We start from the raw sequence: 288,358 nt of genomic DNA, 5'->3' as shown, positions 1-288,358 counted from the left end.
GTCCCCATTTTTGTACTTTTGCTCTTTGGCTGTTTGGGGGTCTTCTACTCGTTTTCTCCTGGGTTGACGGCTCTGGGGCCATTGCTGGGAAGCTCTAATACCGGATAAAAGTGGTTTGGACAAAATCCACGCCGATTTTTATTTTGCTATTTCTGACATTTTGCTCAATGTACCATTTTCGGGGGCCTGTTTGGGGGGCTTCCTGGTGTTTGTGGGTGGGTTTCGGGGTCTGGGCGCACTGCTGGCTATATATACTTTACTTTGCAAGAGGTTTGAAGCAAATCCATGGTGGCAGAGGGGAGTTAGGGCCTAGCTGCAGAGCGCGCGCGGAGTGATTTGGGAAATTTGGAAATAAATGACAAAGTCCCCATTTTTGTACTTTTGCTCTTTGGCTGTTTGAGGGTCTTCTACTCGTTTTCTCCTGGGTTGACGGCTCTGGGGCCATTGCTGGGAAGCTCTAATACCGGATAAAAGTGGTTTGGACAAAATCCACGCCGATTTTTTTTGTTGCTATTTCTGACATTTTGCTCAATGTAGCGTTTTCGGGGGCCTGTTTGGGGGGCTTCCTGGTGTTTGTGGGTGAGTTTCGGGGTCTGGGAGCACTGCTGGGACACTCTAATCTTGATTGCATTTGCTTTTCAGGAAATCCGTGGTGGCAAACCAAACCTATGGCCTAGCTACGCAGCGCGTTTGGACCGAAGGCTGAGAAATATTGTAAGTAGGAGATGTTGCTTTTGGCCTGTTTGGGGGTGTTATGCTTTTTGGCGGGTGGGTTGGCGGGTCTTGGGGCATTCCTGGGAAGGTCTAATACCGGGTAGAAGTGGTTGGGACAAAATCCACGCCGATTTTTTTGTTGCTATTTCTGACATTTTGCTCAATGTAGCGTTTTCGGGGGCCTGTTTGGGGGGCTTCCTGGTGTTTGTGGGTGAGTTTCGGGGTCTAGGAGCACTGCTGGGACACTCTAATCTTGATTGCATTTGCTTTTCAGGAAATCCGTGGTGGCAAACCGAACCTATGGCCTAGCTACGCAGCGCGTTTGGACCGAAGGCCGAGAAATATTGCAAGTATGAGATTTTGCTTTTGGCCTGTTTGGGGGTGTTATGCTTTTTGGCGGGTGGGTTGGTGGGTCTTGGGGCATTCCTGGGAAGGTCTAATACCGGGTAGAAGTGGTTGGGACAAAATCCAGGCCGATTGTTTTTGTTGCTATTTCTGACATTTTGCTTAATGTAGCTTTTTCGGGGGCCTGTTTGGGGGGCTTCCTTGTGTTTGTGGGTGGGTTTCGGGGTCTGGGCGCACTGCTGGCTATATATACTTTACTTTGCAAGAGGTTTGAAGCAAATCCATGGTGGCAGAGGGGAGTTAGGGCCTAGCTGCAGAGCGCGCGCGGAGTGATTTGGGAAATTTGGAAAAAAATGACCAAGTCCCCATTTTTGTACTTTTGCTCTTTGGCTGTTTGGGGGTCTTCTACTCGTTTTCTCCTGGGTTGAAGGCTCTGGGGCCATTGCTGGGAAGCTCTAATACCGGATAAAAGTGGTTTGGACAAAATTCACGCAGTTTTTTGTTGTTGCTATTTCTGACATTTTGCTCAATGTAGCGTTTTCGGGGGCCTGTTTGGGGGGCTTCCTGGTGTTTGTGGGTGAGTTTCGGGGTCTGGGAGCACTGCTGGGACACTCTAATCTTGATTGCATTTGCTTTTCAGGAAATCCGTGGTGGCAAACCGGACCTATGGCCTAGCTACGCAGCGCGTTTGGACCGAAGGCCGAGAAATATTGCAAGTATGAGATTTTGCTTTTGGCCTGTTTGGGGGTGTTATGCTTCTTGGCGGGTGGGTTGGTGGGTCTTGGGGCATTCCTGGGAAGGTCTAATACCGGGTAGAAGTGGTTGGGACAAAATCCTCGTGGAAAAGCCTTTTGGCACTTTTTGTAACTTAGGGTTCTTTAGGGTTAGCCCTAGCAGCAGGATTGCATGTGTTTCGGGGTGTTCTAGATTTTTGCAACTGAGTTCTGGGGTCTTAGAGCACTCGTGAGAATGTGTAATTTTGGTTGCAAGTCATTTGAAGAAAATCCATGGTGGGAAAGGGGGGATTTGGCATAGTTAAAGAAAGCCTTTGCCTCTATTCTTAACTTAGGGTTCGTTAGGGTTAGCAGTATTTCTATTGCATGTGTTTGGGTGGGGGGTTTTCGAGTCTTGGAGCGATGCTGGCTATGGATACTTTTGCTTGGTTGCTTGCAAGTGGTTTGAATGCAATCCAGGGTGGGTAAGGGGGTACTTGGGCCTACTTTTACTTTCAAAGTACGTTTTGTCACCAGTTTTCTGCTAGGCCTCGTTTTTTGAGATTTGATTGGGGGTCTTCTACATTTTTGCTACTGGCTTTAGTAAGGGTCTGGGTGGGAGCACAGTTTACAGGACACCTAGCTTGAGGGGAAAGATCCGCTACATTATTTTGCCCATACTTATTTATCCTTGAAAAGGTGACTCAGACAGAGTACGCACTTTCAAAAATATTGTACTGTCTACTAGGAAAATCAAAGTGTGACTTTTTGCACTCCACAGCCTACATACCTTATATTTATTTATCAGTGGTGTTGTAATATTATATCACTTCCTGTTTTTCGTTGAATAATTACAGGCCGGGTTTCAGTCTGTGCAATGGGGAAAAAAGGATGGAGTCAGGCTTCACATTAGCGAGCCACAATTCAGCATCAGGCAGGCAGTGGACAGGGTGTCTTCTGGTCACCAACATTGATGGACGAAGCGTCAGCTGCAATGGAGGAGTGCCGCTAATGAGAGGAGTTTTTTTCTGCATGCAACTTACTTACCAAATTCAACAGGACAACTACAACAACATACAGATACAGTATCCTTTGTCTTTTTCTCTGACTATGACTGCATTTCGTGGATCTCTCTCTGCTTCTAAATTGATCCCTTAACACATCACTTAGTCCACTCCACTATCACATCTGCACCACACATAGTCATTTCTAAGTGCTCCTACGTAATTCGCAAGTCGCAGCACGCCCCAGCCCATAGAGGACTGGGATGGCCCCAATGATGAAGCATGTCACCAAGGGGCAACCCTGGTGAGTGAGGGGACACCTAGAAAAAGAGCAATTTCTCCTTTTCTATCTACTATACCTTCCAGACCAACCCCATTGAGTGTTGTGAATGGATTTATAGTGACCAGCAAGGCTCTCAGGTATCTGGCAACAGAGACCTTATGTTGAATATAGTTATCAATAATTCCACACACGCCCTGTACTGTCGCATTCTTTCTTCCACAGTTGTCGAAAGTACTACTTACTTTTCACTGACATGCAGGCAGTAGTGCATGCACTTTCAAAGATTGATGGATAGGTTTGTACCCAAAGATTTGTTTATGTTCAATTGTTTGTCCATGCTGTGCTTTTTTTACAGGGTGTCTTCTGGTGACCAACATCGATGGACGAAGCGTCAGCTGCAATGGAGGAGTGCCGCTAATGAGAGGATTTTTTTTTCTGCAGGCAACTTACTTACCAAATTCAACAGGACAACTACAACAACATACAGATACAGTATCCTTTGTCTTTTTCTCTGACTGTGACTGCATTTCTTGGATCTCTCTCTGCTTCTAAATTGATCCCTTAACACATCACTTAGTCCACTCCACTATCACATCTGCACCACACATAGTCATTTGTAAGTGCTCCTACGTAATTCGCAAGTCGCAGCACGCCCCAGCCCGTAGAGGACTGGGATGGCCCCAATGATGAAGCATGTCACCAAGGGGCAACCCTGGTGAGTGAGGGGACACCTAGAAAAAGAGCAATTTCTCCTTTTCTATCTACTATACCTTCCAGACCAACCCCATTGAGTGTTGTGAATGGATTTATAGTGACCAGCAAGGCTCTCAGGTATCTGGCAACAGAGACCTTGTGTTGAATATAGTTATCAATAATTCCACACACGCCCTGTACTGTCACATTCTTTCTTCCACAGTTGTCGAAAGTACTACTTACTTTTCACTGACATGCATGCAGTAGTGCATGCACTTTCAAAGATTGATGGATAGGTTTGTACCCAAAGATTTGTTTATGTTCACAATTGTTTGTCCATGCTGTGCTATTTTTTCTTGTCTCCCAAAACCTTTCCCAAAAACCCCCGTACCCATCCATTTTTCAAACCCTAACCCTCTTCCCCCTGGCTGTGTGGTTTTGATTGATGTGTGACTAAATTACAGCAATAAATCCACACACTTGCTGGGGAGGATAAGGTGATAGCAACAGGCTGGTGAAGAAATCCGAGGATATATTCTTACTCTGCTTGACAAAGACCCATGGCTAATGTCAAAGAACTTCAACCAAATTAGTTATACTTTACCATTTGTTAGGCTACAATGTGGCACTGTTCTAGTGTACTTCTGTCACCTGCTATATTCTCTATTGTACCGTTGTATTGCTCAGGAGGACAAACCAGATTTCATTTTCTTTTTTTTCATAGGCATGCAACTGCCACTGTGTCACACCACTAGTACCACCGCTATGAGGAAATTTTATCCGCCCAGGATTGCCAACCTTATTCGCTGTTTCCCGTGGAGCCAGCCCTGGGCCTAGCCCTACTTGCAAACAGAAATTACAGGTAAGATAGGCGTTTGGTTGGAGGTAGTATAATGGAGTATTAGGAGAGACGAGAGATTGGATTGACGGTAGTACTACTAAAGTCCTAGGACTATTCAGGAAAACAAACTTACTGTTAAACCCCCACCCACCAGACTCAAAAGCAGTAAAAAACAGGTATGGTCAGATAAAGTTTAAAAAAGTATATTTTTATAGCCCTAACAAAATAATCTCCCGCAAGACCCTCCCTAACCCCAACGATTGTCCTTCAAAAGTCCCCAAAAAACCCAACTCCCAATTCCCACCCCCCAAAAGTCTCTAAAAAAGGGGCAAGGGACACTATGGCAGGGTGCTGTTGGATTTAGCAGCCAGGGCATCATGCTCCTTGCGGAGGGTGGCAAGTTCGAAGCGGAGGCCCTCCACCAAGTTCTTATAGTTATGGACCTCCTGCTCCAGGTAGGACAGTCTGAGGGATAAGCGGCGCCGGTGTGCCTTGCAAATCCTGTGAGGGGCAGCTGCTTTCTTTGCTGCTCGGCGGTGGCGTTTGGCTTTGGTAGCCCGGCTCCGTACCGCTGGAGCACTGCGCTGGCTGGCAGCCCGCACGGAGGAGGATGCAGCTGTCCCAGTGGACGTTGTTGTTGTACCAGACTGCGTCTCCTCCTCCTCCAGGGCCACCAGCCACCGATATTCAGCTACAGTGGCATCCAGCCTCCGTTGCCGGGCCATTCGAGCCAGCTCCTTCCTCCTTGATGGTGTCTTGGATTTGGAAGGAGCAACTACATGAAAAAAGAAAGACATAGTCTGTAACCAATGCTCCTTAAGATTAACACAAAATGATTGAGCAGAAAGTTGTCACAGTACCAGTAGCAAATTGAAAGCACAGTACATAACTATTGAGGACAGTATCTATGTAACCTCCGACTTCTTCATCCTTGCTCTAACATTAGTGGGAGTTTAAGGAACAAATTCTACGAGCAGTATGGACTTCCATTACAGTCGACTATGACAGTACACCACTCTTATTCTTCTTCTTCTCTCTTGTTTAGGAAAATTGGTACGTTATCTTATGCAAGCCGGCATAATGCCAGCGCAGTGAACTTGCACCCGAGAAAAACAGACGCACACCATGGTGAGTGAGACAGACTTGCGTTACTGTACCGGTCCAGTACATGCAGGTGGTGAAGCTCTTACTTTTCTATTACGGGTGGCACTGAGAATACTCTGTTAAAAGGGCTACTGCTTAATTAATTTAGCTTTCACCCTACAGTGCAAATGAGTATTAGAAAAGGAAAATGAAGAAGCTAAATTATTTGATTATCTATCACTTCACATGGGATGTATTTGATGACATATGGGATGACTTTAGGTGCTTTGCTTATTATTGAATGAACAGTGATACCCCCACACATGAATGACGTACTACTACTAAACTAAAGTTATTAAGAGAGGTATGGAGTGTCCACCGTAATAACCGGATATATGCTGTGCTTGCAGTTGCAATACAAACTACTGCTACTATTCATGGTAGTATTTGGACAACGTTACAACTTCTTTTCCTTGCCTTTCCTACACTGGAACGGACGTGCGGGTGCGGTATTACATGCTCTTCAAAGTAACACTTAGTTCATCCAGTGACCGTCTACTCTCTCTAGATACACATATGCTATCTAAGAGTCAGATAGTACCATGAATGATCCAGGCATCCATCCATTCAAAGTATATGCACACATACAGTTTCTGTCTCACCCACCCAGGCTGTTCTCCTTCCACCCATCCTTGCTTCATCATTCACCCAGCCATGCACCATACCATATTCTTTCCTTCCCAGCCACCTCGGGGACCAAGCAAACACATATCATTCTTCTTTGCCAGTCATCATTACATTTCTCGTCCTTCCACACTTACTTACACCCTTCTTTCGCTTTTCGTTCATCCCATCCATCAAGTTCACCTCAGATCTGATTGGGATTCTTCTCGCCAAAAACTTCACAGCTAAGTCGAAGTACATTTAGAGGAGGCAACTACCTGGTTTATTTATAATACACCCGTGCAGAAAGCACACTCTGCAGTCTTCAATCTCAATGACTAAGGAATGTATAGCTTACCTCTGCCCGCCACCACCGTGTGAACCCTCACAGGCATGTCCTTGTCCGGCACTTGCACCGCCTCCTCCCCAGAGTTGTCCTCCTCGTCCAATGCCACCACCACCTCCGCGCTGGCCCGTCTCCAGATGTTCCACCTACAAAGTACATTTAATAATGTTAGAATACACCACTCACTACTATATAATATTTGGTCTAGGAGGAAGAAAGAAATGTGAAAAAAACAGTATACAATTTAATAATTTATGACTGTGTACTCTAAAGTAAAAATGTCCCTTTTTCCAGGGAAGACTGTTGTCTTGCTGCACTTTTTGGCACAACTGATGAATGTTTGCTTTTTACTTTTTAACACGCAACACTTTTTCTCCTAACAGACAGAAGCTTGACTTCTAAGAACACGAGCAGGATCAAGTTCAAACCAGGTGAGAGCTTGGCTCGACCACAAGAAATGTGTCCAATTAATCGTCAGCACTAAGCACTTTTCCATTTTCAGTTACACGTTCACTTTTATGACAAACTTGATTTTAATAAATGTGTTTACTTTTAATAAAGCTTTTAAACTTAAATGGACTCTGTGGTTTTTGGTCCTCCAGACTAGAGTGGATGAGCTAAAGGTTTTGGAATTTTTGCAAGCATGAGTCGGTGCCTCTGCCATCGGTGACTTTGGGAGCTAAATGACTCTGCCACACTATCTAGTCAGTAAGGAGATTGGGGGTTCAACTACAAAGTCTGTTATCACTGAGGTATGTGGAAAGTCTAACAGCACCTATTATAATTGATAAGCTAAGCAATGCATTATTTAGTGTCCATAGTTCTGTTTGTGCAGATTTGTCCCTGCAACAGTAGTAGAATGGATTGTCCTCCTATCCAAACCAAAAGTAAAGTAGTATCTTATTCTTTCTTGGTGGTCATTCACCTTTTTATTGTTGGCAATGGTCAAAGCATAAATATTTAGAATACTTGAAAAGACATTATGGACAATCCCAGAGGACTGCACTCAGTGCATAGAGCTATTGCTGACTAGAATGGGAGTCCAATGGAAATGCCAAATGTGCAATCTTAGTTAGCTACACAGACAGACTAATAAGAATAATCTAGTAATACCACACGGAGTCATAGTCGAGGCAGGATAAGAATTTAGATCCTGTCTACAATGAGATCAAAGACGATTTAGAAAAAATCGAATGAGGAACGCTAGGAAAAAATAAGTACTCTATATTAAAATTAAAACTTACTGGGGCCAGCAAAGGAGCCCTCGCCTGCCCGGTCCTGGCCTGCATCGTCAACAGCACCCTCCTCCTCCTCCTCCTGTGTCCTCCTCTTGCCCCTGGGGGAAGCTGATGTACAACATGAAAGAAAGAAAAACAGAAAACATGGATGATATTTCTCAACCAAATCAAACATTTCAAAAGAACTAACAAAATATTTTTGCGAAATAGCAAATAGGGAACGACTCCACGGGATAAATTATTGACCAATCTCATGTGGTCGACTACGTTATTACTTTAGTATTGCTTGATTTGCGGACCGTCGAATTGGAAACTACCCTATGTAACTCACTAAACAAAGTACTAAAAAGGTTTGCCTAGGATTGGCAGGCAGCAGTCCGCAGCACGCAAAGTGACAGCCAAAGTCCATCGTGATTGAAGATCAGCGACAACACTAAAGTTTCCTACTACATTAACCAGTCATTAAAATACTCAAACTATTAATCCACCACCACTATTTCTTCTTATCGCCATGTGTACAAAGGAAGGACTGGACTTGAGTCTGTAGGGGCTGCTCCATTGTTGCGTGACTTTTGTGACGCAGCGACAGCACAAAAGAGGCGCAATGGTGCGGCGTATATTAACAACGTGACGCATATGGGAGATGCATCACGTTGTAAAGCCCTGCGCCAATAGGGGGCGTTCCGGCGCAAAGGAGGGCGTTCCTGTGCAGGAACGCATCCTAAAAGTGGCTGAGGGAAATCTACAAGATTTCAATCAGTCACTTTGAGGACAATGATGCGTGACTCAAACCCTGTGCCTGCTTGAAGCAGACGTACGGCTTGACGCAGCATTGGGGAGATAGGGCACCCCAGAGCATTGATGGAGCTGCACCATCGTTGCGACGCAACTCCAGCAATGCGCCGCCTTTACGGCACAGATGCGTAACGCTTTGGTGACGTTTTGGGCCCATGGTGCGCCGCATTGTAAATACGGCGCACCATGGGTTATGGTGGCGTGACGCACAATTACTGGCGCATCCCTGCTACTTTGCAGGGATGCGCCGGTAATTAAAAATCAGAACCTTAGTGTGTAGCATTACGCAGTTCTTTAAACTACACTCATACATAATTTCACAGGCCAATGAAATGAACACAAAATCTAAAACAAATAAGCATAGTAGCAACATTACTGAGAAGAAGGAGAGCAGTGTACCTGAAATGCACAGAAGATTTTGAAATATAATTTACCTACAATGTAATGAGCAGCATTATTGCTCTTGGTAAAAAACAAAAATTTGCAATATAATAACACAGCAGGAGAAAACATAGTAGTAAAGAAATAGCTACTACTACTCACCAAGCCCGGGGATCTCAAGGCCAAGGAGGTCGAGCAGATCTCGCTCACGGGTCAGGACATCCGTCCAGCGGTGGGTGGCCTGGTTGTAGGTGCGCCAGACCCGAGAGTGGTGGTAAATGGCCTGGCACACCTTCTCCCACCGCTTCCGGAGCTCCCGGACCCCGTACCCGGCACTGATCTTGCCGCCTCCCATGATGGTCCTGGGGAGGGCGGCGATGAACATAAAAAATGAGTTGGCCCACCTCCTCCGGGGTAAAGATCTCCCTGGGTACGACCTCCTCCCTCCTCAAACGCCCGCACGGGAGCCGGACACGGGGTGCGGGACCCTTCCCCTTCTCGGGATGCTTCCCGGCTCCCTTCACCATGGTCTGGGCGGAAAGGAATAAAGAAAATAGAATAGGGAAGAGAAGAAAAGAAAAGAGTTTAAAAAAGTAGTTTAAAATTAACCAAAAGTAGCAGTAAACACAAAAATATAGGGCTAAAAAAATAGAGGGATAGATAATAAGTAAAATAGATCAAAAAAAACTTCAAACAAGCAAAGGATGGCAGAGATTGACAGAGGATACAAAGACCATGCCCAGAACCATAGCAATGAATGAGAAACAAGATGGCCGCGCCCGTTCACGACCGCGCGGGTAAGTTCGCGCGAGATTTTCCTTGCGAACACGCGCGAAACTGTACTGGCAAGCCGCAGACTTTTCAAAATTACACTTCGCGCCCGGAAACGGAAATACGCCAGGCAAACAAGATGGCCGCGCCCTTGAACGACCACGAGGGTAACTTCGCGCCTTGCGCTACGAGCGGCTCGCAAAAATGCACAAAACCTTGCCAACTAACACGCCGCAAAAAAAACAAATTGCATATTCGCACGAATTTGCGGCTTCCGAATCCGATCTCGCGCGTGTTCGCGCCCCGCGAATCCCGCGAAATTGCAGAAAAATGAGTTTTTCAAAACTGAAAGCACTCGGCAGGGGCAAGAGTTCAAACTCATCATTAGTAACAATTCCCTGTAGTGCTTCCTGACTGGGGCCCCTCCAGAATTCAGTTGCTAGTTGCAACAATTGTATGACCCTGCTCTGACCCTCACAGCAGGCTCATAGAATAGCTACAAGTAGGCCACAAAGGTCCTGGGGAAAAAAAATGCACTGCAACAGAAAGCAAAATTACAGATAAGGAAGCAGGTGCCAGACTGGAATTTTAAAACAGTGACACATTAATAAACTAACCCCAAATTAATTAATGTCAGTTGAAGCAGGGCTGGTGTGCTTGCTTTTCCCCCCCATAATCTACAGTAATGATGAACCAGAGGGTGGCATTGATGTAACAGAGGGTTGCAGTGGTGAAACAGAGGGTGCTGGGAACCTGTGATGATGAACCAGACGTAGAAACAACATAATCGTGACCGTTGCGTGCCGAAATGTAAGTTCGCAATTGCGAACTGGTACGAAACCCTCGCGAACTGGCAGAAATCCTTGTGAACATACAAAAAAAAAATCCGCAAATTCGCAAGAATTCGCGGATTTTGCGGATTGCGAGTTCGCAAATCCGCAAAATTCGCGAACGCGAGATTCGCAAAATTCGCCCATGCTTATTGGGGAGTAGGGGTCTTTGGGTTTACAGAGAAAACTACTCAGGCGATCCATTATATAAGAAATCAAGCTAGAATGTTGGTGGTGCCCCGTCGTACAGCTTAAACTTTACCAGTAAAACTGTGCGTTAGTTGGACAACATAAACTTCAAAACTGTGCAACACTAATTCTGAGCACTCCATCAGGATATGTTGGCTTTAGTCTTGCCAACTCAGAGTGCACCATCTGTACTCCAAACCTGACCAGGTAACAAATGAATTGTGCAACCTCAGAACATGACAATCCTGACTCCCCAAGGAAATTGATGTAACAGATCTAGAAACTTTTTCGTTGGGTTACTCTAAGAGCAACACAAGAAATACACAGCATGCAGTTTCAATACTTATTGAAGCATTGTGATTCTTAAGAAAAAAAATCAAAAAATAATGAAAAGAAGGAAACAAAATAGCATGATTAGCATAATGAGAATGGCGAGAAAGATAAACAGTTCAACCATTTTTCTATAACAGAGAATATATGCTTGAAGTAAGTACTGTAATATATTGTACTCCTACCTAGCGCTACCTGACCTAATGTGTCTAGGTTGAGTGAATCTGCCAAGTCCCTGTAGGGTGATCTAAATTCCTCTTACCTATGGGTAAGTGTTGTCAGGCTGTCCATCTTCGTAGAGAGCTAGGCAGAATCCCTCATTTGAGGAACAGGAATCAGATGGGCTGGAATTACGGCATGGGTCGATCTCTCAGTGTTAGCTAAATGCTCCTCTAACTAAACAAGGAAGTGAACCTGTTTATATAATAAACATCACTCATGTTACCATGCCGAAGTCCCAGGCAGGCCGCTATTGTTTTTGCTATTGTGGTAGCTCTGTCGCTGAACGGGCAAAATAAATTTTGTGTAGTGATCTCAGCCCTTGTACAGAATGTTCAAGATATTTGATAATATGCCAATGAAGTGGAAATGTAAGCAAAGTTTAGTTCCGGGAATATTATCCTGCACAGGCACGCCTACGAATGTGTCACATTTCACTGTGTCAAAGACAGAAGGCAAAGTAACACTGTGAGCTTGTAAAATGGTGATGTTTCTACCTAGGCCCATAATGTGACCATGTAACAGTTTGAGTGTGGTGTGGAATAAAAGTTGGAGCTAGTGACAGTTGGAGGGAGGTTGGAGCCCTGACAGAACCTACCTGCTGTTGCTGTAGCTTAACATGAAATAAAGAACTTGGTTCCTCAGTGGTTCCAGACTCATGTATTAAGTCTCTACCCTCCAGCTACAACACCCCTCCTCATACAGTGATTTTTTTTACATTGGCAGGTCTGTAGCCACACAATCGCTGGACTACCAATGAAGAGTTACTGTGTGTGCCCTATTCCCACCTCCCACCTCCCAGCTCCCGTCTCCTGTAGCCCCCTTGTTGTTCCCATACCAACCGCCCACCCCTACTTACTATTGTAAAAGCACCATTATTTTAAGCATGTTGAAACCTACTATTGTTCTGGCAGAATACTCTTCACTCCAAAGTTTTCAATTTTATACAGCACTGTTGCTTTGCAACTTGCTCGTCCATTAAAGAGCATCATGCAATTAGTTGGATGTTGGACATGGCCCTTCTTAGGGGATTTCCCTAAACCCTTTTGCATTTTTCCTCTGTGTGTTCCCTGCCCAGGTAGTGAATAATCCCCATGTGGGTTTTCCCTACTTAGGAGGTCTACTCTTCCCACAGGTCAACACAGGGAAATTGTTGAATGACTTTTAAACAACAATTTTAGCTTACAGCGGGGAGTAGCCTCATGATATTTTTAAACATGTCTCAAGCCTTGCAGGCATGTGTATGTGCATGTGCACTTTTGCTTAGGTTGGCCTTTCTAATCATTGGCCAATGCTGAGGGTGCCTTTCACAGACACTAGACTACCCTGGGGGTGAGCCCTGTGGGGGTAGAGCTAGTGATAGGTATGAACCCTGCCTAGTGAAGAACACCCATGTGTGTTTTCACTAACTATGAGGTTTGCTCTCCCCATAGGTTAACATTGGGGAATGGCTGTGACTATGATAAGTTGCAGTGGTAGCTTACAGTGGAGCAGCCTCTTGTTGTTTACTATCATTGGATTCACAATGACAAATCACCCCTTATGGTAAGGGTGGATTTTTCATTAGTAGCTTAGAAATGACACTTCTAGAAAGTTAGCATTTCTTTGCGCTAAACTCTTTTGCTTGCCTTTTAGTTTGACTCCGGCCCACAGTGGAAGACGGCTGAGCATATGTGTGCATTCCCCAGAGACAGTCATAAACATTGAGCATGAAACTGGAATGGCAGACCTCTGCCATTTGAGGACCTGGCTGGATAGATTGGGGGGAGAGGTTTTGACACTTGGTCTCTGGGAATCCAAATCATGACCCACTAAAGATTAAGATATGCATTCCAAGTCCTCATGGCAGACAGGACTGAAATTTAGAGGAGACATCTGTGGTTCAAAGGGGACCCCTCTGTACCACCCTCAACTTCAAACGTACACTACAGTATAACTACTGGTGCCATACTTCAGCAGGGCAGAGATACACTTGTGGGGATGTGAGACCAGACATTCTGGAATTTGTGGTGCACACTGTCAGAGGAATCTGTTGCGCACAAGAGGGAGACTGCCATGGGAAGGGACAATGCATTGTGCCTAAATATTGACTGGCCTGGGCTGACTACCTGCTGCTGTGTGGTGCCCTGAAGTGTGCTCGCCAAGGGCTTCTTGGATTGCTCCCTGTTCTTTGTGGAGGTCTCAGGGACATAAAAAACCTCCCGTAAGGGAACTACACCCTCTACATGTTTCACCTGGAGAGTAGTGCCCTCTCAAGTACCTACTTTGTCTGATGGATTCTGACTGCAGTGCATACGATGTGAGCATGGTACTAAGTATTGTGCCAGGAGACCAGATTACCTTGTGCGGAGCTCCAAAACCGTGCCCACATTTAAGAAGTGTGGCCCTGCATCATTGGACCTCAGCATGCACAATGGTCTTGTTGGCGGTGAGCAGATTCACGGTTGCGGGACTCAGTTTGGCATACTTCGTCATGAATGCTGCATCTCTCTCATGCGACTCGACGACTGCATGTTCATTTTGTGTTGTCTGATTTACGGTTTGTGACCCTCAGAGGGAGTGTGCATCCATAGTAACGACTCATTCAGCCAGATGCGGTACTACTGAACTTGCGACTGTGTGTATGGAACTGAATTGTCTGGTGCGACTCGTATCATAGAACACCAGACGCTGTGCCTCATTCCTGGGAGGTTCAGTAAACCTGACTGTGGATTGATTGTAAACGGATTGTCTGGTGCGACTCATAGCGTCATGCACCAGACGTTGTTCCTCATTCCAGGTAGGTACGGCAAACCCCACCGTGGGTTGATTGTGACGGAATGCTTGGGGTGACTCATATAATCGCGCACCAGACATTGTGCCTCATTCCAAGGAGCTAAGGTGAACCCGACTTTGGGTTGATTGTAATAAGATTGTCTGGTGCCACTAGTGTCATTCCGCCCCAGACATTGTGTCTCATTCCAGGGAGGTACGGTGAACCTGAACATGGGCTGATTGGGACTGGATTGTCTGGTGCGACTTGGCTCACTGTGCACTAGACATTGTTTCTCATTTCCAGGAAGGAACAGTGAACCCAACTTTTGGATCATTGTGACCGGATTGTCTGGTGCAACTCATATCATTGTGCACCAGATGTATCTCATTTCCAGAGAGGTACAGAGAACCCAACTTGTGGTTCATTGTGTCCAGAATGTCTGGTGCTACTCGGATCAACATGCACCAGAAGTTGTGTATCACTTCTCGTGGGGTGTGGGGACAGCTACAGCCCCCATTCACCAAATGTTTCATCCCGCCCTCAGTACGACAAATCAACTGCCCTCTCCTCGCCTGGCCGAATGCGTGTGTGTGAGTGTGCTTCATACGGGCTTGCCGATATCCTTTGCATTGCATTGTGGTGCTGTGTGAGTGTGTTCCATGACATCAACCTGCTAATCTTTGTACCGTGCAACTGTGTTTTACTTGTTTGTTTTACTATCTATCGAATTCTCAATTTTGATATTGGTTTTACCCATGCCGACTTGGCCCACGGGGCTGCTCAAAATCGTTATAAATGTATTTGTGTACACATTCCTGATATTGTTGTGACCTGGGGAGCACCCTAGAATAGTATGGATTTGAATTGTGTTATTTGTCAGGATGGGCCCAGTTCTGACAATGTATAACACTGCATAAGGGTTCTGGGGTAAAGTAGGATTTTTCCGAAGTGGGAATATTACTTACTTTAACACTGTTGATCCTAGTGCTGCTAGTAATATAGTATAGTGTGATTTATGCTCAGAAATACATGATGGTCATATTGTGTTATTTAATGTGTGTGTTGATTACGATCTTTATTTACATATTTACATACACCATGTGTGAAGTCTATTTTGTGACAACTCAGTCAATTTATTGTGTGAGAGTGCTGTGCCAATGCTTTACATATTGCCTCTGTGATAAGCCTAACTGCTCAGTGCCAAGCTACCCAAGATTGAGCACAAGTTATACAGTGAGTGTAATCACCTATCCCTGACATGAGTGGTAGGTTCTGCCTGGCTTGGGCACCACTTCAACCAACCAGAAATTCTAGCTCCAGCATTTGTTGGTCAGCAGTGTGGATAGGGCTTGTATTTGCATGGCATCGCACAGTAAGTAGTTGTGCGCCACGACTTCACGTAGGTATTGGTTCCTAAGGTATCCCTAAAAGGGACAGAGGAATAGCTGGGGAGTGGTGATTTATTTGTTTGTTCCTCATAGATATCTATTTCTACTTCCACTAAGTTGCTCACATGTCTTTGGGTCTACCTGATGTAGAGTATGAGCTGGCTGATCTAGAAACCTACACGGTGGCACAGTTCAAGGAAGTCTGCTGGGCAAAGGGGGAGGGGGTTTCCAAGGGAAAAGCCAAAAAAGGCAGAGCTACAGGGGCGGGGGAATGAATAGGGGGAAGATCCTGAGTGGGGGGAGGAGTCAGAGCAGGACCAGAGTGGTCCTGACAGACAGCATGTAGAGGGGGAGAACCCTCTTTTCTTAGACCTAGAAGGGTCACTGTAGAACCGGCAGCAGTATATCCTCATGGAACCTGTCCTCCGAAGAGCAGGAGGACAGGAGAGAAGAAAGGAAGTTAAAGTTAAAGCTTGCCAGGACTGCCAAGGAGCAGACCCTACCTCGCCCTTGCCAAATGTGAAAACAAGCAGGCCCTTGCCAGATTGGAAAAAGAGCAAGCCCTGGCTGAAATGAGACTAATTATGGAAGAGAAAAAGATGGCCCATGAGCTTAGCTTCAGAGATTTAGATATCAGAGACCTACAAATAGAGTCCAACAACAGTGATGCTGGCAGAGCACCTGCTGCGTCTCACAGTGTGAATAGAGGTCGCATCCCAAAGAAGAGGGTACCAAAGTTCCTGATGGAGAGAGACATTAAGAAATGGCCGGCAGCCTATGAGGCTACTCTAACAGTGCACAGGATCACAGAGGAAATCTGGGGAGGTAGCTAATGCTGGTTCTTTCCTAAGGTGGGGAGAGATGCCCTCCCTAGGAGGGGTAGGACAAGGTAAGCCAGCCGGTCAGGAAAGCCATTATTCTCAATACGTTAGAGGGAGGTTCCAAACTCCCCGTTCCAGAGGGGATGGATTTTTCACTGTACGATGGGAAGACATTGGGGTAGGGCACTCAGTTGTATGGGCTGACTGTCTCCCCACAATGGTGGAGGAGATTCCGGTTAGTGTAGGCAGTTCCCAGTGGATCTAGGTGAGGAATGGGTCCCTTATCCCTTCTCAAAGTGAGGTGCAGGCAAAAGCCCAGGATGCCCTATATCCAGCCCCTGGGCCTGGTGTACTCCCACAGGAAGTACCAGGTGGGGAAACTGTCTTGTGCCAGGAGACCATCCACTAAGAGGAGGCCCATAGTCGCAGGGGACTGCGGGGCGACTGGAACCGGCGTTCCACCAGTTTAGGATTAAGTGTGTACCCCTCTGATAAGGGGACGCATGGGCCCCCACAAATGAAGGGCAAAAAATAACTCACCCCTGGCCCTTGTCCTGTGCAAGGGTTCAGATTCTCGACTGTAGGACCCGGACAGGATGCCATCCCTGACCTGGTCAGAAGTGAAAGTTGCAGAAAGGTGCAAGACATCTGGGGCCACTGGCACACACTTTCTGGAGCCACCAAGGTCTGAGGTCCTTGGGTCACTGGGTGCTTGGTTATGGACGCTGATGGCTGTCGGTGCCTTTTGCATGTTCCAGTGAACTAAGGTGGCCCTGGGGAAAAAACAAAAGTCAAGCCCCTGAAACGGAAGGGGCCACCTATTAGGGTAGGCCCCAAGAATGGCAATGGAATCCTACTGGGATATTGGGGCCTAGAGCTGGTTGGTACCACCGCAATAGTGGGCCATCGTCCAGGCTCTATTGCCCTGAGCAGGGAAGTTTATCTAGGGCACATGTCTTCAAACTGTGGGGCGCGCCCCCCTGGGGGGCGTGGATGGGTTCCCAGGGGGGGGGCGCAAAGGCCTCTGTAAGCACATGTAAATAAAGATGCCTGGAAGGCAGCAATGTTTATTTGCTGCATTTCCAGGCTGTCTTCATTTACTCCGTAGCCCTCAGAGGGCCGTGGGGCCAGAGGTCAGTGGGTGTGCCTCTGGGGGCTTGGCTGCGCAGTGTCTGGAGTCTTATTAAGGCCTTTTAGAGAGTTTCTTGGCAGATTATTAAGACTACGATGGACACTTGTTAAATGTTTGACCCACCCATCACCCGAACCTAATACCCTCGCCGTTATAGATTGCTTTATATCCCGTTTTTTTCTTTCCACAACCGCATTTCCCTCAGGATGGAAGGGAGAAGAATACCGCAGTGCGATGCCCATACTGTTCATGGCCTCTTTGTAAGCTCGAGAGCTAAACGCAGGACCCTGATCAGAATGTAGCATGCCAATTGAGTATGTGCCGATAAAGACTCGCAAATCTTTTATAACAGTTCTGGGGTCAGCCGAGTGCTGGGGTCTATAGTTTAAGTGAATTCAGTCTAAATTATTATGGGGACGCATTTCTCCGACTGGATTTCTGCGATATAGATAGCCTGATGCTCTCTAATAGTGGTATCTGGGCTACAGGCTGGACCGGTTCAAAACTGCGATTTCGGTTGCAGTCCTTGCAATTCTTTGCAAAACAGTAGATATCTACGCTCATTCCCGGCCACCAGTACTCCGATTGTAGTTCCATCAGAGATTTCAGGATCTCTTGGTGCCTCAGACCCAACCCCATATGTGCTTCTTGTAGTAAGAAGATTCTCCGGTTCGTGTTTGGAATTACCCTATCCCCCACTCCAGGGATTAGAGCAAACGGAACGGAGTTTGCATCAATTATGTATGTATTACTGAGTGGATAGTAGAGAGGAAGTGCTGAATAATCGCCTTTTAATGAGGCTTTTACCGCTAGCATGGTTTCCCCATCTATGTGTTTTTCTGAACGCTTTTCAGTGGCTACGGAAGCGGGTGAACTGCTTCCACTGTGGCTGTGTTAGCCAATGAATTCCCTGCAACGTGAACGCCATCACGTTGATGACTCAATGCGTGTATCACGTGAGTCTTTTGTAGTTCTTTCTGCAAAAGAACTACTTGTTCCCAAAGCCTTTTATGCTTTATTGTAGCACCTGTGTCATCTTTGTAACCGTTTTTGATCCATGTCTGCATGTCACTGTTATAGGATTTGACGCAGAAATACGAATCGCACACTATTAGTGTGAGGAATTCGCGATCGGCATTTTCAAGCGCCATCTTTAAGGTTCTTATTTCAGCTCGCTGAGCTGAACATTTCCTGAGTGATTCTGTTTTGGTAATCATTGGTTTGAATTTACCAGAGCGCCAGCGACCTTTAACAATCGCGCACGCTGCATCATAGGATTTATTTTCTACATCATAGTGTTGTGCGAATCTGTCCATATAGATTACGCAGGTATATTTTTCTAGAGGCAGAATTTCAGCTGGCAGAGGATATTCGCTTTCATATACTGGATCTGCTAGTTTTTTCATTTTTGGGTCAAAGTAGTATTTCACGTCTTCTGTAGCAAAAGAAGTTTCCCATTCTATCCATTTTGGATCTAATACCCCTTTAACCAGGTTCCAAGGACTTGTTAACGCCTCAAGGGCTGATTCTGCTGAAAAAACAGCTATTCTTCTGCCTTGGGCTAGGGCTCTTTCTTTTGCTACAGCAGTTTGAACCGCAGTTAGAATTTTCTCTGTGGAGCTGAATTTTATTTCAGCTTCAGTGTACAAATGTGATTTGTAAGCTATAGGTACCGTTTCTCCCTCATTAGAGATCAGGTATGTGAATCCGCATCTTCCTGGGATGACTCAGATTACAAGATTGCGTGTGTTCTCATGTGTTTGCAATTTTGTTTTAGTTAACATGTCTGTTTGTAGTGATCTCAAAATTTCTGAGTGTTTCTGAGTCCAATTAGTTTGTTTGAAATCTGGTTTTATTAATTCATAGAGAGGTTTAACCCTCTCCGCATAATTTAGAATGTATGTTCTTCCGAAATTCAAGAAACCTAGTAGTGATTGTAAATTCTTCAGTGTTTTTGGTGCTTGGAGTACAGCACATTTCTCTAAGAAATTGTCTGCCAGGCTTTTGCCTTCACTTGATCATTCTTAACCTAAAAATAGGACAGTTAGATGGGCAATTCATGACTTTTTAAAGTTGAATTTGTAACCCTCTGAGGCAAGTCCAAGTATTATGGTGTTCACCCTTTTTAAGTGAGTCTCCAAGTCATCGTCTGTGAGATAGATGTCATCGACATATTATAATGCTTCATCATCATATATTTGTAGTAACTCTGTTACCCTTGCTGAGAAAAATCCTGGGCTATTCTTGAATTCCTGTGGGAGTCGACAAAATTGTTTTTGCGATCCAAATATTCAGAAAGCGGTCAAATACCTGCTTTCTGGTGCAATGTTTTGACAGAAGAATCCATTAGAGATGTCTAATGTTGTTTTATATTTTTTGCGCACAATGTTATTCATTAGTGCTGCACTATGTGAGTTTTGTACTGCAAATGTTTTACAACTGGAGTTTAGGTGTCTGTAGTCCAAAACTAAACAATATGAGTCGTCTGGTTTGGAGACAGGAAACAAAGGATTGTTCATTTGAGAGGTGCATGTTTCGATCACCCCTTGGTACTCAAGTTGATCTAAGATTTCCCTGACTTGTTTTTTAGCTTCTTGTTTAACTGGGTACTGCCTTTGTGCAGTGGGCTGATTTTTTTAACTGGATTTTGTGGTGAGGTGAGTCCTCATCCCATCCTACATGATTTTTGTATAAAGCAGGAGCTTGGGCTACTGCCCATTTTCTTGCATAAGTACATTTTTTATGAATCGGGATATGATTTGAGAATCATTTGTTCGCCATGAGGGCACTCCCTGACAAACTCTGGTGGCCAGTCTTTCTCAGCTAACAGAATGTCATAGCCTTTTGAAAGTTTTTCCCAAAAAAGACTTTTTATTTTCCTGGTTTTATCTCCCTCTATACGTAATGGTATTTCATATAGCTTATGGGGCACACTAACTCGTGAGTCTGCAGTTTCCACTTGAATGTATTCATTCGTGTCCGCTGTCTCCAGAAGATTCATCAGGGTCTTGTGAGCTATGGTCACTTCTGCTCCGCTGTCTAGCATTGCCTGTGCCCACTCTCTGTTTTTCAGCTGTGTCCTCAGAATTCTTGGCATGTTTAATCTTAATACTTGCTACCTTCTTTCTGGGAAATTGTAATTTTTTACTTTGATGAGCAGGATCCTTGTCTTTGGACTTGGCGTGCTCTTCTCTGTGTTCTGACCGTCCTCTTCTTTCTGATTTCTGTGAGGAAGATCGAGAAGGATTCAGTGAGAATGATTTAGAGGGACGTGTATCAACATCTTGATATCTGTCTGGTTTTCTTATTTTATCCCTATTTCTAAGGTTGTATCTTTTTTCAGAGGGTTCCCTTTGGGGACACTTGTCTTCTCGGCCTGGAGATCTCTCTCTACGCTGAAGAGACCTTCCTCTGGACTGGAAACGTTTTTCCCTGGGAGTGGATTGTTTATTACCATCCCAGCTCTTTTTTGGAGTCTTTAAATTATTTTTAATAAATGTTTTTTCAGGATTTTCAGTTAGTTGGGGTTTTACCGGTTTCCCACCCAAACTATCTCTTCCTAGCTCTTCATAGGATTTTTCTATGATTCTGGCAAGTTCCAATGGTTGGGCTGCTATATCTGTTTCCTTCAGTTTCTGGCGGATCGCCACAGATGCTGCTTCACCTTTTATGTTGGCTAGTAATATAGCCGAGACCAGCTTGAAGTCTTTTAGTAATTTCATACCCAGAGTTAAAGCTGGTTCTGGACCGTATTTGTTTTGAATCTGTCTTAATACATCTGGTATGACCGCCTTAGACGGGACACCGTGTGTTTTTGTGTAGATGGAAGCAAAGACTGTGCCCAAGTGTCACAGTCCTCCACATGTGGTGCGATCCCGATTGTGAGACAGATAGTCAGAATTCTGTGTTTATCAGTAGGCGTAGTATCAGGAAATACTGCCTCTATTTGAGTAATTTTCTGTGCTAACCAGAATGGAATTTGTTCCCGTTTTATGGGTACTTTACCAAGACATGATTGTATGTTCTGTGGTGTGATTTTGTTTATGGTCCCCTGGTGAGGGGTCTGCTGTGGAATGTTAAATGTTGGTTGGACTATTGAGGTCCGGATGACATATTGGACTAATTGTCTATGTATTTTAATTAAGAGTTTTAGCTGAGCTAAAAGTTCAGGAACTGACATTTTATCAATGTCTGGATGTGGTGTGTAGCTGGCTAGAACCGGCCACGTTGCTCCTGGTCTACCTAGTGGACCGAGCCTGGTGATGTGATCATTATGTTTTAGGGCGCCTTTAAACCAGAGCAGGTGCTCTTGGTATTTTAATGGGATTTCAATCTCCTCGAAAGGAGTGTATTCATCCGGAGGTTCCTCTATTTTGTAATAGTGGAAGTCTTTTGTCGTAGCGTGTGCTGCTGGAAAGTGTATCCATGAATAGAATACCTCTGTCTGCCGATACTCGTGTGCCTCTATCACGAATATGACTGTACCACCTCGCGGTGTCAGGCCATTTTCTATACGTTTTAGAGTTATAGTTCTTCTTAGATTGACCGGAATGAGTATTGCATTCGGTTCGGTTTCATGAAGACTTGTGTCTTCCTCTAAGAGTCGAGCTGCTAGTCTTGCTCGGTCCCTTTCTTCGTCACTTTCTGACATTTTACTGACTGAAAGTTCTCTGTTGCCGATCGAGTTTCAAGGAAACAAAGATTAGGTGCACAATATTTTGGAACACTGTATCCTTCAACGTTGATCAAAACCAGAAACTAATACATAGGATTCTCATCCCACTAAATTCCGGCGGATATTAACCTTTCACCCACTCTAGACGTCTATTGGAGTTTTTACGGGGAAAGGGTTCTGTGTGAAAAAGCACGACTGAGTTACTCTATTGTCTTGCGTTAGATTATCGCCTTACCAAACGTTGGGCGCCATGTAGTGTAGTTCCTATTTTCCCAATAGGCTCTGCGCGTTGGAATAACATAAACAGCAGTGTAGACGTAGGACTGAGGTCATCTAGGTCTCTACTGTCTATGCTTAACTTAATTTAGGTTTGTGCCAGCTAGCTCAGAGATCACTGGAAACTTTCTTGAATGAAGAGGGATGGATAACCTTCCCTGGCTCAGACAAGAAGGGATTCAGTTTCCGACAACCGCATAAACATGACAACTTTGCTCCCTCAGAATAAGAGTATATCTCTAGAGTCGTGTGAAAACAATAGACAGACATTTCACTCAGTCAGCAGTGCATACTTAGTTTCACCAGAATGTAGAGAAATAGAGAGACGGGCGTTTTCAATAAAAAGGTGTTATTTATTGAGCCGTCTTCTTGCTCATACAAGAGAAGTGAATTGCCACAATTACAATACTTAAAGTAAAGTAAAGTGAGTACAGTAAAAGTAGTATTATGAAATAATACTGTAAAAGCATTGATATGGTTTCTTAGCCATATGATACTTTAAAATGGATAAAATATATACATACACAAATACATTGACTAAAATACTCAACTGGTGCTTCTAACTAAGCCTACCCCGGTGTACCTGATCTAAGCCTAATACTCGGGAAGGGACAAGTAAATAGCGATGTTAAGTTAAGTTGGTTAAGATAATTTTGCCAAGAATATGCATCAAGAATTCTCTTAAGGGTTTAGTCAGCTCCGTACCTTGGTAATAGAATGTGGGAGGTCTGGTATCTCTTTCCTCAGGACTCGATATTCCAGCAACCCGAAAGGGTAGGCTGGAAACACCGGAGCTGGATTTTCTCGGCTGGAGAAAAAGACAGCGTCTCTCTCAGTGCGTCAAACAGGAGGGGCGGCTTCCGCGGGCACTCGCACCAGCTGGGCTCTCGGGCAAGTAGATGGCCGCTCTGCTCCAAACCACCGTGTGTTTGCTTAAGGCAACTGTTGGTATTTTATACCTGAAAGGTGCCGGGTTTGACGTAAGGTTGGACATAAGACGTCATCAAGAACTAACAGTTCTTGCAGTTCTTGCAGGACTTCAGGAGTTCTTGTTCAAATCAAAACAAAAGCAGGTGGGGTTTCTGGGTTGCTGGAGGCTTGGTTTGTTTAAAGAACGCGTTGTGCTTTCTAGGAGTCGATGGGAGTAGCCGTGCTGTGCTTTGGATTGCATGGGCTATTACTGAATATGAATCTGATTCTTATGCCGTTGTCAGGACATTATTGATTATAACCTCACAAGGGCATAAATCGGGATTATCGAATTAGGGTCCTAGATAAGAACACGACAACTTTTTAGTAATAAGTAATCAAACTGTATCTAATGCAGACATTTTTGTAAGTGTCTCCACTATTTCAGATCCCAGCTGATAACTCCTTTACATTACATCTTAAAAAGAATAGATCTTTGCCACCATAAAGCTTTAAGCAGATCCACTAGAAATTATTTAGCAGAAGAGGACAACATTATGTGGCAGGTTTGACCAAATTATGCAGCAACAAAAGGTAAATTATGCGGCACAATGCGCCACTTTTTGTGGTTATCATTACTTCATTATTTTGTCATTTTAACTCATAGTAACGCTGTCAGGGGAAATATTTCACCTCATTAGTACCAGTGTAGCACCAAAATAGAGCAGTAAGCAACTACAAGATTACCATTCAATCTTTGCAAAGGGCCTTCCATTGCTCTAGAACACTTTGTCACGCTTTAAGTAACTTTTGTTCCATTTGAGCTAGAATCAAGTTTTTTTTTGTTGAAATCTGCAGATTATGTAGCAAATGCAGTAAACTGATAATTATTTGGAAAACGCTGCTGCTGCAGAAACTCATAATTCCATGGTTTCTTTTTTAACTTTCTGCACTACCACCACACACTTCGATTTCAGGCAGAGGCATCTCAAAGTCAGTATTAACCATTCAAGGGCAGTTCTTTTTTGTGAAAGCTGAGTCCATGGGGTGGCAGGTAGAAGGCCAGCAGGGTTGCATTCAGATGCAGATCCCTAATCCTCTCGATCCCTGGGGCCTCACAGTAACGGTCTTCCGAGACAGGGGAAAGGAGCAAGCTTCATAGATACTGTCAAAGAGAAGGCCCAGAATAGGGAGCACTGTATGCAGACTCATTTTTATGTTTACAAATGGCCAGAGACCGCTTCTTCAGAGAGATACCCCAAAGAAGGGGACAATATAAGTGTTTTTGGTTTTTTTTAAAGAACATTTATTAGTGAAGCTGGTACTGCTGCCAAGTGTTACCAATACAATTCGGGGCCCCCTGGAGTGGATGGAGGGCAGACTAGCAGGGGAGAAATAGATCCAAAACAGAAAAGGTATGTCTGCCCTATATGTTTCAATTTAGAGGCTCAAAAAGAGTCCTACAATAATAACATGCACAGCTTTGAGCTCACTAATCACGGCCTGCACATTCAATTTATCCACACAGTTTTAGAATAGATATATTTTATTTTCATTTTTCAGGATAAACATGTGATGAAAAAGGGGTGTGCAAAAACCTCATCATTTAAAAATATATATATGATACAGTAACATAATCACAATCAGAAAAAATATATACAGCCCCTAGGCACCCTCTCTTCATTCATTCAAATAAACAGACTCATTCCATTGCACAAAAAACCTCACATTCAGTCCATTCATTAACATTTATACAATCCAAACAACCTTGAAACCTATGAAATACAAATACACTGATGTAGTTCTGCGATATCCTCCCAGCAAATTGCTGGGGAGAAATATGGTGTTGTTCGCAGAACAGATGTTCACCACGCCAAAGCGCGTTTCGGTGCAACGCCTGATTTACGGCGGCACCTTCATCAGGGCATGTACACGAGGGGGGGCACAACGGGGGCAACACAATTTTGCAGCCGTGATAACTATTCAAACGCCGCAGGCTGAAAACCCTTCACGCTTCTTTGAAAACCTTCGTATATTCCACCAAATGATAAGGTTGGCTCAGGGGAGACTCTAAGGGTCCTTAGGGCATACCGACTGCCTTCCTGTAGTACCTTCCAAGTGTATATATATATATTTTTTAATTATATATAGCCGGTGACTGGTAACACAAAAAGATAAATACTGTTTGGGTTTATTTCGGTCTTCAATGTTATTGCTTCCCCGCACTTATCGTCGCACAAACAGTCGGGTTGGAAGACCGACCAGAAATGGCCTCCTCATTCAGTCCCGAGGCTCTTTAAACAGCGCTCTTCGCATCCGACACTCCGCAGGCAGCCGCTGCGATCCCCTCGTGTACATGCCCTGATGAAGGTGCCGCCGTAAATCAGGCGTTGCACCGAAACGCGCGTTGGCGTGGTGAACATCTGTTCTGCGAACAACACCATATTTCTCCCCAGCAATTTGCTGAGAGGATATCGCAGAACTACATCAGTGTATTTGTATTTGATAGGTTTCAAGGTTGTTTGGATTGTATAAATGTTAATGAATGGACTGAATGTGAGGTTTTTTGTGCAATGGAATGAGTCTGTTTATTTGAATGAATGAAGAGAGGGTGCCGAGGGGCTGTATATATTTTTTCTGATTGTGATTATGTTACTGTATCATATATATATTTTTAAATGATGAGGTTTTTGCACACCCCTTTTTCATCACATGTATATCCTGAAAAATGAAAATAAAATATATCTATTCTAAAACTGTGTGGATAAATTAAATGTGCAGGCCGTGATTAGTGAGCTCAAAGCTGTGCATATTATTATTGTAGGACTCTTTTTGAGCCTCTAAATTGAAACATATAGGGCAGACATACCTTTTCTGTTTTGGAACTGCTGCCAAGTGTGTAAGTGGCCCCTGCTGGTTATCATAAAGGAGCAGATGCAGCAGGACTGGGGTCCAGGGATTCGGGGGGCCCACTGCATCACAATTATGACTGTCAACCTTTACAAAAGGGGCCTCAGAGCCTATTTTCCTTTCAAGCATTAGGACTGAGGTGATGATCCATCATGGTGGGAAGAAGTAAAAGAAGCAGTGGAGATAGCTTGCTACTCAGGATTGCAGTTATCATTAGTGCAGCATGTATAGTTGCATTGGGGTCAAAGAGTGTGAAGGGCTCACAATACCCCAATTATGGGGAGCAGTTTGTTTGGGATATCTGTTTTTGTTTAATGCATTTGCTGTTTTATAAGTCTCATATTTGGTGCAGTTCATAAGCTATAGAAAAAGTATTCCTGAAATCATCTCATAAGCCCCGCTCCCCAATCCAAACGCAGCCATGTCCCTCCCGCTCCCCAATCCTTGCCATAAAGTTTTGGAGGGGGGCCCGACCTCAAAAGATTTTGCTTAGGGGGGCTCAGATTAAAAAAGTTTGAAGACTTCTGATCTAGGGAATGATTAAACTACCCTGGCTTTAGTCTGGAAGGGGGTCATGTAGGACTGGTCCCTTCTTAGGGGATTTCCCTAAAACATTTTTTTTCCACCTGGTTTTTACAGATTCACTTTTCATAGGCTTAGGACTCTGGGCACTTTCCCACTGTATTGCAGTGGGAAAGCACATGCACCTTTTCTACACATGCTAGGAAGATGTGCTTACCTGATTGGTTTAGGTGTGAGTACCCTGTACAGAGGTATACCACATACCCAGAGCATGTCCTGCACTGGCTACTAGTGGCCCACAGCACTGATTATGTGTAACGACCGGATTTTCGGACAAGATGGAATCAGCTCCTAGGAGCCCCTCTAACCCAGTCGGAACGTAATCACCTCCCTCCTTAGAACATATTTACAATGGGTATAGATATATGTATGTACATCTCGTACCTAAGGATGGGGGAAAATAGCAATAAACATGCATAAGTTTTCTACAATATCCTATTCATACCAGCTAGTCTCGCGGCCACTTAGGCCCAGACTAATCTACCCTGGGGCAGGTCTGATTATGTACCCTTACACACTGATCTCTCTCAGTGCTCACTCGACACGCAATCCGGCGTGCCTACACACGGGCCTGCAGTCCCAGTGCTCTCTCTCTCATATCCGGTCCACAATCCGGCGGACCTACACACCGTGTCCCCCCGGTGCTCTCATTCACTTACAACACGATCCACAATCCGGCGGATCTACACACCGTGTCCCCCCGGTGCTCTCATTAACGCCGCATACCAACGACGATCACTTTCCTATGAACACCTGTGGAAGAAATCTCTCATTGTCTACTCGGGATGATACTACAATAATAGAAGTTAGTACGGCTTTCCAAATTGAAATATGTACCTTCTGCTCTTGGCATCAAATGTTCCCTCTCTCCCTCATTGCTCAATCACTTCTTACCTGATCGGGATTCGCATCCGTTCATGCAAACAATGTCTGACTAGAAGACCAGGTTACCCTGATTGAACAAGAATACAAGGCACATGTCGGTTCACTAAGAACTGGGGTATTTTATTACAATAATTATAAACACAATACTATACGATAGCATATATTCTGCAAAGAAAAGTGAAAGGTTAGAATGTGCACACTATAGGGGAAAGGGCAGCGGTCACCTTATTAACGTGAAGTCGGGGTTCGGCAGTCTTCTAGGTTCCCTTCTCGTCTGTGTCTTGGCTCGTCTCGGAATCACACCTTAGCAGTCACGGGTACACGTCTGCACCGCTATGCTTGATCTCCTCTGCTTCCCTTCAAGTCACTGGAACCTCTCTCGTTATTAGCTGCTGTCTCTCTCTGTCTCTGATCGCTCTGCGCTACTTCTCCTTCTCCTTCAGTCTTTCTCAGAGAGTCTCAGTTTCATGATCTTTCTCAGACTTCAAAATGGCGACTGTCTGCCTGGAAATAATTAATGGCATAGATGCTAACAACTAGCTGCCGCCTACGGACTGACTGACTCATTGCCTAACACTTTCGCTAATATGGAAGCCTGTCCCTTCATGGAAAGTTACGGCCAGTAACCTGCCGCCCTCCAAATTCTTGCACCTCCCCGTACCAAGTACACGTTCCCAGCCGGCCGGCCTGAAGTTGTGTCTTCGGAGTGGAGAAAAATACAGTCTTTCGATAAGGGCCAGCCTGAGCCGGTTCTCTCCAAGTGAACAACACTTCGAAACTAAAACATTACACTTGGCCTAGAAAGCCTCTCAAGCTGCCGGGCAGAAAGCAAGATGGAGTCTCTCCCGTTTGAGGCCTACAAGGCCCGAAATAAGCATAACTCCATAGAAGGTATACTAACACTCTTGCAAAAGGACGGATCATCACTAATACTAATGAATCTATCCCCTAACTTAAGTTTATAAGCCCTGATCTAAGGAAAAGGGTACGAAAATGCACTACTGTGCCTTATGGATAAGTCCTGTTTATAGTTCTAATCCCTGTACTAAAAGGGTAATAAGCTGGAGTCATCTTCCATCATTCTCCCTCCAAAGAGGGCCGAAAAAGTCAGTCAGAACATTATGCCACCCACAAGAATAGCCTTTCAAACATGAAATTGCAGGCCTGTGTGTGTGCAGTTTCACTTATACGCTGGATGGCATTTCAAACCATTAGCCAATACTGTGTGACCCGTTTACTAACACTAGATCACTATTGGGGCGAGCCATGAGGGGTGGAGCAAGGATAGATGAAAGGCAGGGAAGGTACACATGTGTGTCCCCTTCCCAGGTAGTGAAGAACCCCCACATATGTTTTCATTAACTATGAGGTTTGCTCTCCCTATGGGTTAACATAGTGGTTATGGCTGAGATTACTTCAAGCTGCCGTGGCGGCTTACAGTGGTGCAGCCTTGTGTTGTTTACTATCATTGGATTCACAATGACAAATTCTCCCTTGTGGTAAAGGTGGATTTTCATTAATAGCTTAGAAATGCCAATTCTAGAAAGTGGGCATTTCTCAGCGCTAAACTCTTTTGCATGCCTTTTAGTTTGACTCCAGCCTACACTGGAGACTGGGGGAGCACTTCTATGCATTCCCCAGAGCCAGCCATAAACAATCGGCAAAGAACTTGAACGACAGACCTCTGCCATTTGAGGACATGGCTGGATGGATTTGGAGGAGAGGTTTTGACACTTGGCCTCTGGGAAACCAGATCATGCCCCCACTAAAGATTAGGTTCTGCATTCTAAGGCCTCATGGCAGGCAGGCCTGAAATTTAGTGGAGACATCTGCGGTTCAAAAGGGACCACTCTGAACCATCCCAAAATTCAAAAGCAGACTACAGTATAATCAGTGGTTCCCAAACTTTTTCAACACATCGCTCCCTTAACTTATTGACCGTTGGCTGTAGCTCCCCGTTATGTTACTTTGTTTTGGCGGGTGGGTGAATGCAAGCCTGAACTCTGGAGTACTCACATTTTTCTCCCTGAAAATAATTGGGATGAAGTTTATTTTGTTTTTTTTTGTAAGACCTTTATTTCAATTTGTTAATCTTACACAGCCACGAGCCTACAACCCTGGGGCCGGCTGCAAATTAATAAACAGGACATAATGATGAACTATACATACATTTCTAAAGTCAAGAATGTCCACTCCGGCACTGTATTGCATATCTTGAGGTCTTGGAGTTTTAAAATTTTGTAGATGGTCAATAAGGAACATAAAATAAACAAAGTAGCAACATAAACATGAGACTCTTACAAGCTAACTGGCGCAGTAATAGAATGATAGTGAATCATGGTGTCTATAGGCATCTGGGACTGTACGATGCACAATTCCTATAGAGTAGTTTGTGCATTTGAGTCATTCCTCCTCATCTGCATTTAGTGTCAGCATATAGTCCGTGAGATAGCACCAGAAGTCCTTGGGCCTGGATTTTGCAGGTAGTCCTTCTTCGTAGGTCTGTAGCTTGTCTCTACAGCAGGCCATATCTTGCAACCATCTGGATGTTTTGGGCACCTTCCTGCTGTGCCAGCATTTTGCGATCTGTCTCTTGGCCAACAATAGTGCTATTACACAAAATTTACGTCGAGTAGTTTTAAGTTGTGGAACTATACCTAGTAGGCAAGTGCGAATTGTGCATTCCATCTCTGCCCCTGTCATAGCGGACAACGCAGCTACCATTGCCATCCAATAATCATGAACCGCAGGACAGAACCATGCCAGATGTGCAAACCCTGCGCCCTCTTCGCTACATCTTTTACACCTGTCATTATCCTGCAGCCCAAATTTGTACATACGTTCAGGTGTGTAATATGCATGGTGCACAAACTTATAATGGATAATTCTTAAATTACCGTTGGCAGTAAGAATTTGTGTTAATGCACAGGTTTGCTGCCATTCCTTTTCGGATAGAGGTTCTACCAGTACCTTGTCCCATCTTGCTTTTGCCTTGTCAGTGGTGTGTGGTATCTCAGCCTGTGCTGTGGTGTACAACCTAGTCACCAGGTGTGACAAATCTTGGGTTGTAATGATCAGTTGTAGCGTGTCTAGGCTGTTGGGTTCAGTAGGGAACGTTGGATAGTGTTCCTGCATAGCACGTTTCAGTCTGTAGTACGTGAATTGAAACATGGGTGTTTTATTTTGGATATATGTTAGGTCTTCTGTGTTTACAAATGAGCCCTCATGAAACAGGTCACCCATTTTTTCAATGCCCACTTGGTGTAACAGAGACATGCCCACCTTTTCCCCCGTGACCGACAGTGCTTGATGGTAATGTAGAGGCATTGCGGGTGCATACAATGGCGTCTTATGCGTTAATTGTCCCAATTTCCTCCAGGCCTTAATGGTGGTGTCAACTGTGTTGATGTCTTGAGCATGTAGGGGCTGTCGGACATGAGATAGGATCGCCGTCAATGGTATCGGCAACGCATCTCCCTCTTCAATAGCAGTGTGTGTGAGGTATGGTATTTTGTGGTACCAATATGCTGCGTATTGTGCCTGAGCGCATAAGTAATATAATAGGAAGTCTGGCATTCCGAAACCTCCCCGTATATATGGAAGTGTCAGTGTTTGGAGGTCCACACGTGCTTGCTTGCCAGCCCATATAAGTTTTAGTACAAGTGATTTTTTTTACGGCGGAACACCTCGCCCGGGGGTTCAATAGGGATGTTATTAAAGAGGTACAATAGTTTAGGTAGTATGTTCATCTTCACGATCGCTATAGGATCCGCTAAGGACAGGGGCAGTTGTATCCAGCGTGTTATCTTATCTTCCAATTTGGATATTGCTGATCCATAGTTTGACCTGATAACCACTTCGGGATCTCTATGGTACATCACGCCCAGATACCTTACAGGGTCCGATTGCCACTCTAAAGGATAGTCAGTGTCCTGGGGGATTGTCGTATCTGTCAGTGGGATAATGGAGGATTTGGACCAATTTATGGCCAGACCTGAGTGTCCACCAAATTTGATGTATTCGCGCAATATTGGATTTAAATGTGTGTTGGGGTCGCGGACATATAGTAGCATATCATCTGCGTACAGAGAGATATGTAATGGCCTGGATGGAAACTGTAGCGCCAATGATTTGTAGTTTTGTCGTATTATGCAGGCTAGGGGTTCGAGTGCTAAAGCGAATAATAGAGGTGAGAGTGGGCATCCCTGTCTGGTGCCACGCTGGATGTGAAATAAGTCTGATACATAACCGTTGATACGTACTCTGGCACACGGTTTGGTATATATTAGTGAGACCCACTGTACGAAGCGTTTTGGGAAACCCATTCTGTGTAAAATAGCAATCAAATATTTCCATTCAATAGAGTCAAAAGCCTTGGCGGCATCTAGCATTACCGCCACTGCCTTCGTGGATGGTTGAAGATAATGCAAAAGGGCAAACAATGATCTAGTATTATGCGAAGTGGAACGTGTAGGGATAAACCCTGCTTGATCCGGAAGGACCAAACTCGTCATCAGTGGTTTCAGTCGTACAGCCAGTAATTTCGCCAATATTTTAGAGTCTGCATTGATAAGCGAAAGCGGCCTATAAGATTTGCATACCTCTGGGTTTTTGGTAGGTTTGAGGAGCGCTATTATTGCCGCTTCCCGCAGTGTTGGGGGTAATTCCGACTGCTCAAATGCAGCACCATACATTTCTACCATGTGCGGGGCTAGGATATCCACATATCGTTTATAAAATTCATTGGTGTACCCGTCAGGGACTGGTGCTTTCCCATTAGGGAGGGATCCAATTACCTCAGTTACTTCCTCCACCGTGATGGGTGATGCTAATATTTCCCTTTGCCCATCCGATAGCCATCCTATTGCCACGTTTTCTAGATACTTAAAAATGTCGTCCGTCGATGTAGTCGGTCATGACCTGTATAGCTCCTCGTATTCGTCTGCAAAGCATGTTAGAATGTCTGTGGCTTGTGTGTGGATCGAGCCATCATCAGATTTAACGCGTAGTATAGTCGTGTGCCCTTTACCTTCACATATTTTGGCCGCCAGTATGCTGCCTGGTCTGCCACCTTCCCCTTATGACCTGGCTGTGTATTTTTTGTCTATGTATTTAATTTCGTCGTCGATGAATGTCTGGTGTTGAGTGTAGTTCTCTCAGTTCTCCCAAAAGGGTGATGTCTTGAGTGATCTCATAGACCACCTCAAGTTCCCTCATACATGTCTCACAACGTGTAATTTGCCTCCGTATGTCCTTTAGAATGCCTATTGTGGTGCTCATGCATACTCCCCGTATTGTGGCTTTGAATGCTTCCCACAGTAGCCCTGGATCTTCCACCACCGGTTCATTTAAAAGGAAGTACTCCTTAATCGCTTTGTGGATGGTATCTGCATAGACTGTGTCTGTGAGAGCGCGGTAGTTAAAACTCCAGTGAAAAGGGGGTGCAGTATAATTCGGAATCACTAGGGTTAACAACACAGGGTTGTGGTCCGAAAGTGTCCTGGGTAAAGTCTTTAGCTCTCGTGTCCATAATGCAATGTTATCTGTGCCTAGCCAGTAGTCCAGGCGTGACCAGCTATGGTGGACCGCTGAAATGTGTGTAGCTCCTGGTGTATCAGGGAATTTGTGCCTCCAGATGTCTGTCAATGATAGATCTGTGAGCATGTGAAGTAGTTTAGCCCTAGCCTGTTTATGTGGTTCTGATGAATGCAAGGAACGGTCCACTCCCTCTTCCATCGTCACATTCCAGTCCCCCCCACATATGATGTGTGTGTTTGCTAGCTTTTGGAGATGACCCCACAATTCCTGGAAGAATTCCGGGGCATCTATATTTGGACCATACACATTAAGAAGCGTTATCCGTTGTCCACGTAGTGTGCCTGACACAATAACATATCTTCCATGGGGATCGCTGACAACTTTGTGTACTGTGAAGTTCATGCCTTTACGTAATTAGTGTGAGCACTCCTCTGGAGTAAGAGGAATAAGTAGCCATGTACGAGGACTCCGACCAACGTCCTCCTATCTGTTTATGTGTGTTAGGTGCAATATGTGTCTCCTTTAGCATAGCAATATCCACTTCCCATCTATTTAAGTAGGCAAATACCTGTCTTATTTTTTTCGGCTGTGTGAAACCCCTTACATTCCACGTGAGGAAGTTGACATGATTCCTACCAGTACCCCTAACTACCTGAGCCATCTATAAAATTGAGGGATCCATCTAAGTAACAGATTATAAGCAGATGCAAAGTCCAACTTTTTTCCCCCAGTGGAGGACGAGTGCTCTTGATCAGTCCGTCGCCTCCTAACACCTCGTGAGTAAACATGCAGTAGTTGCTTTGGTCTCATAACATGAACAATTCCCCTAGCCCCCCCCTCCCACTCCAGCAACCCAAATCTGCCGAAGCCATTCTCCCTCTTGTAACATCCCCCTGAAAACAGCCGAATACAAACAACTTTTGTGGGGATTACCCTTTTGGAGGTCCGCCTAGGGCACAACTCTACACCCAAATAAGTGGGTGCGGACGACTCACATATTTTACGATTCATACATGCGTACTCCGTCCAACCACCCCGGTCCCGCCCACAGTTCACAAATGCCCTGATGCAACAGTGTAGACATCGGCATTAGGCGACACATCAGATAGATCCCAGCAGTGTGCCACCGCTATGTAAAGAGGGTGGGTCGTCATTATAAACAATAGTGTGCAACACATTGGCATGTATGGTCGTGGCCCACAATTTCCCATTCTCAGTACTCTATTTAGAAAAATAACGATACGTCGTTTAAGTGTTCCAGGCCACAAGTGTAAGTGTTCCTGCACATCAATACTCCAGAACAAGGATTGGTAATGGCCCATGTAATGCATTTGAATGTCAACCATTAGCACCGCAATATGAGACACCCATTGTCCAAAGATGTCAACCTCATGGGGGTGTGTGCGGTCCTATTGGCCAGTACAGCCCGTACTCTAGCAGTGTCCTTCCCCATGGGATCAGAAATACCTGAGGTTATCAAGACTGCGGTGCAATGCATCGTGCAATGTGTGACAACACTGGGCCCCCCCCCTATTTAAGAGTAAGGCACAGTGCCACCACAGACATGAGGGTGCGGGCACATTGATTTACCTGGCAATGTACTTGAACAGTTCCAAGTGTTGTCATTCTTAGCATTCCCACACGTTAGTAATCAAAAGTTTAAGATCAGAAACATAGCAAATTTCCCAAGCCTCCCTCATAATTGGGATGAAGTTAATATAAGTATTATAATTATAGATGTAATCCAATCCACTGCAGAGCCCCAAACAGTGTCAATGACTGATTGGAGGGACACAGGGTCCTCGGCGAAGTGAATTGTTACTCAAGTACATGCTGGAAAGCTTGGACACTGAGTAGATTTTTTCTAAATTGGTCAGTTATAAAAGCACCAAATTGTTCAGTTCTTGTTCTAAACGCCCTTGATTTGCCTTCCTTCAAATGTACTCGACTCAAAACGAGGAAGCGGAGACGCTTGTTGTAGAGTACGGAGTAGTGTACTAGGCATCATAAAGGGCTACATCACCTTGTAAGGCATTTGTTTGGTTCATTCTGGTGCCTGCTGTTTTGCTTTTCACTGTAAGTGTTAGACTTCAAGCAGCAGAATGCAGAGAGTACACAAAACAAAATTAACTACTACAACCTGAATGGGGCAACAAGATATCTTTATAGTGATTACTGAGGTGTCTCTTTCAAATGGAGATTTTGGTTGCCCTCTAAATTAGCTCAATGTTTACATTTTGAAAAAAGCTTGCTTCTGTTCCATTAAACACACCACAGGTGGAAGCCTGAGAAATAGCTGTTTGTAATTAGCTTCGTGTGTCGGGTTGTGCACCGCCTAAATGTTAACTCCAATTTCAACTGTGCACTTGGGTATCACTCCCCTCCTGGAGTGTATGTCAAATAACTTCTAGCTGCACACTTATTGCCTCATAAGTGTATCACCCTAGGCACCAGTATTTGTTTGCTGGAATCTCCAGCGTGGTTTTACTTCAACAGTTCAATCTATACGCTTTTTCCAAAAATATTACTCCATGTACTCCTTAAGTTTCAAAATCCAAAGGTTACTTTATTCACTTTTCATTCATTTCAAAATTCAAGACTATCCATGTTCCAATGCATTTCGGTGTTTGACCACACCTTCATCATGGTATAACGGTTAACTCTATGGAGATAATCCCCGCCAATTCTCACCTTGTTCGAAAAGTGAAATCAGCTCATTCTGCTCCCGCGGAGTCGTCCCACTCCGTTCGAAGTTCGAGTAATCTACTCTCACTACGCGCTGGTTCGCGCATGTGCTGTATGTAGATAAAACTTTTTTTCTAACTTTATTGTTCACTACGCGGTCACTACTGGGCTGTTGCTACTAGATCAATTACCGGCTCGTGCGGGCCCATCAATGTAACTTTATGCAAATGTAATAAGCCTCTAGGGCAACATGTTGGTGAGAATTGGCGGGGATTATCTCCATAGAGTTAACCGTTATACACGAACTTGTAGGGGTAGCGCCCACAGCAATATGCAACTAGCGCGTAACTTAGTAGCAAACCCCGAGTGTTAACAAACTTACAGAGTACTCAATACACTTACGGATAATGGTTAAATTTGACTTAAGGATGCCAACGTAATCTATAGGTAAAACTCGACTTTACAGCGCGTAGAAATGTTGTTTGTTTTGATATATGCACTGAGAAAATGTTTTGTTTGTTTAAATTGTAGACGTTCCCTGATGAAGGTGTGGTCAAACACCGAAATGCATTGGAACATGGATAGTCTTGAATTTTGAAATGAATGAAAAGTGAATAAAGTAACCTTTGGATTTTGAAACTTAAGGAGTACATGGAGTAATATTTTTGGAAAAAGCGTATAGATTGAACTGTTGAAGTAAAACCACGCTGGAGATTCCAGCAAACAAATACTGGTGCCTAGGGTGATACACTTATGAGGCAATAAGTGTGCAGCTAGAAATAGCTGTTTGTATCAGTCTTGTTCTTGGCATAGTTTCATGTAAGGTTAACAACAATAAAGGATGCATTTTTGCCATTGTCAACAGTGCTACGAAGTGGACCAGGGTACGATTGAACCGGCCTGTGATGAGAAAGGATCTGCTGGAGGGATGGAGCTACAGATCATTGTCAGTGGACCCTGCTCTGGTACAACAGAAATAACTGAGCCCCCTGAGCCTGCTTATGGAAGGCTGGAAGGGCTGGGGCTTGGTAAATCTTGTGTTGCTCAGATATTACGGTAAGACTCAAATCAGTCGTACATGGCATCATCACCGTGAATGTCCGGGAGCTGCTGCAAAGCCAAGCCTCTCAATGGCTGGTAGAATTAGGCAGGAGTCAATTACATATCAGTCTGGGAGGGCTGGTAAAAGTCAGTCTCTTGGCAGAACGCTAACATGACCCCGGTCATCTGCAGGTAGGCTGAGACCCTATACCCTGCCCGTGTCTCTAACCCGCTGGTGTGTCTGTGCTCATAGCTGCAAGATACTTCCGCCATTCTCACCTGCAACTGAACAACCTGTAAAAGTCATTTGTTGATGTTGACGTCAGTACCTCAGGCATCTTCACCACTGCCAACAATAATTAACCAGTAGCTCGCCCTGATCTTGTTTGCATGTACCCAGCTCTAGGTCATAACCCTCAGAAAGAATGCATGCTTATATTACTTATTGAAGTAGAAACAGACATTGCTGGGCCACCTAACTGCCAGGAATAGGATCAAGTCACCTATTTGATATAAATCATTGGTATTGCTTTGTCAAAGAGTTCTCTTTGAGCGCTTGGATTTCCACCCTTCTTAATTTTTCGAACACTAATCCCTTTATGCCTTCCTGGTTTTTGTACCACGAGTCATTAACTTAAGTAGGAGCTTTTGGAATGAAAGCTGTGCTTGCCTGCCATCTAGAGGACATATTGCGTTTTAGCCATCAACACCTTTAGCTTAATTTCTGCATTGTGGTGAAGCATTAGTGTAAGCGGCGTAGTGGTTTCCAAACTGTGTGCGCAGCGCCCCTGGCTAGTTTTGATGGCGCACCAGGATGCCACGGCGCACAGATTGGGAACCACTGATAACTCCTAGTGCCATATTTCACAAGGGTAGAGATGCACTTTTGGAGACGTGGGACCAGACATCCTGGACTGCGTGGTACACACTGTCATAGGAATCTGTTGTCCGCAAGGAAGAAACAGCCATTGGAAGGGACAGAGCAACCTGCCTGAATAGTGGCTGGCCTGGGCTGACTACCTGCTGCTGTGTGACGGCCTGAAGTGTGCTCTCCAAGGGTTTGTTGGCTTGCACCCTGTTTTTTTTAGGAGATCTCAGGGACATCAAAGACCCCTTGAAAGGGACTTACACCATCTACGAGTTTCACCTGGAGAGCGGTGCCCTCTGAAGCACCTAATTCGCCTGTTGGATCCTGACTGTAGCACTGTGTGAGCGTGGAACTAAGTTTTGTGCCTCGAGACCCGATTGCCTAGTGCAGAGCTCCCAAAACATGGCTGCATTTAAGGAGTGTGGCTCCTGCATTGTGTCGCTTCAGCACGAACAAGCGTCTCATTGGTGGTGAGCTGATTCACCCGTTATGGGACTCAGCGTAGTCTGCTATGTCATCCGTGCCTCATCTCTCGCGTGCAACACGCTGACTATATGCTCATTGAGATTCACAGGTAGCGACCCTCGGAAGGATGGTGCATCTGTAGTAGTGCCTCATTCCAACTCGTGTAGTACTACTGAACTTGCAACTCTGTGTGTGGATCCAGATTGTCTGGTGAGGCACATATCATCGTTCACCAGATGTTGTGCTTCATTCTAGGAAGGTCCGGCAAACCCGACCGTGGGTTGATTGTGACTGGATTGTTTAGTGCAACTCGTATCATAACATAACATGTGTATTTGAGAAGCACAGGGTTCACCCAAGGGTATCTTGGAGCTGAACAACAGATCGTTATTGTTTCCCAACTCAATGGTACTCCTTTATCAACCTCAGAAGGATGAAAAGCTCAGTGGACCTGCCAGGAGTTTCAACCTGTGACCATGCGGTCGAACTCTGGCCCCCTTTAATGGATGCATTATACACTAAGTGACCAGACCCGACTTTCATCACGCACATGATGTTGTGCCTTATTCCAGGGAGGTACGGCAAACCTGAATGTAGGTTGATTGTTACCGGATTGCCCAGTGCTACTCATATCATTGCGCACCAAACGTGGTGCCTCATTCGTGGGAAGTATGCCAAACCTGAACGTGGATTGATTGGGACTGGATTCTCTGGTGGAACTCGGATCAATGGTCACCAGACGTTGTACCTCATTTCCAGAGAGATACTGTGAACCCAACTTTTGGTTCATTGTGACAGGTTTCTCTGGTGTGACTCGTATCCTCGCGCACCAGAGGTTGTGCCTTATTTCCAGGGAAAACAAACAAAAGGAGATGATGGACGAAACACTGAAACTTTTCAGACACTCACCCCCAGTCAAAGATCTGGGTTGAATCCATTGTCGTTCTTTAGCTCACTTGGCCACCCCAGTTTAGACCCAGCCATATGCAAATCAGTCTTGACCCTGTTCCATGTGATAACAGTCCAGCCCAAACTGCCAAGCCAGGTCTTCCCTGGACCGGAATCAAGCAAACTGGGACCGGTTTTGGGGTAATGCCCCTCATCAGCAAGTCTAGCTTAAATCCAGTTGTAAAATGAGCAAAGGACCCACGTCTGGGCATACCCTGCCAACTTAGGGCAAGCAAAGCAAATACAAGGAGATGATGGTTTGAGCACTGAAACTTTTTAGACACTCACCCCCAGTCACAGATCTGGGTTGAATCCATCATTGTTTCTTTAGCTCACTTTGCCACCCCAGTTCAGACCCAGCCATAAGCAAATCAGTTGTGGCCCTGTACTTTTTGGGAGCAGTCCAGCCTGAACTGCCAAGCCAGGTCTTCCCTGGGCCGGAATCAAGCATCCAGGGACCGGTTTCAGGGTAACATCCCTCATCAGCTAGGCTAGCTTAAATCCAGTGGCAAAATGAGCAAGGGACCCATGTCTGGGCAATGGGCATACCCTGTCAATTTAGGGCAAACAAAGGAAACACAAGGAGATGATGGACGGAGCACTGAAACATTTCAAAAACTCACCCCCAGTCACAGATCTGGGGTGATGCCATAATCGATTTTTAGCTCACTATGCCATCCCAGTTCAGACCCTGCCACATACAAATCAATCTTGACCCTGTCCCTTGTGGGAACAGTCCAGCCCAAACTACCAAGCCAGGATCTTCCCTGGACCGGAATCAAGCATCCTGGGACCGGTTTTGGGGTAACACCCCTTATCAGCCAGACTAGCTTAAATCCAGTAGCAAAATGAGCAAGGGACCCGCGTTTAGGCATACCCTGCCCACTTAGGGTGAACAAAGCAAACACAAGGAGATGATGGACGGAGCAATAAAACTTTTCAGACAGTCACCCCCAGTCACAGATCTCGGTTGAATCCATCATCGTTCTTTGTCTCACTTTGGCCACCAAAGATCAGACCAAGACCCCTGGTCCTAGGATGCTTGTTTCCATCCACGGAGGACCTGGCCTGGCAGTTCGAGCTGGACTTATCCTATAGGGAGCAGGGTCAAGACTGATTTCCATATGGCTGGGTTCTAACTGGAATGCCATGGAGAACAAAAAAAGATGGATTTAGGCCCAGATCTATGTACTGGGGTGAATGTATGACATTGTCCATCAATTGTTTTTTGAGACTTTCACCCAGAGTGGGACGGGTATGCCCAGACGTTGGTCCCATGCTCTCCATGCCAGTAGAGTCAAGCTAGCCTGGCTGATGAGGGGTGAAACCCCGAAACTGGCCCTAGGATGCTTGTTTTCAGTCCAGGAAGGTCCTGGCCTGGCAGTATGGGCTGAAATGTTCCCATAGGGAGCAGGGTCAAAACTGATTAGCATATGGTTTGGTTCAAACTGGAATGGCATGAGGAGCAAAACAATCATGGATGTACACCCAGATCTCTGCACTTGGTTGAATAAATGAAATTTTTCTGCATTCTTTCCATCAATTTTTTTTGCGTTTGTCACCTGAGTGGGACAGGTATGCCCAGGCTTGGGTCCCGTACTCTCCATGCCAGTGGAGTCTAGCTAGCTTGGCTGATAAGGGGTGAAACCCCGAAACTGGTCCTAGGATGTTTGTTTCCAGTCCAGGGAGGACCTGGGCTGGCAGTTCGGGCTGGACTGTTCCCATAGGGAGCAGGGTCAGGAGTGATTTGCATTTGGCTGTGTTTAAACAGGAATGGCATGGGGAGCAGGAAAATATGGATTTGGGCCAAGATCTCTGTACTGGGTTGAATGAATGACATTGTTCTGCATTCTATCCAACAATTGTTTTTTTGCGTTTACCCCCCGAGTAGGAAAGGTATGCCGAGATGTGGATCCCGTGCTCTCCATGGCTCTGGAGTCAACCTAGCATGGCTGATGAGCAGAGAAACCGTTAAACCAGTCTTAGAATTCTTGTTTTCAGTCCATGGAGGACCTTGCCTGGCAGATCGGGCTGGACTGTTCCCATAGGGAGCAGGGTCAAGACTGATTTTTATATAGCTGGGTTTAAATTGGAAGGGCATTGGGAGCAAATAAATATGGATTTGGGCCCAGATCTCTGTATTAATGAATGACATTGTTCTGCATTCTGTCCATCAATTGTTTTTTTGCGTTTGTCATGCGAGTTGAACGGTTATGTCCAGGCTTGGGTCCTGTGCTCTCCATGCCATTGGAGTCAAGCTAGCCTGGATGATGAGGGATGAAATCCCGAAACCAGTCCTAGGATGCTTGTTTCCAGTCCAGGGAGGACCTGGCCTAGCTGTTCAGGCTAGACTGTTCCCATAGGGAGATTTGAATATGACTGGGTTCAAACTGGAATGGCATGAGGAGCAAAGGAATGATGGATTTATACCTAGATCTGTTTACTGGGGTGAATGTATGACATTCTTCTGCATTCTGTCCATCAACTTTTTTTTGCGTTTGTCACCCGAGTGGGACCGGTATGCCCAGGATAGGATCCTGTGCTCTCCATGCCAGTGGAGTCAAGCAAGCCTGGCTGATGAGGGGTGAAAGCCCGAAAATGGTCCTAGGATGCTTGTTTCCAGTCCAGGGAGGACCTGGCCTGGTAGATGGGGCTGGACAGTTTCCATAGGGAGCAGGGTCAAGACTGATTTGCATATGGCTGGGTTCAAACTGGAATGACATAGGGAGCAAATAAACAATGGATTTAGGCCTAGATCTCTGCACTGGGGTGAATCTATGACATTGTTCTGCATTCTGCCCATTAATTGTTTTTGCGTTTGTCACCCCAAGTGGGACGGGTATGCCCAGACGTGGGTACCATGCTCTCCATGCCATTAGGGTCAAGCTAGCCTGGCTGATGAGGGGTGAAAACCCAAAACCAGTCCTATGATGCTTGTTTCCAGTCCAGGGAGAACCTGGCCTGGCAGTTCGGTTGGACTGTTCCCAAAGGGAGCAGGGTCCAGACTGATTTGCACATGACTTGCTTCAAACGGGAAGGGCATGGGGAGCAAACAAATTATGGATTTACACCCAGATCTCGGTACTGGGTTGAATTAATGATATTGTTCTGCATTCTGTCCATCAATTGTTTTCTTTTTGTTGCGTTTGTCACCCAACTGGGACAGGTATGCCCAAGCTTGGGTCCTGTGCTCTCCATGCCAGTGGAGTCAAGCTAGCTTGGCTGATGAGGGGTGAAACCTCGAAACCGGTCCTAGGATTTTTGTTTCCAGTCCAGGGAGGACCTGGCCTGGCAGTTCGGGCTGGACTGTACCCATAGGGAGCACGGTCAAGAGTGATTTGATTTGCATATGGCTGTGTTCAAACTGGAATGGCATGGGGAGTAGAGAAAGATGTAATTAGGCCCATATCTCTATACTGGGGTGAATGTATGACATTGTTCTGCATTTTTTTGACGTTTGTCACCCCAAGTGGGAAAGGTATGCCCAGATGTCCCATGCTCGTTATGCCACTGGAGTCAAGCTAGCCTGGATGATGAGGGGTGAAACCCCGAAACTAATCTTAGAATTCTTGTTTCCAGTCCAGGGAGGGCCTGGCCTGGCAGTTTGGGCTTGACTGTTCCCATAGGGAGGAGGGTCAAGACTGATTTGCACATGGCTGGGTTCAAACTGGAATGGCATGGGGAGCAAATAAATGATGGATTTAGGCCCAGATCTCTGTACTGGGTTGAATGTATGGCATTGTTCTGCATTCTGTCCATTAATTTTATTTTTTGCGTTTGTCACCCGAGTGGGAGGGTATGCCGAGGGTTGGGTCCAGTGCTCTCCATGCCAGTGGAGTCAAGCTAGCCTGGCTGATGAGGGGTGAAACCCTGAAACTGGTCTTAGGATGCTTGTTTCCAGTCCAGGGAGGACCTGGCCTGGCAGTTCGGGCTTGACTGTTCCCATAGGGAGCAGGGTCAAGACTGATTTGCATGTAGCTGGTTCAAACTGGAATGGCATGGGGGGCAACAAAATGATGGATTTAGGCCCAGATCTCTGTACTGGGGTGAATGTATGACATTGTTCTGCATTCTGTCCATCAATTGCTTTTTTGCATCTGTCACCCCGAGTGGGATGGGTATTCACAGACGTGAGTCCTGTGCTCTCCATGACAGTGGAGTCAAGCTATCCTGGCTGATGAGGGGTCAAACCCCGAAACTGGTCCTAGGATGCTTGATTCCAGTCCAGGAAGGACCTGGCCCGGCAGGTCGGGCTGGACTGTACCCATATGGAGCAGGGTCGAGACTGATTTGCATATGGCTGGGTTCAAATTGGAATGGCAAGGGGAGCAAAAAAACTATGCGTTGAGGCCCAGATATCTGTACTGGGGTGAATGTATGGCATTATTCTACATTCTGTCCAACAATGTTTTATTTTTAGGTCTCGCCTCTCAATGCGCATGCACATTGAGCGTAGCGAGACTATAGGGGCTTAAACAGCGTTTAACCAAGCACACGATTCCACTGGCGATTCCTTGCAGTGCATGTGCTTTTTAGGTCATTGCGCAAGCGCAAGCCCTAAAAAGCGCATGCACATGCCACCAGCCGCCTGCCTGTCTGCCTCGCATTACCACATCAAAGGCAGCCCAGCCTCCCTCCCACAGCCCCTGCTACTTCACACCCTCATCGCCGCTCTCCCCGCTCCGCCCCCTGCTGCGGCCGTGCTGCATTTCTCCTCCCCCCTCCCCACAGCAATGCCCTCCGTCTTGTTTTTTTAACCTGCTGCAGGTGCTGTTATTAATATCTCATCAGCCTGCTTTCTTGCCCTCCCAACTCCCTCTCACCCCCTGCTGCCACACACTGTTGCCCACTCCCGCAAATAACTTGGCATCAGCGTGAGGCGCTAATCTGTGAGTGATTCAGGTGAGTTGGGAGAGGGGCAGATATGTATGTGTTCCACATCAAAGGCAGCCCAGCCTCCCTCCCGCAGCCCCTGCTGCTTCACACCCTCATCGCCGCTCTCCCCGCTCCGCCCCCTGCTGCGGCTGTGCCGCATTTCTCCTCCACCCTCCCCACAGCAATGCCCTCCGTCTTGTTTTTTTAACCTGCTGCAGGCGCTGTTATTAATATCTCATCAGCCTGCTTTCTTGCCCTCCCAACTCCCTCTCACCCCCTGCTGCCACACACTGTTGCCCACTCCCGCAAATAACTTGGCATCAGCGTGAGGCGCTAATCTGTGAGTGATTCAGGTGAGTTGGGAGAGGGGCAGAGATGTATGCGTTTAGGGGCAGTCATAACTCTGGCGTAATCGGCGAGGAACTGACCTCTAAACACAAAAGGGGCTCCCTGCTTCTTCATTTTATACACTGGAAACGGAGGTCCCATATTTCTTTCCACCTACAGTGCCATTCTGGCAAAGGCTGGCTGTTCGGTGCATCAGCCCTTTGTATGCATGAAATGGCCCTGTGCAGATCCTGTAGCTGGTAGAATGCAGCAAGCAGTGCAGGGCAAATCTGTGTGGGCTTTATTCCGAGCCAGGCTGCTTTTCACTCTTGTTACTCGAGCATTCAAGTTTGTCAATGAAATGTGATTATCTGTCAGCTGTTATGCTAAGGCGCTGCTCTCATTGATGCCAATAGCTTCAGGTTTCTGATCTGTCTGCAGATAAGCAGCTAAAACATCAAATGAAAGAATGTCCGGGCAGGTGTGGGGGGAGAAGATTTGTGTGGGCTAGCATGCTTCACGGCATTATCGTTCATGTGGGCCCATGGCGCTATGGCCAAACATACACACAGCACAGTCCCGCATCCACCTAAAAACATACACACACACCCATACCCCATCTCATGCACACACATAAGCACATAGGAATTTGCCTAACTCCCTATCAAATCGAGCCCCCAAATATAGGCTTGCACTCACAGTATGTCACACACTTGCACAATCACTCACACAAGTGTGTAATATAACTTACACAGTCATTGGCTAAAACACACCCAGTGACCCAGACACGCACCAATCGTACATAGAAATGGTTCCCTCACAGCTAGTAAGCTTGGTGTCCTTTTGAGAGTTTATCAGTGCCTCTTTCTGTCTAGAGGTTTCTTTCAAGTGTGCTTGTTGCATATTTCTCACTGTCCTTCAATTTTGCAATCACAAAACAGCTTAGCAGAAGCCCTTCCATCGATACAGTTTTTGTGAGATGTTCATGAATACACGCAGAGTCTTTTTTTCTTTTGGTTTGAATATCAACATCTGTGGAGATCTGAGAGGAAAAATAAGTTTTACGGGTATCCAGTGTGTCCTCCCAAAGCATATTTATCACTCTAATAATACTGGTAAACTTTTAAAATACAGAAGTAATCAACAACCACAACCATGTTTATTTTGAATGCATTACATTACACAGACTTCAGACTCACCTGCACTTGTGATGGCTTACTTCATCCCATAGTTGTAATGTGTGTGCTTGTTTTTTATTATGCATCAAGCTCCTAAACCAAACGTGCCTTCCTGGTATTTCATGGTGCTGGAGTCGATAACATGGTTCTCACTCTCTACTCCTCTATCCCTCGCCCTGCTCTCCTCTCTCTCTCTCCCTCTCTCTCTCCACTCCCTCTCCTCTACCTCCTTCCCTCTCGTGCTCCCTCTCTCTCCCCTCACTCTCTCACTCTCCCTCTCTCCGTTTACCTCTCTCCCTTTCCCTCACTTTCCTCTCTCCTCTCTCACCCTCTCCTTCTCTCTCTCCTCTCTCCCCCTCTCTCTCCTCTCTCCCTCTCTTTACCTTCCCCCTGCTCTCCTTTTTCTTCCCATCCCCATCTCCCACTCTGCTTGCTCTCCTCTCTCTCCCTCCCTCCCCTCTCTCTCCCCTCCGTCCTTCGCTCTCGTCCTCCCCCTCTCTTCTTACCCTCCCTCTCTCCCTCTACCCTCTCTCCCTTTCCCTCACTTCCCTCTCCCTCGCTCCCTTTCCCTCTCTTCCCTCTCCTCTCTCCCCGTCTCTGCCTCTCTCCCCGTCTCCGTCTCTCTCTCCTCTCTCCCCCTCTCTCTCTCCTCTCTCCCCCTCTCTCTCCTCTCTCTCTCCTCTCTCCCTCTCTTTACCCTCTCCCTCTCCCTGCTCTCCTTTTTCTCCCTCTCCCCATCTCCCACTCAGCACCACAACAGCATAACTCTGCACCGCCACAGCATCACTCAGCGCAACCACAGCATCACTCAGCACCACCACAGCATCACTGGTTCAAATATGTTCTTTCAATGTTTCAAGCTGTTTTCAAGCTTTCAAGCTTTATTACGATGTTAATATTTCACTTCTGTTCTTGGATTTTCGTCACAATAAAAAACACTGAACATAATCTTCACAAAAGTTATTTAGAAAAGTTTAAGCTATTGACATTACTAATTAAATAAATTATTTAAGTATTAATTATTTAAAAAAATTAAAAGCCATTGTTATTTGTAATATCAATACATCTAAGTCACGTAAATACAAAACATGTTGCATTACAAATGCTATAGGTGTCACATTTGCGAAAGTTATAACTATTGGCATTGTAAATGACAAAGCTATTAACTTAGCTATTTTAAAAAACAACACATAAATAAAAAAAATTGTCATTTATAAGACCAATAGCTCAAACTTTCCTAATGCGAGACCTTTTGCATTTCCAATGCCTGTTTGGTTTGCATTTATTTCCAGGGAGGTACAGAGAAGCCGACTTGTGGTTCATTGTGACTGAATTGTCTGGTGGGACTCGTATAAACGCATTCCAGATGCTGTGTATCACTTTCCCTGGGGGTCCGGGACCGCTTCACTCACAATTCACTGAGTGTTTCATCCTGCCCTGAGTGCAGTGAATCAACTTCCCTCTCTTCACCCGGCCCAACTACTTCATGTTGCCAGGTAGTATCACACGGATCAGGCCTTGGTGGTGAAAGTAAATAACTGGGCTTCGGAAAACTTCTAAGACTGACCAGAAGCGGGTTGAGAGACTGCGTGACCCCACTCCTGTGCTTTGCAGAACTAGGCTGGTGCCAGAAGGCAAATTGAGGGACCTCATGATCGAACTGGGACAGTCTCTGCCCGTTTCTGCTCTGCATAAAGAGGGTGAACTTCCGAAGTGGTGGCCAACCCCCATTTGTCAACTGCTTCCTGGTTACCCTGATAGTTATACGAGTGTCCTCCCCTGGGCCCCTCACTAAGTATGAGTCCAACCTTAACCCAGTATAGTAAAGGGTGGGGGTTTCTAGCTCTCACCTGTGGGCAGAGTAGACGGAGGTAACTGAGAGGTGGGAGAGGAATTGTTCCTGCTAGATATCATTTGAACCACGTTACAGTGCAGAGTACATATAACATTCAAGCTCCTCACCCACGCACACAAGGCACTCCACAACACCGGACCAACGTACCTCAACAGACGACTCAGCTTCTACACCCCCAACCGCCAGCTCCGCTCCGCCGACCTCGCCCTCGCTACAGTCCCCCGCTTCTGAAGAGCAACCTCAGGCGGCAGATCGATCTCCCACCTCGCCGCAAAGACCTGGAACACCCTCCCCATCCACCTACGGCAGACCCAAGACCTGCTGACCTTCAGAAAACTCCTCAAGACCTGGCTTTTCGAACAGTAGCAGCATTCCCCACCCCAGAACAGCCTGCTAAATTTTGCACCGTGCAGCGGTGCTGTTTTACTTGTTTGGTTCTTTGTCTAACGAATACACCGTTTTGACACTGGTTTTTCGCGTGCGGCCTTAGCCCACAGTGCCACTAGAAAGTTTTATAAATTCCTGTGTGTACACATTCCTGATTACGTTGTAACCTGGGGTGCAACATAGAAATGTGTGAATTTGAATTGATTTTTTTTCCAGGGTGGGCCCAGTTCTGACAGCTTATTGCACCCGCAAAAGGTTGCTGGGGTACAATAGGATTTGTCCCAAGTGTGCATATTACTGATGTCATTTTAACACTGTCGGGTCTAGTACTGCTAGTAATATTTCCAAGTGTGATTTATGCCCAGAAATACAGGATGTTCATGTTATGTTAATTAAGGCGCGTGTTGAATACAATCTTTATTTACATACACCACTGGTAAGTCCCTTTTGTAATGCTCAGTCTGTTTATTGTATGAGAGAGCTGTGCCAATGCTTTACACATTGCATTTGTGAGAAACCTGACTGCTCAGTGCCAAGCTACCCAATGAGGATGGCAGGTTATGCAATGAGCGTAGTCACCTAACTCTGACAGGAGTGGTAGGTTCTGCCTGACTTGGGCACCGTCTCACCCAATCAGAAAATCCAGTTCCAAAAGTGGAGAACAAAAACAGGCCGCAAAAAATTAGGATATTTATTAGTTTGCAAAACTACTGGTGCAGTCCTTAAAAATACATGTTAGCAAGCCATTGCAACGAGAAGCTCCTACCGAAATATCTAGTGACAGGTCATTCCCATACAGAGTCGGGACCAAAACATTCATTCATGCGCTTCACGGTATTTAAATTACAAGTCAGGTAGAGCAAGTGCCAGACAGGCTTCGACCTCGTTACAGTGTCTGACTCTGCCACGAACTTTATCCTCGAATGGCTTTTTGCGTGCGGTGTGTCTGGGCACGAGTCTGTGCAGTGACAGACAAGACAAGAGCCGGTCTTGATAGGCTGCGCTGTCCCCCTATCACGTACGAGCTTATTGAGACGGCCGCCAATGAATGCCAATCAGGGCGGGCTGGGCCCGCCTCACGTGCATGGTTAGTTCCTGTTATTGAATCTCCTCTGATGTTGTGATGCCAGGTTGCAGGCTCATCAGTTTCCCGGTGTGTGAAGACCCAGCTGTGCGCTTCTTTTCCTTGGGCGAGCCAGGTAAGCGGCTTATTTTTTAGACAAGTTTAATGTCTGTGTAGACGGTGAGAGCCTGCCTGGACCTCTGCAGACGGAGGCTCCTGCTAACACCCCTGTTAACTCCAGAGAGTTATGGCTCATTAATTAGGTCGTAGGGTGGGCTAGCGGCTAGGGGACACTTTATTCTTCATTGGAACTTCTAGCAGGACTTTAAGTGGGACGAAAAAACGTGGGGGTCTCTCAAAGGGGCGTGGCCAGTGTAATTAGGGGCGTGACTTTAACAAACTTGTGCTAAAAATCTGTGCCGCCAAACTTGTATTTTGCTGTTTCTGTCATTGCGTCCAGATATGTGAGACAACAAGTAACATCATACCTACAAGTCAGGACTATTGGCTTTGTCAATGGTTATTAGCTGCATAAGATAAATACGCTGCAGCTATAGCTTGTTACGTATAATATTGAAAAAGCTTCCACTTAAAGCCATGGTGACCCTACCACAATGGTGTTGCTCTTGCGTTTCAGAAAGAGAAGGGAAATTCATAAAGAAAATAACTCTCTAAAGGAGTTCCCTTACCTGGCATGGCGTCATATCGTAACTTCTCCACTAATGAGAAGTGAGCAGTGTGGACAGCCCACATCGATGTGCTTGCAGTCTCGAAACTTTTTTCCGGACTGCAGTGACCGCAAACTGCAGTCCTGTAAAAAACGGACTGCCTGTGTCAGGGCTCCAAACAGAGCCCGATAGAGACCCGTTTCGAGGCCGCCTTTAAAAAAACTGCCGGTGCTCAGACCCCATGAGACTCGGCCCACTTAAAGGCCGGACTTATAGTATCATAAGTATGTGCTCTGTACAGCGTGGGTGTTGTGCCATTATCCAGCGACACGATATCGACCTCTTGAGGATGGAGAGCTGGTGCAGCTCTGTCTGAATTCGAGCATGTACAGCGCAGGTTGCACGGAATGAGAACAGTTGGATTTCTTTCTCTCAATGCGGGTCACTGGCATTCGCATTTTACTTTCTTGACTTGAGGCGAAATGTGAATGTTCACTGTGCCTGTGTCCTAGGGTGACCACCAGACGTCCCGGATGTCTCCTGGCAGTCCCGTTGTCCCGACGCTTTCCTTCATTTTAAACACGCCTTGGCATTTTTTGGAACAAAGGTCAATTCATACTGAAAAGAGAATCGAAAGGTATGCTCTCCTTAAGCAAATTGTTTCTTTTTCCCAGGCAGCGCAGGAGGAGCTGGGCTGAATGGACGGGTCAGCAGATAGGGAGACAGAATGTTGACGCAGGGCAAGGGGGCTCAGGGTAGATAGAGGCTGTGCAGTGCTATAGCTAATGTTACTTTATGCATAGCGTGTAAATGTGTGGCATATATAGACACACACATTTACTATTTATCTGTGCGCGCGCACGTGTGTGTGTGTGTATATATATATATATATATATATATATTTTTTTTTTACAAGGCTACACAAAATCGGGACGGGACAGAAAAGTAAGGCTAAAGGCTTTAGTCCTACTTTTATGTCTGGCCTGTCCCGTTTTTTTTCTTCTCAAAATCTCCCCCCCCCCTTTGTGTGCTGCAGTTTCCTTTTACACCTGCTGCTACAGAGACATCTGTTACGTGTGCGTGAATGTACTAGAACAAACTCTTTAATGCACGCATACAGCAACTGCACCTCGAACTCGCAACAAATACAGTTAAATAACACACAGCGCCCCCTTCAACGACCCTGTGTATGTACAGCTTCAAAGTGGCCATTCAACAAGGCGAGGGTCGCTAACAATTAGTGGAAATCTCATCTGAGCACTGCATTTGAAGTGCAGAAAAAGAGGCATGCAGTATATGGGAATCAAAGATTTCTTACCTTATGAAAGCTCGATTGGTTAATCAATCACTGCAGCTGTTGCGTTTGTAAACAGACAGTGAGAGTACCGAGTCCTGTTTGGCGCAGTTTGAAATAGTCACATGCATCTTTAAAGTGCTACAGGGTCCCAGGATATTCAGCACAGAGGGGTGGACTTTGCTAAGGATTGCTAGTCAGGAGATCCATTACACAAAATACAGAGGAAGAGAGCATCACCAGCCATTATTTAGAAACCATCCATTTATTATCCAGCACAGCATGCAGCCTTTATTCAACCTGCTGCCACTCGTTATTTCAAAGAAAAGATTTCGTATTAATGTGCACCAATTTTCTTGTTTAGATAGTTGACAGACCGTGTATGAAATTAACTGCTGGAGACCTTATACATAAACAATTTTAGAGACAGACAACATATTTACATATCCAATACATACAGACAAAACTGTAGTTTCCTTCTGACATGGTCACATAAGTATAGATACAAGACAAATCTTGCATATGTATTGGGTATGTAAGTATTCTGTCTGTCTCTAAAAGTGTTTATGTATAAGGTATTCAGCAGTTAATTTCATGCGCTGGTTCCCAGGAAACCTTTGGATTTGATATTTAAACATTTGCACACATTTCCATTTTCTTTTGGTTAGCAGGCCAGGCACTATGACAAGAAGGCTTGTTTCTTCTCCCATTGTCTGTCTCTCCCTTGGCTTCACAATAAAGGCCCTTCCCTTTCAACGTGAGGGAAATCGGGGTTGGCATTAACTGTCCTGAAACTGTTGTTTTTCTTAACAAAAAGTTGGGGAACTGCTTTGGAAAAAGTAAAAAAAGATTGGGAATGTCGTTCCCAATAGATACTGTCCACTAAAGCCACTGCATAGCAACAAATACTTTCAAATTACAATAATGGATTCTCACGAAAAGTTGCGAGAGCTTCACGATGTACTAATAACCACCCTTACTGAAATTTTAAATCCCCTAGGTTCAAGTTCTGGTGGGGCTCTAAGGAAACCATCCTGGTATAATAAGGCTTGCAGACAGGCGAAAAGTGAGCTCCTAGTAGCACTTAAGCAGAATAATAGGGACCTTGTTAAAGCCAGGAGGCAAGTTTATCGGAACCTCATATCCCATGCTAAGATCGAATGGGAGAACGAGAGCTGGGCAAATCTAATGTCGGCACTTGCGGTCAAAGACGCACGCAAGTTCTGGCAAATTGTGAGCACTGGCTCACTTGAGCCAGAGCAGGCAGTAGCTCCTAATATTGCCACTGAGGTATGGGAAGAACACTTTGCTGGACTGTATAAGGAGGACTTGCCTAGTACCATTCTCTCCTTGCCAGATGTAGTAACAACTTCAGATTCTGATCCACCGGAGCTCAGGTTCACCTTACCTGAGGTCCGAGCGGCCATAGCTAAGCTCCCAGTGGGTAAAGCCCCAGGGCTGGATAAGGTCTCGGGGGACCTTTATAAACAGGAACCGGAGATCTGGGCCCCCGATCTCCTAATAATTTTCAATGCTGTTCTTGGGGGGGGGGGATGGCTCCTCCAAATACTTGGCTGGGAGCCGAGTTGGTCCCTATCTTCAAGAAGGGGTCACCTCTCCTCCCAGCCAACTATAGGCCAATCAGCTTGATAGACGTATCCCAGAAACTTTTTACTAGGCTGATTCTGGATCGTATTTTAGATTGGGCTGAAGACTCAGAAATTTTAAGTGACTATCAAGCAGGTTTTAGAAGGAATGTATCCACCACCGACCAGATTTTCAGGTTAAATATGCTTTTCTGGAAAACGGTCAAAGTCCAGGGCGGTTCGCTTTACACTGTTTTCGTTGACCTCCGTGCGGTCTTTGACTTGGTTCCACGGGGGAAACTTTGGAGTGTATTGAGGGATTTAGGTATTCCATCTCCCCTTTTAGATATTCTAATACGTCTCCATTCACAGAATTTCACAAGGGTCAGGTGTGGGAAACAAGGCAATTTGTCATCTAGCTTCTCCGTTGGCAGGGGGGTAAGGCAGGGTTGCGTTTTGGCACCAACCCTGTTTTGCCTCTATGTCAACGGAGTGATCACCCACCTGAATAAGGTCCTAAATAGAGACGCTCCAAGGCTCGCAGGCACAGGGATCTCTGCGATTATGTTCGCAGACGATACCCTGTTGTTGGCTATGACCCCAATGGCTATACAGCGAGTCTTGGATGCTTTTGTCTCATTTTGCTACGATCGGGGATTAGAAATAAACACTTCCAAAACGAAATTCATGATTTTTAATCAACCGAAAACATCCCGCCCTAATCCTGCTAAAGATGGTGTTCGTTTAGAGAGAGTGCAAACTTTCGAATATTTGGGACTAACTCTTAATGAGAATATGACTTGGGCACAACATCAGACCAAAACTCAATTAAAACTCTCTCAAAAAGCAGGGGGGATCCTTAAACTCCTAAAACAAACTATTTCAAAACCTATTTCGCCCCCACTCGAAATTTATAAAATGCAGGCACGGCGAGCAGAGATCTATGGGGGGAATTGTGGGGTCACAGTTGCCACCCAGCAATCACCACTGTGGAAAATACGTTTCTTAGGCAGTTGGTATCCCTGCCTCCCAGTACGCTCCTACTCCCCCTTAGGATGGACTTGGGACTTAGATCAATTAAGGAAGAACTAGGACTCAAGCCTCTTACTTTTTGGAGGCGTCTTTGGGTTACCCCTGAACTCGCCAGTTATAGGCGTGAGCTTGTAGAACTGTTGAAAGCCCCTAATGTCTGGAATCTTTCCTGGCTGAAATATATCAGGCAGGAATTTGACAGGCTAGGTTGTTCCCCATTATGGTCTAATCCTGAAGAAGCGTGTAGGGGCATATCTCGAAGGGAGTTAGTTACTCTGTATTATGATCAAAATTTGTTGGCCTGTCTATCAAATGTCCAAATTGGAACAATAACGAGATCATTCCTGGTTCTAAAAGATTATTATAAATTGGAGACTGCTTTTGATATCATCAGCCCTAATGGTCACAGGAAGCTATACCTCCAATGGAGATATGACTTTCTACCAATAAGAGCTCTGACCTCATGTTGGCACCCTAATGCCCCCAGAAATTGCCCTGCGTGGGGGGCTGAAATAGAGACAGAGTTACACACGATCTTTTTCTGTCCTTCCTATAAGGCTTCTAGGAAGAAGTGGATTATCCCCATCTGCAAAAACCTGGGCATTAGGCAGTGTTTTTACTCTTACCGAATATTAAAAACAGACTTATCGCCAATAATTGTTTTTGCGGTCACGAAATTCCTGGCCGCCATGTGGAATACTAGAAGAATATATTTGGTAATTTGAGATGAAATCTAATTATGTAACTGTTGAGGTGATACAGGGGGTGAGGTGGCCCGAGGTGACTTCGGCTGATTGGCCTTTGATTTTAGATAAATGGTTTTTATTGAAAATGAATTGTATGGTTCCTGTATTTTTGTACTTTTTAATCATTGTAATGTTTTATGATGAATTTTATTGTGTATACTTTTATGACATTTTTCTTGTCGAAATAAAGATGAAATGAAAATAATGGATAATATATGTTTTTTTGAACATTGTTTTGCAGCATCTATAGTGTGCTTACTACCCCTGTGTAAGGTGCTATAGCGCATCCCTATCAAGGCTGCAAGCTGCATCTTGTAGCATGCGTGTTTGGAAGGGTGTTGACTTTGTTTTGATCCTGTTGGAAAGTCATGTTAAGCAGTTTGTTATGGTACACAGTTTATAGACTGTGTCCGTTACCTCAAAGGGCGCCCTGTCACTGATCTCCAATTCTAAAGATCACCACGCGATGGTGTTACTCAAACTGTTTCTCTTTCAAGGCTTTTCTAAAGTAAAGATGATAAGAAGTTCCTTTCTGGGAGTGAGGCAAGGCATTCTAAAGTTTTGCAGTCAAATAAACAAAGGCTTGAACATGGCAGCAGGTAGGTTGGGAATAATTGAGTTTGGAGGCAGAGCGAGGGGACCGTGATGGGCAATGCACAAACATTTTAGCCTGTAACTCAGTCCCTGCAGGACATTTTTTTTCGTTGTATGTGAGGATGGAACACAGTGCTTAGCAGTATGGTGGATGAAGTATGTGAGTGTAGTCAGTCTATGATTTTAGTAAGTTGGCATCTATGAGCTGCTCTGTGGGACCCTTTATGGTATATCTTATCATCATAGTCCTCTTAGCTGGTTGTCCTTTCAGATATATTTTGTTAAGTTTATGATCCCCAACAGGCATAGGTTGCAGAGAGTAATGGTAGGATGTATTGGTTATTATAATCCCATATCTGTGTGTCATTGTGGGATATTAAGAAGCAGCCATAGTTTGTAGCTTGGTGGGACCTGCAGTGGTGGACTAAATTAAAGCCTTCTGTTGACCAACAGCATGTGGCAGACCTCCTCAGTTACTCCATGCTTGTTCAGTTGCTAATGGGTGGTTTATTGCTGTGGGCTGGTACAGCACTGGGTGACAGACATGACCCATAGCAGTTTTTGTCTTACATGAGTGTGAAAGTGTCAAGCAGCTGAAGGGAATTGTGCATCCTGTATGATCCAGAGTGGACTGCCCAACTGAGTGTTATGGTAGTAGTATTAGTGTGGACCAGAGGGTTATATATTGAATCTAATACTCTTTAATACCGATAATGAGGAATTGAAGCACTTTACACAAGGCAGCACACTGCTCTGGGGGGGGGGGAAGGGAGTCAATAATTGTAAGCTTTAAGACCAGGTCAATTTTGATGATAAAACAGGGGAAGCTCTTTTGTTAAGCACTAGAATCAGGTGATCAGTGTCTCCTGAAAGGCTACCACTAGGCCGCTGCTTTAGCAAGAGCAGCAGATTAGCTCAAGGGATGGACTCATAAAGTAATGGTGTGACGCATATACAGGACACCTCATGATCATAGATAGCATTGTGAGAGAGCCTATGGGATAAATAGCACAAACAACAAATGGAGATTTTGCAAATTCAGGCTTGAATATCTTCTGATGATCACCCATACAGTTCGGCTCACAGTATTAACACAAGCGAAGCAGGATCCATTTTCGATGCCCTTGCTTGTGGCACAACATAAAATGGGGGTCGAGGATAGCTTCCCCAGACAGTGGGATTGTATTTTCTATAGTGCTGTGGTTGGAAGGTGGAAACCCCAACAACAAAGTCAGGAGAATCTATACAAGGCTACGTTTAGCAATTCCAGGAACTCGGTTTGTCTGCTGATTAGTTCATCCTGAGCACTGGTAATAGGTATGCTTGAAGGGCGAGGCTTTAGTTTGTTGTACAAGGTGATGATGTTTCTAAGCCAGGCCTGCCTTTTGTTTGCTGCTTCAGAATGGTTAATAATAGTCAGGTGCAGAGATTTCACACTTCCTAATGCCTATATTGTGAGCACTGCTGTGGAGCAAGCCCCAGTGCTACTTGCCATGAAAAGCATCTCTCTACACAAGGCAGGGAGCCAGGGAAGAACAATCGAGAACCAACCCAAACCCGTTCTACAACAGGAGTCAGTGGTTGCACTTTCTTTAGTGCCATGTACTGTACTGTATGCAGGAAGCAGAGTCTCCAGTGCCGTGCCATACCTTGCCTGATCCTCTCCCTTGCAGGAAGAGTTCGCTACACTGGCCAGCGCCTGCAGACTTCCTGCCCTAGAGCTGAGTAAGGCGCTCCAAAGGACATGCAGAGCAAGCAAAATAAGAATTGTTGTAAGTGAAGCTGGAGTTTGTGCTCCTTGTGCACCAAGGTCATCTCACCAGCATTTGTCCTTGGACAAAAATCAAACTTTAAGGAAGATTAAAGCTATTTTTTGAGCAATTGTGAGGTACTTTGTGGCAGTCAATGAGCTCATCCCTTGAATTATGCATATATTGTGTGACATTCTGAAGGACTTGCCAACAGCTGCCCATTAATCTTCCATACAAAGGATGTCGCTAAATCCAAGTGCTCATGAAATGCATAATGCAGAAAGTGCAATTCTCCCTAACCCTCGCACAGCCCTTCTTGGCCATGTGCTTCAGGTGTAAGCCTGGGGCCTGCAGTAAGGCTGGTAGATCATAAATGGAGCCCAATAGCATGCAGGATTTCGGGGCACATTCCTCAAAGACTCATGCACCAAGAGCAGATTTTGCACAAGAAAGCTGTCACGTGAACATATCCGGTGAATCAGAAGTGAGGCGCTGCCAAGTTTCCACTTCCACCTCATCCAAATAACACAAGATTTGGGTGGGGAAGGGGCGAAAGGCCTTTCTTAACAAAAGGTTATTGCATAGATGAAAAGCCAAATTTCATACATAAGGTAAATTACACTTTTAACACCCGCTCCTTAATTGCATTTGGCCTACAAGGATCTAAATATGGAAAATAAACCTTGTGGAATGGGCAGTGGATGATTCAATATACAGAGTTAAACGCCATGCTGTGGAGGCTTGGAGAGGAGGGGGTTCAGCATCGTGGGAAAGGGAAGAGGATTCTACACACAGCTGTAAAATGGGGACAACGTTGTGATTGTTTAAAAAATTTTTTTTAATGAAAGCCTAAATTAGCAGCCGCGCATGGCCTCTCTTTGATGACCTGCCCCTTACCTCAGTGTGTTTTCACAAGAACAAGGGAACCCAAAAGGTATATCATAGGGACCTTGGGCAGTATCAATTTACAAAAGACAATGGTCCCTATATGTGGACAGGATAGCAAAAAATAATAATCATACACCTAATAAGTAGTATGTTTCTTTGTCTAGCCGGACAATAATTTTATTTTAAATGATCAAGTTCATAGAGAGAGTTTTAAGACCAAGATAACAAGTGGGCACAGCCGGGACCCACAACATTTAAGACAAAACAACAAAGAAATGGCCAAAAAGGCAAAGCGAAAATCTGTCTGTATTCTATTGTTCAGTGCTACAGACTCAATCTCTTAAACATAACCATACCATTGCATCAAACAATATAGCATTCATCATATTGCATATGGGGTTTTTTGTCGACGACGTTTCGATGCCTTTTTAAATTATGACATCATCAGGACAAGAATTATCAGCATTATTGTTTTGTTCAACAATTATTAACACAATGCCTATTATCGCATTACTTTACATGAAGGAAATGGGAGGCAAGGGGGAAGGAAAAACAGAAATTGTATATAAGTATCAGCATGTAAGGCTATTGGCATTCTGAGGAAAGAAAAAATGTGACGTTAACGGTACCGGTCTTTTAAAAAGGCGGGGTGCCGGATCAAGGGTGAAGGACACAGTTGCCTTTCAAAACAATTCCGAGGCTTCCATCAAGGTTGTATGGAAACGCCAGGAGTGGAACGCGATGGCTCAATCGGTTAGATACTTGCATGTAAAAGTATCAGGGTGCTCCAAACAGAGTTACCGGCTGGCGAGAGTCACTTACTTGTATTGGCAGGAGCACTGTGGCTAATACGGCAGTCCGATGGAAGTGAACTTCCGAGCAACCATGCGAGCTAGCTAATCAACCCTCATGGTCTCTAGAAATCGATGATGGACTTACTGTGACTAGGTAGAGCAGTGCGGCGGCCATATTGGAGTGGTGAAAGCCTCATGGTCTCTAAAAATCGATGATGGACTTACTGTGACTAGGTAGAGCAGTGCGGCGGCCATATTGGGAGTGGTGAAAGGGATCAGTGTGATTGTGTAAAACTAATAACCGCAATATGTGACTTCTTTAAAAAACAGTTTAAATGATAGAAATGACATATAACTGAGATTACAATAAGGAGGTCCAGTCCTCAAGACGATTAAGGCCTTTTCTGATACTGTCAGTTTTTAGAATCCAATGCAGTTCCTCTTTATTCAGCAATTGGGATAGATCCGCTCCTCTTGGAGGTGGTTTGATGATAGAAACAACTGTCCAAAGTAATTCATCTTGCGCTGTGGCCTTTTTCGTGGAAATGTTCAACTAGTGGTGCATTGGCCGTGTTACACTGGATCCTGATTCGGTGTTGGCCAATTCTTAGTTTGTACTTTCTGACTTGTCTGCCCTATATAAATAAGCATGCAGGGACAGAAAATTGCATATACCAAATTTACAGAGTTACAGTTGGAAAAGTATCTTCGGTCAAATTTGATAGTACCATATTCAAAATATTTTCCATCCATAGTAGAGTCACAATAAATGCAATTCCCACATTTAGAATGGCCAGTTAAAGGTGGGAGACCCCATGCATCATTTATAGTCGTTTTTAGGGGTTGTGTAGGCAGAGATGCTCTTACTAGGTGGTCTTTGATGTTTTTGGCCCGTTTGAAAGCGAACATTGGACGTTCTAGTGTCAGTTGGCCAGCATTGAGGACTGGCCAATGCTTGAGCACACTCTTTCTGATAGCATTGGAGGCTGGGGAAAATGTGGTGACACAAATGAGTCTATTCTGATCTTTTTTCTCCTTCGGTTCCAGGTGGGTTTCCCTTGGGCAATACCAGGCTCTTTTTAAAGAGCGGCGCACTAGCTTACGAGGGTAACCTCTGTTCCTAAGTTTGCGGCTGAGGGTTTTAGCTTCAGTAAAATAATCCTCCTTGAAATAGCAGTTGCGCCTAATGCGTAGGAACTGGGAGAAAGGCAGGGAATCACGCAAAGCTCTTGGGTGATGGCTACTGTACTCAAGAAGAGTGTTGCGTTCAGTAGGTTTTCGGTGTAGAGTGGTGGTGAGGCTACCTTCTGTGTTTTTTATTTCTAGATCTAAGAATGGGATGCTCTCTTTACTGGTGGATAAGGTATATTTGAGGCCTCCACTGTTGTTGTTGAGCCAGTGTTGAAAAAGTGTGAGGTTATCAAGTGATTCAGTCCAAAGTAGAAAAATGTTGTCAATGTAATGTTTCCACAATGTGATACCATTGTGGAAAGGATTGGACACATTCAAAATACTGTTGGTCTCTAAATGATCCATGTACAGAATGGCCAGGTTCGGGGCAAAAATTGCTCCCATGGAGGTACCCCTAATCTGGCCATAAAACTGTCCTTCAAAAAGGAAAAAGTTCTTAGTCAGGCAAATTTCCAGTAACTGGAGGATAAAGTTAGATGGGACACTGTGAGGACGTGTTCGTGTCTCTAACACCCCTTCAATCACACGAAGAGATTCGTATTGGGGGATGTTAGTATAAAGTGATTCCACATCCAGCGTGCACATGGTGCTGGACGTGGGATCAAATGGATAGTCTTCGATCATATTAATCATAGCCATACTGTCTTTGATATAGCATGTGGCATCTGGTACAAATGGCATGATAAAGAAGTCTATATAGTGGCCCAATGGTTCGAGGACTGAACCACACCCAGATACTATGGGGCGGCCTGGTGGAGATTGTGGGTTTTTATGCACTTTCGGGAGGCAGTAGATCACAGGGATGCGGGAAGATTTAGTATTAAGGAAATCAAATTCCTTTTTAGATAGGAAGCCTAGGTCAAGTGCCTCTGAAGTGACTTTAGCAATCATGTCCTGAATCTCTGCAGTGGGGTTCCGAGGAAGTTTACAATAGTGCTCATGGTTGCTCAGTTGACGCATTATTTCATCTTTATACAGGTTGATATCTTGGATCACGATGCCTCCGCCTTTGTCGGCAGGTTTTATTATTAATGACTGGTTTCAAGGAGGCAATGGCATTTTTCTCTTCTATCGTGATGTTATAAGGTATAAAGGACCTCTTGTGTGAATGCCAATAGCCCCGCGGTTTTTCCTCAATAACCCAGAACGAGAACCAGCGAGTAAACCGACATGTAGGTTTCTTCTCCTGCCACCGCCCGCGATTACTGCCACAGCAGTGACTTAGCCAATAACTGTTTCACGCCATTCACAACGTACCATCCATCGGCCGTGATTATTGACACTTCCATGAACTTAGCCACAGTAATATTTCACGACCTTCACGACTTAGCCTTTTCATCACCGGAACGATCGGCTAATCGTGACTAGTATTTTCCACCCTCACTTGCTATTGATCTTAATAGAGACCTGGAACTCACATATACCACCATCCCCTTCACTCGTCGATTATTGACTCCACTCAGCTATATGCATGGTTTTTCACTCGACGCAATTCTCAAGTCACTCATGTTTTTAAAATTGTTCCTTACATGCTGATACTTATATACAATTTCTGTTTTTCCTTCCCGCTTGCCTCCCATTTCCTTCATGTAAAGTAATGCGATAATAGGCATTGTGTTAATAATTGTTGAACAAAACAATAATGCTGATAATTCTTGTCCTGATGATGATGTCATAATTTAAAAAGGCCTCGAAACGTCGTTGACAAAAAACCCCATATGCAATATGATGAATGCTATATTGTTTGATGCAATGGTATGGTTATGTTTAAGAGATTGAGTCTGTAGCACTGAACAATAGTATACAGACAGATTTTCACTTTGCCTTTTTGGCCATTTCTTTGTTGTTTTGTCTTAAATGTTGTGGGCCACGGCTGTGCCCACTTGTTATCTTGGTCTTAAAACTCTCTCTATGAACTTGATCATTTAAAATAAAATTCTGGTCCGGCTGGACAAAGAAACATACTACTTATTAGGTGTATGATTATTATTTTTTGCTATCCTGTCCACATATAGGGACCATTGTCTTTTGTAAATCCTTACCTCAGTGTGGCTACTGCTGGGATTCCGGTGGGGCAGAAAGTCATCTGGAGTCCTCTCAAGAGTGGTGCGGGCCCCAAGCACCACTTAGCTGCAAGACAAGGGTAGCCAATGAGGCCCTGGGCTATCAACCTGCTGTGTGGAACAGCAGAGTGCAGGGCACCGATGTCCAGCTGTGTCCGGACAAACATCTGCCTGACTGTGATGTTGAAAAGTTCAGTGAAATCCAGTTGCGCTTTTGAACTGGTTGTTCGTGTCTATTATGCATGTTATATTTAGTAGGCCATTTTTTACCCCCTTAGCTGCTCAGGCTGTTAAACCCCCAGGGCTGAGCCATCCGTTTGAAGTTTGGGGCGCTTAGGTCTTCAAATGCGTATCCCCTTTCCCATATCTTGGAGTTCTAAAGGTGCCCAGGTTTGTGGATTTCCTGTGAGGCAACCAAGGAGATAACCAAAATATTGCAACATTTTGATTTTTGTTGGGAAAAAGTGCTTTGCAAGAAAGCGTATTTTTCTTTTTCTAAAAATGGCATTAACAAAAGGTTTGCTCTGCTATGATCATAATTGTCACAGCTGTCATGAATAGAGTTGTAAAAGAAAGTACATTTTTAGCAAAATTTTTAATCATTTTCTTTTTAACTGGTGGTCAATTTTTGTCTTTCTTTTATTGTTTAACATACTTGTGGTGGAAACAGGTGTGGAACTCTATGTATGAATCTGGAACACTATACATTTCTGGAAACTAGAAAAATGTTGGAACAGCTTAATCAGTAATTTGTTCTCCAAATGAATGATTTACAAAAGTAACATACTTCTACATCCACCAGATCACTGGTTGCAGAGATATTAAGTGTTTGTTGGTTATCCAAAAACATGAAACCATGCAGCAATTCATGTGGTAAAATCTTATAAATTAAAAATGGATATAAAGTTAATCTATATTTCCTAAATGTGCACAAGATCCCGAGTTTGAGAACAGTGGTTATTTGTAAACCTCTGAATACCATCATGTAATTCAGTGGGCAGTTTGCAAACTGTGTACTTTCCTGCACACTCGCTAACATCTAGAAGTAAAAAATGTAGAGCGATCTAACTGGTAATACATAATAAATGTTCTTCTACTCCATATTCCTTCACTTCCACTGATTAAAAACGGTATCCAGCTTGTGTGGGTGAGCCCATCAGCTGCAACAGGAAAGTCCCCAGCACACATGAAGGCATCAGATTTTCGGTGTGAAACTCTACCCTTTTTGCTGATGTGAGGAGCTGTGGAATTTGGGCTTGGGCTATGCCGCCACCTAGGGAAACTGACCTAACGCCAAACATTTCTGAAAACTAGATACTCATGTGAATCCAGAGTGACGTGTGGATTCTATAAAGTTGTTTTTACCGACAATGCCCTTCAAACATCAAAACTTTGGCTAAAATCACACATTTTCCTCATTTCTGTGAGGAAAAGTTCTGGAATCTGCAGGGTTCCAGAAATTCATACTACCTAGCATTCCCACATTTCTCTCGATTTTTTTTAAAAAAAAAAAAAAAAAAAAAAAAAAAAAAAAAAAAACAAAAAAACAGAACACATAAAAAACTGTACCCCCACTTGTGTGGCTGGGTCTAGTGCCTGCAACATGAATAGATCACACATGCAGAGTTTCCCATACATTTTAATATTTCCCGTCACAGAAATATGAGAAAATACATGATTTACACCTGCTGTACCAGCAATGTCTCAAAACTGAGCACAAACGAATTCAGTTTTTTCTAACTTGTCTTACGGATGAGGGCGCTCTAGGTCCACACACTAGAGTAAAAAAACTCAACCCTTACTGTACCGGTTAAAGGCTGGAATCCCACTGAGTTAGGGGCCCAGGGGAGAAGGCTGGAGTAACTATCAGGGTAAACTAGCAAAACTTAACGAAGGGGTGGTTGTTGGCCACCACTTGGAAAGTTCATCCACTTTATGCGGAGCAGAAATGGCTAGATACTGTCCCAGTTCAATCAAAAGGTTGCTCAATTTGCCTTCAGACACCAGCCTAGTTCTGTGAAGCACAGAGGGCGGGGGGTCATGCCGTTCTGATCGCACTCACTTCTGATCGCTTTCAAAAGTATCCCTCAGCCCAGTCAATTACTTTCATCCACAAGGCCCAATACTACCTGGCAACACAAAGTTGTCCGGCCGGGCGAGGAGAGATCAGTTGATTCGCTGCTTTGAGGGCATGATGATTCACTCAGTGAATTGGGGGTGAAGTTGTCCCAACAGGAAGTGATGCACCGCGCCTAGCGCACATTGATCCAAGTCGCATCAGACCATCCAGTCACAACGAATCACGAGTCTGTTTCTCTGTACCTCCCTGAAAATGAGACACAACATCTGTTGTGTGATGATACAAGTTGCACCAGATAATCCGGTCTCACAAACACACAGTGTCAAGTTGAGTAGTATTACACGAAGTAGAACAAGGAACTACTACAAATGCGGCTTTCCTTTGAGGGTCGCAACATGTGAATCAAACTCCCCACACAATGAGTCGGCCTGTCACATGTGAGAGATGCCGCATGAACCATGAAGCGGGTCCAGGTGGAGTCCCGCAACTGGTGAATGTATCCGCTCGCCACCACCAAGATGCTTGTGCATGCTGAGGCTCCACGATGCAGGGGCCACTCTCCTTAGATACGGACACAAGGCAATTCGGTCTCCAAGCACAGCACTGAGTTCCATGCTCCCACTGCGCTGCAGTCAGGATCCAGCAGACAAAGTAAGCGCTTTAGAGGGCACCCTTCCCCAGATGAAACACGTAAATATTGTAGGTCCCTCATGGGAGGTCCTTGATCTCCCCGAGACCGCCACAAAGAACAGGGGGCAAGCCAGCAAGCACTTGGAGAGCACACTTCATCCAGCCAAGTCTTCAAATGGCAGAGGTCTGTCATTCCAGTTGCATGCCCAATGTTTATGGCTGTCTCTGGGGAATGCAAAGATGTGCTCCCCCGGCCTCCAGTGTGGACTGGAGTCCCATTAAAGGGCACGCATAAGAGTTCAGCACAAAGAAATGCACACTTTCTAGAAGTAGTATTTCTAAGTTATAGATCACTACAGAGGATTTGTCATTGTGAATCTAATGATGGTAAACAATATGAGACTGCTCCACTGTAGCTTAAAGCAATCTCAGCCATCCCCCCATGTTAACCTATGGGGAGAGTAAACCTCGTAGGTAGTGAGAGTGCACATGAGGATCCTTCACTACCAGGGTAGGAAACACAAATGTGTACCTGCCACGCCTTTCCCCTGTCACTTGCTTCACCCCTCAGGGCTCACCCCAGGGGTGCTCTAGTGTTAGTGAAAAGAACCCTCTGCATTTGTCAGTGGATTAGAAAGGCCAACCTGTGCATAAGTGCAAATGCGCACAGACAGGACTGCAATGGCAGGCTTCAGACATGTTTGAAAGGCTCTTCTTTTTGTGTGTGGCACAATCAGTGTGACAGCCTATGAGCAGTACCTGCCCTGGGCATGTTGTATACCTCTTTGCAGGGTACTCCCAAGTACCGCACCTAAACCAATCGAGTAAGCACCACTTCTAGCATGTCCAGGAAGGGCATGTGTGCTTTCGCACTGCATTACAGTGGGAACACGCCCAGAGTCCTAAGGCCTTGAAAAGAGAATCAGCCAAAACCACCATGAGGCTACTCCCTGAAGGAAACTAAAACTGTAGTTTAAAATTAATTTAGCCACCCTCGTGTTGACCCATGGGAAGAGTAGACATCCTGGCAGGACAAGCTGGAAACAATTTTAATGATTATGAAATAAAAGATTTGAAGTCTAACGCTTGGCTCTGGATCCGTATTTTGGAAGTCCATTTCCTATCAATGAACTGTATTCTATAAACTTGTGACAATTATTTGGATCATTACATATCTTGTGAGAGTGCTTGATTAATGCCTGTTTTTTCTCTGGTACCCATGAATACCTGCCCTGCCTTTTCCCTACCACTTGCCTCACCTCTCTGGGCTCACCCTGGGGGTGTTCTAGTGGTAGTGAACGTCCCACTCAGCATTGGTTAATGATTTAGAAATGCCATCCTGAGAATAAGTGCAACTATGCACACAGAGGCCTGCAATGGCAGGCTAGATACATGTTTAAAGGCAATTCTGGTAGGCGACACAATAGGTGCTGCGTCCCACAAGTAGCCAGTACACTACCTGCCATGGGTATGTGGTCTACCTTTTTACAGGACACTCACAGGCAGCACACCTAAACCATTCAGATGAGTACCACTTCCTAGGATGTGTAGAAGGCCATGCGTGCTTTCACACTGCATTACAGTGGGAAAGTGTCCAGAGTCCTAAGGCCATGAAAACCTTTAGGGAAATCCGCTAACCAGGGCCATGTCCAATGGGAAGCGTTTCCCTTGCAATCCCTAGTTTGCTTTTGAAAAAGCAAATGTTAATTATATTTTCACCGGAAGCATTTTCCCCCCCAGTACAGTGGACAACCCAGTAGCATCCACCACACTGTGAATGTAGTGCAATGGACATCGGAGTCATCCAGTGCTCTAGAGCGGTAAGCCAGTTGAGCTTCCCTTTATTTTTTTTTCTGCTGAACGTTTACAGTCCAGGGCCTAAATGCACATATGCCTGTATTGAAGCTAGAAGAAACACACCTACAACGAGGCCGTAAACTGGCAGTTCAGTGTTGTATCTGACATCTTACAAAAACGTGGAAGAGGTGGCCCTAATGAGTCATTCACAAGATTGACAGCCATCTGTTGTACAGCAACCCCCCAATGGACCCCTCTCCTGGGTCTCTATGAACTTCTTGGGTCTTTTCTGTCTTCAGTACCGAGTTAGGTTGTAATGTAAGAACAAACACAAGGCCGAAGGCTTAAGTGGAACCTACGGTGATGCAGGAAACTCAGAGCTAGGTAGGTCTGAGTGAGTCTGTGGGTTCCTATCTCGTGATAGTCAGATGCAAATAAAATATACATTATTCAGCATATGCAAACAAAGGCATAGTCATGGAAAAATTATTGTATTTCTGATATCTAAACATTACTCAGCTTTTTTAATGTGGGATAACAAAATTCATTCTGCTCACCAGACCAGCTTTAGACGTGAACCTTCCATCTATCTGAGGGGACCTGCCACAAAGAACTTCTTTCCACAAGGTCATTAGTTTTAGACACTCACTTCTCACCTGATTCACCGACCTTGGGAGTGTTGTTGGCTGCAGTGCAGTTTCCAGTTTATTATATATCACTGTACTCATTGTAGACATCATGATGGTTTCTTATGTGGATTTGTAAAGCTCACTGTCACCGCGGGGTTATCCTGGTGCTGCCAGGCCCGTAAAACTCTAATGAAAATGGTTCAATAAACCACACTGCTAGCACTTCCTCTTTATTGTATTCGTATCCATTGTGGTCTCTGAAGTGTCTTCCTGGAAGTGCAGGCCATAAGCAATTTATGAAGTTGCTTCCTGATTGGTTGCTGAAAACACGTAACAACCTTTGCACCTCCATGGTAGGTGTACCATGCACCGGCAGGCCCTGGCAGCTACGCAAACAGAGGACCGGCTCAAAAAAGCAAACAGATCTCTCCTAGTAATGATGAGAGCAAAACATGTTTCCCATTGTGAAAAATGTGGAACTCAATCTTTATTGAAGGCAGGGCATAAGGTAGTGCTTGGGGCCGTTCTGTGGGAAAAGAGGCTGCATGGCGAGAAGTTCGGTTCATGCTCGAGCTGAAGGTCTGAACTAAGGAGAAGTAAATAAATAAAAAAATAAGTTCATAGGTGAAAATTTAGGGATGGTAGAGATCAAACAAACATCATATTTTAAGGATAACTTGAAGCGTCATCATGTAAGTGAAGTTTATGAAGAGTTTTTTGCAGAAGCAATACATAAGTGCACATCTATGTAATGTTTGATATGGAATTTCACTTCAAGCCGCAATACCACGGTTAGCTCCACTCTGAAGGTTGCTACAGAGCTTGCCTACCCTGCTCCTTCCATTTCTACCTTCCACTGTGGTGCAACGTAAATAAATGTATCTCACTTGGACAGCCTGAAAATGGGACATGACCTCGTCCCTTGGTGACCCATGTGGGACACCCCTGATGGAACCTCTTTTGACCCTTATGCCCATCTTTATTCTGAATGGCTGCCTCTGTTACCGGCTTGGAAGAACCCGTTTCAGTGGAGTGGCATCCGGGCACGCCACTCTGCAGGCCTCAAAATCTACTCACTCCTTATGGTGCATCAGATTCAGGTCGAGCTATGTTTAGGGTCTTCTTGCCCTTTGACAAGAACAGGTGGGCTGTCACATTTGCTCATTGGCAGAGACCAGAAGTCGGTTCACAAATTACTTTTCTTTCTCTGACTGCAGAGCTCCATGATTTTGTAAAGTGAACTGTCTGACCTGCTGTATGAAGTGTGAAATGAAAGGCTGTAGGGGTTTTCCTAACACACATCTAAATAGCCAATCAGTCAAATGTACAAACATTTCAAAATACATTTCAGTAGTGAAAGCCAATTTTTTGTAATTCTGTGTGATAAAAAATATTTTAATCGGATGAAAAACAAATCAGAACACTTAGTGATGTGGAAATGAAAAATATTTTATGAAACCGAATTTTCACAGATTACTGTTCATACACTATATCGTTTTATCATTAAGGCTGCAAGGTAGTCAGTGGGAAGATTTTTGTCCATTTCTTGGAAATTTACTGTCTGTAAATGACAGTACACTACCACATCAAGCTTTAGTAATATATTTTTTAAGTGAGTGTTTGAACATGAACTGAGAAATATTTCTACCCCCAGACCGGATGGCAATGCGATTAGTAAACTGAGAGGCAAGTCAAGGATCATTTGTACTCTATATGTGGGTTAGATTCCTCTTACACATAGAACAAACGTTTAGTTAATCAAACAAAATATTTTTGTTTTGTACAGCAGAAGTGCTGAACTCGCATATTTGAAGGTGCATTCATATGTGAGAATCCAAGGAAAAAGGCGACTCTGTTAAATACAATATTTGGCAATGATCACACAATTTGAGGCCAGTTACAGGCCAAGTGCATTATAGTTGGGTCGAGTAGATTATCCAAGTTACTGGACCTGCAGGTCTGGCAAAAATGTTATGATTTTTCGAGGCTTGCTCTGAAATGTTGAGTTCAGGAGACAGAGCTTCACTTCCTTTTACAGTAACGCACAACAAATAATCTGTATGCCTACATGAAATGAAAGTGGTACAGGGTATAATTGTGCTATCAGATGCATTGCATTTTGCACCTACATTCAAAGGGTGCTTTGCCTGTTGGTGAAAAGAGGGCACACTGACATTGTGGCATACAGAATGGTGCTGCTTTATTCTGATTGCCCAGTGCATTCATCTAAATGAAATAGTAATCTTGAAATGGTTCTTTCTTTGATGCTGCACTTTCTAGGAAAGTGAAACCCTCTTCGAAGCAGTCAGTGACCTATCAAGGGGGCAGTGGGTTGTAATGCTCGAACAAAAGTGGGTTCCTGCACTCCTAGCCAGTAATAATAGGTATCCATAGCCTGGGTGCATAAAACCCTTTACACCTGTGGACATCACTGCACCTGCAGCACGGATGGTAGCTACAGGCCTCCAGGATTTCCTCATTCTGCATGTCTTTGCCTCTCTCTTCTATATCCCCATCACCCCTCATCTGCATCCTCCTTTCGCACTTTTTCTTATCCTTCCACTGTCTCTATTTCCCTCTGTCCTTCACACTTCCTTATCTCCTTCATCGCTTTAACCTTTTCTCTCCTTGACTCTCTTAAAACGTCACCATTGCTTTTCTTCCCAATGGACCTGTGTCCTCTTTTGTGCTTCCTACCCCTCTCTCCTGCAATTCCCCATCATCAATCTGTCCTCTCTATCTCCTTTTTATCTCACTTCTCTTGTATTGTTTTCTCTCAGAAGCTCCTTTCTTCTGCGGTTTTACTGATAACTTGTTGCTGTTCCCTTTCTAGTCCTCTTTTCTAACCCTATTTGGCTCTCCTTATATTCATCCAGTTTTCAGACCCGTTTTCTTCACCTCCCTTTCCTCTTTTCTGTCACTATCCTTCGTTTCCTCTCTTCAATCCATTTCTAAATACTCCTCTATCATTTCCTCCCTAACCCTTCCACCCCGCACTCCCGCCGCCGCAGTAAACACATTAACAAACTTGTGAACTCTAGCTTGAGTAACATTCTGCCCCTGCCTCTCCTTGGTGTTGGGTCCCTCTCCTCCTCACCCTGCCTGTGTCTCGTCTGAGCTTGGCATGCAACGTTTTGTGTTCAGTCACCGTATTTATTTATTTATTTACTTGAGTTTTATGTAGCACTGGCTAGACCCGGAAGCATCAGAGCGCTTTACATGAGGAGAGTTGCGTTGCTTACAAATTCTACATTGTTACACCAGGTACAGCAGTTACACGTTACATTTTTAGAAAAATGGCATGTAGAGGGGTAAGGGGCAAAGTAAAATGGAGACGGGAGGGAGAATATAACAGAGCACAGGCAGAAGGATAGACAAAGCCAGCAGGTGGAGAGGAATTCAGGGGAGAGCCGAAGGGAAAGGGGTAGCCAAAGATGGAGGGGTAGGGGACACAGAGTGCGTGAAGAACAAGGAGAGTAACAGTGTCTGAACGTCCGGTTGGGTGGGGCAGGGATAATGTTTCAGCACTCATTTATGAGTGATTCCCAAAATTCATGGTGGACTCTCTCTCAGCGGGGTCGCTGAGACTCCATGGCATAAGATGCAGGATCCCTCCCAAACAACGAGAGAGGAGTGCTTTGGTCGCGGGCACACTCTGAGGTATGAAGGAGAGAAGAGGTGGGAAACCCAGCAGGGGTACAGTGCCCGATGTCCGGTAGGGTAGAAGACGGTTTCCAGTGGTAAGGAGACCATCCCAGTCCACCACTAAGTGTGTCACCCTTGTCACTGTGGACTCTCTCAGAGGGGTCTCTGAGACTCCAGGGCGAAGAAGCTGGATCTATCCCCAAGGGGAGTAGGAGTGCTTTGGACAAGGGCAAAGTTGTGGGTCGGTGGAGCAGAGAGTGGAAATCAGCAGCGCTACTGGCATGTCCCAATGGCGGATCTAGAGGACGTCACGGCATGATCCGGGAGGGGTCCGCAGTAGACGAAACTTGAAGGCTGGGTCCAGATGGTGGGTGTCAGGCTGCAAATCTGGAGTGCTTCACAGGTCATTCCGGGCAGTGTCCGCAAAGAGCAGAACGAGAGGTCGAGTCGGGAGGAGGGGGGGCAGGGGGGCGGAGGACCTTGAACTGGCCCCTTATAAGCTTGGTGTGAGGGCAAAAAAACGATGTAGAAGCCAAATCAGCTATGCAGTATACACAATGAGCGCACTTCAGGAAATACAGGCGTTGCTCCCCTCAATACTCGCGCTTCTACAAAGACGCTAAAGCAGATCAAGTAAATAAAGCTGATCGCTTTGTCTAAATTGGCCACCATTTTAGAGTCAGGCACAGCTCCATTGGGGGTCGTCACTGTAATGATGTGAATATCAATGAGGACGCTGCACAATTTCGTTGTATAAAGGCTTCTTTATTCACTTTTAGTTAAAGCCCTAAAGAGCGCCGAGCCGGCGCTGCTCCTAGTATGCGTTCGCGCCTCCTAATGAGTTGCGCGCGCATCCGTCCAAAATGGCCGCCGCACGTCACGTCATTACGTGACGTGCATAAGCTAGTGCGCGCCACTACATATCTCCCTTTTTTCCCAAACAAGGGTAAGTCACTTACAGTTCGCTGTCCATATCGTAGTCTCGAAACCTGGAGGGCCTCACCACAGTCCTTCCGCTCCGGGTTATCCTAGTAGGGGTCACCGGGGCCCCCCTACTCTGTATCTCTGTGCTTCTTCCCTCTCTCAGCGCAGCCGCGCTCTCATCATTGCTCCTCCTTGGCATGTCTATTCCGGTTCCATGGTCGCTGTCCGGGTTCCTCTCCTCCAGTCGTTCATCTCTCTCGCTTCTCCCTCCTTGGAGCTCTCCTGCCGGTTGTTCCAGTTCCACATTGGGTTCCTCCATGTCTTCCCATTCAGTTCCATCTTGTTGGCATCGCAAGACTTTGTTGCATCTGGCCATGCGATCCTGGGACCACACGTTCCCATCGCTCAGCAGAGCCGCTCGGTCGTACACTTCCTTAACTTGCATTGGATTGCTATATTTACTGTCTCCTTTCTTCTGTAGAGTTCCCAATTTTACTCGTACCCACTCGCCTTTTTCCAGTTCTGTCCCTTTCACATTCCTGCGTTTGTTGTAGTGGTTGGCATAGATGGACTGTGCCCTTTCCAGGTTGGCTTGTACCACTGCGGGTGACCACTCGCTAGTAATGATTTTCTCTTTCCAAACCCGGTTGTCATGCGTGAAATGTTCACGGCTTCTCAAAATCTGAAATGGACTATATCCGGTCCCAGTGGAGGTAATCCTGTACGCCCATACCATGTTCCATATTGCTCTTTCCCAGTCTTTGTTGCTGGAGATCGCTGCTTGTACAGCTCCCATCACGACTCTATTAAATCGCTCCACCAAGCCATTGCCGGCTGGATGGTAGATAGACGTATGTTTGATTGTGATACCATTTCTCTGCATGAATTTGTTCCATCTTTCAGACGTGAATTGGGGGTCATTATCACTCAGGATGGACTTGGGGATGCCCTCTCTCACAAATGTGTCCGACAGAAATTTCAATATGTTTTCGGCGTCCATAGCCTCGTCTATCTTTACCTCTGGCCATTTGGAGTATCTATCTATGAGGACACATACGTACTTCTGGATGCCTTGGCCATCAAGGATTGGCCCCAAAATGTCTATCAACACGGGTTCTGCGGGGGGGTCGAACTTTCCCAGAGCCGGGCGCAAGGGTTTGAGCGTCTTGTCGGCTCCTTGGCACTTCGGACAATCTCTGACATGTCTCTCTGCCCGTATATCCATACCTGGCCACCAGTAGTTTTGCTTTGTTCTTAGCTTCATTTTTCCTATACCCAGGTGGCCCTCATGTAGGATGTCTAGTAGCTTGGGGATGATGCTCCTTGGTGGGACCACTTTGTCTCCTCTGTACGTGAATATTCCCTTGTCACCTAATGACAATTCTTCCCTAACCTCATAGTAGGGCTTGAGGTTTTCACTCGTTTGTCTTTTGTCTGGCCAACCCTTGACAATGTGCATCTTCACTTCCTGCATGACGCTGTCCTCTTCATATGCCTCTGTCCACTCTTGGTAGCTGATGGCTCTCTCTTGGTCCTCCGTGAGAGCTACCATCTCCTCCTTACCAGTTGGGTCTTCTTCTCCTGGCTCCATGGCTGCTGCTCTGCTCAGGTAGTCTGCTACTCTGTTCCGATTTCCTGGAATGTACTCTACGTCGTACCTGAACTCGAGTAACTTCAGAGTCATTTTGGATATTCTGGGGGTGGCGTTGGCATGTCCACTGGACGTTAGCACCTTCACCAAGGGCTTGTGATCTGTCTTTAGTTGGAATCGGGTTCCCCACAGGAATTGTCGAAATCTGGTCATGGCCCACACTACAGCCAACATTTCCTTTTCGATTACGCTGTATTTTCTTTCGGTGTCGTTCAATGCACGGGAGGCAAAACTGATCGTCTCCATCTTCCCTTGCCCCCGATCTTGCATGAGCACCGCACCTAGCCCCTTATCGCTGGCGTCGGTTGTGAGCACCGTTGTGCCCTGTGGGTCATATCCTTGGAGCGGTACCGCTCCTGCGACATCTTTCTTGATTGTCTCGAATTCACTTTGAGTCTCTGGTGTCCACTGGAAGGTGGTGCTCTCCCTGGTCAGCATCCTCATATGGTGTGTTTTTGAGGCGAAGTGTACCACAAATTTGCTGTAGTACTCCGCCATACCCAAAAATGACCTGACCTCCTCCTTGTTGGTGGGGGGCGGAGCTTCGGATATTGCCTTCACATTTTCTGCCTTAGGTGTGATTCCTTGCACCCCTATCTCGTGGCCTAGGTAGGTCACCGGCTCCAGGCCCAGTCTGCACTTTGTCCATTCTGCCGTGAGGCCCTTAACCTCCAGGGTTTCCAGAACTTTGCCGAGCTTCAAGTCATGGTCCATTTTGTCACGCCCCATTACCAGGATGTCGTCCTGGAAGTATTGGACGCCTTCCATGTTCCTTAACAGCTGGTGCATTAGCTTCTGGAACACTGCGGCTGCCGAGGCCAGTCCAAACGGCATGCGGCAGAACTGATAGCATCCGAATGGGGTGATGAATGACGTGAGTTTTCTGCTGTCCGGGTGCAAGACTATTTGGTGGTAGGCGGAGGTTAAATCGATGGTGGAGTACCACTTGACTCCCCGGGTTTTCGCCAACATTTCATCAATCCTTGGGAGAGGGAATTTCTCCACCACTATGTTTTTATTTAGTTCTCTCAGGTCAACACAGAGCCTGACCTTCCCGTTTGGCTTCATAACTACCACCAATGGCGTGAGCCACTCTGCACACGTGATGGGTTCAATTATCCCCTTTTTCTCCAAGTCTTGTAGTTCCGTTTGAACCGCTTCTTTCACCGCTATGGGCACGTTTCTTACAGTTTCTCCAGTTTTCCCACTGTGCCTCCGAACACCTTCGGGTAGTCTTCTTTCCACTTGGCCAGATTTGGCCACTCTTCTGGTTCCGTGAGCAGTATCTGTTCCTTCCCTCCTGGATCCAATTTGATTCCCAGGTCGCCCTGGTCCAGCCATCCCAAAACTGACGATCCCTTCTCTGAGACATACAGCTTGCAGAAGGCTGACCGGCCTCTGAACTCTAACTTCAATGCTCGGAATCCCGCCATTGGTATGCGGTCGCCGTTATATGTGACTGGTCGGATGTCATGTTTCTCTAGTTCTGGCCCCAAGTGTGGTCTGAATGTTTCGTCCCACACCGCTCTCTGGACGATGGTGTAGGGAGAACCAGTATCCGCTACAACACTTATGGGTATTCCGCCGATCGTCATTTCCAGAACAGGTTTCGTTGTCCTTTTTCCGTCCACACATAGCACCTGGTCGTATATGCACAGAACTGTGACTACCTCTTCTTCTGCGTGTTCTTCCTGGTCTTCCTCGCCCTGGTCGATATATTTCACCACGCTCTTGGACAATTTCTTCCGGCACACTTTTCCAAAGTGGCCGATGATACCACAGTACATACATTTGGCCCGGAACGCTGGGCATTTCCTGTTGTGTGCCTCAAGGGACCAACTTCCACATCTGTAGCACGTTTTCTTATTGTCGTTGCTTACTTGTTTCCCTGGGGTCCGGTGTTTTCTTGCCATTTGTTGGGTCCTTTTGGGGTGGAGCCCTTGTACTTATGGTCTCTGCGTGGTTCCTCGTCGTATACCCTGTTTACCATGGTATTAGGCGTCGCTTCTTTCTTGGTTGCGTCTGCGCACCTGCGCGCCAGTTCTGCCCTTTTGACGATGACCATTACATCCTTGAGTGTGGTGTCCCCACTTGCCCACAGCTTGTCCTGAACGTTCGTGCTGGTAGTGTGCATCACTGTCTGGTCCTTGATGAACTCCTCCTCCCATGCTCCGTACCTGCACGTGGTCGCTAGCTTCTTCAGGGCTGCCACATACTCTTCTACCGACTCTCCCGGCCGTTGTCTCCTCTGCTGGAAGTTGAATCTGTCGACTGACACACATACCGTGGGCCGGTAGTGTTCGTTCAGGTCATCAATGGCATGGGCATATACATCATCGTCTGTGCTTACTCTTTGTTTGGGTACCAGGCTTTTGTATATTCTAAGTCCTTCTGGTCCCAGATTGAGTAGTAGAATGCGTTTTTTTCCTTTTGGGGTTCAATGTTTCCTCATTCTCTTCTTCCAGAACCCCTATGAAATTGTCTATATATTATCTCCAGTCTTCCCACTTCATTAGTGGTTCCCCTGGCTTGGGCTGGAATTGGACTGGTGCAATTGCGTATCCCGCTGGTGTGCTCATTTTCTCCTCCTTAACTGTGGGTGTTGTGTTCCCTTTGTTACTGGGGCTACCTGGGGTGCTGTCCGTTTCTTGTTTTCCTGGTTGCAGTTGGGGGGGACTCTGAGTCAGCCCCCTCCCCCTCCTTAATGGTAGCCAGCGCGGTTCCTCACGTTTGTGTGGTCGATTGCGTTTGGCGCGCTTTGTCCTGACTACTCTTGGGTCTTTGTGCCTCTTTGCCTGTTGCTTTCCCCTTCCCAGGGTGTCTATGGGCTCTGCATCGCTCTTTAGGGTCCTGTACCTTGTTTGGTGACTCCTGTGCAAGTTCTGTCCTCCTTGTGCTCTTGGCCGTGCTGGTCCGACCTCTGTGAGGGTCTGGGCTCATTGGTGTGTTTGCTGTCTCCCTCAGTGTGCCCTCGTGGTGGGTCCGTTTTATTTTTTTTTCTTTGGGTGCTTGCTGGCAGCTTCCCGACCTCGTCGCCACTGTAATGATGTGGTGAAACAATGAGGACGCTGCACAATTTCGTTGTATAAAGGCTTCTTTATTCACTTTTAGTTAAAGCCCTAAAGAACGCCGAGCCGGCGCTGCTCCTAGTATGCGTTCGCACCTCCTAATGAGTTGCACGCGCATCCATCCAAAATGGCCGCCGCACGTCACGTCATTACGTGACGTGCATAAGCTAGTGCGCTCCACTACAGTCACGAGTCCACAGCGAACCCCGTTGACATCATTCTTCCTCAACCGCAACCAACACTTTTTACGCTTGGTCACCACTTCGCTGGCATACCATTGAAGCGCGAAGCCGTTAAAGGAAGTTTCACGTTATACGTGTGGCTGCCATTTTACAGTCGGGCAGCACTCCCCAAAAATGCACCGCAAAAGCCACCCAAAAAGACGAGAAAAAGATGCAAGTAAATCGTCGCGTGTGTGACTGGCCATAAACTCGAAAATCCGATGCTCGGCGAAACAATCAGGGGCTCTGACAAGCCACTAGATCCCTCCGTTTTTAGAACGACTCACTCTGCCATATTAGGTCATCAGATCTCGGAACCAGGGAAGCCATTGGCGTCCTCATTTCTTCATTCCCCATCGGCCCGTCAAACTCGATGGCACCCAGAGTGAGCGGAATAGGAGGACAAATCCCGGAGGAGGGTGGTAATCAGAGGGGGGCGAGCCGCCCGCTCAAACTCCACAGCAGTGAGGCTTCACTGCCGAACCAGTGGCCATGATGGCAAAGGCTTCGTGGTCGCTCCCTCGGAACATTCGGAGGTTGTTGTAGAGAGCCACTCGGGCTCTCTCCTACAATGTATCCCTTTCACGCACGCACGCACGCTCACCCCGGGGCGGGCTCGCGCCGGGGTATAAAATAAACATGCGGAAGACCGCTCGAGGTCTTTCCGGCTAACCATCACGGTGTGTCCTTGCCAGTAATATAATTGTCCACGTGCTAGGCCTTACCGGAGTGCCACATTGGCGACGAGGCCGGTCTGTTGCCACGCGTGCTCCGGTGGCACCGCGTCGCCTGCATCCAGCTGCGGTGCCCACCCGCGTTGCTGTGCCGAGCCCCCCTTTCGGCCCGAGGCCCGCCCACGCGTCTCCCGTGAAGGAGCGCCTTCAGCTGGCGGGGCTCGAGGAGTCGGCGTGCTGCCAAGAGATCCTGCGGGTGAGTCATCCGTCTGCCCCGCTTGCGCGACACCTCCTTCCCCCGGCCTGCGCGGAGGGAGTGCGCCCCGCCCGCCGCGAGGGAAGATCTCGGCAGCCGCACCACGCGGCAGAAGCATACAGCGGACCCCGCCTCTCCTCAGCGGCAAGTGTGCGCCCTGCGCCCCAGACCACGTGCGCGCCCGAGGCGGCGTGAAGAGCTGCAGCGCCCGGCTCGGCGGAATAAAGCATTGGCCACTGCAAGTCTACACGGGCCATCACCAAGCCTCCCAGACACTCCTCCCACCGCGCTACTGGCTCGCTGACGTCAGGATATTGCACACGCTCAGCTGTCTGCACGTGCATGGTGTCTCCCTGCCATCAACCACTGGCAAAACCAAGTGAGTCTCCTGGAGCCACTGAGGGCACATTTCACGGCTGCATCCAGGCCCTGCCACCACACTGCACTGATTGACTTTAGGCTCGCCTTCCTGAAGCCACACCATGAATCCGGATGCGACAGGGGCAGCCAGTCCAGCCGCCACCAGTAGTGCCAGCGCCACTTCCGCAGGCCCAAGCCCAGGCGGGAGCCCTGTGCCAGCGGGGCCTGCCCATCTCCACTCCGGCGCAGCGCCCATCCCGCCCTTCAGCGAAACGGCGGATCCAGCGACAGCGGCGCTCCGGTGGAAGGCGTGGGTGGGGAGACTCAACCTCTACTTTAAGGGCACAAGAGAAACGGACGGTACAGTAAAGAGGTCGCTCCTCATTTTGTACGGAGGGCCTGAAATCTACGATCTCTTTGAATCGCTCCCCAACACAGGGCTTGAACACGACTACGATGCCGCCGTCGCGGCCTTGAATGCGCACTTTGATCCGCAGCTCAATAATGATTTTGAAAAGTTCAAGTTCAAACGCGCCTGGCAGACTGACTCCGAGTCTGTTGACATGTACTATGCCCGGCTCCGCCGGCTGGCGAGCACGTGCCCGTTCACCAACCCACTAGAGGAAATAAGGGACCAGATCATAGTGGGGTGCAGGTCCAAGTTGCTGCGGAAGCTTATCCTGAGACAACCGGGCATATCGCTCGATGAAATACTAATCCTAGCCAGGTCGCACGAACTGTCCGACGCCAGGGCAGAAGAAATGGAGGTAGCACTACGCACACCGGTGCAGCGAGGACAACGCCGATCAAGGAAGAAAGGGTAGATGCAATTCAGAGGAGGTTCCCGCCGGTGAGACAGCGAAACGCCCCGCCAAGAGGAAACCAGTGCGGCTACTGCGGGGAAGATCACTCTGCCACGGCCACCTGTGGCGCGAAAGGAAAGACTTGCCTCAAGTGCGGGCGCATGAATCACTTCGCCGCTGTCTGTCGGGGCGGGAAGTTCAGATCAGCAGGCCCGCGGGCCAGGGCAGTGACGCAGCGCATCAGTCAACTGTCCCTCGACCAAGACCCCCCTCCTCCGGACACTCAAGCCCAGGAAAGACGACCCAGGTACGAGGACGACGAGGACGACGAAGTGTACGTCGTCTCCTATGTAAGCAGGGCTTCCACGAAGAGGAGACCGCCGCCTATGTGTTCCATAGCTGTAGATGGCAACAAAATCAACGCCCTGATAGACACGGGAGCGTCCATGAATGTCATGGACTCGGACCAGTATGAGAAGATGTCCCCAAAGCCCACACTGGCACCCTCCGCAGCGAGAATCTACACCTATGGGGGAACAGAACCGCTACCCCTGCGAGGAGTAATCCAAGCAACCGTAGTCAACGGAGAGTATTCCACGGAAACCAAATTTCACATCACCGAGGGGAAGAAAGGCACTCTCCTGAGCTGCCACACGGCAGAAGACCTCGGCCTAGTCTTCTTCGCCAATCCAGTGCACCAAGCACACGCGGATTTCATGCTAAAAGACTTCCCGGAGCTGTTCAAGGGCCTAGGAAAACTAAAGGGGCGAAGATTCAAGCTGCACATAGACACGTCAGTCAGGCCTGTAGCACTCCGACACCGGCGGGTGCCTTTCAACCTCAGGCCACAGGTCGAAGAGGAGCTCCGGAAGCTTGAAGAACTAGGAGTAATCGAGAAAGTGTCGGGCCCGACACCCTGGGTGCCCCCCCTGGTTGTCGCTCCAAAGCCGAAGCAGCCAGGGGCTATCCGTCTATGCGTAGACATGAGGCTCCCCAACACAGCCGTCAAACGGGAAAGACATATCACTCCCACCATGGATGATATAGTAGCAGACCTCAACGGGGCGAAATGATTTTCAAAGCTAGACCTTAATTCGGGGTATCATCAGCTCGAGCTGGAACCAGCCAGCAGATACATCACCACCTTTTCGACCCATGTGGGGTTACGATGCTACACCCGGCTCAGTTTCGGTGTCTCTTCCGCGGCGGAGGTCTTCCAAAATGCCATTCGAGAGACATTGTCAGGACTACGGGGGGCGATCAACCTCAGCGATGATATCCTAGTGTACTCCACAACCCTGGAAGAGCATCACGTCAACTTGAGGGCAACCCTACAAAGGCTTGCAGACAGTGGGCTGACCCTACACAGAGCCAAATGCTCCTTCTACCAGGAATCGATAGACTTTTTCGGGTACATCTTCACGAGGGAGGGCCTGAAAGTAGACCCCAAGAAGGCGGAGGCGATCAAGACGGCCAGCACCCCCCGGAACCCAACTGAAGTACGCAGCTTCTTGGGCATGGCCACCTACTGCGGTCGGTTCATACCCAACTTAGCCGCCACCGCGGAACCTCTCAGAGCCCTCACCAGGGCCAACCAGAAGTAGGACTGGACGGGAGCTGCGCACAAAGCGTTCCAAACAATCAAGGCCAGCCTTCTGAAGGACACCACCATGGCCTACTTCCAGCCACAGCGTCGGACTGAGTTGATCGTGGACGCCAGTCCCGTAGGCCTGGGAGCAGTCCTCCTGCAAGAATACGGACCCGACGAGTGGAAACCGGTTGCCTACGCCAGCAAGGCACTGTCAGACACCGAGACCAGGTATGCCCAAATAGAAAGAGAAGCCCTGGCCATCAAGTGGGCATGCCAGCATTTTCACCTCTACCTCTGCGGGCAAGAGTTCACGGTAGTAACCGACCACAAGCCACTTCTACCCCTCTTTGCGGGGTCATCACGGCTAGCACCCCCGCGCATTGAGCGATGGGCAGTCCAGCTGCAGGGTTACCGCTTCAACATCGTGTTCCGCCCAGGGGCCCACAACCCGGCCGATTACCTATCCCGACACCCGGACGTCATCACCCAGTGTCCGCCCACTGAAGATGGAGAAGAGGTGGAGGAAATTGTCCACATGATCACACAGGCCGCGTGTCCGGAGAACATGTCGCTCCAAGAAATTGGGGAAGCCACCGCTGTGGACGAAACTCTGACGAAAGTTCGCCAAGCCCTGGAAGGAAATCGGTGGGCCCACTTCCTGGATGGTGTGTCAAGCCTCCGGCCGGAGGTGAGCCACGCAAGACAGCAACTGTGGCAGGTGCGCAGCGAATTAAGTGTGGGAGATGAAGGAGTCATCCTACGAGGACACCTAATCGTCATACCAGAAAGCCTCCAACAAAGAGCTCTGAGTCTAGCACACGTGGGGCACCAAGGCATGGCCAAAACAAAAGCACGACTACGGAGCAAAGTGTGGTTTCCTGCAATGGACAGTCAAGTGGACGCCATGATACGAGCCTGCAATGCCTGCACGATAACGGGCGGAGAACCCGCCCCGGCACCGATCATCACAGAGGACGCACCTCGAACACCCTGGACACACCTCAGCATAGACTTCGGCAGTTTTCCGGACGGAAGGCACATGCTGGTGCTAGTTGACTCCGTTTCCAAATTCCCAATAGTTGAAGTCATATCGTCAACTGCGTTCCCGCAAGTTAAAAGGGTGCTAAGCCGCGTCTTTGCTACGATGGGACTCCCCGAAGAAATCAAGTCCGACAACGGACCCTCTTTTCAAGGGAGAGAATTTCAGTCATACTTGGAGGCCCTCCGGATCAAGCATAGAAAAATCACCCCGCTGTGGCCCCAGGCAAATGGGGAGGTGGAGAGACTAATGCGGACACTAAACAGGGCCCTCCGGATTGCGGTGGACAATGGGGAAGACCCGGAGGCAGCCCTTGACCAGTTCCTAGGAGCGTACCGGCAAACGCCTCACTCAACTACCAAATGTGCTCCTGCCCACGTGCTGTTCAAGCGTGCACCACGGGGACAGCATCCCTACCGCCAGCACTTGGGTGCCAGAGGAGAGGAATGCTGAGGCCACTCAAGCGAGAAGACAGAACACTAACATCAAGGCGAGCGTGTATCGCCACGCCAGAGAACCGAACATTAAGGAAGGGGACGTGGTAGTCGTCAAGGACCGCCATCCAGGATGGAAATTCCGAACTCCCTTCGAGTCGGAAGTGTGGAGAGTAGTCAAGGTCCAAGGGACAATGGTCACCGCGCAGAGGAATGGTCAAGTCGTGACACGGAACGTGTCATGCTTCAAGAAAGCAATAGAGACCACTGGAGGACGACAAGTGGAAGAAGAAGTGGAAGCTGGAGAAAGTGAAGATCTGGACGTCAGCAGGAGCTCCCCGAGGTCAACCGTGGTACACCAACACGGCGAGAATCAGTTCAGGCCAACATCACAGGACCCGGGAACAGAGCACGGTCAACCAAAGGCGGCTGATGTGAGTGAAAGCATAGAGGCCACCCCGGCTGGGGTGGTCGAATCATCAGGGACCCGGAATCCCAGATACAGTCTGAGGCCTAACCCAAGGCCTAGTCAGCGGATGCGGGACTTTGCCTGGACCTCGCCATAAAAGTGAAGTCCGGGGCAGGCAGTATGGACAGAACTATATCAAGGGGGGGATGTAGAGAGCCACTCGGGCTCTCTCCTACAATGTATCCCTTTCACGCACGTACGCACGCTCACCCCGGGGCGGGCTCGCGCCGGGGTATGAAATAAACATGCGGAAGACCGCTCGAGGTCTTTCCGGCTAACCATCACGGCGTGTCCTTGTATCATTGCCAGTAATATAATTGTCCACGTGCTAGGCCTTACCGGAGTGCCACAGTTGTGTAGCAGGCCAGCCGGAGAACTCCAGGGGGAAAGGAAGACACCGGTGTGCAGGCACAAGATCCACCGTGGATTAGGAGGTAGGAGAGGGAGAGGGACCCGAGCAAGTGCCAGAGTCCGCTCCCAGTCGGAGGAACTCCCGGCCGGAGCTCCTCACCCAGCGGCCGTCTTCCTTGTAACATCAGCTTAGATTTTATTACATTAATAGTAAATAACTGCATATTATTCACTATTAGTGTAATAAAAAATGGAGTACAATTAGCTAGAATATGACCATCTCTGGTAGCTGAGGTAAGTAAAACAAGCTTTTAAACGTGTGTTGTGTGTATGCTTGGAAGTGAGTGTGAGTTTATGTGAAAGAGAATGTTTGGTTGTGTGTTACTGTGTAAGCATGCATGTGTGTGAGTGAATGTATAGTTCAAATGGGGTGTGATGTCACTTCCGCTACCCCTCGCCTTTTGCTGAATTGACTTTCATGCTGTGGAGTGCTGCTCTACCGCTCAGGAAGCACAGAAGGGTTGAGTGTCCTCGTGCTGTGAGCGGTCACCCAGTGGGGCACCGGTTGTGTCTGAATAGGGCTAGATCCATTTTAGGCCCCCTTTGTGTCGAGTGAGAATGATGGCCGAGTGACTGGCACAATCTTAGCTCCTTGTTTGTTTATTTACTTACTCAGTCTTCAGTCAATGATCTTTGATGACTGTTTGACTTAGGTTTATTGGTCTTTATTTTAAAAATGTGGTACTTATGCATCCAATGTCAAGTGCCCCTGTGCCGTTTTTAATACCATTAGCCTAATCAAGTTGCATTCTGGGACTTGTAGCTTCACTTTTAACATATAAGTGCAGGCTCAAAAATCCCGGTATGCAAAGTACTGCTGATGAAAACATCTGGGCCTTGACTAAAAATGTCACCCATGACTTGCTGCTGTCAAGTTACTGATGCATAATTTGAGGAGACCGCTAAACACATCTAGATAATGCAGTTAAAATGGTGCGGTGCACACAAGCACCCCCAACCAATCATGACCGAGCATAGACTGTCGAATTGACATCCTGGATAGAGCAGGAAAGCCAATGAGAGCGAAGGCACTGTGCCAAATAGCACAAGCCAGATAATGTACTGCGTGGACACAGTAGAAGAGCATGTTTAGAATCCTAGCTACGCCGGATTCATCAACCACCACACTTGACCAATACTTATAAGCGGGCCCAGTGGCCTCATGTGTCATCGCTGTTATCTGTGGGTAACATGAAAGTGACAATTCTGGAATCGTTGCCAGATATTTGTCCTCAATCTTCTGATGTTGCTAAATGGAATACCGCCGATCTTTTAAACAGTGCATTGGCTTAATTCAGTTTATAAAAGCGAATTACAAAAAATCACCATTCCTTTTTTTTTTTTAAACCGTGACAGAAAACTAGAACATTTAATTTTCCTCTTTAGTTGATGAGGGTTGTGATGTTGAAGTACCATAAATCAGTATTTAAAAAAAATGCTAAAAGTAGAATTTGTTGTTAGAGTTGGCCCACCCAGTAACAGAACACCATTTCTTAAGCTTGGTGCACTGATTGCGTGTGACTGGATTACCTTATGAAGTATTTCACTTTGTTATTCTATCACGAAGTTTCCAGGGTAGGCAGAAGGGCATTTTTTTAAGCTAGCAATGCAGTTCCACTAAATTGCAATTCGTTTTCTGTGTTTGGGACTGTTGCAGGGGCTTAGATATCAATAGTGAAACAAGTGCAGTGGCTCTAGGGCGTGACTGGCCCATTTCACCCCAGTTATGGCTGCTTTTTTTTAGTACCCGGCTGGGTATAAAAGGGGCATTTTCCTTTCTTGCAGTAGGGCCCATGATACACTTGCTACGTGGCTGATCTGTTGACTCCATGAGCATTTTGGAGCCAAATTATTTAGACCGTGGTTTCAAAATCTACAGGCCAGTGGGAAAGCTGAGGGGGTTAATGCAAGCCATGCAGAAAGCTGCTTGCAACCACCAGTTTGGAGGTTCCAAGTCCAGCTATTTATCATGACCACTGGTTTATGTGGCACTTTGGTCACCAGGCCTAGAAGAGCAAAAACATTGTATGTACCTTCTACTCTGTCCTAATTGTTTGACCTTTTGAGAGCCTGTAAAGATGTTCCTTACTAATACATAATACATGCCTTTTTTTGTCTGTCAGGAGTGCATGATTTATTTTTCACTACCTGCAATAATTTCTCTGGAGCAATTCAAATAAACGGTGTTGGAAAGCTACTTTAGTTGCTCAGCTAAAGTTGCACGGATTGGTGAATGATTAAAATAAGTTTTGCATAACTGGTATAATCAATGCCAGAAGTGAGCTGGGACAGCCCCTTTTGAGCGCATTTCAATTTTTAATGAAAGATTAATGTACTATTGGATCTGGCAAAACACAGGGAGTCACGCGGTCGCCTGGTGAAGAGCCGGCATCACACAGTGAGCACCAGGTGAGCTGGTAACCCTCTGTTCTTAATAGTGCTTAAAATTCTCCAGGGCAGGGGGTGCACCCTCAGAGGGGTTTGTGTTTTTTTCGGTTGGGGGAGGGTCTTTGTGCTTCTTAGACAGTGCTCTGCACAAAGCCTCACCCCTCCAAGCCCACGCAGCCACTAACAGTAAATAATTTTGCGAAATTGGCAGGTCTAGTACTCGCGAGCTCGCAGTAACTTGGGTAGATCAAATCACTTTGGTTGCAGTTTTCCGTGTGAGTTTTCTATTTACCCGTAGCAGTTTGGGGAGGGAGGGGCGCATGCATCGCTGCTCCTGTACTTTACATCTTCGAGGTAGGAAGGTTTGCACTGCTGCTGCCATGAAGGCGGGGAAAGCTTATCATGCTGCTGACATGCTGTATTTGTTCTCTGAGTGAGGGATCCTTGCGCTGCTGTTGCCGTCCAGGACATCTTTGTGAGGTAAGGGAGTTTGCACAGTTAGTGCACTACTAAGCCAGTTCTGTGAGTAGGAAAACTTGCACTTCTGTTGTTCTTCTTTACATGTTCTGGGTGGCCGAGGAGTTTGCCATGTTAGTATCTTGCTATGTCAGTTCTGTGAGGTAGGGGCGTGTGCACTGCCTCTGCTGTACTTCGCAAGTTCTGGTAGGTAGGGGTGTTTGCACGGCTTCTACTGTGCTTTACATGTTTTGTGAACTAGATGCGTTTGCACTGCTTCTGCTGTACGTTACATGTTCTGTGAGGTACAGGCGTTTGCCCTGCATCAGCTGTGCTTAACATGTTCTGTGAGGTCGGTGCATTTGCACTGCTTCTGCTGTACTTTACATGGTCTGTGAGGTCGGGGCATTTGCACTGCTTCTGCTGTACTTTACATGGTCTGTGATGTAGGGGCGTTTGCACGGCTTCTACTGTGCTTTACATGTTTTGTGAAATAGAGGTGTTTGCACTGCTTCTGCTGTACGTTACATGTTCTGCGAAGTAGGGGCACTTGCCCTGCTTCTGCTGTGCTTCACTCACGCTGTGAGGACGGACGCTGTCCCGGTGTCTGACTTGGTGTATCTCTTCTCTGAGGGAGGAAGCATCTTGTACTGTACATCTTCTGTGAGGGAGGGGATCTGTGTGGCTCCTATGGTACTGTGGGGCACGAAGCATGCATTTCTCTTAAAGCACTACATGTTCTGTCAGAGAGGGGGTTGTACTGTTCTTGCTGTGTTGCACATGCTATGTGAATAGGATAGTCTGCAATGCTCCTACCATGCTGTGCCTCTTATTTGAGTGAGGAAGTCTTTCTCTGCTGATGGCCACCCATAGGTGCTCCCCTTGTCTTACTGAAGCTCGAGAAAACAGCACTAAAGCCTAGTCTAAATAATTGTCATTTTCAATGCTTCTTCACCTTATAACTGCTCCAGATCATGCAAAAGTATAGAGCCTCCGACATGAGCCACATTAGTGCCGAAACTCTATTTTTAGGTCTTGCCCACCTTGTTAGGTCTCGCCTAGCAACTCGGAGCATGCGCTGCTCACCTTGTCGAGGCCTATTGTCGTCGGGTTATCTGCCGAAGGGGGACAGGAGACGTGCACGCGTACAGACGGGCGATGTGCACTCCATACGCATGCACATCTCCTGTCCTCGCGTAGGGCTAGCGTTTGAACACAGCGTGCGCAAGGCGCGTTCTCACTTTCCCTCCTTCCCTGCCCCGTCCTCCTAGTTAGTTTCACGTATTTACATGCCTGCCTCGGTGAATGTGCCACTGAATCAGTGAGCCCCTTTGTCGATGTGTGTGCGCCGGTCAGTGTGTGCGTGCTAGGTGAGCACTCACTCCTCCTCCATCCCCGCCTGCGCTGCTTTTGCTCCTTTTGGAGTCATGTGGCCTTGATACTGGCGTCCGTGGCGGGGGATCGAGCCCTGCCCGCTTTCTTTGGAAGGAGGGTTTTGATGATGGGCAGGCTCTGGGCCGAGCGCAGGGGAGAGGTAGGCAGGAGAGCTGTATGGTAGAACTTGCGAAGGGCTTGTTCCAACTGTAATGTGGAAGGAAGGAGGTTATCTCAGTCTGAGGGAGAGGGTTCCGCTTAGAGCTGTGCTTAGATCCTGGCACAACTGTCACCCGAGAGGACAGTCACGCGGCAAGCCTGTTGAGGTGTAGGGTACAGCGGGGAGAGAACGTCACACTCGTAGTCCGTGTGCATGCAGCTGTACAGTCACCTATGGATGTGCTGCACAGACCCCAAGAGTTCAGCAGGACCAGAGACCTCGGGCGAGCGGTTGGAGCACAGGGCGCTAATAGTGCAGTGCTGCCAGGGGCCTGCAGTGTGCAGCGCACCACCAACATGGAAACTATGCAGCATTGCCCAAGACTTGAGACTGCACTGTATCCATCGATCTGAGCATGTGCCCATGGGCGCTGGCTCTCCGAAATGCCAAGGGTAGCAGAAAGTGACATCATAAGACTTTTTAACCCCAATTTCAGGAAATGACGCCACATGCCCTTAACCCTGATAACATCACACTCTTTTTTATTTTATTTATTTATTTATTTATTTATTTATTTATTGTCACTGACGCCTAGTGTATGTATAATTCAAAGATAAAAATGTATTGATAAATCACTGAAATATTCCGAACAAGCATTTGCAATGCAATAGGACTTGCATTTACGCGAGTTTGAGCTATTGACATTGCAAATAACAATGTCTTTTATTTTTGTTTTTAAAACCTAAATAAAAGGCAGTGTCATTTAAAATGCCAATAGCTTAAACTTGTGTAAATGCAAGACCTATTGCATTGCAAATGCTTGTTTATTTGAGTGTGCAAGCCTGCTGTTGGTATATCGCCTTTATGTCTTTAGCACTGCCATCCACTAACTGAGGGAATGCTGTTTTATTTAATGGCCATAATATCACTTTTTTAACTTTATAAAATAAAGTAACTTTCCCCCTGTTGGTGGATGGCTGTGTACGCATGTTTGGTGTTTAGTTGGTACCAGCCTGTTTTTTTTTCACGCTCATACAGCCTAGGTTTCCTCAAAGAAGCAGCTTTGAAGTGCTGCACAAGAGTAACCCTGAAATGGACCCTGAGGGTGCTGGAAAAGGCGTACCTAGAAAATGGATAACTTCTAAAGGTTTGCTTGAAGAGTAGTGTTCTGTCCCACCCATTGGGGAAAGGAAGGAGAGGGGGGTTCTGTAGTTAAACTCCTGGATATCTAAGACTGACTGACTGACTGACTGACTTGTCAATTGAAAGAAACTGTAGCTGGTGGCTTGAGGTGCTCAATTGTCGGATTCGTATGCCTTGTTTTCGGTATTTTAGGCAGAGCACTTTATAAGCAGTTTTGTACTGCTCAGGTCATTCACACAGCTGTTAAAACAGAGGCAGTGTTGGATTTGTTGTTGGCCTTGAAGCCAACTTGTTCATATTGAATTTTTGAATTCTTTTTTGTGAGAATGACAACTGTCCAATCCCACCCTATATGGTCTGGCTCGACAGCGCAGCTGTCCCAAGACAATGTGAAAATCACCAGGAGAGGGGATTTGGCTCTGCCCAAATGTTGAGAACCAGGAGTACACATTTTTATTGGGCAGAAGCTGTGTACTTCCACAAAAAAGTGCTTTCCCTTCACACAGCCGTGATCATTTTGTTTATTTTTCCAGCTGCCTATGCTTGAACTTGAAGTGTAACACACATGGCACTGTAATGCAATTAAAGTGTCTCAGATAGCTAGATAATTTTCTCTGGCAATAGTGCAGATGGGAGAAAGCAGTCATTAACCTACATGTATTTTTAATTCTAGCTTGACACTGCAACGACCACATGACTTTTTAACATAAACCAATATTATTTTACAGTTCTTTGCTTCCACACAAATACATATTTATTTACTTGCAATGCTTTGCATTGCCATACAACATTCCTTTAAAGCCAGTTGCCAATGCTAGTTTTGTTTTTTTCACTGTAGCAGGTTTTTGTAAATGGTTTAGTTAAAAATTATGTATATACACACACACACATGCATACATGTTTATACATGCATGCATAACGACACACAATTCAGCCGATTAGACCAAAAAAAAAGCATTGGAAAAACAAAAGACCTGGCTTCAACAAGACAGAGTATGAAAAACAGACATGCACAAATGCAGTTTGGATGTACTAGCTCATTAAAGCAAGACCTATTTACTTTGGCAGTGCTACTTCATATTAATGAGAGAGATGTCTATGAGCCTTTTGGCTGCAGAACGTTTCTTAATCCAGGCACAGGTACGTGTTAAATGCCTGAATGTGTTCTATAGAGCACTCTGTGTTAATATTATACATTTAAATGATGCTTATTTTATCCATCTTTGTAGGAAGGAAAACATACCTATTGTACCCCGTTCACTGCAGCAAGCGCTCAACCCACTCTGCCAGTTTAGCCCTCATTGCATAGCAGCACGTCCTGCTCATTTTCACTCGAGCTTTCCCTTTAAATGTGCCTCATAGTTGTGCTGCTTTGTGTCCTCGGAGCGTTGTGCCTTTAACAATCATCTGTCTGCACAGTCTTGGGAGCCTGAAAAGCCTTGCTACCCCTTTAATCTGTGTTAATACATTGATTGATTGTGTGCTGCCACATTGGTTGTTCCTGGGAACAACAAGCATTAGCAGTAACAAAGCAAAGAGGAGAGACACTATTCTAAGGGCAAGAAAAGAGGCCAGTATCGAGTAGTGTCAAGATTTCTAGAGAACTATGACCAAGAGGTGTCGTTTGCATGAATATATTCTTTAAACAGCAGAACCCTGGTTCGCTGCACACCTCACCCCACCCACTTGTACTTGATGCTATAGGCACACATAAGTGAAAAGAGAATTTAATGCTTTGCATGTTCCTTCCTGGGTATCTCCAAGGTGAAACCAGGCATCCCCGGCGTTTGTGGGGGGCCGTTGTGGAGATGAGGCAAGCTATTGCCCAGAGTTGCCGAGTGTGATCCCTGGTTAGAGTAGGTACCGAGACGAGAATTATCGAGTCCGCTGACCCTGGTTCACGACCCTGCCGCGTTGGGAATTGAACCCTGGTCCCAGGCCGTCCTCTGCTTCTGGGTCTGCCGCCTCTAACCAGTGAGCCACATCACTCCTGTGGAACCACTTGTGGCCAAACTAAGACAACAATCAACCTCTGGTGGAAAATTCCACTAGTTTACCAAGCGCACTCCTATATGTTTAAAGTATAACCAATGTGAATAATTGATAACCTATAATATTTCAATGTTATCACTCGAAGAGAAAATTCAAAGAAAGAAATTCTTTTTCAAAACGTAGCTTTATATAATCTTTTGCTTGTAAGTCTTGTTCATTTCAACATATTCATTTTGAAATCAATACACAATCTGAAAATTAACAAGTAAATGTCATCACATTATAAATTTGTTGTAATAACTCTGATGTTGAAAAACTTTTTGATGAAGGTGAAGACATAGTTGAGAAATAAGCCCAATGCATTTCGGGGGGTTCCCTTCTTCAGGGGCACTGTAAGAATGAGACAACGTATCAATAATCCGTGTTAACATTTCATTTGTTTACAAAGAACTTCAACTAACATCTCATTAAATAATTTGCGAAGGCAGTTCATGAAAAACACTGAAGCTAGATATATGTGTTCTGGCATCTAATTTGAACAGTTGATTACATGAATGATATAAACATCGGACAATTGATCCAGGTCAAAAAATAGAAAGAGAAAAGAGGTAAAAACTAAACTGGAGAAAATTTCTCTACCGCTATCAATGTGTCTTGCGTTACAGTGTTAATTTACAAAATTCAGAGCGCAACAGGGGATAAACTCGATGTTAATGGTAAGTGTGCCACCATACTGCATATGTTGTAGGGGCAAAAATAGTAACAAAGGTACTCGCATCTCAACTCCTCAATGTCATTTATCAGAATTCAAGTGCTCCAACATGTAAAGTTGATAAATCTCAATCTCTCAGCTGAGAACGAAAACGACAAGATATATATGTATCACAATTATTATATGAACAGTATATTAGTATTACATTAGGGAGTGCGCAGATAAGAAAAACATTTATTCCAAACTAAGACAACACCATTGGGGTATGCTATCTGCTATCCGACCAGGCATCTGTTGTTGTTGTTATACCCTGACAACATCACGCTGTCGGGCTAACCTCAGTACCATTCTGCACAAATTCATCTGCATTGGAGGACAATTGGGCATTCACATTAATTGGGTAAAGTCTCTGATTTTTCCACTTACCCCTGCCACTCAGAGATACAGTCCAGAATACCCACTGACGTGGTGTAAATTGGAACTTAAATACTTAGGGGTGTCCATCGCCAGAGACTGGGATGAGCTACTGCGGACAAACTATGGTATGGCTCTGGACGTAGTGACAGACTCCATCACCCGCTGCTTCTCCCTGCCTCTGTTGTTGCATGCTGCATCTCTCAGATGAAAATGATAATCTTACCAAAGCTTCTCTGCTTATTTCTCCATATCTCCACTCACCAGGCCACCACTTCTTTAAAGCCTTAAAAACACAGCTCATCAGACTGGCATGGGGAGAGAAACAGCCCCAGCTAAAATTGGAGGTCCTTACACAGCCATTTGCGAGGGAAGGTTTTGGGGCACCAGACATGGAACTTTATTTCCCTTGCGCCCAGGCCCACTTCGCTGCATATAGGTTCCGACCGCCCCTCTTCATGCCACACTGGCCGTAGAGAAAGGCAACATGGCCTGAAACCAGTTGGCTACGTGACTAAATACGCCTATCCTCTATTCTCCACTCCTCCTGGTGCCTTATCACTTGCTCCCAGTGACATATGAGACGGCAGGCCGGAATATGCTTCAGAAGGTGGGAGTCACTACCTGGGGAGGCCTATATGCTTAGGGAGTGTTCGTTACCCGGGATTACCTCTTTTGCAGGTGAAGTGGCCACTCCCCTGGAGGTGTTCCTATATATCAGGTTCCACCATAATGTAAGGGCAGTCACTCCCGACTTCCCTCAGAATCCCCACCACACTCCATACTTTGCATGTTTTACTACAGTCTTTGACTCCTAAACTTAGTCTCCACACTATATCACAATGCACAGATGGAACACAGAAGTAAATGGGGGTTTAGGCTTCATGTGGGGCAATGAATTGGGGACCCCACTCACTGATAAATAATGGCTCTACTGCTGCCAACAGACCGGCCGCATAGTGGCTAGTGGCTGACTACACATTAAACACTTTACAGTTTTATACCGGCCTTATTACACCCCTCCCAGGATGCATACATATCACATGCGATCAGATGACAGGTGCACCAGTCGTGGGGCACCGAGAGCTGACTTTCTTCACCTGGCTTGGGAGTGTGGAGTAATTAGCGCGGCTACTGGAAGTAAGACCTTATTTACTGTAAAGACCAGCTGACCACCTATGCGAATTATTGCTCTCGACCATGGGACATATGGGACCCTCTATAGGCGTATCTGATGGGGAACTCCCTAACCCCTTTCCCTGCAATGATTCAGTCAAAGAGCTCTCTTCCCCCCCCCCCCTCTCCGCCCCCCCCCCTCTTCGCCCCCTCCCCCCCCATCCCTCCCTCTTCCCCTCCCCCCATCCCTCCCTCTCCCCCCATCCCTCCCTCTCCCCCCCATTCACCCTCGGCAGCTTCTCCTTGAGGGTGCTGCCTGTCGCCCACAGCACACATGGAACAGGGATACCTTGGAGGCGGAGGCCTGCTTGCATGGTAGACTACCCCTCCAGCCCATGGACAGGCAGTTTCTTTGCTCAAGATACTTGAAGTTACGGTTATGTACACCACTATGTCGAATCAGATGGGATTGGGTAAGGCTATTATGTCATGGCAACACCGGTCACCAGACATGTTAAAATGCATATTCCTTGTGAACAAGTGATAATGAACATGTTTATCTTGTTTAAACGTTAAACAATAGCAAGCATACCAATAAAGAAATAAAAAATACATATCTAATCTAGCCCATCACTGTAAGGCCTTGATTGCACAGCTTTAAGCAATCATTTGTAGAGCCTTACCATTTATTGTACTATTCCCAGGCTAGTCTTCACCCCGCAGGGTTAGTCAGGCTTGGTCTCTGGTTGCTGACATCCTCATCGCAATGAAGAAAAGCAGTGAGACCTGAAGTGGCAAGGCACAAGCTGCTGCATACCTCCCTTTAAATTTTCACCCCTGCAGTGGTAGTGTTGTTATGTTGTAATTTTAGTATAATAATTGAGCAGTTCTATTTCAGGAGTTTTCCTTTGTTGCTTTAGTTATAGTGTTTTGTCGTTGTTGAGTTGTGGTGATGCTTGCTGTACACCAAAGCAGAAAGTAGTGGCAACATAATCTAGTAGACCGCAACTTTATCCAATAGATTATTGCTCCCCAGTCTCTTTAATCCTGGATCCTAGTCTACCAAATGCATAGCAATGCTGTTTAGCTTTCTGTGCACAGACAACTGCAACCTCTGCCCCTAAATGTACAGCTCATTATTTTTGGCTTTTATGTTGCATGAAAGCTAAATATAAAAATTTAACCACACAAAGAAATATCAGTGTAAAGAAACCGAAAAAACGGAGCTGTAAGACGACAAAAAGAATATAGAAAATTCCTGAAAAAGAAAAATAACTAGTTTTGTGATATAGAGTATAGGGTTTACCCATATTAAAACAAAATACAATATTTCTAGCATTTGGTTGTTAAAGGGAACAAGATCGGCCCTTATAGATATGTTACCCTTGTAACAATTTCTAGATAACATGCATATCTGCACCTCCAGCGAGAAAGTCCTGCAAGCAGGCAATCATTTTAGAATGCCGCCACTACAAGTGAGTCTGCTCTCGGGGGCAGGAAATTACCATGGCCTATAAGGAATGCAGCGAGAGCGTTACTATTAAGTCAAAGCTAAGACTCCCCAATGACACACCAATGAAACCTATTATAAATGTTACACCATAGTGGAAGCCTTGATCATTCAAACATGGCTCTGACATACGACAAAGTAAGTAAACAAAAATGGAACAAGACATCAGCCTAACTACCCAGGTTCTAAATAGCTAGAGAAGAAAGAAAAGACAAGAATTGTTGTTTTGTACAGTTGTCTATAATGGTTTTTGTGTAACTTCAAGCATGTGCAGTCTTTGACCCTGGAAGTGTTTCCTTTTTTAGGTCTCGCCTGATCAAGCGCATGTGCTAGCCTGGCCTAGACATTTAGTGTATGGGTTTTCAAAGTGCTACCTGTGGCCTGAAGCTTGCGTGCTCGTGAGCGTGCACGCGAGTAACCACCATGTGACTTTCCTCCGCCACGCTTGATCACTGTCACTTTCATAGCCGCGCGGCCAATGCTTGTTTTATACTACTCCCTGACTTCAGGGGTAACCTTTATTAAAGTGACGTGTTGTGCTTGACGTTGACAGCAGAGTGAAGCAGCTGGCTGTGCAGTGTGCACGTCAGTGGGTGTGCAGGGTTCATGCGCTGAGAGGATTTTCAGTGTGCGGCGCGCACATTACAACTCCCCAAAGCATCCCCATTCAATTCAGAAATCCCTGATGCGGGATTAGGACAGATGCCTCGTACAGAAAAATGCAATTAGCCTTTAATGTTTGACAGCGGCAGGAAAGCACACCTTGTTTGCCATCAATGATTGTCTCTGAGAATTTTGCTTTTATTATTGTCTAAACATTGTCTAAACTCTTTACCTTCTTCTTTTGCACGGTGTGAATTTCTTTTTTTTTTTTTTCTCTGGCTGTGCACAGTGCCCACACAAACGTGTGAAGTGATCTGTTACTCATGTCACATCTTAGCTTGTTTATTTTCAGTCAGAATTTCTCCCTCCAGATTCACCCCTTCATTTGTTTGGAACGCGGGTTTTGATTAATCTGAAAGCAAAAACATATTGACGCGTGGCTTTTTAATGTATATTGCTTTCCTGTTGCGTTTGGGTTCTTGTTATTTTTAACCAATCTACGCCAAGCTTATCCAGGCCATGTTTGAACACATAACAATGTTCATTCTAAGTTTGGTAAAGGTCAGATAAAGGAAACAAAATCTTTTGCAGTGGGACATAAAATGTGCTTTTTTGTTACGAAATTATTATACACGTTATGTACTTCGACTTAGCACAAATCTTGCAGTATCTATGAGCCCTGATGCAAAGTTTGTGGGTTCTAGTTCTTTTTTGGCATCCCCATCCTCGTCTATGTTCTCTTCATCCCACTCACCCCACTTTATTTCATACACTCCTCGCTCCTGTTGCACGCACAGTTCTGTCATCTGACTTTATAATCTTTCTCCGACAGCAGTTTCCCTGTAGTGTTTCCTCCTCTGCTCTGTCTCCTTACGATCTCCTAGTCGGTGTTTTTTATTTATTTCCTTTGCTTCCCCTTCATTCTTTCCGTTTTTAAAAAAAATAAGCGCCATAATTAGGCATGAGTCTGGAGACAGATGAGGAAGGAGTCTTGCATTCACTGACACTCCGGGCTTCATTAGAGAGCTGTGAGGCGGATTACAGGACAGTGTAGCCATAACTGAACAAAACCAGCATTGGCATAGCCCATAGATCTTGCCTTTGGAACCTTATAAGTGTTTAGTTATCCAGCACTATATCCTTGGTGCAACAACATCAAGTGTTGCATGGCTAAACACTTATAATGTCCCAAAAGAGAGACCTATTGGCTATGCCAATGCTTGTTTAGGTCAGGCCTTTGAGACCGCTTTAACTGTCTCACCAGACAACACTTTTACCAAAATATTTCTACATACATAGAGGTGCTTTGGTTTACTCTCTTTTTCCATTGGTCTGTTCAGCTGTCAGTTACCTTTTTGCTTCCGCCCACCACAGCATATAGCATAGGACAGCGGGTCATCTCACTTCAGTCATTGTTGCTCCTCACTTTGAGTGACTGTATATGACATTTGCACAATGTGCCCATCCGCTTTAAAAGTAGTCATCTTTACTTAGGAAATTGGAGTCACTGAATATAAATGTTTCTCAATTGAGTTCGATGTGACATGCAAGATACTAGATTTTTGCTGTGAGCAGAGATTTTTGGAAGGCTTAATGTACGGCAAAATATCTCATTTTGCCTATTTCATTTTCACACCACATGCCCTGCTACTTTTCAGCCTGCCAGCCAGAGAAAGCTCATTGTTTTCATTAGTCATGGGTTTATTGCCTCTTGCTAAGCTGTTAAGTAAGTTGCTTTTCCAGTTTCTGCATTTTAGATCTATTGTCTCATGTTTTTTTTTACAGAGGCGATGCTAATAGTAGTGTCTGCACTTAATATAAATGGGATGTCAGTTGACTATAGCCCCAGTCAGACTCGCCGCTATAGAGCCTTTCCCGTACCTGGCTTTCACCCCTTTCTTTCCTGTCTCTTTCTTTCTATCACCCTATCCCTTCCTTTTTTTTCTTCTCTTTTCCTGCAAGCCACGAGGAGGGGTTTAGCTAGGCATATACCCATATACCTGTAATGACTGTAACACAGTCAAAGTTTGCCTATCCTTGGGACAGTAAGACTGATGTATCTGTTAATTAAAATCAATAAAATGATTTGAAATAAATATGCATTATTACATGATTTAGTGATACTTTGAAGTGCAAACACTACACTACCTTTTAGATAGTTTGTTTCCCTTCGCAGAAACATATGACACTGCTGTGGGCTGTAATCTGTTTGGTCACCAGATGAGAAAAATAAACACCCAATAGAAACATGGGTATTTGCCGCTTGTTGGTGATCCAGCGCGAGGTCAATACCTGATTAGGGATCAATACTCTATTTCCTACTATTACAATGGCCAATACACGTTCAACCTGAAAATCCCTGATGCACTGGGGTCAATTTCTTCATTTTCAATAATTTCCTTTCTGTAAATCGTGTATGACATCATTAGAACCTCTACTAAGTTAATTAATAAACTTTCCTTCTATTTGGTCGATGGACCAATTAGTTGAATAGTTGATGATAATGATTTTACCATCTAGCTTAACCCTTCAGTTAGCTAAATATTCACTAGACACTCAGTAAAGTTTATAAACCTTTATCTCAATTATTTACGAAATAAATACATGTTCATTGCTTACAGTCACAGATGCAAATAATGGAAACCCACAAAGAGAGAGAAAACATCAGCAAAAAATGTAATGAATACAAACTCATCTCTTAAACAATGACATTTTGCATGAAGGAGTGGATAGATTAAGAGCCAACATTTTCAGCAAAAATATATGCGAAACATTATATTCCTAACGGAAGGGATAGATGAAGAGACCGTTTCATCTAAATAATACTTTCAAATGTATCAATAACGGAGTGGATAGATGAAGAGACAAAAGCTTGTGGATCCTCCCTCTTCCTTCCCCCGTTTCCTCATCTATGGGGTGGTTAGGCTCTGCTATATCGAGCCAAGGGTTAATAGGGGGACGGCTGCGGGGGACGGGAGCTCTGCCTGCCGGGTAGCGATGCTTACGGGGTGTGGGGGTGGGGAGGGTTGGAGGCTTTCCGCATTTTGTGTCTGGCCTCCTGCAGGGAGGGTCCTGGCGTGTTTGGCCTTCCCGCACGGCCAGTTGCTTATCTACTTGGTGCCGTGGGGCGTCTGCAGTTCCCTGGGCATTTTCCTATGGCATTTTTTGCCTATTTGTTAAGTCACAGGCTTTGACTGGGACATTCTGTGGTTTGTCGCTGTCGCACTGAGGTTTTTCCTGTGGGTGGAGTTTCCTGCTGTCTTAGTCATGGAGCAGGGGGTGGATCCTCCAGTGATGGCGGGCACTAGCTCACAGGTCCCCACTGAGGCCCTATCTTGACAGTCCATCCAGGCTAAGATCCAGGCTGCGGTGTTGGTGGCCCTTGATAAGCGCGAAGGGGGGCAGGGTCCCTCTTCCCCCAAACATCCACGCATGGACTCCCCTCTCAGTCTCCGATGTCGATGGGGAGGATGAGGACCTCCGAGGTCGGTATGTCCAGGGGCAGAACAGTGTGATGTCCTACAACACATCAAGGATAACATGGCGTTTCCTTTCGGATGATTTCTTCTTGCAGTACCAGTGCAAGGAGCCTAAGTCCCTTCCTCTAAATTCTTCCATTAGGAAGGTTCTTGAGAATGAGTGGCAGGAAGTCGATAAACAGGCCTTTCCTCAGTATCTGGCGAAGTGCTACACCATCCACGACTTCGCTAAGGAGTTCCCTCCCTCCGTGAAAGTGGACTCTCTAATGGCTGGTCTGGCCACTCAGGGCTCCATCATCTCCGAGGATGCTTCTCCTTCGACCCGGTCGACAAACGAGTGGAGGCTGCGGCCAAATGGGACGGTGCGGCAGCTAACTTTTCCATCCGTGCTTCAACATACTTGTCATACACAGTCCAGTCTTTATTGAAGGACTCGCAATCTTTGGCGGAGCTGCTGGACCAAGGGGGCCGATGTGGTGCCTACCTTGGCGCTGATGGAGCAACAGACTTTGTCTTCTGTCGGACATCTCTTTTGATACCTTGGGGGCCATGGCTAGTGGTGCTGCTATTCAAACACCGCACCAGGTCTGGCTTCGCCACTGGAAGGCTGATGCTGCCCAGATGGATTTCCTAATGAAGATCCCTTTTTCGGGTTGAAACTGTTTGGCGCGTCCTTGGAGGACATGGTTAAGAAATCTGCGGAAGACAGTAAGCTGTTGGCATCCATCCGTTCACGCAGGGGGTGTTTTTGTGGTCCCCAGAGGGCATTCTCTTCCACGTCTGCTGCTAGGGGCGGTGTGCCCTTTCAAAGAAGGGGTCGCGGCCGGGCACCCCGTCCTTCAACAAATCTCGGTCTCTTCCTCTGCCCCTAAGTCCTGACTATCTTTTGGTCCCGCCAAAGCCTGCTCCTCTGGGTGGACGCCGGCGCCTTTTCATCTCTGCTTGGGAAAGATCCATCACGGATTTGTGAGCTCATCGAAATTGTCGGGATGGTTTTTCCATTGTGCTCAGATCCGCTCCTCCAGACGCTTTCCACTCCACTCCACTGCCTTCCTCTCCTGTGAAGTGGGTGGCCCTGATGGCCGGCATTCAGGATCTTCAAGGCAACGGGCTATTCGGCCTGGTCCTGTGCCTCCGAGGGGAAGAGACATCTATTCCATCCTGTTCTTGGTTAGGAAGGTGTCTGGGGACTTTCATCTTGTTCTGGACTTGAAGCAGGTTAATTCATTCATTCCCCATGTTAAATTCAAAATGCTATTTCTGCAGGAGATTCGACCACTGCTGTTTCAGGGAGAGGTGATTGCATCCCTGGATCTTCTGGACGCCTACCTCCATGTGCCTGTCCACCCATCCTCTCAGAGTTTCCTTTGGTTCTGCGTAGGGGGTCTCCATGCCAGTTCCAGGTACTTCCCTTTGGTTTGTCCTCTCCCGAGGGTTTTTACTAAGGTTTTGGCCCCTTTGGTGGGTGTCCTCCACAGGGAGGGGGGATCAGGGTTTTTCCTTATCTGGATGACTGGCTGATTTCTGCCTCTTCTTTTTCCAAGGGGACGCTTCACGTCAAGAGGGTCTGCGAGGTTTTATCATCCCATGGTTTCCTGGTCAACCTCGAGAAGTCTCACCTGTTGCCAACCCAGGTTCGCTCCCTTTGGCTGCTGGCCCAGGAGCTGATGTCCTGGTCGGAGTCTTCGGTCTTGTCCATCAGGGCGTTATATCTCCCAGGGATGGAGAATGTTATGGCGGATCACTTGAGCTGGGTGTTTCCTCCTCTGTCTGCCCTCTCCCTGTGGTTCCCGGTGTTCCCGCTTCTGGGGGCTAGGTTTTGCCGCCCACGGATCGACTTATTCGCAGACGAGTCAAATTATCTCCTGTCCTGTTTCTGCACTCTCCATCCGTATCCAGGAGCTGGGTGGGTGGATGCGATGTTGTTCCCTTGCCCTCCTGTATGCTTTTCCCTATTTTCTCTTGATCCCGCGAGTCCTGTGCAAGATCCGCCTGGAGAAGGCGTTTGTCCTGTTGGTGGTTCGCAGTTGGGTTCGCCGTCCTTGGATTCCTCTCCTGAGCGAGCTGGCTGTTCAGGAGTGCTGTCCTGTTCAGGATCTGCCTTACCCGTTGCGGGGCCACCCGCCCCCTCAGAGGATGTTGCGCTGGCTCCATCTGCAGACTTGGATCTTGAGAGGGTAACCTTGTTGGCTGATGGTTGTTCTGTGGGGGTGTTGGACTTGCTACAGGGTTCCCGCAGGTCTTCTACTCTGCTGTCTTATTCCCACCATTGGTCTTCCTTCTCTCGTTGGTGTGGGCTGAACAGGGTCGACCCAGTCTCAGTGGATCCCTTGCGGGTCCTTGATTTCCTCGCAGAGGGTTTTTCCCTGGGTCTGGCTCCTTCCACTTTGCAGGCTCAATGGGCTGCCTTGTGGGCTATCCGCAGTCCTGGGCTGGTCGGCCTCAATCTTCTAGTGGCTTGCTTGTTGCGGAGTTGTTTTTTTCAGCGGCCTCAAGCTATTTGCCTGTCTCCACCCTGGGATCTCCCCTTGGTGTTTCGGGCTGTCCAGGGGGCCCCCTTTGAGCCGCTAGGCTTGTGGATTTGAAATTTCTCACCTTCAAGGTGGTGGTCTTGGTGGCTATTGTTTTGGCTGGTAGGATGGGCGAACTGGGTTCCTTCCTTCGGTCTCCTCCTCTCTTGGTTCCTTTGTCGCTCCCTCGAGGTTGTCTTGCCCTCTTTTCCTCCGGGGGTCGACTCTTGTTCTGATGCCTCTCTGTCCCTGCTGGATGTTCGGCAGGCGGTCATGGTGTATCTGGACCGCACGGCCGCCTTCTGTTGTTGTGACAATTTGTTTGTGATGTTTGGCCCGGTCCAGTCACAACCCTTCCATCTCCACGTTGAATCGATGGATTAAGCAGGCTATCTTGCAGGCCCCCTGGTCCCAGTGGTCTGAGCTCCGGGCCGGGATTCAGGTTCTTTCACCCAGGGCCTCTCTGTTTCTTGGGCCTTGTTTAAGGGGGTTTCTATGGAAGATATTTGCAGGGCTGCAACCTGGGCTTGCCCGCACATGTTCATGGTGCACTACCAGGTGGTTTTGGGTGGTTATCCTACTGGGGATTTTATGGAGGTGGTTCTCGGGGCTGGGTCTTCCGTTCCCTAGATTATGGCCCTCTGTGTTGGGTCTGTGTGGTTTGTTCTGTGTATTTTTATACTCTAGATTAAATCTGTTTTGGTGTCATGTACTCCTTGTCGTTGGTTTCTTGTTCACTATGAAGCCTCTTGGCTTGGGTATGTCTCACTCCGCTTAGCATGTGGCGAGGAAGACTTACGGGGAGGTAATGCCCATATTACTTACTGGTAATCTTCTTCATTACTCCGAGTATTGTCTTCCTCGCCACATGAGTTCCAATCCCTCCCTCCCTGGGGTGCTATCAGCTTTATATTTGGGGCTTGGTAGTTCTTCAGGCTGAGGTTTGGGCAGACCCTCCTCCTTATAGAGGTAAGGGGTGATATGGGTCGGCCATGTTGGGAAGGGATGGGATGCATTGGAAGCTAACTTTTGCTTTGGAGGGTTCTGGTGTGGAGCACTTTGTTTAGCATGTGGCGAGGAAGAAAATACTCAGAGTAATGAAGATTACTGGTAAGTAACCGGGGCATTTCTTTCTTTACATCATTTCACTCATCTCTCGCTCGTCTCTCTCTCTCTTTCTCTCTATACTACAGCTCTCTCACCCCTCTTTCTTCTCTTTGTAACTTTTAGCTCTCAACTCTTAGCTTCGCCTTTCTCTCTAGCTCAGTTCTCTATTTCACCTCTCGCTCACTAGCTCATCTTTATCCAACCCGGTTCTCTCTCTTGCTACCACGCCTACAGGATTACTTTACCATTTATTCACATCTCTAAATGCCCATCTATTTACACCTCTTTTCTGCCTACCTTTCTCATCAGTCTGTCTTGCTGTACCGCCACTTCCTTTTTCTCTGTCTTTACCTTCCCTCTCTTTATATTTCTCTCATCACTCTGTTCCTTTCTCTATTTCAGTCCACCCTCTTTACCGCTCCTCTCACAAACTCCCTCCCTATGTACCTCTTCTACCTTATGTCTCTAACTCTACCTCCACTGTCTCTCTACTTTACTTTTCTTCTCCACCTTGCTTTTCTTTCTCTCTCACTATCACACCGGTCTACTTCTGACTCTCTCCTCCTCTATATCTAACTTGTCCCACTTTTATCTTCCCTCTGTATTACCTTCTTCTCCCTGTCTCTGGATCTTACTGTCTCTCTAATGCTTATCGAAGTAATTTTTAGGTCGAGCCTGGGCAGCGCATTCACTGCTCTACGAGGCATGCTGTATTAGAGTATACACATGAAGCTCCGCCCACTCTCCGCCCATATTTTTTATTGCTTTGTTCTTTGTCCTTCGTAATTTCTGACTTCTGATTTGGTAATCAGCTTCTCAGTCCCTCCTTAGTATCGCCCTGTCTTCATTTGTAACCTCCCATGAGGACTGGCCCTTTTACTTCTGTTACACTGTCTGTGTTATTTAGTCTGTAAGCACTATTTTTTTAGTGAATTTTGTCTTACTGCAGGCGTAACTTGCTTGGCAGCAACATTCAGCTCACCTTGCACGCTTTCACTTTACAAGCAGCCGGGACAATGGCAGCTGATTCTTTGTAATGCCTTAGGTCTTCCATTTAGGGGAGTCTGAGCTTTTGGTTTTATAAATTACAATAGCTTAAACTCTTGCAAATGCTACGCTTATTGCTTTACAAATATTTTTTGTGTTGGTTGTTTCCATGGGCTCCATGCTGTGCTTGCACTTAATAGAGGCCAACCCCTTTCTTTAGATGCGGCTCGTCTAAAGAAAGGGGCGTGGCCTCTATTAAGTGCAAGCGCGGCTTGGGGCGTTTGGAAACAAACAATATTTGCAATTCAATAGGTCTCGCATTTGCGAGAATTTAAACTATTAACATTTACAGTGCCAGTAGCTCAAAGTCTCTTCAATGCGAGACTTATTGCATTGCAAATGCTTTTTAGGTCTCGGCTGGCGATAGCAGCGCGCATGCACTGCTCTCGGCATTCGAGAGCTTCTTGAAATCAATATGGTTGAGGAAGGGGACTTGAAGCCCCGCCCCCTCTTCCCATTGGCTCGCGTTATAGCTTAGGCTAAACGCTGGCATTCTAGTGTTAAGGAGGCTTTTTAGTCCCTCGTTGCCGCCCTGTCCACTTTTGGCCCCGCCCACTGGGATTTGATCTTTTACTAGCGGCGTTAGCCTATGGCCTTTAATTACTGAAAAGCACTATTTGTTTTCCCTTCCGTCTGTCTCTCTCCCCGATCAGACCCTTCCCTCTGTCTCTCTCAGAGACACAGCTGCTTGTTCTCGCGTATCTTTACTTTGTGGGGTTTGTTTCCCCTTTCGCATGACCAGGACGTGCATCTGGTAGCAATGGGGACGCTGTTCTTTAATTTAAGTTAGGCATGTTTCCTGTGCCTGGTTTGCCCACCCCCACCAGCCCTCCGAGATTGCTATTTTTTTTTTCACCCTTACAATGTGCATCCACACCACTTACGGTACTCTGTACTTTAATTTAGATTAGGCATGTTAACTGGGTCAGGTTCTCCCTATTGCTCGTGCGCTTTTAAGTGTTTACTTACTCGTTAATCTTAAAAAAGAAAAAACAGTCCCTAAGTGTAAGGATCTACCTTCTGTCAAGGCGTCCCTTGTCTTAACAGATTCAATGAGACACAGCCTGACCCGAAGGACAACCCTATAGTCCTAACACAACAATCAAGCTTAGCTAAACAACAAATAAATCGCAGTTTTGTTAGGTACTCAATGTCAAATATAAGTCTTGTGGCATTACAAAAAAACACTATGTTTATATATCATAAAAACAATGATTTATTTAAAAAAATTTCATTACAGTACATAACATTCAGTATTGCACAAACATACAAACAATTACAATAAAAACCAAAAAGTCGACGCAGCGTTTCGGTGTCTTGAAAGGATGGGCACACCTTCTTCAGGACGGTTTTTAAAATCACTAAAAAGAGAATGCCACAATTACCAATAGTTTCAGACTTATGACAGAGACCCTAAATCATCCTAACAAATAATCTTAGTATCACACATTTAAAAAAAAAAACACAAATCTGCAGTCCAACCATTCATTATAGACTGATATCTCAGTTGTAGTTCATTTTACTATTCTATTCGACTCCATAGTCTTACACATCTGTGATGCCTTGATTATCCTCTGTATTTCATTATTTTCACATTTCATGATTTACAGTACCGTTAGTTACTAAAAATGATCACAAACACTTTATCATAGCCGTATTGCAGACAGTTAGCATAATCGAGTGGTCATATTATCTGGCCTTCTCACTCTGAGTTTATATAGTCAGGCATATTTGTGCCTAATGTCTATAACCTAAAAATAGGTTAGGTCCTGCTTCCTCTCATTTCTCTTACTCAATCACTCAGGAGTCCCTGTCTAAATAGAAGAGTATACATAAAATGAGGAGAGTCGTGACCAGGCCGGGACACAGGAATTAAGGAGAAAATTCAGCTTTCACCTGATGGAATGAATGATGAAAATCCTCAGTGCAGTGTTTTGATTTTCACTCTTGCTGCAAGAATGGCAATTGTCAAGGGGGATTTATTTGTGATTATGAATATCTTACATTAAATCCATCATTCCATGTGGTATTTTCATATGTGGTGTTTCAATACTCTCAACACTGGAGATCTGCAAGTCATTCTTACTGTGTCTTTCCTCAAGTAGGAAGAGCAGGCGTGTTAGGCACCTATTACCACATGAATCATCAATGTCGCAAGACAATCTACAGTCAGGCAGAAATAATTAACTTACTTTAACACTTGATCATGCTTTCGTTTCGTACTGTTTGGCTGCAGACAGGAAGTTACTCATTGTGTGCTTCTGCTGTTCAGAAAGTTGAAGGTGTACTTCAGTTTTGCTTGGTATCGTGGAGGGTGGGAATTTGTTCCTCGTGTTCTTACTTGTAGGGTATTTTCCCGTTTACTCTCCTTGATCTACTGCGCCTTGAAATTCAAATTTCTGATTTGTTGTATTTGTTGCATATACATTTATTTTATAGTTCTGGAAGCAGCCAGTCAGAAGGTTCACTTTCACAAGCTGATTTTGCACTCACTCACTACTACACTTTGTAGTAAAGACTCCTTCTTCAATCCCCACTCACTTGCACCAGGGGCGGTTCTAGGCTCATGGTGGCCCTGGGCAGGGAGCGTAGGTAGAGGGCCCTGGAAGAGGGGGTCCGGGTGGGGCGGAGCGCGGAGGCCAGTGAAGACGGGGGGGGGGGGTGGCGTTCAAGTGATTGGAAGTCGAACAGAGCCAGAGGCCCCCAAATCCCCGCCAGAGGCCGCCACACAAATATGTATCCATCCTCAGAGGATTATTATATTAAGGATATAAATTGGCGTGGTGGCCCCTAGGATTTGGTGGCCCTGTGCAGGTGCACAGCTTGCACATGCCTAAGGCCGCCCCTGCTTGCACCCTCTGATGTATCCATTTACTACCTACTGCACTCATTGATTTATGTACTCGTCCATACATTTCAATATATTTCTCTACTCATTAGTTGCAGCAGCCACCCACTTCTTAACATTTACACCTTCAGTCCCACATTCACTACCTTATTTCTTCAGTAATTTTCTATTGCATTCATTCACTCAGGGACAGTCCTGCATCCATTGCTCTACTCACGTGGTCAGTGCTACCTTCATTCTGTTCCGTACATTCATACCTGCTCCTCACTCGTTCACTGCTGAACACTGAAGCATTCATTACTGAACCCTGTACCTCATTTCCCAAATGTTACACACATCCACTTCTACACTCCTTTATTAACTGCTGAACACTTCCACTCATTGAGTTCACTCCTTCCTTCCTTTACTGACTTATTCACTGCAGTGTTCATTCACCCCTGTACACTACTTCATGTATGTGCTCAAATATTCATGTAAACTCACAAATGTGTTTCTGTACTTGGAACATTACTGCAATTGTTGACTGGATGGATAGAGATCGCCAATGAGTCCGCACATTAGTCCATATATGATCTCACTCACCTATCCATGCATCCACTCATTAAGGCCTAGCTTTATCAGTGCTTGTTCCTCTTTGAATTGGGGATATCCGTAGAAAGACCCTGTTAGCTCTGCGATCCCTGTGCCAATATACCAATTTAAGAGACTGCTCTATTTTGCTCTTAAGGAGTGCCAACCAGTTCTGGCACAGCTTCTCTGGCGCAGTATTCTTAGCTACACTGCCAGTCCTACCACAATATGTGTTCGTAAAATGTTTTCTAAAAATGTAGGACCGATTCACAAAAGTATTCACAAAGGACATTTAGGAGATTCCTAACTTTACTACCCCTAAATGCCCTTTGTGAATACCGAAAGTCGTAAAGTTAGGATTTTGTCTCGGATTACTTTTGCTGAGTCGGCCGCATATTCTTTTTTGTCAGAAAATTGCCTTTGAGTACCTCATGAAAACGGACCCTCGATGCACATACATAATGACGTAGCTGGCAGACGTACTGTAAATGCACCATTTCCCGCTTCTTCAAAACACAGACCATAACTCCACTGCTAAAAATGAAATAAACAGCAAGTTTATCTTAAGTATTAGCTGGATTGCAACATACTTTGTAGGCGGTGAGGAAGTTTATGAAGGGTGTTCCCGTCGGAAGAGGAGTAGTTAAACGTGAAACTAGAAAGGGGAAGCAAAATGAGTCGCTCACATATGTCTAATGGCTAAAGCAGGGTGTGACGGTATAATTCGTGACTCCACAAACAAGAATAAAAAGTGGACGCTTCTAGGAGAGCTGCTGGAAATTAGTCTTTCCGGTAAAACTATATGGTGATTCGCTAGGACTGGAAATCTATAGGGAGGCGCCTATACATTCTAATAGCAAATAGTACATTCTCTCTTCTCAACTATTGTTCTATGTGCTTCCAAAAGATTCCCAACTCGTACATTCACTGATGAAACTCTGGGCATTCCCTGTTCCTCCTCTGTCTTACGTGGCAAAACTTTCAAAAGTGCCCAGAAGCAATGACATTTCCAATATTTGCTGTGAAATATCTATGTATTAATTTCATGCAAAGCTCCCTGCTATTTACAAGGGTGCCTCCATGCCCTCATCATGGTGACTGGACCCCTTTAACTACTGCATTGTTACATTTCTGACCAAGGCTCAAGGCCTCACAAAGGTTTACTGCAGAATGAGCTTTCCATTGAAATGTGTTTGAAAGGGTGTTCATGCAGTATATGTGGATGTTTTTGACAATTAACAAAAAACAAAGCTTTCTCAGGTAAGAACTCGGATTTGATCTATTCATGCAGCTCACTGTGCTCAGTATGAAGGCGGGTATCACAAAAGTTGCCAGGATTTTTTCTTGTTTCTTATGGTAGTGGCACATAGGTCATCTCTCACTTGTTCTATAGTAATGTCTTTTACGTTGGCCGACGTCCAATATAATGCAGTACAATCCGAATCGGACTGGGACAGAAAATAGGCTTGGGCACCAAAATAAAAGTATCACCCATTAGTTAATAAGAATGATGGAAGTTTTGAACTTGTAAAGACGCTGTAGAAGTGTTTTGCAAGCTATGGAAGACTCCATAGATTTGAGCTTGCTGCAGGCAATGTTTGTTTTAATTCCTGGGAAAACAGAAGTACAAACGGGCTCATCACACAATAAGCAAGCCCCCAAACAGCCAAAAATCCAGCCCTCATAAACTGACCTATCGGACTAGCCCAACAGGCACTGCCCGATTCCCCTATAGACCAATCTGACCCTAGGTAGAATGACCAACAACTTTAGCCAATACGAACAGCAGGTGTTCACATTCCCACAAAGAAGCCTTAACTGACCCTAGATACACCCCAGAAGTTCCTACAGTATTTTGTGCCTGATATTCAACTGTTTAGAAGATCTAGTGCTTTCTGCACTCACGCGCATCAGATCAAGTATTCATATAGTGCTTCTCGAGCCAAGAAGCTAGACGCCGTCATAAGAGAACCTGAAAAATTTGAGGTATAGGTTTTGCTTTTAAATGAGACAGGAGAACATAATCAACCTCCATTTGTTAGAAGTCATCCTTTGTTTCCTGAAATGGCACTGCGTCCTACACTTTTTCTTTATTTATTGAATATGTTTATACCTTCGTTTATTTTGTGATATTTTAGCATGCAGGTAAGCTACTTTATGGAATAGTATATGGTTTCCCAATGTACAAACAAAGTTTTTATGACATTCTATATAAAAAGAGAAAGGGCAATATAGCTCCTAACTTTTACTCAAATATGTTAACCAATTAGGTTTATATTTCGTTTATTGGAGTCTATCTAGTAGATTTAAAGGCTTCTAGCAGTTTATAATTTTGTTTTAGAAGTTTTCCCAAGGTTCATTTTAGATATGTTTTAAGTGCCTTTTGCTCGGTGCCACCTAGGTGTGCGATCTAAGTATATGTCAGCCCTGTCGCAAAGGTGGTTAACGCATGCTGGCACCAGTTGCTGTACTCTGATTACTGTGGGGCTATAGCCGTATTGTCGGACTCCTATTCCAATAACGCATAATAGGTAGACTAGCAAAAAGACACCCAAACCATTGATTACAGTTGGACTGGTAATCCTCTTTCGGGTGCAAAGTCTTGTATGCCTCTGAAAAGGGAATACAAGTTGGACGCAGATGTTGCCCGTGCTGGAGATTTTCCCACAGTCTCTGGCTAGTAACATCTACTGCAACTGATGTTCGTCAATTGCACTCCTTTCTGCTTTGCGCAACATAGACAAACTGAAATGTGTATGTGTTAATTTGGTAAAACCTACACTCCAAAACCTTACCACTATCCAAATCTTGATGTTGCGTGAATATCTCCTTGATGTTGCATGGATATCTCCTTACAAACAGTTTGATTCTCCTGAAGGATGCTAGAAGACTGAGTTAGAACAACAAGTTCCCCGGGACCTGCCCAACGCAAGAACAGATAGCCATTCCTTGCAACAAGAATTGCCACTCTCTGGAAGCGCAGAAACCATACAATACTGCGAGCTCACTGAAATGTCAGGGCCTCGTTTGCCAGGTTCTGCCTTTGAAGGGATTGCAAGGTCTAACCTTCAAAAGGCTTGCACTTGGAGGATGGTGTAGTAGTAGAACATGTAGTTCAGTCTGCACATGTATCACAGCAGATAAAGAGCCAAAACAGTGGTTCATTAATCTACAGAATAAGAGACTTTTATTGTTATTAGTATGGAATAATGTGTAACAACTTTAATACGCTGCGCAGTCCCGTCATTTATACTTGACCCGTGTCCTGGTTCTGCTGTAACTCAAATGTGCTCTACTCCTACGTTCAAAACATTGTGTACATTTCGGGGTTAATTCTCAAAATAACTTAATTTATTTGGGAAATTAGATACCACTGGCCCTGCGCTAAGCTGCTACCTACTCGGTCAGTAACCCACCTGACCAATACATCGTAAATTAATCAGTTTAAGTTTGTAGGGTGCTCATTATGTTTCAATTATCAAACAGCTTAAATATCATATTTAACATGAATATTTTATTAGAAAAATATATATGCATAAACTCATGGTTTCATAAATTAGTTGCACCTTCTTAGTTATAAAACTATTACATCCAAACAAATCCTATCTAAAATCGAAAGGGTATTCTGATTTGTAGTGTTTATAGTTTGTTCAGACTCGCATGTCGAACAGCCTCAGCCCTCATGGTAAACACAGCCTCAACCAGCATGTGTTTTGCAGCATGAACAACTGCTTCTTCAGGACTGGAAAATGTTTTCATATTCCGTGATCAATAAAATGATATAAATAGTGACTATCCATAAACGCATCACATCTAGCTTCCATTAAATATATCACAAGATCTGAAGCTTATTCGTATACACTGTAAATCAATTCATACTCGTAATAGTTTTCAACACCATTGCAATGATTTACAAAATGTTCCTCAATACCACATACGTTCAGGGTCCTATATAGTTGATTCATAATTTCGTCATGTTTATTGGTCAGTTCCACTCTCGATTCAGGGAGGACCTGGCCTGGCAGTTTGGGCTGGATTGTTCCCATGAAGAGCAGGGTCAAAACTGATTTACATATGGCTTGGTCCAAACTGAGGTGGCATGGTGGGCAAAAAGCGATGGATTGTGATGTGACCCCTGAGCATTCGGCAGTGGGTGAAAATTAAAACAAGCGTTCTATCCATCACCTTGTAATTTTTGCATTGCTGCCCTAAGTTCACCGGGTATGTCTTGATGTGGGTCCCAGGCTCACTGTGCTACTAGAACCAATCTTTACGTGACGGAAGAGTCCTAACTAGGGCGAAACCAGTCCTAGGTTGCTTTTTTTCTGGTTCAGGGAGGGCCTGGCCTGGCAGTTTGAGCTGGGCTGTTCCCATGAGGAGCAGGGTTAAGACTGATGTGCATTTGGCTGGGTCTAAACGGAGGTGGTGTGGTGGGCAAAAAACAGTGGATCGTGATGTGGCCCGAACGCCACTGGCTGAAATGAATTCATGCGTTCCATCGTTCACCTTGTTGCTGCATAACGATAAAATGAGGCATAGATTATCACGTGGACGGAGCGCGAGGAGGCTTTCAAACCTACACTAGACTCAGAGGTGACTGAGAAACTGAGGCTTGCGGCATCTCAGGGAAACCTCCCATCTGGTAATTGATAAAAGTACAATATAGAAACAAGTCTTGGCTAACACACTTAGGGCATCATTAGGATGGTGGGCGGAATGGGACCGCCCGCCATAAGGGCGGGGGTCCCGTGGGGGCAATTAGAATGCGCCCGCCACAGTGACGGACGCATCCCATATTTTTAACATTGCAGCACCGCCAGCCACAATGCTGAAACTGCATGTTGTGCGTTTCAAAGCACAACATGACAGGCACCACGCGTGCCTGCCATGTTGTCCTTTGAAAGGCAGGGGGGTACCATAGGTACCCCCCATGTGCACCCCCCAAACCCCTGGAGTCCATAAGGGCCCGTAATGGGCCCCCAAGCAAACTCCGCATGCCTTTCTGTGGCGGTTATGCCACCATGGAAAGATATTCAGGAATGCCCATTCTAATATGGCTGGCGGTGTCTTTCAGACACCGCCACCATATAAAACCCTTTTCCGCCCGGTCGACATGCCGGGCGGAAAAGCGGCGGACGGTCTTTCCGTCCGTTGCGGACCCCCCAGCCATTCTAATGTGGCGGGGGGGGGGGTCTTTTCTACAGGGATGGCGGGCGGATTGCACCCGCCGGGCCGGCGGTGACTGCCGCCGGCCCGGCAGGGGCAATCTGCCCACCATCCTAATGGGGCCCTTAGTTGTCTAAAATGCACTGTAAACCGGTAATTCTGCTTTGCTGCCCCCAATTCAGGAACTGTGATATGCTAATTTGTGGTTATTGCAGTAGGTGCCATCTTCTTGTTGGGAGGAGGGTTTAACAAGCTAGCTCTTAAAATAGGTGGACTTAATCCGTTTGTGTATGTATTTTACCTACAAACTGCTCTCCCATATACAGATTTAGCCTCACACACCTGCAAAGTAAACTGCCCTTTTTTCTATCCTTCGCAGAGGCATTTGAACCTATTTGCCCAGTACATAAGGATTTCCAACATCTTTCCTGCCTTTTGTGCATCATTTGCATTAAAATTGTTATATTCTTGCTTATGATTACCCCTGAGAAGGGTTGAATTAGAACACTGCCACATACTGATGCAAGAAAGCACTAGGAACTGCAGCTTATATACAAGGCTAGGTTTCTAATTCTACTATCTGCGACCTACTTTGTATTTCACTGAATTGTCTGAATTCAGAATTAGGATTGAGATGTCAGGCGAAGCAGATCACTCCTACACTCAATAGTCAGCGTTTGGGATAAAGTAATAGTGCATCAAGGATGCTTACATTGAGACAGAGCTACTAGTTGAAATAGGGGATGTAGTGCCTATTACTTTATCCTACAAATAGTGAATCTTTAGGAAGCACGTCTGTTCACACTGATGCTCTTCTGAGGAGAAAGAGGAATACCATTGCGGGGATTGAAAGCTGCTTGTCTGTCTATAGTAAATATGTTGTTGGGGCAGCAGGAGGTGAACAATGATCAGATGACTTCGCTATTGGTCTTACATGCTCACCATATGGATGGAATGGTAAACAGCGTTTACAACAATTTTTTTTCCCCGCAGGGAATCACAACGCGGTCGTTACCAAAGACTGGAGTTGGAATAGTAAATTATACTATTTCAACTTCCAGCGCCCCCCTCCGTAAGTCCCGACTTGCGGAGTAATGGTATGCGGAATCACAACGCGATAGTGGTAACGACCGCGGTGTGATTCCCTGCAGGGAAAAAGAATGCGGGATGTCATCATATATTCGGATGGAACAGCACATGTCAACCCACATGTAGAAATGCCCAAAGAAGGAGCCTTCCCTAGGATCGGTGGGAAGAAGGGGATAACTGTAAGAACTTGGCATCCATGCAATAGTCTACAGAATAGAAAGGGCAACTGCCGTGCCAAACATTGTGGAAGTGGGAATAGGAAGCACAATATCTAAGTATGGAAGCGCAGAACCGGAGTGTGCCAGAAAAACTTGGAAGCCTGAAGGGTTGAGCCAGCAATGTTCATTTGATTCTTGGAGGAGCTCCACAATCTCATGCCCGTTGGATTGCAGGTTCTCGGAAACTGGCTAGAACAATTGTGAAAGGAAGTTGCACTGCAACAGAAACCAGGGGCTTTTGAGCAATAACAGTAGGAAGTGGAAAAAACACATGGCAGCTGGCAGATTGCACCAGCACACAGTGGTTGTTTGGTTTATAGTAGGCCCAACAAGTGGCAATTCATTTCCTTATTCTGTGCCTTTAATTCATACAACAGCAACAGTTGCAGGAAGCCACACCTGAAGGGTCATTTGGGGGCGCAGCCTGACTGTTGTCTCACTTTAGCTGGAGCCCCATAGTGGTTCTCCAGAGCACTCTATGAATCAGGTCTGGCCCTAACCATTAGCACAATCCTCAATATGATGGTAAGGGTAGACCTTTCAAGGCAAAAGGAAGTTTCTGCAAGAGAAATGGATACAATGTGTATTTATAGGAAAGTGTTGATCGCCAATGACTCCACTGGGGACACTGCTGCTGCTGTTTGAGTTTGAGTTTGAGTTTAAAAGCACTTTTAAAGCGCACGTATACCGGCGGTTTCTTGGCGCTGTAGCTAGCGGGGGCTGAGGTTTAAGAGCAGGGAGAGAGGAAGGAGCATTTATTCAAAGCACTTTGTGAATAAGTAGGTTTTAAGACTCTTGCGGAATTGGGGATAGAGGGTGATAGCACGAAGATATAGGGGGAGGGAATTCCAGAGGGTAGGTGCCAGAATAGCAAATTTGGAGCCGCCCCACTTCTTTCTCCGGAAGCGAGGGATGGTGAGGAGGGACTGGGAAGACGAACGTAGGTCCCTGGAGGGGACATAAGGAACAATCTCAGGAGATGAAGGCGGGTGCCAGGTCCAATCGGGCCAGGAAAGTGATGGATGCGAGCTTAAATTGAATTCTAGCCCGCACGGGGAGCCAGTGAAGAGATTTCAGAAGTGGGGTAGAGTGGTGGAATTTGGGGAGGTTAAAAGCCAGGCGGGCCGCCTGGTTTTGGATCTGTTGTAGGCGACGCAGACTGTATGCAGGAATACCGGCATACAGAGCGTTCCCATAGTCCAGGCGGGACACCACCATGGCCAGAATGATAAGTTTGAGAGCAGAAAAAGTAAAGAAACGGGACACCTTGCGTATAGTACGCAGTGAGAGGAAAGAAGAAGATACCACAGAGCTGACCTGGGAGTGGAGGGTGAGTTGGGAGTTAAGTTTAATGCCTAGTGTTTTGACTGAGGAGGAGGGAACAGGAGGAGAGCCAAGAGAGGGGGGCCAGAAGTGGGGGGACCAGGGGCTGGATGAACCACCCGTCAATACCAACTCGGTTTTGTCTGGATTGAGTTTGAGGTGATTGTGGCTCATCCAGTCCCTGATGTGAAACATTGTTAATCCGGCCGAGGATCTGACAGATCTATTGATTGAAAAGTCCTCATACCCCTCCAGGTAAAGGAAGATCATGGTGCAAATAGGTACTTGTAGGAACGTGCCTCTTTTGACATGGTTAGCCCCCACGTTTTGCCTGACGTCTGATGTAATTTCAAACTGTAAGTGCACAAAGTCCCATCTAACCAGGCCCCAGTGCCAGATCTCTATCCCAAAAACTGTACCAAGATTGGCACAACTTCAGTTCCCCCTGAAGTCCCTAGTAAATGGTACCCCTGGTACCTAGGAAATAGGTACAAAAGAGGGTCCTCTGGGGCTGCAGCACTCCTTCTGCCACCCCAAGGACCCCTCAGCAATCCTATCTACTCTGTCATTGCAGGCTGTGTGTCATTGTGCCATGTCGACTCTTCGGTTTTCCCTGCACCAAGCCTTGTGTGCCATGTCTTCCATACTCTTTATAAGATATATAGGTAAGTCACCCCTACTGCAGGCCTTTGGCCCTTAGGCAGGGTGCACTATATCCTATGTGTGGGCATATCAGCATGAGCAGATATGTCCCTACAATGTCCAGTCTATTCTGAGATGTTGTAAGTGCACAGGGAAGCCATAAAGAGTGATGGATGTATTAATAAATTCACACAGGAGATACATTTTAGGGTCTCCCCTGAAAACCTACAGTTTCTGGCAATGTCGCCTTTGAAATTCAACCCAGGAACATCCTGATAGTGGGGGAGGCCAATCTCACTTTCCTGCTCCACTTTTGGCAGGAGGACAGGCCGGAACATTAGTTAGATTAGCAGGAGGATACCCACTTAGCCTGCACTGCTTTTAGGGCATGGTAGGCGATGTGAATGTCTCTTCTGAAATGTCATTATCTTGGGATGCCCAGGGCTAGGGTTGTGCCTCCTCCCACAGGAAGTAGTCACTAGAGGTTGTAGGCCCCCTAAAGTAATGTAGCCATTGGCTACTACCTGTCTCCCCTTGTAACACCCCTCAATTCGGTATTTAGCTGGCACACCGAGACCTGAACATCAGATTTGATCGGCAAGAGGAGACCAGGACAAGGGAAATTCGCTGCTTGAGAACAGAAGCCCTGCTGCATAAGAAAAAGGCACTAAACACTGACTGCTGCTCCCAGGGCTCTATAATCGCTGCTGCTGTGTCGTCCTGAAAGGACTCCAAGAACCCCGAGCACCTCCAGCCTTCAAGAAATTGCCAAGAAGCTTCCTTGATGTGAAGGTATCACTCCCCTGTACACCGCAGACACCTATCCCGTGAAGTCTGGTTTGTTGACATGCTGCTCCCTGACAACCTTGATGCAGCACCGAAGCGAGTAAAGGCACAACCGCTCCAGACGGTCGGGTCTGTCTCACAAACCAGTTTGGAGACACCAGGACCTATCGGAGTTGCGGTGTACCAATACCCGGGATACTGACCCCCCAGTGACAAACACTGAGAAGAGGAGTCCACTCCAGACTGCTAAAGTACTAGAAGCAAGCACCCGTCAAGGGACATTGAGACACACAATACCCACTTCCTGATTGCCCCAGCTGTCCTGGGCTCTCCTCTCCAAGTTGCCTGCTCCTGACCTCGAAGACCCCAAGACTGATGGCTGACTGGTTCGCTCTGCACCAGGCCCCACTGGCCCCAGCACCAACCAACCAGCCCTGCTCCCCTCCTTCCCAGGCGTTTGCGACCTCTTCCCTCTAAGGAGATCCACCAGACTTGCAAGTCCCTCTGTGCAGTGCATTTTCAAGTGGGCCCCTTTGTCTTTGCACACCAGCTTTCAATACCTCAGCACCCCTTCTCCCGGCCGATCTGGGACACTACTGAACTCCTCCTACTTGAACTTTGGACCTGGCCCCACCATCGACCTAGAACGAGAAGATGACTATCATGAAAGCATTGCCTGAATTTCAATGCAATATTCAGATTTTTCCCACCTATTGTTTCCTATAGTGCGTAATTGTGCAAAGAAGTGATATATTTATTGAACTTTGCAAAATTATATCTCTCAAAGTGCGTACCTTAGAACTTTGTTTATGGTCTTAAAAATTATATAAATATCAATGTTATTTTTACAAATTTATGTTGGATTTATTCTTGTGTGTGTCTTATTTATTGCCTCTCTGAGTACAACAAATGCTTAACTCTACCCTCTGATAAACTTAACTGCTCACCCAACCTACCACAAATAAGAGAGTTGGTATTATCTAATTTTACCTTTATCTACCTTTTGGGGATTTTTCGCACTCTCTACAAAGTGTACTTCGTATCTGAAAGAAACACATAGTGATAGATTCCTTACCTTAGAATTACCCCCAGGTGTCAGACTGGATCCGGAAAGTTTTCATCAGCAGTACCCTTGCGCGTCGGAAGTTGGTGTTGTGTGGCACCGCATCTGTCATTGGCGTCGTGGTCCCCGAGATGACGTCGTTGAAGCTACTTAGACGCCACCCTCGCGTGCTGACATCAGTTCTTTCTTTTTCCACGCCAGCAAGCAGATATGGAGAGAGCGGTACTCCAGTCACTTTTTGACTGAGTTTTCAGAGGCCTTTTGTCTCTTCTTTTCGAGATGTTTGACTCCTGGTGCCGTAGGGATGCCCGGTTTGCAGTCCTGTGGGGACGGTGATCGAATGATGTAGGTGGCGGACCCGCACGGAGTGTGTCTCTACTGCCTGGGGCGCAACCACAACCACAACCCCAAGTCGTGCCCCGACTGCCGGGCCATGGCGCAGAAGACTTTGCGGGAGCGGTCCCAAAAGTAGCTTGAAGTCCGGCAGTCGGCGCCGCGCTGCTCAAGGTCCCGGTCCCGTGGGAGGTTGAGGGACCGGTCGCGAAGTCATCACCATCGTTCTTCAGGATTGAAGTCTTTGCACTCGGGGTCAGGTAAGGCGAAGCATCACAAGAAGTCGAAGAAGCGCCATCGCTCACCGACTTCCCCTCGCCCTTCGGGCTACGTGGCTGAGGGTGCGGGTTGAGCCTACCGTGTCGCCGTCGTCCTACCCACCCTTCCCGGGTCAATTAGCTACTCTGGCCCAGCTGCAGGAATTTCTGTCAGCCAAGGCACGCCTCTTTGGGCCATCGGGCCCTGCCGGCATGCCTTTGCGCCCCGCGGGCCCGACTGGGGGTCCTCGCACTTCACTGTCGGCAGCTTTGGTTCCGGCATCGCTGTTGGCTCCGGCCCCAGTGCCACAGGGCCCCCATGGATCCAGGCCCCATCAGCACCACCCCCAGATTACGCCTTTCCTGGTTTTGGCCCTGAAGTGGACACAACGCTGATGGGACCCTTCTTTCCCTATGCTCAGCGTCCGTATTTTCGACCTGTTGCACTGCCTTCAGAGGAAGGGGAGGACTGGGAGGGGTCTGAGGACCCTCTCACAGCACAGTGTGAGTTTTATCCGGAATGGGATGAGGAATTGGGGGATGCCAGCGGTCTTGACATCTCTCCTGACCATGGCATGCTAGCTCCTCCTAGCATGGCTACGGGGGATGGTGCAAGTTATGCAGTGGTGTTGCGTAGGGAGGCTGAGGCTCTCTTTAATGATGCACTTTCGGACGCTCTTCTGGGCACCCTGTCCAGGACTAACACAGGGGCTCCTGTGGATAGGAACGTGGCCCGACACCATTGCCTGGCCCCGGGCGACTCCCTCTTTGTCTCCCAACACCCCACCCCTGAGGGCTTGGTTGTCCAAGCCTCCACGTCCCAAAGCGCCTTCCCTACTGCACCTCCAGATAGGGAATCCAAGAGACTGGAACACTCTGTGTGGGATACAGTGGCGCAGGTGTTGCCTCAGTGTCTGGAGGAGCCCCGGACAGTGCTCTTTAAAGCTATTGCTGAAGGGAGAGATGCGGCAAAGTTCACATTACTATGTGGCCTTGACACCGCCGACTCGCTGGGCAGAGTGATTTCCATGACAGTGGCGCTCCGCCGCCACACCTGGCTGAGGACTACTGGCTTCTCGGGGGATGTCCAGAACAACCTGATGGACATGCCCTTTGATGGCAATCGCCTTTTTAACAACAAGGCAGATAGTGTGTTGGAGCATTTTAAGGATTCGTGGGCTACTGCCAAGTCCTTGGGTCTTTCGGCCACTCTCCCTCCTCCTCCTCCTTCTGCTTTTCACTCCTTTTGTGTCCACGGAAGGGGTGCCCTAACATGTTCACTTCAGAGCCACAGGCCGCAGCAGCAACAGTCTCAGCATGGCCGCGGACGTGGTACCCACAGAGGCGGGTCAGGGTGCCAGCAGGTGTATCAGTCCACCTCCACCCCGGCCACCACTGCCTCCAAACCTTCCTAGTCTGGTTTTTTTAAGGCACATCAAACGTCAGTGGGCGGCAGGATTCGCCATCACCTCCCCCACTGGCGTACCATCACTACAGACAGGTGGGTTTTACAAATAGTCTGAAGGGGCTACTCTCTCCCCTTCCAGACTACCCCTCCAGCCATGCCACCCCAGTACCACTGCATGTCGCGGGAACACTTGGCACTTCTTCAACAGGAAGTTGTGGCCCCCTTGGCCAAGGGGGCCATCGAGCGAGTTACTGCACCAGAAGTAGGTCATGTTTGTTAATCCCACTACTTTCTGGTGCCCAAGAAGGACAAGGGCCTATGGCCTGTCTTAGACCTCTGGAACGTCAATCGCTTCCTCTGGAAGGAGACGTTCAAGATGTTAACTCTGGCTCAGGTCTTGTCTGCCCTCGACCCTGGAGACTGGATGGTAGCATTGGATCTGCAGGACGCATATTTCCATATTCACATCCTGCAGGCGTTACCTGCGGTTTACAGTAGGCCAAAAGCACTTTTGAAGTTTTGAATCGGGTAAGATCCACTTCCAGGTCTCCTTGTCACTCTTTCACTTTTGTTCCCATGGTTCCAGGCACCTTGTATTTGTGGTAGGGTGGCAAAGCTATTTGGTCCTTCCTCGCCACCACCCACTTATTTTAGTTTCGCTTTTTAACTGACTTTGCTACGGAAATAAAAACATTTGCCCTAGTTGTTTCACTGAATATCCACGAATATTATATAAAGATCACACCATCTAAGTTTAGGTATGCAGGTTCTTTAATAGGACCACCTCACACCCACCAGCTATAGGATCTTCGCTCAACTGCCAGATCTGGAACTTTACTCACATCAGCTCAATGGACATGAAATGCAGCCCAACAGTTTGTGACCGCATTCTATAAGAGGAACTGTCTAGAAGATACCACACACCTTCTTCTCCCAACAATACAACCAATAGAAAATTTAGCTAAACTACAAATTCCAAACATCCAAACTTTCAAAAATGTAAAATGCATTGTACTGTTTCAAAAAAAGAAACCGGGCAATAAAAAAACAATATAATTCAGTTCCAAAAGTGCAAACTAGACATTTTGTAAGAGAAAAATTAAAACAACAAAGTAAAGGAAATGCAATGACAAAGAAAATGCATCACGGCACGTAAATGACAACAAAGTCACTTACTGAAATATGATTACCTTTTGAATGCCACCACCTGGTTCAGGTTCCAGAACCTCCCATCTTGTACCTTCATAGCATTGTGATAGGATAGCTTTTCACCATTTTGAAGAGACCCAATAATTTTGACACACTGCTAGTTTTCACTGAATTCTTTACTAATACCAACATTAAAGTTGTGCTGTGTAACAGTCTTGCGCAGATCATAGTTGGACTTGAGATCAGCAATAGACTTCATTTCTCTCCTCAAACCATTATCCACATACCACTGGACACAATTTCCTTTACCTCCGGTCTTCAACCCTGGACACATTTCTGTATTGACTTTATTTCCTCTAAACATTTCAAGAGGAATTTTACCCGTTGTAGAATGTGGAGTAAACCTATAGGCACATAAAATCTCTTGAGACCATTTTTCAGTTCCTACTAGCACTCCTCTCCAATTGCGCATGCTCTTTGATTGCTCTATTAAACCTCTACTGTTCCATTTCCTTTGGGATGATACTATGAACATTTTCTGTGTTTGATTCACTTCTTTTTGAGAAATGTTTCAGTTTCTTTAACCCCTTGCGTGCTCCAGTCAGCCATTGGCCAATGGGAGCACTACCTCGCCCACCCACCTATTAGAACGCCCGCACCACGGCGGAAAAACCGCCGCGGTTAAGGCGTTAAAAACAAACTGCAGCCCATTGTCTGTAAGCATGGTGTCTGGCAAACCTTCTATTCCGAATTTAGTTTAGAAACTCTACCTTTTTGTCTCTGTACTGCACACAACTCCAGTCTCAGCTAATCAAGAAAACTGATCCATCTGAACAAGCAGATAACAATCAGTTCTCTGACCATGCAGAGGACCCACAATGTCCACCACAATGTTTCCCATGGTTTCGTGGGAGCCTCTTCCTTCTCACACCGTCCAGACATTCCCTTACCAACCTCTAAATTTGTAGACCCATGCTGGGCCACCAATAGTTCTATCTCGCCCTCGCTTTTGTCTTACTCATACTTTGGTGTCCCTCCTATATCTTAGCACCATGACTTTCTCTCTAAGTATCTCCAGAACTACTAATCTCTTTCCTCCTAACACAATTCCATTCTCACATGACAATTCATTGTTCACTTTCCAAGACTCTTAGAACTTTATATCGTAGCAGAAGTCCAATCTCCACACCTCACGTATGGCTATGTTCACGTTTTGCAACACCAGATCATTCTTCACTGCCTCTAGCTAGTCTTCCTGCAAAATGGCTCATTTAGAGACCACACACACTTTCATATGTTCTCCATAGTCACCTTCACTCTCAGCGAGGTAAGCCTAGACTGGTACACTATTTTGAACTCCTGGAGCATACTGAATATCAAATGCATAATCTTGCAACCCACCAACCCATCGGCCTATTCACATGGAAATGGCATCAAGTCCTTTCTTTAACAATACTTCCACTGATGACTTCTGGTCTGTCATTATCATAAAAAACTTTCTCCTCAAGAAATTCCTAAATGTTTTTGACGGCCCAGAAGACACAACTCTTCTTTTTCAGTTGAGGAGTAATTTGCTTCAGCTCTTCGCAATGATCTAGAGATGTGATCTATTGTCTTAAATCACATCTTTCTCGCTTTGCATTAACATAAACCTAAAGTGCTGGCATCTGTCAATAGAATGCGTTTTTGAAGATGGGTTGAAAAATTGTTAATTCTTAGTTCGCATCAGACTCTCCTTGACATTCACAAATTCTCTTTCACATTCTTCCTCCCACTTGAACTCCTTTACTTTTTTAAGTAAGTGTCTCATTTTGTATGTTTTTACAAATGTGGCATGAAACTCAACCATGCATAAAAAGGACACAAGTTTGTTCTTTTGTACTTGGACAGCCAAGAGTCTGGATATTGGAAACCAGATCTTTCTTGGAAGACATGCCTTCATGATTGGTACAGAGTCCCAAATATTTAATTTCCTTCATGCTAAACTTGCATTTACTCATCTTTAGCATTAGACCATTCTTACTGAGTGTCTCCAGCACCTGTTTTACCCTGCCATCATGCACTTCTGGTGACTCTTCATAAATTAGAATGTTGTCCTGGAAGTATTTTACTCCTTCCATGTCGCCAAACAATTTATACATTACCTTCTGGAAAAATGCTGCTGCAGACACCAGACCCAACGTTATCCTCACAAAACAGAACATTCCAAAAAAGGGTGATTAAAGTACTAAGGTCTTTAGATTCCAAGTGCAATCTAATCTAATCTGGTGATGCGCAGCGGTGAGATCCAGAGTTGTGAAGAATTTGGCACCATGCAATAAAAAAAACAATTCCGTGATATTGGCCAAAGGAAAATGATGTATTACTGCAGAATTGTTCTGAGCTCTTAAGTCAACCCAATCTGTTCAGATTCAACTGCATTTCTCATAGATCTAAGATCTCACTTTGTGCACAACAGGCAAACATTCTTTTTTGAGCCTTATTTGATGCACATAACCTTTCAAGCAACTTCTTCCCCACAAAACACTTCTGGGAACTCCTCAACAAATCCAGGTTGAGTTACCATTTGAAGAATCCTTTGTACATCCTTACCCTCAACTTCATTAATGTAATCTTTCCTGAGTCTAACGGGGGGAGAGGCATTGGGATCTAACTAAACTCCTAGCTCTTTCTGGTGAGGCCAACTGAGTACACTGTCTCCTTTAACAGGAACATACACTTTTCCTTAATCTTACTACTCAGATTTTTTTATTTTTGCCCCACAAAACCTTTAATTTGAAGATTTGTCCATCATAACCACCAGGTATGATGTCCGATACCACACCCCTCAACTCTTTTTCAAACACTTCTTTGACACAAGTGAGCAGGGCCGAGTCTACCAGGGCTTTTACAGACAAATATTGATTGCAATAAGATATTTAGGGTGTTTCTTTTTCTCAGCTGCAGTAGACATTGACGAGATAATATCATCTAGGACTTCTTTAGGTTAAGAGGAAATTAGCCCACACTTTCTCTTTTCCCATATAGTCTTCCCTGTTGACAGACCTCACCTCTTTTCCCATATAGTCTTCCCTGTTGACAGACCTCACCTCAATTTCTAAGCCTACATTTTGCAATACCCCACATTCGTTTAAACTTTTGCTTCAGGTGTACTTTGAGAGATCCTGTGTTTTATCATGTGTCTTTAGTGTGCAACTCTTGAACCACCGTGTTTTTGTTCCTTTGTTGGCTATTGTGCGTCCTTTATACTTTTTGTCTCTTTAATTTGAATTTGGAAGCATTATTAGCGCTGTGCAAAGTGATTCTTTGATATTCATTATTAAATGTTAAACGTTAGAAGCAAAGCAGCACCTTCCAATTGTATAAAATATTAAAACTCTGGCAAATATGAACAAGCATTTGCAATGCAATAGGTGACTCGCATTTACATGCGTTTGAGCTATTGGCATTGTAAATGATACTGCCTTTTATTTATGCTTTGGGTTTTAAAACATAAATAAAAGGCATTGTCTTTTACAATGCTAATAGCTTTAACTCTCAGAAATGCGAGACCTAATGCATTCCAAATGGATGTATGACGTTACAACGCATACTTTTACCACGCATACCTTTACAACACAGTTTTTACAACGCATGCCTTTACAACGCATAGCGCTTTGGGGTGCTGGATAGTGAAAAGTTTAACTATTCCAACTCCAGTCCCCGTGGACACTAGGGAAGGTGTTGGATAGTAAATTAAACTTATTCCCTATCCTAGAGCGCCCCCCAGCGCAATGCGTTGTAATGGTTTGCGTTGTAATGACTGCGTTGTAATGGTAGTGCGTGGTAAAAGTTTTGTTGTAAAGATTGTATACCATTCCAAATGATTTTTTTTTTTTTGTTGCTGATTAAACCCTTGCAGGGCACTTTCAATGTTGGCCTAAGTGACTAGCGAAGCACTGCTTCTCAGAACACGCATTCAGCCTTTTCGGGAGTAGTTTCTGTGAGTCTTACGTGCATACATAAACTAGAGCTGATCTCCACTCCACAGTTACTGTTAATTTAACGCCCCTCCAACACACGGTAGTATTATGCTTTTACTTCCTTGCCATAAACTGTTTGTAATATTACAGTCTACTTTGTCTATAGGCCGGGCATGAGATCAGCTTCTGAGGCTTGAGCGAACGCCACTCCTACCAGCATCGGGGAGGTGTGGATGGGTTTCTGAGGTGCTCAGTCATCGCCATTGTAAAGATCACGCCATCCAGGTTTAGGTATGCGGGCTCTATATTCGGAGCACCTCACAACCACCAGCTACAGGATCTTGACTCAACTGCCAGTTCTGGAACTTTACTCAGATCACCTGAATGGACCTGGAATGCAGCCCAACATTCTGTTGCAGCATTCTATAATTAGAGGGACCATCTAGAAGACACCACACTAGTTAATCGATGTCCTTTTCTTACCAACTTATGCTTCTTTCTAATGTACAGCACACATGTGGCATGTACATTGACCTTATAGTAAGTCCCTTTCGTAAGTCCCTTAAGACCTGGTTGTTCTCTGTAAAGTAAATCTTAGTATGTACACTGGTCGTACCTGTAGGTCCGTCTGTTGTAGAGCGACTTGATGCCCTTGGGCTTAGTTCGCGCTTTATAAATTATTTTTTATTCATTCATTCATTCATTCATAGTTGTCATCACCTGGATGTCAGTTGAATTCTATCTATTTGAAGGGGCAGTGAGGGTTAACTCCGTTCTCCTCGCGATAGGTTCCACCATATTGATCTTGAACTGTTCTTTGCCAAAGGAGGGATTGTAAGCACAACGTTATGTAAATGTATTCCTACCCTGGAAGGCAAAAACAGATTTTCTGTATGCATGTTGTCAGTGAGCAGGTAAAGTAAGCGGGAGCAATCGTTAGATTATGACGAGTCGTTCAAAAAATGTATAGACAGTAAAGAATCGATTCTGATACTCATCTGCTGCACAAAGTCTTCCATAATTCTGGCTTCCTACAAAGGAGCTCAGAAAACTGATCATGTCCCCCAGGGTTGAAGTAAATCTCACGCATATAGTCTATGAATATGGAGGTTTCGTTTGTTAACCACCCACTTGATTACATCACACATGTAAAAGTGCAGCGTTTGACTAACCAGTCTGATGCTCATCTCAGTTCTGTAAAGCATCTGGTTTCTAGTCTTGCTCACCTATGTCTATAGAAGTGTTTGACCATTTATTTATCTAGAGGGATTTTGTAAAATGCTGCATGTCACTTTTTGTTACTTAAGACCACTGATGAATATGTAGTGCCTTCACTTTAAAGTGTTCACTGCTTCCATGAGGAATGGTGGGACGTAGCGTAGAAAAAAAAATAAAATGGTTGCTTATCCTCCATTATCTACTCGCTCCTCTGGGTGTAGAGCACTTCTCTTGCTTGAATGGTGCACATCACTCAGGCCTTGTTGTTCAGCTTCACCTCTGCTTTAATTGCTTCTCTAGTTTCAGAATAACAAGCAATATCTCCAAGTTCTAAAGAATTCGAACTACCTAGTTTCCTTTTTGTGGCAATTTGATTGACATCAAGTTCCTTTTTCAGATGTTTTGCGAGCACCTCCATAACTTTTCTCATGGCGAAGTATAGGTCTAGGGATGCTGAACATTTTTTAAGGTCCGTCTTAATTATAAAGCACCTGTGGTGTGGGGCAAGAAGGATGTTGCTTGATTGCAGTCTCTCTTTTGGTTGGTAACGTCCAGGTATGATTCGTAAAGCGGCTACTTGATGCAGTAACATTTGAATATACATCACTGACATTCAAGAATTAGGAGGTCTGGAGTGGATTTCATGTTCACTTTGGGATATCTCTTTGCATTTGAGGGTCATTCTCAATATGCAAAACCTGAAATTTGGCCCCGTAACATGTCTGGTTTTTATTTGGGAAGCGCCCTGGTTGGAAACAAATTTGGCGCTCTCCCTCCTGCTGGTGAATAAAGTGAGACAGAAAGGGGTTCTCTTTTGTGTTCACAGGAACATACCTTGTAGTTTCTCAGTTCCTCCCCAAACTCGTGTGCATCACCCACAGCTCATCTCCTTAATCCTATTGCCCTGTTGTTGGAGCGGGTGGGGCTTTGTTAATGCGAGCAGCATAGGGTAGGAGGTCAATATGAGGGGGAAAGAAGTGAGCTGACAGTGTGTTATTAACACCACCTTGACGTGTAGCAAAGTGATTAAAAGCAGTTTAAAATTAACCACTGGAGCCATAGCTGCATGCATGACTTTAATACAGATTGCTCTGTGGGCCCCCTCTGTAGGTTGGAGCCCCGGGTGTTAGCCCAACACCCCATGGCAAAGGCTGGCCCTGCCTATAACCTTGGTATTGCACTGTTTTTCTTACACATCTTCTCAGTACATCTACATCTTTGTTTGTTTGCAGATGGATTTCCATAAAATGAGTGCTGTGTGAATTCCATTGTCAAAGCTGATGGTGAATGAAGTGCAGAAATGAAGAAGTTTTTCCTCGTAGAGCCCGTGGTGGTGCTCTACTGCTTCGCTTCGTACCTAACCTTCCCACTGCTGCAGCAGTTTGTCTATCGGCGGGTATGGCAAGAAACAACCAACTCCAGTTATGGAGAAAACCAGACTTCTAATGAATGTGAGAGCAACAAATCCAGCCCTTTTTATATAGATCAAAAGGTAAGACGTATATAGATGAATATATGTATGTGTCGGCTCCACTGGATGCCATTGAAGGATGTGTAGGCACTTGCTTTAGTAGGTTAACTGCATCAGTTTTTATAACCAAAGTACCTTGATGCCATAGATGAAGATTAACAGAGGAATAAATCTTATGTTTAAAGAACTGTAACTTTTAGTAAAATTGATTCCTTCCACATAGTGAGGGCAAATGTGTTTAAGGGTGTAGTGGCGGTGATGGAGAAAATGTGGGCCCCATTTCTAACACACCTGGTTGTTGATGGTTCGAACCCAGTTGCTTGCCAGGACCTGTAATACAGCCATATAACTGATATCAGTGCTCTTTTAGAAGTGTCAGTTACATTTGGCTGCCCAATAATCTGATGTTATTTGGGGCAACTTTGTACACACTAGTCGGAGCGTTATTTGTTGATACAGTTGCAGCCATTGCAGAGATCTGAGTTTTTAAGATGTAGTCAGTCAGAAATTGGGGTACTAGTTGAGGGGGATAAGTACCCACCTCAAGAAATAATCGCAGTAGTTGTCTGGATGAACCACTAAAGTCACTAAATAAATCTGAGCTCAACACCTCCAGTAGCAATGGCGCAGAGCAGTCAGGCTTAACTTCGAGGCAATGTGTAAAGTAAGTACTAACACAGTCTTAAGTCAAAATGCAAAAGGAATCAGAAAAATAGAGTAGAATTTATTAAACAAAATGGCAAAAATCCAATAAGGGATCTAGGAGATATGGATTTTTAAAGTTTTAAGTAGAACTAGTACCAAGAAGCCCAAAGTACCTATTGTAGTCAATGGTCACAGTAACCTGGGATTTGATGCTGACCATGGTGGAACATGGGTCGGGTACACTAGTCTGGTTCATCGTGGTCAAACATTTTTTACCCTGACTTTAGTCTTTTCAGTCCCAATCCACCACATGAGTACACATCTAAAGCCCCCAGGACCTTAGGGGAGGCACTTAGAGAATCACAGGGTGGCAGTACAGTCCAGGTCCAGTTGCCACTGATCAGCTAGGCAGTTGCAAAAAAGGAGCTTGTGGTTTCCCTAAAGCTTAAATAGAAGGTCAGCCTTTTGGCGCTTGCAGTCCACTTCTTTTTCCTGGGTACAAGACCGAGCAGGACCAGTCCTCAAGGACTCTTGAGTAATGCAGATTCAGTCCAGTCCTCTTCTGATCTTCTCAGGTTCCGGAGGTTTCTGAAGTGGTTGCTTGGAGATGCCACATTTATGCCTGGCACAAGCAGGTGCACACAAACCCTAACTTGTGAGGTAAAGGTTCCCGGGGCTAATCTGACCCATTATAGGCATTTTCAAGATGACCAAAGGCTTCAGCCACACTCAACCTTGGCTCTGAGAACTGGGGGTGTGTGTATGGGGAGTGTACTATGGTAATCCTAGTGTAACCCCACATATAACACTAAAATCAGTTTCATGCAGTCCCTTTACCCCCAACAAACCCAGAGACAGAAGTCTGTTCTAACAAAGTTGAGCTGAGCTTTTAGCAGTCGGATGGTGGATACACACAAATTATCTTGACATACTGTTTTCTTTTTTTAAGTGTATTCCAAATGTTATATGTAAACTCAGCAGAACTGTAAAACAGACTGTGACACTGTACTATCGAATGAGGTCCACTGTGATTGGCACCTGACTAGCCCAGGACACAACAGAAGACCCCCTGCACAGGTGTCGGCTAACATTTGCCTGTGACAGTGGAGTCCTCTTTGAAGTGCGCTCAAAGAGTCATATGAAAAGCCCCAGCGGGCCTCTCAAGCAGGATTTGACATTCAAGCTGGAATTATTGCCACTTTAATGTGAAAGGTACCTCCTAACCTCCCCTGCACACAATTTCAGGTTCATATGGATCCTCTCTGCCAATTTAGGTCAGCCTATTATTTGTTCCTGGGAGCACCCTCATTCACACCTAATTAAATGCTAATTGCTGGCTGGTCTAAGCACGTGGAGCACTCTGTGAGTTGGCATAAGCAATGTTAACTATTGTAAACCACATATACTCCATGAAATTGAACAATGACTTGATTTTTGAATTTGGTAAATTTGATTGATACAACGAGAGAGGATTTCTGAGTAACCCCTCTTGAAGGGTATAATTGCCATAAATAGTACATCTGACAGAACAATATATATGTGCTACTGGCCTAAGTGGGAGAACAAAATGCAGTTATTGCTACCAGGTAATTGAGGCATGGTAACTTTCAAAAAGTTACTTTTCTGAAATATTTAGAACAAATCCAACGTTGCCACTAACTTGGATTTTTATGAACAATTAAAACGTAATTATTATTCTAGCTAGTTCCATTCCCGAGATACAGGATTAGTATTTAATATTGCTTACCAGTTCAGTGGAACAGCCAATCTTGAAACAGTGAAAATAGCTTCGAGGTGGTTGTCACGGTAAGGAAACATTTGACATTAAACCTTTGTGTGTCCTACTGTTAATTACTGCCCATACTGCCTTTATGAGTAATAAAGACTACTTATTGATGAATATTTAAAAGGGAGGTTTAAGCTTGTTAAAAGGGTTATTTTGGCAGGTCGAATTTGCAGTTAAAGCCTGCATAGCCAGGCTACTGGTGGCAGTCCAGTCATGTTTGCATTGCCACCGTTGTGGATGGCACAGTGGGTGCTGCAGTCCACTTGCGACTCTTGCAGGACCTGGGCACATAGTGGTATGATATAAAAGGGATGTATAGGTAAGTTAAATATGCTAGTCAGGAGTATACCAAATTTAACATGTTGAAGAGAGGAGCACAAACGACGTCTGGTTTGCAGTGGAAAATAGCACAGAATTCTATAACCTGCAAAAATAGGGTTCAGCAAAAAGGAAAAAAAAATGTGGTGACCCTGTAGAAAGGGCACATTTTCAACATGGCCCCCTTTACTGATGCCAGCAACAACATGCTGCTGTGTTTAAAACAACTTTAATTGGTTTAAAATAGCCTTTGACACACTCGGGCAAGCTGTTTCCATAGTCAAGCCAAGATTGTATAACGTTGACAACTGTCACATGCAAGGGGGGAGTGATAATGGAAGGATCCTGTGTAAACAAGTGAAGGCTACCCTAGATGCTTGCACTTGGAATCTAATATGGAGTCCAGGTTTGACAAGAGTGAATGGGGTGAGATTACAATACAACTTCAAGCAAGCAAATCCTTTATGTTTGCATGGAGAGGTGGTGACGCCATTGCTTTCACAGTGCATTGAGTTACATCGCCTTATTTTTCTTGTACATAAAGGAGAGAAAACCCTTATTTAAAGTTAGGTGATAAAATATCCTGCAGGTTCTGAAGGAACTGCTAAATCTTGGGGCGAAGCCAGTGATGGAACTTACTCTTTCTGTGGCACAGGAGATCCATGTGTGACTTCTCATGCAGATTTGAACTTAAAAAATTACAGTGGTTGGTAAAGGAAAGTCCTCTATTTTTTTATTAGTGTTCTGTTTCCCTTTGTATCATGATCAATCAAGTCTTAATCTTCCAAGTCATACAGTATAGTTAAACATATAGAAATAGTTATTATTTGTCTGTTTTTGACCATCTTCAAGTATCTGTTGTGTGAAATAACACCACCCTACATATATGCCTCAGTACATAGAACAATACTTTAAGCTCAGGATATCAGGGTTCTTTATATCCATTATGCCCATGCAGCCATAGAATTGCTCTACAGTATTAGGAGTATCATTTTTAGCAGTAAGTACAGGGATCGAAAAGGATGACCTCTTCTTTAACACAGAATTTTTAATTATGGGTCCTCAAATTGCTAAATTAGGCAGGGAGAATAGAGGCAAATTACATCAGGACCGGACTGGCCAACCAGGGTGGGGGCTGGTTTGGGCCCTTGGGGGACGTTTTTGTTAGGGACCTGCAATATCGGCCCCCTGTAACAAAATCGGCAGAAACTGGCCCTTGCAAACAGCTCTGCTGCATACTTGGATTTTTAGTCCGCCTGACAAATTCTTATTTTGCTCCTTTCCGTATGCTTCAGTTCATATGAACAGTGACAGATTTCACTTATTTCTGCATTTCCATCTCCGGGAAGGATTATATTTGTGAACTGGACCATGGTATATTTTTCCATTCATCATGCTTCTTCAGTGTGGTAGTTTTAGAGAATCTGAGGTCTGATGACTTTCTTGCATCCTTGGCATACCCTTGGGTAGGCTACAGATGAGACTTTGTAGTACTATCTGGGCCAGAAATAGATTCTATCTCTAGAGCCTCATTCCCAGCCAAGTGTTGGAGCCTCGTTCTTGTAGTCTCCATTGTCATCACTGTTGAAATGGGTCTGTTTTCATGTCTTATAAGTTCTACACTAATCCCAATATGGCGAGTTGCTCATTACAAAAGTCACAGGACCCACTGACCTTTTTCTAGGCCTAAGGTCCTGTCATACTTTTCTCTGGGGGGAAATGTTGCTCACATCTCAATGGATAACACTACTGCAGTGTTTTACCTAATGAAGCACTGAAAAACTTTGGCTGGTTCCTATTGCAATTTAACAGTTCAACTTTGTTATTAGTCACTTGACAGCATCATTCTCCAATAGAGGCCCATCTACAAGAGAAGAAAAACTTGAAAGAAAATTTTCGTAGCAGACTGAATGATTAAACTCATTATTTCAGATCTCTCACTGGCATTCAACACCATTAACCAAGGTCAAGCTATTTTTCCAGGAACAGTTCCTAGCTGGTTCAAGTAGTTTTATTTACTTTAAATCCCAAGACCTCTGCTGCCTGCTATCACCCTCTTCTTCAAATGTCTTGATTCTCAATTGATCAATCAATCAATCAGTGCTTTGTATTTGTGTTACTCGCACGTTAGGGTCTCAAGGCACTGGGGCGAGGGGACGCGGCTCTGTTGGGGTCATCTGAAGAGCCAAGTCTTGAGGTCTTTCCTGAACTTGGGCAGGAGAGGGCTTTGGTGGAGGGGGAGGTGGTTCCAGCTCTTGGCTGTGAGGTAGGAGAAGGACTTTCCACCCACTCTGGTCCTGTCTGAAGCATGGGACTGTGACCAGGGAGAGGTCGACTGATCAGAGGTTTCTCTTGGGGGAATGGAAGGAGAGACGATTAGTCTGGCTGCAGTGTTCTGGACACCCTGGAGCTTGCAGCAGAGTTTTTTTTATTGATTACTGGCTTGGAGGGTGTTGCCGTAGTCCAGTTCATAGTGAGTCCAGTATGATGCAGAGGTTACGTGCATGGTCTGTCGGGGTGGGTGGGTTTCCGAGGGCAGGGGGCCACCAGGGGTCGTTCCAAGCTGAGTGGGTGGAGCCGAGGATGAGGACTTCTGTTTTCTCTGAGTTGAGTTTCAGGCAGCTGTTGTTCATCCAGGTTGTGACTGCTTTCATCCCTTCTTGGAAGTTGTGCCTGGTGATGTTGGGTTCCTTGGTGAGGGAGAGGATGAGCTCGGTGTCATCGGGATAGAAGATGTTGAGCCTGTGGTTTCTGATGATGGTTGCGAGGGGGGGGGGGCATGTAGATGTTTAAGAGGGTTAGGATGAGTGAGGATCCCTGGGGTACTCTGCATCTGGTCTCTGTCAGTTCTGAGTGGTAGGGCGGGAGTCTGACTCTCTGTGTTCTGCCTATGAGGAATGAGCATATCCAGTCTAGGGCCTTTCCTCGGAAGCCGGCATTGTAAAGTCTTGTGGCTAGTATGCGGTAGGAAATGGTGTTGAAGGCTGCTGATAGTTCCAGGAGGATGAGGGCTGTTGTTTGGCCCTAGTCGAGGAGGGCACGGATGTTGTCAGTGGCAGTGATAAGGGTGGTCTCGGTGCTGTGATTGCTGCAGAATCTGGATTGGGCGATGTCTAGGACGTTGTTGACTTCGATGAAGTTTGCAAGCTGAATATTTACGGCATTTTCGATTACCTTTGCTGCGAATGGAAGCAGAGAGATGGGCCGAAGTTCTTGAGGTCAGTTGGGCCTACCGAAGGTTTATCCAGGAGGGAGTTGACTTCGGCAGGCTTACAGCCATCGGGGAATGTGGCGGTCTCGAGGGAGCAGTTGATCGACGTAGCTCGATTGCGATGACTATGGAGGGGTGGGGGCAGAAAGGGGTGTGAGGGTGCTCCGGAGTGGATGCTCTTCATGGTCTTTAATGTGCCTTTTGTCGTGAGCGGAGACCAAGTGAGGAGGGTCTGTTGGGTGGCGTCGATGGGGGTGGGGGTTGAGGCGGCGCAGAGGTCTTGGTTGTCGAGGTTGTCATAGATAGTCTTAATCTTGAGGTGCAAGAAGGAACTGAGTCTGTTCCAGAGGTGTTGGGAGGGTGGGACGTCTGTTGTTTCGCTGCCGAGGTTGGCGAATTCCTGTATGATGGAGAAGAGTTCCTTGGAGTTGTGGGCGTTGGAGAGGATTCTGTCTTGGAGGAAGTTCTTCTTTGTGGATTTGATGAGTTTGTGGTGTGCTGTGGTAGCTGTTCTGTTCTGTAGGCGGTGCATGTTTCAGGGGTCTTGCTGTTTCTCCATGTCTTTTCAAGCCGCCAGCTGGAGCGCTTGGATTCTTGGAGTGCCGTTCTAAAGGATGATAAATATTACCATGACTTGACCATCCTTCACCTTGCTACTTCTCTGAACACAGAGCTAGCAACAGTGTAAAACTGAGTTAGTTAGTTAGGTTACAAAATAAAAGATCGAACGTTTCTTGGACCAATCGGGCATATAAGAGAGGAAAAAGTCAAGAAAAACAAGACGGAGAAAACCTTTCATGAAGTCAACAAAACTCCAAACCAGCACATACCTGTCAAAAAGTAATGATACAAGACCGAAGAGAAACAAGGGATTGTTCTTCAAAGAAACAATGAGTGTGACCTAGATAAGCTCACAAAGTACTCCGGCACAGTGCATTCAAAGATTATCTGTCTTATGTAATGGATCCTGCAAGGTGTTTCCTGAGGTGACACAAATATGCATCTCAACATCTTACTTTGGGTTTGCAGGTTGCAATATGGTGGGTGTTGGAAATCGGATCGGCATTGCATGTTATGGAGGCCTCCTGACAGTAAATGCTGCTTTTCATAAGTGTTGTGAGTAGAGGATCGAGAGGAATCCCACTTTTTTGTACTATGAAACTGATTTACTGGGCCAAACAAGTGTGCTCCCAGTTCTTCACTCCCCACCCCAACTCACAGACCATCTGCCTGGAAAAAAAGAGAAGGAAAAAATATTCACAAAGCTGTGGGAGCAACAATGATCCACATCATAGTTCTAAAACTTCAGACATAGAGGAAGTGCCCAAGAGCCATCAGTGCAACACTTACAGGGGATCTAAGCTTTCCACTTTTTTGTTCCCCTGTGCATGGAGCCAATAGTAAGCGTTCTCCATTATAAAAGGGTTGAATTATGCAAGCAGGCTGACTACATCTAACTGATCTTTGGTTTGTCTCAACATTTGGCACTAGAGAATGTGGACCATCATCATCACCCTCCTCCCTGGCTAACTATGTTTTCTGTTCCCAATGGCGCAAGGCAGCTACTTTTCTTCATCTCAGTCCTAAACTAAGCTTCTCTGCTTCACCTGGGTTGTTGTTTCCTTCTGGAACAATGTTGTTCACCCACCGCAGCATACAGAAGGGGGTCATCCCATACACCCATTGACTTTCTTGGCCTACAAGTGACAGCATTTCTTTTTAGGAAGGTGTGCACAAGTAATCAAGAAAAATACTGAGCCTGGTGGGTCAATAATTTACTTCACCAATACTTTTCTCTGCCATTTTTTTGTAGTTTTTAGTCACCCTTGTGTATTTAAACTACATCTTCAGGTCACAGTATCTCATGACCAATAATACCTTTTCTATGTGGCAATAAAAAACATATTTTCCTTTGAGAGCAAGAAAACAAAAAAACGGGTTTCGGTATCTGTTCCACTCAAACCTGCCTGCTACAAGAACTTATACTAATTTATCAAAATTAAATATTTGGGCCGCATCCTTTCCCCCAAATATTGACAGTTTAAAAAGGCTAAATGTCTGACCGTGGTTCTTTATGGTGCAGGTATGTGGGGATACGCTGATACAACAACTTTGCAGAGAGAAAAGACACGTTTCTGAGACCTCCGTCTGTCTACTCCTTCCTTTACCGTGCACTAAGAGCGTGGTAAAAATACCTGGAGGACCAAGCTAAAGTGGACCCTGTGGTGCTGTGGATGTCTCTTATTAAATAGTTAAATCATTTTACACTGAATTTCAGTTGGCAACTCTTTATGTAGCCTGTAGTACAACTATGTAAAAAATGTTATTGCTTGATAGGGCTCTCAGAGCTTTTTCTTTTATTAATTTACTTCCCAGCAAAGATAAACAAGCATTTGCAATGAAATAGAGTTTGAGCTATTGGCATTGTAAATGACAATGCCTTTTATTTGTTGTTTTTAAAACCGATAAATAAAAGGCATTCTCATTTATAATGCCACTAGCTTACACTCGCGCAAATGCGAGACCTATTGTATTGCAAATGCGTGCTATAAAAATAAACAAGCATTTACAATGCAATGGTCTTGGCATTATTAAAGGTAGAGCTATTGGCATTGCCCATGACATTTTTTTTTAAATCATAAATAAATGGCATTGTCATTTACAATGCCAATAGCTTAATCGTTAAATAAATGGCATTGTCATTTACAATGCCAATAGCTTAATCGCTCGCAAATGCATGACCTATTGCATTTTCACCCACACAGAGCCACACACGCAAAGCCACCCACACACACATACAGAGCCACACACAGAGCCCCCCCACACACACAGCCCCCCACCACACACAGTCCCCCACACACACACAGAGCCCCCCCACACACACAGAGCCCCCCCCACACACACAGAGCCCCCCACACACACAGAGCCCCCCCACACACACAGAGCCCCCCCCCACACACACAGAGCCCCCCCACACACACAGAGCCCCCCCACACACACAGAGCCCCCCCACACACACAGAGCCCCCCCACACACACACACAGAGCCCCCCCCACACACACAGAGCCCCCACACACACACAGAGCCCCCCACACACACACAGAGCCCCCCCCACACACACAGAGCCCCCCCACACACAGCCCCCCCACACACACAGGGCCCCCCCACACACACAGAGCCCCCCCACACACACAGAGCCCCCCCCACACACAGAGCCACACACACACCCAGAGTGACATATACACACAGGAGAGCAAGCACAGCGAGGGTGCAGGGAAGCAAGCACAGCGAGGGTGTAGGGAAGCAAACACAGCAAGGGGGCTGGGAAGCTCGCACAGCGAGGGGGCAGGGGAACCAGGGGGCAGGGGAGCAAGCACAGCCAGGGGGCAGGGGAGCAAGCTCTGTTTATTAGGGTTGGACAGCGAACTAATGAGCTCTCCCCTCGCACCGTGTCACTTGTATTTATGTCCCCTGGAAACTTTCAGGGGGACACAGGCTCCTTCGAGGAGCCTTGGCTGCGCTCAATGGGCCACCGTATCAGGAGGGGCCTGCCTACAGTCAGTGATGCGTAAACGGGGCTGCCTCGGTCCCTGATGGAGGCGCATCTCTGGCACACTGGTGGCTCCTGCCTGCAGATGGGGGACGTAATAGGCCCTCGCACAGACACACCAAGGCAGGCTGTGCAGACAATAACCGTGGATGGGAGCCATAGACCCTAGGAGCCACCCTTTTGCCGTGTGAGCTCACCGAGAGTCAGGGGTGCATGCGTGTGTGTTGCAGGTGACCATACACAGAGCCCTATCTCAGATCGCGTCAGCTGTTGACCCTGATGTGTGGAGGGCGCGTACGGAACACAGTTGAGGCAGTGCTCTGCTGTGGTATTTAAACAGCTTGCCACATGTTGCCCCTGTAAGATGTGTTCCTCGTCAGCATTTACGCCCAGTGCTGGAGGCTGGCGCACAGTCGGTGTCACCCACTCGCCCCTTTTTGTTCTAGGTGAAAAATGGGGTCGGACACAAGCACAACGATGAACAGCAGCGGGGGTGCGTGGGTGGGGACGGACACAACGATGAACAGCAGCGGGGGTGGGTGGGTGGGGACAGACGCAACGATGAACAGCAGCGGGGGTGGGTGGGGACGGACACAACAATGAACAGCAGCGGTTGACGGACACAACGATGAACAGCAGCGGGGTGAGTGGGTGGGGACGGACACAACGATGAACAGCAGCGGGGGTGGGTGGGTGGTTTTAACGGACACAACGAGGTACAGCAGGGGGCGGGGGTGGGTGGGTAGGCGGGGACGGTCACAACGATGAACAGCAGCGGTTACGAACACAACGAGGAACAGCAGCGGGGGTGGGTGGGTGGGGACGGACACAACGAGGAACAGCAGCGGGGTGGGTGGAGACAGACACAACGGGGAACAGCAGCGGGGGTGGGTGGGGACGGACACAACGAGGAACAGCAGCGTGGGTGGGTGGGGACGGACACAACGAGGAACAGCAGTGGGGGTGGGTGGGGATGGACACAACGAAGAGCAGCAGCTGGGGTGGGTGGGGACGGACACAACAAAGAACAGCAGCAGGGGTGGGGACGGACACAAGCACAACGAGGAACAGCAGCGGGGTTAGGGACGGACACAAGCACAACGAGGAAAAGCAGCGGGTGTGTGTGGGGACAGACACAACGAGGAACAGCAGCGGGGTGGGCAACAGCAGCGGGGGTGGGTGGGTGGGGACGAACACAACGATGAACAGCGGGGGTGGGTGGGTGTAGACTGACACAACGAGGAAGAGCAGCGGGGGTGGGTGGGTTCGACGGACACAACGATTAACAGCAGCGGGGGTGGGTGGGGATGGACACAACGATGAACAGCAGCGGGGTTGGGTGGGTGGGGACGGACACAACGATGAACAGCAGCAGTTACGGACACAATGAGGAACAGCAGCGGGGGTGGGTGGGGACGGACACAACGCGGAACAGCAGTGGGGGTGGGTGGGGACGGACACATCGCGGAACAGCAGCGGTGGTGGGTGGGTGGGGATGGACACAACGAGGAACAGCAGCGGGGGTGGGTGGGGACGTACCTAACGAGGAACAGCAGCAGGGGTGGGTGGGGACGGACACAACCAGGAACATCAGCGGGGGTGGGTGGGTGGGGACGGACACCACGAGGAACAGCAGTGGGGGTGGGGGCGGACACAAGCACAATGAGGAAGAGCAGCGGGGTGGGTGGGGATGGACACAACGAGGAACAGCAGCGGGGTGGGCAACAGCAGCGGGGGTGGGTGGGTGGGTGGGTGGGGACTGACACAACGAGGAAGAGCAGCGGGGGTGGGTGGGTTGGGACGGACACAACGAGGAACAGCAGCAGGGTGGGTGGGTGGGGACGGACACAACTATGAACAGCAGCCATACGGACACAACGAGGAACAGCATCGGGGGTGAGTGGGGACGAACATAACGAGGAACAGCAGCGGGGGATGGGTGGGTGGGGACGGACACAACGAGGAACAGCAGAGGGGTGGGGATGGACACAACGAGGAACAGCAGTGGGGGTGGGGACGGACACAAGCACAACGAGGAAGAGCAGCGGGCGTGGGTGGGGACGGACACAACGAGGAACCGCAGCGAGGGTGGGGACGGACACAACGATGAACAGCAGTGGGGGTGGGGACGGACACAACGATGAACAGCAGCGGGGGTGGGGACGGACACAAGCACAACAAGGAAGAGCGGGGTCAAAACTTACCTGGAGTTACAACAACGAAGAAAACAAGAAAAAAAAATGGCCACCGCAAACATCCGAAAATTTCAGATTTGGGGGCGTGTTTTTGGCGTTCTGAGTGACGGGTGACGTCACAGTCGAAAGAGCGCAAAAAAACACGCCCCCGAATCCAAAAGAGAAGGGCTTTATTGGAGTGACTCCTGTCTCCTCCAATGGCTGGCCTCCATTTAGGAAGCCAGCCAATGGAGGAGAGATGAGGAGAGAGGCGGGTTCAAGCCCCCATACTCCAAATCATTAAATCTCCTCCCGGAGACTGCGCAAGCGCAGCCTTCGGTCCTCGGCTTAAAAATAGTATAGGGAGAGAGCGTGTCTTGCCTGCAACAGCAGGCAGGACTAAGCAATTTGAGAAAATAGCGCTTGGAGCTTGCAATTAAAGCCTATCAAGCAACAATACGCATAACGGGGGTTGTCGACATGAGAGGTTACAAAATTAGACCTGGCGGTACTAAGGAGGGACTACTGAGCCTGTTCACCAATGAACAGTCACAGTTTACAGTGAACAATGACACAGGCCATAGAAAATACTGTTTCATCTGATGACAACTTTTTCCTGACCATTAGCCATTTTTTTCCTTTTTTGCTCCAATGAAAAGGAAATATGTTATTCCTTTGTTGAAGAATATGAATTGTATACTCCTTCTGTCTGTTACACTTGTTTCCTTCAAATAAGTTAGGAATAGTGTGATTGATTAGTGGAGGTTGTACTTTAGGAATGATAGAAATTTTAGGTTCAGGGTTACTTCATAATCTGTATTTATTTATATTTGCTTTTGTATTTTAAAGTAATGAATACATTAATTTCTTGTTTTTATTATTGATAACTTTAATCGATGAAACTTATTTAAGGATATTAAAATCATATGTTATGGTTATTTTTTTAACCCATAAAATGTATTTATTGGTGGCATATGGCCACCACATTTAGGAGGCTGCATTTTTAAAACTTTTTTTAAAATTATTGTGGTATATGCTTCGAATAAAAGAACATGTAAAACAAATAACCTCTGCTCCACCTTGCCAAATGCAGATCTGTTGGCTTTGCCAATGCTTGTTAACTTATGTTTTATACATTGTATCAATGCTACTCTTTAGGGGCGTCAGTCAAAATTTGATTTCCTAAATCATAGAATCAAAGTACCTACTCACAAAAAAAATCCTGCAATAGTAGTCTAGATGATTAAAATCAACATCGCAAAGCAATACGATTTAAAATTCTGCTTTACCATTCAACAGCTGTGAGGAGCCAAGGTGTTCCCGCTCAATTTACATAAGTTAACGTGGGGTTTTATAACTTACAATGTATATTACACAAATGATACACAGCCAATGAGAACCAGTTGTTCGGAGAAACAATAGGGGTTTTCCACTCAGTTATCCAATCATAAGTTCACTACAGACATCAAACTGTGTTTGGGCATAATATTTATACATGTGCAACTGTAGCAAGGCATAAGAACAATTCATATACATATAACTCAAGATTTCTCTTATTTCTGAAACCATTATAGTTAAAGCAGTGTTACAGACACTTGAAGTTCACTTAGAGGCCAACAGGACTGGGCACCTTCTGTGTGCTGTCTCCTAGAGAGTGTTGCAATCTGGAACCTGAATCAAAATTAAGTCCACACTAGCACTTTTTATGCCCTAACATTAGCTGGAGTCTTTGCCACTCGTGTCTAAATATAAGCCTTATTTCAAGTTTGACGATCCGTGGACCTCCGTCTCTGCGGTGGTGGTCCGCGGGCAGTGGTCCGTCTGCTGTATTTTGAGTTGTATGCATTGGTGTTGTGAAGAACACCCCCTGCTCTGCCAGCAGACCGCTGGGCTTGTGTTCAGGGAAAAAGAAGCCTCCATAGGGTGGTACAGAGGACAACACCGCCGTCCGTATTACGAGTTGGCTTTCCCACAAGCTTACCCCGGCGGTCGGACTACCACCTCAATGTCGGTGGATACGAAGGAGTTTGGGTAAATATTCACCCCTTTTCTGTTCTTTGGAATAGATTTCAAGGTGGATCCCTTTCTCCAGCCCCCCCCCCCCCACCCTACACAGCACCATCTTCACCCTAAGGATACAACCCCATCGGCTGTGAAATACAGGTTAGTACTTTGGTACCATTTATCCATTGCCAGGACTACCCACATATGGGTCGGACTCCAGCAATGGGTAGATGGTATTTTTCTACATATGTCTTGCATGTAATTACATTAAACACATTTGCAGTCTGCATGTACACACATGCACCAATATATTTAGAAATACATTGCCCACCGCCGCAATACCACCACAGTCACACTGCCAGCCCCTAGGGAAACTCTTAATACGGCTGTTGTTGTCTCCAGACGGATGCGGTCCTTTGGCAGTCGGACCCCCAAACTCGTAATCCGGCCCTATGACTGTAGAAATATACTGCAATGGAAACATATGTTCTAAATGAGTGTATTCCAAGAATGAAAAAAACACATTTAAATTACTTCTAAAAAAAATATCAAATAAAAGTACAAGATTTAAATACAACGGTGAACAACCTTTACAACGAAACTTTTACAACGCACTACCATTACAACGCAGGCATTACAACGCAAACCATTACAACGCATTGCGCTGGGGGGCGCTCTAGGATAGGGAACAAGTTTACTTTTCTATCCAACACCTTCCATAGTGTCCACGGGGACTGGAGTTGGAATAGAAAATTAAACTTTTCACTATCCAGCACCTCTAAGCGCTATGCGTTTTTAACGTTTGCGATGTAAAAACCGCGTTGTAAAGGCATGCGTGGTAAAAGCATGCGTTGTAACGTCATACATCCAAATACAACATCAATCTTGACTATTTATTTTATATGTTTTATACCTTGGACGTGTAGGTATACATCAATGATCTATTGGCCAATGTATAGTATTACTTAACTTTATATTAAGTCGCTGATGTTCAGTGGAATAGTATATGTTCCAATGTGTGAGCTATGTATTCATCCTATCAATGTATTCTATAGATTACTGAATCTACAGCTTTACCAACAAATATGACTGCTCACTTTTACTAGAACTATATTTAAGAATGTTTGATTCCATGTGGGCCCTCATATCTCCCTTCTTTGGGACACTACTGGTAATTTATCAATTTACAGAGGATAAAGAGACAAGTTGTACATTAAATTTCCTTGGTCTCTCCTTTCTTCTTTCACTCTGCCTGTTGATACCTCACTCACTTTCTTGAGGCTACATTAGTTCAGTGGTGCGATAGTGACTTCACCTAATAGGGACTGCCTTCCTTGACCCACACTGTATCACCTATATAGCCATTTCCGATGTAGTCTCCAGCCACTGGAAAGAACAGGTCGACAGAGATTGGACCTTCACATCTGAAAATCAAAGAAGGGTGGCAGTATCTCATCCTAGAGGAAGCTCCTTGCTATTATATGTGGCAGTAGCTCTGCTTTATATTTGCTCCTTCTTCTCTCATGAGTTATGTTCCTCTACCTGCCTTTGTCAGTGTTCCATCACCCACCTTTCCTCCACCAACCAGTCAAGTTGTACGGAGTCCTGATGTGTCCCCTCCCATGTTACATTTCCTTCATAACTCTTTGAGATGGGGTTCAGCGGAGGGGGAAATCAGTTTCACTTACTTTGCCCACTGCTCTCCTCCAAGTCCCTCTTCCTCCTAGTATCTGTTTTCATTGTGACTGCAAGGGCTGCATCTGACACCATTATCGCTACCCCATACCGCAGCAAAATAATTTGGCAGTAGATCTGAAAAATACAATTGGTCTTTGGAATTAAGTCTAAGTCAAGTGGGAAGTGAGAGCAAGGTGCTTCTTGAAAGTCTTATGCTAAAAGAGCAAATGGAAGGTGGAAGAACATTTTGCTGTGTTGAGATAGTTCACTGAGGGGGTCAATGGCTTTCTTCTTTCACATTTGAAAGTTACAAGTATTTGACAATTTTGGTATCTGTATTAATTATTTTGCCCTTGGTAATCTGCTAGTTTTTGCAAGGGCAATGAATCTGCAGGTGTTTTCCAGGGGCAATGAAAACATGTACACAAACACAAACCATGGAAAATGGTGGACTGTACGCATGTGGAGAAGTGTGGCTCACTGGTTAGAAGGGGCAGACCCTGGAGCAGAGGTCGGCCCGGGACCAGGGTTCAATTCCCGATGCTGCAGGATCTTGGGTCAATGTCCGCGGACTCGATAATTCTCGCCTAGGTGCAACTCTGGGCAATAGCTTGCTTAATCTCCACAACGGCCCTAGCAGCGCCAGGGATGCCTGGCTTCACCTTGGGGGTGCCCTCTTACAGGGAAAGCCAGGACGGGTTCCCCAGCGGTATACAGCGCCAGGATGCCACGAGCGATGGGGTAACAGTGCGCTTTACAAGTATACATACATATACATCACTGACTTTGATCAAGACTGACCAGCGGGCGCGGGACTGCGAGTCCCAGCAGGCGGAGCGCCGAAGTCACCAGGCGCACCTGCAACTCTTCCCGCCCCCTCCCCCTCTGCAGCTAACGGCTCGCGGCCCCCGCTTCGCGGGAGCCGCTCGCAGCCGTCCGTGGCATTTCTCAGAGCCGATACCGAGGAGGAGAACTGTTCTTCCAGAGTTAGCAAGGATTGCCACATTTGCCGGGGATACTTACAGGGGAGTCACTAACTTTGATCAAGACTGACCAGCGGGCGCTGGACTGCGAGTCCCAGCAGGCGGAGCGCCGAAGTCACCAGGCGCACCTGCGACTCTTCCCGCCCCCTCCCCCTTTGCAGCTGATAACGGCTCGCGACCCCCGCTTCGCGGGAACCGCTCGCAGCCGTCCGTGGAGTTTCTCAGAGCCAATACCGAGGAGGAGAACTGTTCTTCCAGAGTTAGCAAGGATTGCCACATTTGCCGGGGATACTTACAGGGGAGTCACTGACTTTGAGCAAGACTGACCAGCGGGCGCCGGACTGCGAGTCCCAGCAGGCGGAGCGCCGAAGTCACCAGGCACACTTGCGACTCTTCCCGCCCCCTTCCCCTCTGTATATAGGAGAGCTCATTCCCGCTCACGCGGGACACGCGCGGGTCAGAGCACGGGACGAAGCCCGGGCAAAGGGCGGGCCCTCTGTGGCCCTCCGAGGCCTGCAGAGACTGGACTGGGCCAGGCCCTTTGACTAACCTCTTCAAAGTCTCCTACACAGCAAGTATACCTCCATTGCTGTGGTCTATTATTGTGTCGTTATTGACCCCTTTTTTTTCTTCCTGTTTGTATCAATGCTATTTTGTACTTATTGAGGAGCCTTGAAACGTTAAGTACCCAGTTTAATTTGTATTCTTCTCGCTAGCATCTTGTGCCCTCACCCTATTGTTAGTCTGTCACCGCTTTGGCTTTGCCGATGTCTACCCGTGAGACTCGTAGCAAGGCTGCGGCGGGAGCCAAAAAACTGACCGGCACATTGGATAATTTCATTCTTCGTACTAATTCCCTAATAGATCAAGGCATAGTACTTATGGAAAGAAGAGTCTCTCAGGACTTAGCGCATGCTAAAAGGGCGTCATTAGGCAACATAGCCTCTGCACGTACCCCTGTCAAAGCCTCAATTATCCTTGAAATTCACTCTATGGAGGCCTAATATGTGACCCATTCTATCCCTCGTACCAACACTGTCAATCTAGATCCCCCCTGTCCCGACCTCTAATTTATTGACCCCTCAGGATAATAACTCATTGTCCCCACTTGTTGTTGATCCTCCTGAGAACATCTGTACCCAAAGGGGTATACTTGAAGGAGCAATTCTTAAATCGAAAAGTGTTACCATCAACGTTAACGGTGTCAATACAGATAATCAAGTTATGTCAGGACGATTGAGTGATAAGGCTAGTGGCAGTGGCAGCATTGAGGAGGGATAACCTGGGACCCAGCACAAGGAGAGAAGAGGCACAGCAGGCACACCGCCTTCAATCACTAGGTACCCCAGATGACACAATTTTGAACAGCAGTTTGGGTAGTGTACCTGGTGACAGTAGTCTAGAAGAAACTTCAGAGGATCTGGAGGATGAGTATGGCCCGCTCATAAGTACTCTATCCGATCTTATGAAGTCTCTTCTCTCGCCATTGGAGAGTAGACTCCAAGGCATAGAACAACAGCTTCAGTCTCTTCACCACAAACTAAAATCTCGGAATAGTAACCTTATCCAAAGTGCACCCAATGTATCGGTCCCTGCTCGTAATCCTCCTCCCACTACTAAGAATCAACCTGTAGGGAAAAACTCCACCCCCAAGACCTGCCTTTCTAAAACTCCTTCTGCCATAAATCCTACCCCTAAGGGGAACAAAGCTAGTGCTACCAAGCCAGCAACCAACGTGATCAATACACCTCAGATTACAGCTGGCCCAACCACCACCATTCCCAACCCCATCCCTTTCCATCCCGAGGAACCAAAGTCACGTAGGAACATTAACCTACCACCCGACGCCTGTCCCTATGTGATAGTTCTAACTGGTGTCCCTGAGCTTGCCCCTGCAACACATGAATCGTTCTGGGCTCTCAAAAACAAAGTTTACCATTGGTTAAACAGTAATTCCCCCCCCCCCCCCCCCTCCTAACATTAATAGTAAAATTCTAATGGTAGAGAGAGCACCCTGGGTGGGCGAGAATAAGAAAAGCCTATATGGTGACTGTGTTGTTGTCACATTTGAGGACCCACGCTTGGTGGACCATATCTGTTTCGGGCCCCCAAGTAACAACTTCTCCACGATTAGGGTTAAACCCCTTGTCATACTTTTACACACGTACGGAACATCAAGATAATAGGTGGAGATGGTTGAGAGTTCCTAACCACACGAGGAGGGGGATGAGGGGTGAGCCATCGAGAGCCTGGAACGCAACTAATTGGGCAGGGGGCAACGATGGAGGTTGGAACACAGTAGGGAGAAGAGCAGGGAGATTTATTTCAGGTGAAACTCAGTTTAATGGGGATTGGCACGGCCCACAGCTTAACTACCCTCTAATCCCCTGCTATAATCGTTTCAGTGGATTGGAAACAGCCGACTGACTCCTAACACAGTCTGCTAGACAAATGGAAAAGAGTGTGGTGGGAGCTGCCCCTCTGGATGAATCCAAAAGCAGTAGAGAGAGCATAGCCAGTCTGGGGAACACTTGACCCAGTCTGGGGGTGATAGAACCTAGTATCCCAGTTACAATTAAGGAATTACCTGAAACCCCCTTCTCTATCAAGATTCTGTCTTGGAACATAGCTGGGCTAAAAAAAAATCTTGCTAACCCAGATTGGAATGATTTTATCAATAAATTCCACATATGTATGTTCCAGGAAACCTTGTCACTGACCCCACTATACAAAAATGGGTACTTTACTTATTTTACGCCAGCAGTCACGGTGGGGAAAGGTCACCCTTCAGGTGGCCTGCATATTTGGGTTAAGGTGAATTTGAACTGCGTAGTTACCACCCATAAAGTCCTTTCTAACGACATCTTGCACATTTCCTTAAAAAGTCCATCTGGGGGCACAATTTTTGAACTCTTTTGTGTCTATGCAAGAGGCATACAGGGCGGCCTAATCTCGCCCACAATAGAGTTGTTGGATGTAAGACGGTCTGATCTTCCTATTACATCTAAAATACTGGTGGGAGCGGATTTTAATTGCACATTCGAACCTCTAGGTGACGAAGAGAAACTAGGTTTCAGTCCAGAGGACTGGAGGCAGATTATACCTGCTGTAACCCTCCCCCCATCAAGAAATGGACAGCCAGAGCTATCCAGTTGAATGCTTTGGCTCTCGAACATAATCTACGGGCCCTAAACGGGTGAACTATCTCTGACCTGGACGTGGCAAATACCTACAATAGGATAGGTTGCCCTTCTAGAATTGATTACATCCTCCTGGATACTCAATCTTGGATTGAATTAGTAGATATGGAGGTTAGACAGTCTTCTGATAGTGATCATAATCCATTGTGTATGGAAATCTATTGGGCAAATAGGATTGGCAAGAGCGGTGGTCACGTAATGATTACAAAAGAAGTCTTGCCCTCGAATTGTAATCGGAAGCTAAAATGGAACATGGTCAAGTGTGAAGAGGGGAAACTCAATAGTATAAAAGAGTTAGTTCTAGCGGAAACCCATAGCCTTGTAGCCGTTGCTCAGGCAGTGCCTCATCCTCTTGCTACGGACCTACAAGCTTCGTACAAGAAGCTAACAGATAAAATAGGAGAGTTTTTCATGAAGAAACCTCAGTGGAATTCCAAACCGAAACAAAAACCCTCCACGGGTAATCCATGGTACACGACAAGCTGCAGGGTCAAGAGGGGGGCCATAACGCAAGCCATAAGAAATAAGGACCCTGTAGCAGTTAGACTAGCAAGAATAGAGTATCATAAAAGTATTAATTTAGCTAAAAAGGATTGGGAGGAGGAACACTGGCAGCAGCTTAAGGATGCAGCTTGGGGGAAAAAACGCTTTTGAGTTTTGGAAGCTGATCAATGTCCTTGATAGAAGGGGGGCTGACTCTATTCCAAATCATATAAATGAACATCAATGGCACTCTCATTTTTTAAAATTATACTGCGAGGATAGTCCGCAAGATCATACAATACCCTCAGTAAAGGAAACACTAAGCATACCTGGTTTGGAGATAGGATGTAAGGAAGAGTCCTTCTCTTCACGGGAGGTTTATGACGCAATCCTGAAAATAATACCAGGGAAGGCAGCCGGCCCAGATGGCCTCCCGGGGGATTTACTACTGCATGACCCCAAAATATGGGCAGATTTTATAGCCTGTCTAATGAACTTAATCCAGCATGGCCATCCTGTCCCTGAATCCTGGAAGGGTCCGGAGGTCATCACCATATATAAGAAAGGTGATAGAGATGACCCTGCCAACTATAGACCAATCAGTTTAATTGACACCATTCAAAAGGTCGTTGGCAGGGTCATCATAAATCGAATTGAGACGTGGCTAATAGACAATGGCATTCTGACCCACTTTCAGGCGGGGTTTAGAAGAAATGTTGGTGATATGGACCAGGTATTCCGGTTCTGTGCAGTCTATTGAAAGACAGTGTCTATCTACAAGGGAAGCTTGTATCTGGCTTTCATAGACTTGAAAACAGCATTTGATGTCATCCCCGCGCCAAACTTTGGGAGGTTTTATTAGGTATGGGCTTCCCTGTTTATTTGTTGCAATACATCATCAAGCTCCATGAATACAACTATGCAAGGATTCGGTGGGGGAGCCAAGGCCAATTGACAGAGAGGGTACCAGTCAATAGAGGGGTGCGGCAGGGTTGTGTGATGGCGCCGACACTGTTCTCCCTTTTCATAAATGGGGTGGTGGACCACTTACGGGAAGAACCCGCGGATGCCCCTGTCCTAGCTAGAGAGAAAACCCCTACACTTCTCTTTGCGGACGATACCCTCCTGATGTCCAAAACCCCCAAGGGTCTACAAAAATTGCTTGACCGTTTCAGTATCTTTTGTAAAGATCGTGGGCTAACGGTCAATACTACGAAAACGAAACTGATGGTACTATCTGCTAAAAGGAATTCGATGAAAGACCATCTTTCCTTGATTGGTACCCACCTAGAAGTGGTGGATGAATTTGATTACCTTGGGGTCAGGCTTTGTAACAATATGAGATGGGACTCCCATATATCCAAAATGGTCCTAAATCTTAAAAGGGTCTCCGGAGCCATTTTAAAGAACCAGTGTCTTTCAATCTGTAGACCAGTAGCCCCCGCCTTGGCAGTTTATGAGGGGAAAGCTTTAGCTTCTGCAGTTTATGGCTCTGAACTATTGGGCACTGAGAATAGTAAGGCGCTGGCTACTGCAGAGAATAAGTTCTTGAGACCTAGTCTCCCTTCCTCCCTCGACCCCCTTGAAACCATTATTTTATGATATGGGCAAAAGACCAATTGCAGAAATAGTTCAACTACACCCTGTGCTATTCTGGGTGCGACTTAGACGGACCCCTGAATTAGTAAATTATGCCCTAGTGCTGGACGAATTAATCACTTTGAATGCTTCCGGCAAAATAAGGTGGCTCAACAATTTAAAAAAGCTGGTGGAATCGATAGGTCTGGCTTAGTCTTGGGCCTTGCAGTCCCCTCCCTCTAAACAAATTGTTAAGAAATTATATTGGGAATGGGCTGAGGGCAAAGATCTCATTATTTCAAGCTGGGGACCTCTGACAAACAACTTCCTTGATCATAAACCCAGCAGGAAATTGGAACCATTTCTGGACTTTATTCAGACCCCCAGAGATAGAACCCTGTTCTTAAAATTAAGATACAGCACCCTCCCTCTAAAAAAAATGTATGGAAGGGTGGAAGGGCAGGAGGGTTCATGATCTAAAATGTCCAGGTTGCCCGTGTCCGGTAGAATCCCTTGGCCATTTTTTGTTTGCTTGTAATGCCTATAAACATGTGGGGGCAAAATGGCTGAAACCTGTGTGTAGGGAGATGGGCGTTAGAGACCACAGATCAGCTCTGCGTATTATTCTAACCAACACTACCTCAATGTACATAGTTTGCGGGATAGCTAAGTATTTGGCCAGTGCTTGGTTTATACGATCTAGGCTGCTTTTAACGTCTTAAGAATGCATCCTTTTTATTTAAATCTCTGTAGGCTTTTCTCCACGTTTTTAATTGTCTGTAACGATGATTTTTTCTTTTAATGGATTTGTACTAATACTTGGTAATTGTTTAATGTGATTTTACGTCTGTACTTTTATGATATATTTTATCAAATAAAGTATTACAATATAATATATTTACATAGGGGGTTAGATAACTGAATCCATGTCTGACTCGAGGCAACAGTGGAGAAGGCCTGCTGCTGTGATCTCACACTGGTGGAGAACAAATTTGGTTCTCAATATTATATCACATCACAGCTGTTCAGATGTGTTCTATGTCAATGCCACTTTATTGCCACAAGAAACAAAACAGTTTGAGAATGAAGTGCATCTAGATCTATGTTGTGGTGCTCTTCATAGACCTAAAAGTTACTTGTCAGGTCCAGAGAGCAAAGTTGCTACATGTTGGGAGCTCCCTGAGAGGAGTATTATGTAAAGATGTTTCATCACTGGGTACACATATCTTAAAGTGTTGTTTTTTTTCTTTTTAGGAGGTCCAAAAGAAGACATCTCTATTTTCCATGTCCATGGATTTAAGCGGCTTAATTCCAAGTCTTTTTATGACCCTGCTCATTGTTGCCTATGGTGACCGCCATGGACGCAAGGCTTCCTTATTGTTGCCCTCTCTCGGAGGCTTTCTGACTTCCTTATTTTACTTTGGAATATCCTGTTTCTCCTGGCCTCTTTATATTTTTTTTATATCAGCTGTGCTTACTGGATTTCTTGGGGGATTTGCAACCTTTCTTGGTGGATGTTTTGCGTATGTAGCGGATATAAGCCAAGGTGCAAAACAGAAGACTATACGGATAGCTCTGATTGACACAATTCTTGGAGTGTCAAGTGGATTAGCTGGCATACTTTCCGGCTATTTCATTGAATATGTTGGTTTTACATGGTCATTTGTTACAGCCTGCATTCTTCATTTTGTTAATATTATCTACATAATTTTCTTCCTTCAAGAAAGTGTAAACATATCAGAAACCCAAGCAAATGCATTCAGTGCCGAAGGCTTTAAAGAGGTATTTGCCGGTGTGTTCTTACTTTTTAAAACTGCTTCTTGCAAAAAGCGATCTTTAATTATCTCAATGCTTTTTGCCTTCATGGCGTTCTTGTTTGGAGAGTATGGGGCTTTTTCTGTTTTTACTCTCTACGAGTTGGGCACTCCTCTCTGCTGGGATGCTGTTCTTATTGGATGGGGTTCCGCTTTGAATACCTTTGTATTTGTGACCAGTTTCCTTGGAGTTTTCCTTTTCACCAAGTTCCTGAGGGAACCATTCATTATCTTCATTGGCCTCTTTTCCTGGATCACTGGAATGCTCATGACAGCCTTTGCCAAAACAACACTGCTAATGTTTCTAGGTAAGTTAACTTCAGATATGTACCTCCTTTGATTCAAAACAGAAGATCTTCAGTCATACTGATAGATGTTTCAGAATGGTCATCCAAGAGTGAGATATGTATCTGTGTCTAGGTTACTGAGGTATGCATTCTGAACATGGATGCCCTGGATATGACACAAGCACACATATGTAAAATGAGCCATGTTAAGGCAGAGTGTTGTGTACTGTACATATTATATAGGGCAAACAGCCTGTTGGCCGGCCAGTGAGGCTATGGAGGGAAGAGAGTGATTTTTGGTAGCAGTAACCGTTTTTTAAAAGCGTGTCATGAGACATTACACTTGGAGACTTCGGCTGGTTGGTGTGAAAGTTGAAAGAAACTGCTCATGAGTCTTGAATCTGGGTGGTCTACCCACCACTACTGTGTGGTTCTGTATATCATTTTCCAGGTTTTTTTTCCAAGAGAAACTTTGGTCTCTTTTGGTGGCCTTAGATCGTTAGATCAAAATTCTATGAATAACTAATACCAAGAGGTTCCAAGTATTTGCGTTATTTCAGTTCAATCTCTAAATGCTTGTTCATGTACTTTAGGCCCAACTGTTGCATAGAAAACCTGATGTACTCTCTTCCTGGAATGGGTCTTGCTCTACCACTTGAGGGTACAGAGTGCAGTACACTTTTGCCAGAAGACTGGTTTGTGTGCTGGCCTGGGGTGTAACACAGGCACCCGCAGCCCACGCGGACGGGGGGCCCCTAGCTCCAAAGAGCCCCCTCGGCACTGCACTCTGGCCGGAGAGCTCCTGATTGAGCCCGGAGGGGGCCTCCCTTAGTACCGTGCAGGGAGGCCCCCTCACTTTTCGTTACGCCAGTGGTGCTGGCTAGAGTCTGGCTGAGTGGAGATGCCTTGAAGATTGGTAGAAATGTATGCAGCTATTAAGGTAGCCTGGGCCTGAGTTTTGTAGTGCTTTGGATCAGTGGGTGAGAAGCTTGTATGTGCGTGTGTATTGGGAGGTAGTGGAGCTCTTGCGGTTGTAGTGTGAAGTAGGATCTACGTCAGATGTTGAAAACAAGTTTGGTGTTCTGGATGTTCTATGTCCTCTTCGTGAAGTGCTTGGTGATCTCTACATAGGAGTAGAGTAATAGTCATTGCTTGTTAAAAGGGCTTGTGTGATGTTTTTTTCTGGTACTGTTAGGTAGTCACCTGTAGGTATTTCTCAGCATCCTCAGGGTTTGGAAACGGATCAAGGTGACCGCATTGACCTGGGCGGACAAGTCCAGTATGTTAATGATCCAGTGGTTTTTCGCAGGTGGACTGGGTGTGGGCATAGGTCCACGGTCTGTAGGCCTCTGAAACATACTGCAGCACCTAAATGCACTGTATTTTACTTCATGCAAGAGTGTTCAGCAAGGGGCCCAAGGCTTCTCTCATTTAACAACTCTGTTTAGTGCTACCTGTCTGCCTCTCTGCTCCCTCTTTCACTTCACTTCTAAGAAATGTAGAGGATTCTTTATTTTGAAGCCTTTAACCCCTTTGCTGCTTTTGTCAGAAAACAAAATATGTTTACACAGTTTTGGCATTTTACTGCGACAGCCTATTTTTGCTACGTTTTGTGCTTTCAACCTCCTTCCAGCTAGTCGTAGAAATTGGTGTGAAAGCAATAATGGATTCTGGAAAGCTATACTTTTCTTAAAAGTAGACACAATTCTGACCTCAGCAAGGGGTCATTTATGTAGATCCTTCAAATTCTTTTTATATAAACTAATAGTTGAAAATAAAAAAAATAGAAAATACGTTTAAAAAGAAAAAAGCTGTTTGTGCCAACGTTTTCACCTGTAACTTCTTCTAAGTATGACATCTTTCTTAAGGCAATATACTGTTACATTCCCTGGAACCTTCTGGTTGTGGGGATGTATAGGACTTGTAGGTCCACCCAGAACCCGAAGATCCCAGAGCCAATAACTGAGCTGCATCTTGCAATGGTTTTTCATTGTGTACCGGGTATATAGAAATTAATTTGGTTAAAATATAAAGAGTGAAAGATAGATATCAAGGTCACCTATGTATTTCTGAAATGGCAAGAAAATATTGAGTTTAGAAGCTGTGGCAATTTGCACATCTCAAAAATTGTGGGTACCCATAGCAGCATGTGAATTATAGACAATTTTTCAAAGCAACTTATTTTTCACACATTGTCTTACATTTGGAAGGTGGAAATGCATAGAAAGTCAATAGGTAAATACAGTTGCGCTACAATTCTGTGTCCCCCCCCCCCCACCCCCCCCAAGTGTCCCGATAAAAATGGTACCTCACTTGTGTGGGTAGGCCTCGTACCCGCGACAGGAAATGGCCCAAAACTCATCCGGCACCTAGGGAAACCATGCAGACCGATACATTATTGAAAACTAGATACCGAGAGGAATCCAGGATGGGTGACTTGAGTGGCTCTCTCCAGGTTGTATTACCCAGAATCCCTTGCAAACCTCAAACTTTTTTAAAAAAAAAAACAGAAAAAAAACATTTTCCTCACATTTCTGTAATGGAAAGTTCTGTAATAGGCACGGCTCCAAAAAATTTCACCCACCCCTCATTCCTCAAAGTCTCCTGATAAAAATGGCACCTCACTTGTGTGGGTTGGCCTAGTGCCTGCCACAGGAAATGGGCCAAATCGCAACATGTACACACTACATTTTTTCAGTGAAAACTGACCCTTTTTATGCAAATTGCCTAGGTGTGGATTTTGAACCCTAGCTCTGCCGGCACCTAGGGAAACCTAGTAAAGCCTATACATTTTTGAAAACTAGACACCCAGGGGAATCCAGAAAGGGGTGACTTGTCTAGCTCTTAGCAGCTTCTGTTACCCAGAATCCCTTGCAACCTTAAACTTTGTCCCAGAAAACACATTTTCCTCACATTTGTATGATGGAAAGTTCTGGAATCTGAGTGAGTCCATGAACTTTCACACACCCTGCACTCTCCAAAGTCTCCAAATAAAAATGGTACCTCACTTGTGTGGGTGGGCCTAGTGCCCGCAGCCGTGAAGGGCCCAAAACGTATTGAAGGGGCATCAAAATTACCTATCACAAAACACCCTGGTTTTGCAAAGGGGCTCACCTGGGTTTTTGGCCCTCGCTCGGTGGCCATCTGGGGAAACCTACCAAACCCAGACATCTTTGAAAACTAGACACCCGGGGGAGTTCAGGGAAGTATGGTTTGCGTGCACCCCCCCCCCCCCCCAATGTTTTCCTACCCAGAATCCCCTGCAAACTTCAAATTTTGCTGAAAAAATCTAATTTTTCTAAAATTTCTGTGTGGAAATGTGGTCAGATCACAGGGCTGACATAAATGTCCTCCCACCCAGCGTTCCCCGAGGTCTCCTGATAAAAATGGTACCTCACTTGTGTGGGTGATCCAAGTACCTGCGGCAGGCAAGGGCCCAAAATCTATTATGGGGATATCAATATAGGAATATCAAAATTACCTATCACAAAACGGCCTGGTTTTGCAAGGGGGGGTCACCTGGGTTTTTGGCCTTGGCCTCATCGACCATCTAAGGAATCCTACCAAACACACACATTTCTCAAAACTAGACACCCAGAGGAGTCAAGCAGATATGGCTTGCATGGACCCCCCCCCCCCCCCCCAATGCTTTCCTCCCCAGAATCCCTTGCAAAGCTTAAATTTAGCTGGAAAAAAATCAAATTTTTTACCACATTTTTATGTGGGACCACCGTGCTGCCACAAATGTGCTGCAACCCAGCGTTCCCCTTGGTCTGTAAAATGATACCTCACTTGTGTGGCTGTTCAGTGCAGAATCCGCTAAACGTAGAAATGTAGCGCTTAGAATTCGCTGTGCTCTACCCTTAATCCCTAGGTTTTTGGCCCTTCCCAGTAACAGCCCCTTGCCTCACCACACAAGTGCGGTAACAGGTTTATTGTGAGACCTGGGTGGAAATTTGTGTCAGTCCTTGCCCCACCCTTTCCTTTCCTCCGATCCCTCTTTTTTTAATTCCCCCCCCCCCCCCCCCCTCTCCAGGGGGAAACTCTCCTCTCCTCCTTGGACGTGCTAAAAGCAAATGGCTTCCAGCGTGTCTGGTTGCATCTGACATCGGCGTGTGGTGCGCGCCTACGTCATTAGAAGATAGGGGCAGGGGAGGACTGGGACGGCAGTGGAAGGGCTTCTGCTGCCCTCCCCTGTGGGGGCAGTATGAAGGGTAGCTCATGGGGGTGGTGCCAGTGCTTTCCCCATTGGTGGATGCTAGGACGGAAAGGGTTATGGGTTGAATAACATTTTTCAAGCAGATCAGTTTGAGATTTCTGAATCAGTGAACCTTTCAAAATAGACAAAGTGTCAAAAAGTTGCTGCAATATTTTGCAGCGTTAACGTTGGTAAGCGGACACTTACATGGTGAGGATACAGTTCATGAAAGTTAAATTGTGGCCAAATAGGCCCCTCTTACCCGTGTACAAAGTACCAATAACAGTGGCTACCCATAAATATGTCTGGTGAATAGACCACCTACTGTTTTCTCCTCTCTGGAAAGCACTCAACTAATTGATTCCACTAGGCCATTAGACTATTCCTTTCATTTTCCTGTCTATTCCATTTCCTAGTTTATTTACCTGTGTGTGCCTCTGTTTTACATTTTGGTTGTATGGTGCCTTAGCTAATGAAAACAAGCATTGGAAAAACCAGTACGTTTGACGGTGGATGCCAGCCTTTTGCTGTTATGCCTGGGACTCTGATGACCAAGCCAGCAATATCCAACCTCTCCCTCTCTCATTCTTTTATCCATCAAGTCCATATAACTTGGAGGATCAAAGATGGGGGCACCACCAAGACTTACTGGATGATTGGCGAAGTGGTCGAAGGGAGATAAGCGGTCCTCTTAATTACAGGGGAAGACCCACTGATCATTTCATGCAGTTTGAGGAGGATGAAGGCTGGGAAAACATCACAAGGAGGAGGGGCCGCGGGGGCGGATTTACAAGAGGTATTCAAGGGCCCCATAGAATGCATTATCCAGCCCATTTCCCTGTCTACAACAGATACAGCAGTCTGGAAATGGTGGACTGACGCATGGACAATGGGGGGTGTGAATGGACAGCTTTAGAAGGGACGGGGAACAGCCCACTCTTACTATCCACTCTGCCCACAGGGACACAAAACCCTCTGGAATTAAATCTAGTTCCGGAGTCCTCTCCAGAGGCTCCAAATGCGACCCATACTAATCTAAGATTTGCACAGGCTCATTCACCCTCAATACAGGTGGTTACTCCGGAAATCAGGGAATCTAACAATAACATCTGTACGGGCTTACCCTCTACCAAACTATGCCCCTTAAACCTGGTTTCGTGGAACGTTGCGGGACTAGCCAGCAAGATTGACTCTCCTGACTGGGCCTCCTTTATCAATTCTAAAAGCATTCTACTTCTTCAGGAGACCTGGGCACGTGAGGAAATCTTTCTTCAGGGTTTTGCAGCCTTCTCTAAACCTGCTAAGTGGGGGGGGGAAGGGGAAGGCCATCGGGAGGACTCACGACATGGATAGCAACAGATTTAGGCTGCTAGGCTAACTACCTGGAAACAGATTCAGATGATATTTTGGCCGTCATTATTGGAGTGGCCAAATTCATCGAAATGGGTGGTTGTAAACATATATTCCAGGCCGGTACAAATGTCCAAGGAATCCAGCACCATAGAGCAACTCTGTTTTCCTTGACGGTATTCCCTGGGAACTTCCATGCCTGGTGGGAGGCGACCTAAATTCTCAGTATGAACCACTATCAGGTCTACGAGATGGCCCCTCTCTTGAGGAAGACTTACGCTGGCGCGTACCTGTGACGGTGGCACCTCCCCCGAGAGCTTGGACCCCCCTGGCCTTGCAGATTACTGCCCTCACCCTAAACCAAGGATTAAGGGCCTGCAATGGTCGTGGTAAATCTGACATACCTAGCACCTGTACTTATAACAAAACTGGCCGAGAATCGAGAATAGATTATATTCTCGTTAAACTATCCATGTGGCCACAAGTAGTCGACTTTAAAATCATTGAGAGAAGGGATAGTGACTATAATGCCGTGGAACTTTCCTACATCTCACCAGGGAACGAACCCACTTCGCTCGGCACGGATAATGACAAGTCGGGGCTCCTATTAGAAAATAATCGGAAGAAAGTCAGATGGGAGAAATTAGTCACTAGGGGAGACAGATTACCCAAACAATATGCAAGGATCATTCCGCACTTAGAAGGCTTTCCAGATAGGGAAAGAGGCGGTAGGGCCAGCTAATAGAGATAAGCTCGCTCACACACATGCTGAGCTAATTAATACCCTAGAGATAGATCTGTTCTCAAAGTCGGGAAAAAGATCAGGACCCCCAGCCAAGACGACCTGGTACAATGCTACTTGCAGGGAATCTAAGACCAAACTGCTACTTGCCATCAAGAGTGGCACCAATAGGGAGGAAATCCAAGCCAGGAGAAGATCTTACAGGAAGCTCTTGGTAGATGCAAGGGCCGAATGGGACCAGGAATACTGGGAAAATATCTCGAGGTCACTAACCACTCGAGACTCGCGTAAATTCTGGCGCCTGGTCTCAAACGGCACAGAGGATTTACCCTCAGCTATCGAGCCTAACATCGCCCCCAGCTTATGGCAGAGCCATTTCAAGGCACTGTACTCAGCAGAAGAAAGGTCTCCCAGCATCTCAAACAGTACGCCAGGCCTAGGCACATGTAGCGACCGTTTTACAGAAAAAGAGGTGAGGGCGGCCATAGCTGGGCTTTCCGCTGGAAAAGCCCCCGGTCTTGATGGGGTACCTGGGGACTTATTCAAGCAAGAACCAGGGATATGGGCCCCATACCTTACATTGATATTCAACGCCATCCTGGCGGGTATGGAGGTTCCGGATACTTGGCTGGGCGCCGAGGTAGTCCCAATTTATAAAAAGGGATCCCCTCTGCTCCCAGCCAACTACCGGCCAATTAATCTTATTGACATATCCCAGAAGCTCTTTGGGAGACTGGTTCTGAATCGACTACAGGACTGGGTAGACGAGATGGGCATTCTGACTCCCTATCAGGCTGGATTCAGACAGGGAGTGTCCACAACAGACCAAATTTTTAGGTTGAACCTGCTATACTGGAGGACAGCTATAATCGAGGGCGGCACCCTATATACAGTCTTCGTAGACTTGCGTGCCGCCTTTGATTTGGTACCAAGACTGAAGTTGTGGAAGGTCTTGGAGGAGTTGAATGTCCCTGGAGATATTTTGGGTATCCTGATGAGATTGCACCACAACAACTATGCCCGCGTTAGGTGTGGCAGAGGAGGCAACCTAACCGAAAGGTTTCCCGTTCGCAGAGGGGTACGACAGGTTTGCGTGCTCGCACCGACCCTGTTTTGCCTCTTTGTGAACGGGATAGTGAACCACCTATCCAGGATTCCCAACACCGATGCCCCAAAGCTGACTGGCAGCAGGGTGCCTGCAATCATGTTTGCAGATGACACCCTGCTGCTGTCCAAATCCCCTATGGGCATTCAACGTGTCTTGGACGGGTTCCTACAGTTCTGTTTAGATCGAGGACTTGAAATCAACCCTTAAAAGACTAAATACATGATCCTTAATCCGAAGCCGCATAATCGCTCCCCACCAAGGTTGGGAGAAGTCCAACTGGAACGGGTGTACACTATCGAATACCTGGGGATCACTCTTAATGAACACCTAACGTGGTCTTCCCACCAGTCGAAAGTGAACATCAAACTGGCACAGTTGGCGGGAGGCACTATGAGACTGGTGAACAAATCCCCCTTCCGTCCACTTAGCCCCATAATTCACATCTATAAAGTACAAGCCCGGGGTGGTGTCACGTATGGGGGTGAGCTGTGGGGGCACATTCCATCGTCCAAATTATTAACAACTGAAAACAAATTCTTGAGACAGATTGTTGCTCTCCCACAGAGTACACCATTACTCCCGCTCAGACTGGACTTGGACATTCGTCCCATAACGGAGGAGCTGGGCCTAAAGCCCCTGACATTCTGGCGGCGTCTATGGAGTAGTCCAGACCTCTTAAATTACAGAGCTGAGCTGCAGGAATTTCTAGAGCTACCCAATGCCAAAACAATGCCATGGCTGATTTACATCAGGAGAACGCTGGAGGCAATTGGACTCTATGAACTATGGACAGACCCACTAAATATGTGCTCAAGGACCCCAAAAAAGGCACTGACGAGAGCTTATTACGATCATATGCTCCTTAGAGCCATGGACGGTGCACGGGAGGGGTCGCTGTCCAACAAGTTCATTCAAACTAAAGATTCCTACCATCTCGAAAGTGTCCTAGATGCCATTTCTCCACAACTAACCAGGAAACTATTTCTCCAATGGAGATATGGAACCCTTCCCCTAGCATCGTTCACAGCATCCTGGTCTTCTCGTTCCTCTTCAGAAATTTGCCCGGCTTGTGGACATTCAAAGGAGAATGACGTTCATGTTGTCTTCTTTTGCAGGGGGTATGAAAGGAGTAGGAAATATTGGCTAGTCCCCCTGCTCAGGAACTTGGGATTCAGAACTTTTCTACCCGCATATAGAGTCCTAAAGACAGACCGATCCCCCACTTTAGTATTTGCTCTATCTAAATTTTTAACCTCCATGTGGTATGCTCGTTGTCGCTGTGTAAAAAGGATGTGTTAGAAAACCTGAAGTCTTGAGACAGTCCCAAAATTGTGCTACATTTTTTAAACTCCAGTTTTTATCTTGATCACTAATGTTGTTTAATATGCTTTTTAAATTTTGTATAAGATTGAATGTATATCTTTTATGATCTTGTGATCGAAATAAAGATTAAGTAAGTAAGTAAGTTTAGTTTTTTACTTTTGTTTCAGGGCCGAACAGGCATTTTATCCCACTGGACATTTCCCCAGTGGGCTGGAGCCCTTGGAAAGCTCCTTGTGCCTCTGTCACTTTCTCCAGCACCCCGAAGTTAATTGCAGTAGGCACAGGGAGGCTTTGACAACTAGAGCAAGAAAGTGAAAGAGAGGGGGAATTAGGGAAGGTAGAGTGAAAGCGATTAGAGAGAGAGAGAAGGGGGAGAAGAGAGCCGGGTCGGAAAGAGAGAGAATGGGTGGAGGGAAAGCAAGGTTGCACGAGGAGCCCAGGAGAGTGGGTCTGGTTTAAGCGTTTGTGCCTGGGCTGCTTTCGGTTTCTCAGTCCGGCCTGGTTTCTTTTATAAAACGTAATTTTCCAAGGAATTACCAGGCCCTCACCCTCAAAAATGTATGCTTTTTTTTTGTTAATTAGTTTGGTGTCGAAAGCACACTGGCACAGTAGTTCCTGACTCTGAAGGAAACTACTTTGTTTGCGGATGTGGTCCTTATTAAAAAGCAGAATGCATTCCCCCCAAATTAAGTTAGCAAATGGTGGAAGTGGGCTGACCTACTGCAGCATGCGGTAGTGGGTGATGACAAATTTAAATAACACAAAAACAGACCAATGTCTGGTCCAATAATGCAGTGCTCATTTCCTATGACTTAATTTAGATGGTGGTTTCCAATATCATGTGCATAGAGACGCTTTGTCTATCTTGGATGACTGCTTGTCAGTTTCATCTATCTGATGCCTCAGGCAGCTATAGTTGCCTGTTGGCCCATGTATACAGGATCAATGCTAGCTAATAGGATATTCCAAAGGCAGGCTTACTTTAAATGGACCCTGCCACTCGCTAGCTTCTCTGGAAGTATCGGACACTGAAAGTCGTCCTGCCTGTAACTGCATCACAAGGTTCTTATCTCCTATGGCACCCCTGTGCCTCTTCTTTGAGGGAAATGGCCGTTTGCACAGCTGCAGCTAGAGCTGCATCTGTGCACAAAACAAATTGCCATATAGTCTTCCTCCATTAAGTCTTGGGTTCCACCTTGACACATTGTGGAGAATATGATAGACGTGGGAGGCTCGCCAATCTCTCTTCCCGCTAGCAGTGTGTGTGGTCTAGGATAGACAGCAATACTGAGACTGTAAGAGAGAGTAGAGAATATATGCAAAGTATATCCGTGTAGATACAGGCACCACAAAAGGGTCCATTTCTGTAGTTGTCTGTTGGGGAGATCCCTCGTGTGTACCCCAACATCCTTCTTTCTCTACAACCTTGCTATATTCTTGTGGTCATTCAATATTAGAACTCTAAGAAACTTGAGGACAAGGAAAGCTTGTGATGCTGCTGCTCCTTCTTGGCATGTGAGGGAAGCTTGCCCTGCTGCTGCTGTACCTGTTCAGAGAGATGGAGCGTAGTGGGCGTGGGTGTGTGTCTGCGTGTTCTGTTGCTCTCATGTTCTCTGCCAGTGCCCATTTGGCACCTCTCCCGTGTCTAGGTTTGTAGAGTGCAAACCTAGGCAAAAGGCAGCGGAGCGCTATATATGGCCAAAGGCAAGCTTAAAAGCAGCGAGTTCCAGGAGAGGAAGCGGAGTTCTTAAAGTATTGCGATTGTAGCATTCTTTAAAGAAATGAGTGTGCAACTCCTTCCTACATTGGAGCGGTTTTGGGGCTGTCCAGTGGCTTCCTCCGTAATAGGAAAATGCCCCGGGGCACGGAAAGTGAGCTCCCATGGCCGGTGCACTCCCATGGCTCTTTTCATATTATGGCGCCTGGTAAATATTCATTAGGTGGGCTCACTATTTCCGTCGTGTGCAGTTATGATCCATTCTGACTTGCATACACAAGAATGGGAATGACCCACTGGTTGCACATATTCCCTTTTCTGAGGTTGCCAAACTGGGCATATTCACTATTTGAATGACCATTCTGTGCCATGTTTTACATGGTGAAATTCAGGATGGCAAGGCCACCTAGTATGTGCAGTTTGGACCCACATAAAAAATAAGACATAGGCATAACAAGTAGTTTGCACCCGACTTGGTATTTGTGAACCAGTCGTGGACTAAAGGGCAGGATGTCTGCCTGCAGGCAGTCCCACTGATGTAGTCTCATATTCTACTAACAGAGTCCTGGAAATATCTGAAAGTTGATTTCCAGGACTTACACTTGAGCCCTTTGTGGATAGAAGCAATCCCAGTACGGCGTCAATGGGGCCCAAAGTTCTTGAGACATCCAGGCCACCGTAGCTAGACGTTTTTATTATTACATAGGATAAGGCGACTTGGATATGATTTCAAAAGTTTTAGTATGAAATGTTTTTTTGCTGTACAAGAAAAGCTCATTCTTAGCAAACTCATTGCCTTTAACCCTCAATAATTCCTAGAATTGTAACTTAAGTCTCAGATACAGCAAACTCGAATGGACTCTTGGACATTTAGGTGCGGTCTCTGCAAAACAACCCTGTTTTAGATACTGGCACGTGTGATTCTTAAAGATAACTAAGATCACTATCAGAACAAAAGCTGAAGGTTTTGTTGGTTTAGTAACTCAGTCTGTTTTGCTTCACAGTTCGAGCGGCCATCCTGCTGGCTTTCATGCCTTTCCCCATCTTGCGATCAATGATGTCAAAGGTGGTGCTTGACAGTGAACAAGGTGAGTGTACTTTACTCCCGCTCTGCCAAAGCTTTTAGGAGCACACATTGTTTTTATTTGAAATTCAGCCCGGCTAAAAATAACAAGGAAATATTTTGAATTAAAAACAAAAACATTGAAAATGTGTGTATATTTCACAACGAGAAACATTTCTTTAAAAGTGTATCCACTTTTTTAGCACTTTAATCCTTCTGTTAATGTGATTGTGAAGTTCAGAGATGGGAGCTTTAGGGCCATATGTACGACCCTAAATTGCATGCGCAAACAGGTTAGCGACCCGTTTGTGCATGCTAAAACGAATAGAGCCATGTACAATTGCTATTTAGCGAGTCACAATTTATTTGCGACTCGCTAAATAGGAATTGCGACTCGCTATTAGGAAGTGGTGTTTCAAGGGCGGCCCTTCCTAATAGCGACTCTCTACCCCATGTATGAGTGTTTTGCGACCGCAATTGTGGTCGACAAAAACTCGCAATTTACCACCCACTTCAAGAGGGTGGTAATGCACTTGCAAATGGGGAAAATATTTTTTAGGTGCAGGCAATGTCCCAGGGACCACTGCCTGCCCTCAAAAAATGAAACAAAACATTTCATTTTCTTTTTTAAAATGCATCCTGCTTTCCTTTAAGGAAAATGGGCTGCATTTAAAACAAAAATTCGAAAACTGCTTTATATAAAAGCAGTCCCAGACATGGAGGTCTGCTGAGCCCAGCAGGCCACCATCCCTGGAAAGGCCAGCCATTCCCAATGGGTTCCAAATTGCAAGTACCTCATGAATATTCATGAGGCATGCAATTTGCAGCCCCATTGGGAATTGCAAACAGTGTCTCAGACACTGTTGTACATTGCATTTTGCGACCCGCAAATTGTGACTTGCATTAGAGCTCAATTTGCGAGTTACAAATTTTCATGGTCGTACATCTGGCCCTTAGTCATTCACTGCTGTGAAAGGGTTCAGGTATGTTTACCTTCCCTGGCTTTGATTTACTTTTACCAAAAAGTGCACCAGATTCTCTTTAAAACAAAAACATTGTTTATTGATTCATCCCATCCTATGAAATTGGTTGAATGATTAAGAGAAATGTGAAAGGCTAACTTATTGTTTTTACAGAAATGGACAACATTTTGGTTTGTTCCGGAGGTGCAAAATACATCTAAAATGTTATTTTATCCTGGCGCTTTTGAGATCAGCAGTTCCAAATGTGCAGCCATCTTTTACCCAGCCCCCCTACTGCTGGCAGATTTGGGCGCCCATCAGTTAACCTGTGCCCTACGGACCTCCGTAAACTCGCCAGTGGCTAAACAGTTCACCTCTCTTATGAGCCTTATAGCACCAAATCATCACATCTCTTCTCTTTGAATCTTTTTTGTGGTCTTGCAAGTGTTTAACCTTAATGTGCACATTCCTTTCCAGCATTTGCAGGATAGGCTGTGCCGCAAAAGCTTGGCTTTGGAAAGTGGACTTTATTAAAGCTAGCTTCCCTAGACCTATTCTCTCAGTCCCGCAGAACTCTGTTCAGGATGCTGTTCTTCATTGGCTTCTGACAATTCTGCTTGCTGACTGATAATCAGTCTCTGAAGAACTGCTGCTCTCTGTGGTAAGGTAAGTAATGTCTTACAGATTGACTGGTGACGTTTGATGGGACAAGATCTCAATACATTAGCCCCTGGCTCAACCTGTGGTAGCTGGAGATTTCCTCTTCTTTGCTGTAAGAGCTGACTAAACCAACCTACTAATGTGGCTCATTTCCATTAACACCCGCCCTCCACCCCAGCACATTTCATTCCTGGGCCTGGCATTGGCTTGGGTTACAGGAAGAGGGAGGTGTAGCCCTGGCATTTCTTACTGTCCTGCTCTCTCTTTCAAGCTCAGTTTGATTTACCCAACACCCTTTCTGACCGGTCCCTTCTGGTTGCAGAGCTCTCCCGATCAAATAATCTCTGTTCTATGCGCCCACTTATCACCTCATCAAAGCAGCCTGGCTAAGCCTGTTAAGGCTGACCAATCAGGAGATGCTGCTAGAAGGTTGGATTTTGGATCACGGAAAAGAAAAATCTATAACTTATTTTCTGTAGTAGTTATGATACATTAAACAGTGGCACATTGTTGGATTTGTCACTGCAATCTTTTAAGTCTTTGAACAAAATGTTTAGCTCCTTTTTAACAATGGTTATACTTAAATATCATTCCAATGTTAGCCTATGAAGCTATAAATCTACAATAGGGGGAAAACCAATGTGGCAGTTTTTACCTCAATAGGCCTTATAAATTATCTATTATAATGCCCCTGCTTATAGTTAGAAGACATCTCACCCCTGGGGCACCTTGGGGAGACCTTGGGGGTGACTCATATGTATAATTAGATATATAACCACTTTGGAATAATCTTCACCACCAAAGTAAAATTTGCAAAAATATACTTTTAAAGACAGTCTGCAAAAAAGGTTTGCCTTTAACCCCTTCGATGCTCATGACGAGCTCAGCTCGTCATGAGGCACAGTGGAGCTGTGCTTATGACGAGCTGAGCTCGTCATGAACAATGGTATTCAAAGAATGTCCGCACAGGAGGGGAAAAGTCACAGCAGCCAAGGTGTTGAAAGTGATAGCAGGCAATACAGTGGTGAACACTTCAGTGCAGGATATCTAATGGGCCACTAACCATCCTCCCCTATTATATACTAGGGAATTATAGGTGGTATGAATCCCCTTTACCTTATTATATACTAGGGACTTAAAGGGCTTGTCATTGCCAATTGTAATTATTCCTAATTACCATATACCTTTTTAGGTCTCATGCCTAGCTTGCAGTGCGCAGCGCGAAACCTCTTGTGCGGGGTTCTGAAAGCTGACCACACGCTCGTGTGTGTGGTTTTGCTTTTGCCGGCTGCCATTGGCTTTAGCGTGTTTTTAAAAAAAAAAATAAGGCACGCAATTGGGCAAAGGCAAGCTCATGTTCCGCCTTTGCTCCGCCCAGTCCCATTAGTGTCTATTACGTGCATCAGCGCGGCACAGACGACAGGCTCCCTCGCCCCGCTCCTTTGTGGTGCGCACGCACCACTAGTTTCGATTTCGCCCTAGTTTGCTTTCTTCGTGCTTCGTTTCTAGTAAATGGCCTCACAATGCCACTGTCTCTGCTGTCATCGGATAGGCACCCAGAGAGGCCGTCACTGGAGGAGCATTCTCTGTCACTGGAGGAGCGCTCACTGAGGCTGGTCACCGGTGGAGCATTCTCTGAGTTTGTCACTGTCCCGCGTGCACCACTCGTGGGATTGTTAATTTTTGGATCCATTTCTCAGAGAAGCAACTAAATGAAAGAACCACTGATGTCTTGTTCCCCTTGAAGCAGATAATATCTCTCCAAGATTGCTAACAGATGCTGAAAATGGGTGTCATCTTCTTGCGAGTTAACTTAGAAATGTGTTTTCCACGTGACGAATCTGAATCGGTACTGGCGATCTTTTTTTTTTTTTCAAGAAACAACTGAAAATAGGAGCAGAAAACATTTTGAACAGAGTATTAATCTTAGTATGTATTCACGAGAGTTGCAGGAAGTTAGCAAGAGACATTCTTTAGATCTTCACACGCCCATATGTCGAAGCTTTTTGGGCTGGGATGGAGACCGTTACCTCGTGCTTGATGGCCCTTCGGATTCTTCCACTTAGTGTGGAGAATATCCGTGATCTAGAGCAAAGCGTTGTATCGCCGTGCAGGGCTTGCTTCCTCAGGCTGCCTCGCGGAGGCCGATGGGGCCACTTATCCCTGGGGGCTTGTCTTTTGAGCTCCTAGGCTGGTGATTGGTACTTGGAGAACAGATTAGATTGCCGACCACAGATCAATGGATGCCCAGACTTTCGTGGTTCCTTGGGGCAACACCACCCACCTATACGTTTCAAGGGTGCAAGGAAATGGCACACCTGACCTTTCACTAAACAGGAATGTCTGGGTGCAGTTCTTATCTCTGGGTACTCTCTGCTCCTAGGTCACCATTCAGACTGAAAAAAAAAGTAATTAAAGATTGCAACTTCACATCACGCCCCTTGTTGTAGCAGCTTATGTGGCTGGTAACTGGAATGGACAGGTTTGTAAAAAAAAATGTTTTTAAATCCGGGCCAGAATCATGGTGCCCTGTGACCCGGAAGTGTTACCCATACACACTCACCCTGAGTCTGCTTAAGACAAGTAGGGTGCGTGGGTTGAGGGATCGTGATGTTAGTCCTCACCAAGGTAGCTGATAACACAACATTAGACTTGTTACCCATTCAAAACATCACAGGACGTCAGCATATTTTCCAAACACCTGGGTTCCCTAATGTCTGATCATTCTACGGCATTGCTTTACATGGACGTCATTAAACCCGGCTTTCCTCCGCCTGAGAGAAAATCACTCTGGGTCGGTTCTCTGTCCATTAACAATTCATGTCGGTTCAGGTGCGCGCAGCTCGCGGCATCTTGGGCAAGTTCCTACTACAGTGGAATTCCTGTCACGGGATCATCGACGCAGCCGTGATCTAACACAGCCGTGGACGCCGCCGCATTTCAAAGAGCTGCCTGCAAAAGCAAAATGTAGTAATCCTCTGTTAGGAAATAGGGCGGTGTTCCAAGGAAGTGGAAACGGAAGGTATTAGACTGGCCTTGACAAAGCCAGTCGTTCTGGCTTTTTTTGTGCAATGGTATGTGGTATGTGGTGTAATGTATACACTGGTTGCCACGAGAGACAGCAATCACGGGACACAGGTTGGATTATAATGATTCCTTTATTTGTTAGTCGTGCAGCTGATTACAGGCATGTCCGTCCTGCTCCCTGTCCTGGTCATCTGTGTCCCTTCCTGTCCATAACCGGATGTGGTGTCCAGTGACCTGGTCACTGCCCTCATGACCCACAGGGTCCTAGTGCCATCCTGGTCATCTGTCGTGTCACTACATCTCCCCCTTGTTGCAAACCAATGTTCATGGTACATTTCCACTAGTTGTTGTCACCCCTTCATTTACAGTACTTACTGATTGTCCTAGTGAGAGAGAGAGAGAGAGAGATCTTGTCACTCTACATCTCTTCAATTAGTCTTTGTGGTTTTCTGCATGTTCTTCTTGGTCTTTCGTCTCCGTTAGCTCTTGGTTCTCTATCTTCCGCCTCCCATGGCAGTTCTGTTGTTGCTGATTCTTCCTCTTCCTTCTTTAGCTCCTTGAAGTGAGAACTGTTCCTTGTTATTTTTTGTTGGTCGGAAACTGCCGTTATCATTGATCCTTTTAATTTTGTCACCACTAGTGGATCTTTGGAGAATGGGCTGTCCGACTTTCGTTGTTGTTTCTGTCTCACCACCACCAGGTCTCCTTCATTTAATTTCGATTCCGATGCGTGTCTCCGCTGATCCGCATACTCTTTCATTTTCCTTTTGGCTTCTTAATCCCTTTCCGCAATGTCTCTTCGATCTACGCTCATCTTTGCTTCCAGGTGTGGTAGTCTTGTTTTGCTCGATCGCTCCAGTACTAGCTCAGATGGGCATTGACCTGTGGAACTGTGAGGGGTGTTTCTGTAGTCCCGCAACACCTGCCTGTCCAATCGATACTTGTCAGTTTTGCTCTCTGGATGGCTTTCTTTATAGTCCCCATGAATCGTTCTGCCATCCCATTGGCCTGCGGCCACAGCGGTGTTATTTTCCGATGCTTTATCCCCAGGTAATCCATGAACCAGCGGAATTCTTCTCCTGAGAATGGAGGGCCGTTGTCCGTTTTTAGTGTTTGTGGAGAGCCCCATGCTGGGAAGATATCATCTAGCACAGGTAGCGTGGCACTCGCTGATGTCGACGATATTTGCCTTACAATCGGGAACCCTGATAATTCGTCAATGACGACCAACAGGTAATTTCCAGTCTCCAACGGTCCATAAATATCTGCCGCTAGTTCTGTCAATACTGCTTTTGCCAGTTCTGACATTTGTAGCGGTGCTGGTTTTGATGGCGGTCCGGTCACTTGACAGACATGGCAGCGTGTTACTGCTTCTTCTACCATGCCATCCAGTCCTGGGAACCACACCTTTTCCCTCAGCATTTTCTTTTTAGCGACAATACCACGATGAGACTCATGGGCCAGTTCAACTGTTCTCTTCCTCAGTCTGTATGCGATTACTATTCGTGATCCTCTCATCAGGATGCCGTTTTCCGTTTCTGACAGTCGTTCATTTATTTTCTTGAAGGCCAGCATTTCTTCTTTTATGACCCCTTCTTCCGTGGGGCTGTTATTATTGATATGTCTCCATCTCTTTTGTCGCACCACTTTTCCAATGGCCTGCATGGTGGGATCTCTCCTTGTTTCTTCCTTCAGTTCGGCAATCGTTATTGACGTCTGAGTGTTTTGCTTGAGGATGAAGTTTAGGTATTCTTCTGCCATGGTAGTGCCATCTTCTCTGTGGGGCAGCGGTTGTCGTGACATGTAGTCAGCGGGATTTCAGGTTTATTAACTATCTTGAAGTTGTAGTCCATCAACCGTATTCCCCATCGCTCTATCCTTGGTGGTATCTTGGCGTGGGTTGCCATAGATAGTTACTAATGCCTGATGGTCTGTTACAATCTGTTACAATCGTGAAAGGCTTCCCGTAAATTAACATGTGGTAGTGATCACATGCCCACACCACAGCCAGACTCTCTTTTTCTGGTTGAGAGTATGCTCTCTCAATGTCTGACAGACTTTTGCTCCCATAAGCCACGACCCGTCGTGGCGAGTCTTTTCCATGCTTGTGCTGTGCCAGTATTGTGCCCAGGCCCACTGGGCTGGCATCCACAGTGAGTTTGGTGCATAGGTTCGGGTCGAAGTACACCAGGTGGTCTACTGCCGCCACTGACGCTCTTATCTCTTCGAACGCCTTGTTGCATTCTGTTGTCCATTCAAACGTTTGTCCTTGCTTCTTCAGCTCTCGCAGTGGTGTGCTCACTGTTGCAAAGTCCTTGATATAACGGGCACAATAGCTGGCAAGACCCAGGAATGACCGTACTTCAGCTATGTCTTTTGGTTGTTTTGCCTTCACTAGGGTGTCATCCTTGCTGCGATCCGACCTCATTCCTTTTTCCGATAAGATGTGCCCGAAAAACACCAGTTCTTCTCTTCCTAGTTCACATTTCTTTTCATTTACTGTTAGGCCAACTTCTTCTAGTTGTGAACATACTTCTCTCAGTGCTTTGTCATGTTCCTCATCTGACTTGCCGAACACTAGGATGTCGTCACTATAGTTGAGACTGTTCTTGATTGGTCTTATTAACTGTCTAATCGTTTCTTGGAAAATCTCAGCAGCTGATGAGATCCAAAGCTTAACCTTTTGTAGCGAAACAGACCTAGATGTGTTGAGAACGTCGTTATGTATCTTGATTGTTAGTCTAGTTCGAATTGAATGTATCCCTTGCACAAGTCCAGTTTTGAAAATCGCCGCGCTCCCGTTAGACAGCTGATCATGTCATCCAGGTGTGGGCCTGGATGTCGTTCTCTTTCGATGGCGGTGTTTGGGATTCTCATATCCACACATATTCTGATCTGTGCAGTGTCCTTCTTTGGTACTGCTACTATGGGAGATACCCATGGCCTTGGTCCTTCAGCTGGCTCAATGATGTCCTGATCCAGCAGTGACTTTATCTCTTCTTTCACTTGTGGCTGTAGATGTATCGGTACGCGTCTGTGATGCTGAGTGACAGGCCGGACTGCTTCGTTGATGTGCAACGTGATCTGTCGCCCTTTCAGTTTTCCAAGTCCTTGTGTTAGCTTTGAATATTCTCCTAGGATGTTTCCTTTGGCGGACATGTGATATGTCATTTTTAGTAGACCCATTACTTGCGCCGTGATGTTGCTTAATAAGCATGGTGCCGGAATGTCTCCTCCTAGTACATGAACCTCCTCTGTGACTGTTTTGTTTTTATATGTCAAGGTATCCGTGAACTTTCCCAAATTCGTTACGGGTCTCTCTGCACCCCAGGTGAATACTTGTACTCTTGATGGTTGTAGGTGCGGTTTTCTCTTCATTCTCTCATATTCTGTGGCGCACATGATGTTGCACGTGGCGCCACAGTCTAGTACAAATTCTGCTTGGTGCGGTCCTACGTCGATGGTCACCGATTCTGTTGTCTGTATTGACTGCTTTTCTACCAGTCTGATGCTTTCTTCACTGTGTCCTTCATCCGTGGACATGAGGTATAGGCGTTCTACTTTTTCTTCTGCTTCTTCTTCTCCTCCTGACTCTAGCAAGGAACTCCTCGTAGTCATTTCCATGTGTCGCACATGCCGCTTTGTCGTGATTCGTGGTCTTCCTGGTCTACCTCTTTCATTTTTGAATTGCATGCCTTGGCACATGGTGGCAAAATGATTACTTCTATTGCACTTTCGACATGTCTGACCAAAAGCTGGGCACGCACCTCGGTGTGGAAACTCCAAACCACATCTGTAGCACTGTGAGCTTTGTTGTTTCTTTGCTGGTTGTTCACTTGACCCTTTTTTCCAGTGACCCGATCTATTATTGTCTGTCATTCTGTGGGCTTGTTCCACCCGTCTGTCCATTTGTCTCGAATGAGCCATCGCTCTTGCTTCTGCTCTTGCCAGTTCCAAAATTTTTTCTAGGGTGGTTGGCTCCTTTAGTATTCTCATGTGGAAATCAGTGTTTCGACATCCTTCTATTATTCTTAGGTGGATGGCCTGCTCATTGTCATACTTCTCAAATTCACAGTGGGTCACTAGTTTTCTTAGCCTTGTTGCGAAATCATCTAGTGACTCGTCGGGTTGTTGAAATGCGATGTTAAAACTGTATCTTTCAAAATCAATATTTCTCTGAGGGTCAATTTTGCTCATTAGACACTTGATCAGTCCTGTGTACGTCTTTATCTCACTTGCTGGTAGAGTTACTAACAGGTCATCTACCTCATCTCCTACTAGGTTTAGGAACAGTCCCATTTTTTTGGCGTCTACCACATCAGTGGCGTCCATGTATCTTTCAAATTTAGTTATCCACTTCTCCCATCTTATTCCCACTTGTAGCTCCAATACGCTAAATGGTAGTGGCCTGCGATATTGTGCGCTTTGTTTGGTCTCAGCCATGTTTCTTTCCTTTATTTATTCTCTTTTGTTTATTCTTTCCCTTTTTTGGATCTTTTGTCCCTTTTATTTCTTCTTTTTCTTCTTCTGTTTGATTTTATTTAGCCTCTTCTGGGCTTTCTTAGTCCTTTTTCCCTTTATTCTCTTCTTTTTCCTTGTATTTTTGCTTGTTTGTCTTGCCTGGCCTTAATATGGCCGCCCTGTTGGTTTCTATGATGTTTCTTTATGTCCTTTTTTCAAAATGGCCGCTGCTCTTCTCGCGAGATTTCGCGATCGAAATCTCACTCGCCTGACTTAAAAATGGCCGCTTCCCAGATCTCGCCTCTGATTGGCCCAGCCGCCTGATCTCAAAATGGCCGCCGAGACTCTCGCGAGAGCTCGCACCTCTATTTCGAGACCACGCTTTCCTTCACGCTTACCACAATTTGCTGGTAATTCTTAAGAAGCGGTCGGGTGGGCTCCGATGTCGCTCGTTTCCTTTCTTATTTCCTGCGCATCCATGGTGGGCACCTGGTTATTCCTGATGTCGTCGACCGCTACGCGTCGATCTACGGGTCGGCTCGTTTCCCTTCGTCGCCAGCTGTAATGTATACACTGGTTGCCACGAGAGACCGCAATCACGGGACACAGGTTGGATTATAATGATTCCTTTATTTGTTCGTCATGCAGCTGATTACAGGCATTTCCGTCCTGCTCCCTGTCCTGGTCATCTGTGTCCCTTCCTGTCCCTAACCGGATGTGGTGTCCAGTGACCTGGTCACTGCCCTCATGACCCACAGGGTCCTAGTGCCGTCCTGTTCATCTGTTGTGTCACTACATGTGGGTGACTGGTTGAATACGGATTTTGATCATCCGAAAAGCACTTGCATCTCACACGGTTTTTATCTGTCGTACCTAGATAACCAGCGCTCTTATGATCCTACTCATTTGTACTAGTTTTATCCATTTCGGGAGCATGACAAGCCGAGTTGGCCCCACTGGCGTTTTTAAGGTTAACCATTGAAGGATGCATATAGGCTTGTTTCCGCAGCAAACTCATTAACTTACTGAAGTATAATACAAGTCAAGTGTTTTACCTCTTTCTTTCTAGTCTGTGGTCACTGAATTCTGTTTATCCACTGAAGAAGACGGAAGTTTACATAAAAATGCTCCGCAGATTCCTGCGCTTTCAGTTTGCCCTTTCTTTGACAGGTTGGCGTTTTGTTGACCGTGTTGGTGTCATCCGATCTGTTTACTTTGTTTCTGCGCCCATGTGGCCTTAACAAACAAGTATTTGCAATGCAATAGGTCTCGCATTACTAAATGTTTGAGTTGTTGGTGTTGCATTATTATTAGCAATGCCAATAGCTCAAACTTTATTAATGCGAGACCTACTGCATTGCAAATGCTTGTTTATCAGAGCACTGGGCCTGGTTGGCAAATCCCAGGGCACAGTCCGAGTCAGATATCACCAGTATCCGTTAAAAAATGGGGGTGGCTTTCTCTCTCCTGAGAATATATGTATAAGTAACACAAACAATAAAGAATTACAATGTCCATTGGAAGTTTAAGTAAAGATTAAATGTTATAAGAAAATGAAGCGTAACTGTGCGCAATCAGTTTAAGATAGCATAGGTTATGAAGGAAACCAACAATGTCCATATCACAACAAAGGCCAAAAATAGGCTCTTATACAAGGGCATCCATCGCAATTTCTTTCATCGCTAGTGTCCACTAAGGATCTGGAGCGCATCAAGAATCACCACCAAGGATGCTCAGTCCATGTTTGTTCACAGACGCCAGTTAGAGGCCCAAAGTCAGTTATATGGGGCATCAGGCAGTGTCGTTAGAGCCATTCCTTGCTTTGACAGCATCATGGACAAAATAAATTGTCACAACCTCACTGCTTCAGGTGAATAAAAGGAGCCCCTTTTGTGTTCACGGAACAGTCCCTGGCTGATGACACAAGAGCATTGAATGGCCTCTGAACTCAAAAATTCAAGCACCTCACCCTATTCCACTGATTCACTCATAGATTAGCTTTGGCACACTGCTGCCATGTGTTGGTTGGTTGGATGGATGGAAGGTTGCTGCTGCGTGGTGGCAGGGGGGAGAAAGACAGATGGAAGAGCAAGAAAGGTGGCTGATGGAGAGCTAGAAACAGCTCATGCGGCACATTAAACAATGATTAAAAGCACTTTAAACGGAATCGATGGAGCCAAGCAAGAGGGGTGCTGGTGTTTGCATGACCTAAGTGCAGACCGCTCTATGTACCATTATGGAGATTGTCGGCCTGGACCAGCTTGCCAATGCCAAAAGCAGGTTCTGTGAGTCCCCATAGAAATTTCACAGATATGACAAAGGCGTCACTTCAGAAGTGTACATTTCTCAAGCAGTTTGTATTCGCTTGTTCCTTCCTGCGGATCTCAACAATTTAATTTCACTTGAAATGAATTGCACCAGGTTCCGCACAACTCCTTTATGGATTTCCGCAGTTCTTCCACCAGAAGACATGCTTACCTACACCATTAGGAAAGGTAGGAAAGTCCCTTGTGACACTTCTAGTGACCAGTCCCGCAGCAGGAAACTGTAGGCACAAACAGTAGATAATTCCTTCCTCTCTGGTTTCCAGTCAGTTGTGAAGATTAGGGTGCTTAGGTTAGGGTTCCTAAGGTTTATAAAATGCAAGCCAGTGTCTCAGACAGTACTCCTGTACAAATCCTTACTGTATTCCTAGAGCCCTAGGCAACTCTTTAGGTCGAGCTATTATATCCCGCAGGGATTAATAGCGAGAGCATATAGTAGAGCATATAGTAGGGGAAACAAACTTTTGAACAAGCGTGGATTCCTCCCAATGCATGGGAGTTATTCAAGCGTGACGCTTCGACAGCACGCGCTTGGCCTCACTTCTCACTCACACCCCATATGCTCGTTCCCTCCCACTCGTTCGTTCCCCTGCTCGCCCGCCCCCCCCCCCCATCCGACTTGAAAGGAAGCCTCGCACACCACCATGCTAGATCCCTCCCACTCGCTCGCTCCCTGCTTCCCCGCCCCCCCCACCCGACTTGTTTAGCATTACTTGCGTATAGGCTGTGCATTTATTTCTTTATTCCTTTCGCTCCTTACACCGCAATCTATTTGCATGCTTCATCTTTTAGCTTGGCAGCAGCGCACCTTTTCTTTTGATGTGCGAATTTGTCTGCACTTTTGTTTTAGCATTACTTGCATGTGGGCTGTGCGTTTAGTTCTCTATTCCTTTTACTCCTCATACCGCTATCTATTTGTGTGCTTCATATTTAAGCTTGACAGCTGCGCACCTTTTCTTACGAAAAATAGGCATATGCCCAAAAATCTCTGCTGACACTCTTGATGCCAAAGCCCACTCTCGAGTTGAAATTAATATTCTATTCTACAGGTCATCAGATCAGCTGTTGAGTCTCCTTTTGTACAATTTCCATCCACCATGCTCGTTCCCTCCCACACGCTTGCTCCCCTGCCCCCCCCACCCCCATCCGACTTGAAAGGAAGCCTCGCACACCACCATGCTCGCTCCCCTGCTCCCCCGGCCCCCCACCTGACTTGAAAAGAAGCCTCGCACACCAACATTTGTCTCTCTTATACCAACATCAGACATCAAAGGCTGCTGCTCCCCCGCCCACCCACCCCCCCACAGCAATGCTGAGAGCTTGTCTCTTTCTCTGTCTTCCTCTCTCTCTCTTCCTCTCTCTCTCTCACTTTCTTTCTTTCTCTCTGTTCCTCTGTCACTCTTTACAGGTATGATCTTTACAATATCGCTTCCTTTCTACCTTGCCTTCATTGATGCTGAAGTACATTGACCAATTCACTGTTATTTGGTTTTCTCACTGATGCGCACCGCATGCCCTATCCACCTCCTGCGCCTCTAGAATTTAGCAGCATTCTTTTCATGGCCCGCCTCCCCTATCGCGGACGCTCTGTTCAGCTGGTGGGGCATTCCTCTCTCCCCTCCTCTTCCTCCGCCAATTAGCAACAGACGTGAAGCCAATTGGTTTGTTCTCCTTCTGCCCCGAGAGCCGAGCAGTAACTCATCCTCTCAAACGGGCATGCGGATATCTTCCTTCTGTTTTGTTAACTCCTACAAACAACAACAGAGAGGCCCCCTGCAATGGATGGCTTTTTTATAGATTTTTGTAAAAGCAAAATACAGCAATGGATGAACGTTCACATTGGGGGACCCTGTTCTTCATCCTTCTCCTCCACATCTACATCAGTTTGTCTATCATAAGCCATTGGAGACCTACACAACGATTAGCCCAAATGGAAGTGGAGCCCTGGAGTTTAAAAAAAATGTATTCACCCTTTTCATATGGCAAGGCAATTCTAGCGCAGCTAACACTCCCTTTTAGCGTATTCACTGTTAACGCATAAAATAATCTTTTGGCCAGCAGGTCCGAAAGATGTGAGAGAAGTCTCTGGCACTTTCCATCACATTAGCATAAACTTATTAAGATATTATTTTGGAAATAGGTTCATATATGTGACATACATACACTCAAATTTAAAATAACAAAATAACTTGACGTGTTTTACCTGAATTTATTTGAATACAGCAGGGCATTCTCTATCTAGGAAATCACGTCTATCCAAATTGGACGTTAGTACTTAGTCTGCAAAATTATGTATTTACAATTGTCCTCCACCTAACAAATGCAACTATTGGAACATTTTCTATCCGTTCCATGTAATTGTTCTGAGGTTGATTTTAATTTATGTAAAGCAAATTATTATATCATGCAAAGATATGAGGAAAATAAGAAATGTTTCTTGTAGTCTTTTTCTATCATTTCTCGGATGAGTTGTGTTGCCAAGACTTCACAAACCAAATTGATGTAATCCACTTTTTTGAAAAATTTAGACTTTTGTTCAGTTGTGAATGAATCCTCCAAAGTTGCATCTCTTGTCCTAAGTCCAAAGCATGCTCACAATGGGAGTTATTTAAAACAATCTCTTATACTCCTTCACATCATTGTATGAGTTCAAAACCCCTTGTTTTCTTGTAAACCTGTTACCCACATTTAGTTGTCTAGCCAAACAACCGTATTGTCTGGTCTTGTTCTATACAATTATTGAAGACAACCTGAAGTTTAGTACTTGAATTATCAGTCATAACATTGAATTGGCTGCCATTCAAAAATAACTTTCAAAATGCTCTTCTGTGGTGCAAATATGCCAATGTCTGACTTACTGCAAACCTTGTATTGTGGGTGAAAGAAATCCTCTCCACAAGTTTAAGCATCATCTCACTCATGGAGACAATAGTCAAAACTCTGCGACACCTGTCTTGCTTCTTCTGTCTGAAGAAATACTGTGAGATCATCAGTGTATGTGTGGATAATACATAACCCATGATAGCCAAGATATCCAAAATATCCACATAATCCTCAATCCTGCTTGCCAGTGGTTTAATAAAATGGCCATATTATTTGGAGATAATGGGCAACCCTGAACCATGCCACCCTATATAAAAATGTCCTGCTACTTGATCCGCATTAGGAATTAAGTTATTTATCAAAAATTTGAATTGAGTTAGTGAAATGAAAATGGGATGTTCATCACCTCCATTAATGAAAAGAGAAAGTTCACAGTGTAAAATACTTTTACTGTATTAAAAAAGCATTAGCTAATGCTCATTAACTAAATAATGAGTATTGGCAACAAGTAATCGTCAGAATGTGGATTGATTTGAAAGATGAGTCTGTGGGACAGAGTGTTTACCTGTCCCACAGACTCTTGTCTGTCTTATCTTATCCTGTTTGTTTAAATTGAGAAGTTTTGTGGAGCTGTATGAGCTGCAGAGATTTCAATCCATACCAGGTTTTTGAACATCCTCTAAATTTCATCAGAGAAACAAATATGTTGGTAGGGATCCTCATAAAGTATTGCTAATACAAGAGCTGGCGGTCTTTTTTTAAAAAAAATTTTTATTTTTGAAAACCTTTATTTGTGGAGATGGTTGCATACAAATACGGGCCTACAACCCAGAGGCCGGCCACAGAACAAACTGGAAAGCACCAATGTCAATAAAAAGTACGGAGTGGTTACGCAATACTACACAATGCTGCGAGTCCATAATGCTAACTGAGTGTAACCCCCCGGCACAGGATCACAGAAGGTTAATTTTATGTTAAAGAATAAAGGATCGGTTGTATAATAAGCGTCCTGGTGCACATGGCGGGGAACAGAACCAACAACATTATAATAGGGAATCCATAGATCTGTCATCAGAATAGTCCAAAGCATTCAAGCCAAAGATGCCCTTGCAATTCTTCTTCGGTCAGTGTCCACCCGCAACCTCATGTGCCCAAAGACAAGCAGAACATCACTCTCATGATAATCAAATTATCAGCAAGACGGATAAAGTTGCAATCATTATACAGCCCAACCCGGAGAGTAAAAGAAAACGAAAATAGTAGAAAAAAGGAAAAGGGGACTCCACGTTACTGTACCCGCCCCACGGCGATAATGGCGATCAACAATCCAGACAGCAAACGTTCTTAGGGGCCGGGCGGCTAAGTCAGGATAAGCAGAACCTGAAAGCACCATATTATATAGGAATACCCAAACCTCCCCCCCCCAGGCACTCACCCCGCGGGAATCACGCACAGTCATGGAGACCCAAGAAAAGGACACAAAAGAGCCATAGAAACAAGTAACTATCTAATAGACCCCAATCCACCCGCCCCACCCTGCACCCCTGCAGAAGGCTATGGCCTACCCCTCCCAGCAGCGTGCCTGTTGCCCTAAACATGAACCCGAAATATAGAATGAGATAATATAGGGAAAGGGAAAGAAAACAGATAAAAAGAGAATAAGGAAAGCCAGGGGGGAGGATACCATGTAACAAGGCGCACGGCCCCCACCCCCCGCCCATACAAACAATTAATGCAGCCCAAAACGAAACTGGCATGATTTCAGGTAGCCATACATAGTAAGGATTCGACAAATTATCTCAATTTGGGGCAGTCCATAACTCCGTGCACCGAACAGCAGTCATCCGGATTAAAAACCGGGCTCATCCCAGTCCTTTCTTAGCTATCGCCACGATGTATGCCGAAGTAGCGGGCATAAAACAAAGCGGAGAGAAAAGGCCGTGGAGCAGCTGCCGAACGGCCAATGGAAGCAACCCATGGGATCTCCTCCGCCGACGGTAATGCAAAAGCTGTTTACGGCAGTCCTGTACATCAGTGTCAATGATCCCCAGCAAATCTTCCCGCATGCGAACCAAGACCTCGCTACCCCCACCAAAATGCGGGAAACAAACAGTTGCCACCTCGGGCCCATCCGCACCTCTGAGGGACGGCCCGGGAGCAATGGCGGTTACCACATTGATTTGCACGCAAGAATCCCGGGCCAAGGTCACTTGCCAAATCTTCAGCGCTCGTAGGACGTCTCCAATCGTGGGTTCACGCTCCCCAGTGCAGGCCCCATCACAGAACAGAGGTACAACATCGACTTCCCGGGGTGGTCCACAGCACACGGCATCAGCCGCCATTTTGCGATTACAGCGCCGTCTTTACGGAACCAACTCCTGGGGCGGGCTCACAAGCAGGGCCCCCGCGGGATCCCCCTCAAGCATCCAAACAGCAACCTCGATGCAGAAATGAGGGCCACCAAAAGAGGGGGACCCGCCGGCGCCACCGCTCCGCTGGAGCCACTCTCCGCCACCGAGCGATGAAATTCGGAATGGCCGGGCAAGGCAACAAGGGGGGGAGCCACCAACACGGCGTCCCCCACACACAACTTGCCGCACCTCACCTCTGGATCACCGGACGGTAGTCCCGGCGCGTTCAGTTGCCTCCGGCTATTTCGCACAACGGCCTCCTCCGGCCGGCCTCCATCCTCCACCCGAGGCTGCCACCGACACCGTCTCGCTGGCTACTCGCTGAAGGCAAGGCCCCGGTCTCCAAACCACGGAGGCCGCACTTCCTGGGAGGACGCCGCTGCAGACCCACTGAACGCCGGAGCCACCAGGACGGGTGGTAAGTATCAGCAGACCGTCATCTATAAAATGTTATCGTTTTTGGGCAGGATGGGCTGCAGGATAGATGAGTTTGGGCCGGGAGGCTGGCGGAGCCGAGCTACAGTGCGGCCATCACGATGTCGAGCTTGGCTCCTCCGAGCTGGCAGTCTTGAAGTTAGCCTGTCCACTAAGTATGTTTTAGTTTCTTTGGTAGTCAATTGTCTCAAGGAGCCTTCATTAAGGAAATTACATGATAGTGACCTGAGATATGATGATAATGCTTTTGCTCTGTTAAAATTCTGGATGCAAGATTTAACCTGTCAAAGAATCTGCTCATTGATTCCTGGAATGGGTTTAATCTATCCTTGTGTAACTTTTCGTAGTGTTTTACAAAAGCTTTGGAAAAAGCAAATAGATCTTCCAGAACCAAACCAGTCTCTGGATTTTTAATATCATTGATACTATTGTGCATACTTCTATTCTGGCATTGATATACCTACACCTTCATAATATTCTAGCTTCTTCAGACACCTTTTGGTACATTGTTTTTGACTCCCTATTTAACTTTTGAAAAAAGTGTAATCTTAACCCTTTTTGACACTCCTACACCTTCTGCAGATTCTTAAGACAGTTATTTCAGCCATGATGTGGCCTTGTACAGTATTTATCCTAGCATCTAGGTTTTATCTGTCTGTGTTCCTGCAAAAAAATTATGACTACACCCCACTGGATAAATGAACAGACTATGAGAAAATGCCATAAAAGATTCTTGGACTACCTTACAAGGTGAATTACCTTCAGCCAATGAAAATAAACTCTGTTATAAAGCTCTTATTTGTTATGAGAGGTACTGTCTGTCAGTAAAGAGCCTCCTATATCTGAAGCAGCCTCTTCTTCACAGAACTATTGGTGCAACAACCTCCAAGTACAAAGGAGGTGACCAGGGGATAAAGACTCGCTGATTTCCATTTTGGTATAGTTGAATGATTGTATAATTAAAGAAAAAAACAATCTTTACCTGTACCAGAAAATGTTTGCTAATATGAGTGCATGGCACTTTAAAAGGCACACTTCTCACACTAATCGGTACTCCAGTCATAGCCTGTTTTGCAATTGCCACATTTTTTTATCCCATTTTAACATACCCCATTAAAGGTGTCTTTTAATGGTGTGCACTTATATTGCCTCTCTTGGGAAATGTAGCAACATACAATATCCCTGTAATTACTAGTGAAGAAAGTTCTTCCAGCACTAGCGACTCCAGCGACCTTGCTTCAGCGACCTTGCTTCATCTTTTGTTTGTCTGTAATACTTTACCACAGTTATGAATGCTAGCTCTTCTTCCAACGGATCTATAAATCATCATTATTTTTAATTGATGAATTAATAGTTGTCTGTTAATTATAATTAATTGGTAATTATGGTAATTGTATAATACATTTTAGGTGTGTGTTTTGGGGTTTATAGGGGTAAAGAGTGTTAAGTAGTATAATTATTTATTATTAATAAGTTGTTAATTGATAATTAAAATAAATAAAAAATGTATTATGGCAATTGTGTAATTAATTTTAGGTGTGTGTTGTATGTGGTGTTTATAGGGGTAATGGGTGTTTAAATAATATATAGTTAATTATTTGATATTTATTTGGGTAATTGTTTTTTGTGTGTTTTACTTTTAAAGGGTTAAAAGGTGGGTATTACATTTTAATTACTTTATAGGTTGTTAATAGTAATAGTTTTTAATTTGAGAATACATTTTATTTATGTTTTATTATTTTATAGTTTAGTGTTTGTGTGTGTTGTGGACATTATAGTGTTAGTGTGTGTAGTTGTGTATTTTTTAACTAATAGTTTTTAATTGATTATTATGTTAATTATGGAAGTAAATTTAATTTAAAATATTTAGGTTTGTTGCTTTTGGTGTGGTGTTCTAGGGTAAGAAATAAAATAGATTTATGCATTAATTAGTATTCTTAATATTTTTTAATTTAAAATATTTTTTTTAATGTATGTAATATTTGTAAGTGTTATATTTAATAGTATAATGTTCTCTTTTCATATATTTAATATATTTGATTGTAATTTTTTTTAATATATATATATATATATATATATATATATATATATATATATATATATATATATATATATATATATATATATATAATTTTTTTAACCGTTGGATAGCAGAGAAGCAAAAGTTACTATTCACATCCAACACATTCCTCACTGGAGAGGGAATAGTAATTTGTACCCCTCCGCTATCCAGCACTTACCCTACTGTTGCACTCACTGGATTGGGAATAGGTATTTTTACCCCTCTGCTATCCAACACTTTCCCTGACTGTATTGTGTTATGTAATTTTGAATATTTTTTTATAGTTTAATTTTTTAATTTATTATAGATTTTAGTTTTTTATATTTTAAATCATTGGTATATATATTTATTTTTATATAAGTTTAAACTTTTAACATAAATTAAAAATAAGTTTATTATTTTAAAGTAAATTTACATGTATACTTTTTTTATTACATTTGTTATATTTTATCAAAATGTATATTAATTTTATTTTCTATTGATCAATTACATTTAATATTTAATATTGTATTTTATATTTATGTATAAGTTGATATTCTATACATCTATATTTTTTAAATCTATATTTTTTTAGTCTATATGTTTACATCAATATTTATTACATCGATGTTGTGTCAGTGAACCAACCAGGCCTGAGACTTTCTAGGCCACCAACTGAAGTTTGCCCGCCAACACTTGAATGTGAAATAGACTGTGCAATTGAGAAGATGATTGTAATCTGATATGAAAGTGAAAATATCTGTGCAGATTTAACGAGATCCAGGTACCAAATTCGAAATTTCCAAAATAGGTTTATTATTACAAAGGCTACCTGTCTTCTGGTCTTGGAAGGACAACAGGCAGTCATTAGAAACATAGGAAACAAATATGTAAAACCATGAGTAACGAAACATATCCATTCCCTAAACCACTGGATCTGCCCCGCAACTGTAGAATAGCTTGAGGTGAGAATTCAGTCCAGACAGATATATCCACTAAACAAGGACCCCAGAAACTTTGGAATATAGGACTGGAGTTGCTAATAGCTGAGATCCCTAAATGACGGGAACACCAATTTGCCACCGATTTTAAGATTTCCTGGGATGAGCTTTATATTGACTGAATTGTGATGAAGATAAAACTCAGAACTGTTTAAATAGTGCTGCTGGAATTTTGGACTATGTACTTTCCAGGTTAAAGAAATAATTTGCTGCTGTTAGATTGCACATTCAAAGGAGGACTGAACAACATTCTCTGTCTTTTCTTAAGATCCAAATTGCAAAGGAGACCGAGACCGGCTGTAAACAATTGCAGTGCATGATGGACTCCTTCTGAGACCATGTGTCTCTTCTGAAGACCTGGCTGCAACATGTGCCCCAACTTTTCGCACTTGCATTAGATTCTAATACAGGATCTGTGGCAGAACTAAAATTAGCAAAGCGGTTCCCGGCATGAAGATGTTCTAATCACCGAGAAGGTTCTTTCTTTGTTTCTAAATCTAGAGAGTTCCTGTTAGAGTAAGATCAACCCTTCTTATAATAGTGCATATACAAGCTTTGAAGTGCCCTATTCTGAAGATGGCCCAGGAAAACCGCTTAAATTGTTAGTCCATGATTCTGGCTAAATATCTTAATGAAATTTGAGTACAATTTGAGACGTGAGATAGTTATGATCTAACAATTTAAATTTGGGATATGAGGGATGAACCGCATGAAGATGAGATTTATCTCACTTTGTACATTACAAAATCTGAACTATGCAACAATGTAGTTGAGTATAGGAAATGTACAAGGAGGTCTAACCTGTCTTTACCTATGGTTAGAATATCTTCTAACTTATGTGTAGCAGTGGTAGATGGGCCGCCAGTGGTTTCAGCAACTTGGTGAGTAACAAAGGTCCTGAAGACAGCACAAATAAGGGGAAGTAAACAGATATATTTTATCCTCACAAATTAACTGTAGAAATGTTATGTGCAGTTGACAGGCTGGTATGGTAAAAATAAGCATCAATATTTGATCCAAACGTACCATCCAGCCCCATTATTGCAAGGCTGGAGAACAGTTTCCAACTTGAAATGCCAATTTCGGTCACACATCTTGGAATGACTTAAATATGTGACAGAAGTGAATTCTTTAAATTTTCCACAACTGCTATATATTAGTCTAAAATATTAATCATTAATGATTCTAATCAATGAAATTCATTGAGATGAAAATACTTGATTCTCATTCAGTGATAGTGATGATACATGTATTATGCATCAATCTAACGGACACTGCCCATGGACGCAATTGTAATATAATCAACTTGGTTCTAGTGCCAAATGTCGACAACATTTTGATCCCATGACAACTAAGGAATCCTGAGGACTCAAGGTACTGGTGGCCTGAGACACAGTTTAATTAAATTAACCAAAGGGTGCATGAATATAAAATCAAAAATACAAAACAGAATTAGCACAAAACAAAAATCATAAACCGCGAATAGGATAAAATCGAGACATTGGTATTCCCATTTTAGATGGCTCTAAATAAGTTAAAAGTTCCCATAGAACTAACAAGTCTAAGATGGGGAACATTATTGAGTCATAGGAACATAAGGAGTGTGATCACATAGATCAATTGGGCTTACCAAAACGTCCTCCACCGTAACGATAAACAGGTGGGGAGCTATGCAGCCGGAAACCAACGTCTCCCACATTGGACCTTAAACAATGTAACCAGGTGGCAGGGGTTTGCTAAATAGAAGGGAAGGTGCCAAGGGGAGAAATTAGTTAAATGTCCCTTAAGGAGTGTGATTGTTTTGACAGCCGTCATTGAATTGATTAGAAGCGGAGTGGTGAGTATTGCGGCGTATTTTAAACCAGGCGTGCTAGTGCAATAAATTAAGAGGGATCAAACATCAGAGATATTCCAAACAAGGATGGGGTTCAGGGGCCCGGGGGCAAATTGGGGAAGCAAACTAACCTTCAGGTGTCCAGTGCACCTCTTCTAAGACGCTCCAGGTGGCTTCCACTTTGGGTGATGTGCTTGGTACGACCACGTCCTACACGCCATGCACTTTAACGTTAATTGAAAGTTATCTGACTGCCACATGTATTCTGCTTCAGCAACTAGCTTGGAAAGAGTCAGTAAAGCGAGTCGTTTTGTAATTAAAACAATGTGTTGCTGGAAAAATCCAACACAATATGGACTAGTATTAAAATTTTCATACCAGGAAGAATGTACAAGATTTATTCAACATAATCTATGCTTCTTTGATATATACCAGAGAGATTAAAAAAACTGGTGTACATCATGTATCAGATTCTGAATTTCTTTAGGAACTTCCTCTCAAGTAGTTATACTAGAGATGCCCAGTTTTCCATTTGGTTCAAGCAAGAAAGCATTGCATCCAGATGTACTATCCATTCGCATTATTCAGTAGGGATGTGAGGTTTCCACCTCTGTCTGGTACAGAAATATTAGAGATGATCTTCCACTGAATCTCGTCCTCTATGTGGTTATACTCCATGTGGTGTCCAGCTAGATGAGCAGTGGTGACCTTTCTGCAAGGCTCGACAAATGTATAGTAGGCCACAAGGATACACTATGGCATATACTGAATTTTGTGTGTTTCAGAAAGTTGCTGTGAAGTGATATTCATATCCCCATTGTTACATGTTTTAGATTCAGTAGCGTAGTGACGCACACTGCACTGGCCACACTTGAAATGCCCAATTGCGGGCGTTAGATCCCAAAGATCAAGGATGGTATGTTTCGGGCTCAGTGGGAAGAAATGCTGCCCAGACCAAGTGGTCCTTCATATGGGTTTCTCATGTGTAAGGACACCTGAATAAAGAATGCTTACTTTTTTTTTTATACATTTAGCCACTTGGTTTGAGACTGGTGAGAAAGTTGTCATGCATACAAGTTTATTTCTGTTACATTTTTGTTGGGTGTCAGTAGGGTCTCCCTGGGGCAATACCAATCCCTTTTGAGTGAACGTTTTACCAGCTGCTTTTCATAACCTCTTATGTTAAATTTCTGGGATAGAATATCTGCTCCCCTAAAAAAGTAATTTCTAAATTTACAGTTTCTCCTAATTCTCAGAAATTGGCTATATGAAAGATCCCTAAGGGCTTGTAGATGATGACAATAATAGTATAATAATGTGTTCCTTTTCAGCTGCTATAGTAGGCCATTTTCCCTGTAGATTTTCAAATCTAGGAATGTGATTTCAGACCTATCGTATTAAAGTGTACATTTTAGGCCTTGGTACTTTGAATTTAACCTTTCATGGCTGGAACCCTCTGAACCCTGCCAAATCAGAAAAATATTGTCTGTGTATCGTTTCCAGATGAATATATTGCCATAGAATGGGTTTGTGATGGGTAACGTTGTGCTTTGTTCTACGCTGTCCATAAACAAGAAGGCAAAGTTAGGTGTAAAGGCGCCCCCCATAATTGGATTTGCATATAGAACTCATTCTGAAAGGCAAAGATATTTCTTGTAGGAGTCAAATTTAGGAGGTTAACAATGAGTGTGGGACCTGATTTTGTTTGCTTCTTGTATTAAGTATGTTCGAATAATGTCTAACTCTTCTCTTGGGAAATATATGCATATAATCTTGAGTGACCAACAAGGATGTGGTAGGATCAAAAGGCTGTATTTCAATTGTATTGATGAAGCCAGTGCTATCTCTAATATAGCATGTGGTAAGTGGAATAAATTATTTTATGAAAAAACACATACTGTTCAATGGGTTCCACAATAGAACCACATCAAGATGCAATTGGTCTTTCAGGGGGAAATTCCAAATATTTGTGCACCTTAGTTAAGATATATATCACAGGTGTATGTGGGTTCTTGACATTGAGTTACAGAAATATATTCTGGGTCAAGAGAGCCTTCACTCTACCATCGGATGTCAAATGAAGAACTATCTTTTGCTTTTTTTTGTAGGATCTAAAGTAAGTTTAAAATAATAATCCACATTAGAAAGCGGTTTCATAATTTCAGTCTGATAGGGGTCTCTATTTTGAAGTACAAATCCCACCCTTATCAGCTGGCTTAATTACCAAGTTCCTTTCAGTTTTGAAGCCAATGCCTTGAAAATTCCGGGATATTTTTTGAGGAAAGGTAACCATGTGTACTGTTACGTTTCTTGGGATAATTTGGCACATCATGCAACCTAAGCACTAAGGGGGCAAATCTACAAACTGCACTTTGTAGTATGATAAGTAGCTCTAAAATAGTACTACCCGTGTACTATAAAATGCTATTCACAAACCTAGGGCCCAATTAGTATCTGCCATCCCCTCGGGAACCGGGACCGCCCGCGGAAGGTGCGGGGTCCCACACTCCCGATTGGCATGCGCCCTCCACACTGTGGGTGCATTTGGCATCTGTAACATTGAAGCGGGCGGTGCAGAGAGCACCGCCCGCCGCAATGCCACAGAGGCAGGTTGTGCGTTTCAATGCACAACGTGACAGGCACCACGTGGTGCCTGCCACGTTGCTCATTGAAAGGCAGGTGCACCTCCGACCCCCCTACCTCCCCCCCCGGAGTCCCTGGGGGCACGCAACGGGCCCCCCCAAGCAGACTCCGCATGCCTTTCCGTGGTGGGAATGCCGACACGGAAAGATATGTTCAAGGCCACATTGTTATATGGCTGGCAGTGTCTGTCAGACACCGCCACCATATTGAACCCTTTTCCGCCCGGTGGACATGTTGATCGGGCGGAAAAGCGGCAGACAGTCTTTCCGTCTGACGCGGACACCCCAGACATTGTGATATTGCGGGGGTCTTTTCTGCGGGATGGCGGGCGGATTGCCCTCGCCGGGCCAGCGGTGACTACCGCTGACCCGGCGGGGGCAATCTGCTCACCATCCTAATGGGGCCCCTAATATTTACTTAAGTTTTTTAAAATGATATTCAATTACAAACTTTTTGGGGGTAAATAAAAAAAAATTGCATTTACATTTCTTCTTTAAAAATATTAAAGCTTTTTTTTTAAAAACGATAGTGTTAGGATTTTTAAAAATATTTTAAATAATTCTATTTATTTTATTTTATTGTTTATTCACCATTGAATTTGATTTGGTATGTTGTAACATTTATTTTTATAGTGTTAGGTTAATCATTATTTGAAATTAAGATACTTATAGAATTTTTTTTAAGAATCAATACTCTATTATTTTTCCCCATACTTTACCACAGGGAAACCTCTGCCCAGTTGTGGAAACTTCCAGGAAAATCGAAACATTAGTATTATTAATTGTAAAATCTTAAATCCTGTTCGTGCAGACTCCATACCCAGTTTTTGGGGTGTGGGCAAATAAGTCTGAACCTAGTAGAAAATGTACACTTGGATATGGTGAACAGCAAAAAAGTGTAAAGTTACTACCAGGTGCAATTGTAAGTTTACACGTGAATACATTTGGACATATAAAAAATGTACCTTTGTATATTGTTTCCCCAATGTTAATTATTGGTAGCATTGAAAAACAAAAGCCACAGACTATTCAAGTTGCTGTTCAGGGACTTTTTAACCCTCTTGGGGACTGCGTGGTGTATGGAGCTAATTTCTTTCTAGCCAGATTAGGCTACATTTAGCACAAGGAAAAAAGAGGTCAAATTAAATAATGTGTACAATGAACTACCAAACCTTTAGCATGTCTGGGTAGGTGTAAGGAAAAGTGTCCTGATTATATTTTGCAAAAAATTATATTCTGCCATATTGGCTCATTGAACAACAAAGAGCATCTTCCTAAAACGTTTAATGTATATTATTCTGAGAGGAGGTCAGTGAACTTTATGTAAATATCTTGCACAAAGGTGCACCAGTTATAGTAATACAGGATTTAAGAATGTCTATGAGCATGGTATTTCTCATTTATATTTACTCTTGAAAATCACGTGCAATTAAGAGTCTAGAACATGGTATTTATGTTGGGATGTTTTTGGCACCTCCAATTTCCACAAGTGTAAATGGGTAAATGGAGAGGATAGAATAAACAGATATATGTTAAGTCACATGTAGAAAAATTAAGCAACCTTAAGCATAGATAGAATTTGGTGGTGAAGAAAATATCTTCTACATGGTGTCTTGGTTTAATATTTGAGGCAGTGTTGGCACATTACTCAACATTATGTTACATCTTTATACTCTAGATTTAGGGTGGAGGTTAACATGTAGACAGACCCACTACTCACTTTGATTCCAAATACCAACTGTCTTCTGTTGTAGGCGCAAGGTGCCTGGCCCTGGAGGAAAGGAAAGGGCTGAGTTGTTTCTCAGGAACAGTTTCTTGCTGTATACTATATAATTAAGTCCTTTATGGAGCGAGTTCATTGATTTAATATATATTATGATGGTTCCTCCTGGTGGATTTGTCATGAGCAGAGGTTAGTGATAATTAGTCTGTGAAACCCAGAAACCCTTAATTATTTTGCACATTAAAGACATTATTTGTTGGGGTGAGATGTAAAAGGACGCGTGCCAAAAGATGACTGAAGTGCTTTCCAGCATCCTGGCCATTCACCTGCCTACTAAGAGGAGAGCGGAAGGTGCCCTTCAAATGGTGGAGCGTCTTCCAGCATGTCAGGGACACTTGTTATGTGGGTAATGATAATATAATCCCTTACGGAGCTACATTGCACTGCTCGCATATGGTGATGACAATTTCATAATATCCCACGTGCTTTGTTTAACTGCCAAGATAAAGTTTTTGCACCAAGAGGGTGTCCACACTTGCTCCCATTTTGGTTGTGTAAGCCTCCTCTGTGAAAACCCCCAGCTATGTCAACTGCAATTATTTCCCTGAAGTTTTCGGAGTAGATTTGTAGAGTTGGACATTTTTTGCCTGACATCTGATGGAGGGACTACATTGATATTTTCAATTTATTAAGTAACATATATTAATAATTTACAGTTTTTTTAAGTGTATACAATTTCTTAAATCATTATTGGGGAATATGAATCCTATTTGTGTTTCTAGGCAAATAATGTTTGGTATTTTCTTTTGTTTGGTTAAGTAAAATAAAGATTCAAATACAGTTTGACATGTCACCTGGTTAATGCTTAGTTGTGGAGGCATTTCTTGCAAGCTTCATGAAATATGCAGCAAAGGCAATGTACATAATTAATAATTTTACATCTGGGGAAGCGTCTGATTTTTATCCTTTGTACAGAAGAACAATATAAATAAACATTGAGATATGTAGTATTAACTCTCTACATGGAATTATTTGCCATGAAGCCAAACCCTACATCGTGGGTTCAAGTGACCAAAAGTAAAAAAGTTAAATGTCTTGAAGAAATGTTTCTAATATGAATGTATTTGTTTATTTTTAATAGGAGCTCTGTTTGCTTGTATTGCCTGCTTGGAGAGTTTAACAGGAACCATCTCAGCTGTTGTTTTTAGTAGTGTTTATGCAGCTACAGTTGCATGGCTTCCAGGATTTAGTTTCTTCCTGTCAGCTGGACTTATGCTTATTCCATTGAGCTTGGTGTGGTAAGTACGCTGACACATCTGCTGAAACATCTACTGTAAATATGTGTGAAACCATTGCTGTCAATATGTGTGAATATTATTTACAGTCCTTGCTCGGTTGACTGTGAAGACCATGTAATTGCCTTGCATGTGTGAAGTTGTAAATGTATTTCAAACTTATCTTTTAATTGATGTATCAGTGTCTTTCAGACGCTGTCAATTGTATCCAACTTAATAATTCCATTATTCTTTTTTTAATGTATTTATTTGTCATAGTTTGTCCTCTGTTATTATGAAACATTATGTTTATAGAGATTTATTTTATTTTTATTGAGATATATACCAAGGAAAATCATAATAGCTTGATAAAGAACAAGGTTATGAGATCTATTTGGTCTAATGGGCACGAGACATACATCTGTCAGGGCTCATCAGCTTATTTTCTGAATCTAATCAATCCCCTATTAAGTCCTACCTAGAATCATAGAAATATTTGTGTAGAGAAAAATTGCATCTAGGTGTTTCTACCTACAAACCTACAGGAGCCTTAATTTGGGACTCATCGACTGAAATATAAAATAGTATCATATTGATCATTTCATGTGGGTAATAGATTATTCTTAACAAAGAATATCCATATAAAGACAGCCATATCTTGAGATGATATAAAAAATAAAAAGTTGCTATTTGAAAAGTTTGGCTGCAGAAAAAGGCTTTCGATCTTGCCTGATTTTCTGTTTTGTGTAGCTTTTCTTTCCAGAATGTGATCAGTCTTGTATTTCTAGTCTGGTTGGATTGAATGAATCCATTTTAAAACTACAATTTAGAGATCCATGATCATCACAGCATTGTGACCAATCACCGTGCAACTTTCCATCCTCTGTCAATGTAAAACAAGCATTTGCAATGCAATAGGTCTCGAATTAATTAAGTTTGAGCTATTGGCATTGCTAAATATTGCAACACCAATTGCAACAAAAGTCTATAAATTGTAGGCCAAAACAATGTGTATTTATTTTTTATGCAATGGTGGCATGCTGCGCTTTAGATGAATATGTTTAAAAGTAAAGTGGGCCATACTGCAATTGCTACAATAGTTAATTGTGGATGTGTTAACAATTGATGTGTGCACTGATCGCTGGTGGTGTGTGTGCCTGTAGAAATTATGCACTGATGGCTGGTGGTGTGTGTGCCTGGTGGAAGTGTGCACTGCCGGCTGGTGGTGTGTGTGCCTGGTGGAAGCGTGCACTGACGGCTGGTGGTGTGTGTGCCTGGTGAAAGCGTGCACTGACGGCTGGTGGTGTGTGTGCCTGGTGAAAGCGTGCACTGACGGCTGGTGGTGTGTGTGCCTGGTGAAAGCGTGCACCGACAGCTGGTGGTGTGTGTGTGCCTGGTGAAAGCATCTATGGATGGCTGGTGGTGTTTGTGCCTGATGAGTGTGCACTGACGGTGTGGTTGTGTGTGTGATTGTGAGTGATTGTGGGTGTGTGGGTGTGGTTGTGTGGTTGTGTTTGTGTGTGGTTGTGTGTGTGGTTAGTTGTGTTGGGGGTGTGTGTGTGGTTGGTGGGTGTGGTTGGTGGGTGTGTGTGTGTGTGGTTGGTTGGTTGGGTGTGTGGTTGGTTGGTTGGGTGTGTGGTTGGTTGGTTGGGTGTGTGGTTGGTTGGTTGGGTGTGTGGTTGGTTGGTTGGGTGTGTGGTTGGTTGGTTGGGTGTGTGGTTGGTTGGTTGGGTGTGTGGTTGGTTGGTTGGGTGTGTGGTTGGTTGGTTGGGTGTGTGGTTGGTTGGTTGGGTGTGTGGTTGGTTGGGTGTGTGGTTGGTTGGGTGTGTGTGTGTGGTTGGTTGTGTGTGTGTGGTTGGTTGTGTGTGTGTGGTTGGTTGTGTGTGTGTGGTTGGTTGTGTGTGTGTGTGTGGTTGGTTGTGTGTGTGTGTGTGGTTGGTTGTGTGTGTGTGTGTGTGTGGTTGGTTGTGTGTGTGGTTGGTTGGGTGTGTGTGTGTGGTTGGTTGGGTGTGTGTGTGTGGTTGGTTGGGTGTGTGTGTGGGTGGGTGTGTGGTTGTGGGTGTGGTTGTGTGTGGGTGGGTGTGGGGGTGGGGGTGTGGTTGTGGGTGTGGTGGTTGTGTGGTTGTTGTGTGTGTGTGGGGGTGGTTGTGGGTGGGTGTGTGTGTGTGGTTTTGGGTGTGGTTGTGTGTGTGGTTTTGGGTGTTGTGTGTGTGGTTTTGGGTGTGGTTGTGTGGGTGTGGGTGTGGGTGTGGGTGTGGTTGTAGTTGGTTGTGTGGGTGGTTGTGTGTGTGGATGTGTGTATGGTTGTGTGTGGGTGTGTGTGTGTGGTTGTGTGTGTGTGTGTGTGTGTGAGGCAGCCAGCCACCCTGCACCAGCTGCTGAAGGCAGCTAGTCACTCTGCTTCACTGCACTGGCACGATGAGATGCCATTTGCTGAAGGCAGCCAGTCACCCTGCCTCGTTGCACTGGCACAATGAGATGCCAGCTGGTGAAGGCGGCCTGTCACCTTGCTTCTCTGCACTGGAATGATGTAGGTTCACAAATGTTATCACTTTATTCCTCCTTGGTGTCCCCTCAAGTCTTTCTTCCATCCCCATCCTCACCATGAGAGACTGAAAGACTGAGATGAAATGAGTGACTGGTTGAGAAAAGGACAGCCTCTGCTGAAAGGAGGGACAGAATGACGAGGGGAGAGAGCCCATGTAGTACAGGATGGCAGTACCACTAGAAGACAGTGGCAGGAGGAGTCCACTTAGAAGTCGAGAGCTTCTGGTGAAAGGAGGAACGGAGTGACTCGGAGAGGGAGAGACAGCCCATGGAAAGGGCAATTAGGAGAGACTGAAGGGGTGAAGTGAATGTAGGAGACTTGTAAGAAGCAGAGACTCTAGTGAAGGAAGGGGCAGGGTGACTAGGAGAGCGCAGAGAAAGCCTCGAGTGGTGGTGGGGAGTGCCACAGGGATAGACTAAAAGGCTGAGATGAAATAAGTGACCGGGTTAGAAACAGAGAGCCTCTGGTGAAAGGAGGGGCAGGGTTACAAGGAGACGGGAGAGACAGCTGCCAATAACCGGTGGGCAGCATCCCCAAATGCCACGCCCCAGCTTCCGAGCCACAGATCATAGATCTATTGCATTGACATTGTGAACCCCCACTCTAGCAGCTAGAGCAGGGTGGGGCTCTATATGTACCTCTTCTGTCTGCAACTTGGCAGATAAATGGGAAAATTTACGCAATAAAGAAGAAAAATAACTGTTGTATTTAAAAAAATGCATTTTTAGTTTAAAAACAAACATGCTAGTAGTGCCTCCACTGGGAACCATTGAACACTACTACCTCTGTCTACTTCAGCCCCTAACATCTAGCACTTCTACTAGGGGTGTGAGGTTTTTAAAGTGCCCTTTTCTTTCGGGTGACTTGTTCTGCCAGAAACTTCTTTCTGTCTCAAATCAGTACATTTTTCAGTGCATTGTCCTACCTCTACCCAAGCAAGTTAGACGGAGGAGAGTTTTCTCACTGTGCAGCCTCCCATTGGCCCGCATAAACAAGTTGTTGCACACAGCTCAGCAATCGTTTCAAAATCTTTTCCTTCTTACTCAGTCAGGCCATCATCCATCCCATCCTGGCTCTAGTGCTCACGTTCGTCTCTGTGACGATGGGGTCTGTAAGGTACAGTGCTGGGAGACCCCCTCGCCGATAAAAGGTGGGCATGGGGGCATCTGCCTGCCCTTACTGGCCTGTCCCGCCTAAGGATTCTTGAGGCAGCCCCCGCCACACCGCTGGTCCTCTGCAAGAAAGCGGATGAAACCTGCTTCTGTACTGCCCGGGCCGCAGTGTGTGTGTCCCTGTCCAAATATGCCACATACATTCAAGCAGGGGCACTGCATTCGAAGGGGGATCTCTTCACAACACTTGGGAGAAGCCACAGCAAGGCATGGACTGAGCACACGTGCAAACTCCCTGACAGTGGCACAATGCACCAATTAAAAATATTTTTGAGCACATTCCTGAAAGGCATTCATAATATTTCTTGATAACAAAGTATCATTTATTTTGCCACCGTTTCAACAGCCGCATTATTGATAAGAAAAAAACCACAACGCCAGCTTTTCAGTGCATCTTTCTTAATTTTCAAGTACAACTTCAATTTACGTTTTGTTCATTACCCTACCCCCTCAGCCTCTCTTCAAAACTCTCCTTCCAACACAACCAAAAGCCAAACAACAAACACTGGAGGCAGTGAAACAAATGTTAGGATTTGTGGGCAGGACAAAGCAAATAGCAAACGCGACCAGAATCGAAGACCAAGACAAGACAATTTTGTATTATGTGCAGAATGATTCCTTTAACAGTTTTCTAGCTAATTATATTATCTAGTGTAGTGTTAGCGCTCTAGCTCTTTAAGGGGTGCGCGTTAGGCAGCACGCCCGAGCTTGAGCGCGAAGCAGTGCGCATGCGCGAATGGCGGTTCAGAGCGCGGCACGGATAAGACGCTCTTTCGGTCTAGAGAATATATATTATAAATAAATAACTCTTGCCCTCCACTACTGAGTCTAGCGTCCTCATTTAGGCATAACCAGTAACTCCACAGTGGCGACGAGGAGTGGTATCTCCCACAAACAGCATCTGGTTAAAAAAAAAAAAAGGAACTTGAAGGAGTGGAGAAGGAGAAGCCAGGACAGCACCACGAGGCACGGACTAGCAAACACGAAGGAGAAAGTGGAACCTGACCGCAGGACACATGGGAAGGGCGCGGCAGAGGCACAAAAGTCAAGACAACGTGCACCACGTGTCCAGGAGCCAGGCAGCACAGCGCCCTGGGCAGAAGCACGGTAGGAGAGTGGCTGTGCCCCCACCAAGGCCCTGGTGGAAAGGGGATACCGCAGTGAAGGGGGAAGAGGAGAACCCCGACCCATCACGTCATAAGAGGGAAACACCAGCGCGCCTGGTAGCCCCAGAAATCAGGGAGGAAACACCAGCGCGCCAGGCAGCCCCAGGAACCACGGAGGTGAACCAGAAGGACAGGCCAGAATGAGCAACCAAGCTTCCTCACTCACAGCGCCGATTCAGTTTCTACCCAGACCAGGTGAACCCCAGATGAAATGGGAGGACTGGAGGGAGTACTTCAAGAACTACCTTGGGAAGATTAAACCGGAGAAGAATTCTCCAGCGCGAGAAGGAAACGAATACTCCTACATAACCTGGGCCCGAGGGGTTAAGAGTATTCACAAACATAGTGCCTGCACCTCTGCAAGCGGCCGACGTGGACGTCTTTAAGCATGCTCTAGAAGACCTAGACACTCACTATCGTCCAGCGGTCTGTGTCTCCATTGATCGGTTCAACTTCCAACAAAGGAAGCAAGGAGAGGGAGAGTCAATTGACGACTACGTTGCGGCTTTAAGAAGACTGGCGATCACGTGCAAGTACGGGACACTCCAAGATGACTTTATTAAAGATCAAATCGTAATGCACACCACCAATAAGACAGTACAGGATAAGTTGTAGGCTCATGGAGAAGCGACGCTAAAGGAAGTAATTGTGATGGTGAAGAAAGCTGAGCTTTCGAAGTGCTGCGCTGAAGCAGCAAAGAGAGAAAATGCGCAAAAGATCATGGTCAACAAGGTGGAGGATGCTGAGTCCTCAGGAAGACACAAAATGGCGCCTGGAGACAGTAGAGGAACTAACAAATGGGCGGGAAAACCAGGACAGTCCGGGAAGCAGTTCACGTACAGCAAGTCCACGTGCTACAGATGCAGAAGTGCAAACCACGCAGCCCAGGACAAACACTGCCCGGCTTTCCGCGCCAAATGCATGTTCTGTGGGCTGATGGGACCCTACGAGAAAGTATGTCGAAGAAAAGGGAAGAAATCCGTAGTGAAATACATAGCACAATCGCAACCAGAAGAAGAAGCAGGCGAAGAATCGGAGGAATAAGACCTAGTGTTATGTATTGAAGAGCAAGTGTTAGGCATAGACAACAAACGCTCTGATAAACCGCGTGCGGACATGCTGATAGGGGGGAGTGAAGATGAGAATTGGGATAGATTCAGGATCCCAGTGCCGACATGTTTCACTGCTATATTACCTTTAGCAGTTTCATCAGGGCTGCACTCAATTGCTGCCACTTCACTCTTATGGACACTAGTTCTAAAAAATGCAAGAGTCACCCACGCTACTCATACCGGCTGCTCAGGTCTCTACAAGGTCCCTGGGTACTGCTAACCTGGACGTATCCCTCGATCCTTGGACTATTAAGCAATCGTCAACAGACTAGTAAGGCACCTTTCCTCAGCCATGAAACATGTCGGCACTGGCAGTAGGTAATGGTATGCATGATTAGCTACCAGCCTTTTTAGCATTAAAGTGCACACTATCACCGCCCTATGAATAAAATTGGTTAAGGGACTGGTGTGCAGTGTGTGTTTTTAAGCACTCTGTGATTTGTGTTTGTTTGTCACTAGCAGAATTTTCTGCACTTCACCATTTGTCACTTTATATGTAGTTTGTTTTGGACACTCCTTTTCTTTCCTCTCACTTTTCTTTGAGAAGCAAGTGATCACCGATGATGAGACAGGGGCCTGTCTGGAAATTTCATACCAGTTACCCCGATGGTGGTGTTTCCGTGAGGTGTCATTTGCTTCTCGCACATATTTTTTCACGTTTATGAGGAACGTCTATTTTTGTAGTGGACGTCTGTGACCAACCTGTTGTTGGCTCATTGTGAGTGGATGTTCTGAGTTGTTGCCCGGGAGAACAGGTATTTTAATTTGAGCGTAGCTACAGTGCAGTACCTCCTTATAAAGCTTATGAGAGTGTAGTGGGGAGAAGGTTTCCAGTATATACCCCCCCTGGTTGTCACTATTATAATAGCACGCGATTGGACTGGGTCTTTAGTTTGATATATACTTAAACCGCTAAGACCAGCGTTGGGGACATTCGACCAGCCCCGGAACCCCTGGGAAGAGGTTGCAGTCGACATTTTAGGTCCGGGATTGGACAACCAAGGAACAGCTAAATATCTGTGAGTTTTGATAGACAAATACTCCAAGTGGCCAGAGGTTCAGGTGCAAGAGGAAATGGACTCGGACATAGTGATCAAGTTCCTCACTTCGGTGTTCCTATGAGAGGGAATCCCGAGGACAATTCTGACAGACAATGGCCCGCAATTTACATCGGAAAAATGGTACCGATACATGGAAAGGAATGGAATCAAACCTAAGCACACCTCGGTATACCACCCTGCTGGCAACGGACCGGTGAAGAGATTGAACCGGGTCCTTATGGGGTCCATACAAGCTGCCATTATGCAAGGCAAGGACTGGGAAACAGAAATCCAAAGAATGATGTGGGCGTACAGGATCACCCCCATCTCGACAGGGTATAGCCACTTCCAAATCTTGAGAGGCAGGCACCCTTTCTCAAAAGACAATGTAGTTTGGAGGGAAAAAACCATCACCAGTAAATGGTCACCAGCTGTAGTCCAGCACAATCTGGAGAAGGCCCAGAGAGTGTACACCGAACATTACAACAAGAGAAGGAATGTAAAAGAGTCAGCTCTGGAAAGAGGGGAGTGGGTGAAAGTCAAGCAGGCGGTACTGAGAAGGAAGGGAGAAAGCAAGTACAGCCCACCCCTGCAAGTGGAAGAGGTGTATGATAGAGCTGCGCTGCTCAGTGACGGAATGGTGTGGTCCCAAGATCGAATGGCGAAAATCACCAAAATTGTGCAGTGGCCAGTGCAGGAAGGATTGATCCGCAAAATCAAGGGCAGAGAAGAGAAGTAGAAGGAAGTACATCAGATGGCGAAGATCAAGGAGGAGAAGGCGCGCACGTGGAGCAGGAGAACTGGAAGGGCTGAGTGTGGAGGGAACACCAGCCAGTAAGGAAGTGACACCCAGGAGAAACGAGCTGGGTCAGCAGAGAGCAGAAGTGGTGAGTCCCGCAACGGAAGGTGTCTGAAAAGCCTCAACTCTGGTAAGGCGCACACGTGCTGGAAGAGTGGTAGTCAGGCCTGCACACCTAAAGGACTTTGAATGAGACGACTATCGAACTTTGAACTGAATTAAATATTGTGTAAAAGGAGGAGATATGTAGTGCTAGCGCTCTAGCTCTTTAAGGGGTGCGCGTGACGTAGCACGCCAGAGCTAGAGCGCGAAGCAGTGCGCATGCACGAACGGCTGTTCGCGCATCAGAGCGGCTCGGAGCGTGGCACAAATAAGACGCCCGGCGCTCTTCCTGTCTAGAGAATATATATTATAAATAAATTACTCATGCCCTCCACTACTGAGTCTAGCGTCCTCATTTAGGCATAACCAGTAACTCCACATGTAGTATCTAGGAACTAACCCTGGGGGTAGTGGGCGTAGTGGGGCTTCGCAAAGCTACGCGAAGTGGGCAAAACACTACGCCCACCCACGCACTTCGCGTAGCCCCACTACGCGCCACCCGCCTCCCTCCCGCCCTCCCTAAATGCTTACATTAATATATAAAAGAATTATAAAACCACTTACCTTGTCCTGCTGCGTCCCCGGGGCTCCCGCTAGTCAAGGCGCCGCCGGCACGCGCGTCTTGGATAGTAATGCGCATGCGCGGCCGCCCTCGCATGCGCATTAAAGCAAAGAAAACTAATGTTGCGTGTCTTACGAAAGAATACACATCCCCACTCCTGGAACCTCTCATGCAAGCTTGTAGTGCTGAAAGGGCGCGCAGCTTTTGAATGAAACACCTCCTCGTCCCTTCCAGAGCCCTGAATGCCATCTCCACCCTCAATCAGTGACTTGCAATACTCACAGCTCAACCTCTCGACTCCAGCAAAGAGACATTGACGTAAACAAATACAAGCACCGCACACAGCACTCCTGTCGTGGCAGCTAGGTGAATATTGCAGAAATCTTGCTTGGTAACTCTTAGGTTAGTTTCCTCTTGGGCTGTAGATCCGGATTTGTGCGTGGTTGTCAGATTTATGCCTCAAACTGCCATTTCCCAAATTGGAAGAGAAACGTCTTTACTGAGAGCAGGGGCGCACGACCACACGGTCTACTCACTGCTGAAAGCATCCACTGGACTGTCAAGTAAAAAAGAAATAAATCACTTCCAATAAAAGAAGGCTGCAGGCGTCCAAGGTGTAGGGAAGGGCTCCTGAAATCTCTAGTTCCTTCCCTCTGATATCAGAATAAACAAGACTTCAGCAGTTGTTTTTTTTCTTTAGTTGCTTCGCCTTGAAATGGATCCCCCCCCCCCCCAAAAAAAAGCTCGCGAGTGGTGTGCGCGCGCGCCACTGCGAGGCATATGTCTTCAATTAATGCGCCCGTGTCTGGCTGCGATAATAGAAAACATGAGGGCTTTGGTGCGCGTAACAGACACCAATAGGCCTTAGGCGGAGCTACGCGACCCCCTATGGCCTTTGCGTGTTCTGTTAAAAACAGCACGCTCCCAAAGCCCAATCCAAATGGACCTATGAAATGCACACGCATGTGGAATTTCAAGATCCATTTTAGAACCCCTACAAAAGGGCTCTTCGCTTCACGAGCCCTAAAAAGCAATAGGTGTGTAAAGTTTTGTGGAGATACGTCAAACGGGCGCATATTTATTAATGGTGAAAATCTGAGGAATATATATATATTACAGAGTGGCAGTAGCCACTCTGTATTTGCAGTTAAAGTTGCCAAAGATAGCAATTCCTCAGATTTTTCACCGTTAATAAAAATGCTCCCATTTGACGTATCTCCACAAAACCTTACAGACCTATTGCTTTTTCTACATTGACAGGGGATGGATAAAAAAGGTATATATATATTCACTAAAAAAAAACAAGGGTACATGGGCGTAGTAGTTAAGGGCAGATTTTACTCCACAAAACCAGAGAAATTCAGCCGTTATAGTTACCTGAGTTAACTATAACTCTCAACCCCACAATGCACTGCTTATGACCCCACATATTACATCACTCTAGACCTGGTCAGTGACATCACTGATGACATCGTTGATAACATCACAAATGCCTTCTTTTCTTGGCCCCCGCTTGATGAATCACCCCAAAAATTCCAAGACCGGGGCTAAGTGACTGGCCTATTTGTTTTGAAAATTTTGTGAGGATTCGTCAAACAACGGCAAAGTTATTGGCAAATGAAAAAACACTCTTCCTATGGAAACTAGGTCCTAACTATCTACTGGCGACCACCAGTAGGTAAATAAGCATTTGCAATGCAATACTTCTCGCATTAGGAAAATTTGAGCTATTGGTATTGTAAATGACAATTTTTTTATTTGTGTTGGTTTTGAAAATAGCGAAATGAATAGCTTTGTCATTTACAATGCCAATAGTTTTAACTTTCGCCAATGTGACACCTATAGAATTTGTAATGCAATATGAGTTCTATTAACGTGATTTAGATGTATTGATATTACAAATAACAATGGCTTTTAATTTGTTTTTAATAATTAATACTTAAATAAAAGTTATTCGAATTTATAATGGCAATAGCTTAAACCTTTGTAAATAACTTTTGTGAAGATTATGTTCAGTGTATTTTATTGTGACGAAAATCAAATAACAGAAGTGAATTATTAACATCTTTTTGTGACATTTGTAATAAAGCTTGAAACATTGAGAGAACATATTTGAACCAGTTGTTGAATGGTTGCACAGATTGATGCTGTGGTGGTGCTCAGTGATGCTGTGGTGATGCGATAGATAGAGTGAGTGCAATAGATAGAGGGAGGGCGATCAATAGATAGATAGTGATGATGATAGTGAGTGCGATAGAGTGAAGGTGATAGAGTGAAGGTGATAGATAGAGTGAAGGTGATAGATAGAGTGAAGGCGATAGATAGAGTGAAGGCGATAGATAGAGTGAGGGCGATAGATAGAGTGAGGGCGATAGATAGAGTGAGGGCGATAGATAGTGAGGGCGATAGATAGTGAGGGCGATAGATAGAGTGAGGGCGATAGATAGAGTGAGGGCGATAGATAGAATGAGGGCGATAGATAGAATGAGGGCGATAGATAGAATGAGGGCGATAGATAGAATGAGGGCGATAGATAGAGTGAGGGCGATAGATAGATACTAAAAACTTGTGATCGAAAGATCACGTACTTTTTAAAACTCTGAGGACCTGGACGAGGAGAATGGAGATGATGGGGTAATGGTAACACGTAATTACAGGACTTCACAACAGCAAAATTGTAGTAGAGAGCATTGTGCATTAACAAGCTATTGTTAGTTCCAATAAAACAATATTTTAAAGCACACGTTCCATTACATACTAAGTATACAGAGACAACTGATGATTGACTTGTCAACAATATATCCTATTTTCCTTTCCGTTCCATCGCTTACAATCCGTGACACCTTTAGGTAAGAACAATAAAATATTGGCCTTGTGAGTGGCAAAGTGAGCTTTGTAATAGGGATTGTAACTGCGCGGTGCATGAAAGGTTGAAAATTCAAAAACATTTCTCCTGAATAAAAATGACGAATTGTATTTCCAGCTCCAGCGAGGAGGACCAGGCTAGCGTGAGCTTTTATGGAATCTGAAAATTTTCTTCCAACAGAAACATTTATATTTCACTGCATGTTGCACTTTGTATGGATCACATTGCCTGTATGTTCAACGTGTTACACTCTTTATGTCCCTGATCAAAGGGCAGGGCGCCTTTCAAAGAGGTAAGCATGTTGGTACAACCAGAACAGAGCCCTGTGAATGCAGATCTACCGCCTGCAAAACAGGCAGGAAGCGGGATAAGGGAGGGGTTGCAATTGGTGAGCACTTTTGCGGCCGCTTTGATGTTCTCAGTGGCCGCGTGACTCACTTTGAACATCAAAGCAGCCGCAAAAGTGCTCCCAAAGACTGCAGGCAGACAAATGGTGTGCGCGCCCGGTGCACATGCACTGAACCCACCACCCACTCCCAGTATTCAGAGGAGTTCTGGGATGAAGGGGTTTAGCAATAATGAGGTAAGCTAGGCTCCTGTTAACTCCTGGACATAAAATGTAATACCATGGAGATTACTAACTGAGCTACTTTTTATCTCCGCACACTGAACTAATTTTACATAGACAAACTCTAAACTAACCTCCCTCACTCAGAATCCATTTATATTTAATAGATCGAACAGTTGAAAATAGGGGTACTTAACTATAATCAATACCATGTGTGAGATTCTACTGATATATTGTGGATGGTCTGCTGTACTGGTGGTTAAAGTTAAGAATGGTCATCTGTTTGTATTCACTAGAGCATTGACTCTAAACGTACAGTAGTATGATAAAGTTGGTATACGTGAAAAGAATGCATTATGTGAGCAATTATGTTTTTTGTTAATCTATACAGAATTACTATGTACAGATGCAGCTTGTTGAATCCTGGTAAGATGGTGTCTCTCTCCAAGTTGCGATCACTTCCACCACACCTACAGGCACAGCATAAGGCAAATTAGAATAGAGCCCTCTGTGTCCCAAAGAATGCTCTATTACTTTTTTAATCTTTGTGCTGAAACTTATCAAGCACAGCATTGGATAAAGTTTGTTTCCTAATTATCTGTAACTCAATATATTTTTACGTTTTTTTAACTTGTACTAGTGGCAATGAATATTAAATAGCACTGAAGTCACAACTGGATATAATTTTAACAGAGACTGTTAGAACCAAGTCATCCTATAACAAAACCGAAAAGAACTCGTGATGAGCCCGCTGAGCAACTCCGTTGCTGGTAAGAAGCAACCCATATGATTCATGATGCGTGTCACCTAGTGTGGACGAGGGGTCTGTAGCCCGGTAAAGGATAACAATACACTCAGTATATTTTGAGGCCTCGCCAAATAGGACACTGCCATATTCAATCAGACAAGATCTGCATCGTAACTATACACTTGTCCCTGAAAAACTGAAACAGGTGACATTCTTTCAGGAGAAGGTTAACCGATGTACTGGTGCCGTTCTCTGGTTATTCAATGTAAATGTGCAACAGTGGGAGGGTGAGAATGAGGGTGAAACGGTACAGAACATACAACATAAAATATAAGATCTAGGGTCAAAGAGTCCACAGCAAAACCAGGATACCAGTTGTAATCCCAGGTTTTCCCAACTAAACTGCACATTTCTACAGCAAATGACTCACTCAGTCCTTCGATTGCCCAAAATGCCAAAATTGGTGAGGACTATAACCTGGCACAACCCCCTAAACCTCACAACAACCACAAAACTCTAGTATAAATAAACAGTTTTGCTTATTATTTGAGATAAGTTTCTGTGCACTAAACCTTTCTTTTCTGAAAATGCTCGAATTGGAGGGTTGAAAGCACACAATTCATTTTTCATGACCGCAAATCCACACATTGGAATAAAATGTACCTAGTTAAGTTTGGAATTTTAGGTGCTCAGTGTACGAAAGAAAATGAACCGGCCTCTAATACTAACAGGTATCAACTTGATAAGGTTACATTATTTGCATGCCACTGAATGATTTAAAGTGGGTATTCGTGAGCAGTAGACAGAAATATGCAAACCAAAAACTCACAGTCCTCTGAGTGTATATTTAAGGATGACAAAGTCTATGCCTCAAAAAAATAAAAGCACTAGTCAGAACAGTTAACCGTGAACAAACGTGTATTTTCTTAAAACATCATTCAATACCACAAATGTGATTGTTGTTTCTAAAATAACCTCAACACCCAGCTGCCTCTCTTTAGTGGTCTTCTGAAGACCCTGAATAGGTTAGGGCACCTTTAAAAATCACCCACATGGTGTCAACGCTGTATTACTTTCCGCCCAGTCTGAGGTTTATTTACTACAAGCTGCATCAATGAAATGCCAAAAGCCCGCCATAAATCGTAATTGCGTGGATCGCCGATGTCCTGCAACAGCTTAAACCTTGCACAATGGCGCACTAATAAAAGCACACATCAGCAGCACCATGTGCTGCACAGACCTAATTTGGCCCCATGATAAAGCAAATGTAAGGTTTAAGTGCGATTCGGAGAAGGGGAGTCAAAGAAGCAGGAAACGAAAACTGTTCGGCAAGTGAAAAAGTGAAATTTTAACCCCACTATGTCTGCAGCATCCCGGCGAGTACAGTCCTCCTGCAGCCTCCTAGCAACTGACAACATATTCTGGAGCATGTGACTGCCAAGCCATGGGAAACACAAGCTGAGAACCGACACCAGTACACGTCACAGTGTCACACCTCCGAGGCGTGCCGGGCATGAATTCGAGTGGAAAGTGGTAGTGGGGAAAAGGGGTTGGTGAATTGGAGGAGGGGAGGCCACTTAGTTTCAAAGAGCTGCTTGGAGAAAAGGTCACCGCTGCAAACCGAATCAGCTGACAATTAAGATAATATAGCGCTTGACGCGGCAAAGGCAGACCGCTTTGTTGTGCTACATCTAAGCGTTTTAGTGGCTTCAACTCTATGCCTATCGTGGAAACTCAAATATAATAATCAGTTTCTTTATTCAACCAAATTGTGTTATAACCGGCAAATAAATAACTGGTTTTCCCCTTACCTCGTTTCACAAATATTTACAAACGTGATCTCTAGGACACAAGTTAACAGATAAAGACATGCGGTACATAGTGGATATGTGGGTTATTATTTAGATTGGACAGACTGATGTGAATCTGTTTGGGGAGGAGGGCATCTGCTAATATGTAAAGTAAATAGACAGCGCTCTCTCACATTGAGATGTTAGAGGCGGGGGCGCTGGAGCCGGCTAGCTGAGGACACAATATCAAATCTGTTTGAAGTCTGATGACGGCTGCAAGCAACCAGCATGAGTGCGGAGAGAGGCTCACAGGCTACCAAATGGTGTGCGATGTGCATGCGCCCGCACACATGCACTGTAGGCAGTCCGCCTGGAAAAGCCTTTGGGAGCATTTTTGAAAGCCCCTTACTTAAGTCTCGCAGACCACGCATGCGCGTTGGCTCAGCGACACCTAAAAAAACCCAATATATATGTATAATATATATATTACACTCTGTATTTATAGTTAGGGTTATCATAATGAGAGCCACAAAACCTTTCGGCAGACCTTTACCATTGTGTAGGCTACTGGGATTATGCACACGATTATCTAAATTAGGCAGCAGAAAAGGCAATCTATACAGCCCTTTTTCTGGAAGTTTTATTTTCACCTATTTAAGCTAAAGCCAACATTTTTGGGAAATCTGTAATTAATGTGGCAAGTGTAAATCCATTATTATGTTGTAAAGGCTCCAGCCACAGAATTGCATACATCCACTGGCTATCACCATTGTTTTACCAACAATTTATTAATTAAAAGCAAGCCTAAATATTGTAATTCCAGTCAGTGCCCATTGTTTTCTGCAATTGAAAAAAACAGCTTTACTACCCCAAAATAAACCTAATTAAAAAAATACATAACAGATCACACATATAATATGGCCTCTGTGTTCCTTCAGTCTCTGGTTTATGATGTCACCAGATCCCATTAATGGCAAAATTAGACCATAATGCTTCATCTTTCTGAGGTTGATCAAATGATTGCTATTGCGTAGGTTAACAATATTTCAGTGACAAGAAACTTAAGGGTCAACAATCGCTTTATGAATTCACATCTTATCACACAGGTATCAGTCATGCATTTTATATACATATATATATATATATTCACTGAAAAAACCATAGGTTATAGACCATATATAGTTAGGAATTCGCATTTACAAAACCTTATTTTACTCACACAAAACCATTGAAATTCCATATATAGTTAGTTGCACTAACTATATATCGCGCACCCGCAATCCACTGCTGATGATGTCACATATTACATCATTCATGACATGGTCAGTGACATCACTGATGACATCACTGATGACATCTCATTTGACATTACTGATCACATCACTGATGATATCATTCATGTGATAATACGATGAACCTCTTCAGACTCTAATATAACCTTAGATACAATCAGTGTAAACAGACACTCACAGACTGTCACTCATCCATGGAGTTACTCACACACCTAGTCAGTCATGCAAAGAATCAATCACACCTCCATTTCCTCAACTATACAGTTATACAAACTTTACTTATTCAAACATATACTAACACATATTTACTCTCTTATACAATCCCTGATACAAGTTCACAATGATCCATACAGCCACTCACACATTCATTGGCTCTTATGCACAGTTATTTATATATGTCAACTCTCACATGTACTGTGTTTTACATATGTACTTACTTTGACATGTAGCACTGAGATATCCATTCACTCACCAATACACTCATGCACACAGTCAACCGCCCATACAGCTGTTTCCACATGCACTTTTGAAACCATACATCTAGTGAATCAACTGCTCACACATCTATGCACAGAGTCATACACCTCCCAGCCACCCACACACACACTCAGTCTCCCATACAAATACTTGGGCAACCAATCAATAACCCATATAGTTACTCGTATAGCTACTTATCAACACATGCAACAGTTTACAGAACAACAGACCTAATGATGCACAAATTAAGACAGTTTAGTCACTAACCCATGCACTCAGTGAGACACATTTAATCACTCACTCATACAGTCAGTCATGCACCTACTAAATCCTTCATCCAGACACTTATACATCCACTCATTCTTCAATATGTAAGACATATTTTAACTTTACAGAAACATACAGTCACTGGATGTTGTCATCAGTGATGTCATCAGTGATGTCATTTGAGATGTCATCAGTGATGTCATCAGTGATGTCACTGACCATGTCATGAATGATGTAATATGTGACATCATCAGCAGTGGATTGCGGGTGCGTGATATGTAGTTAGTGCAACTAACTATATATGGAATTTCAATGGTTTTGTGTGAGTAAAATAAGGTTTTGTAAATGCGAATTCCTAACTATATATGGTCTATAACCTATGGTTTTTTCAGTGAATTTTCAAGGTTTTGTAAATGCTAATTCCTAACTATATATGGTCTATAACCTATGGTTTTTTCAGTGAATTTTCAAGGTTTTGTAAATGCTAATTCCTAACTATATATGGTCTATAGCCTATGGTTTTTTCAGTGAATATATATATATATATATACATACATATATAAACATATATCTGTATATCTATATAAATACAAACATAAATGCATGCATACATATACTTATATGCATACAGATGCATGTTATTTACATGAAAGTTGAAAAAACACTAATAAAAGCAAAGCTAAAAAGCCACCTCATTACAAACAGAATGGCTTTAACTTAAACGAGGGCGAGATCTATTGCATTTTCAATGCTTGTTTACTTTGGTTCCATCAAGAAGGCATTCAGATGTGTCACACATTTGCCATAAATTCTGAATGTTAGCACTCTAGTTGCACATTAGATCACTGTAGTAAAGCTACTGCTCACCAGGGACGTCTGCTGCTGGTATTCAAAGTGCATGTTTCAGTCTGCATGTCAGAATTTTTTTAATGAAATAGAAGAGGATTTGAGAAGTCACTCAAAATGATCCCTAATTTTTCTTTCTGAAGCACTAATCATACTTTCTATGGCAAAATTAACCCCCTCATGCTGTTCCTTTTTAAATTGAGTGTTTTCAGACTTACCACTTCATTCCAATCAAGATGGCTTCTAGTGTGCCATACTTTTGTCATAAGTAAGACTGTTAGCGCTCTAGTTGTTCTTTAGAACACTCTGGGACATTCTGTCATTGGGCTATACTTGGGGTACATCTGGGTGATATTTGGGCTACATTTAGGCTCTTTTGTCTCTGGTGGCCATCTTGGGAGACTGTATGTCAGAATTTTTTAATGAAATTGAAGAGGGTTTGAGAAGTCACTCAAAATGTGCCCTAATTTTTCTTTCTGCAGCACTAATCATAATTCATATGGCAAAATATACCCCCTCATTTTGTTCCTTTTTAAATTAAATGTTTTAAGAGTTACCACTTTATTCCAATCAAGATGGCTTCAGGTGTGCCATACCTTTGTAATAAGTAGGACTGTTAGCGCTCTAGTTGTTCTTTAGAACACTCTGGGACATTCTGTCATTGGGCTATACTTGGGCTACATCTGGGTGATATTTGGGCTACATTTGGGCTCTTTTGTCTCTGGTGGCCATTTTGGGAGACTGCATGTCAGAATTTTTTAATGAAATAGAAGAGGATTTGAAAAGTCACTCAAAATGTGCCCTAATTTTTCTTTCTGCAGCACTAATAATACCTTCTATTGCATAATATACCCCCTCATTTTGTTCCTTTTTAAATTAAATGTTTTAAGAGTTACCACTTTATTCCCATCACGATGGCTCCAGGTGTGCTATACCTTTGTAATAAGTAGGACTGTTAGCGCTCTAGTTGTTCTTTAGAACACTCTGGGACATTCTGTCATTGGGCTATACTTGGGCTACATCTGGGTGATATTTGGGCTACATTTGGGCTCTTTTGTCTCTGGTGGCCATTTTGGGAGACTGCATGTCAGAATGTTTTAATGAAATAGAAAAGGATTTGAGAAGTCACTCAAAATGTGCCCTAATTTTTCATTCTGCAGCACTAATCATACTTTCTATGGCAAAATATACCCCCTCATGTTGTTTCTTTTTAAATTAAATGTTTTAAGAGTTACCACTTTATTCCAATCAAGATGGCTTCAGGTGTGCCATACCTTTGTAATAAGTAGGACTGTTAGCGCTCTAGTTGTTCTTTAGAACACTCTAGGAGGCTGCAGTAGAACACAAAGGAATCAACTGACAGTCTCTGTCCTTGTTGGATGTACATGTTTTACTGAGAATGTCAGACTTCATTTTCACATGACTGAGAAAGATAATGTGAATTTACAGAAAATATGCTTTCAGTTTAGCTTATAGATCCCCTTCCAAACCACTGTGGGAAAATCATGAGATATTAGTTTTCTTTCAAACAATATTCATGATATCACAGCAGAAGGTTTTTTCACATGGTAAAATCACCTTAGAACCCACCACAATTCCTAAAACGAGTATGGTACCATCAACAAATGATTTATAATGTAACTAAAGTCCTAAAACCCTCTATTAACTACAATGCTTTTTAATGAGGTGCTATCATGTATATTGGTCCCAAGATGGCTGCCAACACTTCTTGGATGAAGTGCTGACAGCCAATCAGATCAGATGTGTGGTTAGGCTCCGCCCAGATATATATCTTTTTTTGAACCTAAATTACTCAAAATCCACTGGAGCACATATATTGAGACCTAGCAAAGGCACATCGGGCTAACAGTCCCTACAATTTTGCCAAGTTTCGTGCAAATCCATTCAGCCGTTCGAGCTAAAAGTGAGGCCAACCGCCCTATGGAAATTAACATGGGAAAAACGCGTTTTGGGACCCCCCTTTTTTCTCAGCCCCCCCTTGATGAAACCCCCCCAAATTGTCAGGGGCTGCTCAGAAACAAAATGTTCCATTTTCCTGAACATTTCAGCCAATTCCGTCCACAAACGCCAAAGTTATTAGACATAGAATTTTCAAAAATCCCATAGAGAAAAAATCCTAACTATATATACCTACTGGCAACCGCCAGTAGGTAATATATATCCGGCTCAAGACTTTATTTCACCTCGCAAATGAAGGGACTGCACACAAGGTACTCGGTTCGTTTTTATTCTCCAAGGATTTCCCACAGGTCGGCTTGCGCGCCTTACTGATTTACATATATATCTCACTCTAAAAACACCAACCGATTATGGTTCTGATCCAAAACTAGTGTTATTTGTGATGTCATCACTGTTGGACCCGGCCCTTTGGGCAGGTTCACCCGAGACTTTTTGCTTTTTCCTAGCCTGTTTCTGGAACCTGGTGGTGGTGGTGATTTTAGGCCTCCGCGCACTTTTTCACTGTGGTACAGTGTAAAGTGCTTGAGCTCTCTGTGTATGTGTGGTGAGTGACCTGCCCTCCCATAGGAATGAATGGGGAATATGTATGCCGATGGTAGTTCCTGATGTGTGGGGAGTGCAGGGGCGAGTTTGGTATGAGAGAACTCGTGAGACTGAATGCTGCGAAATGGTATATACAGCATGAGTGTGTCTAGTCTAGAAGTGCCACTTTTAGAGGTTGGCATATTTGTGTAATTTGTGTCTGGCGTGTGATTGGCTAGAGAGCCTGGGTCAGGAGTGCCTGGGCCTGCTTGTGGATTGACTGTCTGGTTTGAGGGTGACAGGGGCTGGAGAGCCCAGGAGGTTGTCTGAGTCAGCCCATGGATGAAAGGCAGCATCTGCTGCCAGGGAAGTGGGAGGAGATGGCACCTGATAGTGGAGGGCTGTGCCTGCCTGACTACAAAGCTGGCTCCACTTCCCGCTGGGCGATTGTCACCTCTGTCCCTGATACTGACAGAACTTCCCTATAAACAGTTCTAGCTGGTTCTCACACTGCCTACACAAAGACTTCAAAGACTTTTCTGTGTATAAGAAGGGCTGTGTCCCCTTCCAACTTGTTCTTGTTTCTGACTTGAATCTACCAGGGGCGGGCGCTGCCCAGCCCCTGGATGCCTGGAGGACTTCTGGGGGACCCCTCTGCCTTGCCTGGCTGATGGGGGGACTTGGCCCAGCCCCTGGACACCTGATGGACTTTCCCTGGGGACCTTTGCCTGTGGTCCCCTGCTGCAGACTTCTGGGGACTTTCTCTTGCTTGTTATAGCCTAAAGTGTCCGGAAGGACCTTGCTGCATCCCCTGAAGCACTTCTGTGGACCCTTCTTGCTATAGGGGTCATTTCTAGGGGCCTGTGGGTGCTACCAGTGCCCCCAGCGCGATGGAAGCGCTTTATTTTAGTCTCCTAGCGCTTGAGAGCGCTTTATTTTTGACCCGTAGCGAGCGTGTCGCTATCACGCATTTTGCGTGAGGTTTTGCAGGTGCCACCCTGCTTTATGCCCGATATTGTTATATCTTTATTTACGGGTGCCACCCCGTTTTTATTTAATTACTTGAAGCCGGTGCCCACCCGGCATTGCCTCGTGTTGATTTCACTGCCGCTGGCCCGGAGATCGAGAGAGAGGAGCTGCGCCCGCCCCCCCTGCCAAGGGCCGCGCTGCCATTTGCAGCCCTCGGCGCAGGAAGCCAGGCAGATTCTTCCGTGACGTGGGCGGGGCCTCGAGACGGTCATTTTCGCTGTTCGTTGCCGGTCTCCCCTGTGGAGAGGGAGACCGGAAAGGCTGGCCGCGGCACGAGACCGGAGAAGAAGATGGCGGCGTCTGTTGTGGGGCTCCCGTGACCGAGAGGGAGCCCCGAGATGAAGAGCGGCAGAGAGCAGCTGAGCGTTCAGGCGGGGCTCCGTGGTGGAAGAGGAGCCCCGCGCTGCCCAAAAGAAGAGACCGGCAGTGAGTGCTTCCCTGCCCCCGCAGCAACCGCAGACAGCCGGTGAGTGAGTCGAGGGAGAGGGGGCGTCGGGGCACATTGCCGGTGCCCGCCCCTCTCCTCCAGCACCAGTGCTTGGGTGTTAAGAGGCGGGGGGGCCCCACTTGATACCGAGTCCCCCGGGAGGGACTCCGACGTAGAGGCACTGCTTCAGGGCGGCCCCGGATGGCAGCGAGCCGCCCCAACGGTGTGTAGAGCCTGAGAAGGCTCTGGGGGCATTACTTGAGAGTCCCGAGAAGCTTAAAGCGCTGCATCGGTGTTTGAGGATCCCACGAGGCTCAGGGGCATAATTGATGTTCGGAGCCCTGAGAGGCTCCAAGTGCCCACATTGTGTTGCGAGCCCAGAGAGGCTTGTGGGGGCATTTTTGTTTTTAGAGTCCCGAGAGGCTCCCTACCCCATGATGTTCAGAGCCTGTGTAGGCTCCAACGGGGGCACGAGTACTTCAGAGCCTGTGTGGCTCCACCATTTGTGGCGCAATTCGCCAGAGGGGGCTACTGAAGGCCCTGCCACAGTTTTTCATGATTCTCCAGCTGCCCAGCAATTAGTGGGCAGCTGCACCGTTTAGGCGCAATTTAAGGAGAGAGTCCCTGTGTGGGACAGAGAGGGCACAGTGGTGCCAGGCCTTCACAGCTGTGCAGCACTTAGTGCCAGCTGCTACGTTTAGGCTTTCTTTTCTTGAGACTGGCCCTGCATGGCAGCGCACCCTGACATTGAGACCCAGGGCTTTTTTTTTTTTTTCACCAACCCCTTGAGACTGTGACCCGTGGCATTTCCGACCTTTCCAACATGGCCGCGATGCCTTGCCATCGCGTCCGGAATACAGGTCTAGTCAGCGCATTGTTACCGCGCATGCGCATGATGCGTGACATGCGCGACGCTACCGACGGCGCATTGTCTGATCACCAGGCAACCTACTTAATGGTGTACCCCTCCGTGATCCCTCACCAGCTGCTCCGCACCCTGACCAGGTGCCGCGAGCGTGAGGGTTAGGTGTCCCGCCTTGCCAGCGCTTGGATGGAGGTAAGCTTCGTTTCTATTCCCTGACTCCCCGAGGCTCTTCCCAATGCATGCAGCCGAGCCCTTATGGCTTTAAAGGTTACTGCTCCTACCCCCGCCTTGGACCTATGTCCATATGTGAGAGTTACCTGCTGCCGGTTACCTGCTGCCGGTTACACACAACCTTGCTGCCCCATGGTCCGGACCATGACCGAGATTGCTCCGAACCCCACAACTAACCGACACTTATTACGGCCATTAGTAGGGCGAACATGGGGAGAGCCCCCCTGCCCCCGACCTTACTAACTCCACGCTGCCCACACCTTTGAGGCATCCAACAGCGCAGTGACCCTGAGCACAATTACGCCGGTTCTAAGAATGCCTTAGGCCTACCAACATGATTTGGCGGTGTGCTCTAGTATTTCAATACTGGGCTCTGTCCTGGGGCCCCTTTGATTTCTTTGATTTCTTTAGTAATAATGTGGATAGATTGGTTGTGCTCCTCCCCGCCCCATGCCCCCCGCCCCCCCCCCCCCCCCCCCTCCTACTCTGAGGAGCCACAGGAGCCCCTGTTTTACCCTGCAGGCCACATGTTACACTGCCTCCACCACCATGCATCAGCACTACAACAATACACCATCCCCCTCCTTGAGGTGGCATACACTTATCAATCCCTCCCTTCCATACCCTACAGGTTTACACACCAGACAGTGCTGGCCTCACGGGAGTATGCTGTGAGGCCTGTGTTACTTTTCCTTAGGGTAAGAATCTTCCTGTTGTTCTCCTAGGAATGGGTGTTGCTTTGAAAGATTTGGCTGCTCACTTCAGATTAGTATTTTATCTGTACTTCGCTTTCTCTAAATAGAGATAATAATCGCACCATCATTAGACCGATTATGCAGGGAAATTGCACCCAGTGTCCGGTATGATCAGTTTCCCTTCACGTCCCCCTTCACCCCTCACAGTGTGGAGAGCATTCACTCAAGTCACTCGACGTCTTCCGACTATATAGTCACTTAATTAAGCTATGACTTGACTCGCTTTCTTTTAACCCCTTTTTTCCCCTACCTCTAGGTCGCCTAATTAGAGTAGGACCTCGTGGCCCTCTTTGCACCCGACCCTGAGAGGTTGTATTTGCTTTTTACTTTGTGCATGAGCATTTAATCGTTTCTTTTCCTGTGTAGTACCTTGCTTTAGGTCCTGACGAATCGCCGGTTGGCGAGAAACATGTTGACCACACCAGGGGGTTGAGTTAGATGTCTGTACACGCCCACAGCCACTAGCTCCCCTCCCACCCCTTTTAATTAGGGAATCAGCCACGTCAATAAAACTTATTGTGGACTGATCACCCTTTTTAACATTCACTCACTTTGCACTGACTACACTCTTTTCCATCCTCACTCACACTCACCATCGGCAAGGAACAAAAGAACTCCGCCAAAAGAGTGCCCTCGGGCACTCCGTCAGACATTGCAGTGCCGGTCTGACGAGGGGCAGTTAGCCGATGATGATACTGGACATCCTTCAGTCAGGGTGTGTTTCACACCTAAACGCTCTGGGTGTGTGAGGCTCTCTAGTTCCGACAAGGGAACCTCCCTAGTTCCTTGACTCTTTGCATTCACTCTCTTCTCCACACTGTATCACGATCCCCGGGGAACTTTGTACTCCTCTGTGTGCATTGAGACTCAGGGCGTCTTAGCCCCAACAAGGCCAGTTGGCCTAGGGACTGCCACAGGTAGTGGCTTATGTGAGTTTTTGCGCAATTGTATGGTTATTGCACCTCTGAATGTGTTTGCTGCATCATGTGTTATTCCTGCAACTCTGAATGTTTTAGGCATCATGTGTCTTCTTGCGCTGCACCCCTGAATGTATTTTATTGCATCATGTGCTTTATTCTTAACACGGCTGAATGTGTAGGTTTATGCATCATGTGCTTCTCTTTACTACTCCTCTGAATGTATATTTATGCATCATGGGTAATGTGTTCTTTCCTAGACCCCTAAAGGCTGTGTGATACTTAGGTGGTTGTTCTTTTTAGTACAGGTGGTCCTAGTGAGTTCCTGGTCCCCTGCGTGACATGCTCCTAAGGTGTTTAGGGTTGCGTAGGTGGTACTTACCTGTTACCAGTAGATACTGGTTGTGATTTCGAACTGTTTCTTTGTGCTACAGTGATTTTATATTCTTTTATTCTAATTTCTGACAGTATTTCATTTCTACAAAGTGCTGATTCTGACAGTGGCCCATGTGGCCCTGTCTTGCAAATAATCCCTTATGAATGTTGCCCGTGCCAGTTGGCACAATGTACATGTGTGATTTTTATCTGATATGTGTTTTGACAATACAAAAGTTATTTTATAATAACCTTGTGTGGAGTTCCTTTTGTGGTGTGCCTAGTATGTTGTTGCTGTTGTGCGCTGACGCAAATGCTTTACACATTGCCTCCGAGTTTAGCCTTACTGCTTGTGCCAAGCTACCAAGGGGGTGAGCAGGGGTTATCTTGGCGTGTGACTTCCTTGCCCTGACTAGAATGGTGGTTTCTGCCTGGCTTTGGCGTCAGCCTTAGCCTATCAGAAATAGCCAGTTCTAACATTGTTGGTCAGCGGTGCGGATTTGGACTTGTGTTTGCGCAGTGCCACAGCGACAACTGGCTACATTACAAAACTCTGCAATTTTTTTCAGATAGTCACATGTTTAGGATCATTGTTTTTGATTTTTTTTCCTCAAGAGTGTCATTTTCAAATGTGTTTCTGCGCTTTGTTTAGTGGCAGATGAGAGAAAGTGACTGGGCGGGACGCCAGTAGAGGGGGAGGTTCCCATAGCTTAGGAATCCCTTGCTGGGGCCAGTGCCCAATCCCTGTTCCTGTCCCCATGTGTGTGTGTGTGGGTAGATAGGAGAGAGAAGGGGTGTGGAGGAGAAATGACTAGCTCTGGAGGGTGGTTGTTCGCTGAGTGTAGTGTGTGTGTTCCCCAGTGTGGTAGGATCCAGTGGTGGCAGCTTAATAGTGTCCAGTACATTTGTTCCCTGCACCGCTCCCAGAGTTTGGTACCCGTGTCACGTGTGGTCAGGTTGAGGAATCAGGGGTGGTAGAAACTGCCTTACCAGTCCGAGGGGGGGGGGTTGTGTGTGAATGAGTGATGTGTTGAACTGGAGGAGTTGGTGTGAGTTTTTTTTAAGGAGCTTGCACGTGAGGTGTACCTCTGGAGGTGTGCAGGAGGTCCTGCAGAGGCACTGGACAAGAAGGTGGATCTCTGGTGGTGTGCTAGATGTCTTGCAGAGGCATTAGGAAGTGATTCTAAAAGGAGTGGCTTGTGTATCTGATGATCCTGTGAAGGGGAAGAGGTTCATGTTTAACTCAGGTAGTATGGTAGGGGTGTAGGGGCTCACGCCCTGTCTCAGTGGAGGCGGAGTGAGTGTGGGACGGTGTGTCCCACGTTGGCCTGAAACCCTATCTCGGGGCCTGGAGGGTTCCCTAAGGGAGCGCCAGGTCAGGGGCCTAAGCTGTACATAGGTCATTTGAGGAGGATCTTCCTGTGTCTAGAGGACGGGGAGTGTCTGTAAACAGAACTCCGGCGGTCCTAGTGTTGGGCTTTACCGCTCCTAAGTGGAGGGTGCAGAAGTCCTGGCTCACTGAGCATTTGACCGTCTAGAGTGCTTGACCATTTGTGGGGCCTCTGGAGGTCGTTCCCCGAGGAGGGGGGGAAGCCAGGTTGGGGTTGTGGCCTGACCTGGAAGGAGTACTGAAGGAAAGTGTGTCACTGATACGCCGCTGGTGTGTGCTCTGTCTAGCTTGGGACATACTGAGAATTACCCTGTGATAGGGAGTATTGGAGGAGAGTGTGTCGCTGATACGCCGCTGGCGTGTGCTCTGTCTAGCCTGAGACATACTGGGCCTGTAGTCATGGAACTGGAAGGGGGTGCAGAGGGACGGTGTCCTTACTTCTGACCCCGGTGCAACCTGAGGGTTTAGATCTTAGGTTGGGAGATTAGGAAACTTCTAGGTCAAGAGGAATCTCTGCCAAAGTGGATCAGCTGAAGAGACTGAGGGGGCTGCCCTTGCTGTGTGTTCTGGGGCTCACCTGCAGTTTGTTGTTTCCACTAAGGCAGGGGAAAGGGGACTTTGCTGTGTGCTGTGTCCCCCCACCTACTTGAAGAGGGACTGTGCTGTGTGCTTTGTACCTCAGAAGTGGAATAGTTTCCAGGTGGTAGACCAGTGATGGAGCGAGGTCCTGATCTGGTAGGAGAATTGTGTTCTGGTGAAGTGCTTTTCTGTGAGGGTGCGGAAAATCAGAAGTAGAGGTAGGGTGGGGCATTCTTGCCCGTGACCTCTGGTCAGCCTGAGGGTATGGTCCCTAGGTTGAAGGATCAGTGGTAGTTGTAGCTACACTGAGGAAGAGTGGAGAATGGCTATTGTGTGCCAGGGATTACTACCCCCCGCTCTGTGGATTGGTTAGGACCTGTTATATTTGGATGGCCTATGGCCTGGTCTTGGCTGTGGATGACTAGGCAGTACCAGTGTGGTATCCTAGTTGTCAGAGAGTTATTGTTTGGAGGTAACCAGGTGGGTTCAGAGTGACGTAGAACCCGAAGGTGTCCCTGCTGTGCGGGCCCGTGTCCGTGTTTTGTCGCCCAAAGCAAGGAAGCCCATCAGTGGAGTGATTGGTCTACCCTGCGTTTTGGCTGGAAGGGGGTTGTGTTGGACCCGGCCCTTTGGGCAGGTTCACCCGAGACTTTTTGCTTTTTCCTAGTCTGTTTCTGGAACCTGGTGGTGGTGATTTTAGGCCTCCGCACATTTTTTTTCACTGTGGTACAGTGTAAAGTGCTTGAGCTCTCTGTGTATGTGTGGTGAGTGACCTGCCCTCCCATAGGAATGAATGAGGAATATGTATGCCCATGGTAGTTCCTGATGTGTGGGGAGTGCAGGGGCGAGTTTGGTATGAGAGAACTTGTGAGACTGAATGCTGCGAAATGGTATATGCGGCATGAGTGTGTCTAGTCTAGAAGTGCCACTTTTAGAGGTTGGCATATTTGTGTCTGGCGTGTGATTGGCTGGTGAGCCTGGGTCAGGAGTGCCTGGGCCTGCTTGTGGATTGACTGTCTGGTTTGAGGGTGACAGGGGCTGGAGAGCCCAGGAGGTTGTCTGAGTCAGCCCATGGATGAAAGGCAGCATCTGCTGCCAGGGAAGTGGGAGGAGATGGCACCTGATAGTGAAGGGCTGTGCCTGCCTGACTACAAAGCTGGCTCCACCTCCCGCTGGGCGACTGTCACCTCTGTCCCTGATACTGAAAGGACTTCCCTATAACCAGTTCTAGCTGGTTCGCACACTGCCTACACAAAGACTTCAAAGACTTTTCTGTGTATAAGAAGGGGCTGTGTCCCATTCCAACTTGTTCTTGTTTCTGACTTGAATCTACCAGGGGCGGGCGCTGCCCAGCCCCTGGATGCCTGGAGGACTTCTGGGGGACCCCTCTGCCTTGCCTGGGCTGATGGGGGGACTTGGCCCAGCCCCTGGACACCTGATGGACTTTCTCTGGGGACCTTTGCCTGTGGTCCCCCGCTACAGACTTCTGGGGACTTTCTCTTGCTTTTGCCAAGGCTTGTTATAGCCTAAAGTGTCTGGAAGGACCTTGCTGCATCCCCTAAAGCACTTCTGTGGACCCTTCTTGCTATAGGGGTCATTTCTAGGGGCCTGTGGGTGCTACCAGTGCCCCCAGCGCGATGGATGCGCTTTATTTTTGTCTCCTAGCGCTTGAGAGCACTTTATTTTGGACCCGTAGCGAGCGAGTCGCCATCACGCATTTTGCGTGAGGTTTTGCAGGTGCCACCCTGCTTTATGCCCGATTTTGTTATATCTTTATTTACGGGTGCCACCCCGTTTTTATTTAATTACTTGAAGCCGGTGCCCAGCCGGCATTGCCTCTTGTTGATTTCACCGCCGCTGGCCCGGAGATCGAGAGAGAGGAGCTGCGCCCGCCCCCCCTGCCAAGGGCCGCGCTGCCATTGGCGGCCCTCGGCGCAGGAAGCCAGGCAGATTCTTCAGTGACGTGGGCGGGGCCTCGAGGCAGTCATTTCCGCTGTTCGTTGCCGGTCTCCCGTGTGGAGAGGGAGACCGGAAAAGCTGGCCGCGGCACGAGACCGGAGAAGAACATGGCGGCGTCTGTTGTGGGGCTCCCGTGACCGAGAGGGAGCCCCGAGATGAAGAGCGGCAGAGAGCAGCTGAGCGTTCAGGCGGGGCTCCGTGGTGGAAGAGGAGCCCCGCGCTGCCCAAAAGAGACCGGCAGTGAGTGCTTCCCTGCCCCCGCAGCAACCGCAGTTGTTCTTTTTAGTACAGGTGGTCCTAGTGAGGTCCTTGTCCCCTGCGTGACATGCTCCTAAGGTGTTTAGGGTTCCGTAGGTGGTACTTACCTGTTACCAGTAGATACTGGTTGTGATTTCTAACTGTTACTTTGTGCTACAGTGATTTTATATTCTTTTATTCTAATTTCTGACAGTATTTCATTTCTACTAGTGCTGATTCTGACAGTGGCCCATGTGGCCCTGTCTTGCAAATAATCCCTTCTGAATGTTGCCCGTGCCAGTTGGCACAATGTACATGTGTGATTTTTATCTGATATGTGTTTTGACAATACAAAAGTTATTTTCTAATAACCTTGTGTGGAGTTCCTTTTGTGGTGTGCCTAGTATGTTGTTGCTGTTGTGCGCTGATGCAAATTCTTTACACATTGCCTCTGAGTTTAGCCTTACTTCAATTTTGTAGTTGTCAAGTGAAAGTGAGTTCCTTTTCTTGGCTATCAGCCAGGAAAAGGAGGACCAGCCAAAGCGTACCCATTTGTAGTGAGAGATCGTAATTAGAGAGGCAGTAGATGACCATAGAGTGTGCTTAGGACAATAAGAATGAAGTGTCTTTCTGTAATAGAGCACTTCGCAGTTGCTGAAGGCACTATGGTAAAGACTAAGGGCCTGATTAGGAGTTTGACTGTCTTCCTGCGGGCTACCTCACCAGCGCCCTGCAGGAGGACCGCCAAACCGCCTGCCAGATTACGAGTTTAAACCTGGTGGGCGGTGTGTGCTGCGGTGGTCACATGGCAGTGCCTTTCTAAAGCTCAAAGGAGAGCCTTAGAAAGTCACAGCCATGAGAGCACAGGAGCACATTCCTGCACAGGAAGAAATGCACCATGTTGTGAATTTCTTCCTGTGTGGGAACAGGGTTCAGAAAGATGGGGGGTGCACCATGTGCCCCCCTGTATGCACCCCATGCACAGAGGAGGCAGGGGGCTCTGTAAGGGCTTCTCTATTTTTATCACTGACGCCCTTTTCATGGCGGACTCACCGCAATGAAAAAGGAGGGCGGTGGGTAACTCGTAATATGCTTTTTAGTGCCACAGTTGCACTGCCAGCATATCTCAGACCCTGACCACTGCGGCGGGATCGGGATCCCCTGTGATTGCAGTGGTCCTGTGGTGGTCCAACTGCCAAAGTTATAATACGGTGCGTGGACCACCATTCTGGCAGTCCACAGACTGCCACCATAGTTGCAATCCGGCCCTAAGAGATTTGAAAGTGGAGCTTTTGATAGTCGGATTCCACTGTACATTTTCAAAGTGAGGAGCAATGGAGGAACCGAAGTAGAAAGCCAGGATGAGAAAGGCTGCTCCATTCTAAATGATCGGAGGTTTATGGGAGAGCGAGGCCTGGACGCCCAAATAGTGAGAGTTCCCTTATTAAAGATGGGAATTAATCAAATATTGATTTACTGTTTTTCTAGAGGAAAGGGAAAGGAAGGGAATGATTTTTCTGAGCGTGTGGAGATAGCAGAAACCAGAGTCTGTTACACCACCAATTTGGCAGGATAAGGAGAGCAGTGGTACTTGGGTAGGGTGGCATCGAGAGCAAAAACCATCAAAGTGAGGACCAGATGAAAGTCTTGTTCTCAAAGATGAGCCCTTCAGTTGTGTTAGTGTTAAACATGAGGTAGTTTCTAGACATCCAGTCAACAACTGCCACCATCCACACACAATCTTTCTTCAGCGTTTCTAATGGTATTGTTGATCAATACAAGGGTTTGTATTGGCATTTGACCAAAACCAAAATGACGAAATGACACACAAGAGGATGAATGAAGATATGGGAGAGGATGGGAATATCGGAGGAATCTGAGGAACACCACGAGAAATGGGGAGGGAGTGGAAGGGAAAATGGTGGATCGACTGAGTATAATCTGTGTGAAAGAATTGCAGCTAGGCAAGTGCTAGTTTGGAAGTGCCGTTAACAAAAAAATTCTAAAGATCAAAGTATCATAGGATACTGTGTTGAAAGCCACCTAGAGTGCGAGCAGAATCAGAGCGGCAGAGCAATCCTATACAATGATAAAGGACTGGGTACCAAAATGAAAATGGCCCCCATTGGAAAATTAAATAGCCAGATTTGCATATTGGAACAGTTTGGAACTTATAAAGACATAGGGTCTGATTTAGAACTCGACAGATGGGTTACCACATCACAACGGTGACTGATATTATGTCCTCCGAAATATAAATCCCATTTGATTTAGAACTCAGCAGACGGGTTACTCCGTCACAACGGTGACGGATATCACACATGCCAAAATATACATTCTAGCACAGACCCTCTTGATGAAACTCATTCCAATATTGTCTTTAGGTGGGAAGAGGTGGAGATGGCGATAAGGGAGAGTCCAGCTGGTAAGGCACCAGGCCCAGATGCCATTCCAACAGATGTTTTTAAAGCAGAAATATCTTTTTGGGCACCAATATTGACCTCTGCCTTGAACTCTGCGAATATTTCGGGCCACTTCCCATCATGGGATGAGGCCGTAGTGATACCCATCTTCAAAAAGGGAGATTGGCATTCTCCATCTTGCTATAGGCCTATCTCCCTGCTTGATTCCTTAATGAAGATCGCGGGCCGCATCATACTGAAACGTCTCGAACCATGGGCAGTGGAGAAGAACATACTTTCAACACTCCAGTACGGCTTCAGATCAGGGAGAGGTACAGTTGAACAAACTCTGAACCTACATCTTATTATGTCCAAATATGTTGATACAAAAAACGGAAATCTGTATGTCACCTATGTAGACTTAAGCTCTGCTTTTGATTGTGTACATCATGAACAACTTTGGGACATACTGGAACTTTTGGGAGTAGACTCATCGATACTCATCTTCATTAAGGAGTTGTATAGAAACGCGGGAGCTAGAGTAAGATATGGCCCAAAAGGAGAGTGCTCGCCAAGATTTTCCATAAATAGAAGGGTTAGGCAGGGGTGCATATTGGCCCCAATGCTCTTCTCCCTCTATATTAATGCAATAGGGGATCATCTAAAACATATTGAATGTGATTATCCAAAAGTGGCAGGGCAATTGATTCCTATCTTGCTCTATGCCGATGACGCGGCAATACTTTCGCAAACTAGAGTGGGGCTACAAAGGGCAGTTACGGCATTCAGAGACTTCATGCACGACAAAGGCCTGAGAGTCAACATTGGGAAAACTTACTCAGTGGTCTGTAATAAGAAGATAATTAAAAGATCATGTCCCATTTATATTGAAGAGCAAAGACTAGAGACAGTGGACAACTTCACGTACTTGGGCATTTCTGTGAACCGACACCTTTCTTGGCAGTCGGCAGTCAAAATGAGGAAACTTGCCCTTGTTAGAGCTGTTGGTGGGCTCAGAGACTTTGCAGGAAGAATAGGAGGGAGGCCTGTTAAACAGCTAATTGTTCTCTATAAAGCAAAATGCGTTGCAACAGCAATTTACGGGGCTGGCCTTTGGGGCATCGAAAAAAACATTGCCTCTATTCAAATAGAGGAAAATAACTTCCTAAGGTACTTGCTGGCAACACCTAAATCTACTTCCGTATATATGATACATATTGAGTTAGACTTACCTTTTATTTCAGACTTAATTAAAGTGGAGCCCCCACTGTTGTGGCATAAAATTTGGACCACTATTGAAACAAATCTGAATCGAGAAGTAATACTGAATATTCTCAAACAGGAGGGGGCAAGACATACGAAATGGCTGGCTTACATTAAAAACTTTTTTGTGGACATTGGTCGCCCAGAGTACTTTTCTGATCCTTTGACCTTGGATTCTATTTCAAGAAAAAATTTGAGAAAAACACTATTGGATCACTTGGAGACTAAAAGATGGAACCATCAAAAACTCAACTCAACACTCCAGCGCAGCACAAGGGGCTTCAAGCATACCTGTCCACTGACTTTTCCTGCTATGCCAGAATGCTGCTTGCCAGATTTAGACTGGGGTCATTTTTCCGTCTTATAACTTTCCCTGTAGGAAATGATTGGTCCCGGAATCTGAGTCTTTGTCCGTGTGATGACACTTCTGTGCAATCAAATATCCATACCATTTTATTTTGTACTTATTATGCGATCTTCAGGAAAACATTATTGAAACCCCTATTAAAGAGATGGGGTCTGAGGTCCTGTAAGGACGCGTATGAGCGCTTACAGATGTTAGAGGATAGAGAAGTCATATGTATCATGGAACAGTATTTAAAATTGTTGATCAAATTTAGGAAATCTTTGCAAGGCCCATTGTAAATATGCTGTTTTTTAGACTTTTATAATAATTTTTAATCATGAAACGTTTAGTTCCCCTGATCTTTCTTTTTTAAATGGTATTATTTCTTCTTATAAACTTTTTTCTATTTTTTATCTATTTTAACGAATTGATTAAATGTACTGTCGTATATTTTTATTCTGCTATGTATGCTTGCATGATATTCTTTGAAATATCGAATAAAGCTTATTTGATTTACATTCTATTAGGAAAAATTGGATTTATGTTTTGATGGACGGGATAGCTCTTACTGTTGTGATGGAGTAACCTATCCACGACTTCTAAATCAAGCCCTTAGTATGGAAGTGTTCTACAAGGTATTGAAGGCTGCATGGGTTGGTACTTGCTGCAGGCAATGTTTGTTTTAATATCTCAGAAATCAAGAGTAAAAACTGGCCAGTAGACCACAGATCAGGCTCACAAACTGACAAAAACCTGACACTGACACCTGACCTGACACCAACCTCTCAGACCTGCCCATCGGGCGCTGCCGGATTGTCCTATAAGGCAGCCCACTCCTAATGGAGGGCACCCATTACTGACAGCTATAAGAGCATTGACCTAATTTCTGTACTATGACAAGAGTGGAAACCTCTTTATGCCATTTCTAGAAGATCATTATTTTGATAAAATCAGACATCTCAGTGTTTACAGCTTTCTCATGGATTTTTGTGATAAGAGATAAAAGGGAAATGATCCTGTAAGTGCTGAGGTGTGAGAGGTCGGCAAAGGGTTTTTAAAGCCACGGTACGACTAGGGCTTATTTCCAGGCACTGAGAACAGAGGCCAAGGAGAGGAACGTATAGCAGAGATCATGAAATATAATACTAATGATTACAGAGTTGTGAACAAGAATATGTGGAGGGCAGGGTTCTAAGGGAGAAGTAGATTTGAAAGAAAGCATTGTAAAGCTGGGAAGTCAGGAGGAAAAGAGGCAGCTAGTGGGTTGTAAGGAAGCAGGAATGCCAAAAGAGGAGTACGTTTTATCAATTGTTCCTGTCAAGAATAGGGCTAGAGTAGAGTGGGAGGGCTACATTTGGTATGGTAGATAATAGGATCACAACATTGTTTTACAATAGAGAAGATTTCATGCAAGGAACTGTTGGCAGCTTTGATGTTGGAGGTATAGTTCTGGGAAGTTTATATTTTTAATAGCAAGGGCATAGGCTACTTTGGTCAAACTATTGTAGTCCAAACTTCAGCTACATTTGAGTATCTTACATTCACTGTACCATAGGGCTGGGGGAGGGTAATAGTGTGTAGTGCCACAGTGATCTAAGAGTTATAATTTTCCAGGCATGTAGTTAGTTCAGGTGTATATGCCGGGAGACCGGAATTAAGAGCAGTCCTACGATTAGTGTGATTGACTTTGGCACATTGTTTAATATAAGTTGAAGACAGACGACTAGGATCAAAAGCGTCTGGCTCTGTTAGTGAGTGGGTCAAAAGTATGCAGTTGAAGGCCACGCGAGGAGAGGGTATTGAAAAGAGCAACAATATCAGGCTGGTCAGAGGTTTCTAGGTGCATATACATAACCACTAGTATGGTGAAATTGGCAGTCTGTAAACTATGTAGGGCCAGAAACTCCTAAGAGCAAAGCTGAAATTAGGGCAGGGACTAGGAGGGTGGTAAAGTTCCAGGAAAGAATGTGGAGGATGTAAGGCTTACGACAGAAAAAGACTGGTATGACTGAGTAGAATAGCCTATAAAAGTGCAAGAGAAATCTGACGAATAGATAACAACCAGCCCATCACCCATTTTATGGGGAAATTGTTATGTGCTTTGGCATAGCCAGAGGAGATGGTCATAGCAATATTCAGGCAAGAGGAATCATTAAACCAGGTTTCAGTGATAAACATTAGATCTAGCTTGTGGGATTAGGAAACCGTTTCAAAGTAGTTGCAAGGGAGAAATCTGACGCTGATTGAAAAACCTATAAAGATCCAAAAATTACTGTTGGGAGCTGCAGGAGAAGTAGAGGAGTCGCTGGAGTGGGATAGGTGACACAACTACAGTGTATAAAAAAAGCTACAAGATTGACGCATACATTTATCATTCAGAAGGTGATGTGAGTAATAGTAGGGAGTTATTTTATGGGCAGTTTTAAAAGCTTTGAGAGCCTAAGGAGAGCGGATGAAGGTTCCTGGCGCTAGGTGAAATCCGGGTGGAGATATGCAGGGACAGGTGTAGCCAGGCTTATCTTTTGCATGCCTTGTTAAGTTGCTGATTTTGGTGCCTAAACGTAACCTCCCCTAATATGTATTTTGTATTGTGGTATTTGCCAACACGTCAGCCCTCCGTGGCTGTTTCTATCTGCCTGGTGTAAAACATAGCTTTTATGCGATATCCCAGTTCATAGAGCAAATAACCTGAGTGTATGTTATGCATATGCAGCCTGCAAGATGCATATTTTCTTTGTATTAATGAACCAGAGTAATAGAGGACTGCTGGCTGTGTTTTGGAAGCCCCTGACTTGTTCTCATGCACTAGATGGAGGCGAGGTTGTTTTCACAGACAGTAGAAGTGTATTGCTGACATTCCAGAAGCTGGATGGAGGAGATCTAGATACTAACGTGGGGGACATGGGGAGAAGGTTCTCCATTTACCAATTAGATTAGGTCCTTTTGCTTAGAGGGGCTACTGATTCGTCTTCATGAGCGCTGTCCTTGAGTAGACGTAAGCAAGTGAAGCATGGGTCTGCAGTCTGTTGTTCAGAGTGTAAGGGGCCCTTCAGGTAAGGCCAGCCTTTTGTCCAGTTCCTGATCACTGTTCAGTGTGGGTGTTGCTAGCCAAGTGCAGAGGGGGTCACACTTCTGTGGTGTGTACTCCAGGATAGAGACCATTCTACAGCGGGAAGTATAACTCTACATAAAGGCTGTGTAAGGAGAACCGCCTGGAATGGCTAGATGAAAGAGGAAAGTGACCAAAACATGATTTAGAAGTTCGGAGAGAGAATCCACATGTCTGTCTGCTCTGACTGTGAAAACATGAAATTCACGGATCCACTTGTTCCAATTACAAGTTCTCTTTGACCAAGGAATGGTGTGCAGTGCGGAGTTTTCAGGAGACTGCTGTGCAAATACACAGCCAACTCCCCAGAGGTGAGAGGACATCACCTAAAATCAGACCCGGAATGAAAAAGCTTGACCTCTGTCCTGAAGCACCTGCAGGGGCGCCTGCCTGCTGAGATCAGGAAGGAGCATGCAACCCTGCTGGAGGAATGATTGTCTAGGGCGAGACAGAAGCAGCTGACCATGGAGCTTGAGAGTCCACTCACCTAGAAAAACGAAAGAGTGATCTGTGTGCTTCAGGGACCGAAGAGCAGTCTCTCCGGATCAGCAGCCGGCACCGTGACAATATTGTGAAATTACATCTGATTGTGCCGCTAATCTAGCAACTTCATCTCTAATGAGCGATGATGCTGAAGCCTACATATTTCCATAGACTCGGAGTGGCGGTCTCTGCTGCAGTCTCTGCTGCAGTCTCCACGGGCTTGACCCGAGTTTGTGGCGCTCACAGCAGGCCCATCTCCTTTGCAAGAGGGATAAAGAACCAGATGTGTGGTGAGACTGAAAAACTCCACAGTGGTGACATAAGGGCTATTGTAGGAATGTATGTACGGTATGTATGTATGTGGTATTTTCATAGCACGAACCTAGCAATTCGGCAGTGGAGTACTTAAAAAGTTCAAACACAATTGTGAATAATAATTGAGCGCACATATTAAATCGAGGGGGTAACACTGCACCTGTGCCTGACATCTACCCGTCTACAGAAGCCTACCCCAGGAGAGGTGAGAGAAGAAGGGGGATTAACCAGACCCAACTCTGTTGCCCGAGGCAAAGGTGTGTACTAAAGTACTTTCTTATAACAAAGGCATGCACTGGGTTGACAATCCGTTATTGCTCTTCTGGGTGATTGCTGAGTTCTGAGCTTGAAGCACCAACCCTCACACTACCGCCTTGAAAAGCCTGTGGCTGCCTGGCATCACTGCCACTGAGAGTCAAGTGCTGGCTTGACCCAGTGTTCAGAGCCACAGTAGGGCAGACCCAATGACTTCATAGGACAACAACCACAGCCCCTAGTAGCATCTTCTTGTCTCTTGGACCTTTGAACGGGGTCTAACCTAGAATTACAGGAGAGTACTGCCAGGCGACATTAAACCGGAGGATGTTAAGAAGATAGACCATATATACTTGAGGTAACTCCCTTTACACTGTGTATATTAATGGAGCAGCCATACGCGTCTTCATCCTGTGCTGGAAGTGGCAGAGTCCACCGGGAACTTTTGGAAGGTCACTAGTAGCTCCACTGCAGTTTGTTTAGTGTAATGTGAGGCAACAGCCAAATGAACTGGCAATTTAAAACATTGTCATGGCATGCTCTTGTAATCATATTAAAACTGTGCTCTAGGTGTAAGCTTTATCAATGCATTTGGATCAATTAACCTGTATCTGTACTTTACAATAAACCCCATCATAGCCCTTTGACTGATAGTTTTGTTCTTTCAGACTGATTGAATACAGAACAGAAGAGCACTGTTTGTACAGCCATAAATAAATTAGCTGATAACACTTATCACAGTCCTTGCATGGACGTCCCAGGCCTTTCCTCCAACCACTACCAGTGACCTTGCTTTAGCAATATCACTGCTCTAATCATACAGGGTGCGTCTCGCATCAACTCAGTTAACATTAAGGAGTGTCAGTGTGTGGGAAATAGAGAATGCTGAACTTAAACAATCAGCCAAGCTTTTTCCAGTTCTCAATTGATAGATTCCTTTTAATGCCAAATTAATCATTGCATAAAGTAAAAAGTTAGAACCAGAAGCTAATCTATTAATAAATACAGTAATGCAGTGCGCCATTAAGAAATTAAATAGCCGGAGCACATTAAAAAATAGATTCATTAAAAATAACAATCCATAACACAAATGGACCATACAGCATCTAGCCCTCTGAGTGGAAAAGAAAATAATGATCTAACTCCTCGCCAAGTATCACATCATTTATAATAATACAGACTGAGACAGAACACAATTTTATGGCACGTATTGACATATAAAAGCAGCACTAAAATCGTACTTGCACATTTAACAAATAAGACTGCTCATTTTCGAAATGCCTGCTAGAAAACGATTGTCATTGGACATTAACTAGTGTGCATACCAAATAATCATGAATTGAAACGTTATACAATGGGCTATTTCTGCATATTCATAACGAAAACATAGCAACAGAGAGCTCAGCACATAACCTTAAAATGTTTCAAAAGAAAATTGCTTCAGTGGAAAATGTTATTTCACATACAGAGACAGCCTATGGATGCAATGAATTTCAGTGATTGTTCTGCAAAGCAAATTAAAATAAGTGCTTGTGCGCACCACTTAAACATGCACTTTTCAAAATCTGGCATATTGCAGCCTGTTATTCTAACTGAACCGAGCCTATGTTAAGCATTTATTTTCTAATGAAAATGAATTTCCCACTCAGAAGCCAAAACAATTAATTCGATTTGGGAAGAAACTGACCAGTAGTGCAGACATACATGATCATGGGACATGTGGTCTTGTACCTGGAGTTTACAGAAAACATGGACCACCCTATCCTGCACCTCTTGGAGCCTAGCATTTGCAGGGAGGTCAGAGGGGTAGGAAGTACCCATATTGCTCTTGTGAAACATCAGAAATCACTGGCTTTATGAAAAAATTGCATTATATTTTGGTAGCGTAAATTGATTATTGCCAGACCTCACCTCTAAAGTGGTCTGATTCTACATGGACAATTTGGGATCAAATCAACAATCTTGATTCGTGAATACCACAGTGTTATGCGCTACTGTGCCCAGTGAAGTAGCCCATGGGAAAGAGGGATGTTATGCAATGGCCGTCCCCACTAGTATCTCTGTCTTTACTCCATTCAGGACCAACATACTGGTCTTCGTCCATTCCTTATTGTATTTCTCATCTTCTTCTCACCTTCAATAGCCACACAAGTCATTATTTATACTTCTGAAACTCCAAGTGATGCATTTTGATTAACCAAGTCAGCATTTGCATAGAGATGTTACTAAAGGAGAAGGCTGAACAAATCCATGAGGGACCTCATGACGATTGCAGGATGTGGTCAATATGCACCTGTTATTTCCGTCTATCTAGCAAAGATTGATTTATGTTCCTGTCTTTACAAGGTACACCAACCATTACTTTGAGGTGATCAAACAACAGTTGTTAGTCAACTGTACCAAGAGCAGCTGATAGGTTGATAATATGGAGGTCACCAGTAGCCTCTCCCCTTTGGCTCAGATGGCCAGCTAGGGAACCTTGACTGGCAATAGTTCAGTTAGCCCTATTCATCAAAGCGTGTCTGAGGTGGTTTAGACCAGTGGTCTTATACTCTTACTGTAAGAAATTGGGTTACTGGTTGGAGGGGGTGAAACTCTTCTCAAGCCGCAACTGCAATTCTTCTCAGAGTAATTTAAATCTGGGTTTGCGGGGAATTGTGAAGATCTGCGTCGAAGATGGGTGGTGCAGCCGATGTGATGAATTGGTTTTGAGATGCAGGGAAGCTGCGTTGCAAGGTCCTGCGTCGTTGGAAATCCCATTGATGTGGTCTTGCAATGCAAAGTCCCAACGTTGAGGATGCGTCATGTAGTCCGGGCGATGCATCGGTTCCGAGGAGCTGCGAGCCTGCGATACGGAGTCCGGCATCATTGTTAAAGCTGCTGTCGACAAGAGGTGCGAGGCCCTACGCCAAAGATGCGTCATGCAGCTGCGTTTCTGATGGGGCGACGGCAAAAGATGTGGTGTGGATCTTTGTGACAGTTCTGATCCAAGCAGCAGCGGCAGTGCTTGTGATTGTGCTGCGCAGAAGAGTAGATGCATCGGTTCTGCTTGCAAACACCTGAGGCCCACTTCTAGGGGTCCAGGATTGGGGTGGCACCACTTGGTAGAGTAGACTCACACATGGCAGAGCCCAGTTGCCAGGCTGTTGAAAGTCAGTTGTGTCTGTGTCCCTGAGTCTTCGGGTCAGGCCAGCCAGCCATCTAGCCCTTGGAGTCACTCTGGGTTACTGGGTTCAAGAAAGGCAGGTTCAGTCCTTCTCCTCCAAACAAGCGGGCTGGAGGCACCAGGTCTGAAAACAGGGAAGCAGTCCTTCCGAGCAGCAGTCCAGCAGAGTAGAAAGGTGCCCTGCCTTCCTGGCTACAGACTAACTACAGGAGGTATTCAGCCCTTTGTGTGGATGTAGGACGCAGCCTATTCATGGGTAAGTGGGGCTGGTCCCAGCTCCTTCCACCCATCTTACTAGTGAGGGCCCATCCAGGCTCACCTAACTCCTATTGTGTGTGATTGTCTAGGAAGAGTAGCAACATACACAAAACCCCTTTCATTTAGAGGGCTGGGGGAGTGAGAGAGAAAAAGTATGTGGGTAGCTATTTGCACTCTCCCTTAAATTAACATAACCACAATAGATTGACCCAGGACGGGCTATCAATTATGGGAACCAGACATCCACATTAATGAGCCAATTTTTTCCTTTTTAGGATAATTTGTGTCCCAGTAGCTGAAGTGAGGACCTAGGTGGGGAGGGGGGAGAGTGGTATTTAGAAAAAAGCATTTGCAATGCAATAGGTCTCGCATTTGGAAAGTTTGAGCTATTGGTATTGTAAATGTCAAACATTTTATTGACGTGTTTTTGAAATTACTGACATTAATAGCTTTGTCCTTTACAATGTCAAAAGTTATTACATTTGCAAATGTGACACCTATAGCATTTGTATTGCAATGTGTGTGGGGTTAAGAGTGTGTTGGGGGTTTTGTGTGTGGGCTGTGGTGTGTTTGTGTAGTTGTGTGTGTGGGGGTCGTGTGTGGGGGTTTGTGGGGCGTGTGTTGTGTGTGTGTGTGTTAGTGGGGGGGTTGTGTGGGGTGTGAGTGTGGTTGTGTGTGTGTCTGGGGTTTTGTGTGTTGTGGTTTGTGTGGTGTGTGTGTGGAATTGTGTGTGTGGAGTCTTGTGTGGTGTTTTGTGTGTGTGGGGTTGTGTGGATGTGTGTGGTTTGTGTGTTGGTGTGAGTGAGGGGGTTGTGTGTGGTGTGTGCGTGTAGTTGTGTGTGTTTGGTTGTGTGTGTGGGGTTGTGTTTGTGTGTTGAGTTGTGTTTGTGGGATTGTTTGTGGGGTTGTGTGTGGGGTGTGTGTGTATGTGTGTGTCTGGGGGTTGTGTGTGTGGTGGTTTGTGTGGTGTTGTGTGTGTGTGTGTGTGTGTGGAATTGTGTGTGTGTCCTGTGTGGTGTTCTGTGTGTGAGGTGTTTTTTTTGTTGTGTGTTTGTGGGGTGTGTGTGAGGGGTGAGGGGTGTGGGGTGTGTGTGTTGGTGTGTGCGTGAGGGGTTGTGTGTGTGGGGGGGTTGTGTGTGTGTGTGGTTGTGTGTGTGGAGTGGTGTTGGTTTTTTGAGTTGTGTGTGTCTTGTTGTGTGTGTGGGGTTGTGTGTGGTGTTGTGTGTGTGTGGTGTTGTATGTGTATGTGGAGTTGTGTGTGGGTGTGTTGGGGGTGTGTGTATGTGTGGGGGGTGTGTGCGCGTTTGGGTCGTTGTGTGTGAGGGGGCAGTGTGTAGGGGCTAATGTGTGAGGTGGCAGTGTGAGAGGGAGCAGTGTGTAAGTGCGCAGCGCAGACAGTTAAATTGTTCTTGGGTTTGCATATATTTGAAAATGTCTGTTATTCAAAACAACTGCATTGTTGGTCACACCTCAGCTGGGAGCGCTGTCTGGGAATGCGAGGATGGGTGCACTAGGCACTTCCTGAGCAGCAGAGATTTTCAAAAGGTTTCTTTATGGCATTCCCTCTCGGCCTGCTGCAGTATAGAGAGGCGGGGGCGGCGGGGAGAGTGGAGAGTCCAGCAGAGTGACGCAATCTGTGGTGGGGGAGGGGGAGGGGGAGGGAATTGAAGCGTGGATGGAAAGTGCCCAAACAACGCAACACACTGCAAAGACTATTTGAAGCTTGTAGCAGTCTCTGGGTGAAAGCATACGTGTTTGGGTGCGTGAAGTAAACATGAAATTAAAAGTGAGTAAGAGAGGGATGCAGAACACAGAGGCGGGAGCGTATTGAAGTTGAGGGCAGGCAGCAAGACACACAGAGGTGAGGTAGGATCAGAGTGCTGCGTTGGGAGAGAGTGATATTCAGAAGAATGTAAGCAGGAGGGAAAGAAGGAGAATCCGAAAGGGGAATGCGATGACCAGGGAACCTGAAGTGAGCTAAGGTCAAGTAGTGAATCACACAGAGCAGTACTTCTTGACTCCTGCGACGGATATCGGGTGGCTTGTGTGTTTATTATCACGGGTACACACCGACTTTGGCCCAGCAGCAATAACTTGCTTCAGCTGCAGGATTTGTCACAGCAGTGGGGGGCAAGGGGTTAGTGCTCAACAATAAATCAAAACAAGCTACAAACAAAATAAAACATAAAACAAGCAGAAACCAGATCGAAGCAGGGAGAGAGAGCAAAAAAGAAACTCAAAAGAAGCTCTCGGCATTGCAGGGGGCGGGGCAGCCGAACCCGAACTCTTTGAAGTAGCCAGGCTGAAAAAAATGCAATTAGGATGGCCTGCGGCCGCGAATAAGTGAGGGGGGGGGGCGGGGAGAGAGGAACAGATGGCTGTGAAGGGAGAAAGGCTGCTGGCAGGGGGAAGGCTCGTGCATGAGAGCAGGTCACATGATTGGGATTCATGTGAACTTTTGAAAATCCGCATCGTAAAAAGTCAGCTTTGTGGATGGATGGCAAAAGGTCTCTCTACGAGACCTAAAAAGGACGTGATTGCCTCACAAACCCAGCTGTACTGACTGGCAGCCCTTGTTGTAATTAGAGGGACTGTTCAGGGATGTTTGTGAGGCGTGGAGAATGCTAAAGGCCCCTTGCATCTGCCCGTGTTTTAAATTCAGTAATTTATTAATGGGTAGTGTAGGGGTGATTAAAAGTAATTATTGGACACTTGAGACACTGTTATGCAAGTTGTCCTATTTCGGTTGACATGTTTCGGCCCAAGTGCCCGCTGATGGGTCCAGGGCTTTCTTCAGGACTAGGGTCCTGTCTGTCCCTTTTTCGTTCCCGGTTACAAGTGTCAACACCCACTCAGTGTGCACGCAAATATACTATACCAGTTCCTAATAGCTAGTCAAAGTCAATTATAGGGTCACTATTTTTGGGACAGATAAACTTCATGGTGGATTGGGACGAGGGTAGCCTTGTAGTCACATATTCATCAAAGGTCTCTCCCTGCCGCTATTACCTATTTGTGCATCTCCGTCATCTCACTGGTCACCAGCATGTTCCTGTTTGGAAATTGCGACCTATTATATATTATATGCTTTTATATATTATTATATGCTTTTTAAATACGTTGCCCCCTCCTCTCTGGGCTGTTCAGGGCCTAACCTATGTGTGGCTCATATACATTAAAAATAAAGGTTTGGACCAGACTAAAGGTTTATTTTTCCAGGTGGACATGGAAGTTTAAAATTGCAAACACAGACTGCAGTGGCAGGCCTGAGACATTGTTTAGAGGGCTATTTAAGTGGGTGGCACAATGAGTGCTACAGGTCCACTAGCATCATTTAATTTACAGGTAGTGCCACTTTTACTAGGGACCTACAAGACAATCAAATATGCCAGTTGGGTTTAAGCCAATTCTGCTATCTTTTTAGGGAGCGAGCACATGGTCCCCACTCCACTCCTTGACTCTACTACCAGCGATGACCAGAACAAACCCAGGGAGCAGCACTGCTACAGTGCACAGCATATCTGTAATGATAAGAGAGCAGAGTCCCACTATTCAGTGACTGGGAAATGGGGCACATGAACAGCTCTGGAGGGATCACGTAGTGTGTCTGCAAGTTATGCTAGTGATGGCTGCCTTTAGCAAACAGGTAGGACAATTCTCCGAGGGAGGCTAGATCGAGAGCAGCTGTTGGGCCGTTCACCGATTCATGTGATGTGTCATTCATTTTGACCTAGCTGCAGGGCCGGTTGTTATCATGAACGAGCTGGGCCTGAGCCCAGGGTGCCAATCTTCCCAGGGGCATAGAGAACCGTCTGCATAAATGTCCTGCAAACAGCATCACCCGCTTCCTTCGCTCCTGTGATTCCTCTAATCATTGTGAACATGCTGCAGTCTTTGTTTTTAGCGCACAATCAGTTTCCTACCTTGCCCTTCCATCTAACTCTCACTCCTTACATCCACTTGCGCTGCACTCCCCAACAAACAACTTAGAAGCAGTCTGACTGAACTAAATTGTCTGTCATTCAGGTGAGCTGGGGAAGGTGTGAAGATGCCTGTTCAGAAGCAAGTACCTGCGTTGATTTAGCCTGCCTGGTACTGACCTGCCAAAGGTAGCTGCTGCCTCATTTTATTCGCCGCAAAAACAAGGAGATGATGGACAGAGTGCTGAAACTTTTCAGACACTCACCCCCAGTCACAGATCTGGGTTGAATCCATCATCGTCTTTAGCTCACTTCGCCACTCCAGTTCAGACCCAGTCATATGCAAATCAGTCTTGACCCTGTGCCTCATGGGGACAGTCCAGACCGAACTGCCAAGCCAGTTCTTCCCTGGACCGGAAATAAGCACCTTGGGACCAGGGTCGGGGTAACACCCTCATCAGTCAGGCTAGCTTGAATCCAGTGGGAAAGTGAGTAAGGGACCCACGTCGGGGGATACCCTGCCAACTTGGGGCGAACAAAGCAAACACAAGGAGATGATGGGTGGAGTGCTGAAACTTTTCAGACACTCACCCCCAGTCACAGATCCGGGTTGAATCCATCATCGTTCTTTAGCTCACTTCATCACCCTAGTTCAAACTGGAATGGCATGGGGAGCAAAGAAACGATGGATTTAGGCCCATATCTTGTTACTGGGTTGAATGTATGACATTGTTCTGCATTCTGTCCATCTATTGTTCTTTTTGCACGTCACCCTTTGTGGGACAGCTATGCCCAGACGCTGGTCCCGTGCTCTCCATGCCACTGGAGTCAAGCTATCCTGGCTGATGAGGCGTGAAACCCCAAAACCGTTCCTAGGATGCTTGTTTCCAGTCCCGGGAGGGCCTGGCAGTTTGGGCTGGACTGTTCCCATTGGGCGCAGAGTCAAGACTGATTTGGCTGGGTTCAAACTGGAATGGCATGGGGAGCAAAAAACGATGTATTTAGGTCCAGATCTCTGTACTGGGTTGAATGTATGACCTTGTTCTGCATTCTGTCCATCAAATGTTCTTTTTTCATTTTATTCACTAGCAGTAGCGAGGGAGGCACATTTTGTTTTCCGCCCAGGACACTATTGGAGCAAGGACCGGCCCTGCCTGGCAATAATGTGAAACTATTCTTTTAATACAACCCTAGACGTGTGACACTTGGAAGGGCTGATGAGAGGTAAAATAGTATCCTACATGGGTTAAAAAAAATGTACTCTAACACCAACCTGGGAGTCTCACTCGTCAAGCTGCTGCGAAAGTTTGAGAGCTCTGCCTGCCCACAGTTCGGCGTTACACACGATATTGCTTCCCCAAGATGTTTCTGTATTTAAAGCCACCAACTAAAAACACACTTGTGGTAAGAGAGATGAGGAGGTTCTGCCCGATAACCTGCATTTAGCCTTACCAAATGGGATTGTTTAGAGATGACCTCATAAAAGTATGCCAAACCATTTTTTTAATCCACAGTAAACATTGCATATTGCAACAGGTGAATCAGTGGCGGCTCCTCTATGGGGGCGTTTGGGCGCTTCCCCATGCTTTCTCGCCGTGCGAGAAGGCAGAAACAAATGGTAGTTATTAACTGCCATTTATTTCTGCCTTCTCGCACGGCGAGAAAGCTGAAGTTCCTGTATGAGAGTGGGCGGTGTTTCTCGAGGTCAGGGGGGAGTGGCTTGCCCACTGTTCTTCATACTGACTGTTTAGGTAGCCTGAGGCCGCCCAAGCAGTCAGTATGAAGAACAGTGGGCAAGCCACTCCCCCCTGCCCTTGTGAAACACCGCCCACTCTCCCTGTTCTCTCTGTATGCTGTAGCATACAGAGAGTAAAAGACGTTGATGGGGCAGCGGCCTCACCAATCACAGCGCTGCGCTGCATTGGAGGGGTGGGAGGCTGCCTGCCGCCTTCCTGATGACGTGGACTGCTGCAGGAAATGGAATTGAAAGAGGACGGCGGGAGTCGTGGAGTCTCCAGAACGGTAAGTTCAAACTTTGTTTTTGTATATCTGTTTTTCCCCCTTAAAACCCTCCCGCCTCCTCCCTCATCCCCTTCGGGGCGCGACAACCCCATTCCCCCACTCCCCCACCGTAATACCGTTCGCGACGGCGACTGGTTAACCACAAAGAAAAATGAGTCACTCAGTCTCCAAACAATGTATTGGATTAATACAAAGAGTACATATTTTATTTTACCGAAAGTATTATTGATTGAGAAATGATGATCTGATATGCAGCAGAGTTAGTGGCCTGGAATGTGTTGCAAGGGTCTATGCACAGGTACGAAGGATCCCTGAATATCGTCTCTCTGGCCTCGGATGTTAACGCATTGGATGTGGTGTAATGAAATCATCGCCTCTATATTTTCTAGCTGAATGTCCATTTGAGATTTCCTCTTTCAGCCAGCAGAGAACTTACTTTTCTTTCCATGCTTTGCTGGTGCTATGAATTGGGTTTGTCAACTGAGTTCGAGTTCTAGACACGGAACATCTAATTTCCCGCCCTCGCTTTGCGAATGTGTGTAGATTTCTGCTGTTTAGTTTGGTGGCGCAAAGCAGAAGGTGTACGTCTCCCTGCCTCGATGCCAATTAAGTAAAATACATACATGGGTATGTATTCAATGGGTCAAAAACGGAGGTACTCCACTGCTCCTTGGACAGAACTCCCCGTACACTACCGGCCGATTTTTGGCCAGTGTCCATCCCGGGCTCAGTGGAGGCGGCAGAGTCAGCTCGCAACCTGGGAGTTCTATTCGAACCCAATTTGCAGCTTGATGCCTCCGTAAACAAAACGGCAGCAACATGTATGGGTTTGCTCCGTGCTCTACGGAAAATCTTGCCACTTCTCCCACGGGGCTCCAGAGCTGAGGTAGTGCGTAGTTCCATTCTCAGTAGGATTGACTACTGCAACGCACTACTTCTGGGTGCCCCGAAGACTCTGGTCCTAAAGCTCCAAAGGATACAGAATATGGCCGCTAAACTGGCCTTGTCTCGACCACGGTCCGCCTCTTCATCGGCAGCTCTGGCCGATTTGCACTGGCTCCCAGTCCAGCAGAGAATTGCGTTTAAGGCTCTCTGCCTTGTTTTTAGGGCCCTGCATGGACTGGGACCAATACCTCTTCAGACTCTCTTCCTCTGGTATCAGGCAGGCAGACCTTTAAGATCATCTTCGGCGTTCTTGGTAAAAGTCCCTAAAATCAATAGAACGAGAATGGGTGGTCGCGCTTTTAGTTTTGCGGCTGCCACAATGTGGAACACTCTCCCCTTGACATTAAGGAGTTGTCCTGATCTGCTCACTTTTAAAAAGAGCCTTAAAACCTACTTGTTCCCCAGAGTAATGTAGCTTTTTATTAGATGCACGGTTAGGTCTCAGCGCCAGGATACCCTTTGGGTGACAGCTGCGCTCAATAAGCAATAAATACATACAAATACATACATACATGGGTACTCTCAAAGTGCCTGTGAAAAGGTCCAGCAGGGCCATTCCGTCTGTTAATATCTGGGTCTGTTGTGGAATTTAGAGACAGCAGTCAAAGGCTCAATTAGATTTGCATGCAAAGGTGAAAAATGTACACTAACTTGCATAGCGCGCGAGTTGTCCCATTTGCACCCAGTTAAGGTTCAGCAGTATAATGGCCCGGGGTGAGACCGTTTTAAACATCGTTGACTCAGTAAAATAGGAGGACAGCATTGTGCAGGACAAATGGGCTTAGGCATATGTATTATGCCTCATCCTTTCCTGCACATTGTTAAATCAGGAACTATCACTGAGTGGAAATATTTCTGTAATAGCGTTTAGCCTCCTGAAAATCTGCTATGCTTTAGTCCTGCTTGGCCCCCAACGTTACTCTTCTCTGTAACACTGTAGAGCTCATTCTCAAAAATAAGTTGGTCTGTGAGTAGAACCAGTGTCTGATTCTAATAGATTTGCTAATTGTTTTGATTCACAAAAATCCTCAGAAATAAGCTTAGAAAATCTAATGTTTCCAGGTCTAATCCTACATCACCTAAGCTTACTTTTTCATCAGAAACATAAAGCGACTTCCTCCTGGAGAGAGATAAAAAACAACCAGCAATGAGTGTGGAACAGAAAGAGAGGTCAGTAGAAAGGTAGAGAGGGGAGCTTCAGGGACAGGTAGCAAGAGGTAGAGAAGGGGGTAGGTAGAGAAAGGTGGAGATAGAGAAAGTAACAGAGGAGAGAGAGGTCAACATAGGGATGAGAGCGAGAGAGGCCATAAACAGAAAGAGAGAGAGAGAGAAAGAAAGATACAGAGAGAAAGAGAAAGATAGAGAGAGAAAGAGAGAAAGATACAGAGAAAGAGAAATATAGAGAGAGAAAGAAAGAGAAACAGGCAGAGAGAGATAGAGAGAGACTAAGATAAATGGAGAGCGAAAGAGATACAGACAACCGAGAGAGAACGTGAGATACATTGAGACAAACAGAACACCAGAGAGAGAGAAAGAAAGATACAGAGAGACAGACAGGTAGAGAGTTCTGACCATGGATTCCCCCCCTAATCCAAGGCTCTGGCCGCTTGACCTTTCACCTCATCCTCTTTCTTTAGTCCTTTCCCTTGTGGCTGGACTGCCTCTCGCCTACCTACAAATCTCTGCGTCCTAGAGGCTTTTAATAAGTCAGATATGCTATTATCTGTCATGGAAAATGAAAACAGAAGCTCGTTCCCCACAGTGCAGTATTTACGCCGTACCACTTTCAAATGTCACCAGCCGCCACTGAGGTGTGTATATATATATATATATATATATATATATATATATATATATATATATATATATATATATATATATATACACGACCAAGGTTCCCCCTTATGAGACGAACGACACAGGCTGCTTCTGGATGCTTCAATTCGATTTATTTAGGGCACAGGATCGGCGGCTCCCCACCGACGCGTTTCGCCACTAAGGCTTGGTGACCAAGCCTTAGTGGCGAAACGCGTTGGTGGGGAGCCGCCGATCCTGTGCCCTAAATAAATCGAATTGAAGCATCCAGAAGCAGCCTGTGTCGTTCTTCTCATAAGGGGGAACCTTGGTCGTGTACAATAGGGTGTCCGGCACCCACACAGGCTCGCCGTAAGCAGAGACGAGGAATAGCCGGGAGCGGTGTTGGAATATATATATATATATATATATATATTGTATGTATAATGTTATTCATGTGTAGCTGAAAACCTCAATACGTTTCACTGAAGCTTAGTGTGAATCGGTCCAGTAGACCTACATGCATTTATGTATGAATGCCTTGCTTCCCTTCGGTTCCTGGTTTTAGTATCCTAGCCGTTTTTTCGTTCTTTGATACCTGTGTTTTGTTTTTCGTCTTGTGATGCCCAGTGTGTTTTGCTGAGTTTGTACTTTTTTGCGCCTTCCTGGAATCGTCTGCTGTTTACACAAAATTATTGCTGAGTCACTTAAGTGAGGAAACCGCTTGACGAGCTGAAAAGAGTTAACTCTAACGGTGCTGCAATGCACATATCTGCTTAGACCAGGTAATTCTCCTAAACGGATGTGCAAGAGAGTTCAAAACGCCGCGCAAGGAAGGAAGTGCCGTCGTTTGCCTGAATATGAGAGTTTAGAAAATGTGTGGGCGTTTCTGCAGGAAACACCTTAAAGGAAACCTGCTCTGTGGAGACTTTCTCCCAATCCCTTTTCTTGTGATTTGTTTCAAAGGAATGGCATTCCCGGGATGTGAAACCTAGTAATGTGAATGGCGCTCATGGTGAAAAAAAGATCCGCACTGTTTTCTTTTCTAGTTCACATAGAGCCTTGTTTCTCTTTTATGACTTTGCAGAAATGTCACTCCATTTACCCCCCTCTGCCCGTGCCCTCGCCACTGTCCCTTCTGCTTCTTTCGACTAGCTTTGTCGAGCTTTTATAGCCTCCCAAAAAAATCTGTCAACTATATTGTTTTTACTTACCTCTCTTCCGTACCCTAGTATATCTACCTTGACGCCTCTACCTTTACTTGTACCCTAATGCCTCTAGCCAGCTATACCCGAATACCTGTTTTGTTACCTATGTCCTCCTACTTATACCCCTACTTGTACCTTTTTTTTCTCTACCACTATCATAACACTTCTAGCCTGCCTTTACCCCAGTTCATCTACCCTACTTATACAGTGGCCCCTCCGTATAGCCTATAATGCATGAATTCTTAATGCCCATATTATTGTACATGGGTTTCTAATATCATTATACGTCTCTACACTCTTTTCATGCTACTCCCACCTGTACAATCGTACCTCTACCCGTTTATATCAAATACTCAATCTCTGCTTATCTACTAGCATCTCTGCCCCTGCTTATTGCCTAGAACCCCCCCCCCCCCCTTCTCGGCTCCTGTCTATATACTAGCGCCTCTAATGCTGCCTGTAGCCTCGTACCGCTGTTCCAGGCTATCCCTCTTCCTCTGTTTTTCCAATACGACCTCCGCCCTTGTCTATAGTTTTTACTTACACACCCATATATCTTTCCCTACCTAAAACCTAGTATCTCTCACCCTATTTATACCCACGCATCTCAACAATTACATATTCCCAGAACCTCCGCCTCTAATTATGCCCTAGGTCTTAAAATCTGGCATGTTTTTCTAATGTGTTTTCTTTTGCCAATTTTTTGCTTTTATGTCTCTCTTTATTTGTGTTTGTTGGTTGCAATTAATAAAAAATTGTAAGGAAAAGGGTTGACTGTTTTCTCCAAAACTTCAATTGCCATTGCGCGGGAGCCGTTTTGGTTAAAAAATGCTGCAGAATCAGCAGCCGGCCATATATTCGGTGGGGAGGCTCCGGCTGGTGCAGCAGAGACCATTCCTGCGCCCACCAGCCAAGCTAGAAATAATGCCCCAATGTTACAAATATCATTATTTGTAATATCCCTGGTAGAAATTAGAGTGGCTTTGCATCAAAGCTTACTCATATGTTCGTTATTCAGTTCGCCCAAGCCTAGTTAATTTATTAGGTTGTGCCATTAATCTGTGAATATAGGCTTTGGACAACTGATAATGTGTGGAATTCGTGCTTCAGTGAATATTTATCATTGTGCATCATCAAGTAATGTGTCTTCGTTTGTGTTGATCCCATTAAAGTCTTTCTTTCCATCACACTTCATAATTAAAAAAAAAGTGCTTTATTTTACTTTTGCTTATTGTTGAATGTGTACAGTTTTTCAGGTATTTGTATTTTTGTATTTAATTTATTTATAAAGCGCTAACAATCATTCTAGGTAGGATATCACGGCGCTGAGGTTGGTGCTGAGGGGTACGGTAACCGCATTGATTACTGATTATTCTGGTTTAGGGAAGAGTAGTGTCTTTAATTGTTTCCTAAATGATAAGAGACATTCTGTCAGTCTGAGATTGGGAGGTAGTTCATTCCACTTGGTTGCAGCTAGATGAGAGAAAGCCCACTCTCCCATCCTGACAGTCTTCACGTGGGTAGTGTTTGCTCTTCCTGAAGTTCTGGATCGAAGGTTCCTCGATGGTCTATGGAATTTGACTTTATTGTGTAGAATGGTAGGGCCTGTATTGTAAAGTACCTTGTGTGTGATACACAGTAATTTGAAGTTGGCTCTTTGTCGCATTGGGAGCCAATGTAGTTCTCGCATGCAACTTTTGGCCGAATCATATCTCTTCTTATTGCATACAGCCTTTGCCGCAGCATTTTGCACTATCTGCAGTTTAGAGAAAAGATAGTCTGCCATTCCAACAAACAGAGAGTTGCCGTAGTCCAGTCTGCTTATCAGCAGCGACTGGACCAGGGTCTTCCTACACTCAGTCGGAATCCAGGGGAAGACTCGTCTGAGCATTTTCAATAATGCAAAGCCTCTGCCACAGACAGTGGAGACATGTGATTTCATGGACAGAGCACTGTCCAATACCACACCCAAGTTTTTCGCTTTTATGGTAGGATTTGGGGGCAAGCCCAGGTTGATATTTTGTTGTGCGTTACAAAAAAATGACATCCTACACGCCTTTCTGTTCACACTCCCTGTACTCCAGCAAGATTGTCACATGATTCACTTTACTTTTCTTTATCTGACTGCAAAGTGAGAAGATTTTATAAACTCCAATCATGTTAAAAAAAAATAGGCAGCAATTTGTTAGAAGACCTAGCCTGACATTTGACCTCTATCTTTGAGGCGCAGCAACTATGGCAAGTAAAGTACAGAATTTAAAGGCATCTTTATTTATTGCTTGGACTTTCACAATCCAAAAAATAATTGTCTCGACAAACCAGTGAGTCGCGACCAGCAGTTTTGGAAACACTGCTTTGGTGTGTTATCTCTCATCATCCCATTCCATTTTCCCCAATCTACCTACTTAAAGTGGCTATAGATTGTGGTTAAATAGTCAGGACTTTCTTTCAAAGCACCTGTAAGCTGTTCTCAATGCGTTTGGCATGTGGAGTGTTATGCTAGAACTTGTCCCTTAGCACTCGATAGACTTTTCCTCCTCCTCTTTCGTACTTATTTGGGGGGACAACAAAAAGATGCTGATTAAAGTATCTCTTGAGTATATATGGCGAGTTGTTTTCTAAGGTTAGAAATTTAGGACTAGTTTAATGAAAAATCTTGAATCCACGACAGGCTGTTTAAAACTGGATTCTTTTACCAATTTGTTACCACAGTTACTTCAGAATTCTACATAGTTATTGACTTTTTTCAGTGTAAGATACCTCTTACAGCTGCAGTTTAAATTTTCTGAAGTTTCTGGATGTTGTTTTCGTCATACCAAGGCATGCTGCATTCCATAAGTCGCACTTGTTGTTCAAAGATCTTTCGCTTGTGCAATCATACCATCCTTGCCTATTTCTGGTTGCGAATCCCTCGCCTTTTCCATCACTCTGTCCCCTCACCAATCGTTTTCTGGGCTTTTGATTTAATCAATCAATCAATCAATCAATCGGTGACATTTGTAAAGCGCGCTACATACCCGTAGGGTCTCAAGGCGCTGGGGGCGGGGGGTGCCGCTACTGCTCGAACAGCCCGGTCTTCAGCTTCTTCCTGAAGGAGAGGTGGTCTTGGGTCAGGCGCAGGTCGGTCGGGAGGGAGTTCCAGGTCTTGGCGGCCAGGTAGGAGAAGGACATTCCTCCTGTAGTCGCTCTTCGGATGCGGGGGACGGCGGCGAGGGCGTGGTTGGCTGATCGGAGGTGGCGTTTGGGAGCGTAGAAGTTGACTCGGCTGTTGAGGTAGCTCGGGCCTTGGTCGTGTAGGGCTTTGTGTGCGTGGGTGAGGAGGCGGAAGGTGACTCTCTTGCTGACGGGGAGCCAGTGGAGGTCTCTCAGATGTCCGGAGATGTGGCTGGTTCGTGAGATGTCGAGGATGAGTCTGGCTGAGGCGTTTTGGATCCGCTGGAGTCTCTTCTGGAGCTTGGCGGTGGTGCCGGCGTAGAGGGCGTTGCCCTAGTCCAGTCGGCATTTATAGACCTCCTGGTCTGCGGTGTTCTTTCTTTGATGAGTTTCAATCAGCTGTTACCACTCTCTGCCTGAAGGTTGAACACTGTATAGTGCTAGGGGTTTTACATCCACATGGATGTCTAGTTAGACAGTGAAGCTATTAAAATCAATGACATCACCACCCCTCTAGGTCTAACTCCTTATATCTCGAGTGCGACTCATGACAAGGGTCACACTCTGGATCAAGTGTTTTCCACCATTCCCCTTATTACGACCTGTTCCATCCCTGTTCTCTGGTCTGACCACTCTTTGATCAGTTTTTTAATTCAGGGCAGAAGTAAATCATCCTGCATAAACTCTAACCATCTTAGGCACCCCAGTAGACATTACCATAAAATCACTCCCGAAAGCCTTGCTCAAGCGCATCAGGAACATCCCTGCATTTTATCTGGTCATTTGGAGAGGGACCTTGATACGTTTCAGAAATGGCTGACTGAGAGGCTTGATGATCTTGCTCCACTCTCTACGCCTTGTTCATCTACCAAGCGTAGTTCGGCTCCCTGGTTCTCAGTCACTTGCTTTGGCCCGGCGTAACTGCAAGTTAGCCGAAAGACTCTGGCGGAAACAATACGATGCGGAAGCCAAGTCCGCCTACAAATCATCCATCAAGTCCTATCACGCCGATATACTGGAGGCAAAAAAGAACTATTTTGCCAACAGAATTGAGTCAGCATCAAACTCCTGTAAAGAAATTTTTACCATCGCTAAGGAGTTTGTCTCTCCTAAATCCAGCACAGTTCAGCACAAGTTTTCTGAACCTTGGGTAAAGGAGCTGGCTATTTTCTTCACCACTAAAATCAAACTGATTCAAGAATCTTTCCCTCCCTCTGTTCCCAGCTCATCTCTCACCGATTGCAATCCATCGTCTTTTTCATCTGATTCCTGCCCCGTTTTATCAGAGTTTCCAGTTCTATCGGAATCTATTTCTCTGGATCTCCTACTTAGGATCAAATCAGGCTCTCCATTGGACCCCTGTCCGGCGACCTTTCTAGCTAACAATGCCAAGATTCTGAACTCGTTAATTAATCCTGTTCTTAATCTGTCTTTGACAAGTGGCACTGTCCCGCCGGCCTGGAAGAAGGCAATGGTTGTTCCACTCTTGAAAAAACCTGGCCTTGATCCGGAGAAACATGCCAACTACAGACCCATATCTCTCCTGCCCAGTTTAGCTAAGATCGTCGAGAAGCACGTCCACTCTGTGCTCTCCTCCTTCCTGGAAGACCATGGGTTACTCCACCCTACCCAGTCAGGCTTCTGCTCCAATTTGAGCACTGAGACCGCTCTATTGGAAGTAAATGAAGCCATCAAGGAAGCTCCCGACTCAGGCGGAAGAGCTATGCTGGTGATGTTGGATCTGTCGGCGGCCTTCGACACCGTCCCTCATGAGGCCCTCTTGAGGAGACTTTACGAGATCGGTCTCAGAAGGACGGTGTTGAGCTGGCTGAGATCTTACCTAGCGGGTCGCCGACAAGTGGTCTGGGCCCCCCGTACTCTGCCGAGGTGCCGCCGATGGATGTTGGAGTCCCACAAGGGTTGGTGCTTAGCCCGACCCTCTTTAACATCTTTATGACTCCATTGGCGGTACTGGCGGAGTCTCTGGGTGCCCAGATCATATCATACGCTGACGACACCCAGCTTCTCTTCACCTGTAAAAAGGGCACGGAGTTTGACGGGGAGAGCATCCGCGGTTGCCTTGGGGCTGTCTTCGACTGGTTTCAGCAAAGCAGCCTCAAGTGCAACCCTGACAAATCGGAGGTGCTCTTCTTTGGCTGTCGGGTAGACCCACCTTGGCAGGAATGGTGGCCAGTGAGTATGTCACCCCCTTCTTCTTCTTCTACGTTTGCTAAAACCTTGGGATTAAAATTGACAACACCCTTTCACTGAAATCCCAAATTACAGGTCTCACCAGTACTTGTTTTGGTCTGTTAAAAATGCTGCACAAATTCCTTCCTCTGCTCCCTTTGGTCCACAGGAAGCTGACGGTACAGGCTTTAATTTGTTCCAGGCTTGATTACTCCAATGTCCTCTACCTTGGTCTGCCAGACTACCTCCTGCACAAACTTCAGGTAGTCCAGAATTCTGCGGCAAGGGCCATTTTTGGCTTACCCCGCCATGCCAGGGCATCGGAGTTGCTTCTTTCCCTTCACTGGCTTCCTGTCAGGAAGCGGATTACTTTTAAGGCTCTTACATTGGCCCATAAGGCACTCCATTCGGTAGGTGCCTATTATATTCAGAAACGGCTTTCTCTCTATAAGCCCACTCGATCTCTTAGATCTGAATTCCTTGGCCTGGCAACTGTTCCACCCATTAAGAAAGTCAGGATAGGTGGACGCTCGTTTAAACATCTCGCCCCTAAACTGTGGAACTCCCTTCCCGTCGATCTGCGCCGCATTCCCAATCTGCTGGCCTTTAGAAAGGCCTTGAAAACATGGCTTTACAATCAATAACTGGTATGCCCCCTGTTTTCCTTATCTCTTTTTTCAGCCATGGGTCAGAAAGCGCCGGGACACTCCTTGGAGTAGCCGTGCGCTATATAAGACACCCATTAACATAACATAAGGGGGGGGTTGAATGGAGCATTCATTACCACCACCCTTTGTGAGAATGGTAAAAAGGGGAAGATCCTGCATACCAAATTAAGTTGGTACATGCAGCATTTAGTCGCAGTAGATATTTCAGGGTTCTGATGGTCTCTCAAGATTCTTCCGCCTTAGTGAAGAGAGCTCCCAAAGAAATGAGTAGCTCTCCTCACTTTCAGCTGGGGGCACACTTTAGACCTGACAGCCCTAGGGTGTTCTCCCCCCACAACTTTTTGTCTGCCTAAATCCACTTTTCTGACAATGTTTTGCTGGTTTTAGCACTCTAGCACTCGTTAGCAGTGGTAAAGTGTTCAAAGTGCATGTGCGCTCTTCTTAAACATGTTATGATTGACTTGCACCTGTTTGGTATATTAAATTTGTCTGTACGTCCCATGGAAAATGGTATACCATATCCCAGGGTCTGTCAATTAAATGCTACTAGTGGGCCTGCAGCACTGATTGTGCCACCCACACAAGTAGCCTTTCAAACCTGTCTCAGACCTGTCATCGCAGGGCATGTGTGTGCAGTTTACTGCCACTTTGACTTGGCATTTAAAACTACTTGTCAAGCTTTAAACTCCCATTTTATTATACACAAGTCTCCCGTAAGGAAGGCTCTTGGAAACCCAAAGGGCAGGGTGCTATGTAGGTAAAAGGTAGGACATATATTTATGTTTTACATGTCCCGGTAGTGATAAACAGCCTATTTAGTTTTTAACTACTGTGAGGCCTACTCCACTTATAGGCTAGTAATTTCTTAATGCAATTTTAAGCTGTAATTTCTGATCGGAAAAGAGTAGCTTATTCATGTTTCCTATGCTTGTAATGGTCTTGATAAATACTCTTTACTGGTGAAGTTGGATCTAACATTACTGTTTTAAAAATGGCACTTTTAGAAAGTGGACATTTCTCTGCTCTTAGCGCCTTACAGCCTGTCTCCAAGACACATCTGGGTTAGGTGACCGCTACACTTTATGCATTCACTCTAGACAGTTGCGAACGCATGACGGTTAGGCTTATCTGCATTCTGAGCACTCATCTGTTTTCATCTGCATTCTTATGGGCCTTCCTGGGAAGGGAGGAATGGGAGGGGCTGACACACTTTAAATGGGAATACTCTGCCTACACGAAAATCCCTGTTTTACCCACAAAGGTTAGCCTCGCAGACTGAAGTGCACACAATCACTTTCAGCCGAGACCAGAGACCAGCCTTTGATGTCACCCCCACTTCAAATGCACTTTTGGGTATACGTACTGGGTCCATGACACCACCACATCAGACACTTCTGGACCATACAACTGGACTCTGTCAGAAGAACTGCTGTGCTGTTCAAAAGACTCAACTGGACTCCTGATCTTGAAGGTCTGCTTTTCTGCTTTTCTGCTTTTCTGCTTTGTGCCCTGCTGCCTGCTGCTCTTTGACTCTGCTGAAGGAGAGCTGGATTCTTCCTTCTTCCAAATGATCTCCAGTGGCTTGTTGTCTTGCCTCCTGTTGCTTGAGACTCACTGCAAGTCACCCATGTACTTGCAACACGGATTTCAACGCATCATTTGTCTGTGCGTAGCACATGCGGCGCGTTGACCCAGTTGCGGGAGTAAGATCGGTGCATTGCTTCAGAATCAGTGCTTTGCTTCCAGAGATCGATGCATCGGACAGAGTATTGCTGCCGCCGCAACTTGTTGAGATCAACGCATCCCCTTCACTGCATGGCAGAAACCAGCACATCGCTTGACACCTTTTAACTCTGGCACCTGTCTTCGGAACTGACTCACTGCGTGGAGAAGATCGATGCATCTTGCTGCTTCGATCAAGAAAGGTACTTTGTTCACCAGAGCCAACATGGCTCCTCTAGCCTGCCGGCACTCCATTGCGATCGACCCGTTTTTTTCTTGGCCCCGGTCAAGCCCAACCTAAAAAAACTTTTTTGCATTACTTGTTTCTGAGCACTTGCTGCACTTATTTCTTCAAAATTCAATAGTTCAACTTCAACACATTGGATGTTTGTAATTTTGGTCTTAACGTACTCCAATAGATATTCTCTGTTTTCCTAAACTGTTGTGGAGTGTTTTCGTGATGTTTTCACTGTGTTACTGTATGAGTTATTGCACAAATACATTGCACATTGCCTTCTAAGTTAAGCCTGCCTGCTCTGTGCCAAGCAACCAGAGGGTGAGACAAAGGATAATTTAAGATTGTGGTGTGACTTACCCTGACTAGGATTGTGGTCCCTACTTGGACAGGTTGCATAACTGTTAACTAGAGACCCGATTTCTAAAAACGGTGATCAGCGACAAGGATAGGACTTGTTTGTACAGTGCCATACAGTAGCTATATGTAAACTACCCACCCACATCTAAGACCACTTCAACATTTTTGTCATTTTTCCCTGCTTTGCATTTTTGATCCGTCTTTTACATCATGTCTCAGGCTGGTTCTGCAAGTGGAGCTATTGAGTTTGAGCTGGTCAAGCTCAAAGTGGCTCAATTGAAAGGCTTCTGCAAGGAGATGGGAGTGCCTTCCCCAGGAGCCACCAGGAAGGTGGTGTTCCAGAAAGCCCTGAGAACCTGGGCAGAGTCCGGCTTTCAAGAGAATGATACATTGGAGGAGCCTGAGATAGGCTCTTCTGGGGAGCTGGCCTGCAGCAGTTGGGGGTGGGGTGTGAACCTCTGGATTTCCGTCTCCTCGGAGAGCAGGAAGTATTGTCTCCTCACATAGCCTATCCCCAAAGGGGCCGAGGGAGAAGAGGGAAGAGAGAGTTCAAGCTGCAGATGCAAAGCTAAACATTGAGGCTAAGAATAAAAAGGCTGAGAGTGAAGCCAACCAGTCTGAGGCTGACGGAGCCTTAGCAGAGAAGGAACTTTTGTTGGCTCATGAGCGGAGTCTGAAGGAGCTGGGGATTAGGGCCTGGCATACTGATTGCAGCAGCGATGGTGACAGCACAAATGCAGTACCTAATGGAGATAAAAGGTGCTGTATACCCAAGGATCTGGTGACAAAATATGTGGTGGAGGATGACATTGATAAGTGGTTTTCTGCTTATGAGGTGTACTCCAGGTACACAGGGCTCCTGAGGAACGCTGGCGGCGGGGGGAGCGGGGATGTTGGTGGTCTGTGGAAACACATGCCTACACTTGGGATGGATACACTTCTGAAATAAGAGGTTGGGGACAAACCAAGTACACTCCCATGAAAGCTATTTTGATTGCCAAATGTGGGCTGACTCCAGAAAAGAATCACCAAAGATTCAGGGCGAGCCAGAAGCTCCCCAACCAACCCTGGGAAAAGTTTATTGATTACTTCAATAAGGCTCTGAAAGGCTGGGTGAGTGGCAGCACAGTTTGTGATTCTAATGAGTTGTATCATTTAATCATGAGAGAGTACATGCTCAGTATGTGTTATGCGGAGTTGCACCAGCCCTTCATTGACAGTAAGCGGACTGACCCTAGGAAGCTTGATCTCTGGGCTAGCACCAGTGTATCCAGAAAGGTATCATGGAGGGTGGGGGACAAAGGTGGTCAGGGTTCCCAACAGAAGAAAGAGGGGGGAGAAAAAATGTAAAACAAACAGTTCTCAAAAGACCCACAAAATAATTCCCGAGGAAATAGTGCTGAACATTTCCAGTCTGATTCTAAAAAGGAGGGTTTCTATGACCCTCACACTGGGAGGTTTGAACCCCAATGCACAGAGTGCAGTGAGTATGGGCACAAAAAGGGCGATTCCAAATGTATCAAGAGGGCACAGCCCCACACTGGGGAGCAGACACCTGGGTTGGTGAGTGTAGCGCTCGGGGAGGAGATAGTCCCAGTTAACTTTGAGGGACAGACATGGCACTAATTTCCCTACGGAATAGAGAAATGTGCCAAAAGCCCACATGCCTTCCAATACTTCCAGGTACAGGTCAACATCATTTGGCAATAGGTTGAGGCTCTGGGAGACACAAGACCCAGCATGACAACTGACAAGTGTAAGCTGGTGTCACCGGAGCAGGTCCTACTGAATACGTTCCACCAAGTTGTAGTCGCAGACAATCATGAGTGCCATCTTCCGATGGCTATGATTCCCTTTGAGGGGGTGTGGGGTGGTCTCCGGTTCTCTAAAAGTTGCTGTGGGCCCTGACATGCCTGTAGATGTCTGTTAGGCAATGACGTGGAACATACTGCCTGAAGGGAGGTAGAGCTCAGGTCTCACTTGGAGATGATGGGAGTGTCGCAGTGGGTCTGCGCGACCACACGAGCCATGGCTACTGGGAAAGAGAGTCTGGAGCCTGGAACAATGGCCCAGACAGCTGCCAAGTGGCAGGGGTTACAGGAAACTAGTCCCTGCAGTTCCAACAGTAGAGGCCTCCGAGTCAACTGGGGAAGACATTGCCTCCATAGGTGAACTACTTGAGCTTTGCAGCTGACAGGTTGAGGGTGGGCCCACTAAGCGCAGAATGATTATCCAACTCTTGAGGGTCTGAGGCACCAAGCCTCAGCCCATGCATTAGGCTCACCTTATCTACTGGGAGACCAATCTCCTTTATAGTGAGCCTAAGGTTCCTGGTGTTCAAGCAGCCTGTGTGCTGGTGGTCCCCCAGTGTTACCGGTCCTTCCTACTGGCTTTGGTTTCTCATCGATGGCCTCGCCCAGATCCTCCTCTCATTTGAAAAGTAGTGTTGTTGGGGGTTGGCGCAATTCTTGTGTGATGGTTCACTAAAGGCAAGTGACCGCCTTGAAAGTACCAGCCGCCATCACTGCATATTGCCAGACCAGGCAGGTCTGGGGCTCGGCCATCTCCTCTCGCCAGTGTTTTCGGATAGCTGCTGTCAGAGCGGCATGCAGAAGGAAATCCCCTCTGGGAAGGTCGTGGCGCTCCAGAAGATCATTAAAAGGGAGAAAAGTGTTGCCCTCAAATAAATCCCCTACGGTGGAGATCCCTGCCTCTCCTCCTTTTCGCAACCTACTTCAATCCCCCCCATGGGGTAGTGCCTCACAAACTACCAACGGGATCTCAGGAGCATAGGGGGTCCTTACCTGCTCTCGCCTAGCCGATCGGCTTCAGCACTTGTGCACAGTTTGGAGATCCAGGGGGGTCAGCCGACCCCTAATGGGCAGTGGCAGTAGCACCCAGTATAGAAGCCTCCGGCTCGGATCTGGACCTCCAAGCTCCTCTGCGTTTCTAAGACGCCCTGCCATCCATTTCATGAACCACCCTATCTGTCCCGCATGATAATAGGCCTTGAAATTCGGCACTGCAAAGCCCCCTTCGGCTTGGGTCTCATCATGCTGGCCAGTGCCATTCTCTGCCTCCTGGTACCCCACAAGAATCCCGTAATCATTCCGTTGTTTTGGGCAAAGATCCTGTGTGGGATCCAGATCGGGAGTGACCCTAAGAAATAGAGAAGCTTGGGCAGCGTAATCATTTTCAATAATACATTCCTGCATGCTACCGACAGTGGAAGGGTCGCTCAGAACTCAAAGTTGCTTTTGGTGCTGCGAATGGCGCGTCCTATATTACCCTCTAAGAGATCCACAGGGTCATGATATATCTGAGTACCCAGGTAGGGCAAGCATCTGGTTTCCCATGGTACGCCCTCCGTTTCCGGCAGTCCGTACCTTTTTCCTGCATGCGTGAACAGGGAAGATTTGGCCCAGTTCACCCTGAGCCCCGTGACTCTTCCCAAGATCCCCAGCAGCTCTTTGGCTCCACGTAGGGCTTCCCTCGAATTGGCCAGGAACAGTAGCAGGTCGTCCACGCACAACGCTATATGCTGCAGCTGTCCCTCCACCTTCAGCCCCCGATAGTAGCGACCTGACCGGGCATGCACAGCCATAGGTTCCATTGCTAGCGCAAATAACAGGGGTGATAATAGACAGCCCTGCCTCGTGCCCCTGCCCACCATGCAGGCCTCCGAAATCAGCTCTCCCGTCTTAACTCTGGCAGTAGAGTTTTATACAAGATCGCTGTCCATTCTTCGAAGCGTTCCCCCAGACCGAATGCTCTCAGAACCCTGAAAAGATAAGGCCACTCAAGGCTATCAAAGGCTTTCTCGATGTCGACCGTAAAAATGTGCATGCTTCCTCCTTGCAGTAGCGACCCTCTCCCAGGATACGCAGGAGCTGATGTATATTCATTACCTTGTTCCTGGATGGTATAAATCCAGCCTGATCCACGTGGATTAGCATCGGCGTGTGGTTTAACAGCCGGCTGGCTAATATGGGCTTAATATTTTATAATCCGGGTTGAGTATGACGAGGGGCCGATACGCAGTCGGATCCCAGGGCGGTGTACCAGGCTTTAAGAGTGGAGCGATTACTGCCTCTCGTTGAAGCAGGTAGGCAGCCCTTGCAGTTTGCCCAGTTATACAGCGCCGCCAGCCGCTGGGCCACATCTATGTACGCGGCTTAAAATTCCAACGGGAGCCCATCTGTCCCCGGTGTCTTATTCCTAGCCATATGCTTGATGGTGCCGGGCACCTCTCCAATCTAGACTCCTCTGCCTAGATCCTTTGCCGCTGCAGCATCAATCTTAGGAAGCTCCATGTCTGTCAGGAAACCCATCTCATCCTCTGCCCCAGGTTCAAGCCTGCTCTGGTATAGGGAAGCGTAATATTTCAAAAACTGAGCATTGATGTCTTGCTGACCGTAGTGTACCTCGCCCTCCTGCCCCCTTATCTTTTGGCTCAACATCCCATTACGTGCTGGGTTGGCCAGCCAGGCCAATAATGCCCCAGATTTGTCACATTCCATGTGGCCCCAGGTAATGTAGGCCTTATAATCGAAGAGCGCAGTTTTTGCACTTGCGTCGCTAAGAACTCTCGAGCTTCGAGAAGGTCGGCTTGCTTATCTATGTGCTCCGGCCTCTCCTTCTCTATCTCCTGGAGCCTGTGCTCCACATTCTGTACTTCCTGCAGCAGCACCTTCTGCACTCCTACCACTTCCCAATGCAGCGGCCCCCAACATCAGTTTTAAAGGCGTTCCCACTCAATAAGTTGACTCGTGTTCCGGTGTTGTCTAGAAAATATCGTCAATAGCGGAGACCATCGTGGCCTGAAACACCGGGTCCTCCAACATCTCCAGTCTCAACCGCCAGCTAGGTATAGTGGGTGGTATCGGTAGCCACTCTAATGACACTAGTAGCGGATTATGATCAGAGAGCGTTCTAGCTAAGTATTCGCAGAATTTGATCCCTCCATGCACATCAGGGGTGCATAGAATTGAGTCCAAAAGAACGTGTAATTCGTGCAGTGCAGAGAAATAGGAGGAATAATCCTGTGCTTCCGGGTGGTGAGCCCTCCAAGTATCTGTCAACCCCCAGTGTTGTTGCCAGGCACGTCTGGTCACTGCTAGTCTGTGTGTGGGAGCATCTGGGAGTGGTGGGTGAGAGCGATCCAGGTCAACATCAGTAATAACAGTTAAAGTCACCCCCTAGTAGAACTGATCTTGTTAATACTGGCGCTAGTGTCTGGGAAAGGTGTGCGAAGAATGCAGGTTGGTCTACATTGGGGGTGTAAAAGCTCCCTATCACTATGTCCCATCTGTCTAAGCTCCCCGAGACCACCACAAACCTGCCATCCGGGTCGATTAGTTGTCTAGTACTCTGAAAAGGGACTCCCCCGCACCCAGATCAAAGTACCCCTGGCAAAGGCTGAGTACATCGTGTAAAACACCTGCCCTCTCCATCTATGCTGCAATGCAACCCCTTCTTTCTGTGTTAAGTGACTTTCATGTAACGGAGCGATCTGTACCCCACTTCTCACCAGATATGCGTGTATTTTATGGAGTTGTGTCATAGTGTACATCCCCCTAACGTTCCAGGATATGCATTTAATTCCTATGACGGGTCCCATTTCATTAACCGTGCCGTTCTCTCTTCTAAGTCCCCCCACAGCGACATGCCTAGCCCCATACAAACTCCCCTCAAAAAACAGAACCCCCCCAACTCCCCCTCCCCAGGACAGGTACAACCCAACGATTTTCTATCCAAACTAGTGTTGTGCACAACAATTCATGAAAAATGGTGAGGGGTAGACAGGCCCCGTTGGACCCAGAACCCCCCCAGGCCACCCCCTGTCACGTAAGACAGGTGGTGATCCCATCACCTGCACCGGTGACAATCGTCTGGCACCATCCAATGGCAGTCTCCAAGAAGGCAGCTCCCAGTGTCACAACCTCCATGCTCATACGACCCGGTACTCGGTCCTTAGACTATGCCATCCGCTGTTTGGGGTGTAACTTCCGGGAGTTCAATCTCAGAGTCTCCGTTCGTGCTACTTGGGCGCGAGCTTTCAGATCTGTCCATGTCATGGCTGCTGGTAGTAGAGTTCAGGCTAGCCCCTCTGTGACTGATCTCTGCAACTGCCTGCACAGTCATGGTTTGCACAAATTGATGCCCCATTGGAGTGGGAGCCCTCTGGGATTGCGGGGGAGTGGTTGCCGGTCGCCTGTGTTCCATTCGTCGGAAAAGCACCTGTTCCACTCCTCCGCCGTGTCTCCAGCCATTACCAGGCTTCCTGTGGTGCAGTGAAGAAGTGTGTATCTTGAGTTATCAATTACCCGGAGGCGTGCCGGGAACAGCATGTCGTATGGAATTTACAACTGGCGCAGTTTCTGCTTAATTGTCAAGAAGGAGGCACGCTGTCGCTGTACCTCCCTGGTGAAGTCTGGGAAGAGCATCACCCTGGCGTTTGCAATCTGCAAATTCTGTTTCTCTCGAGCTTGCTGCAATAGGTGGTCTCTGCCCTATAGTGAAGCAGCCGCACCACCAGCGGCCGAGGGGGGGCCCCTGGTTTGGGTGTTCTAGTTGGGACCCTGTGGGCTCGCTCAAGCGCATGGAAGGGGGAGAGCCCCTCCGGGGCAACCTCCGTTTTAAGCCAGGTCTCCAAGAAATGTACTGCATCTGTACATTCCGCTCTTTCCAGGACTCCCACTATGCGCAGGTTGTTTCTGTGTGAGTGCCCTTCGCTGTCCTCAGCTCTCATTACTAGCACACTGACCTTGGCTCCCACCATCTTCAGAGAGCGTTGAAGCGTGCTAATTGCCTCCGGAACCTCCTCCAAGGCCTTCTCATTGAGTTTTACTCTTTCCTTGAGCTTGCGATGATCGTCTTTCAACAAGTTGAGATCCGCCCCTATGGAGTCCATCTTTTACTCCAGAGCTTCTCTCGAAGAGGTGATGGCCTGCATTGTGTCCACCAGAGTGGGGCCCTCCAGGGTGCCATCCCTCCTCCTCGGTGGCACCTCGTCCTCATCATCTGTGTGCAGACCTGTTTCTTCCACATGTAAAACAACAAATTCCTTCTTTTTGGACACCCTTCCTATTGTTAGTGGCCTGCAGAGGCTCTCCGGGGTCTGCGGAGCGGCGGCCACAATGATCGTCGAGCACCGGCGTCAAATTCACCAGCAGGACAAACCAGGCCGCACTCTAAGGCTGCAGGGATGATCCTCTGGACCCTCCCCCATATGCACAGGTCGCCAGATCTCTCCTTGTCTAGGGGGGACTGTGGTCAGCCCTTAGCGGCGGCTTGAAGGGTATTTATTTATTTATTTTATTTCTTTATCCATTTGTAGAGCACATGGTTACACCACCAGTGTGTCCACGCGCTAGGGCAGGAACTCTAGGAAGATGTGACTGCAAACTGCATGTCCCACCGAGTTGCACAGACTATCTGAGATATTACCTTTGTTCTGTTTTTACAAACAGCCAGGTCTTTAGCTGTTTACGAAATCAACTTTCTCGTGGCTCTGTTCTTAGGGCCATCGGTAGGGTGTTCCACTCTTGTGCTGCGAGGTACCTGAAGGAGTGTGCCCTCATTCTTGCTCTAAATGTTCTCGGTACAGTCACCAGTGCCTTCCCCATAGATCTTAAACTCCGCCCTGGGGTGTATTGGGTTAGTAGTGGTTGCTGGTACCTTGGGCCAGTCTTTGATAGACTACAGTGGCAATGGCACATTGCCTTAAACATGGCTCTTTTCCACTGGCAGCCAGTGCAGTACTGTCAGGGCTTTCTTCGTGTTAGCTCTTCTCTGGAGGCTAAGTACCAGTCGAACCGCCACATTCTGCACTCTCTGTAGTTTGGATAGTCCTTTTTTGTAGCTCCAAGATATAGTACATTCCCGTAGTCCATTCGGGAAGTTATCACTGTGTGTACTATGGTTTTTCTGGCATTAGGTGGCAAAAGATCAAGGACTTTCCTCAGGATTTTCATGGCCCATAGCATTCGCCCACTACCTTCCGAATCTGCCTGTCAAATGTCAGTTCGGAATCAAACCAAATTCCTAGGTTATTCACTTCTGCTTTTGGGGTAAGTAGTTGGCCTAGTAATTCAGGCCAACACGCAGACGACCATATGGTTGGTGCTTTGCCTACAACCATTACCTCTGTTTTACTCCCGTTTAGCTACAGGCAATGGTTCGACATCCAGTCTGCCACGTCTTCTAAACATTTGGAGAAACGGATTGCTGCCTGTTCCCTGTCTAGGTATCACAGGAATTCCACACTCCAGTCACATACGGTCAGGAGAAAGAGTCAAGGCCCCAGTCGTGGGTATTGCCGGCACCCTCTCAGCGCCATGCTCTCTTGTCCAGTGTGGAGGAGTTTCCCCATGTGATCGACATACGCACAGGTCAGCCCCAAATCAGCTCCCAGCCGCAACAGCATCGTCCTGTTACATCAACACCCCTCATGGGTTACTCTCACCCCCTCTCATCCAACCGCTCTTCGTCTTGCAGGGCTCTCATCTGAGCTCCCTCTCGCCACAGGTCTGGCTCAGTGCTGCCCACCACCTTGCTATCTCCGCAGCACTGAACACGAGGCACGCTCTTCAGGTCATTTCAGGTCGGCAGCCGAGAGCGAGCCGGCAACTCTGCACCGTACCCACTCAGGCCGTCTCTCACCTCCGCAGTCATCAGGGCGCAGCACCTCTGTCCGCAGCCGCCCTGCTGTGTGTGGGATCTGGTGTCCCCAAGTTCAGGCGAGTGCTCTCGTCGTTCCACAATCACCAGTCGCCTGTCTTGCCAGTTTTGGCACTCTGTCTGTAGCCTTCACAGCCACCGTGTTGCACTTGCTGATAGCCCCAGTTCACCTCTTCAAATCACAGTGGAGGTCGCCTTCTTATTTTATCTATTTACGTAATTTTTTATAGCGCAACAAATACCCAGGGGTGTCTCGGCGCTGTGGAGCTACTGGAGTCAGTCATCCTCTTAGCTCCCGGCCGCCATCTTGGACGCTGCGCACCAGGAGCCCTCAAGAGGAAAACTATTTTTCCACTGCTTTGAACTCACCACCGTCCCTCTTCCGCCGTGCAGCTCGGTCACCAGTGCTTCAGCTACTCGTTACGCGGCAAGGGACTCCTTTATATTGCCAAGATTACTGCGGGTAGGGGGATGCCATGTACGGAGCCCTGGAGTCTGTGTCCCCTCACATAAGCGCCTAGCCACGCCCCCCATGACCATTACCAGTTGCTGGGACAGTTTGCCCTACTGTTCTCACTCACCCCTGGACTCACACATTTGTGCATCCATGATGTTGACACAGGAGACAATCTACCTGTAAAGAACAAAATATGCAGATTGCTAGACAGGGTGAGATCCAGCATAAAGGAGGAAGTCTCCAAGATGTTGGCTTTAGGGGTGATAGCCCTTTAACAGCATCTGTTTCAGTCCAGTAGTATTGGTACCAAAGGCGGCTCTGCCAGGCGCCAAACCAGAACTCTGGTGCTGCGTGGACTACTATAGTCTCAATGCTGTCACCAAGAGTGAGGCACACCCCATCCTCAGAGCTGATGAGCTCATTGAGAAGTTGGGCGCTGCCAAACTCCTAAACACCTTTGATTTGACATCAGGGTACTGTCAGATCCCCCCCCCCCCCAGGGGGGGGGGGGGGGCAAAGAGAGGTCTGCAATCCCAACTTCATAGAGACATTACCAATTCCATGAGATGCCCTTTGGATTGAAGAGTGCCCCTGCTACATTCCAACGGTTGGCTAACAGGGTCCTTGCTGGTGAGGAGGCTTGCAGTGCCGCCTACGTAGATGGCAATGCTGTCCATAGTTCCAGCTATAAGGAACACCTGCATCACCTCCAGGAGGTGCGTCTGGCCCTGCAACAGGCAGTCCTTACCATCAAGGCCAGTAAGTGCCAAATTGGGAAGAGTTCTATGGTGTATTTGGGGCACCTGGTAGGTGGAGGCAAGGTGCAGCCCCTCCAGACCAAAATCGAAACCATGATGGTTTGGGAACCACTTAAAACCCAGACAGAAGTGAAAGACTTCCTAGGCCTCACTGGCTATTGGCGCTGAGTTGTTCAGGAATATGGCACTGTGGTTGCCCTGCTTAACTGAGCTGACTTCTAAGAAGCAGCCTAGATTGGTGATCTGGACACAGACTTGTCTGAGAGCCTTTTATTCTCTCGAGGAAGCCATGTGCACGGCACCTGTGCTCAGGGCCCCTGATTTCTCCAAGGAGTTCATCATGCAGATCGACGATTCAGAGAATGGCATATGGTCAGTCTTGTAACAGCTGAATGAGGAGGGCCTAGACCAATCAGTAGCCTTCATTAGCAGGAGGTTTTTACCACAGGAACACAAGTGGAGTGCAGTTGAAAGAGAAGCTTTTGCTGTGGTCTTCTCAGATCACATTGCTGCACAAGACAATAGCCCATCTCAGTCACTGCGATAAACCAGGGCCTTAATCTTCACAGTGACCCCCATCTGGCATAGAGGGTTGCCGACTGGAATGGCACACTGGAAGATCTCAGTTCAAACACATGGGGTCTGAGAAGAGTAAATATTTTAGTAGTGTCTAAACTAACCAAACCAAATTGTTTAATTTGTTTGATCCATAAAAGATTACATCAAATTTGTTTTTTCTCTGTTTTTCAGATATATTCTTGTGACTGCCAATTCTTTTACTTTTTTCCATTTTTCGCCACACAGGCAGCTAACTACTCGTTATTCCCCATTTCCCTGACAAGCCTGTGCTGTAGTTTGTGGCAGTAACAATGGCATCAAAATATGGCAGCCCAAAGATCTCTGTAGTGCCATCACAGCGCAGTGGTTGTACCACACTTTCTTCCTTGCAGCGCAAGCTAAATTTAGGATAGGGCAAAAATGTATTCAACTTAAATGTTTACAACACTTCTTTGCCTTTTTCTAAAGGGTCACACTGCTATTTTAGGATAAAATGTGTAATTATTATGGAATTATGGTGGATCTTAACGGAGAGAAAATATGTAGCATTACAGCCAGAGCTTGTGACTTTGCAATTAGGGAACCAGGTTCAAGTCCCTTCCATGAGGGATGGAGGTCCCAAATTGCTTTTGCGCGTGCATTATTGACACCTGTTGTGCTCTTTCATGTCATGGAAGGCTGTCCCTGTCATTTGATATTTTATGTGCCACCTATTAGATTGGATATGTGTCAAAACGCATTATCAGATGTGCTAATGTGGCATTGCTTTAAAACACATTTTGTTTTTCTATTTTAGCCTGCTAGTGCTTGTACGTTTTGTGCTTATGCTGTGCTAATACAGAGGAGGAGGTTTGAAAACATTTTGAAATCTAAACGCACAACTTAAAAAGCCAAAAACTAATTTTGCAAGTGTTTGTGGGACAAGAGTTGCTGCTTGGACAAGCGACTGTTTGCACCTGTGCACCTTTCTATGACAGCGCTTTGGAGGTTTAGTCTGTTTGAAATTAAGTAAGGGAGTGGGGGGGGGTTTCTGAAAAGTTTCATACTGCTTCCTTGTACCGCACCCACTGAGATAGACCACATTTCTTTCAAGCAAATCTACTTTCCTCCGGTGTGATGTTTCTGTAAGTGGCAGCCTTAGACATCTTGGGACCCTTGTTCATGTGTGCCACATGGATGCCCAACAGCCATACAGTATTGGACTACCGGTTTTTGACCTACAGCCAGCATTTTTCCAAAGCACATGCTGTTACGTTTTAGGGACCTAGGAAGTTCAGTGGTGGGGTGAGGAAGGGGACAAAGTTAGCCTTGGTCAGAATGTAAGCAGAGCTTTAAATGGGCAGGCACTGAGTACCTGCACTTCTTTAATTTGAAAGGGAGAGTAGTGGCACCTCTCGACACTGCTGCAATAAATTTAATTGGAGAGTACCAACACGTCTCAGGAGTAAGCAAGGTCGGGTGACCAGGCGTCCAGGATTTGCTGGGACAGTCCCCGTTTTCCGCCAGCTGTCCTGGCAGAGATCAGGAAGTTTAGCTCATGTCTCGGTTTTTAGAGAGGGTTGGCTGAAAGCGGTGGGAGGTATCTTTTTATGTTTTGCAAAGCAGGGATAGTTAGCAGCTTTTATAAGAACATATGTCAATTAACGGGCATGTTACTAGCTTTAAAAATGGCGTTCTGTTTATGTTCTTACTGCCTCTTCTGTAATTCTCTGCTGAGAAGCACCGTCATTCTGTGTGCTTGTTGAAGTAAAATTGTAGTCCTTCTATTATTGAGAAATGTCCCGGTTTTTGGCTTTAAAATTGTGGTCACCTTAAAACCAGTATTCTAAATAGTGAGTACTTCCAGTGCTACACGTCTATTAAAAGCTCTGATTGTAAATAGCCAATAAATGGTACTCCTCCTCAGAATAATGTAGGATACAAAGATTGGTGCAAAGGTCTGTTTACACGTCGCTTGCCCAGTTTAACTCTGTGTGCCTTGTTTTGCAGCGCCGTCATATGCATCGGATACGAGGAAGAGAAGCCCCACGTGCTCCTCGTCAACGAAGAGGAGTCCGACGGCGGAGACCCGTTGATCTGAGCGCGGAGCGTGACGTGGCACTGTGCACCCGGGCTTATCAAGCACGCGCACGCACGCCTTTCCAAGAAGCCATTCTATCTGCAGGCAGGAGTGGTTTACAAATCAGCCTGCAGGACATGTGCACTAGGAGTTACAGGACACAATGAACATCCAGCTGGGAGGGGGTGACGAATGTTAGTTCTGATAATCCACCATCTAACGCTTCTGTATTGTACAAAAGAGAGACATTCAAGGCGCAATCGTCATTTTTCCAATCTCCAGCAGCTTGGCTGCTCCAGCTGAGCATACTATGTTTAGTCATTTAGAGACCGTGTTGGTGAAGGGGGCATTGCTGCCTGCTTAAGCTATGCAAACAGAAACGTTTTTAAAAATGCAATTTTTTTAAACTTGAGCTTCTACAGCCTTCATCTACCTACAGGATTAGGACCCTGTTCGCCAGACCCTTTGCGCACACTAGTCAAACTGACATGTAGATAACAATTGTTACCTGTGGTCGCAAAAGGTAGATCAGTTTCACAGACTGAGGTTGGAAAATGTGCAAGGTGTCTAGATGAATGTTTGGCTAACGGGTTGTAAGTTTGGACTTCCTTTTGGCAACACTTACAATGTGTCAGATCTTTTTGGATATTTCATATTTGCAAACAATGACCATTATTTTACTACCTTCATTTCACAACGAACATTCGTTGCAAAAGATTGTTGACATTAAGTGCGCAACTAAGATGGGAAAGTTTTAAAAACTCTTTTATTTTCAAAAGATTTAGGGGAAGGTATTTCGTACATGAAAACTCCGTGTGAGAAAGAAATGAGGACAAAGTTTTATTGCAGCAAACCCTCACTGCAAACATGGTTTTGTACAAACTGCATTTATTCGTCTGGAGGACAAGCCGCGGTTGACTGCTAATCTTGATGTTTCAACAGTACCTTTGTGGCTGCCGTTCTTTGAAGAATTAATTTTCTGTCGAAATGTGGTTGAAGTTCGGGAGCCATGGTTATCAAACCAAAACGAGCTTTAAAGGTGCAATTTGGCAGCAGAAAAAACATATCTCTAGTTACCTCGCACACAGCAGGCAGACCTGTGACCGTGCTTAGCCAAGCCAGGAGGCACTAGTTCCAGAAGCAGAAAAATGCAACACACAGAGCTGGTGATTTAATCTATACCATGCGATTCAACATGGTATGGTCCAATCATAAAAAATAGGAGAAAATGCACATTGAGACATATATTAGTATTATTTAGTGGGTGCTGGTCTGTTGTGAATTGTGGCATCTACTCCCAGGTCGAACTGGGACATAAATTTGGCCAGGGCACCAAAATAAAAGTGCCCCGTTAGGGAACCAGATTGTTAAAAATGTGGCTCACATTTGCAAATCAGGCCCGGGAGAAAGCATGCATTTATGTTTGCTGCAAGCAATGTTTCTGTTAATATCAGCAATCAACATTTAAAACAGGCATGCAAACTGCTAAAAACCGGCCTGTGCACTGATCTGTCTGACCAGCCCATCGGGCGCTCCCTGGTTGCCCTATAGGCCACTCCGACCCTGCCTCCACATCACACTTAGCCCCAGTAATAAGTGGCATGTTGTACTCTATATTTACTATACAGACAAACGTGCTCTTATCCAGGGCTGGTCGGAGGGCAAAGCAAATGTAGGTGATTACCAAAGTCGCCTCTGGTATGGGGTGTGAGATTGGGTGCATCAAATAAATGTAACTGTGCACAGCTGACAACACAATCCTTGCACCAGCCCTACATAAATGTGTATATCTGTAGTGCATGTTTGGATGTCCCTAGTGCACAAACTGCAGTGGTATAAAATCTCATATATCACCCGTTCTTGTGAAACACAGACAATATTTTGCAGCTCCCTTTGAAATATAGGTTATTCATCATAATGACAGCCCTAAAGTAGTTTGCAGACCTTTACCTTAGTCAGCACTACTAGAGTTGTTCAGCAATGAAGGACCGAACATGCAGGATAAGCCAAATTGTGTGTCACGGGTCGGTAAATTATGTGGCAGTATGCAAAACAATGTCTGGTTGTATGATTTTGACCGAATAGAGCCAGAAATACAATTTTTTGTTTGTCTGTAAAATATACACCAAGTTATGTTTCAAATATGGTAAGCCCATAATTATGGTTAAATGCCATAACATTAAATAATAAGAAGTAATAATTGGCTTGTATAATATGGTCCTATATTGCAATGTTAGGATTCTGGCGTCATACTTTCAGCCTCTTGGTGTATGATGTCACCAGAACTCCCCAATGATGATATTGGTCCAGATTGCACACTTACCTATTGAGTCCTTTCTCTTTCTCTCTATAGCAGGGTGTAAAACCCATATTTCACAGAGAACTATTTCATACTTCCCTGTGAAATATGCAGGTTTATCTCCACAATGTCCCTTAAACACTCTGTAGGGATTTACCATTGCCAGTACCAGTAGGGTTAGGCAGCTAGGTAATGTAAATTATATGGGGAAAAGGGCAAATTATGCAGCACATTGCCTGGCGGTATTGTTTTCTTGATTTGAGCTAAAAATGAATTGTTTGCGAAATCTGCAAATTATGTGGCAAATGTAGTAAATCCATAAGTATGTGGTAACCAATACAATTTCAGAATCGCATGAATCCACTGGCTCTCACCATTGTATTATCAACAATGTATTCATGAAAGGTAAACCTAAAGATTCTGATACCTATCAATGCTACTGGTACTTGTATTTTGAAGGAAGCCGTTTCTCAAGCAATCTAACCCCCCCTATTATGTAACATATAAAAATATATAATGTGTAACGTAAATGGACCTATATTGTTATTTTAGGTGAGATTTACAAACCACTCAACCTTTGACCTTTTGGTTTATGATGTCATCAGAACCCTATATTGCAATTTTGTTCCATGTTACATTATGCATAACCCTCTTTGCCCCGCTTCTGTGGCATCTTGGAGGCTAGTTGGTCTACTAAGCTAACTCGTATCACTAAATCTAGTCAGAGGGTAGTATACTCTGCAAGGCGCCCTCATCAATCAAATAACAATAACACAGACTCTCTATAGAAAAACTGCATATTTAAATAATATTCCTAGTAATTATCTAGTATAGGGTAGAAGAGAGCAAGATGCCATTTCTTGTTTCAAAAATTGTAATGCTGTTACCCGTATAAAGAAAGAGAAAACATTTGCCCATCTTCTATAACTGATAATTAGCCCAGAAATGTGTAACGGTGAGATAACCCCTGAATAGAGCAGCCAGAGGGAATGGCTTCTTGTTTTTGGTATTAAGTGATAACCATAGCGGTCAATCCGCGAGGAGAATCAGGAATGCTTCCAAAACAATCTGTTAGTGTAGTTATCCTGGCCATGTAGGTTCCTCCTACATCTCTCCTTGCCTTATTAGAGCAGAGTAGTCCTCGCTTACGTACATGAGGGCCAACGAAGAGTCCTCTTCTAGACCATACCATTAAAATGTTGGGTCTGCCCGTCACTCGGTCCATTTTAATTAGCATGTCCTGTTGTTATTAATCAATTTTGTTTAAAAAATGTATACAAATGTTGCCACTTATTAGACCATAGTGTTTACAGATTCATCAGACCCATATGTTTATATGACCTAAATACTTAGATGCACCTGTGCTTCAAGATTCACCATACTCACAACAGTATTTATTAGCTCCATGAATGATTCTCGTGTTGCTCTACAAGCTCCAAATGTTGTGTAAAAATAGATTTATTATCCAATATCACTTTTGAAAATGAGTGTTACGGAGGACTGGGACTGCTGAAAGATGTCTTATTCGCCGTGCGCATCATTGTGGAAAATGCTTTTAGAAATATCACAGTTACAGTTAATTTCTCTCCGATCACTAAGATAACTAAACTAAAAACTGAAGAAACTGTCAAAAGGATGGTTAACGTGCTGGACGGCATTAGGAGTATCCTGGTGTGCGTTCCTCCTCTGAATGAGTCACTTTCCTTAGTTATGATTCTAATAAACCTGAGCTATTGATCATCAAGACCAACTCCGCTCACTGTGATCATGCAGTGTGGCCATTAATTCTGGGGTCGCCCTCCATGCTGGGCACCAAGTTGAAACACTTGAGTGTCCTTCTAGACCTGAATGTATCTTTGTGCAGGTCAATGTCCTATGTATCTCATGTTTATACCCTTTCCTTCTCTTTGGAAAGATCCTGGCTTTCCTTCCAAAAGGAGCATCATGCTCCTGTGGCTCCTATATATACCTCGAGAATGAGCTCGTGCTGCAGCTTATATCTTGGTTGCCTGCCTATTTGCTTGCAAAGTTGCAATAAACAAAACTTTGCTGTATAGACTGTGATAAATTTGAAAAAATAGGATCACGCTTCTAAGGTATAAACAGATGTAGCTTTACAGGCAGTGGAAGACCGGTCAATGTAAGTTCTTATGCCTGGTTCATAAATCCTTTAATGTCTGTTGGGTGTTTGAGTTTGCTGTATGCTCAGGTCATGTAATTTGTGTCTGAGAACTTGCTGCTGGTCTGTATCTGTCTGACTGAATTATATGTTTTGCGGCCGGGCACCCAAAAATGGCATGTATGCCCTAAGTTATGGAATAAGCTACTTTTTCAGCTAATTAACGTTGACAATCATAAGCCTTGTAGGAATGCATTTTGTTGTTTGGCGGAGCCACAAACTCCTCGGATTCGTCTGCTGTGGTGTTGATTTTGTTATTTGTATCTTCAGAGTATGAAGCCTCTCACTGGTGCCTGCAGCACTTTATAAACAATAAATTGTTTTTTTTTGTTCCTGGTATTTCTCTGCTGTATTTTTGCTGTATCATCTGGTACATCATTAGCTGCCCTAAAAATGCCTCGAAAACGGGCAACACACTTGAAAAGTGGTTGGTGCCGTTTCCCTAGTTCACCGTCCCTGTGAGATCCTCAGCAAGATGGCAGTCAAGTTCCCCTCTCTTGCGCCGCTCACAACTTCCCTTGTAAACCGTTGTGGAGGCGATCCCATTTTCTGGTGCAGCGCTAAAGGGCACTGAAACTGTGTTTGCCCAGCAAGAGGATTTACTGCCTAAGGCCAGAAAGAGTGTTGACCACTGAACATTGGTGATGTGACAGGACGGTGGAGCCTGAAGACTTGGGAACGTTGAGTTTGTTTAATCTGCAGGAGGGGGGGGGGGTCTTTCAAGTTAAAGCCAGCAGGTCCGGGCTGGGATCTGGGGTCGTGGTCAGGAAACAGAAAGAGTCAAGTCCGCTCCGATGACCCAGGGAGCCGAGAGGGCTATTGGCAGGGAGGCTTGCTTTGCAGTTACTGTCTTTTAGTGCATCCTCCCTACACCTTCTTGCTGTCGCGTGGCTGATGTGTTTGGGTGGCTTGCTTTCCTGATGGACTGTGAACAGATGGGGAATGTCATGAGGCCTGGTGCGACTGGCAGTCATGCCTGTTTTCCATTGCTTTCATACGTGCCTGGTGCCAGGCGATGCCTGGTTCCTGGATACTAATGGGGTGGGCTCTTGGTTGGCTGTCAGACCTGTAGCAAGGCTACCTGGACTGTTCACTCGGATCAAGGTGTGGATGTTAGTCCTCAGTGTTTGACTGTTTATACTCCTTGCCCCACTGTTAAGGTGGTCACATGGTAAACAACCTTTACAACGCACTACCATCACGACGCAACTTTTACAACGCAAACCATTACAACGCATTGCGCTGGGGGGCGCTGTAGGATAGGGAATAGGTTTAATTTACTATCTAACACCTTCACTACTATCCACGGGGACTGGAGTTGGAATAGTAAATTAAACTATTCACTATCCAGCGCCCCAAAGCACTATGCGTTGTAAAGGCATGCGTTGTAAAAAATGCGTTGTAAAGGCATGAGTGGTAAAAGCATGCGTTGTAACGTCATACATCCTGGTCAAATGCATGCTATGGTTGGGATTTATATCGACCGTCTTTGCTTGCAACACCAGTCATTTTGGGATGGGTTTGGAACGTGACCACAGGATAGTCAAGACAGTTTCCTGTCGGGACCTCTGTGGATGAGATGCCTACTTTCCCAGCACCTTGCAAGATGAGCCTCTTGGAGGCATCATTGAACCTGCTGCTGCAATATGCCGCGTGTGGGATGAGAACTTTCTCCCATGCACCTTTCTCCGAGGCCAAGAGCCACGCACACAGCTCGCCCTCCTCCGAGGTCATGACCTTGTGAGATGCATGCTTCTTACAGTTTCAGCAGCTTACCTTGTGCCCTGCACTTCTGTCTTACCCCTTGTTCTGTGCTCTGCAACTAACTTACACCAGGCCAATCACTGGATCAAGGCAGCATCAGCGTGCATGGGCTGCATTTTGAAACAAAATGTAGAATATTCTCTTTGAAAGATTTGTTATGTTCCTTAAAGGTCATTTCTGTGCAGCACCCAGCAGATGGTACTGACGTTTGTATTCATCTATGCAGAGGACTCCAGAAAACAAAGAAAATGAACGGAATATACCACCCCACTCCATCGCACTCAATGATATTTCAAACAAGACACTTGCAGCAAAAGGACTGACCCATCTCAACATGTAATATGCACAAGATTGTTCCTTATATAAGCATGGCCTGAGAGGGGTATCCGCTCAATGAGGTGCCACCTCCCCCAAACGCTGTAATGCGTGTACATTGGTATCTTCCAGAAAACGCAAATAAGGATGCAATTGTATTCACTTCCTTCCCTTCATCTTCACGTAACCTTTTGGTCGAGTGACCAGAGACAGAGTCGCTACCCGCCATCTTGTATTTTGGAGCCTAAAGCTACCAAACAACGAAGGTATGGAAATACACACAAATGTGGTGAAGTTCAACAATAATACGGTGACCTGAAAGGACAGTGATAAGGCAAAAGGCTGCAATGGCAATCACACTGAAGCCACTAGACCTGTCTGTGTGCCCTTTGACATTCGCATATAAATATCACCTCGGGTTGCCATAATAATTTTCTTTCCCCAAAGTGACCCTTGTGAATTGGTTTTGAGTTGCATTGCGCCGGCTCTCGCCACCCACCTGCCTTTGCATTCCCTTGCCACTTATGAACACACTATCTACAAAAGTGAGTCCCTGGTGGGTAATACTGCCTTGGATTACTTTCATGGCTGATGAATTCCTGCTTCAGCTTCCGGCTTAATGCTGACCTTAGGCTACCTGTTCCCCGAGTTTTAAATCCATACAAATGCTACAATTTGAGGTCTTCGGGGGCTTATCATTCCAAAGCTGCCATTATCTTTCCATTGTCACTTGTGGGTTTTCATCAACGCTTAAGATAAATGTAAATGAACACGTTTAATTTAAGATTAAATTAGCCGGAATTCCACAAGGGGGCAGTACATTTCCACATAATGAAACATTTAGTTTATTTTCAACATTCAATCTCTAATTTTAAGTGCTTGTTCTGTCGGCTTTACAAAGAAAGGAACATATTATAAACTACAGACTCGGAATTAATTGAGGTAATTGTGTTACCAGGGTTTTGCAATCTCGCAGGTCCCTTTAGTGTAGGCTATTGCAGGACAGTGCTTACCATTCTGTTTTGTTTATGGTGTTTTTAAGTGTGTCTGTCTATATGCGTGTGCTGACAAGCTGGATGGGCCGGAGTTTCTGGTCACGGCACTGTCAGGAATTTCAGGCCGCCCAGTCTGGTAAAGACGATTCTGAAAAGACCGAATGAGATACGGCCTTGTAAACTTGAAGATTAAAGAGGACTTGCCTACAGGGCACAAGTCCTAAAAAAAAAGAAGTGGGGGGACGCTGCCACCGAAAGTGACGTCACAACAGGAAGTGACGTCACAAAAAGTGGCTCCGATCTCGTCCCCGAGAGGCCATAAAGGTGAAGTCCAGCTGTTTGGCAGGGGGGGGATGGCGTCCCTCCTGTAAAATAAGTCGGGGGACGCCGTCCACCCGCGTGGTACCCAGACTAGAGCCCTGCTTGCCTATCTATGCTCCAGGACCTGAGTTAGGGTGTCAAGGCTCTGGGGGCCGCTAGGAGGATTATGCGAGCTATTGCCCAGAGTCACATGGCGATTGAACCGTGAGCCCCCGGGTTCTGAAGTCAGTTGCCCTGACAGCTGCGCCACACCTCTTCCCTGTCCCTACCACTAATCACTTTTCTCTCCTGAGAGCAATTGATGATGATGACTAACTCAAGGTCCAGAGCACTGATAAAGATTAGCATCATCACCTTGTTTCAAAGGGAAGTGGTATGACAAAAGTTGAATTCTTCATATTATCAGGGAATTAGACTCGAGGAACAGACGTTACTATATATTTAACTTTTATAATACTAATTTTTAGCTCTGAGAAAGCAACTGTGATTTGGTACTTTTTTTCACAACAATTTTTTATTTTATTGATCAGGTAAGGCATATACGCAGCTCTCCACAGTTAGGAGATCACTGCCAAATATCAACACATGTATTAGCATCTCACAGACCCAATCAAAAACAACCCCATCTATCCCCCCACCTCCCATGGCTACCCAGTGACCCACCTGCCCACCCCTTATCCCTCCCTAACCCAGTGCACGTAATCACAGTGAGCCTCTAGTAACTGTTTGTATCAAGCTAAGAAACATGCCCCTCCTCAGGCCTGGAGTCCATCGTCCATGATTTGGTACTTAGAAAGAGATTTGGAATTTATATGTTCTGAGAGAGGAGTTGAAAATATTGAGGTTTGGAGTGGCGACTTTACTATGCAAGACTGCTCATCTCCAGCTCCATTGGAGCACACCTTTATGGCCAAAGAGATCCGAACAACTGACTTCATTTTAGTCACAAATAACCTGGGTTCTTTGGTCTGTAATTTTAAAACGCATCCCAACTGGTTAGATGACAATAATGCTGAGACTGTAGAAATGACCTGTCCAAACACTGAGGTGAAGGTCGGGGAGCTGAATATATAAATAGTATAGAAATCACCCCTACAAATGTCTAAGTCTGACATGGAGTAGTATTAATCCAGTGGCCTTCTTTTCAAATGATGTATGTGGTAACCATACCTTAGTGAATATTTGTCTTGATGAAAAAGCTTTGGAAGAGGATATTAAGAATGCCATCCCGAGAATTGCTAGAATGTGTGCATTCCCTAATACTGGTATTACATCCAGAGGATGGTTTGATTTCAAGTGCACCACATACTTAGTTCACTGAAGGTGGCACTCAATAGACCTATTAGAGTCCCTCATGAAGTAGTAGGTTCAAGATGGACATAAAAGGCTGTGCTGGCTAGCAGGGGCCAATAAATATAAGATAAGTCATGGTCTGCATTAATCACCTCTAGTAGTCTTTAGGACAGAGGTGCCTTCTGGCATATAGTGAATAATTCCTACTTCAGAGAATTGACTGCCTCCACGATTGAGGTGGCAATTTTACCAAATGATTGGGTAACCAACTTTTCAAATATCTCGTGTTCCATGAACACGTTTTTGTGAATAATGGGGAATTAGAGCCTAGAGAGACTGCTCAGAATCCTCAGGAAAAAACTCCCCCTGTGTTCTCATCAGAAGAAGTTAATGCAGCCCTGACCAGTAGTCTTGGTGGGAAGGTCCTGGTACTTCATGGGATTGCCAGTTGACCCTTTTATAACTAATTTAGATATATGGGGTCCATTGTTCACCAATATGCTGAGAGAAATTTGTAGATCTGGGCTCCTAAAGACTTGCTCATTTTCCATAACCGTACCAATTTATAAGAAAGGCGATCAGACTGATCCAAAATGTTACCAGCCAATATCACTGCTAGATTCATTGCTCGAGGTGGCAGGCAGAATATTACTCTCAAGACTGGAGAATGGGGCTGAGGAAAATGAAGTACTCATGGACACACAGTATTGCTTTAGAAAGGGGATGGGAACAGTCAAACAATGTCTTAACCTAAGCCTTTTTACTGGAAAGTACACACTAGCCAGGAAAGGTCCCATCTACATGGCCTTCATGGAACCTTCCAATGTGTTTGACGTTCTAAACCATGGTAAACTATGAAGATTGATGGCGGAAATGGGAATACAGATCCTGATAGTAAATTTTCTCAGAGAAATATATATTGGAGCAGACACCGTGGTGAGGTATTGTATTAATGGAGAATGCACACAAGGCTTCAGAGAAGCGCGACAGAGCTGTATCCTGGCGCCATATCTTTTTACACTTTACATTAATAAGTTGAGCAGGGTACTGGAAGAAGAAGGTAGAGATGCTTCCTCTGCATGCAGATGACACACAGTACTCCCGGTACGAACACCAACAGGTTTGCAGCAATTAATTGATGTCTTTGTTAAATACATTGCCGATTTTGATCTAATGATTAATTTATCCAAAGTCTGCATTATGAAGTGTGGCCTGAATGTGGACAAAATGTATCAGTTCTATGTGGGGGAGACAAAGCTTGCAGACACCCTCTTTTTTTCCTGGGACTCCTATTGGACGTTCAGGGTACATGGGCACAGCAGGTTACAGTCACAACACTACAGTTGAATAAATCAATTGCTGAGGTGAACAGCTTCTCTGCAAAATTGGGGAGGAAGACACTAAAATACGTATGTATTATATATAGAGTGAAATGTGCCTCCTTGGCTTCATATGAAGTAGCCATCTGAGGCAATGCCAAATTATAAAAACTCCAGCCATTGGAAAACACCTGCTTAAGAATGTATCTCTCACTGCCATAAAGTGTTAATACTTATGTCTGCCATCAGGAGCTGGGTCTTACTTTTTTAGAAGGCTTCATTAGGATCCACCCTATTCTGCTTTAGCATCGAATTTGGACATGGCCGGAGACCGGTGTACATAGGAAGGTAATCAGTGATTTCCTATCTCTGGATTCTATTGATAAAATCCCCTGGCGCAGCTGAATCAAGGCTTTCTGTAGTAGGTTGAGTGAATTTGAATTTTCTAACGATCCCTCTTCCTTACAAGGAGTAACCAAGGATGGAAATTAAACTCATGTCCATGAAACTGATGGGACGAGGCAAGATTTTAAAGGGTGTATAGTCAGCCGAGATTTTCATTCCATGAGATGCATGTAGCGCCTTGACACCTTTGGGTTTAGTGTGCTCCATAAATACAATCTTATCTTATCTTAGATGCTACTAAACAATGGGGGCAATCAATTCTATTTGGAGCAGGTGTACAATACGCAAAATACGTTTGTCTGAACACGTTCAGATGCAATATTATTCATCGTCTTGTGTCTTTCCCAAGATAGAATGACTGGTCCCCTACATTCAATATGTGTCCCTGTCACTGTGTCTTTGACCAATGCACAATGTACTTTGTTCTTTTTCACATTTTATGAGGAACCCTGAAAACGATTAAAACCTATAATGCAAAGGCACACATTAGACAATATAGACCAGCCATGCTTAATTTCACAACTTCACACCCTGGAATTTGCCTTGCTGTGTCTAAGGTTCTTATGGGATGCCATATTGATCTGCAAGAAACTAGGCAGGCAATTAATTTGAATGATTGCTTTATACAGATGGAGTTTTATGTAAACTTGTGTAACAATTCGATTTTCACTTTATGATTTTATGTAATATTTTGTAATGGGATGAATTCGATACAGTATTTTATATGTAATGTTTTTTATTGTTGTGCTTTGATTTTTTTATGTAAAACTGAATAAAGCTTATAAAATAAAAGAACATCTCCTAATCCTTTCTTCTAAGATGTGTGAAGCAACTCTTCACCGAACTGACCTAGGAACTGATTTAGAATTTGGCGGACGGATTACTTCATTACAAAGTGACGCATATACTTTGTATTGCAAGTCCCGTAGGATATAATGGACGTGTAATACAGCAGACAGGATATCTGTCACATTTTTGGCGGAGTAACCCGGTCCGCTGAACGTCAAATCAGGCCCTTGGTTTCCACCTATCATTTAGCCCATTACCTTGCAAGTAAGTAGAGGTGGACTGAAAACATGGAACACCCAGACATTTGTCTATGGCAGCACTGGATAAGGGGTAGGTAAATGCTTCATCAAAGGAATCCAATTAATGCCAGATTGATTGTTTTACTAACAACTTGTCTGTTTCTCAAAGAAAGGTGAATGGCTATAGAAATTCACATATGATGGTGCTTAAGTCAGAAATCCATTATCTTTTTAAAACAAGCATTGGCATAACCAATAGGTTATGCCTATACATGAGCTTTGGCTTTGACAATGTGCTTTTTCTATGTTGTACATGGGTGTGACTGCTGCTTAGCATTGCTAAAAGTTATTGGCATGAGATGTCCTAGCATGGAGTGGGGTGAGTGGCGTGTCGTAGACTAAATTTGTTGGAGTAGAGTGTCATACAGTGGAGTAGAGTTCAGTGGTTCAGAGGCAGAGAGTGTCATTCAGTGCAGTGTCATAGATTGCAGTAGTATGGAGTGGGTGGATTAGAGTGGAGTGGATGGATGTAGTGGGGTGGATTGGATTGAAGTAAATTGGGTAGATTGGATTGTGGTAGAGTTGGGTGGATTGGAGTGGGTTGACTGGATGGTAGATTGGATTGGAGGGGGTATATTCGATTGGTTTTGGTTGGGGTGGGTTGAATTAGAGTAGGGTGGTTTGAAGTGGGGTGAATTAGTGGAATAGAGGGGGTGGATTGGATTGGGGTGGGGGCATTAGATTTAAGGGTATATTGGGGTGTAGTGGGCTGGATGGATTGGATTCAGTGGGATGGACTGAACTGGGGTCGGGTGGATTGGGATAGACTGGGGGATTGGACTGCAGGGGAGTGTGGTGGGCTGGATGGGTTGGGCTGAGTGGGGTGGCCTGAACTTGGGTGGGGTGGACTAGACTGAAGTGGATTGGGGTGGGTTAGATTGGAGTGGGGTGGATTGAAATGTAGTAGATTGGAGTGAGATGAAATGGAATCGAGTGAGGTGGAATTGAGTGGGGACGATAGGAGTGGAGTAGATTGGATTGTAGTGAGATGGAATGGATTGAGGTGGAATTGAGTGGGGACGATAGGAGTGGAGTAGATTGGATTGTAGTGAGATGGAATGGATTGAGGGGTGGATTAGGATGGGGTGGAATGGAATGGCGTACATTTGGTTTGGCTGAATTGGATAGGGGTGGGGTGGATTGTAGTGAGGAGGATTGGATTAGGGTGTGGTGGATTGGATTGTTGTGAGGTCAAGTGGATTGAAGTGGAGCAGATTCTTTTGGATTGGGGTAGGGGAGACAGGAGTAGGGCAGATTGTATTAGAGTGGAGTGAATTGTGGATTGGAGTGATGTGGACTGGGGAGGGAATGGCGTGGCTTGGATTGGGGTGAAGTGGATTGGAGTTGGGTGGATTATGGTGGATTAGATTGGGGTGAATTGAGATGGAGTGGGGTGAGGTGGGTTAGGGTGGCCCAATTGGAGTGGGGCCATTTGGTTTGAATCTTAGTGGGGCAGATTGGAGTGAGCAGATTGTTTTTGATTGGAGTGGGGAGATTAGATTGCAGAGACTGTTTTCAACTAGAGTGGGGCAGATTGCTTTGGATTGGAGTGGGGCAGATTGGAGTGAGGCGTATTGTTTGGATGGAAGTGGGTCAAATTGTTTTGGTTTAGAGTGAGGCAGATTGTTCTGGATTGAGTGGAGCACATTGTTTTGGGTGCAGTGGGGAAGATTGTTTTTGATTGGAGCGGGGCACATTTGAGTGGGGCAGACGTTTGGATTGGGGTGGGGAAGATTGTTTTAGATTGGATTGATTTGGATTGGAGTGGGGCAGATTGTTTTGGATTGGAGTGGGTCAGGTTGGAATGCAGAAGGTTAGAGCGAGGTAGATTGGAGTTTGGAGTATTGGAGTGGGGTGTATTGGGGTGTACTGCACGATTATGTGTTAAAGCATCATTTCAGAAATAACACATAAGAAAGAAACAATGTTGATTTGCAATAAGATAATCCTCAGCGCCCACAAGCAAAGTCAAAAGAAAACATGAGTGCAAAGTGAGAAAAGAAGACTTTGCAAAATAAAAGAAAGTTAACTATAGAAAGAAAATCTTTGCAATTTGGTTTGTCCTGCTGGGTACCTTTTTACCAGTTGCATGCCTTCTGTTTGCTGGGCACTAAAAGTTAAACAGAACATAATCGTACCTCAATCACATCGGGAGCCGCGGACAGACACTGAGTAAGTTGAATCAATCCGTGCTTGCTACTTGCTCCACAGAGAGGAACGGTAATGATGTGAGGCCTGCCTCGATAAATTACGAGGCTGTCTAGAAGAGTGCCATGCAGGCCAGCAAATGGTAAGCAACGGGTGAGCTCCAAACCATTTTTGTTGTTAACAAGAGTGACTTACAACCCTAAACCTAGCTGCCTGCCACAAAGCCTGACAATCTGCCCTGGGGACTTACCCCTGAAGTCAACCACCATCCAGCCGTCACAGCACTCTGCCCGCCTCCCGCCACTCGCTTGTGAAGCGTAGCCGCCGAGTGGAGAGCGGGGCAGGAAACTACAACACCCATCGGCCCGTGCGGGCCGCGACGGCTGAAACCGCGCCACGAGGTGCTTAAAATCAGCGTCCGCCCCGCCTCGCGGGCCAAGGGCGGGCCAGTTTAAGCCCGTTAAAGACCGGGTAAGACTAGACTGGGCCACCCCCCCTTACATTTGCTTTGTGACATCACCCGCTCAGTTTCCTACTGTTTATACAAAATCTCCTGCCTCCTCTATATTGTTAATACCCTGACACTTGCTATTTTCCAACTATGTCTACTAGAGGTAGCAGGAGCAAAACTGTGCAGGGAAATGCACTCAAAACCGGCCCAATTGATCAGTACATAACCAGGGCTAACGAGGCGATTGACCAGGGCATAATCCTCCTCGAACGTAGGGTATCAATGGATTTGGCCCTGGCCAAGCGATCCTCGTTGGGCACCCTGGCTGCTGCCAATACTCCCATACAGCACCGGGAAATCGGACTAGGTGACTTAGTCAAAACCTATCTGCAACCAATTGAACTATCCCTTATTAAGTTAGAAAAGCAGATAGCCGTATTGACTACTACTCTAAATTCCCACAAGGGGGAGGGACCGGCCCAATTAGAGGGACCTCTAGCAAATACAAAAACCTCAAAGGTGCGGGTGCAAGCTACAACAACCCCCGCTAAAGTACTAACTGTGAAACCTAAGCCCCCACCCGTAGGGGTGAAGAAAACCCCTGTGACAGCAAAAACCCCAGTGACAGCCAAATCCCCACTGACAACAAAAATTATAGAGGTAACTAACAATCCAGTTCCCCCCAAAACTCCGAAGCTCAACCAAACCAACTGCTCAGGATCAAAAAATACCAACACCAGATCGAGGGGGAGGGATGGCCACCCAATACACTTGCCACCAGAAGCTAGTTCTTTTGTGATAATTATGACCGGGGTTCCCGAGCTGAGCGCCAACGCGGTGGAACCAGAATGGTCTCTAAAGAATAAGGTGCTGCATTGGTTATCCACTAATAGACCTTTACCACTGAACTCTACTAGTAGAGTTTCAACGGTTCGTAGGGTCCCGTGGATAGGCAATGTGCCGAAAAAAATCCCCGGAGACTGTGTCATAGTTAACTTTGACGATCCCTACACAGTAGAGCACATCTGTTCCTGGGGTACACAAGCTGCCATTGACGGGGTAGATACAAAAAAACTTGCCTATTTCTACCCTCCAGCACCCCGCCATAATGAAAGTTCACTCTGGAACTGGACCCACGTAGGAAACTGGGATAGGCGAAGAGACTGGGATAGGCGAAGCGACTGGGTTAACTGGTCAGGACATAGTGGAAGAGACATAGCCCCATCTCTAACTTGGAGAGGAATTCCAGTCGCCAATAGATTTGACTGTCTAGATATGGTCGACTGACCATCATTGGGCACTGATCAGAGAGACAAGGGCCCTCTCCCCTTGAGACAGAAAACCTCATCCCCACCTCTAAAACTTGATAGAGCCTCTGGACCAATCATAGCCCCTGACTCAATGATAGATCTTCACCAACCAACACATCTTCGCTCATCACAAATAACTTCTGACTCCCAACAGCTCCATGCTAACAAAAATGAACTAAAAGAGCTACCCGGTAATGCAGGGAAGATAGTCCTTGTGAGAGTAGAAGAAGTAGGTTTATCTTGTGCGACTCCTTCTACTTCGATTGACCCAGTTATTATGCTATCTACAGCTCTGTCGCACAAGCTGTACCCCCGCCTGATACAAGACCCACTAACGTTTCTCCTGAAATCATCGCCCTGACAACCCCATCCACGACCCTTTCAGTCTTGTTTTGGAACGTTGCTGGTCTCCGATCCAAGACAAATCTTAAATCTTGGTCTGACGCAGTGAGAGTTCACCAAATAGTTTGCTTTCAGGAAACTTGGGCCACTGAACCTATTCACGTTTTAGGCTACAAAACGTTCCACGCCCCAGCTAGCTCTAAATCCTTGGGCAGACCCAAAGGTGGTCTTGCAATTTACATTTCCAATAATCTTCCCGCAATGGATAGAACTGTCCTATTGCTTGGTGATAACTTTCAGATTTTAAAGGTCTTAATCAATCAATGTATGTTAATTTTCTTGGTTAATTTCTATAATAACCTCCACCCTAATGATTGTGTTATTATTTTAACTGAGATCACATCCTACTTAACAGAGCAGCTGAACAGGTCAAATACCCTTACCCCTTATGTGATTTGGGGGGGAGACTTTAATGCATCACTATGTAAAAACTATAAGAACGGTACCTGTGGCCTCTAGGATGACAACGGTTCCCCCATGACCCATTTTTCTCATACGAAGCTGGGAAATTGTTTAAATGATTGCCTGTTTTCCCTAGAACTAGAATACGCGAACGACCTTGTTGACCCACCCGTTGATTTTACTCCAACATTCCATGGTAGGGGTCTTTCAAGTGTCATCGTTTATATTCTATGTTCCCAGATAATTCAGGGTCAACTTAAAACTTTTAATACAGGCTCTGACATTTCTAGCGATCATTTTCCCATCAGTATTAGCTTACTACTTAAAAATTCTCTACCTCTCTCTTCTAGGGATAGCTTATTAAATCAACAATCACTCTCCATGGACAGAGTAAATGGCTTCTCTGTAAATTGGTCTAATATTGACCCAGAAGCAATAACTAGCAAAGTGGTAAATAGAGCATTGCCATGGATGAACAACTGTCTAGCACTAGATTCTTCTCCTCAGCTAATTTTAAGCTCCTTTCTGGAAATTACCAAAATTATACGAGAGGAGTTATTTCATAATCGAAAATCTAGAAACCCAGAAATTAAAGGCTGTTTTGACTCCACCTGCCGCATAGCCCTGACCAACCTAAATCGTGCCGAAATTACTAAACTTAGAGGGCTTATAATCAAGCGCTTAAAAACCGCAGGAAAGAAATTAAGAAGAACTTGTGGGCCCAACTACACGAGAGCTGCCTGCGTAAAGACAGCACATTATTTTGGCGCACAGTAAAATCTCCTTTTCTGTTAGATACCACAACTTCTCAGCACCTAGACGTGGCAGTGACAGCAGATGAGTGGGTGGCTTTTTTCAAAGATTTTTAGTTATTCCTCAGAGGGTGTTAGGGATGAGCTATCCTCAATGGGTAATCCTTCCGTTGAACCCATATTTCCCATCGACCTCTTTTTCGATCACAATGAGGTCATTACCGCACTGACATCCTCAAAAACTGGTAAAGCCCCTGGGCCTGACGGGGTTCTGCTAGATATCTTCGCATATAATCCAGATCTCTGGATACCCCTTATCACTCAGGTCATGTCAGCAACTACAAAAGTAGGTTTAATAGATTCATGGTCTACCTCTATTTTGCTCCCTATATTTAAAAAGGGTGATCGTAATAACCCCGCTTGCTACAGGCCGATCTCCCTCTTGGATTCCCTAGGGAAGGTCGCTGGAAGGCTGATTCTGGAACGCCTCCAGGATTGGGCAACCTCTAACAACATCTTGACAGACCTTCAGTACGGTTTTCAGGTGGGCCTGGGCACTGTCGAGCAAGCGTTGAATTTGACTCTTTTAATTGGCAAATACATGGGGGCCCAAAAAAAGCAATCTTTATCTAGTTTATGTCGACCTCAGCTCAGCATTCGACTGCGTTATACATACCAGGCTGTGGTCCATTCTAGATAACCTGGGTGTAGATCCCCCCCTTATTCGATTCCTGCGCGAACTCTATTCTGACGCTACTGCGTGCGTCAGATATGGGATCGGCGGAGAATTAACCCCAGCATTCTCAGTTGATAAAGGAGTTAGACAGGGTTGTGTCCTGGCCCCTTTTCTTTTTAATTTATACACTAATGGGCTGGAAGCAGCCGTGCTTGAAGGGAGTCAGGATCTTCCATCTATCAAACAACGCCCTATTCCCGCCTTGCTATACGCGGATGACTCTGTAATCCTCGCTAGAACACTAAATCAACTACAAAAACAGTTAAATAAATACTGCCAATTCATGCTCTCCCTAGGCCTTAAAGTAAATAAAAACAAAACTTTTGTTATGCTCCTGGGCCCCAAAGTGAAGCACCCTAAGTCAGTTTTTATAGATCAAGTCAGGCTGGAATGCACTAAAGAATATCCCTATTTAGGTATTTTAGTGGGCGATCAACTTTCTTGGAAACAAGCCATGTCAAGTAAAAAGCTTCTCTTTCAAAGAGCAACCTCTGCCCTAGTCTCCTTTTCGAGGAAACTGGGTAAACGGTAAACCTGCCCCAGGAGAGTTGCTAAACATTTACCACGCAAAGTGCCACAGCGAAGCAACCTATGGAGCATGGGTTTGGGGTTATGCTGCCACAGACACTCTACAGACGATCCAGAATGGGTTTTTGAAATATCTATTGGCCCTACCACAAAGTGCTCCGACATACGGTTGCCATGTCGAGCTGGGTATCGATTATTTTACAGACAACATCAAATGCCAGCCGATCCTGTTATGGCACCGTATTTGGTCCAAAACGCAATGTCATCTCACCCGTTCACTGATAAACGACTGCTTGTCCTTGGCAAACTGGAAGAAAATCCCCTGGCTTTTCTACGTCTCTAACTTCCTCAGAGAATTGAATCGTACATCATATTTCTCAGAGCCTTGTTCACTGGCAGATATAACCAGGAAAGAACTGAAAAACTTGTGCCTAAGCCATCTGAGAGATCTACGCTTTGCACAAGAAGCCACGAAAGCTTCAAATGTACAGATTCTTTCTGCCCAGACTGTTTTGGGAATTCAGCCATATCTATCTTACCATTTAACCAACCACGAAAAATATGTATTGACTAGGTTTCGCTTTGACTCCTTCTTTCGCCTAGTTACGTATCCAACAGCAAAGGACTGGTCGCATATCCTCCCGAAATGCCCTTGCGATGGTTTATCATCTCAATCAACAATCCATGTTATACTGTTTTGTAGATACTATGTGATTCCTCGCAAGCGCTGGATCATCCCTTTACTCAGGATAATGGGATTGAGAACTTGTCGGCCTGCCGACTTAGCTCTGCAGTTCCTGGACCCCCAATATATTGCTAAATCATGCTTTTTAAAATCCTGTTTACAAATTCGTAGTAATCATTGAAGTACCTTTTCTCATTAGTCCCTGTTCCCATGAACTCTTTTTTTAACTATTGTTTTTAATTTATAAGATTTCCATATTGTTTTTAATGTAACACACATTGATTTTTATATGTACTGTAACACTTTTGTACTTTTTATGGTTACATGACCTGCAACCGAATAAAAGTTTATGAACTGAACTGAACAAGCACTAGAGCATGCTGTTTCAAGCTCAGTTCTGAAAATTACCAACAGCACATTTTATTTACTGAATGCCAGTTAAAAGTACTTGCTTATAAAGATCTGGGTTGCTGTTAATTTGGATTTTTTTTCACTCTGAAGCATAAGCTCAACTGTAAAGCATAGCAATATTAGGAGTTTATTGCCTAGGAAGAAGATGAAATTGATCAGAGATTCATATAGAGTAGGGCTGAGCCCCTGGGGTAACCTTTTGATGCATATATCACTTTGGCTGACATCCAGGTGTGAACCTATGGTCACTCCCATTGTCTGAGTTGTGGGGCTATAATATTTGGAGATGCTCCTGCTGTGACAACCTGCTTTTTGTAGGAAGGGCAGGGCAGAAAAGAGGGCACTTGTTAGAAATTGTGTTACTGGTTTACTGGAGTCTGAACCCTCACGAAATAGCAAGCATAATCCTAGTCCATGTAAGGCACAAGCAAACCCCAAATTAACCCTTTCAAAATTCACCTGTGTTCATCCCTCAGTTAGCTTGGCACAGAGCAGTTAGGCTTAATTTAGAGGAAATGTGTAACTAAAGTATTTGTGCTACACCTAAACCAGTGAATAAACCACACAAACATACCCCACACCAGGTCAGACAAATAGAGCAGGATTTAATAAATAAAACAAGACCAAAATGACAAACATCCAATCATTAGAACCAGAGTTATGAATTCTTAAAGCATTAACTGCACTATAATTCATAAAGCGCCAACCGCCTCTACCTGGTCGCACTGGACTGGGATAAACTAAAAAATTCAGGCCAAGTGTGATGGAGTGCGGGTTGTATACAGTCCCAAATAATTTCCCTGGAGGTTTAGCTTTTCAAGTTATCTTAGGGGTGTACAATTTTTGAAAATATTGGAAAGTACTGAAAAAAGGCTATCAATACTGCCAGCAAATCGAAACCAAAGAGAAACAGAAAACACCTCTTTCCCAGTCTATTTTGTGTTTGAGATTAGAATCTTGCACAGCATTTTATATCTATTGTAAAGCCACTGCTTTATTACCTAAAAACCTAGATGATTTTGTAGTTCTAGCTACCCTTTGTCTCACTTTTTCCTTTCTTTTTTAGCGATTCTTATGTCTGGTTTCCTCTGGGAGGCGGAGGTAGGGAGGAGCTAGTTGAATCGAGACATCTCACTTGTGTACTTTCATTAGGGCGAGGTACTATCCGGTTTGTCAGAACCAGAAGTAGCGAGTCTTATGTTTCTTAGTAGGGCTTCTTCATCCCGCCTCTCATTCCATTGGCTGGCTTCCTAAATAGAGGCCAGCCATTTCAGGAGAGAGCCGTCACTCCAAATAGGCTCCGTCCTTTTCGGATTTGGAGGTGTGTTCGGTGTGCTTCTTTCCACTTTTTAGCCACGCCCACCGAACACGCCCCCAAATCCGAAAACACGGAGCTTGCCGGCGGCGCCATTTCATCCCTCTGCCCTCCTCCGTCGCGCTCTCCGCCTCCCCCTCCCTCCCTCCTCCCTCCCCCTCCCTCCCCCTGCTGCAGCTCTCCTCTGTCGTGTCCATTAACTTGCTAACTTAGCTGGTTTAATAAACTGTATCGCGCGATCAGCCTCGAAGCGGCTGCGCTGTGTTTGGGTCGCCCTGGGGGGGCTCGACTGGAGGAGCCGCGCTATTATTGGTCCGCCACGAGCCCGGGAACCTCAGGGACATCCCATGACGTCACAGGCAGCGCCGCGCTGTGATTGGAGGAGGCTTTGCACACTGGTGGTCAGCGCTGGTGTTGCAAGCCGTGCCTGTGCGTAGGAGGTAGGCGTGGACGCTGCGACTTCCTCCGAGGAAGTACTGTCTACTACAATGAACAAAACACCTGTTTGTCAAAGGGACAGATAGACAGACAAAAAAAGTTCGCTCAACTACAACATGGCGGACAACGGTGATGTGCGTGACGTTTATTATCATTGCGGAGTGTCGGGAAGAGAATGCGGATTTATTGACGGGCTCTTTCACCCCTTGCAAAGCACCGACTCCGGTGGTGGATGCCCCCAATATATGCAAGTAAATACCGCTGTTCCTGTTCGGATGTGATGACATGATTAAAGATTGTTTCTTTCTTTGTCTCTGTCTATGCATACTGCACACATTGAGCGCTCCGACTGTTGCTCGCGGCCTGATCTCTCGTTATGTCTCGCTCCCCCCTTCCAGTCTGTGCCGCTGAACAGGAACAATCTGGACCACGATGACACCTGCAATAATTAAAAAGTAACACATTGGCTGCAAGGTGACGAGCTCCTTATGCATCGGAGATGCAGGAGGCAGAGGCGGCTGTAAGATTTCAAAGGGAAGGTCCACAAAGCATTCCAGTATCCGTTCACGTAAAAACATTCAGCCCAGATTAGAAACATGCAGCATTTGTAGATATGAAAATCTGCAGGGCCCGAGTCGAAAACACTGTTTTGGTGAAGCGGGTATTGGCTATTTTGTGGTCATACGGGTTTTTGGTATACAAGTTCTGTCAAGGCGCAGGATCTTTAAACCTCATATTAAAAGCAGAACAGATGAGCAGGGCGGAGACGCACGCAGACTAAGTGATGCAAAGCGTGTTAATGTTCTCCCTGGCCTGTGATGTCTTCATCAGGCAGTCAAAGGAAGCGTCGGTGGCAGCAGCAGGCCCCCGGGATCCCTGTCAGATTCCGATTCCATGGTTTCTCCTTGGGCAGCCCCACGGGCAGCCCCACGGGCAGCCCCACAGGCAGCCAGTGCAGAGCCGGACCTCTGCAACCTCTTCGGCAAAGCGCCTCTGAAGGGAGGCCCCAGAGCGGGCGTCAATCGAGCAAGCGCCTGCATTCACATAACAGGGGTTCATTTTTCACAGGTGTCAGACCGGAAAACTAAATGGAGACGGCTGCGCGAGAAAGGTGCAACTTCCGCTTTTATTTGCTGTCCGCAGGGGGCTGAACATCAGACGGAGCAGCCATCCGAGAAGGGCAGCCGCAGGGACACGCTCCCCTCCTCTGGAAGGTGGCTAATTGTTTTATCCCTCCTCTGATATAACGTGCTTAATGTTTTTTGTCAGCCCACCCCTTATGCATTTTCATAAAACAAAAGTAAGTATTAGGCGAGTGTGATGGGCTGCTGTGAGGCCGCAGTCAAAATTTTGTAATTTTGTAACAGAACCCTTCCTTTATTGCCTGCAATCTTCCTCTCTTCTTTCACCTTCAGGATCACTACAGCTGTAGAGAGTTGGAGGAACCTTTCTGGGGGTGTAGTGCAGGTTTTTATCTGTAGACTTTTGCTTCATAAAATGTCAGTATGCTGTTCCAGCTGGTAGGAAGAGAGATGCTTTTTCGATGGAACAATGGACAGTATTTTAGGGGGCGTTGTTTACTTGTACATGGCAAAGACAGGCATAATTAGTATTCTTACAATGAAAAAAAAAAAAGGTTGAGTTTAGATTTTGTTTCTTTATTACAACCAAAATACCCATGCAAAGAAGCGTCAGTCACAATTACAGAGTAAAAGGCCACAAAGGCCTTGATTAAGAGTCCCCTGGTTGGCGAGTGCAAAACTTCTCACACCAGTTAAAATCTAGTAGTCCAAGGTTCAAATTTTAACCTGTGCAAAAATGTGTATATGACAAGTGTTGTCCTTCAAAATGGGGCATAACATTCAGATGTTACAGCGAGCGAGAATATGTGTGTGTGTGTGTGTGTGCAGTGAGTGTGACTGCAGAGTGACAGTGACTGACTGCAGTGTGTGAGTGTGCAGGGTGAACAGTGTGAGTGTGCAGGGTGAGCAGTGTGTGAATGTGTAGGGGCAGTGTGTGAGTGTGTAGGAAACGAACACTCAAACTAAGTCCACCACACACATACATAACACCACACACATAAGACCACACACACACACATACACCACACACACACATACACCACACACACACACACACACCACACACACTGTAGAGTGCTGTGTGCTGTAGAGTGCTGTGTGCTGTAGAGTGCAGAGTGCTGTGTGCTGTAGAGTGCAGAGTGCTGTATGCTGTAGAGTGCAGAGTGCTGTGTAATTTTGAGTGCAGAGTGCTGTGTGCTGTAGAGTGCTGTGTGCTGTAGAGTGCTGTGTGCTGTAGAGTTCTTTGTGCTGTCGAGTGCTGTGTGCTGTCGAGCGCAGAGTGCTGTGTGCTGTCGAGCGCAGAGTGTTGTGTGCTGTAGAGTGTTGTGTGCTGTAGAGTGCAGAGTGCTGTGTGCTGTAGAGTGCAGAGTGCTGTGTGCTGTAGAGTGCAGAGTGCTGTGTGCTGTAGAGTGCAGAGTGCTGTGTAATTTTGAGTGCAGAGTGCTGTGTGCTGTAGAGTGCTGTAGAGTGCAGAGTGCTGTGAAATTTTCAGTGCAGAGTGCTGTGTGCTGTAGAGTGTTGTGTGCTGTAGAGTGTTGTGTGCTGTAGAGTGTTGTGTGCTGTATAGTGCTGTGTGCTGTAGAGTGCTGTGTGCTGTAGAGTTCTTTGTGCTGTCGAGTGCTGTGTGCTGTAGAGTGCTGTGTGCTGTCGAGCGCAGAGTGCTGTGTGCTGTCGAGCGCAGAGTGTTGTGTGCTGTAGAGTGTTGTGTGCTGTAGAGTGCTGCGTGCTGTAGAGTGCTGCGTGCTGTAGAGTGTAGAGTGCTGCGTGCTGTAGAGTGCAGAGTGCTGTTGAGTGTGTCTGTGTGAGGGTGGCTCTGTGTAGGGTGTAGCTATTGGCATTGTAAATGACAATGACATTTGTTTAACTATTAAGCTATTGGCAATGTAAATGACAATGCCATTGATGATTTAAAAAAAAAAAGAAATGTCATGAGCAATGCCAATAGCTCTACCTTTAATGATGCCGAGACCATTGCATTGTAAATGCTTGTTTCCTTTGCAGTTGAAATCTGATATTGAGTCCAAGGATAAATAAAAAAAAGTCTGCATCTGAGATTGACACATTAGCGCTGGAAAACTATGGCTAAGATTATCCGAGCAGATGGACATCTGAAGGTATGGCTTGATTAGTAGGGTATTCGCGGGCACATGGACAGCGGGAGGGGGGGTGGGAACGGGCACACGGACAGCGGGAGGGGGGCGGAAACGGGCACACGGACAGCGGGAGGGGAGGGGAGCACAGAGCATGTTCACACACTGCCGTTGATTGCTCTTCCTGCTGCAGTACATGGTGGGGAGCGGGTCGGGTCTGCGTCCTCACAGGGAGAGCCGTCCGGCTGGTGTGACGAAGGATGCCGAAGAAAAAATAAAAAAACCCTGCCCACCGCCGCATGACGTAGGCAAAAAGCGAAATATTCTATGGAACGCCCATGAATCTGCTCGGGGAATGAGTGACCCATCTCTGTTCCAATGGCTAGCCTCCATTTATGGAGCTAGCCAATGGAACAGAGAGGCGGGACAAAGCCCCATACTGGTAAACAAAAGTTTTCGCCTGCGCGAACGCTGCTGCGCAGCGAATCGCCAGCCGAAACCTAAAAAGGGAAGAGGCTTCTTGGGATCCTTTTCCCTTGGTGAATGAAAAAAAAGCTTTGATTAGAAGGCAGTGGTCAGGAGGACCATGCCTCCTCTTACACAGACAACACAGACAAAAAAAAGTACTTTTCTTTTTAAAAGTAGTCCTGTTTGCTTTAAAGAAAACCATCTCCATTAAAAAAAGAAAAAGTTTGGTGTATTAAAAACCTATGAGAGACAAAGTCATCTGCTGAAAGCTGCAGGTCACAATCCCTGTTAGGGTCTCCAATTGTAGTGAGTTATAATTTGCGACCTACCCCATCAGCATGCGTGAGGTAGGTTGGATTCCAACCCACTACGATTCAGGATTTTGACCCCTTAAGTGCTTAATCCCAGTGCTGAGCCCTTCTTTGATTGTATGGGATATTTCAAATTTACACCTCCGAAACTGTTTTTTTCTTCATATAAGGTATCCATGGCAAATTTGTTGCTGTTTTTCCAAACATTATGGAGATTCTAAGGGTACTGAGGGCTAGTGAATTCCTCTGGAGAGGACCGCGAAAAAAGGCTAAACATAGCTGAATTGTTTTTAAAAAGCACTCCACAAAAAAGTGTCTGTTTTTTTGTTATCCCATAAAAATGGCATCAACTAAAGATTTACTGTGCTACAATCACAATCTTCCCAGCTTTCAAGAACATGCGGAGATGTAAATAAAACACGTTTTTTACCACACTTTTGGCATTTTTTAAGAGGTAGCCTATTTTTGCTAATTTTTTTTGCCTTCAACCTTCTTACACGTGTGGTGTAAACAAGTATGCAAATCATGGGTGATGCAGGAAATCTGTACTTTTTTTTTTAAAAGTAGACAAATTTCTGAGTTTAGCAAGGTATCATTTCTGTAGCTTCCTGAAGATTTTCATAAAGAAAATAACGTTTGAAATAAAAAGAAATATTGAAAATGACTTGATACAATTTTCATCTGTATCTTCTTCTCACGATGGGCGATTATAAAAGCAATGTACCGTAATGTCTGCTGGTCTCTTATGGTCAGCGTGATGTATAGGGTTTGTAAGTTATCAAAAAACCCAAAGTACCCAGAGCCAACAACTGAGCTTCACCTTACAATGGTTTTTTCAATTGTGTACTAAGTATAGATCAATTCATGTGGTAAAATATGAGCAGTGAAAAAAGGGTATGAAGGAAACCTATGAATATCGGAAACATGCACCAGATACTGAGTTTAGGAGCTATGATTATTTGAGCATCACTGAATTTGTGGGTATTCCTACCAGCATGTGATTCAGAGGTCATTTTTCAAAATGTCCTCTTTATTACACACTGACTAACATTTGGAGGGCACAAATGCTGAGAAATACAATTGTTTGTAAAAAATTTTCTACTATTCTGTGTTTCTGATAAAAATGGTACCCTACTTGTGCCTACCACCTGTGTCACAGCACACTCCAAACTGCAACCGGTTAAAATCATATTTTGCCCACCAGAATCCATGATTTTTTGAGTGGGTAGCTGTGGATTTTGGGCCTTAGTTCAGCCCCACACCCAGCAAAACATACAAGGTACCGAGATATTTCTGAAAACTAGATACCCAGGGGTGTCCAGGGTTGTGTGAAGTGTGTTTCAGATGAGGTATTTGTACACAAGAGCCCTTGCAAACCTCAAACTTAGACTTAAAACACACATTTCTGTGAGGGGAAGTTCTAGAATCTGTGGGAAGCAACACATTTCCTACCTCCCGGCATCCCCCAACCTCACCCAATAAAAATGGTACCTCAATTGTGTGAGTGGGTCCCGCATTCGCAACAGGAAAAGGCCCCAATCACAACAAGAATAGATTACATTTTCCACCCAAAACCAACGTCGGTGGCTGTGGAATTTATGATCTAGCTGAGTTAGCACCTAGGGGAACCTACCAAACCTGCACCTTTCTGAAAACTAGGCAACAGGGGAAGTCCAGGGGGCATGACTTGCATGGCTCTCACTATTATTTTCTTTTATCCAGAAGCCCTTGCAAGCTTTAAACTTTGGCTAAATCATGCATTTCTGTAATGGAAAGTTCTGGAATTTGCAGCGAATCACAAATGTTCTACCACTCAGCATTCTGCTAAGCCTCTTGATAAAAATGGTACCTCACTTACCCTGCTTAGCCCCCTTAACAGGAAAGGGACTCAAAATGCAACACGAACACAAACATTTTCCACTGCAAATGTACCCTCTTTTTTCAGTTTGAGTAGCTGGTGATTTGGGGCCCTAGCCCACCCTACACCTAAGTAAACCTTTTAAACCTACACATTTCTAAAAGACAGACACCTGGGGCTCTGGGTGGGGTGACTTGTGGGCTCTCATCAGGTTTTCCTACACAGGAGCCCTTGCAAATCCCAAATTCTGTCTGAAAACATATTTTGTCATCACATTGCTGTGATGGAAAGTTTAGAATATGCATTGAGCCATACATTTTCTACCACCCAGCGTTCCCACACACCTTCTGATACCAACTTGTGTGGGTGGGCCAAGACACCACATCACAAAAGGGCTAAAAAGGGAAACCTACCAACTGCAGACATTTTTTAAAAGTAGACACTGAGGGGATTCCAGGGTGGCGTACCTTGTGTTGATTCCATGAAGTTTTCTTACCCACAATGGGCTCAAATCTCAAAATGTGCTTACAATCACACATTTTCCTTACATTTCAGAATTGTCAGGAATCCACAAGAATCCTGCCATCCATTGTTACCCTACATCTACCAGTAAATATGCTGCCCCCTTGTGTTGCTGGGCCTAGTAGCCATGACACGGGCGCCCCCCCTAATATCTCGGGGGCCAAAATAATGTGCTCCCATTGCGTCTGCCTGTGTGTCAGAAGGGCGCTTAACATGTTTTCCCCCAGAGGCGCACAATTGCGGGAAAAAAAACCTCTACCAAATTAAAATATGCCCGCAAGGGGATTGTCACTTGTAATCGGGGGAGGGGGCTTATGCCCCAAAACACTAACATCCCTGGTGTTTAGGGGTATTCTTGGACAAACTGTTGTGGCCTATGGCCTGTCCTCTAGGCACCTGCCAGGGACTTTGAGAAGAAGAACATAGGGGCAGACATCCAAACAGCGACTTGTATTCAAAGAGTTGGATGGGGAAGGGTGTAGGGTTGTAGGAGTTCAACCACCTCCCCTTGCTTCAACCTCAACAACATCTCTGCTAATGATAGCTTGAAAGGAAAGTGCCAAAGCTGACACTCCATGTAAAGGAAGCAGTTCTGGAAGCTAACAGACAGAAAAAGCAGCCCTCATCCCCTCTATGCAGCACTTTCTGTGCATGGGAAGTGGAAATGACAAGCGAGAGGCCGCTCCTTTAAGCAAATATGCTCCATGTGATCTGAGGAGGACAGTACCAAAGGCTCACTATCCCACCCTTGCAGCCCTTTGATCTCTACAAAGAATGCCAGTGAGGCAATGTAAGAGCAGAGGGTAATTTTTAGATTTCTATTGTTTTTAATATAAACTTAAAGGGGACTTACATCCCACCTCCTCTCTTTCCTGGCTTCTCATTGGCT

At 45.6% G+C, this 288,358-nt stretch overlaps 1 protein-coding gene across 1 annotated transcript; it reads left to right on the top strand.

Moving 5' to 3' along the window:
• Positions 1-49,033: 49,033 nt before the first annotated feature.
• On the top strand, positions 49,034-264,396 carry LOC147698549 (lysosomal proton-coupled steroid conjugate and bile acid symporter SLC46A3-like). The gene is made up of 7 exons (XM_086935160.1): positions 49,034-49,137; positions 125,566-125,825; positions 148,668-149,535; positions 160,957-161,040; positions 188,501-188,657; positions 259,513-260,621; positions 260,696-264,396. The coding sequence occupies exons 2-6, from the start codon at positions 125,634-125,636 to the stop codon at positions 259,601-259,603; spliced, it is 1,392 nt and encodes a 463-aa protein (XP_086791286.1). The 5' UTR covers positions 49,034-49,137; positions 125,566-125,633; the 3' UTR covers positions 259,604-260,621; positions 260,696-264,396.
• The last annotated feature ends 23,962 nt before the right edge of the window (positions 264,397-288,358 follow it).

Source organism: Lissotriton vulgaris, chromosome 8, assembly GCF_964263255.1.
Source record: "Lissotriton vulgaris chromosome 8, aLisVul1.2, whole genome shotgun sequence".
Classification (NCBI taxonomy): Eukaryota; Metazoa; Chordata; class Amphibia; order Caudata; family Salamandridae; genus Lissotriton; species Lissotriton vulgaris.
Note: the sequence above shows the minus strand (reverse complement) of the source record. Positions and strands in the feature narration are given on the sequence as shown.

Excerpts from the sequence above, each read along its gene's own strand:
- LOC147698549 (XM_086935160.1), top strand. The coding sequence starts at position 125,634 with ATGAAGAAGTTTTTCCTCGTAGAGCCCGTGGTGGTGCTCTACTGCTTC. Across the intron at positions 149,536-160,956 it reads AACACTGCTAATGTTTCTAG|TTCGAGCGGCCATCCTGCTG; the intron begins GTAAGTTAACTT and ends TTTGCTTCACAG. Across the intron at positions 161,041-188,500 it reads GGTGCTTGACAGTGAACAAG|GAGCTCTGTTTGCTTGTATT; the intron begins GTGAGTGTACTT and ends TATTTTTAATAG.